The following is a 288,358-nucleotide window of genomic DNA, read 5'->3' as shown; positions in this document are numbered from 1 at the left end:
GGGGAGGGGGCTGTCATGTCTGGCAGCGTGTTCAGCAACAGGGTGGTCCACTTGTTTCTTGGCCACAGTTTGTCAGAGGCCATTCATGTGGACAGACAGCTTGTTGGTTGTCAGGCCTATGAATTAAGCACAGTGATGCATTCTATGTAGGCATGACAACCCACAAGCTGTCTGTCCCCATGAATGGCCTCCTACAAACTGTGGCCAAGAACAGGTGGACCACCCTGTTGCTGGACGCGCTGCCAAATGTGATATCATTGATTTCAATGTCATCCTTCATTTCAATTACTGCTTCACAGCCTATGCCATATGGATCCTTCCCACCAACACCAGCTTTTCTGAATTGTACAGGTGGAAACTTTCCCTGCAATGCATCCTACATTCCCATTACCCTCCTGCCCTCAACCTTCTTTAGTCACTGTCCTCACCCATCCAGCCCCTTCCCAGTCTTTTTATTTCTCTCCTATTCCACTATCCCCACCCTTCCCAACTCTCCCTGCTCTCTCTCTAACCTGCAGCAATTCACTGTCTGCCACCCCCACCATACTCTCTCTCCGCTTCCCCACCCCAGCCTGCCCCAGCCTCCTCCTTACCCCCACCCAGTCGCCACTCCCATCATGCACTGGTACTGCTGCTCACATGTGGTTTCAGTTGCCTGAGACTGCAGTCATGTGTGCGAGTTGTGTTTGAGTGTGTGTGCGTGTGTGCGTGTGTGTGTGTGTGTGTGTGTGTGTGTGTGTGTGTGTGTGTGTGTATGTGTAGTTTATTGTTGACAAAGGCCTTAATGACCATAAGCTTTAATTGTGAGAGTGTTGTTGTTGTGCCTATCTGCAACTCAGCATCTCTGCTATATGGTGAGTAGCAGCTTCCCTTTTCATGTTAATTCATTTGCAAACATGTGCACTCAGTCTAACTTGCTGGACATTTTTTAACATTTTTGTTATCTCATCAAGTGTAATTTGCATTATTATCTCAAATACATTTTTCTTAAATACACTTCTTAGTTTACATCACACATACGCTGGCAGAGTCTCCTGCATAATTTTTATGCACAATACTCTGAGTGGAAGGAGTTAGGAGGGTGAATGCAACATGGCAGAGTGGGGTGACACATTCAGAATGATATGGAGCTACATCAACTCTGCAGTTTTCATCACCAAATCAACAATGGATTATAATACCAGTGTCACAAACAGTACTCAGTTAGTGTGAACACCATTCAACTTTGTTTATATGTGTATTTGTAACTGTATCATCTTTAATCAGTTTGATATTTTATATGTAAGTAGTTTTGTGTCACACATCTCCTTTAATTATGTAATTAGCTGATTCTGAAATGATGGTATTATTGTTAGCATATAAATATTCTTGGGATCCCATTGTAAAATGGTCCTAGAGGACAAGTCACATATCCAACAAAATACAACTCACCTGTATATTTCAAATTCATGTTAGTGTCAAACTTTGATTGGTAAATTAAGAGCAAGTCAAATATTAATTAAAAGTATTATTGTGTCTAATAACTCTTCATAATTTCACATGATTCTTTGGTAAAGTTTATAAGATTTGTAGTTGAAGAAATTGCTTATGTGACCCTGTAATTTATCATGGAAATAATTTCAACAAATTCATCAAATTCCATAATAATGATACATAATGTAAAGTTTTGTTGTGAAATTATGAAAGCAATGTGGCAGAGACTATGCTAATTCAGTACTTGTCCAATTATTGTGATGCAAACTGTTAAATGTATAAATTTATATTGTGAATATAGGTCAATAATTCATCACAAAATGTGTCATATATGATACTGGTAGACAGAATGTCACAAACACCTCAATCCACGTGAGTCCTGAACTGCAGGCAAAATTATTTAAAAAATGTTAATTTATTTAGATGCAGATATGTACCTGCCACTAAAGGACATGCATGGCTCATGTGTAATGAATAAAATAATCCATCCACTCATGGAGATGCCTGTGATTACACAGTGATTCCTTGCTTACAATTCAGAATACCATTCTGTTCCCTCGTGTGAGAGTATTTAATAAATAGCCCTCAGAAACAAAGTGTGAAATAGGGGCTCGGGAATGCCTCTCAGATATGGGCTGTAGGAGAGAAATCAAATAGCTCCCGCAGACCAATGGGTGGAGCAGCATCCGATTCATAGTGAAAGCTGCTAACAGTGACTGTCTCCATGTTAGGAATGGCTGAAATTTTGGGGGGAAGGCAATGGAATACCACCCCAACAGAATTCCTAAGAAGCATACAGATAAATTCACTAGTATTTATAGATTAGGTGATTCTAGTGTGTTTATTCACTTACATAACTATTATCCTTTGAAATAGTCAGTGTTGTCACATAAATATTATGCTTGTTATAGTAGTTAAGTAAACAGAACCTGGACATTATAAGTACAAAAGAAGCAACTTTGCTTCTGTTTGTGAAAGCTCTTCATTTTTGGGATTTTAAACACTGAAAAGAATATGAAGTCATCATTCATGATAGTGTGATATAACTATTTGGTCTAATAATCTACTTTTTTTTACATTTCCACTCATCAGAATGCTGAGCTGCTTAATAAATATAATTTTTATGAACAATTGTGTAAAGGACAAATTTGTGGTTATAATGTATTAATAGTGGTTCCACTCATATGATGCATGTATCTTGTGTCATGTGACAGATGTGACAACAGCAGAACTACATACCAATGATCAACAGGACCACAGATGCTGCTGGACCCCAAAGTTACCATTCACTGACAAATTGGTCACAAAATGTGAGAACCATGATTATTACAATTATTGTAAAAAGTAAGAGCACCACTCGTTTTATTTGTCTTGAAGGGTGTACATACATTTTGCAGACAGTGTTAATCCTGAACTAGTGCTTGGAAAGCAGTGATATATAATCTCCTATATTTTTGTTCTTAAGCTTGAAGGTAGGATAAAGAGTGTGTTTTCATTTTCAGACAGTGATGTAGTGTTTGAGTATAACTGGCAGAATAATCTGTAATATAATAGTACAAGAGTTACATGCAAGATAGAAGGCAACAACTGTGTGTAAACAGCAGAGCTATGGAGGATTAGGTCCAACTCTTGGTTGATTGTTTTTAAGCGTGAATCATAGGTTGGAAATGTTAGAGTGGGATTATCAGACTCTTTTTTGACTCGGTGACAGAACAAACATTCTATTAATGTGGAAAATAAAACACTAGTGGTCCCATACACGATCTTCTGTATTTTTATCTAGAAAAAGTTATGAATATTACTAACATGTCACCATTTTTTGCTAGAAAAAGTAGTATTTAAATGTATTGAAAAATCAAGCAGCATCATTAAAAGATAAAGTGTCTTTTGAAAATCAAAGGTTTTACATATATTTTCCAGTGAAATAATAAAAGTCTACCTTTTTGTGCAAAACATAAAGAAAAAACTTCAAACTCTGATTAGACACTTTTTAAGTTAAATATGTCAGTCTATTCACACTTACAGATAAAATACAGAGTTGGTGACAGTTTTAATGAGAATGCTTTGCACTCCGAAAATATCTAATCAAAGGCTTAATAAAATCATAGCTTCATGCAGCAATTATCACTCAATCATCGTAAGTTTAGTATGGTAGAACTTTAAGGCATCATGAAACCATCATTGTAACTGGCTACAGTTGTAATAGTCTCACAGTGTGTATCAGATACCCCTGTCTTCAGACTATATAGAGCAAAAAATATTAATAGTTAGGGTGACATATTTGACATGTATTGTTACTGCCACATTGTATAGTTGGCAATACTAGAAGAGAACTAGGGTATTTTGCATTAGTTAATTGTTAAATACAGGATTTATGAGTAGCTAAACCAAGATACTACTGTTTGTGATGGTTCCACACTTACAAAAGTCTCTTCTGTGGAACTTAATGTGTGCATGAATGAATAATGTGTCAGTGTTACTTTTAAAGAATCACCAGGATCAGTAACTCAAATGATATTTCCTGCAATCATTTGGTACATTATTTCAAGGGTAAGTAGAAAGTATCTTATGAATAATAACAAATGGTTGCTTTCTGTATCTGATCTTCACATCAGTGCTTGACTATGTTGGGTTGTAGCTCCGTGGAGTCACCCGGAACAATATCGCCGTCCTGAGGTAGCTCAGCTAACTTTTCTGGATTTCAGGGAGTTCACTCTGAATGATGTTTGTGACAACATGCTTTATACCTTGTAGGATGATAAAACATATTTGTACAGAATTTTAAAATCTGTTAGTTGTTATTATACATAACAACTATCCCAAATACTGTACCTCCTACAATGGTGACACTGAAATTTTAACCACATCCCATTTAAAATGTAAAATCTCCTGCACCATTCCATTGTCCTGCAATGCCACAGCCACCTCCAGTCCAACCACTCCTTGCTCCAAGGGACATCAGTTTCATCTCTTTCTCAATGCTTGTGAGTTCCACATACTTTCCATGCCTCAGTTTGGTACAATTTCAACAAAATCTGGGTGTAGTATTCAATTCAACAGTCAGTAGTGAACCGATGACAATGCGTCCATTGTTTCTATGTCTACAACACCAGACTTACACTGCTTCACACCAAACTGGCCAATGACATGTGTCAAATTTTCAGTGTGACCTTTCCAGTGATATCACTGTAATGATGCCAGGTCACTATTTACCTAGCAATTCTGCTACAACAACAAATGTGATTCCATGCAAAAATGGCTTCTTGCCACTCCATTCATCAGTACACATTGTGCTCTTAGCTTCCATGAGGAAACTCCTTTGGCCAGTGAATCTATGTGCATTACCATTCCCAGTGTTTTGCAAAACTATATGGACACCCACCAGAGTGACACAATATTCGGTCAGCAAGGCCCCCGCTAAACAATGCTCAAACTGTTTTCAACTAGTTACTGCCTCCTGGACAGAATAACATGGGTTTGAGTGATCTTCCTGGACATAAAAGCAATCTATCCAACACAGGATATATCCTCATGTAGCATCCTCCTGTATTATCTGCACTGCAACTGCTTCCACATCACCTGAGTGATGTCACATCTGTGCCACCTGCCCTGCATTTGCTTGCAGCTGCCACCACAATGCATGATGTGATCATACTGCAACTCCTGCATAATTGTGTAATGCTTGGATTTAGCACAACTGTGTTACCACATTCATTACCTCTTGAGCATACCACGTACTCACAGGACGTGGCAGCTCTGGTGGAACAGCACTATGCACCACATACCACCAATCACACCCACCTTGATGCTTGGCTTGTATCTAACACGCCACAAATACATTTGTTCCATCATGACATGTTCCATCCCAATGTTTCCGGACCTGCCGTGGCTACTGTGCTGTGTTTCTTTTCACAACTTTACAATGCACTGCACCCCAATACTTCCATGCCTGCTGCACCTACTGTGCCACATCTCCCTTCACTACTTTAAGACATGCCACTCCATGATGTCTCCCTTCCTGCCATCTCTACAATGCTGGGCAACACTCACTTCATGATGATGCATGCCTCATATAACCAGGCCCCTTATCATTCCACATATGCTTGGCTGAAAATCCTCCACTGAACATGGACTCACCCACATTGTGGTTCACACTTGGTGAGTGCATAGTGCAGTCTACAGGTGTCATTGAGGACAATGACAAATGGTACTTCTCAACCACCTCTGTGATAACGTTGATCTCATTAGTGACTTTCTGCTTGATGTCCACAAAGAAACAAACTAGTACAAGACTGTCAAGTCACTTCTGCTTCAATGCCTATCCCACTCACCAGAGCAACAACTTTATCTAGTGATAAGTGAAACCTCACTTGGTCACAGTACACCTTCCATGCTTTGGCGCAAGCTTCACCTGCAAATTTATTTGAGCCTACTCCTGGTTCATGCCCTGTGGACTTGGTGGCTACTAAAACTGCCAGAGAGCATTCAAATGGCAATGTACACCTACAAGGATGCTCTCCACTAAATTTCAAAGTATGCCTGGCTGACAGAATGCTAGTGCTCACAGTGCACCATTCGTTGATTAATTCTCATCGTGTCCACACTACAGCTGACAGTGTCCCCACCGACATCATCAACAATATATGACCCCAACCAAGCTAGACAATGCCCCATCTATGCTCCTGTGTTGGCCACTATTGTACACCTTCTATGGCACAGACACTAGCCACTCAATGTCTACTAAGACTCACTGAAACTTGTCGAGACGGCACCTGCTTCTACTTCGTGCAGTCTTCTGGTTGACAAACATAAACAAATGCCTTCAGTGCAGACTACCACCCATGTGCTTCTGCCTGGTGAAACAATGCAAGTTAGCTAGCCACTATGACTGCCCGTGGGCACCACCTCTGCTGGTTCCACACTCACTTCAGCTTCTTATATTGCAGACAGCCTTGCTCATACAAGACTGATGTCATGGTCTGACACCAGTGCAGCAGGTCACTTGTCCTCTTCAAACCACTGCAAATCACCACTTTGTGATAGCATCCACAAGTGTCAGCTACAACCAGGTGGCTCTCACCTCTTTGTTTAGGATGCACAACTGAATTCTTATCTTCTAGTCGAGACAGGAGCTGACGTCAGCATGATCCAACCCTCTCTTGCTCCTGCTAAACTTTCACCTTCACACTTGCAATTGCATGGAGCTAATGACTCTATGATACCAGTGGTTGTCACCGCTTCCTTCACTCTCGATCTCGGCAACCAGTCACCTATGCCGTGGACGTTCTTGGTGACTGAAATGGTGGAACCTGTCTTAGGATCTGACTTCCTCAGATACTACCATTTACTGCCAGACGTGAACTGCACCCTGCTCCTGCATCACAATGGCAAACGGCCAATCAGCAGCAAGATCACTGACTCCCTTCCTGCCAATGATACATCACTGTCCCCTACTTCACAGTCACAGAAACCTCTCAGTCTTATCTTGAAAAGTCAGACACTTCTAAATGAGCTCTGTATGATATCTGCCACACATGCCAAACTCTGGAATTTCAACTCAGATATATGAGTAACCAATGACCTTCTCCACTCATGCACCACTGAGACAGTTATTGAGCTTTATACACTTGACAGCAACTCACTGTTCTGCAACATCTACACCCACTGCCCAATGATAAAGACATTACATTGACCTTAAAACAGGTTAGTCAGTTGCTCACCCAACCACATCCAGTGTTACTGATAGTGCCACCATGACAGGGTTGTCTGTTGACAAGTGTTTCAATAACACCTATTGTTATGCCCTTGGCCCCAATGTCATGCCAGCCCTTTGTGCCACAGACTATTTATACCATTCATCACATCAACACCAACCCTGGCCTGCTGAAGTGTCATTTCCCCTGCTTCCTATCGTTATGCCCATGGCCCCCATGTCATGCCAGCCCATGTGCCACAGACTATTTGTACCATTCATCACATCAACACCAACCCTGGTCTGCTGATGTGCCATTACCCCTGCTACCTACCTTCCCACAAACTCAAAATGGCAAAAGGTGCCATGGAGGAACTCTTGCGTGCTGGTATTGTACGGCCACCTGATGATGCTTGGGCTTCTCCTATCACGTACATCCTCAAAAAGGGTAATACTTAGCTGTTGTGTGATGATTATTGGTACCTCAACATCCAGACTGTAATAGACAGTTACCCTGTACTGAACTTATGACACTTCACACACTTAGTTGCTGGTACCACTATATTCAGTGTTGTTGACTGTAAAAGGGTCTATTTACAGATACCTATGGCTGATGAGAATATACCAAAAACTGCAGTAATCACACCATTTGGTCTCTTTGGGTCTTTATTTGTTCAGTATGGGGAGAAAAATAAAAAAAATAAAAAACAGCATGGACCTGGCCTCCTGTTTCACATATCCTTCCGTTATGCTTACCTGTGATGTGATAATTTTCTCACAGTCTCTTGATGAACATGAGATTCATTTATGCACCATGTTGGACAAGTTAGCAGCACATGGTGTCATAATTAATAATGATAAATGCCAAGTATAACAATCATGTGTCACCTTCGTTGGATATTTGATTGACACTTCAGGGATACACTCCACACCAGAGAAAAGGGAATAAATCCATCTCCTCCCTCTCCCCTTGGACTATCAAGAACTATGATGTTTCCCTGGCATCTCCCACATGCTGCTCAAACTACTCTTGCTTCTGACTGAGTTTCTGTGCAGCAAGAACTCCACTGGCAAATGACACCTGATGTGGGCTTCTGAAATGCAAATGGTCTTTGAGAAGATTAAATCTGACCTTTCACAGGCTGTAGGCCTTGCCCTTTCATCACTGGATGCACAACTCAAAATCACTGCAGATGGTGTGTTTCATGTGGTACTGCAACAAGAGATCACCAGCATAACACAGTTGCTGTATTTCTTCTCTCAAATGTTGACCAATACTCAAGAAGTGGTTGACTTTCAATGAGAGTTCTTGGCTGTTGGCTGTTTCTCAGATTACACTGAAGTACCTCGTAGGACAGTAAAATATATTTGTATATCCTGATTACTGTACCTCCTACAACCATTTTACATTTAACCTAACTTAAATGTCTAAAAGAAATATCTTGACACATTTGTTTGCTTGACCATCTTCCATTAGTGGCTGTAAAAATAATTATTATAGGTTTCTCCAGATTAAGCTAATTGCAGTTAATTAAAAAGAATATTACACCAGACACATTTTGCTTTCATTTATAAAGCATCTTCCATGGTCGTTTGTGTTTCTGCGTCTTATTCACATATTCTGCAGACCCTGCATTTTCCTTCTTGGTTTGTAGAGGCTGAGACCGAAGGAAAATCTGTTGTACATATACATCTGGCAGCTGTTTTTTTCCTTTTTTTAAATCCACTTGCTCTTACACTACATTGGTGTTACACTTTACCTTAATTTAGAAACAGAACTGCACTTCTATTTACAAAATGAAGTAAAGTGTAAATGACATCAATGCAGTGTAAGAACAAGTGCATTAAAAAAAAAAAAAAAAAAAAAAAAAAAAAAAAAAAAAAAACTGTTAAATGTATATTTACAACAAATTTTCTTTAGACTTTAAGCTGCACTAACAATGAAGGAAAAAGCAGTGGTTTGCAGAATATGTGGACAAGAACATTTAGTTTAAATTGAAGATGTTCTAGCAAGACACAGAGAGGAAGGTTTCTCATACAGTAATAAAAATAAAAAAATAAAATCCACGTGCTGTTCATATTCATTTTTCAGCTGTGTGCATTATCCTCTTATTGATGTTTTTTATTCAACAACATTAGGATACAGATTTGCTTTCAGCTGTTTTTATTTGGTTCTGAAAAGGATATTTTTTGATGTGAGGTTAGTTAAATACACAATACAGCTACTAATATAGACATATATTTTGTCATATGTATATACACTGTGGTAGGGATTTCTACAATAAATGCTTTTTGGAAGGGTTTATGCATTCTCATATACATAATATTATACATAAACAGGATAGAGAGAGGAGTTTCCTCTGCAGAGCAGGAAACAAAAGCAGTTTCTGGACTGTCTGTAAAAGGATTTGACCAGCCTATCTTTCTTTCATTTATCTTTTGTTTGATATTGTTTTCACATGATGACTCAAACATATTTATGAGACTGGTGTTATAAATGAAGTGTTCATTGATGCCTGGAACACGCGTCCTCAAAATCTGACTGGTTTATGCTGAAAACTTCTGTATTATCTAACTGAAATTATGAAAGTGGTAGTACTACTATTACCAGGATCTGAAGAACTGCTTTGTTTCAGTTACTCTATTAGTCATAAGGAGGTACATCAACACACAGGGAAACAGGATGCTTCATTACATTGAGAGGGAGTGATTATTTCAACACACATAAGTTTTACCAATAATTAATTGCTGTACATATACAATAGTCAATACTTTACATGTGCAATCTTCAGTAGGATTCTTTCTCCCATAAACAATCTTGCTCTAGTAACACAGCAACAGGTTTTGTTTGGGTCACATATATCATTACTTTCCTAAATGTAATAGCAGCAGTGTATATATATCAAGTTTTTAGTTAACATTTACCTTTTTCAATACGTTTTTAAAGGACATACCTAATTTGTAATTTATTACACATTAGTCTTGAAGAGTACATCCAGCTGCAAAGGATTAGGTCTTGCACTTTTATCATCTCAACTAAAACTAGTACCCGTACAGTAAAATGAAACTAACATAAAGAACAACATATCTGACTAAATACATTGATGACATGAATTTCATTGAGTACCATACTAATTCCAAGTTAATTCATACAGCATATGAGCATTGACATATGCTAACATTGAAATTACATGCAATTCTGAGACTTAGTTTAATGTTACATTATTTCATTCTAATATATCTGTAATAATTGCCATTTTAAATTTATATTTTAAACATGAATGTTAAATTAATAGTGAAGCAATAAGTTTCATTGTTTTTTTATGGAAACTGGACAATTTGACTATTCATTAGCAGTTGAATTTCAAATACTGCCAGCAATATTTTTTATCAAAGGGAAGAAATAGAAATATAATCATGGCTACTCTACACCAGGCATAGATTTCCAATCTTGTATGAGTAGATTAACTGACTTTTGCGAATACATTTTGTTAAAAATAAAATTGAGAAAAACAGAAAAGAATGACTGTAAGAGATTGTCTTCTCTGCAAATCATGTGTGCAGTTTATCTTTCCTTGTAGCATGTTGTTGGAGTGCCTTTGACAGGATAGGGGTATTTGACTACTCAATGAAAAAAAGAAAACTCAAATTTGCAAGCTTATACAAGCTGAAACAAACTGACTGAATAACAACTCTGAAAACATTTCAAATTGTAATCTTGCAGTATGTTTCTCATCCATAATATTACCACACCATGATATTAATTTTTAAATAAAGAATATGTTCAGATAGTTAGTGGACTGAATTGCTATCATGGGTTCACATTTTGTTACTATGTCTCATTTTCTCTTTATTTATGGCACAAAAAATACAGATACATGCTTGTCAAACTGAATTATTGTCCTTATTTTTAGTAAACAATCTCACTCACATTATATTGGTATTAATGGGGATACAGATGGGGCTGTAGCTCTTCAGTGTTACATACGGTGTTGTTGCACTGTTATTTTATACTGTAGTGTTATAAGACCTTTTCAGTTTCAATTGTAGTGACAAGAAGTTTGTTTGTGACAGTAAATGTGAGGTCTGTGTTCTCATTCCTTAGTAAATTAGTAATGAATGGAGTTTTATAACTAGAAAAATGTGATAAATCCCACTTGCTTTCATATGTGTCTATCAGCAGTATTCTACATTTTTCTCTATGAAACTAAGCTCCATCCAGCATCCTGTCTCAGAATTTATGTCTTCTTGATTGAACTGTTCTTTGATACTATGTGATCAATAAAATAGTAAGTAATTCAGATCTCACAATCAATGAAGTCTTACCAAAAATTTCAGTTATCTCTTTAACCCACATAATTTTTTGAAATGTGAGTTGTGTGAGTCATCATTTTCATATATGTTTACCTTTTTGTGCCTTACTCTTAAACTTATTGTGAAAGCTTCATATTCCATACTAGTCTTTTGGGTGTTTCCTCATACTTTAAATAGTTTAGTCATATTTCCCATTCCCAATACAGATTTTATGGCAGTTTTATTTTTATTTTTATGGCTGTCTAAAAGCAAAATTTGTGCAAAACATGGCATAATATCTCAAGCACCATCATTAGATGTTACACATATGTAACTTTCTTCTTTGTAGTTTCCTTTTGAAGTTTTTTCAACCATACATCATAGAAGGAAGTGAAACATCATATAAGAGTAGTTATTTGAATAAATAGTGTAATAATTCTTGAAAGTGAGGGAAATATCATATCTCAGTACAATATGGAAAGCTCTTGTTCAGTGTTAGGGGATGACATGATGGCTCTTTAAAGTTTGTCATGTACAGAAAGTAGCAAGTGAAATATATTCAGACATCCCTTTGAATTTACTAGAGCATGTCAGTAACCGTTGTGAGTAAATTTACTTTTCTTCAGGTAGCCTCCATATCTCTTAAATACCTCAATTAATACTGAAGTTTATATTACTTCTTAGTCCATCTATGTCAGGGACATTGTAGTACTCTGACAAACACAGAGTAATTACAAAAAAATGCTATTGTCATGACTGTTAGTAAACTTCAATCAGTTTCAATATTTCAGTACCAGATGCTGTCTAATATGAATGTGGAACACTCATCACCAAATAAACTGCAGAAGAAGTGTTCTGGAGATAGCAACTGGCATACTGTAACAACACTTGTAGTGTGTAAGGAATGCTTCCAGTAGCTTTTTTCCAGTTGGTGTTGGCTTTTTTAAAATCTTGTTTTCAATTTCTTTTTCAAATTTCACACACATATTTATTTGCTTTATTCTCATTATGATTGTCACTCTTTTCTGAGTATGTTTGGAATTCCTTGTCTGACTCACTCCACATCACTGAAGTCTGTCCTTATCATCATGCAAGATTGGATGAAGTCATATTCTTGTTTCTTAAATTTATACTGTCATTTGAGTCTGTTACAAGTATTATAATATGCAATACACTTAATTTCCTTTTATTACTGAAAGTTTTTCTCCTTGCACCTCCAAGTCATTACTGTGTCACTTGTGACCTCATACTGCCAACAAGGTTATTTGCTTATCTGCTTGAAGTTGTTCATTCAGGGCTTCTTTTGTAAGGTGACAGTATGCTATACTGTTCTTATAATTACAGTAAATATATTTATCTTTATTATTGCCCTTTAGATTCTTATTGCTATTAACAACAGGCTAGACATCAAGGAAACTGTAGTTAGCTATTAAAGATGACACATTGAGTTGCATACAAGCACAACAAAAACACTGGTACACTTTGTAGCTTTTGGTGAAAGCCTTCTTCAGCAAAGAGAATGCATACACATCCACACAAGCGAGCACACCTCATGCACACTTCAGTGCTACCACAGGCAGCTCTGACCAAAATGACTCCTGTCAGTGCTAGTGGTCATGTGTGTGTGAGGTTTGCTTGCTTGTGTGAATGTGTGTGTGTGATTTTTTTTTTTGAAGACAGCTTTGGCTGAAGTCTATAATGTGTGACAGTCTTTTCATTGTGCTTGTCTGCAACTCAGTGGGTTATCTTTACAGCGAATAGCAATCTATCTTATTCCTAATACTGTAGGTATTTCAACCTGAAGTTCCTGTTGTTTGGTTAGCTATTAAAGTTATTCTTAGAAGAGAGAGAATTTGGAAAAATGAAAAAAAAAAAAAAAATTAAAAGATAACTGTGCATACTCACAGTTGTTTTATGCAAAAGACTAACAGAAGACCAAAGCATTATCATACTTTAACTGAACCGAATTAATTTATAACTGGAACCCAGAGGAAAGCACCTACTTATTTGAGAGGAATTTCACTTGTATACCTACATCCATGTTCTTATAATATGCAGAGCTATGTGGTGTTACCAAGCTTTCATTATGTATTTGTTTGCATTCTATTAGAATATGTCAGTTACATCACCAAAAAATTGCAATTAATTCTTTCCAGCACATGTTGTATGTTGTGCAAAAGAAATATTAGAGGACTCCTGTTACTTTCAGATGCATTTGTACTTCCTCTCCACCAGTGCTACAGTGTTATCATGATCCAGAATTCCTGTTTAAAGCATATACTGGGTAGCATATCTAGGTTTGTTCCACATACTGTGATTTCAAATATTTCAGAAACCACTAAAAATGCTAAAAGCAGATTTTCAACAAATGATTGAATTTCCAGGGCAAGTTCTTGTGGGGAGTTAATATACATTGTGTTTTATCTACTGATTGCTGAAAGAGCATATTTTGAATGGACTGTGAACTTGTTTTATTGATACACAAAAGAACTGTAGAAAAGGAATATAAATAAATGTTGCTCATTGTAACATGCAATTAAACTATAAATAAAAAAGAGCCATAAAAATGTGAAATACGAATACTGCATAACTGGGCTGCTGCAGGTTCTGCCCTCATTTTCTAATATTTGCATGGTGACAAAAATTAACTGAAATGGCTTGGACGTCATCTAACATGTTTAGTAAATTCCTCATTTATTTATATGTTAAATTTCCCTCTGAACCATAACAAGTTTCACATTATTGTTACCCTTTTTAAAGGGCTGTGCCATACAAAAAACAGTTGCTCTAGTGTATGTTATCACTTCTCAATCTTGCTCCAGTATTTTGAATTGTTCCTGAAATATTCAAGGCTGTCTACTTTGGTTGTTCATTTTGTGTAACTGCTTGAGTACCAAGCTGTAGCCTATGTTAATTTGTTCTGTTTTTGCACTTAGCTAGGGTTCAGAGTGTTTCTCTCACTTTCCACCTCTACCTTGCAGTGATGTCAGTGCTTTGGGCATTGTACCAATGCCTTCTACTTGTAACATTAACATTCTGTTTATTTTATTCCTTTCCACCTCATTTGAAGAAATTTGCTGTAAACAGTGCTAAGAGACACTTGATGAGCAACAGAGTAATTGCATGTAAAATATCATAAGTGCTGTGCTTTATTCATAGTAGTCGATCATTCCACTTAAAACCAAGAAAGGGAAGCTCTATCTCTAATTGCAGATTTTCACTAATGAGAACTTTGTCAGGATGTAACATGTAAGTAGTTGCATGTGCCAAAAGCATGGCTGCTAGTGGCAGTAATGTGTGTGGTGTTTATGCCAGAAAAATGCTTTTTAGGAATTGTTTGTACAAATTTGAGTATGATGTGGCTGACTGTATCTCAGATAAAGACCCTGAATAAGTTCCTAAATGCAAGTGTAGTTTAAAATTTGTTACATATTTAAATGTGAATAATTCTTAAGCAAGTAATCAATATTAAGTTGAGTTCCTTAACATTGTTTATATGAATTTATTTGGCAATGTGATGGTAGAAATGTTAAAGGCTACCCTTAAAATTGCACTGAATCATAGATTAATTTTTGAAGATATTATGCTTCATTATTTCAAACATTGATATTGCAAATCTTTGTATCATAAACTGAAACAATATGGAGATTTTAAATTTGTATTTTTTAGAGGTGTCACAGTAATGTTTTTTTTCACTCAACCAGCAATTTAACTGTGATAAGTCAGTGATAACTGATGTTAAATGCACTCAGTTTGCTAGTAAACAATGTGAAGTAGCCACCGAAGTATTTTGAAGAATAAGATTTTGGATAGAATTTGTGATTTAAAAATATGTCGTTACTCTAGAAAGATTTGAAAACAATGACTTATTTGAATAATAAAACTGCAATGGATGTTCTTGAAGTATCTCACTTATGAGAATTTTTTGAAACTCTACCCCCTGCACAGATTCCCAAAACAAACAACTTCTCCCTTACCGTATCTTACAACTGAGGTCTTCATTCGTCTGCTCTGATCTCTTCACATGATTTTCATTTTTGATGTTATGTTACATTTTTTTCATGACTGTATGCTGTATTCTTTTTGCCCCATCTGCACATCTTCCCGTGCTTTTATGCATTTTGCAGATTATAGTTCTTAAGACAGGTAGCTGCCTACTTGAGTGCATTTAAATGTCAGCTTTAACAACATTTGAGTGCTAAATGCTGTATTCTGTCATTTACTTTCAGCAAGCATATTGCCAGTGCTAGCAACTGAAGAAGATAATGGAGTTAGTCAAAATATTGTGCACAAAAAGCAAACTGTCACGTAGAGTGGAAATCCAGAAACACTCTGTTAAAAGATAAAAATGTCAAATGGTAAAAACAGATGTCCGCTGATGTGACACATTTTTGGAGATACTCCATACAGCATTATTAACTGCAATATCTGCAATATTGATGTTTTTTGCAAAGTTTGTAGCAGTCTTTTTGTGATCTTTGAGAACATATTCCCAAAATTGTTGTAACAATATGCATCTTTTGTCAGAGATAAAAGATATGGCACATTTGATGTATAACTTTTTTCAATTCCAGTATCATTTTTTGGGAAAAATATAATATTGTACATAAAGAATTACGTAATCAGCTATTAAACAATTTTCACAAGCTAATTTATGATATAGTCATTAATTCACATGTCTCAAAACTAGCATTTGTATTTTTTAAGTTCATGTAATGAATATTTCATGCTATATATAGCAGTGCAAGTTCAAATTGAAATATATGGGGGCACTCAGAAGGCTCAGTTTCAACTGTGTTCTACAAATTTACACTCACATTGGTTTGTGGTAATGCATAGTAAAATCCATTGTTTTTTATTTCTTTTTGCTACATTTTTTCACATATGTTTGAGTTCGTATTCATGTATTCATACTTTTACTCAAGTAATAACTTTCTCAGATTTGCACTAATTTATTCTTTCTTTTCTTTGACTAAAAATGTGACCTCATAGTTTGTCCTTGTTTTTATATGGGCTGTACATTAGTGTTATATTATTTAAATCCTGTATCTACTAGGTGATAGCTGAAAAAACAATTACTTACAGTTGTATCAAAATGAGACGAAAGTCATAAGTATTCAGTTACTGGAGAAATTTTTCTCTTTATTTTATAATTCTGATAAGGAGGCACTAATCATACCGCTACACCAAATCATATTCTTTGCCTCTGCTTATCCTCACAACAACTGAATGCCTTTCAGCTGGGGCCTGCACAGCCTGGATCGCCTCCCAAATTTTTTTAGCTGACTTTCCTCCTCAAGAAAGAAGCTAATAGTTCCAAGAAATAATTTTTTTTCTTCTTTTAAATGTATCTATCAGCAATAATAGGAATTTTGCTTGCTTAAGAAGTGGCCAGCCAAGATGACATTGGTAGAGATATACACAGAGAATTTATAGGTATTCACTGAAAATAAAAACCAACAAACACTAAAAACAAAATACTTTCTTCAGAGGGCAAAGTTATGAATGACAGGTGTTAACATCACTTTTCATGAGGGGCCTATTAGATATTGAAAAAAAATGATATAAAATTTCCCAATAGTATGTTTCTATATGGTTCACAGACAATGCCTAACCAATCAGAAATAAAAAAATTAAGCAAAGAAAAGTAATAAAATGTGCTATCAACACTGGTAGAGGATGCTAGTGAACCAGCAATAGTTGCAAATGTTCTTTATTCCAGTCTTCAGTCACAGAGGTGGCATGTTAAAAACATTGCTGGTTTCAACTGGAGACTACTTTGTGAGCAACATTTCTTTGCAATCAAATATGGCAAGAAAAACCTTTTCAAAAGTGGATCTTACTTTGGCTATTAATCCAGACTGATAGACTATCGCAGAACACTATTTAAATGTTTGTATTAGATATGCACATCCATTTTTCCTTTCTAGTGATATTTCTCCAAAGTTCTTCTCAACTAAATACCGCAAATGGCCCAAACTCTTGCTCTGCAACTGAAGTGTAAAGGTCAGGCATTAAATGACTGCAAGCAGTTAACAATAACATTATAACAAGGCACAAAGGAATTAATGACGTTTAACTGCTAGTGAGCATTGATTTACATCAGTGGGAAAATTTGAAAATTTGTGCCAGATTGTGATTCGAACCTGGATCTCCTGCTCACAAGGCAGATGTTCTGCCCACTAAGACATCTGGGCACAGTGGTCATTGCAACTGCACAGACTACCCTAGCACATCTCCCATCAGAACCAAATTCTCAACTTATGCACATGCTACTGAGACAGTATCCCTGTCCATTACTCTCATTACTTATGGAAGTTTAAACATGGTCTGCATGTGCACTGAAGGTACCATTAACCAGCCTCACCTTCATTATGTGTGTGGTATCAGTTCTTTCAGACATTTCAAAAAATTAAGGAAAGGGTGAATGGTTATTGTACTGACAAGAAGAATAAATATTTACTAAGCTACACTGACAAAATTGTCAAATAATTTGCGTTTGATGATGAATTGTATACACATCCAGTTGCCCTATTCTATGTGACAAAATATACTAAGATTATACTCATATAAAAATGTTAATGTGAGTGCAATATCCATCCATCAGTAGGCTGCATGCATGTTGTGAGAAAACTGTGACATTTTGTGTTTTCTTCCTATAACAAATTCACTTAGTTTTTTGATGTTTCATATGCATGTGTCATAATCTAACCTGAAGTACTAACTTCACTTTTGTGCAGTATGTGTATGTCTATGTACAGATAAAATTAAGGAGCTAACTCAAGAAAATGCTTTGTGTTCCAGTCCTTCAATCAAAAGATGAAAACAATAATGTCTGCAAGATCTCTAGGCCGTAAAAAGAAATAATAAGTGGTGGAACACTGTCTGCTATATTACAGATGAATCTAATATGACATTAAAGCTTTAAAATTTATACATTCTTATGTTAAGAGCTACAGACGAGATACAAAGAAAAGAAACAAAACAACTGTTCTGAACTACTCTTCACAATTAATAAAATAATGAATGAAAAATACTAACTTGTTGGCTTGTAAAAGTAATGCCATCTAGCCTGCATTGATATAAGATTTTTCTCTGCCAATTTTATTAACTATTGTCCTTAACTTAACATAAGACCACTAATACAACCAATGATCTTTGTGACTTAAGAGAGGTGACTTTTTGTATAAAAGCATATATGCCTATAATGTTTTAACAGAATTTCTATATACAATTGCCAAGCATATCTCTAAAGAGACTCTTTTTTCAGTAAAATGTAATTAAAGCAATAGGTGGTTACAGTGTGTAGTGTATCAAGTTAGATAACAGTAAGAAACATGATAACAATTTGATTAAAGTATTCATGAAACTTTAAAGCACATAACTCTTAACAGGAAACACAATTAGAATACTCTTTTCTGCATGGAAAATAAAAACAGATTTCATTATGTTAGACTGCGTTAATGTTTTTCATTCTCTATATTTGACACATGCAAAGATTTCATTATTCAGGTTTATACCACATACTTAATCCAATAATTTACTGCCGAACTTACTTGTATGCAAGGAAACCATAATTTATTGAAACATAGTGGTGCTTTGTTGATAATGTTGAACTATTTAATTACACCTACAGATCTTTCATGTTCTAATTGATTTAGCCAGTGTCTGGTTCCTGTTTCCTAAAGAACTATGCAGATTCAAGCATTAAGTAAATGCAAAAAGAGAGATTTACCAGACATCATCAGTGATGATCGTAGCATCAGAAAAATTTCATCAAATAAATGCTGGCCAGGTTACCTCTATGATGCTATGTAGACACTTTTTTTGTTGGAAAGAGAAAGAGATACTGTACATTGGCAGGACTCAAGACTTGAGACATTCTCTATTCTCATCACTACTTAATTGACCACTTAAAAGGTAGCACATGTCATATATTTAGTGGTAATCATTTTCTCCATCTAAAAAAAGATCACAAATCTCTTCAAAAACTACTTAAATTCAAACATTTTCTGCTATTCAGTCTTTAATAGACTTCTTTTGTTTTAACAATATATTTAACCTCAAGCTCTACCTGAAGTCATTACAGCTAACTTTTGGCAGTTCTCAGGCAGTTAAAGTTGATGAATGGCAGTTTACTTAGATAATATATTAAATACTATTTATATTTATCTGAGAATTACATTATTTCCTTTCAAGAAGAACAAAAATACATACATTTCATGCTTTACATCCAAATAACACACTGTGGGGTAAATTAAAGGCACTAACGTCATAGGTTACAAAATTTTATGAACTTTAATTAAAATATTATTTTATTTTCTTTTCTTATTAAAGTTCATGAAATAGAGAAATTTGATGATATTATTTTAGAGTTTCTTCCAAGTAACATAGCATTCACTTTCTCAGCACACAAACTAGGCACCTGCAGTAAATGGGACAAATCTATTATTATGATTTTGCAGTTTGACAACTTATATGTTTCAATCTAGGCAGAAATTGTAAACATTAGAATTAATTCTTACCATATTACATTATGAACACTGGATAATTAATGGCCATATGCTGCATTAGCAATGGAAGTGATATAAAAATGAAATACAAATAAGAATTTTGTATTATTCCAGACTGATTGAACACTTGTAGTTGCATGTGCCCTGACACTTGCTACAGCACGAGAATGTATACTACTGATGTCAGAAACATTTAAATAAAAATACTTTTTCTCTTGATGGTTTTGGCAAAATAGACTTAGTCTGAATTCTTCTGCACAAACATTGAATTTCATAGACAGTACGAAAATTATTTTGAGCTTTTACGTTGGACAATTTGCTTGCTCAGATTCCCTGCAATAACAATAAGGAGACTTAAATTTATGAAGTCTAGCATATGGTAATCACAGTCCAAGAAGTTCCACAGGAATAAGTGGCAAGATGTTTTGTACATGGTAGGATCAGTTCGGGACTTGAGTACAGTACTGTGATTTTATTTTCTCCTATATAAATAATGATTCATTAAAATATTCAGAATATTTTATCAAGGTTTCACAGTCTCAAATCAAATGTTCCATGTCAAAGAACAAGAAAGATTGGAAACTATGAACAGGCCACATGGGACCATACTGTGGAGAAACTAATGAGATGTTTCAAGTATTTTCCATAGCTATGTACATGAGATTATTGAACTTTATGACTGACTGAAGACCATACATTATTTACTCATTTCTCTGGAGCTCCGATAATTAAAAAAATTCTGGAGAATTTATTTTTTCACGGATTTAAAGAGCTAAAATGATATAAAAAAATCTAATTGGTGTTGCAATGAAGAAAGATGTCTTAAAATTGTTTCACATAAGTCAGAAAAATGATAAAAGGTAATACATTCAAAAAAGTACAAAAAGATAACGTTATGCACTTTTTGAATAGGTGTGAATATGATTCGTCATGTAGGGAAAATTGACAGCCTGATGAAATTGTGTTTTGGTTTCTTACACTAAGTTTAGTTATCAGAGTTTGTATGAGTATTAGGTTGTAATATGTTTCAATAAACAGCAGCCCTTCATATTTGAATTTTAAATGTGATATAGTGTTTTTATTATTCATTTATTATTTCAAGAGGTATGGCATCAAATGTGGCAATAGCTTACTCACAATAACATTTTAAGTAATTTACATTATATGAAATTATGATTACACAGAAAGTACAGCAAATGTTATATAGGAGAATGCATCAAAGCTCTTGCACACATGAAGTTCTTACGGTATGTTTCATAGTATAATCTTCAGCCTGTAAATTTTTTTTCGTTTGAATGATGAACATAGTGCTTTGCATTTTATTTTACTATAGTCATTGTTTCTTTGGAATCTTTTATGCACTCTTGGATCTGTAAATGCAGTTTATATGTACTCATTTCACTCCTTCCAAAAAATATTGATAGTTTTGCCATAGATTTGTAGATTATCCTTCTACTTTTAAGACAACTGGCATGAGAGCTGTTACATAACACATGGGAAATCACAAACCTTTATTGGTAGGATGTTGCTAATAAATGAGAAATGCACTGTTTCTTTCATAACATATATTTCTAAATAACATACTCAGTACTATAACTTCTTTTTGCCATCTCTTTCACACCTTCCTTTTATCCATAATAGATGTGAACAAAAGGAATTTCAGCTAAGAAAATCTGGGTATTTATCATCTGCAATAGGCCCACTAATGCCAGTTTTTATGTCTGTAGGTAGGCAGTTCTATATAAATGGGCACATTTGACACACAGTTTGACTTCTTCTTGATTACTCATTAAATACTTCAAATGTTCTGCAGAAGGGTCATATTATAGTTGATTTAGGATGAGTACTTCAAACAGCTCTATAAAGTGTAGCTGCTAGCTGATCCATTTTTAAAAGCATTGCGATATTGTAATTCTTGTTGGTGTAATGGCATTGACTTGTGAAGCTACTAAGTATTTAGACAATGCTTTAAGAGAGATGTAGACTAATAGTGAAGTCCAAGAAATTTTTGCTTGTCTGCTGTTTCATCTGCAGAACGTTAATATGGTACTTTTCTAGTTTATTAGAAATAGCTAATGGTCATTGCCCAGATAATTAGTTTTCCTTCTATTTGATTTACAATTCAACATCTTTCATGAAAGAGGGGAATCATGTCTTCATGTTAGACCTTACTTTTGGGTGATATGCAAATAACGTTTTTACTCATTACATCTCTAATGGTCTATTTTTCAGTACGAAATTATAATAGCACATCATACCGATATGTTAGTGGAAGGCATGAATTTGAAAATATCCCTGTAATATATGACACACATCTCTACTTTTCACAAGCTTCTTGGTCCCCCAACATTAATATGAAATATAATTTGTATAGAAATTATAATACTTATATAATGCAAGAATTACTGTCTAATAAGTTGTTGTGTAATTTTGTCACTGCCTGCTATGAAACTTTTTGCCTTATCAAAATAATAAATTGTAATAAAAGAGAAATGCAATCATTTAAGCCACATTACTAAATTTGATGACTGTGGCATATTTGCCATCTCAGTGCTTTGGTCGTAATGCTTATCTGTTTCCTCACTGAAGAAAAACCTGAATCAGTTTTTTTAGTGGTGAGAGCACACACAGCCAAAACTTGGTCACCAGTAGTTTTGTGATAACGTGTTCTGCTTTGATATGAAATTAATTGTGGAAGCTTCAAGTGCTGTAGTTCATATAGATTAGAGAAATGGCTGAAAATTATATGGAATCAGTATGAAAATCCTTAAAATAAGGGCTGCAAAAGTTAAATTATTTCCTTTGTATTCAGTACTACTGGGTGGGGTATCAGAACTGTAATATCTTGATAAAATAATTTAAATCATCCAGTGTGGTACTAAAAAAACGGAAATAACATAAAAATTAAATGAATAATATCTCAGACAACAAAATCTCAGTAGCAAACAGTACCATACTGAAGATTTACATTTCACCAACGTGTCTTTGCTCAGATACATTTTATAAGTATCAGATACATTTTATATGTACAACCCTTCAATTGTCAAAAACTCTATTTTAACACCTATGTGACTGTCAGCACCACATTGTTTCTCATTCATATATTATATTCATTTTTCATAGAATTATACACCACAATGATAAATCAGAACTCCAGGTTAAACTATATCCGTGACTTTTTACTTCTGCATGATAATAATTTACATTTCTTTTGTAACTTTCTATTGAAGAATTGTGTTTAACATAGAAACAGTTTAAATAATACTGATTTACTTCAACATCCACAATTTTTTATGATGATATTCATCTCACAAATGAGGAGAGAGCTACATATACTATGCGATTATTTCTTAAATAGAAGTTGGAGCATTATACCAGGAAGGTACCCACCCTCCTCGTCCCCTAGGAACATCAAGCATTCCACTTCTGGTTGTGTTGTTGTTATTATTTAAGTTACTGTTGTTACCATTATCATTGTTGCCATTATCATTATCTAGGACAATAAATGCATGTCTAGCATTGTCACGTCTTATGTGACTACCACGACGTCGTGGAAGAGGTAGTGGTGATGAAGCACCTGTAACCAGAAGGCACAGAGGTATTACTTCCTTGCTGTACTGCTCTGCAATAAAAAATATCTTGTTAGAGCTTTTATAGTTCAGTTTATTGATTTAAAGATTAGGTGTTCAAAGTTGGATTTTTGTTTCATTAATGAATTTTATTTTTGTGTTTCACATTACTTGCATTCATGGTACGGCCATAGGAACACAATCACTGTCAAGTCCTAGTTGTTAGTGCTCTTTTGATTCTAGTTTACATCTTTGTTTATTCCATTATCAAAACTGTGATCTAATTGACAAGGCATGGTAAGCCAAGAGGATAGTGACAGCAACAGCACTTGATCTAATAAAATAGTATGGTGTTAAACAGCTTGCATTATTTAATCTTCACACAAAATTTGTAAGACAGTTTCTCAAAAACGGTTTTGTAAGATGTAAGTTAAAGTTTTTTTATGTGCCAGTATCACAAGATATTTACAAATTTAGCAATTATTTTAGGCACTCCGTTTCCACATCCTACCCCCATGAACGATGGACCTTGCCGTTGGTGGGGAGGCTTGCGTGCCTCAGCGATACAGATGGCCGTACCTTAGGTGCAACCACAATGGAGGGGTATCTGTTGAGATGCCAGACAAACGTGTGGTTCCTGAAGAGGGGCAGCAGCCTTTTCAATAGTTGCAGGGGCAACTGTCTGGATGATTGACTGATCTGGCCCTGTAACGCTAACCAAAACGGCTTTGCTGTGCTGATACTGCAAACAGCTGGAAGCAAGGGGAAACTACAGCCGTAATTATTCCTGAGGGCATGCAGCTTTACTGTATGATTAAATGATGATGGTGTCCTCTTGGGTAAAGTATAGCAATTATTTTAGGCACTCCGTTTCCACATACATGCAACTATGTTATTTGTTTATTATATTAATGGACATGTCACAACACTTTTCCTTTAAATAAAATTGTCTAAAATTGTCTGCACTAAGAGATAAACTCATAGGTATTTTTAATTTATTATCTGCGAATTCATTGTTTCCCTCAGAGAGTTCTGTTGCAAATGATGGAACTGTAGAAATCAAAAGCCTATATAATATGCTAAGTAATGGCTACCTATCATTGTAATTGATGTTTTGTTGTTGCTTTAGAAATCACTAGATGGTAGAGCATTGTGTGTTAGAAAAATTATGGTCCTACGCTTAAATATCTAAATAGCAAGAATGGTCACCACAAGCTGAACAACATGCTAAAGAGATGAAAAGGTGCTGAAGTGAAACATTCATTACTATACAACTGAAGGGATAATTACCACACCCCAGTTGTATTGGGCTTGCATACAGTGCCCTGTCTGAAATGGTATCTATATCCTACTTTGTACTAATTATGTCAGAAAATCTCCAAATATTTAGAAAATGGCCAACAAACAGTAATAACAGTTGATCAAAAGCGGCTGGTATTCTAGTCCTCTTAACTTGATCTAGCAAAATATTGTAGGATCAGACTGACATCTCATCTCCCTTGAGTAAAATAGAATATCGGAGCCTGTATATCAATGAAAATAATCTATTTTTGAAAATGAGATGTAATTGGATGGATAAAAAAGTCTACTCACCAAGTGGTGGCAGTGGAACACATGTGCTAAAAGGTATTACACCCTTCAGAGTCAGTGTCTTCTTCTTTTGGCAGAAGGGTTGAAAGGAAATGGATAGAGAGTGGAACAGTCACCCAGAATGTCAGGTCAGGGAGTCTTACTGGACAAGATGAGAAGGACAGTTTTTCCTAAGTTTCAGGAAAAGGGACATAGTCTGGAAATGTTGCACAGAACCCTTCATCAGGGGAGACTTACCAGATCTGATTAGCATGAAAGACTTTCCTTCTCATCCCATCAGATAACTCTAGCCTGACTTGGAACTCTGGGTGACTTTTCCAAATTCTTTTCCTTTTCCTAAACTCACCAGTCCTTTTCCTTCACCCTTCTTCCTTCCCCTTCAACACTTCTGCCAGAAGAAGGAGCCTGGTACAGAATACCAACTGAAGAGACATTTAAGCCTCAGATACACATATAAAATATTATCAAACATTTGAATAGTGCAATTTGATACTAATTACTAAGTGAATTACACAGCAGTTACTAACAGAGTCTAGTTAGAAGCTAAATCAAAAGCTCATGACTGCATCGGATTCAAGCATTCTTAATATTCAGACTTTGTAATTGTAGAAATATTTTTTTGTTGACACTGAAGCCACCAATTAGCTAAATTCTTTAATGACTACCAATGTTCACTAGAATTAATATTTACCTCATATTCTATTTACAGTATATGCATTATTTTATCAAAGTTTGCAGTATAATAGGTCAGAAATGTAAAATACTTTCAACATAAATTGAAATTAAAGAGAAATTATGCAGTTATTGATTTCAAATGTAAACATATACTGATTTTCAACCCTATCAATCATTTTTAACTATGTGACTAGTCTATTATTAAATGAAAGCATATTTAATTTGTGTCTTGAATTTATATTCGGAAAATGATGCAACTTGTATTTTGTTTATACTTTAATGAAATGTAATTGCATTGTTAATTTCAACATATTATCTTTTTTCACACTTCCAAACTGTTTATTTGACAAACTGCTAAAATATACTCATCAGGAAATAATGTACTTAAATTACACTGTCCACAGTTGATCTCTGTGAATTAATTTTCTATCGTAATTTTGTAAATTTGCATCTTAAACAATACTATTGATTGTTACTAAGTCACGCAACAGCATTGTTGTTATGCAGATCGTAACCAGTCTTCAGAGAGTCTAGATGTTGTCAGTTTGTAACACCTGTTTTTCATTGCTGCACACCACCTACACAGTAATAAAGGAAGTCATTGCAACTCATGAAGTTTCATTGATTTCCATAATGTGGCAAGGTCTCTCTTATTAAATTCTACCACCAAATTTATGTCACCAAAAAACGTTATTGATATTTTCATTCTCATCAGTTTGAGTTTAAATTTTCACTATAAGCACATCATGTTCTGAATTGTTTTATTATTCATTTTTGGTGAGACTACTCAAAGAGATTTCAAAGTGAACATTACTGTTTAGCGATTTTAAATAATTGTATTTACTCCCATTCCCAGCAGTATTGTTACAAGCCACTGGCTCTGAAAGCTTGCAAACTGTAATACCTTTTATATGTTTGCTCTCCTGGTGCACTTGGTGAGTATATCTTTCATCTATCCAATTTCGTTAGAGCCTGTGTTACATTTACGTATGTACAAGATTCAGACAGAATCAATATGAAAAATATAGTAAGTGAATTGGTTCTGTAAATTATATGTGACTTTCAGTCATTTGATATTTATTTCTGCAGCTCTGGGTATTTGATTAGTATTTCTTTTACATGAAGATTGAGACATATTTGATTTCCAAAATATGATGGAAGTAGCAAGTTTATTCAATCCAACTGGTTTTGTGTAAAGTATCAGGCATCAGAGCAACAGAAATTCAAGCAGATGCCATGAAAGCTGTGTAGGACATTGGTTAGTTTAAGATACAACAACAGATTACTGAAGGCTTTTTCAGCATGATGGAATTTAAAATGGTATGAGACCACTATGCCTAGTTCTTAGAATGACATTTTGTGGCTTGTGCGCTTGCTGTGAAGAAATCTGTGAGTAACTACTTGATCACAAATCTGCAAACATGGTTAAACCACAAAGAATTAGGAACGTGGAAACACTTTACCGTAAAAGGTTGCACAGTGTTTCAGAATTATGAGTTTTCTGTGAGTGTATTTACTTAGTTTCATTTGCATATGCTAAAACTGGGAATTTTAGTGCTTTGCCTACTTCCATACTCTACAATCCCATGTGAAATGCATGGCAGACAATACTTTTCATTGTGCCACTTATTCAGGCTTCTTACCATTCCATTATCATATGGAGTGCTGTGTGCTACATCGAGCAGCACTATTTCTTTTTTTTTTTTTCTTTTTCTTTTTTTGTTTTGTCCCTCATGACCAGAGTTATGCTTGGCAGCTCGTCATACTGGTGCTGTAAGATGGCAGGCTCCCTGTGCTCATGAGTGATCTGAGTCCTGCTGGATTGGAGGTGGAAGGAGCTGTGGACAATTGCAATCTGTTGGTGAAGAGTGAAGAATGGAAAGTCTTCTCCAAGCTAGTACACTGGGGGGCTGTCTCTAAGCCCTCACTAATGGTTAGTGCAAGGCGTGGCCACTGTGTGGACAAAAACAACCAATAGGGCAGTTGGTGTCATTTCCTGGGCGAGAGGGTGGCAATTCCAATGGGGATGCTGGCAGGGGCTTCCAGATTACAGAAGGACACTAAGTAGATGCTTTAGTAGCCAACTTGGTTAAGTGATGCAGTGCACAGGGTGAGGATTGAATACAGCAGATGATCAGTAATACTACACACAGAAGGCCCACAGGTGCAGTGTGACATGCTTGTTGTGTAATGACATGTTCAGCATGCAGATGTTTTCTTTAAATCTGAAACTGATTTTGTTATTTATATAACATCAGTGTGATTAATTTTGTATGTATAATTGCATACAAGGTGATTTTATTATCACACAATGAGTATGACTTTGTTTTACCATTTTACTGAAAATCATCTTGTTATTTTACCCTGTGAGAGTGATATATTTTGTATGTCATATTCTAGAGGACCGTGGTGTACCTGAAGGATAGAGTATCTAACAACACATGATGTTTCCCAATTGGAGTTTCAATGCAGTGACTGATTTTAGACACATGAATAAATGCGCACAAGAAACTTTTATAAGCAGTTTCCAGGATTTTCTACTTTTTTCTGTTATGTTGTGTACAGCATTTGTAAATGTTATGAGTTCTACAGATGTATGAGCTGTATAATATATTAAAGCTGTTTGGAGGATATTGTTAATTCTCCATTTACAGAATTTTATGGTGAGTAAATTCTATATGCAACGGCCTTGCCACAGTAGATACACCAGTTCCCGTGAGATCACTGAAGTTACGCGCTGTCGGGCGTGGCCGGCACTTGGATAGGTGACCATCCAGCCGCCATGCACTGTTGCCATTTTTCGGGGTGCACTCAGCCTCGTGATGCCAATTGAGGAGCTACTCGGCCGAATAGTAGCGGCTCCGGTCAAAGAAAACCATCATAATGACCGGGAGAGCGGTGTGCTGACCCCACGCCCCTCCTATCCGCATCCTCACCTGAGGATGATACGGTGGTCGGATGGTCCCGATGGGCCGCTTGCGGCCTGAAGATGGAGTGCTTTTAAATTCTATATATTTTTAAAACTAGTTAATAATGTGTAGGCCGTGCACCATCCTCTACATCAAAATGGAAGAAGGCCTGCTGCTGAGGAACATGTAATATTTGCAAACAAACTGAATTTCTTTAATATCTTAGCTAATTTCCCTCTCATGGGAAGTGGAAATTTGTGTTAGTGTGAATAAACTTCTATTACAGGCGAAAGTTTGAAAAGTGTTCTAAGGTACAACACTCTACCCTGCAGGAAACTTTATTGAGAAATTTCAGTAGGTATCCTGTGGAAGATTGACAGTAACTTTACTTTAGTGAGTAGTTGGTGATGGGAGTGGTTGTAGACCTACATTTAGTTGAATGCTAATGTAAGTAGCCCTAATTAAGTCAGAGAATTGTCTTCAAATCTGTTAACACGAGCTTAATCACAGAAGTTAATATTATTCTCATTTTCTCGCCTGTGGCCAGGGTCCATATGTTGTAACTATTGTTGTTCTTGGCCTCATTCTGTCTGATGAGATGAAGTCAAGTTGGAATTTGTTTTTCATTGTGCTAAAGATATTTTATGTTGCTAATCTCTTGTTGAGCCACGCACTACAGAACTGTATTGGGCTGTATATTAAGTTCTGTTTTCCTACCATTTCTCTACTGTCTACTGTCAAAAAGAATATTTTATGTTTAATAAATTCTTTGTAAAACTGAGCCCTTTCCTGCACAACCCCAGCCCAAACTCCACTCCAACCAAATCCTACACTACAATTGGTAGCTGATCATGGTTATGTATTGTGCCAGAGTGGGGCCAGTTGGCAAGTAGCATTATGATATAAATAAGAGGCTGTGTCTTATCTTCCCTTATACTGTTACACATGTGGCTGCCAGTAGCATGGTGGGCATAGTGTGGCTATGCAAGGAGGAGCACTCATATGTGGTGGGAGTATGGGGTGGAGGGGGGAGAGGGAGAGGGGTGAGGGGGGGGGGGAGGGCTGGTCCCTGCAAGCATAGGGGGTGGAGCTATGCCAGCAGCTTTGGCAGGTCAGAGATGAATCAGTGCAGTTGATGGTGGGAGAGCAGGATGTGAGTAGTAAAATCAAAACTGTTTAGTTGGCCATCTCTGAGTTTGAGTTAGTAGTGAATTTCCTGGAATGTGAGCCACCTTTCTGGGGCCAAAGCAAGGGACATGCATTATATGAATAGAATTAATGATTTGTTGAGAGTAGTTGGCAAGGAGACTAAGCTTGTGTCAAATCAAGTAAAGGAGAGAATGGCAAGGCTAGAAGCTATATTTGATGATTTGTTAACAACAACCTCCATGCAATGTAGTGGATGGATTACAACTTAGTAGTGGAGGACCAGGTGAAGTTACAGGATAAGACTGAGCCATTTCTTCAACAGAAAGGTGATGTGATTTTCAGGAGTACAATGCACATCCACATACAGCTGATGGGACACAACGTGCTCTCCATGCAATGTAGTGGATGGATTACAACTTAGTAGTGGAGGACCAGGTGAAGTTACAGGATAAGACTGAGCCATTTCTTCAACAGAAAGGTGATGTGATTTTCAGGAGTACAATGCACATCCACATACAGCTGATGGGACACAATGTGCTCTCCATGGTGTATGACAACCATTCTATCCAGCAAGATCACCAGATCCTTTCATCAATTGAACACCTCTTGAACACAGTGGGTTGGGAAGTTACTCATTCTACAGAGCCTGTAAAAGCCATTGCTCAACTGCAACCAAAGATGCAAGATTCTTGGGCATTCTATAGCAGGATGCCATTTGGCAACTTTACTATTGTTTGCATAAAGAATACATGCTGTATTGGTGCCAGAGGGGGTAAACTGTGTATCTATATGACTGTCTGGGCACATTTTACTGTGATGTGTGATTCATTTGCTGTGAATTTGATAGATGCTACTGTACCTCACACCAGTTGTCATGGCAGTCACAATGCCCTCAGTAGGAAATTTATCTGAGCAGTTTGCTCATTTGCCTAACCCATTATTAGCATTAACAAAAGATATTAAAGAAATGTCTGTGAATACATTGCTACAGATCCAACTGTACTGTGGTTACTTGTGCAGCTTCAGATTCATGCCGATGCCTTTCTGGTTCCTCACCTGGTTCTGTTGTCCTTCTTTACCCTATGACCAGAGGGGGATTAAGCATAATTGTTTCAGAGGTTTTACAGGAGCAGGGACCCTTGGGGTACCTTCACCAATGGGTGGTAAAACAGAAGCTCCCCATACATATGTGGATCCACTTAGAGCAAGAATTTATTGGCATGTACAGGCACAGAATGAATCTTTAGCTTGGTACCTTGACAGGGTGCACACAGCTGTGCTGGCATTGGAGACATGAGTTTCTGAAATGAAGGCTATTCATCATCTCATTGAGGGGGTGTGACCTCAAGATCGGTCACATTTTACATTCACTAGTCATCCTGTATCTTGGGTCAGTTCCAAGAGCTTGTTTATGTGGCCGGGGCACTTGCCTTTGCTGATGAGCAACGCAAGACTTTAGGGGTGACCTTTATTGTAAGAATGAGGATGTGCACACCATGTAACTAGACAGTAAACACAATCAGACAATTTGCCATTGTTTCTGATGTGGTGCTGATGATCATTTCAGTCATCAGAGTCTGATACAGCAGGCCCATACCCCAGGAGTTGACACCTAAAGAGGAGGGGGTGGGCAAACCGTAGGTATTGGCCGCTGAATTGTAAAGTTATTTGAGCGGCTGCAATGCCTCCTCTCTTGTAAATCTGTACTCATTTAGGTCAAGAGCCAGTGAGTGCTCTCCTGGACTGCAGTGATTCTATTTCACTTGATCAAAAACAGTATCTGGAATATCGTTAAATATTGTACCTATGTAGATTTTCTATTCCTAAATCTGTTGATCGGAGATGTCAGCTCACTGATGGGCAAGAGTTACCTCTGTTTGGGCAGATATGGGGTAGTCTATCAGTGCAGGAGATATCCAGGCCAGTGCAATTTATCATTGCTAAGAATTTGAGCGTGCCAGTTATTCTTGTCTGCAATTTTATGCAGCGCACCAGTCTCATCCTTGATTATGCTGGAGGTATCTTCAATTTCAAATTTTCCCTGGGCAATAGTTTTGCATTTTGTTCATGTAGGCATCCATCCGGCAAGCCTCCAGGAGAATTGGGAGTGTGCAAGGCAAAATATCAGCTCGTCTCACCATCGACAAACTGACAGGTATAATCGGGGAAGGTGCCCCTTTGAGGGAAAAATCGGTGATCTCATTTTTATTAAAAAAATTTCCACACATATGGGCCAGGATATCAAGGGCAAGATGAGGCTGCATTACTGGGGCACCTGTCATATCATTAAGGTACTTAGCCTGGTTAATCTGGAGATTACAGAGGTATCCTCCAACAGAAAATTCCAGGTTTATCTGAGTCAAGTGAAGCCTGGGGGCGGTAGGGCTAAGCTTTGGCTTCATTCTGTTGGAGGCCATGGATCCATTGAGAGGCAGAGGATGTGATTAATCGCACCATTGGTGCCAGTCGTTTCTCTGTATTCATTTAAGATCTCTGTGATTGACTATGTATTGCGTGGCTGCAGCTTTCCTCTTTGCTCGTTTTTCGGCTATTTAAGTGCATGACACTGTGGGCAGAGTGCTGGTTTTGGCCGGTTGGTTGGCATTCCAGTGTGCAGTCTTGTTGTCAGTGGCTGCTCTTTGCACATGTTCTGCCTCCTTCTGTCGTGTGGGTAGTGGGGCTGTGGACGGAGATGCGCATGTGGTTGGCAAGTGTGTACTGCGTCTAGTGAGAAGGTGATGGTCTTATCTGTGTTGTTAAACTATGTGAACATGTGAAAGTGGCTTTGGAATGTATCAAGCTGCAACCAGATATGCTACAGAAACAAACAGTGGGAATTATTCAGATTCTTTAAGTCCCTCTGTATACATGTATATTGAATTTCATGCTGTTTGCAGTTAATGGCTCTCCCAGTGTTTGGATGCCCATGTTGTCTGTTTTGTATTGACCACTGGTGCACAACTTATTGAACAGTGGCTATCTGTGTGAATGAGGTTGCCTGTTTTGGAAGCTTTCAAGATACGAGCAAGGAATGTATATCTAAGTGCGTGTCTGTGCACTCTGAAATAACCACAGGTTCAATTTTCTGGCTGTCTGCTGGTATTTAGGTAATGTGTTCAGAGGTAAACAAGCAGAGGCTTAATGATGAAAATATTACTTTGTACTCGAGTCCTGCCATATTGTAATTATTGAGTGTGTGTTTATGGAATATATATATAGTATAATTAACCGGCTCTGGGGTTATCTTATGAATTAAGTTACAAGTACACGATTTAGCACTATGACCAGCTTATTATATATTTGAGTATATTATAACTTCCTGCTCTGGCAATAATAAGCCTACCGTATTTACTTGAATCTAAGCCGCACTCGAATCTAAGCTGCACCAGAAAAATGAAACTTGGAATCAAGGAAAAAAAAATTTCCCGAATCTAAGCCGCACCTGTATTTTGAGACTCGAAATTCAAGGGGAGAGAAAAGTTTTAGGCCGCACCTCCAAATCGAAACAAAGTTGGTCCATTGTAATATGAGACACAATTTAGGTCGAATGAATGACGATGCAGCTACAGTAGTTTGGTTCGAGTCGTAAGCTTAGCAGTTAAGCTTTACCAGGTAGTCATTGCAATGCGTCAGGCGCTCCGTGCGCATTTATACAGGTACCCTTCCTTTTTCGCGCGCTTCGTCTGGTTTGAATTGATTGCTTATTTTTCTTTGATCTGGTAAGTGCTGTTCTCTTTGTTATAGATGTTTACGTCACTCTAAGCTGAAAATGCATTACTGTACTGTGTCCTGCATTGTTTGTCGCATTCTGATAATGAGTGTTTACGGCCTATCGCCGCTCGCGGCATGGCTTGCTTTTGTGTGCGCGCTACCGCCGCAAGAGAGAGAGGATAGAGAGAGAGAGAGAGAAAAGAATCGTCACATTAGCGAGACAATAGCAAGAGACTGCTATTTGTTGTTAGTTACACTGCTGCTTTCTATTAAAATGATCAACAAGAACCAAATAATAGACTGCGTATGACAGATGATGTTCTGAACGAGAGTTTAGCGAAAATTTTTCTCCGTTTGAAAATCTTTGCAGACGCCTCTTTAGTACATTACATTCTCCATAGATATTAGAGTCATCTTAGATTTAAAAATCTAGTCAAGTGCCGTGCTTCATTTCTGACTGTATCACTATTAGGCATAAGAATAATACGAACATAAACATGACATGGTATGTATATTCTTCCGCGTTTGCTGTTGTCTCACACTAGTTTCGTAGTTTATTAGGCAGACAGGATTTAAATGACATAGTAGCAAACACGAAAGAATACATGGCAAAATGTTTATATTCGTATTAATCTTATGGTGAAGAGAATACTGCATGTGATTCACAATTCATAAAAGTTCCTATTAGCAACCATCTCTTCTCACAGGTAGGAAAAAATTCAGAACGTAGAGTTGGCCATATTGACAAACATCCCAGCCTTCCCAGTCGGATTTTCGTAGCCCATTGAAATGCTGTTACATTCGAAGATGAACAATACGGAATTTGTATTTACTTCGTTGGATAATGTATGAAAATGCAGTGGTCGAAACTCGGGGCGGAGAAAAAAGCTCGTCTTCCACCGTTTTTCAATTTATTTACTGACGCAGAGGTTTTGGCGCCAGTATTTATCTTTGTGCTAGCAAAGCATGCCTGTGTAGCGCTACATACACTCCTGGAAATGGAAAAAAGAACACATTGACACCGGTGTGTCAGACCCACCATACTTGCTCCGGACACTGCGAGAGGGCTGTACAAGCAATGATCACACGCACGGCACAGCGGACACACCAGGAACCGCGGTGTTGGCCGTCGAATGGCGCTAGCTGCGCAGCATTTGTGCACCGCCGCCGTCAGTGTCAGCCAGTTTGCCGTGGCATACGGAGCTCCATCGCAGTCTTTAACACTGGTAGCATGCCGCGACAGCGTGGACGTGAACCGTATGTGCAGTTGACGGACTTTGAGCGAGGGCGTATAGTGGGCATGCGGGAGGCCGGGTGGACGTACCGCCGAATTGCTCAACACGTGGGGCGTGAGGTCTCCACAATACATCGATGTTGTCGCCAGTGGTCGGCGGAAGGTGCACGTGCCCGTCGACCTGGGACCGGACCGCAGCGACGCACGGATGCACGCCAAGACCGTAGGATCCTACGCAGTGCCGTAGGGGACCGCACCGCCACTTCCCAGCAAATTAGGGACACTGTTGCTCCTGGGGTATCGGCGAGGACCATTCGCAACTGTCTCCATGAAGCTGGGCTACGGTCCCGCACACCGTTAGGCCGTCTTCCACTCACGCCCCAACATCGTGCAGCCCGCCTCCAGTGGTGTCGCGACAGGCGTGAATGGAGGGACGAATGGAGACGTGTCGTCTTCAGCGATGAGAGTCGCTTCTGCCTTGATGCCAATGATGGTCGTATGCGTGTTTGGCGCCGTGCAGGTGAGCGCCACAATCAGGACTGCATACGACCGAGGCACACAGGGCCAACACCCAGCATCATGGTGTGGGGAGCGATCTCCTACACTGGCCGTACACCACTGGTGATCGTCGAGGGGACACTGAATAGTGCACGGTACATCCAAATCGTCATCGAACCCATCGTTCTACCATTCCTAGACCGGCAAGGGAACTTGCTGTTCCAACAGGACAATGCACGTCCACATGTATCCCGTGCCACCCAAAGTGCTCTAGAAGGTGTAAGTCAACTACCCTGGCCAGCAAGATCTCCGGATCTGTCCCCCATTGAGCATGTTTGGGACTGAATGAAGCGTCGTCTCACGCGGTCTGCACGTCCAGCACGAACGCTGGTCCAACTGAGGCGCCAGGTGGAAATGGCATGGCAAGCCGTTCCACAGGACTACATCCAGCATCTCAACGATCGTCTCCATGGGAGAATAGCAGCCTGCATTGCTGCGAAAGGTGGATATACACTGTACTAGTGCTGACATTGTGCATGCTCTGTTGCCTGTGTCTATGTGCCTGTGGTTCTGTCAGTGTGATCATGTGATGTATCTGACCCCAGGAATGTGTCAATAAAGTTTCCCCTTCCTGGGACAATGAATTCACGGTGTTCTTATTTCAATTTCCAGGAGTGTATATTCGACGGCAGAAGTTAGTTGTGGCGGCACCTACCAACATTTTTCAGAACTTCCGCTTACTTTGCACTCGATTCTAAGCAGCAGGCGGTTTTTTGGATTACAAAAACGGGAAAAAAAGTGCGGCTTAGATTCGAGTAAATACGGTATCTGCATATATTATCAATGACAAAGTAGTGCAGATATTTAAAGTGGTTAATTCTGAATGTGAATGGGTTGTGAGTCCATCGTGGCCATATCACTGTTTTGAAATTTTTCTAATGTCTTAATGATTCTGTTACTCTAGATGCTGCCCAGTTTGCCATGTGGTTTTATGTTGTTATTTCAGTGGTATAATCAACGGTGCACGTTGTTCGTTGTAGCTGGTTGTTTAACTGAGGGATAACGCCATGGCAGTGGCCAGTTTGAATTGTAACTGATAGTTTGGTTGCTGCATTTATCAGTAGACTCCAGTTCTTCCTCAACTTTAGATTGAGCCTTTTATTATCTGTTTGTGGTGACACTGAGGCATCCGTCTTTCCTTCTTCAGCCTTTCCTTTCAGCTTTAATTCAGGCTTGACGTAAGTTGTAGTTTCTGTGCATCTCTGATGTGCCATTAGTTGTCACTGAAATTTTGTAATACTTGAAAGATGCCTTTCATTGTACTGGGTTTTTAATATCTTATTCAGAAAGAGAAATTGTGAGTTGCTTCTGCTGTTATATCTTAGAAGGTGTCCTGCTTCTGTGGAAATTTTTCTCAGTAAACAATTTATTGTTTGTATGGTTTTTAATATTTGTGTAAAGAGGGTTTTAAAATTATTTATTGTTTGGGGTGGGCTTTGACGCCCATAGACATTTTGTCTGTTCAGTAACATTTCAAATTCTAGGGCAATTATGTATATTATTCTGGAGTAAAAGCAGTTTGCTGTTGTAATGCAATTGTTAAATACAATCTGCTGGAAATTACAAGCCAGAGTTTGTGTTTGATTGGTAATTATTGTCTTGTCTTTATTGAATTGAAGTATCCTTGAACATGTGTCCCATGCCTCATAGATAGTTAATAGTAATTTTGTTTTCCTGACTAGCTGGTGATGAGAGTAGTTTTAGATTTGTATTTAGTTGAGTGCCAATGTAAGTAGCATCAAGTAAGTCAAAGAGTTGTTTCATAATCTGTTGGTGTGTGGTTAATTGTAGAGGCCAATTTTATTGGCCATTTTTTGTCTGTGGCCATGGGCCAAATATTCTAACTATTATTGTTATTAGCTTAATTCTGTCTGCTGGTGTGAAATCAGCTGAATTTTATTTTCATTATGCTAAAGGCATTTTATGTTGATATTCTGTAGATAAGCCATGCTTAAAGGTGCTGTATTGGAATGTAAATTAACTTCTGTTTTGTTATCATTTTTCTATTTTAAAAAAGATTTTATGTTTAATAATTGCTTCACGAAACTAGGCCTATGCCTGAACTACCCCCAGCCATATCCTACGCTACAGCAGGAATAATGATTGCTTTAATGCCTTTGTGTCCACTGTACTCAGTCACATCTTACTTTTACTATCTCTGTGGGAGTGATACATAGATTCCTAGATTACTCACTACATGTTGGTTCGTGAAATGTGGTACTTTGATCTTCAAGTGTCTGTCAGTTCAGCTTCATTCCTGTGACATTAATATTTATTTGTAGGACAGTATTCCTGATTTATGTATCATATGTGCATTTGAGTAAGTTGTTTTTACAGTGTAAATTAATTTTACAGTACCTTATTCATAGTACAAAATATGTTTTCTGTTAATGGCAGTAATGATCTTATTTTTGCTATATATTAGGGCTGATTGATCATATGAATGAACAAAATGTTTTTAGCTGAGTTAATATCATTCTCTGATATGGAATTATTGTTTGATAGTTTCATTATTATTTGAAGTAAATCATTTACATAGTATGGAAATGGTTTGGTTATATTTCTTCTTACATACTGATAGAGAAACTTGAATGATGTAGTTCATAGCAAAAAACCCTCTCCATGCCAACCAGCATGGACTCAAAAGACTTTGGTCTTATGAACACAATACATGGATTGAGGTGCAGCATTTCTTGTGTTCCAAAAAGCATTTGACTTTATTATCACACTAATGCTTATTAAACAAAATGTGAGCATATGGGATATCATATGAAGTTTGCAGCTAGACTGAAGAATTTCTTTTAGGGAGGACACAGCATGATATCTGGGATAGAGAGTGACAAACACATACAGAAGTAATGTTAGGTTTCGCCCAGGAAAATTTGTTGGCACCCATATTGTTCATGTTGTACACTAATGACTATGCAGACAATGAATGAAATATTCACTCTGTAGAAGATTGTGCACTTTTATGAAACTTCCTGGCTGATGAAAACTGTGTGCTGGACCGAGACTCAAGCTTGGGACTTTTGCCTTTGACGGGCAAGTGCTCAACTGGCTGAACTCCTTTCTTTCAGGAGTGTTAGTCTTGCAAGTTTTTCAGGAGAGCTTCTGTGAAGTTTGGAAGGTAGGAGATGAGGTACTGGTGGAAGTAACACAGTGAGGACAGGTCGTGAGTTGTGCTTGGGTAGCTCAGTTGGTAGAGGACTTGCCTGTAAAAGGCGAAGATCCTGAGTTCGAGTCTAGAACTGGGACACAGTTTTAATCTGCCAGGAAGTTTCATATGCAGATGATATTAATAGTAACCACAGATCTTTCACTGATGACACCAGATATTTATAATGAAGCACTGCCTGTAAAAATATTGTATAAATATTCAGTGTGATCTTGATAAGAGTTCATGCTGGTGCAAATAATTGGCAACTCATTTTAAACCTTCAGAAAAGCACTACCCAGATGTAAAACTGTAGTAGTCTTTGACTACAATTTCGAGTCACAGTCAGAATAAGTTAACACATAAAAGTACCTGGGTGTAACCATATTTGCAGTAATATGAAGTGGACTGATCGTGTAGACTCAGTCCTAGGTAGAGCAGGTGACAGGCTTTGCTTCATTAGTAGGATAAGGGCAAAAAGGTAATCAATCTACACAAAGAAAAGTGATTACAAAACACTCATGTGACTCATCCTGAAATATTGCTCAAGTATTTGGGACTCATACCATATAGGACAATTGTGAAATACTGAATGTGTATGATGAAGGGTAGCACATAGGGTCATAGGTTTGTCTGAAGCCAGTTGAAGCCACAGGCATCACAGGTTGGGGGTGGTGGCAGAGGGGTATCATTTTGGCATTCTGATACACAAGACCTTTGGTACTGGAGAAGAAACAGATTGTCCAAAATTAGTTGTATCATTTTATCTGCTGGATACATTTGTTGCAATGCTTGCAGTGTGCTAAAGTAATTGGAGGAGAAGAGAAACTTTTTGCACTGAAGATGTCTCATGTACTTCGATGCCTCCAAGATTGCATGGAACTCCGTGCTATATGGAATTTATTCAATTCCCTTAATTTGAATCATCAGTATACACTATCTTAAAACTGTGAGTCATATGAAAAATGTTATAAAATATAAATTTGCAGGTTGTATCTGGAAGCAATCTTTCTTAGAATTCGTCAATTTTAAAATGATTCTCTGCCCATTTAGAAGCCAAGGCAGAGATCTGCTTCAAGCTTCGCACAAAACTTTAAACTCAGCTGCGCCGATCTCTAAAAGACAATCTTTCACGTGATTCCGCATGACATTGAAATTAGATTAGGGGGTGGGGAAAAGTGAGTTAGATGCTCTAGATTTATTTATTCATCGTTCTATGGAAGAATGTGAAACACTGACTGAATCATCGAGGCCGAATAGTATGTCCGTAGCGGAGTAGAACATCGTATGCAAGAGGGCAGCGGTACTCACGGCGTGCAGTGGGCGAGGTAGGCCTTGGAGCGTCTGCGGTGCCTTCAGTGTCGGTTGGGGCGACGTCTGGCTGACGCTGTGGAGCGCTGTTGCCGTTGTCGTCCACATTGAGCACGTGCATCCGGTAGCCTGGGGACAGCGCACGGTCCAGCGAGCAGCTACCACGCTCGTCGGAACAGCGGCTGCCGCGGCCGCTGCGCGACACACTGCGGCAGCCAAACAAACGCAACCTTTTTCATGATAGGATTGACTACAGGGGCCACTGCCAGCTACGCCTAATTCATAAGTCAGTGTATTTATTGTAGGTGCGTGACTCCGAATGGTTTGTTCCTCTCTCTCTCTCTGTCTTCCTGTGTCTCTTATTCAAGCCATGGCGGAGGGCACCTTCTAATACTGTTTATTCATTCGTTTCCTTATTAGACTCGCAAACTACTGTCTATACGTTTCCCTAAAAGCCCTGATTTCTATCCTGTCTTCGAGGTCCTTACACCATACATATGTTGGTGTCAGCAGAATTGTTCTGCGGTCTGTCACAAATGGTGGGTCTCAAAACTTTCTCAATACTGTTTCACGAAAAGAACGTCCGTCGTCTTCTCTCCAGGACTTCTTGTCGCTAAGTTCACGAAGCATTTCCATAAAACTCATGTGTTGACCAAACTTATTGGTATCAAGTGTAACAGTATGGCTAGCAAAGTTCTTGAAATCTTAGTAGACAAGTGTGTTCCTTAGCAGTAATAGACTTTGTCGGTAATGGCAAATTTATCCCGGAATATGATGATGCCTCAACTCATACGGCTGAAATGTCTGAGATTAGTCTCATGACAGGTTTAAATAATATGGAGCCAGTTCAAGGTATAATGGACAATTAAGCGCTCTTTTGTCATTTCTTGTCCATCGCAAAGAATTTTCAAAGCTTCTTTTCTGGCAATAGTTCAGAATCAGGTTTGCCCACCAGCCATTATTTGCACGTATGGACCCCAAAAGTACATCGCTCGTCATTAAAATTACAAGACCAGGAAGGACAGTAAAGGCGAAATTTTACTTATTGTGTGTTTACAGTATAGTAAGAAGAAAACAAAAGTGACGTTTGCAGTTTTTCTTATTTTTATTTATGCTCGTATGTGACCTGCAGACATGCAGGGTGCGAAGGTTAGCACATCTGGCAGCTCTGGCAGCAACACCAGCTTTAACATGGTTAGGCACCAAGTCGAACTGACACGGAAACATTTTCAGGTGTACATAAACGATCTTGATGAAACTTGGAGGGTACATAAAAGGAACAGAATAATCCACTACGTAAATTTTCGTTATTGCTCAATGTCACTTTAAGAGGGTAAACCACACCTCGAATGGCAATTTGGCATAGCCTGTTAGCTTTAGTGGGAATATCTTTGAAACCATGATATATAAAAAAAAAATGTGTTTCCTGGAGAAATGGAAATGTAATTAAAATTCTTGAAAACTGTGCGGTCAGCTTTTGTAATAATTTGAAAAAAAAATCTTACGGGACTTAACTGGTCATCAGTCCCTAAGCTTACACACTACTTAACCTAAATTATCCTAAGGACAAACACACACACCCACGCCCGTGGGAGGACTCGAACCTCCGCCGGGACCGGCCACACAGTCCATGACTTAGACCACTCGGCTAATCCTGCGCGGCGAATAATATTTTGAAATTTTGCAAAATACCCCACCGCTATTATATAATTTTGAAAAATGAAAACTTTTCTTACAACGTAAATTAAATAAGCTTTCACGCCACATACATCCACGTGCAATAAACCTGGTTTCTCATGTATCATCTCCGGAAATAAGCTGTAGTCTTACACAGTGTGCTGTTGGAGTATTTTCAACGTGCATGATTAAAGTATCTAAACGTTCATCATTATTATAGTTATTTATTTTATCGATTTCTTTCTGTATCGTTTCACATTCACATATGTGTATTGTGATAATTGAAAATATTATGTAACTCATCATTATGACATTAAATCACAAAATACCGATAGTCTGTAAAGAAATCCTCAAAACATAACTTTTTTGCATGATACACATAAAATATACCAAATTTCTTCACATAATATGCACCGCGGAGAACACAATATAAAACAAAATTCAACAGGATTTCAAATTGTGGTAGGTGATCCTCTAAATATCATGATGTAAACCAGATGTATTTCAGAACATTGGAAAATGTGGCGAAGAGAACTGCTGATGTACTAATGACTACAGGTTGATTATATTGATTCTCATGGGGAGACTGGCACCATAACTCTCTCACAAAGTTCTTCCAACATTGATAGCAGAATACATCCCACGGCCGTACCTGACCTGTCGAGCCTTCAGGGATCACCAGATGAACAAGTTCTTTGATCTCTGGTACGACGCTCTAAACGGATTTTGACGCTGACCACCCGTCTTTCCGTTGTTTTAAAAGAAACTAATGGACAGTTTGGACAGAGAATTCTAGAATCTGTTTTTGAAACCCAAAATGTTGTTGTGACACTATCTAAATTTGATAAATTAGTGTCTGAGCAGATCAAAAAGTATTTAAAGGACGTTTTCTTTCCCAATGTGGTAGAAAAATCTGTGTCACTGTTAGGTTCTTGGGGTGTTTAATGTGAAAGGACCGTTTTGAGCATCGTAGCTGAGGACAAGGAACTTGTTCTGGTGACCCCAAGAGGCTCGGCGAGAAAGGTTCGACCGTTGGCCATATGTGGCATTCGATGTTCGAAGAACTTTGTGAGAAGATTTTCATGTCTAGTTCTACTGAAGTATATGTATGTGGCATTAACGCTTCTTTAATTTACATTGTAACAAATGTTTTTCATTTTTGAAAATTAGGTAACGGTGTTGAGGCGTTTTGCAAAATTTCAGAATATTACAGAAGTTGGTTACGTAGTTTTCAAGAACATTAATTACATCTCAACTCTTGTAATAAAAACACTCTTTTTATGTAGTTTGGCTTGAAAGATATTCTCTTTAAACCTAATATTCGAAATTACCTTTCGGAGTATGTTTTACCCTTTAAAATTCAAATTGGGTAAACATGAATAAAAAACGTATTGCATTATTTTGACTCCTCTGCATACCCGCCAAGTTTCATCAAGATCGTTTATTTAACTCACAACCAGATGTTTTCAGTGCATGAGAGATCTGGACAACGCGCTGTCCAGGCCAACCGTAGAACATCCTCTATATCGGAGTAGGTCAGGACAGCACAGGAAGCATGGGGTTTTGCGTTGTGTTGTTGAGAGTGAACGTCTCTGAGACCTAATACCCGGCTAAGTGAACCAGAGGTTCCATCAAGACAGATGCTAAGCCCATATGACAACAAATGCAATCTAGCAACGATCTTTCTGCTCGGAGACGTTTTGCCACTCCCGTTCGCTTCACTACTGTTGGCGCTCCTTTCTCTGCTGCCGCGTCAAGTAAGCCGCAACAATGGGTCCGCTGAGATGCTGTATAGCGTTGAGTGTGGTCTGCTGAACCAACGAATTCCTTACGCTAAAGACAGTCGTGGGATACCGCAGGAAGATAAATTGCTGTTTCGATAGGCCATAATCCTAACTCTGGTAGACTTTTCTCCGTCTCAAACAAAGCAAAACACCATCATCTCACAAGCGAGCAACATTCAAGTGCCATTTCTGAATGAGAAAGTGGATCTGTAATCTTTCTGTTATACAAAACGTAACCGGCATTACATCTTCCTACTTCGTGCGATTGTGCTGAGATGCTAATCACTTGCTTATTCGAGAATTTTGCATAATACTTCACGTCAATTTGACGTTTCTTGCAATCGGTCTTCATGGTGTCATTTTAGCGGTCAGCAGTGTACTCATGTTACTTTTCATACCAGAGGTGGGTTGGTGGTCTCTTGTCGTATCTGTTTGCACTATAACTTAAATCTATCCACGTTGCATTGAATTTTTTGAAGTCAGTGACTTTTTACAATATTTATAAGAGAATTTTTCAGCTTGAGTCCTTACATGTTGCAATATTTATTAGCAGCACGCTACCATTGTCAGGTGCTTTGCTGTTACCCCTTTATGTGTAAATATTTATTTCTGACCTTAGTCTCCCTGGCGACAGACATATTTCTACCGACAGGAGACCAGTTTGTTGATACCATCAGTTTAGAATGTTTGTTGACACAGCCACATCCTCACCTATCCCTGAAACGCTTCATTGCTATCTAAGTGAAGTCGTCGAAGGTGTTCTTTAAGTTTTGGAAACAGATGAAAATCGGATGCGGCCAAGTTGGGACTGTACGGAGGATAATGGGTGACAATGAATCCAACGTGTCGGATGGCTGCATATATTACAGTACTCGGTTGTGCTCTGGTATTGTCGTGCTGAAGGAGACTGTGCTTCACGTGTGGACGAACTATTCGAATTTGAAACTCGATTACAACATGCTGCTTTTCAAGCGCGTTACGCAAAACCACGTTTTTTGAGTTAGCAGTCTTGTGGCTAATTTGATGCCGTCTGCCAAGAATTCCTCTCCTGTGCCAACCTTTTCATCTCAAAGTAGCACTTGCAGCCTATGTCCTCAAATATTTGGCCAGTGTATTCAAATCTCTGTATTCCTCTATAGCTTTTACCCTCTACAGCTCCTTCTAGTACCATGGAACTTATTCCCTGATGTCTTAACAAATAGATGGGCTATCATACTCTCCCTTCTTTTTGTCAGTGTTTTCCAAACGTCCCTTTCCTCTTAGAGTCTGCTAACAACCTCCTCATTCCATACCTTATCAGTACGCCTATGATACTAGTCGACTTCTCTTGGCTACGAATGCCCTTTTCGCTAGTGCTAGTCTGCTTTTGATGTCCTCCTTGCTCCATCAGACATGGGTTATTTTGCTTCCTAGGAAGCAGAATTACTTCACCGCAACTCTTCTACCTACCAATTATGATGTTAATTTTCTCGCTGTTCCCATTTCTGTTACTTCTTATTACTTTTGTCTTTTTCAATTTACTCCCAATCCATATTCTGCACTCATTAGTCTGTTCATTTCATTCATTTTCACTGTAGGCAGAGTCCATGAAGGATACTTGGTTGATGCGCTATAACCAATTGTCATCCAAAGCGCTGGGCGAGTTCATTCGTTTGTTTGGAAGGGGAGGCCGACAAGTGTTTTGCACCTTTCGGCTGGTCGACGATGATAGAATCAGGGCGCACGCCCTACAATCTTTTTCAAACGATTTTACAGAGAGTATTCGATAAAAAATCATTTTTGCTTTACTTACAGCTCTGTATATGAGGTTAATGATGATACGTCCATCATTTCGTTAATAATCATTGTTACTATGATATTTACGAGGAAGTAAGACACTGCGCGAAATTCGGAAAAGTTTACAATGAAAAATAGAGGTCGCTATGATTTTGTCTTTAGTGCATATTACATAATATATACTTCATATGAAACTTAGGCAGCATATTGAATTTTTCTTTAGACTTCTACAGAGTTGTCTATTGCCACCAATATCGAGAAAATTGATGCCACGTAGCACACTCATTTGCGATCGCGCCGCGCCAGCGATAAGGCCAGAATGAAATATCCACAACGTTCCTCAGATCTCATAAACGGTTTCAGATATCGAAATGAGATTTCGGAAAATGATAGCACGCAGAGAGCATTTTTGCCATATCGTTATTAAGAAAACGTCGTTATATACCGTCTTATTCAACTAACTACAGACTTTTTCGAAGGAAAAATGTAATTTTTATGGGACATCGGTGGCTGGTGAAACGAGAAATGCTGCGGTTTCTGGACCAACGTAAGTGAAGACATTAAATTTTTTGTACTGAGAATGCGCTTTTTCACAAGGTACTGACCTTACTTTCCCTCAATTCTTCACTTAGTAAACTTAATAAATCACTGTTTCACAGTTCTCTCGCAATTGCATCCGTACAACATGATAGTGAGGTGACACTGTGTGAACTCCTCTGTGTTTTGGCAAAATAAGCGAATTTTAACATGACAATCAGGGAAATGTGTAGGTTTTACTCAAAATTCACCACTCGTGCCACTTCCTGAAAATTACAAACGCTTAACAAGTCAGGCGAAAATGAATCGCTGCATTTTGGGGGAATTCTTTTTAGATACTAACCAAAGCAGAGGTGGCAGATCCTTTTGAGTGATCACCATGTAAGCGTGGACGTGGAGGCACCCCACTTAATATTTACAAGAAATGTGAACATAGGCGTCAGTCTAGAGCGGCGCTTCCTGTCCAGAGGTCTGCATTTCACCTACGACTCCTTCTCATAACCCCCACCACTACCGCTCTCTGCTCTCTGCACACCTGCTGGCCACAGTAATGTTCGGACTCTGGCAATATCATCAGCAAATCTTAACACAGATATCCTTTGATCTTGAATTTTAGTCCCACTGTTTTATATCCATCGCTTCGTCTTCGATGTATAGATTGAACAGCAGTGGAAAACCCTGTCTTATGCCCTTTTTAATCCGTGCACTTTGTTCTTGTCTTCCACTCTTATCATTCCCTCTTTTTTCCTGTACATGTTGTATACCACCCCTCTTTCCCTATAGTCTTTCTCTACTCTCATTCTTACTACCAAACCGATATTCTCCCGTAACCCTTTTTTCTACTCCTTCTCGTATAACCGCATTCCAATCCCCCATGACTATTAGATTTTCATCTCTCTTTACGTAATGAATTACCCTTTCAGTATCCTCATATACTTTCTCTATTCCTTCACCTTCTGTCTGCTGCATTGGCACTTAACCTGAGCTATTGTTGTCGGTGTTCACCTGCTGTTGATTCTAATGAGAACACCCCTGCTACTGAACTGTTCATAGTAACTCATTCTCTACCCTACCCTCTATTCATAACGAATCCTACTCTCTTTATTCCATTTTTTGCTGCTGTTGATATTCCACAATATTCATCTGACCAGAAGCTCTTGTCTTCTTTCCGTTTCACTTCATTGACGCCCATTATATATAGACTGAATCTTAGTAATTCCTTTTTCAGATTGTCTAGCTTAATACCTCGTTCAAACTCCCGGTATTGCACACCCCAGCTCGTAGAACGTTATCCTTTCGTTGATTATTTAAACTTTTGTCACAGTCACCTCCCCGTTGGCAGTCCCCTTCGAGAAATCCGAATGAGGGATGGACCGGAATCTTTTGCATATTGTGCGATCGTCATGACACTTTTTCAGTTACAGGCCTCTGGTCCTGTGGATATATGTTATGATCTTTATTGCAGTGGTTTCAGTCGCTTTTGCATACTCATGCAGCAGATCATTGCTGATTCTTGCTTCTTTTAGGGACAGTTTCCAACCGAAGGGGTAAGAGCAAGCCCTGAATCTCTATCCGCTTTTCCGCCCGCTTTGACAGGGCCGTTGGGAAAGTATGCTGGAAATCTCCGGCGCCATTGTTAATGCTTTTTGTACAAAATTTTAGCAATGGTGGCGTCAAAATCCGGGACCGACGAAGTTTCGATTACTAATCAAAGGCGCTACCCTTAGACCACGTGATATATTACCGCCATGTTACATGCTACAATTCGGATCCCTCTAGCGGCAGAGGGATTCAAATATGTAGACACGAAGAATAAAGAGGTTGAATGTTCTACATCTGTATGGCTACTCTGCAAATCACACTTACATGGCTACTCTGAAAATCACACTTAAGTGCCAGGCAGAGGGTTCATCGAACTACCTTCACAATAATTCAGGTATTCCACTCTCGAACAGCACTCGGAAAAAACGAGCACTTAATCTTTCCGTGCGAGCTCTGATTTCCCTTATTTTATTATGATGACCATTTCTCCTTATGTAACTCACCGTCAACAAAATATTTTCGCATTCGGAGGGGAAAGTTGGTGATTGAAATTTAATGAGAAGGTCCTGCCACAACGAAAAACTCCTTTGCCTTAATGATGCTCATTTCAAATCCTCTATTATGTCCGTGACACTCTGTCCCCTATTTCTACATAAAACAAAACGTGCTGCCCTTCTCTGAACTTTCTCGGTGTACTCCTTTAATGCTATCATGTAAGGATCCCACACGGCGCAGCAGTTCTCCAAAAGAGGACGGACAAACTAGTGCAGACGGTCTCTTTAGTAAATCTGTTTTATCTTGTAAGTGTTCTGCCAATAAAACGCAGTCGTTGGTTTACCTCCCCCCACAACATTTCCTTTCCAATTTCAGTTGTTTACAATTGTAATTTCCAGGCATTTAGCTGAATTTACGGCCTTTAGATTTGATTGATTTATCGTGTAACCTAAGTTTAACGAATTCCTTCTAGCACTCATGTGGACGACCTCACACTTTTCATTATTTAGGGCCAATTGCAAATTTGCACAGCATACAGATATCTTATCTAAATCGCTTTGCAATTAATTGTGATGTTCTGATGACTTTACTAGACGATAAACGACATCCTTATTTGCAAACAACCTAAGACGACTGCTCAGATTGTCTCCTAAATCGTTTATATAGATAAGGAACATCAAAGGGCCTATAAAACTACCTTGGGGAACGCTAGAAATCAGTTCGGTTATACTCGATGACTTTCCGTAAGTTACTACGAACTGTGACCTCTCTGACAGGAAATCTCCAATCCAGTCGCATACCTGAGATGATATTCCATACGCACGCAGTTTGATTACTAGTTGCTTGTGGGGTTAGGTACAGTGTCAAAAGCCTTATGGAAATCTAAATAATCTGGAGAAAATTCAGAATCATTTGTCGATAGCACTCAACACTTCGTCTGAGTAAAGAGCTAGTTGTGTTTCACAAGAACGATGTTTTCTAAATCCATGTTGACTGTGTCTCAATAAACCGTTCTCTTTGAGGTAGTTCATAATGTTTGAACACAATACAGGGTGTACATAAAGTTCGGGAACATTTTCAATTATTTATTGCACAAGAACCAAACATTGTACAGATATCATGTGTATGTCATTTTGAAGAACCTGATAGGTTTTCTTCATGTATATCGCCACAGCGTAGTTTGGTAATTTGCCGATAGTCAGCGCTAGTCTCAAACATGCCGAGTTCAGGTGAGGAGCGAGTTTTCTGTGTGTTGGAGTTCGACAAAAATACCAGATCTCACTCCATGTGACTTTTTTCTGTGGAAAATCATTAAAGATCTGGTGTATGTACCGCCTCTACCACGTGATGTAGCAGAGCTCCGGGAGAGAATACGGGAAGCGAGTGCCACAGTCGACGATGTCATGCTGGGACGGGTATGCCAAGAATTCGACTACAGTATTGACGTCTGCCGGGTTATTCATGGTTCGCATATCGAAGGTTTGTAAAAAACTTTCTGAGCTTCTCTTCAAAATACAATGTGTATGGCATCTGTACAATGTTTAGTTCTTGTGCAATAAATAATTGAAAGTGTTCCAGGACTTTATGTACCCCCTGTATATGTTAAAAAATCCTATTTGCATATGGACGTGAATAGTATGGGACTGTAATTTAGGAGATTACTCCTATTGCCTTTTTTGAATATTGGTGTGACCTGTGCAACTTTTCAATGTTTGGCTACGGATCTTTCGTCGAGAGAGCCGTTGTATATGACTGTTACCTATGGAATTATTGCATCAGCATACTATGAACGAAGCCTAATTTACACTGCTGGCCACCGTAAATGCAACACCCTGAAGGAAGCATCCGAATCAAGTGAAATTTACACCATGGGTTTGCAGCGATGAGATATGCAACTGATTTGAATTTCAGCGCAGACGCACATCACGCGCGCCTGTGGCGCCACCTCATAGCGCCATTTAAGGTTTGGCGATTTCGACGAGTGTACGTTCGGCACGTGTGTTTACCATGTGGTTGTTTCACAAGACGATCAGTTATGCTTCGTAGACAACAGCGAACATCTTTTGCTCAAGTATCCGAGTTCGACAGAGGAAGGATAGTGGCTTACCGAGATTGTGGACTCGCACGCCTCTAGTACGCATTGCCGGTACTTTAAATAGCCGGCGCTACATATCCGAGGTGCTGGAGCCAGTTGTCCTTCCTTACCTTCAGGGCTCGGCCACAGCCATATTTCAACAGGATAATGCGCGACCACACGTGGCACGCATTGTCCAAAGGTTCTTCGTCAATAACCAGATTGAATTGCTTCCCTGGCCGGCTCGCTCTCCGGATCTTTCGCCGATAGAAAACATGTGGTCCATGGTTGCTCAACGAGTGATCCAGATTACATCCACAGCTGCCACACCAGATGATCTTTGGCAACGTGTGGAAGCTGCTTGGGCTGCTGTACCCCAGGAACACATTCAACGTCTCTTTGACTGAATGCCGAGACGTGTGGCAGCGGTGATCTCCAACAATGGCGGCTACTCTGGCTACTGATTCTGCAGGAACCACATGTCACAGACGTCTGTAAACGTAATCATTTGATACTTGGTCAACATGTTATCTACAAAATAAATCTTGTTGTGCAATCTCTTGTCTTTCTTGGTATTGCATTTACGGTGGCCAGCAGTGTACATACAATTTGACTGGAAGATTTTCTTTTATTAAATGATTTAAGTTTGCTTCACTACTTTGAGGATATCTGCCCTAAATTACTCCTGTCGAGCTGTTTTTGATTCGAACTCTGGAATATTTACTTCGTGTTCTTTGGTGAAGGAATTTTGGAAGTCTGTATTTAGTAACATTGTTTTAACAGCATTGTCATCGTTAGTATTTCCATTGCTATCACGCAAAGAAGGCATTGATTGTCTCTTTCCACCAGCATACTTCACATACCACCGGAATCTCTCTGGATTTTCTGCCAGGTTTCGAGACAGTTTCGTTGTGGAAACTATGGTATAAGCAAATCGCACTGAAGAGCACTCTAAATTTCTAGCTTCTGTAAAAGATCGCTAATCTTGGGAGTATTGCATTCGTTTAAATTTTGCATGCTTTTTTCATTGTTTCTGCAAAAGCGTGTTAATAACATCTGTTTGTTAATAAGCTTTTAAGAGTTTTCACATAAAAATTCGAAGGCATTACTTTTTAGCACGGTCTCGTATGTTATTTTTTAATGATAGATTCCTTCGGTGTATGATGAGGTATATTTGCTTGGTGAGCCAGTGAGGTTGTATTGCGAAATTTGTTTCTTGTCCTAAAATATTTATTTATTTTAGTGGTACCTTAACTGAATTACGCGTTCAAATCATCTCAGCGATATATTTACTTATATGTTTGGCGTATACGTCGATTTCTGACACACAAAGCACAAGAATAAACACAGGACCATCTCTTCTCACTTTCACGTACAAATGTTTACATTCCAAATACCTTCAAAGCGGCCCCTAGTCAGTCAGTGTCACTACACAATATTTTTGGATGCGACAATAATATTGAACATGTAAAGATGAGATTAAGAGGTTGCGTACTAATATTGAGCACATCCAAAACTTGAAATATATCGTACTACCTGGAAATATTGAGCCGTCTGTCGCCAATAATGACAGTATTTTTACTAGTCTCTCGTGTACTAAGGATTCTGGATGCCTTTGTGTTCGCTGATCGTTGTTCTTGCGTTGAAAATGGACCAAACCAAGACGAAAGAGCATTAGTATTAGAGTGCATCGACATGTATAAAACATTGCCGGCACTGCGCGACGTTTGGGCGGATAAGTACAAAACAAAAATGTTAAGACTGGATCTCATGATTTGTTGCTCAAGAAATAGCCAGGAAGGACGATACTTTGAAATAATCAGTTATTACGAATTTACGCATAAAGGAGCATACTGATACTTACATATACATCTACATGGATACTCTGAAAAATCACATTATAGTGCCTGGGAGAGGGTTCATCGAACCACCTTCACAATTCTCTATTATTCCACTCTCGTACAGCGCGCGGAGAGAACGAACACCTATATCTTTCCGTACGAGCTCTGATTTCCCTTATTTTATTGTGGTGATCGTTTCTCCCTATGTAGGTCGGTGTCAACAAAATATTTTCACATTCGGATTGGAAAGTTGGTGATTAGAATTTCGTGGGAAGATTCCGTCGCAACGAAAAACGCCTTTCTTTTGATTATGTCCAGCCCAAACCCTGTATCATTTCTGTGACACTCTCTCCCATATTTCGCGATGATACAAAACGTGCTGCCTTTCCTTGAACTTTTCCGATGTACTCCGTCAGTCCTATCTGGTAAGGATCCCACACCGCGAAACAGCTTTCTAAAAGAGGACGAACAAGCGTAGTGTAGGCAGTCTCCTTAGTAGGTCTGCTACATTTTCTAAGTGTCCAGCTAATAAAACGCAGTCTTTGTTTACCCTTCCCCACATCATTTTCTATGTGTTCCTTCTAATTTAAGTTGTTCGTAATTGTAATACCTAGGTGTTAAGTTGAATTTACGACTTTTAGATTAGACTGGTTTATCGTGTAACCGAAGGTTAGCGAATTCCTTTTAGCGCTCATGTGGATGACCTCACACTTTTCGTTATTTAGGGTCGACTGCCAATTTTCGCACCATTCAGATATCTTTTCTAAATTGTTTGCAATTTGTTTTGATCATCTGATGACTTTATTAGTCGATAAACGACAGCATCTGCAAACAACCTGAGACGGCTGCTCAGATTGTCTCCCAAATCATTTATATAGATAAGGAACAGCAAAGGGCCTATAACACTACTTGGGGAACGCCAGAAATCACTCCAGTTTTACTCGATGACTTTCCGTCAATTACTACGAACTGTGACCTCTTTGACAGGAAATCACAAATCCAGTGACATAACTGAGACGATATTCCATAAGCACGAAATTTTACTATAAGCCGCTTCTGTGGTACAGTGTCAAAAGCCTTCCAGAAATCCAGAAATACGGAACCGATCTGAAATCCGTTGTCAATAGTACTCAACGCTTCACGTGAATAAAGAGCTAGTTGTGTTTCACAGGAACGATGTTCTCTAAACCCATGGTGACTGTGGTCAATAGACCATTTTCTTTGAGGCAATTCAGAGTGTTTGAACACACTACTATGTTCCAGAATCGTGCTGCATATCGACGTTAACGATATGGGCCTGTAATTTAGTGGGTTACTCCTACTACCTTTGTTGAATATTGGTGTGACCTGTGCAACTTTCCAGTCTTTGGGTACGGATCTTTCGTCGAGCGAACGGTTGCATATGATTGTTAAGTATGGCGCTAATTCATCAGCAAACTCCGAAAGGAACCTAGATGTGTGCACTCATTACCTATGCGAATATAATACTTCTACATCTACATCTACATTGATATTCCGCAAGCCACCCAACGGTGTGTGGCGGAGGGCACTTTACGTGCCACTGTCATTACCTCCCTTTCCTGTTCCAGTCGCGTATGGTTCGCGGGAAGAACGACTGTCTGAAAGCCTCCGTGCGCGCTCTAATCTCTCTAATTTTACATTCGTGATCTCCTCGGGAGGTATAAGTAGGGGGAAGCAATATATTCGATACCTCATCCAGAAACGCACCCTCTCGAAACCTGGCGAGCAAGCTACACCGCGATGCAGAGCGCCTCTCTTGCAGAGTCTGCCATTTGAGTTTATTAAACATCTCCGTAACGCTATCACGGTTACCAAATAACCCTGTGACGAAACGCGCCGCTCTTCTTTGGATCTTCTCTGTCTCCTCCGTCAGACCGATCTGGTACGGATCCCACACTGATGAGCAATACTCAAGTATAGGTCGAACGAGTGTTTTGTAAGCCACCTCCTTTGTTGATGGACTACATTTTCTAAGCACTCTCCCAATGAATCTCAACCTGGTACCCGCCTTACCAACAATTAATTTTATATGATCATTCCACTTCAAATCGTTCCGCACGCATACTCCCAGATATTTTACAGAAGTAACTGCTACCAGTGTTTGTTCCGCTATCATATAATCATACAATAAAGGATCCTTCTTTCTATGTATTCGCAATACATTACATTTGTCTATGTTAAGGGTCAGTTGCCACTCCCTGCACCAAGTGCCTATCCGCTGCAGATCTTCCTGCATTTCGCTACAATTTTCTAATGCTGCAACTTCTCTGTATACTACAGCATCATCCGCGAAAAGCCGCATGGAACTTCCGACACTATCTACTAAGTCATTTATATATATTGTGAAAAGCAATGGTCCCATAACACTCCCCTGTGGCACGCCAGAGGTTACTTTAACGTCTGTAGACGTCTCCCCATTCATAACAACATGCTGTGTTCTGTTTGCTAAAAACTCTTCAATCCAGCCACACAGCTGGTCTGATATTCCGTAGGCTCTTACTTTGTTTATCAGGCGACAGTGCGGAACTGTATCGAACGCCTTCCGGAAGTCAAGAAAAATAGCATCTACCTGGGAGCCTGTATCTAATATTTTCTGGGTCTCATGAACAAATAAGGCGAGTTGGGTCTCACACGATCGCTGTTTCCGAAATCCATGTTGATTCCTACATAGTAGATTCTGGGTTTCCAGAAATGACATGATACGCGAGCAAAAAACATGTTCTAAAATTCTACAAGAGATCGACGTAAGAGATATAGGTCTATAGTTTTGCGCATCTGCTCGACGACCCTTCTTGAAGACTGGGACTATCTGTGCTCTTTTCCAATCATTTGGAACCCTCCGTACCTCTAGAGACTTGCGGTACACGGCTGTTAGAAGGGGGGTAAGTTCTTTCGCGTACTCTGTGTAGAATCGAATTGGTATCCCGTCAGGTCCAGTGGACTTTCCTCTATTGAGTGATTCCAGTTGCTTTTCTATTCCTTGGACACTTATTTCGATGTCAGCCATTTTTTCGTTTGTGCGAGGATTTAGAGAAGGAACTGCAGTGCGGTCTTCCTCTGTGAAACAGCTTTGGAAAAAGGTGTTTAGTATTTCAGCTTTACGCGTGTCATCCTCTGTTTCAATGCCATCATCATCCCGTAGTGTCTGGATATGCTGTTTCGAGCCACTTACTGATTTAACGTAAGACCAGAACTTCCTAGGATTTTCTGTCAAGTCGGTACATAGAATTTCACTTTCGAATTCAATGAACGCTTCACGCATAGCCCTCCTTACGCTAACTTTGACATCGTTTAGCTTCTGTTTGTCTGAGAGGTTTTGGCTGCGTTTAAACTTGGAGTGGAGCTCTCTTTGCTTTCGCAGTAGTTTCCTAACTTTGTTGTTGTACCACGGTGGGTTTTTCCCGTCCCTCACAGTTTTACTCGGCACGTACCTGTCTAAAACGCATTTTACGATTGCCTTGAACTTTTTCCATAAACACTCAACATTGTCAGTGTCGGAACAGAAATTTTCGTTTTGATCTGTTAGGTAGTCTGAAATCTGCCTTCTATTACTCTTGCTAAACAGATAAACCTTCCTCCCTTTTTTTATATTCCTATTAACTTCCATAATCAGGGATGCTGCAACGGCCTTATGATCACTGATTCCCTGTTCTGTACATACAGAGTCGAAAAGTTCGGGTTTGTTTGTTATCAGTAGGTCCAAGATATTATCTCCACGAGTCGGTTCTCTGTTTAATTGCTCGAGGTAATTTTCGGATAGTGCACTCAGTATAATGTCACTCGATGCTCTGTCCCTACCACCCGTCCTAAACATCTGAGTGTCCCAGTCTATATCTGGTAAATTGAAATCTCCACCTAAGACTATAACATGCTGAGAAAATTTATGTGAAATGTATTCCAAATTTTCTCTCAGTTGTTCTGCCACTAATGCTGCTGAGTCGGGAGGTCGGTAAAAGGAGCCAATTATTAACCTAGTTCGGTTGTTTAGTGTAACCTCCACCCATAATAATTCACAGGAACTATCCACTTCTACTTCACTACAGGATAAACTACTACTAACAGCGACGAACACTCCACCACCGGTTGCATGCAATCTATCCTTTCTAAACACCGTCTGTACCTTTGTAAAAATTTCGGCAGAATTTATCTCTGGCTTAAGCCAGCTTTCTGTACCTATAACGATTTCAGCTTCGGTGCTTTCTATCAGCGCTTGAAGTTCCGGTACTTTACCAACGCAGCTTCGACAGTTGACAATTACAATACCGATTGCTGCTTGGTCCCCGCATGTCCTGACTTTGCCCCGCATCCGTTGAGGCTGTTGCCCTGTCTGTACTTGCCCAAGGCCATCTAACCTAAGAAACCGCCCAGCCCACGCCACACAACCCCTGCTACCCGTGTAGCCGCATGTTGCGTGTAGTGGACTCCTGACCTATCCAGCGGAACCCGAAACCCCACCACCCTACGGCGCAAGTCGAGGAATCTGCAGCCCACACGGTCGCAGAACCGTCTCAGCCCCTGATTCAGACCCTCCACTCGGCTCTGTACCAAAGGTCCGCAGTCAGTCCTGTCGACGATGCTGCAGATAGTGAGCTCTGCTTTCATCCCGCTAGCGAGACTGGCAGTCTTCACCAAATCAGATAGCCGCCGGAAGCCAGAGAGGATTTCCTCCGATCCATAGCGACACACATCATTGGTGCCGACATGAGCGACCACCTGCAGATGGGTGCACCCTGTACCCTTCATGGCATCCGGAAGGACCCTTTCCACATCTGGAATGACTCCCCCCGGTATGCACACGGAGTGCACATTGGTTTTCTTCCCCTCTCTTGCTGCCATTTCCCTAAGGGGCCCCATTACGCGCCTGACGTTGGAGCTCCCAACTACCAGTAAGCCCACCCTCTGCAACTTTAGTGCAGATATTATTGCATGACATGTTTCTATAAGTTTGTCTCAAATACTTTAAGGTGAAACTGCGCTTGTTAATTTAATGTCTTCGAAAGAATTGCCAATGGGCAGGTGTTATGGCATATTAAAAAGGCGCTGACTTGGTGAAATTGCGTCTCTCTTTGTAGTATTTTGTTTTTGGCTCAAGGGGAAATGGCCGTCTGCAGGAATTTATGAAGGAGGGACAAGACCATAAAATTCCCATTTTTGTAATAGATCAGCTAGTCAGTTTTGAGACGTGTCATGGTACAACAAAAAAATTCTATAGGTGACAGGAACAACTTATTATCTCTCAGAGAACTGAGTGTTATTCACTCAGTGTCTGTTATAGGTACATTACTTTGATACAAACAACCAACGAACAATTAGACAGCAACTGCTATAAGCCCACAGTACTGTCTATCAGTCACGTAGTGCTACGTGTGGTTAAACGAGGTTAGTGGATTCACGTGAAATCATTTCTAGAATTTAATGGGAAAAATGCATGAATAATAACTCCAAACTTTGAATTCCAAGGTGGGAGTGGGGAGGGGGAAGCCACATGCCTATATATTGAGGCGCCTATGTTATATAGGGACAACCCTTCTCAGTAATGTATCAAATGTTGGACCTACAACACGCAGAGAATTATGATAATCTTCCTTTTTCGTTCAACCACAGTTTCCTCGACACATTTTTGTGAGCGACCTTCGACACTCTTTGAACCAGTTTTTCATCCATCATTGTTTCCTACTTGCAATTATCACAGTAGCTGCGTCTTTATCGCACAACACTCCTAATCAGAATATTATTTAGCAGCCAAGGGAGAATTTTAATAATATTGCACGATATTATTGTGCATTATTACATACAAGTGATTCGAGGTGCATAAAAGCTAAAGAAATCTTTCTGGACAATGACAAATTTCCACATGTAACCTCACTGGCTCACACCGTAAATATACCTCATCATGTGATTACGTAGGCTTTCCCGGCGTAATAAGTCTTGAAAGTCTCTTCGGGTTTGCTGCCGGATACTAAAATCCACTTGACTCGATATTTCGGCGATCCAGCTGGTCCCATCTTCAGGAAAATGCTTCTGAGTCCCGCTAAAAACTGACGCCAGGCTGCAAATCGACGTCCTGTATAGGGCACGGTTCAGTACACGGCGCATGTGCCGCCCATCACGGTTGCTTCTCTCCCAGACAGGGAGGTGGCGCCGCCCTTAGTGGAACACTGCTGGCAACGATATGTCGCACTCAGGGCCGCACCGAAGAACGTTCAATTTTGATGCGAGACAATACAGGATTCCACGTCTTGCTAAGAGGAAACCCATTGCCTCTGTTGATTAAATTATCCGCCAACCTAATTTCAATTGTCTCTTTATAGACACTGTTCCAAAACCGGAAATGTTGGCAACTACCACAGTTTCATCAAATTTCATACTGTGTCCCTCATTTAAGCAGTGTTCTGCTACTGCCGATTTTTCCGGCTGTTGTAGCCTCGTATGACGCCGCGATGGGCGGCGCATGCGCTGTGTACTGAGCCCTGCCCTATACAGGGTGTTGCAAAAAGGTACCGCCAAACTTTCAGGAAAAATTCCTCACACACAAATAAAGAAAAGATGTTACGTGGAGATGTGTCCGGAAACGCTTAATTTCCATTTTAGAGCTCATTTTAGTTTCGTCAGTATGTACTGTACTTCCTAGATTCACCGCCAGTTGTCCCAATTGAAGGAAGGTAATGTTGACTTCGGTGCTTGTGTTGACATGCGACTCATTGCTCTACAGTACTAGCATCAAGCACAGCAGTACGTAGCACCAACAGGTTAGTGTTCATCACGAACGTGGTTTTGCAGTCAGTGCAATGTTTACAAATGCGGAGTTGGCAGATGCCCATTTGATGTATGGATTAGCACGGGGCAATAGCCGTGGCGCGGTACGTTTGTATCGAGACAGATTTCCAGAACGAAGGTGTCCCGACAGGAAGACGTTCGAAGCAATTGATCGGCGTCTTAGGGAGCACGGAACATTCCAGCCTATGACTCGCGACTGGGGAAGACCTAGAACGACGAGGACACCTGCAATGGACGAGGCAATTCTTCGTGCAGTTGACGATAACCCTAATGTCGGCGTCAGAGAAGTTCCTGCTGTACAAGGTAACGTTGACCACGTCACTTTATGGAGAGCGCTACGGGAGAACCAGTTGTTTCCGTACCGTGTACAGCGTGTGCAGGCACTATCAGCAGCTGATTGGCCTCCACGGGTACACTTCTGCGAGTGGTTCATCCAACAATGTGTCAATCCTCATTTTAGCGCAAATGTTCTCTTTACGGACGAGGGTTCATTCCAGCGTGATCAAATTGTAAATTTTCACAATCAACATGTGTGGGCTGACGGGAATCCGCACGCAATTGTGCAATCATATCATCAACACAGATTTTCTGTGAACGTTTGGGCAGGTATTGTTGGTGATTCTTGATTGGGCCCCATGTTCTTCCACCTACGCTCAATGGAGCACGTTATCATGATTTCATACGGGATACTCTACCTGTGCTACTAGAACATGTGCCTTTACAAGTACGACACAACATGTGGTTCATGCACGATGGAGCTCCTGCACATTTCAGTCGAAGTGTTCGTACGCTTCTCAACAACAGATTCGGTGACCGATGGATTAGTAGAGGCGGGGCAATTCCATTGCCTCCACGCTGTCCTGACCTCAACCCTCTTGACTTTCATTTATGGGGGCATTTGAAAGCTCTTCTCTACGCAACTCCGGTACCAAATGTTGAGACTCTTCGTGCTGGTATTGTGAACGGCTGTGATACAATACGCCATTCTCCAGGGCTGCATCAGCGCATCAGGGATTCCATGCGACGGAGGGTGGATGCATCTATCCTCGCTAACGGAGGACATTTTGAACATTTCCTGTAACAAAGTGTTTGAAGTCACGCTGGTACGTTCTGTTGCTGTGTGTTTCCATTCCATGATTAATGTGATTTAAAGAGAAGTAATAAAATGAGCTCTAACATGGAAAGTAGGCGTTTCCGGACACATGTCCACATAACATATTTTCTTTCTTTGTGTGTGAGGAATGTTTCCTGAAAGTTTGGCAGTACCTTTTTGTAACACCCTGTATAGGACGTCGATTTGCAGCCTGGCGTCAGTTCTTTGCGGGTCTCATCAGCAGAAGCAGCATTTTCCTGAAGATGGCGACCAGCTGGATCGCCGAAATATCGAGTCATGTCGATTTTAGGATCCGGCAGCAAACCCGAAGAGACTTTCAAGTCTACACCTCATCATGCTCGAAAGAAATCTATAGTTAAAAAAAAAAATTAGAGAATACGTGACGATGACAGGATGCTCCCGAGACGTGTCGTTCCGGTATGTATTGCCTGAAGTAGTGACTGAAGCTGAAAAATTAATTTATAAATTTTCCACACTATAGTCTTTAATTTTAATTACGAATGTAATTACGAATTTGAAAAAAACCGTTCAAAATACAAGTTGGGTGAAGGATGGCTAGGTGCCGTACCTGCGGCCCCTCGTGGGCGGCCGTACATCCATCTCGAAGGTGACCGTCTTCTCGGGCTTCTCGAGCACGTGGAAGGCTCGGTAGACCTCCCCGGGGGCGGCGGGACGCAGGCGGCGCCGCTCGGCCGCCTCGGGCTCCGGCCGCAGCTTCGTGAGCCGGCGGTCCGTGGTGCCGCCGATGCAGCCGCTGGAAGACTTGCTCTCTGGAGCTGGAGCTGGAGCTGGCGGTGGCAGCGGCGGCAGGCTGGCAGTCTGCGTAGCGGCTCCAGGCGTCGGCTGCGCTGGCTTCTCCTCACTATGCCCACGAGAGTCTACTTTCGCTTTGCGTTCGCTAGAACGTTTCTGATGCGTGAAGCAAGAACGCTAGAGGAGCTGACCAGCGCTGTCAAAGAGGGTACTTCTCGCTAAAAGAAGTCTGCCAGAATAAAACAGCCCTTCATTACAGGAAGAAATTTCTGAGAATGTATGTCTCAAGCACAATATCATATCTAAACGAATGATGAATTATTGTGGGAAAACCGGAAAAGACGAAAAATTAAGTGGAAGTTTGTGGTATATGAATATATTTGTTCGTCAATAACCCTATTTTCTCCATGAAGCAGAACGCGTGATACACACAAGAAATCGGAGTACTCGGAGCACACAAATACTCGAACTTCCCGATACACTCGGGCAACGAGATCACCCTACACACAAAAATACTTAAGAAATCTTATAAATTTTGGTTTATTTATCATAGTTAAATAAATTATAGAGACACAGTGGAGAAATGAACAGCAGTCGATCGCGAAATCTCCTTCGTTTATTACAGCAGATCTAGATTTCAAAAATTACACGCATGTAACAACAGGTGACATTAATCCGAAGTGTCACATAGTAAACAGTATTGGTTGATGTAGACCATGCAGGTTTGCCTTTCCTTGATCTTTCTTCTAAGATAAGGCGTAAGGTCCGTATTGCCTCACGTGTTCCAATATTTCTACGGAATCCAAACTGATCTTCCCCGAGGTCGGCTTCTACCAGTTTTTCCATTCGTCTGTACAGAATTCGCGTTAGTATTTTGCAGCCGTGACTTATTGAACTGATAGTTCGGTAATTTTCACATCTGTCAACACCTGCCTTCTATGGGATTAGAATTATTATATTCTTCTTGAAGTCTGAGGGTATTTCGCCTGTCTCATACATTTTGCTCGCCAGATGGTAGAGTTTTGTCAGGGCTGGCTCTTCCAAGGCTATCAGTAGTTCTAATGGAATGTTGTCTACTCCCGGAGCCTTGTTTCGACTTAGGTCTTTCAGTGCTCCATCAAACTCTTCACGCAGTATCATATCTTCCATTTCATCTTCATCTACATCCTCTTCCATTTCCATAATATTGTCCTCAAGTAAATCACTCTTGTATAGACCCTCTATATACTCCGTCCACCTTTTTGCTTTCCCTTCTTTGCTTAGAACTTATTGATATTCACACAAGTGGTTCTCTTTTCTCCAAAGGTCTCTTTAATTTTCCTGTAGGCAGTATCAACCTTACTCCTAGGGAGATAAGCCTCTACATCCTTACATTTGTGCTCTAGCCATCCCTGCTTAGCCATTTTGCACTTCCTGTCGATCTCATTTTTGAGGCGTTTGTATTTCTTTTTGCCTGCTTCATTTACTGCATTTTTATATTTTCTTCTTTCATCAATTAAATTCAATATTTCTTCTGTTACCCAAGGATTTCTACTAGCCCTCGTCTTTTTACCTACTTGATCCTCTGCTGCCTTCACTACTTCATCCCTCAAAGCTACCCATTCTTCTTCTACTGTATTTCTTTCCCCCATTCTTGTCAATTGCTCCCTTATGCTCTCCCTGAAACTCTGTACAACCTCTGGTTTAGTCAGTTCATCCAGGTCCCATCTCCTTAAATTCCCACCTTTTTGCAGTTTCTTCAATTTTAATCTGCAGGTCATAACCAATAGATTGTGGTCACAGTCCACATCTGCCCCTGGAAATGTCTTACAATTTAAAACCTGGTTCCTAAATCTCTGTCTTACCATTATATAATCTGCGTGAGACCTTCTAGTATCTCCAGGCTTCTTCCATGTATACAACCTTCTTTCATCATTCTTGAACCGAGTGTTAGCTATGATTAAATTATGCTCTGTGCAAAATTCTACCAGGCGGCTTCCTCTTTCATTATTTACTTACCCCCAGTCCATATTCACTTACTACCTTTCCTCCTCTTCCTTTTCCTACTATTGAATTCCAATCATGCATGACTATTAAATTTTCGTCTCGCTTCACTATCTGAATAATTCCTTTTATATCATCATACATTTCTTCAATTTCTTCGTCATCTGCAGAGCTAATTGGCATATAAACTTGCAATACTGTAGTAGGCGTGGGCTTCGTGTCTATCTTATACACAATAAGCCGTTTACTATGCTGTTTGTAGTAGCTTACCCGCACTCCTATTTTTTTATTCATTATTAAACCTACTCCTGCATTACCCCTATTTGATTTTGTATTTATAACCCTGTATTCACCTGACCAAAAGTCTTGTTCCTCCTGCCACTTCGCTAATTCCCACTATGTCTAACTTTAACCTATCCATTTCCCTTTTTAAATTTTCTAACCTACCTGTCCGATCCGTAGAACGTAAGTTTTCTTTCTCCTGATAATGACATCCTCTTGAGTAGTCCCCCCTCCCCTCCCCCCCTCCCCCCTGGAGATTCGAAGGGGGGACTATTTTACCTCCGGAATACTTGACCCAAGAGGACGCCATCATCATTTAACCATACAGTAAAACTGTTTTGGTTAGTGTTACAAGGACAGATCAGTCAATCATCCAGACTGTTGCCCCTGCAACCACTGAAAAGGAACGCTGCTGCCCCTCTTCAGGAACCACATGTTTGTCTGGCCTCTCAACAGATACTCCTCCGTTGTAGTTGCACCTACTGTACGGCTACCTGTATCGCTGAGGCACGCAAGCCTCCCCACCAACGGCAGGGTCCATGGTTCATGGGGTATCGAGTCTATTTGAAGAAAAACACTGCAATAAGAATTACGACAGAAAAGTTAAGCAGATCTTAACAAAAGTAGTTGTTAGTAACTCATTAGTATTAAGTATTAATGTTCCGCTTTCTATGATCCAGTTGTTAACAGTACTGTAGAATTTAAAAAAAAGAAAAAAAGCCACGATGCTCAAACGAAGTTTGTAACTTCGGTATTATAAAGTAATGAACTTTTATAGCGGCAAAGGTGGGGAAAATTAGGGTTGCAACAAAATTTCACGGGGGTATGAGCTCATTGTCATGATGGAGGAAGGTGGCAGGGAGACGGTGTGACGTTGTCCGAAGAAAGAGATCCCATGTCAAAGGTGATACCTCAAGACGGAACCACAAGTAAGGACAGTCTCTGCCCGACGCAGCAACGAATGAGAACCTTCAAAAGGTTCCACTGGCCGCCGCTGCCGGAAGCTTGCTTACGTCAGAGCGCAGCGCCGCTCAGCCCACTCTGCGTTCAGCTCCTACGACGACGTCGTCGTCTTACTTCTAATTCGGTGATTTGGTTGAAACCTAACCAAACTGTGTATCAAACTTTATGCTCAATTGTACATAGAGATGAGACCAATATTCTATACTGTATCAAATGACAACAGCTGTAGCGGTCAGCGAGAGCAGCGAATACATAGCGTCATTCCTGTGCACATAGATTGTTTCCAGGTTAAGTGTTTTACACTGTTCAAATTTTAATAAAGTGATCAGATTATCTATATGTGTTTTAGTATCAGTTCCACCTTCTCCAGAAGTAAATCTAGGCTTGGTACGACCCACCACGGACGGCATGGTGCATATATGACGACACGTAGTAGATGGTCACGTACCGGGAGGAATTTTCTACAATGGCCGCATGTCAGGGCAGCAAGTGAGAGGGAAGCAGTTAAATTTAATCTCGGCAAAGGAGATGGAGCTATTGTCAGTCTGAAGGCTCGGGCAAAATCGACCTTAACAGGAAATTTAACAGAGACAAATTCTTCGGTCGTTCCTGTGGGAGAATCATGCCTACAACACAGATAATGATGCCAATGTGGAAGGTCCCGATACAGACGATTTTGCGCAACCAGCTCCGAACGGAAGGCCAATGGGTTGATGGATGATAGAAGAGCCCACTCGTAGTCTGGAAGTGTTAGAGCGGAGTCGCGTCTTGTGTCCGTGTTCATCAAGAATCAGCCTCTGCTTCTGACGCCGCCTCTGTGTGACACTAGGGCTAATTGTCGCCACAGCAACCCATGTAGGAGTAATCCCCAGTTTCAGTAGCCTTAGCAAATACTTTTGTAAACCACGTTGAACAGATCACTTTCACAAAAACAGTAGCAAAAGAATACAACATATTATATTCGTTCAGGTATATGCATGACATCCTTTGCTTAATAGATGAGCCACAGACAAAAATTTAAAAATTGAAAAACTGCATACGGACATCAACAAGGTACATAAAACCGTGAAATTCACAATTGAAAGAGAACATAATAAACTAATTAACTTTCTGGATATAACAATCAAAAGAAAAACAATAAGCATATGTTTGAAATTTACCATTAACCAACAGCAACAGAAATTCTCATTCCCCAGTCCTCGAATCACCCACACTCACAAAAGCAAGCATCACTTCGACACATGTTCCATAGATTCAACATAGTGCCATTCACCAAAGAAAATTATCAAAAAGAACTGGACATAATACAGACAGCACAAAACAATGGTGACAATAGTAACATAGTCACAAAACTAAACAACGAAATAAAAACTAAATTAGAGGCAGACAGCACCAAACCACAGACAAAAACATAACAAAACCAAACACAATCACGCAGTCCCATAACAACTAGACAGAATAATCAGAAAACGACGAAAGAAAACACAAGCTGGTACACAATGACATACAAACATAAACTCACACATAAAATCACCAACATTTTCAAAAAACAGGGAATAAACATAGCATACACACAGACAATTGTGTAGAAAAATACACCCCAAAACTGACAAAAAGCAGAGACGTTTACCAGAAAGCAGGTATATATCAACTACATTCATATTCAATACTTGTAAGTAGGCTGTTTAGGTTTTTATGCTGCTAACGCCACGTAGTGCTCTGCATGAAAATCGCTGACTGCGTTGTGTGCAGTCTGTGGCTGGTTGGACTCATTGCTGGAATATTCGCTAGTGTAGCGTTGGGCTGTTGGATGTGAACAGCGCGTGGCGTTGGGCTGTTGGAGGTGAGCCGCCAGCAGTGGTGGATATGGGAAGAGTGACGCCAGAGTTTTGAGAGGTTACTATGAGTGGACGATCTGGACGTGTGTCCGTCAGAAAAAGGAAATTTGTAAGACTGGATGTTATGAACTGATATATTTATTATAACACTATTAAGGTAAATACAGGCCGCCCGGTTGGCCGTGCGGTCTAACGCACGGCTTTCCGGGCGGGAAGGAGCGCCTGGTCTCCGGCACGAATCCGCCCGGCGGATTTTTGTCGAGGTCCGGTGAACCGGCTAGTCTGTGGATGGTTTTTAGGCGATTTTCCATCTGCCTCGGCGAATGCGGGCTGGTTCCCCTTATTCCGCCTCAGTTACACTATGTCGGCGATTACTGCGCAAACAAGTTCTCCACGTACGCGTACACCATCATTACTCTACCACGCAAACATAGGGGTTACACTCGTCTGGTGTGAGACGTTCCCTGGGGGGGGGGGGGGTCCACCGGGGGCCGAACCGCACAATAACCATGTGTTCGGTGTGGGGCGGCGGAGGGTTGAAGTGGACTGCGGTAGTCGTCGTGGGTTTGTGGACCACTGCGGCTACGGCGGGGACGGAGCCTCTCCGTCGTTTCTAGGTCCCCGGTTACCATACAATACAATACAATACGAGGTAAATACATTGTTGTTCTCTATAAAAATCTTTCATTTGCTAACTCGATGCCTGTCAGTAGTTAATGCCTTCAGTAGTTTGAATCTTTTATTTAGGTAGCAGTTTGGCGCTCTCTGTATTGCAGTAGTCGAGTAACGAAGATGTTTGTGAGGTAAGTGATTCATGAAAGGTATAGGTTATTGTTAGTCGGGGCCATTCTTTTGTAAGGATTATTGAAAGTCAGATTGCGTTGCGCTAAAGATGTTGTGTGTCAGTTTAGTGATGATCAGAATAAGTAAAGAGAGAACTGCCTGAGTACGTTCAGTTTTACTCAGTTGTTTGAAAATCAAATAACGTAAAAGTTTTTCCAGCACTGTCATTCTTTACATACAAAGGGGAAGTTTCACACTCTACAACTGAAACCACCAACCACTTCGCCTCCTTCCCCCTACACACACACACACACACACACACACACACACACACACACACACACACACACGATATAAACATCGTGAACAGAAGTCAGTTTTGAACATTTACTTCGTTAGGTTGACAACATGTAGGTAAACAAACCAAAGATGAGGAAACGCATAACGAAGTTACAATATTTACTTTGTGAAAAGCAGTGTCCGAAGAAATAGTTACATCGAGTGCAAAAGAACTATAGTACACAACAAAAACGAAGTAGAAACATGGTGAACAGTTTGAAAAAGTTGGGAATACAAAATTGTGCTTGTGTTGGTAATAAAATAGTAGTGCGACCTGCAGACCATATGAGAGGAAACGCAGATCACAGCAAACCGTAAGCAATTACTTATTTACGTAAAAAATCGTGACGTGAACGGTTTGATAATCAAAAAATAACAAAACTGTATCGTTATAGATGCCACTGATGATGCCTTAGATCAAGAAAAAGGTGAAACGCGACCGGGAAAGATAAATTAAGTTGCAGTAATAAAAGGCGGTTTTATTCACAAAACAAGTATTTCTGTGCTTGCTGCGGAGGATGACCACGCAAACAAACTTGTTGGAAGCAAACACCCTGCAACGAGAAAAAAGCGTTATGGTCTGGATAATGTGGCATTCCCTGGGTGATCTCGCAATTCTGGAGGACACAATCGATGAAAACAAGAACGTATGTATCCTTGGGAACTATATCAACCCCTACATGCAGCATGCTTTCCCTCAGATCGATGATATCTACCCACGTTTTGAAACCCAACGAAAATCGGTGGGACGATCCGTTTGCACTGTTCGGGCCATGGATCCCCGGCACTTGAGTCGATACGGCTCCACATCCCTGTCGGTACCTTCCCATTCCTGCACGTGTCACCGCGGTCTGCACTGCAAAAGACGGTTGTTCCAGCTTTTGTCGCTTGATCACATTACTGTGAGTGGTAAATGTGTCAGAGAGTATAGACAACGAATCAGTGGTAATTTTGTACGTTACTATCAGCGTTCGGAAGATGGCACCCTTAGTTTGAGTGCTGCGTGACGTGAGTAGAATTTCGCTTATACATTCCGACTCAGTCCTTTCCCGACACTGGACCTGTATCGTTCATCATCCCTGAAAATTTGTAACATCATCACCCTGTAAAGGGAGAAATGAACATCTACATCTACATCCATACTCCGCAAGCCACCTGACAGTGTGTGGCGGAGGGTACTTTGAGTACCTCTATCGGTTCTCCCTTCTATTCCAGTCTCGTATTGCTCGTGGAAAGAAAGATTCTCGGTATGCCTCTGTGTGCGCTCTAATCTCTCTGATTTTATCGTCATGGTCTCGCGAGATATACGTAGGAGGGAGCAATATACTGCTTGACTCCTCGGTGAAGGTATGTTCTCGAAACTTCAACAAAAGTCCGTACCGAGCTACTGAGCGTCTCTCCTGCAGAGTCTTCCACTGGAGTTTATCTATCATCTCCGTAACGCTTTCGTGATTACTAAATGATCCTGTAACGAAGCGCGCTGCTCTCCGTTGGATCTTCTCTATCTCTTCTATCAACCCTATCTGGTACGAATCCCACACCGGTGAGCAGTATTCGAGCAGTGGGCGAACAAGTGTACTGTAACCTACTTCCTTTGTTTTCGGATTGCATTTCCTTAGGATTCTTCCAATGAATCTCAGTCTGGCATCCGCTTTACGGACGATCAACTTTATATGATCATTCCATTTTAAATCACTCCTAATACCTACACCCAGATAATTCACAGAATTGACTGCTTCCAGTTGCTGACCTGCTATATTGTAGCTAAATGATAAAGGATCTTTCTTTCTATGTATTCGCAGCACATAACACTTGTCTACATTGAGATTCAATTGCCATTCCCTGCACCATGCGTCAATTGGTTGCAGATCCTCCTGCATTTCAGTACAATTTGCCATTGTTACAACCTCTCGATATACTACAGAATCTTGCGCAAAAAGCCTCAGTGAACTTCCGATGTTATCCACAAGGTCATTTATGTATATTGTGAATAGCAACGGTCCTACGACACTCCCCTGCGGCACACCCGAAATCACTCTTACTTCGGAAGACTTCTCTCCATTGATAATTACATGCTGCGTTCTGTTATCCAGGAACTCTTCAATCCAATCAGACAATTGGTCTGATAGTCCTTATGTTCTTACTTTGTTCATTAAACGACTGTGGGGAACTGTATGGAACGGCTTGCGGAAGTCAAGAAACACGGCATCTACCTGGAAACCCGTGTCTATGGCCCTCTGAGTCTCGTGGACGAATAGCGCGAGCTGGGTTTCACACGATCGTCTTTTTCGAAACCCATGCTGATTCCTACAGAGTAGATTTCTAGTGTCCAGAAAAGTCATTACACTCGAACATAATACGTGTTCCAAAATTCTACAACTGATCGACGTTAGAGATATAGGTCCATAGTTGTGCACATCTGTTCGACGTCCCTTCTTGAAAACGGGGATGACCTGTGCCCTTTTCCAATGCTTTGGAACGCTACGCTCTTCTAGAGACCTACGGTACACCGCTGGAAAAAGGGGGGCAAGTTCCTTCGTGTACTCTGTGTAAAATCTAACTGGTATCCCATCAGGTCCAGCGGCCATCTCAGTAAAATAAGAGCAACAGGGCCACAGTGGTAACTTGCGCACAGGTGACCGCTGTCAGCTTAGCTGTTTGAGCAGCGGTCTCAGTACCTGACGGGTACCGCGAGGAGCTGTTGCGGCTGCATCTGCGGCGGCGGCGACTGGTGGTTGGCGGCGGACTCCTCGGCGTCCTCGAGCTGCGTGTCGGCCGGCCTGGCGACCTCGGCCTGCTGCTGCTGCTCTGTCTGCTGCTCTGTCTGCTGCCTGTGGGGAGAGGCAGACGTGGGACGCCGCCGCCCACTGCCCGCCGACGGCGACGGGGAGCCGACTCGCGGCGTAGCCGGCGCTTTCTGTAGGCAAAGTTAACGCGCTCTCTGTGGCGCTCTGCTTCTGGCGCTGTCATCCAAACACCAGGTATGTGGAAGGGAAAGAAAGAACTCGGTGCGGAATTCTGTCAACAACTAGCACATAATAGACTGACGAGAAGAACACGGGAAGTGCCGCAACCCGATTTCCCAGAAACTTCGCTCAGTGGAAGAGGGCTCAATAAACAGACACGTGTCTCGGCTTATCTGTAGTTATTGGACTGTTTCAGAGAAAACCACGGTCAAAGTTTTCGAGGTACTGCATGCGCTTTTGGCGAGTAAAAAGCCCACCCGAAGCCGTGGCACAGTGGCTACCATTGTCGCCACACAATTTATGCGCCTCGTGTTCGAAAGCCGATTATTATTTTTGTTTAATTTTTGTCTTTCATTTATGTACTCGTGTCCTTACAAGATTACCACATGGATATTTTCCACTGTATGCTGAAATAACTTTGTCCTTGAATGAGATTTTCACTCTGCAGCGGAGTGTGCGCTGATATGAAACTTCCTGGCAGATTAAAACTGTGTTCCGGACTGATACTCGAACTCGGGACTTTTGCCTTTCGCGGGCAAGTGCTCTACCATCTGAGCTACCCAAGCACGACTCACGCCCTGTCCTCACAGCCTTATTTCTGCCAGTACCTCGCCTTCTACCTTACAAACTTTACAGAAGCTCTTCTGCGAAACTTGCAGAACTAGCACTCCTGAAAGAAAGGATATTGCTGAGACATGGCTTAGCCACAGCCTGGGGGATGTTTCCAGAATGAGATTTTCACTCTGCAGTGGAGTGTGCGCTGATACGAAACTTCCTGGCAGATTAAAACTGTGTACCGGACCGAGACTCGAACTCGGGACCTTTGCCTTTCGCGGGTAAGTGCTCTACCATCTGAGCTACCCAAGCAAGACTCACGCCCCGTCCTCACAGCCTTACTTCTGCCAGCACTTGCCCGCGAAAGGCAAAGGTCCCGAGTCCGAGTCTCGGTCCGGCACACAGTTTTAATCTGCCAGGAAGTTTCGTATCAGCACACAATCCGCTGCAGAGTGAAAATTTCGTCTGGAAACATCCCCCAGGCTGTGGCTAAGCCATGTCTCCGCAATATCCTTTCTTTCAGGAGTGCTAGTTCTGCAAGTTTCGCAGAAGAGCATCTGTAAAGTTTGTAAGGTAGGAAGCGAGGTACTGGCAGAAGTAAGGCTGTGAGGACGGGACGTGAGTCGTGCTTGGGTAGCTCAGATGGTAGAGCACTTACCCGCGAAAGGCAAAGGTCTCGAGTCTCGGTCCGGCATACAGTTTTAATCTGCCAGGAAGTTTCTTAACGGTGTCCTTATTCGACTACTAATTGTATATCTGGTGAATGAATTAAAAAAGAAGTTAAAAACAATACCTGAGTGGAAAAAATAATTTCAATTATTTTCGGCGAATTTCCTGCAGGGTGTCTTGATTCATAACCAAGTGCAAGTGCTAGTTTTCGGAAAACTGATCCCTTATGCGTGGTTTGCCGCTAATTTATTACCAACGTGTGAAATATTCAGCAATGTTAACGACGTTACTTCCTCGAGTGAGATTACGAAAAAATGTTTCTCAGGCAAATCTGCGACCGCGCGGTGCTCTTGGTGTTCTGAATTTCTGTTTCTAATGTTTCTACAATCACTATCATCCAAGATAGTGCACCAATAGTCCTGAAGAATAAACAAAAGAACAAAATACAGGAATAAGAATTGACATGAGAATGAAATATGAGAATATGAGACTTTATACAGATTGTAACCCCCTGAAAATGCGAAACACACATATTATGTAATAAGTGTATGACACTTATTGTGAAATACAGCTGTCATTTTAAACTTAATTAGCGCCTTTGTATCCCCTAGCTTGATAAGAAATATTCGTGTAGTAATGAAAAAATGAAATAAAATGAATAAAAACAATAATCGGGGCACAAAAGTGAGAGACTGCGACGCTAGCCACTATACCTCAGCTGGGCTGAGCGCATCGCACGATAAAAGGCATTTAAATTACGTCGAATACTTTGACGGTTGTTTTCTCAGGAACGATGGAGTAGCTACGGATAAGACGAGACACGTGTTCGCTTATTTTGGCTCCTCTTCACTGAGAGAAGTTCATGGGAAAACGGGTTAGGGCACTTGCCGTTTTCTCCTCGTGAGCACAATAGTGTATTAGGCAAGGATTGAGAAACAAACACGGCTGTGTCCTTCCAAAAGAGCTTGAGAGATTTGGGAAAACCATGGAAAAGGTAAAGCTCGATGGCTGGACGAACATTCGAGGTCCTGTCTTGCCAATGAGGGGTTCTGCACCATAAGCACTGCGCAACCTCGCTCTGTTTGTTGACTTGTTCGTTTATTGTTGACGAAGTTATGACAGTTCCTGACGCATGGAGACACTTGAGTTTTTTCTAGCTGTTTATATTTTGTTCGCTGTTTCATTGCTGTTATCTATGAACGCACGGCTTCGTATTACGGCCGTGAACTTCTCCGTATTGTTTCACCATGAGCCTTCCTCGATTAAAGGAGCTATTTTCTATAACGAAAATACTATGGTAAGTAATCTAACAGGTCCAGAGTGGATAAAGACTGTGAAGAGATTTCTTGATTTCAAGATAGGCTCTCTCATTTCTTCGGTGGTAATTCCAAGCTCAAGTCCTCAACAGCAGCAATACTTGATCGACACAGTTATTGCCACATACACAGGAGATACTGTATGCATCAGGTGCTTTCAAAATTTTACTGTCTTTATTGAGGTTTAATATTTTCTGGGGCACTGATGCGCTCTGGAACACTAATCTAGAGCTGCTCCAGTGGAGCATCCAACTTTTCTTCTATGTACTGCGACTGTGGCACTGGCTGTACAAAAAATACTCAGTTTCTGATTAAATAATTTGGCTTGCGTTTAGTTGTGTCTATACACTTTAAAAATTATTCTTTTATAAAAAATAATCATTTAACATTGCTTCACAACAGCAGAAGATGAGCTTAGAAATTGCCTGAAAGTGATGGTCGAAACCAATCGTGAACTTAAGTAAAGTATTTAGTACTTTTCAGCAACTGGAGCGGATTTTCATAAATTGAATGTAATATAGTTGCGCGATACCAGCACTATACGAAAACGGAGGAAGAAAAAAGGATAAAGTTGCTTTAAATCGTCGTGTACACAGACGGATTAAGTTTTCAATAATATTGTTTTTTCCAATAATGTCTGCAATGTCTATTCTGCGACGACAGGTAACTGGCACCTCTGATATTAATAGTTTTAGCACACTGAAGTTCCTTGAAATCTCTAATAAATTCAGATGTCTGATCGTATGTAATATTCCTTGAAGCATTTGAAGTGTGTTGCAGCACTTTGTATGCGAAGTTATGTCAAAGTTCTTCGCCCTCTCGGACCATCAACATCCTAATCATCCTAGTTATGACACTTATTCTCTTTTCTTTGTAATTCCCAGTTAAAGAGCCTCTTTGTATTATTTAGCTCGGTGTGACAGCTTCGATTTCTTCTCTTCGCAAAATCTTCAACTTGGTTCACATGCCAGCGTGCTATGGACAGCAGCGAATGATGCATCACGTTTGGGGCCACGCCATACATGGCGCGAGAACTGAGCTTTTTTTTTTTTATCCAGAGTGGCTGGCCGAAGGAGTTGGACAGTAATAGCTACTATCCTGTGTAAACAGAGGACAGGCTACACGTTGTCAATAGCAGGGGGGAGCCTCAGCAGAGCAAACCGGCACTTGGAAGACGACTGGTGAGAAGGTAATGCAGCTAAAAACTTCCAAGGAGAGCAACCATCTGGATGTTGGAAAGCGGGAAGCTGTGATGCAAAGTAGCGAGGCAGCCTGGTGCACTTGCAGTCGGGGCTGACAGCGATTTTCTGTCAGTAGGGGGAATCATTCCAGTTTGGAACAATGAAAGTGCTTGGCTTTGTGGATCCAGGATACGCACTGCGACTTGGAGTCTAGTGTTTTTAGGGGTGCTGTGCTTTCAGCTATGACAGTTACAGAGAACTGTACTGGTTGCGACCATTTGATCAGTACAGTCTTGTAGCGCAGGCGGGTATGTGTGTGTTGGCCATATTAAGCTAGCAAGAGACCACAATTTTCAACTACAGTGAAGCTGCTGTAACCTAGTGTAGTAAGGAGGAACATTTTATTTTGTTGTTGTTGCAATCAATAATATTTTGATCTCTGAATGTTGATGGGATTCACAATCTTGTTCTCATTTGTTGTGCCCACCAGTGGAGAACTTGGGCTGATGTATTCTACTGCTGATTTTATCTCTCGTGTTAATTGCGTCCTCAGTGTTAGTTGAGGTATTACTTTCTGGTAGGGTATATTTTATGATTTTGTATTCTGGGCTAATATTGATGATTGTCTGTTTCCTTGTTCTCCTTTTATTGTTGTGTTATTATTTTTGTTATAATAACTCTAAGACAAAAAATAGTGACGCATCACGAAGGAATTATCCGAATAGGCCGGAAATCGGTAGATGTGATTACATTTACAGAGAAACAAATGATTACAGTTTCAGAAAAATTGGACGAATTACTCAAGAAAAAGGACTTCACAAATTGAAGAAGTCATTAACGCGTTGGTCCACCTCTGACATTTTTGCAAGTAGTTTCCGACTTGGCATTGATTAATAGAACTGTCGGATGCCCTCTTGAGGGTTATTGTGCCAAATTCTATTCAATTGGCGGGTTAGATAGTCAAAATCCCGAGCGCATTGGAGATGCCTGCTCGTAGTGGTTGAAACATTCTTATCTGTGGAGAGAACTGACGACCTTGCTGCCCATTATGGGGTTTTCAAGGACGAAGGCAAGTAGTAGAAATTCTTGCGGTGTGCGAGTGGGTATTATCTTGATCAAAAGCAAACCCATAACGGTTTGCCAAGAAGAGCGTAGAATATCGTCAGTGTCCCATTGTTCCGTAAAGGGGTCACTGCTGACAACCGAAGGGGTCCTGCTACGAAAAGAAAAGCCACCAGCGATCGTTTCTGCTGGTCGTCGGCCGTGCGGCGGGCGACAGTCAGATTGGTCCCACTGCTGTCTGGGGCGTCTCCACACCCATCTTTCCTGACCATCAGAACTGAATTCGGAATGGGACTCGCCACTGAAGACATTTCTGCTCGCGGACGAAGACGTATATGGAGACGTCCCAAACAGTGGTGGGATAGCAATTTGACTGTCGCCTACCATATAGTTCAACAACTAGGAGTTATGGCCCCTGGGGTGCCATTTCTTTCCTCAATTTTTTTTAACATCTGCGAACCCTTACGGCATAGTAGTAAGTCGGCAATATTCCACGCCTTGTTTTGTTGTCCTTCATTGCAAGCCATCCTGGGCTTATATTTCACGTAGTAAATGCCCGCCCACACGAAGAGAGAGCTTCTAACGCTTGCCAAACGTTACCTCGGCAAGCAAGGTCAACGGATCTCGCCCAGTTGAGCCCGTCTCTAGCATTACGAGCAGAATTCCCCAACCTGCTCGGGATTTTGACCATCTAACACGTTAATTGGACAGAATTTGGCACAATATCCCCAGGTGGACATTCAACAACTCCATTAATCATTGCCAAGCCGAAAAATCGCTTGCATAAGGGTCAGATGTGGACCACACGTTATTGACTTGCTGCGTGACCGTCATTTTTCTTTTGCTTGTAGCGTATTTTCTTGACCCCTTAACTGTAAAGTTAGAGAAACAGAAAGCAGCATATCACTTTACCGTGAGTTCTATTGTGTTATACAGGGTGTTACAAAAAGGTACGGCCAAAATTTCAGGAAACATTCCTCACACACAAAGAAAGAAAATATGTTATGTGGACATGTGTCCGGAAACGCTTACTTTCGATGTTAGAGCTCATTTTATTACTTCTCTTTAAATCACATTAATCATGGAATGGAAACACACAGCAACAGAACGTACCAGCATGACTTCAAACACTTTGTTACAGGAAATGTTCAAAATGTCCTCCGTTAGCGAGGATACATGCATCCACCCTCCGTCGCATGGAATCCCTGATGCGCTGATGCAGCCCAGGAGAATGGCGTATTGTATCACAGCCGTCTACAATACGAGCACGAAGACTCTCTACATTTGGTACCGGGGTTGCGTAGACAAGAGCTTTCAAATGCCCCCATAAATGAAAGTCAAGAGGGTTGAGGTCAGGAGAGCGTGGAGGCCATGGAATTGGTCCGCCTCTACCAACTAACGAAACTAAAATGAGCTCTAACATGGGAATTAATCGTTTCCGGACACATATCCACATAACATCTTTTCTTTATTTGTGTGTGAGGAATGTTTCCTGAAAGTTTGGCCGTACCTTTTTGTAACACCCTGTATATTACTCGTAGGTTTTGCATCTTACTTTCCAACCTAATCTAGACCTCTACCTATGCTACTGATCAGTCCTTCACCACAGCCTATATTCCACGTTTTTCAAACACTGTCAAAGACGCAAAAGAAGTGTTGTCAGTGTTCTATTCTCATATGACGTTCCGTGCTAAATTAATACGAAACAGAATATGTGGTGGCGGTAGATTCATTTGACCGGCTGGTGGCTATTACTGACCTTGGGGGCTGACTTTTTGGGAGTGTGCGGCGGTGACTTGTCGTACTGGTGGCGGGCGCGCACCTTTCGCGGCGTGGGTGGGGTGCGGGCGGGGCTGGCGGGCGCCTTGCGCGGCGTGGGCGGCGTCGCGGCAGCAGTGGCGGGGGCGGCGCCGGCGGCGGAGGCCTGCGAGGGGCGGCGCTGAGCGCGGCGGCGCGCCGCGGGAGAGTCCAGGCTGAGGCCGCGCGAGAGCGGCTGCGGCTGCGGCTGCGGCTGGTCGCGGTCGCGGAAGCCGGGCGCCGTCGCGGGGAACACCGGCTCCAGGTCGGCGGGCGGCGCGCGGGCGCGCAGCTCGCGCTGCAGCTGGATGAGGCGCGCCTGCTGCTCGCGCTGCTCCTCCTCCAGCTGCCGCTGCCGCCGCTGCTCCTGCAGCCGCTGCAGGCGCCGCTCCTCCTGCAAGGCACCGCACCAGCTGTCACTCACGCTGCCTTCATACGTCTTCTACACATTACGAGAGCCGTGACCCGCTGTTAGTGAAAACTGTAATTCTAAGGAGACGTGAGATTCCAGTGACGTTTATTCCGTGCTACAAGCATTCGCACCCGCATATCAGTACTTTTGCAATGATCTACATCTACATCCATACTCCGCAAGCCACCTGACGGTGTGTGGCGGAGGGTACCTTGAGTACCTCTATCGGTTCTCCCTTCTATTCCAGTGTCGTATTGTTCGTGGAAAGAAAGATTGTCGGAATGCCTCTGTGTGGGCTCTAATCTCTCTGATTTTATCCTCACGGTCTCTTCGCGAGATATACGTAGGAGGGAGCAATATACTGCTTGACTCCTCGGTGAAGGTATGTTCTTGAAACTTCAACAAAAGCCCTTACCGAGCTACTGAGTGTATCTCCCGCAGAGTCTTCCACTGGAGTTTATCTATCATCTCCGTAACGCTTTCGCGATTACTAAATGAACCTGTAACGAAGCGCGCTGCTCTCCGTTGGATCTTCTCTATCTCTTCTATCAACCTTATCTGGTACGGATCCCACACTGCTGAGCAGTATTCAAGCAGTGAAGGTAAGCAAGTAAGCTATTGTACATGCAACAACATTAGCTGATTTCACTGGTGTGCCTGCCCGCGGCTCGTGCTATGGGGACTAGTGTTGCTGCCTCTGGATCACCCGGTCCCGGGTTCGATTCCCGGCCGGGTTGGGGATTTTCTCTGCCCTGGGCCGGGTGTTGTCCTCATCATTTCATCATCATCGTCATTTGTGACTAGACTGTATTGTGAAAAGAAAATGGACTATGTATAAATTGGGACTTGTACGGACGCTGATGATGCGCAGTACCCCACAAACCAAACATCATCATCACTTGTCTGCCTGTCTGGGTAACCATGGCATGATACATAATCCCTCTCCCACCCCTGCTTTGACTGCCTCAGTGCTCGGTGACATGGCACACACACACAGCGACGCTGCTGAGTGGTTCATGCAGACAGGCACAGACAGGTGGGCTCATCTATTCACTATGCTACTGAAGTAGCTATACACCATACAGTGTGTACATCATGTTTCAACTACACACATCTCGGTTCCGAGAGCTCGGGAATATGTACAGAAAATTGGAATAGAGATCAACATAAACATCATTTCTGCCCTTTTTATTACTCAAGAATACCATACCTTGCATACAGCGAAACCTTCAGAGGTGGTGGTCTGGATTGCTGCACACATCGGTACATCTAATACTCAGTAGCAAGTCCTCTTGCATTCATCTATGCCTGTATTCGTCCTGGTATACTATCCACAAGTTCATCAACGCACTGTTGGTCGAGATTGTCCTACTCCTCAACGGCGATTCGGCGTAGATTCCTCAGAGTGGTTGTTGAGTCACGTCGTCCATAAACAACCCTTTTCAATCCATACCAGGCATTTTCGATGGAGTTAATGTCTGAAGAACCTTCTGGCCACTCTAGTCGAACGATGTCGTTATCGTGAAGGAAGTCATTCACAAGACATGCAGGACGGGGGCGCGAATTGTCGTCCATGAACTCGAATGCCTCACCAGTATGCTGCCGATATGGTTGTACTATCGGTTGGAGGATGACATTCACGAATCGTACAGCCGATACGGCGCCTTCCATGACCATCAGCGGCTTACTTCGCCCCACATAATGCCACCCCAAAACAGCAGGGAATTTCCACCTTGCTGCACTCCCTGGACGGGGTGTCTAAGGCGTTCAGCTTAACCGGGTTGCCTTCAAACACGTCTCCAACGATTGTCTGGTTGAAGGCGTATGCGACACTCATCGGTGAAGAGAACGTGATGCCAGTCCTGAGTGATCCATTCGGCATGTTGTTGGTCCCATCTGTACCGCGCTGCATAGTGTCGTGGATGCAAAGATGGACCTCGCCATGGACGTCGGGAGTGAAGTTGCGCATCGTGCAGCCTATTGCGCACGGTTTGAGTCCTAACACGACGTCCTGTGGCTGCACGAAAAGCATTAGTCAACATGGTGGCGTTGCTGTCAGGATACCTCCAAGCCATAATCCGTAGGTAGCAGTCATCCACTGCAGTAGTAGCCCTCGGGTGGCCTGAGCGAGTCATGTCATCGACACTTCTTGTCTCTCTGTATGTCCTCTATGTCTGAACAACATCGCTTTGGTTCACTCCGAGACGCCTGGACACTTCCCTTGTTGAGAGCCCTTCCTAGCACAAAGTAACAATGCGGACGCGATCGGACCACGGTATTGACCGTCTAGACATGGTTGAACTACAGACAACACGAGCCGTGTACCTCCTTCCTGGTGGAATGACTGGAACTGATCGGCTGTCGGATCCCGTCCGTCTAGTAGGCGCTGCTTTGCATGGTTGTTTACATCTTTGGGCGGGTTTAGTGACACGTCTGCACACTCAAAGGGACTGTGTCTGTGATACAATATCGACCGACAGTCAACATCTGTCTTCAGGAGTTCTGGGAACCGGTGTGATGCAAAACTTCTTTTGATGTGTAGATAATGATTCTTAACATGGTCTACATCCACTGATGTAAAAAAAAGTGTTACATCTCGTACTTCACACTTTTAAGTGCCAACTTTGATAGTTTTTTACTTCCCAAAGTATATGTCCGAAAGAACAGACACCTCTTCAGTGCAGATGCGCACAAGACTAACTCTTAGGGAAATCGGCGAAATTCTGTGATAATGAGGATAATGGGCAAGGAACACTACATTAGCAATGTGTGGCTAGGTTGAGAATTTGGGTCTGACGGGGGGTATGGTATGTAGTCTGTGCAGTTTCGATAACCACTGTGTTCAGATGGCGCAGTGGTCAGCACATCTGCATGGTAAGCAGATGACGCGGGTTCAAATCCTGGTCCGGCACAAATTTTCAACTTTTGACATTGATTTAAATCACTGCCCGGTCGCCCCCCAATGCATGTCATTCCTTTGTGTTTTGATATTTGTATTAGTTTGAAATGAATGGCAAGCAGGAGATGCGGGCTCAAATCCCGGTCCGGCACAACTTTTCAACTTTTGACATTGATTTAAATCACTGCCCGGTCGCCCCCCAATGCATGTCATTCCTTTGTGTTTTGATATGTGTTTTAGTTTGAAATGAATGTCCGCTTGCAGCCAATGTTTGTCATTCCCTTGTGTCTTGATATATGTGTTAGTCTGAAATGTCTCCTACTTCACTGCGCTCGAGAATCTTCTACAAATGCTGTTTTTCGATTTTTTTTTTGGGGTGTTAGAAAGTTGATTTACGGGCACTGACCGTCAAATCCCAGAAGTATGAAGAAAATCGAAGAGGTCTGTCCCTAAGGTCCCGTTGTGAGACAAACAGAGCATTAGCCTGCTAGTCATGAAGGGGGTGCTCAAATGTAGAGCAGTGCCAGGTGATGATCAGTCTGCTGGTGATGTCCACACTTACGCCCTGCAGAAGAGCAGGGTCTGTAAGCAGTGGTAGCAGGATGTTGCACTGAGCACTGTGTCTGACTAGGAAAGGCGGCTGAGGCTGTGACTCGCTGGAAATCGTCAGATATACACGCAAACAAGGTCTTGCACGACGTTCCAGCAAATGTTAATGCGCGTTACCTCAAATATAGCAGCAATGAGTCTCACGGTGAGCATAGAAGGAAATTGGCACAATTTGTGTGGTTGTGTCCACCCATTTGATTGCTCATCTTCGATTCTTCCTGTTGCCAATTGAATAATTTATTAAAAACTTTTATAGCTGTTCCACAACGCCTTGTTTTCCCACTTCAAATCACATACAAACACACACACACACACACACACACACACACACACACACACACACAGAGAGAGAGAGAGAGAGAGAGAGAGAGAGAGAGAGAGAGATAAAGTTTCTCTCTGAAAGCATTCCATCATTATCTACGGCTACATTTAGCTCTGTGTTTTTCTGAGGTTCCCATTTGTTAGATGTCTCCTAGTCATGTCTTTACTGTGCCAATATAAAGGGTGGTTATAATTAAACTTTCATTATTTGAGCCAGTGTAGGTGTAAGCTATTTATCGTATGGGGCCAATTTTATAGGAATGGCATTTAGACTGTGCACTGCAGGATTTGCGTTCTTAGTAATGTTAACGTCACGACTGGCTGATAGGCACCAGTACTGATACGGTGATGTAAGATTCAAACACAAGCATGTGTGTGCATTACAGCTGCACACAGTCAACATGGGTCTGGGGCAAGCCGAGCACGGCTTTACTCTCAAAGCTGTTTCATCAAAACAGCAGCATTAGTGCTGGTGCTATTCGCGAGTATATACACATTGAAGGAATACGGAGAGATCCTCTTTCCACACCGAGGTCGAGGAAGAAGATTCCGAAGTTCGAATTAACTGGGATGTGGGAATTTCTCTTGAAGGAGGCCGACGGCCAATTGCGCCACATATTTTTGAAGAAGTTGCTGTTGGCATGACTGAGAATGCTCGACGTAATGTGCGATCTTCAAGGATTGCACGAGCTGTGTCATGAGTGCTGAACTTTCCAAGACCCATCAATGGAAAAGTGCTTCAATCTCCTGTGCGGTTCCAGACTATTGTGGATGCATATGGTCGTCGAATTGGGCAACTTTCGTAATCTGGAACGTAAACATGTTACCCAGTAAATAAATGTTATACTCTCATGTTCAAATTAAAATATGTTTCTTTCAATGGTTTATTCGTTATTTCTCTTTCGCATATCATTACAAATGTTTCCACAAAGTTTAATTTGCTACGCTCACTCGTTTTCCATGCGGGCCTTCCGAAGTAGTGAAAGTTTAATTACAGCCGACCTGTGTGTGATCAGGCCAACGGTTGAGCTGCAGTGGTAACACAGGTTGACGTCAGATCACCGTAGTTAAGAGTTGTCGGGCTTTGCACGCACTTGGATGGGCAAGCGGGGCGCACTCAGCTCTTTTGGGGCCAATTGAGGAGCTGCTTGAGTAAGAAGTAGCAGTTCCTGTTACGAAAACTGATAACGGCCAGGAGAGCGGTGTGATAACGACATGCCTTTCCATATCCGCACCCGGTGACCCTTATGGATGACTGGGTGTTGTGTGCTGTCCTTAGGTTAGTTAGGTTTAAGTAGTTCTAAGTTCTAGGGCACTGATGACCATAGATGTTAAGTCCCATAGTGCTCAGAGCCATTTGAACCATTTTTTTATCCTTATTGCTGGAGTGTCACAGCGGTCGGCCAGTATCGTTGGACCTTCAGGGGCCTGCTCGGACGGAGTATGTGATCTGTGTCTCTGTAGCGGCACAACATGGACATGGTGTGCATCCACTCCATACAGTCAGTGGTAATTCATCGTCTTCTTGTAAGGTCTTGCTCTGCTGGTCTACAGGCTTTCAAGTCCTCCGTCATGGTCGGCAGTTTCTAGACTTAACACAGAATACGGCCGCCTTTGATAACCTAGATACTAGAATTGTGGATCCTCGGCTACTGTTCGTATATTACCAGCGGAAAAATGCTCCTACTGGAGCCCAAAAAATTGAATATGGTTCAAATGGCTCTGAGCACTATGGGACTTAACATCTACGGCCATCAGTCCCCTAGAACTTAGAACTACTTAAACCTAACTAACCTAAGGACATCACACAACACCCAGTCATCACGAGGCAGAGAAAATCCCTGACCCGAAATCGAATACATTGCTGTTTATTTAAAAGACTGACTGAAAAATGGAGTTCCAGCTGCCTCATTCCACTTTCTTCAGCACCTTTAAAACTTTTCCCAAAAGTTTTGGCATGCGAACATAATCGTGCTTTTTTGATCATACAACTCACTTCACACTTCACAACCTCCCCTAACTGTAACTCACTCACTCCTGCTAGTCGATTGCTATAAGTCGCTCGCACACATTCACTCCCAATTGCCATGTCTCATTCATTCAACACAACTTATTGTCATTATCTCTTTGTGTCTGTCTGTCATTGTCTCCATTCTGCCCTGATACTGCAGTCCCCTCACTGTCTCCCTCTTGTTACCTATTCCTGCTAATATCTCATTCCTTCCTACCTACTGCTGCAATCACTTTTCACTGCCATTACCTCTCAGTCCCTCGTCGTCACTGTGCCCCTTGGCACTGCCTCCTTCACTCTTCACCTAGCACTGTTTCATCACTGTCAACTATATTCCACAGCCACTGTGCTGCGGAAGGTAGAGTGAGGCAGCTGGTACCCCACTTTTCAGTCAGAGTCTTTTAAATAAACAGGAACATATTTGTATTTTTTGTGCTCCGATAGGAGCAATTTCCCGATTATTTCTTTCTTTTCCCTGCTGCAGCAGGGCATGTAACTCATGAGCAGAAATGTATTGGTCATTAAAGTTTAGATAGTTTACCTATGTGAAATTGAAATAATGCAGAATTAATTTTACATCTTAGACGGGGTTTTATGTGCAAAACTTTTTACTCCTCCTTCAGTATTACAACATTGGATTTCCAGATAATAACGGAGACACTTCACAATGTCTTTATCTGTGCTGCGTCACTTTATAAACTAAGTTCTCGCCTCATACCGGATTTTACGTGCGTATTTTGCGTGTACAAGCAGGGTAACTTTGAATCTCTGTATCTCTGAAACGAATAAAGATACGATGAAAATTTTCAATTTTGTTGAAGATCAGGATCTTAGGGACACATCGTAAAAATTACAGCCATTACTTGTTCATAACCGTCCGAAATCCGCATCTGGGTTTTGGTAACCAGAAAACACGTTTTTGTGGTGTTTCTCAATAATAAATAAAGATTTTTGAAAACGGGAGATGCCTCTTCTAGATGAATGCCTAGAGAACATACCATTAAAATTTAAGCAGTTTTCTGCGGTTATTTATTATTTAGATTTCGTCTCATACCTAGTTTAACTTGTAGAAAGAGGATAACTTTGAACTTTTGTGTCTTGGAAACGGAAAAAGATATCAAGGAAAATTTGAAGTTTGTTTGAGATCGGGATCTTAGGAACATATCGTAAAAATTTCACCCATTTTCTCTGCATAGCCGTCTTGGAGTTTCGATTCGCTGGTGACGGCGAAAAACTGCTCATGAACTAATTGTGCCTCTGGAAGTTCCATTAATCGCACTGTAGAACCAACCGATTTTTTGGAAAATGTGTCTAATATTCATACTTTGACCCTTTACTGTAGGACAGTGACATCAAGACTATCCTAGTGTTGGGTATACAAATTGTTCTTGGCCCAAAGGCTATCCAAAACACTTGGCCCTACGTTTTTATCACCAATAGAATCAGAGGTGTGAGTTTCAAAAAACATCGTTTTTATGCGCAACGTTTTGGAATATAATACACTACTGCCCATTAAAATTGCTACACCACGAAGATGACGTGCAACAGAGGCGATATTTAACCGACAGGAAGATGATGCTTTGATATGCAAATGATTAGTTTTTCAGAGCATTCACATAAGGCTGGCGCAGGTGGAGACACCTACAACGGGCTGACATGAGGAAAGTTTCCAACCGATCTCTCATACACAAACAGCAGTTGACCGGCGTTGCCTGGTGAAACGGTATTGTGATGCCTGGTGTAAGGAGGAGAAATGCGTACCATCACGTTTCCGACTTTGATAAAGGCCTATCGCGACTGTTAGCAGAATATGGAATCGATGGGTTCAAGATGGTAATACCGAACGCCGTGCTGGATCCCAACGGCCTCGTATCACTAGCAGTCGAGATAGCAGGTATCTTATCCGCATGGCTGTAACAGATCGTGCAGCCACGTCTCGATCCCTGAGTCATCAGATGGGGACGTTTGGAAGACAACAACCATCTGCACTAACAGTTCGACGACGTTTGCAACAGCATGGACTATCAGCTCGGAGACCATGGCCGCGGTTACCCTTGACGCTGCATCACAGACAGGAGCGCCTGCGATGGTGTGCTCAACGACGAACCTGGGTGCACGAATGGCAAAACGTCATTTTTTCGGATGAGTCCAGATTCTGTTTACAGCATCATGATGGTCGCATCCATGTTTGGCGACATCGCGGTGAACGCACATTGGAAGCGTGTATTCGTCATCGCCATACTGGTGTATCACCCAGCGTGATGGTATGGGGTGCCATTAGTTACACGTCTCAGTCACCTCTTGTTTGCATTGACGGCACTTTGAACAGTGGACGTAACATTTCAGATGTGCTACGACCCGTGGCTCTACTTTTCATTCGATCACTGCGAAACCCTACATTTCAGCAGGATAATGCACGGCCGCATGTTGCAGGTCCTGTACGGGCCTTTCTGGATACAGAAAATGTTCGACTGCTGCCCTGGCCAGCACATTCTCCAGATCTCTCATCTACTGAAAACGTCTGGTCAATGGTGGGCGAGCAACTGGCTCGTCACGATACGCCAGTCACTACTTTTGATGAACTGTGGTATCGTGTTGAAGGTGCTTGGGCAGCTGTACCTGTACACGCCATCCAAGCTCTGTTTGACTCAATGACCAGGCGTATCAAGGCCGTTATTATGGCCAGAACTGGTTGTTCTGGGTACTGATTCCTTAGGATCTATGCACCCAAATTGCATGAAAATGTAATAAAATGTCAGTTCTAGTATAATATATCTGTCCAATGAATACCCGTTTATCATCTGTATTTATTCTTGGTGTAGCAATTTTAATGGCCAGTAGTTTAGGTATGCATGCTGTCACGTGCGTACCGATTCGGTTGCTGTTTGCGGAAGAGCAGCTACTGATTTTGTGAGTAAGAAAGAGCGGTCCTGAGCGGCCTCACCTGCTGGTCCCTGGTGGCCTGGTCCTCGGTGCGCTTGCCGGCAGCGGGGCGCTGCGCAGCCGTGGCTAGCGGGGGCAGCGTGCCGGTGCCGGTGCCGCTGCCTTCGCCGTCGCCTCCGCTGGGCGGGCGCTGGCGGCGGCGCGCCACGGGCGAGTAGTGGTCGACGAACTGGGCGCTCTTCTCGGTCTCGGTGAGCAGGTCCCCCTCGAGGCGCAGCGACTGCGCCAGCGCCCTGGTGGCGGCCGGCGGGCGCGCCACCGCCGGGAACTCCACGAAGCGCTCCCGGTACTCGGGCAGCACCGCGCCGCCGCCGCTACCGCCGGCCATCTCCATCTCCAGCTTGAGGCTCGAACTGCGCCGGTGCGGACGCGGCCGCTCCGCCACGCCCGTCCAGTCCACGAAGTGCGCCCGCTTCTCCGTCACCTGCTTCACAGCGCATCACACGCCGCGTCGCACGACATCTCCGGTGTAGCAGAGGTGTGCACTATCGTCCTAAATCCTAATCTCTCGGACTACCGTGAGAATTCTTACAGAATTTTGAAACGTAATACACAAATTAGCGGGCAGGATCTCCCAGGAATTTACGGTAGATTATGGTCATTGTAGAACTACTGAGATATATCTGCCAATACATCTAGATTTACATCTACATACTTAACTCCGCACACTGCACACTGCATGGCGGAGGGTACTCTGTACCACTATTTTCGTTTTATTTCCTGTTTCACTCGCAAATACATCGAAGAAAAACGTCCGTGTACAGCGTGATTCACGAAGATATGCAAATATTTTAATATGTTATTCTACAAGTAAAACTAAAGAAAAAAGTTCATATAAAAAAGGTCCGCAAATGTTTAGTTGCGGAGTTACGGCTAATCAAAGATTTTGCCTGAAATTTAGCAACCTCACTAGTATGAAGTCATCGCAAAACTGTAAGAGATTAAAGTAAAGCACGATTTCCATTTATTTTGTAGTTATTGATCTGGTGAATCTAGGAATGGTATGAAAAGCCTTTTGAGAATCTAGGACTATGAAATCAATTTGAAATCGCCTGTCGGTGACTCTCGTTACTTAGAGAGGGTAAAGGGTTAGTTGTGTTTTACAAAACCGGTATTTTCTGAATCCGTGCTGACTGCGTGTCAACAGATAGTTTTCCTCGACTTAATTAATAATGTCCGAACATAGTATATGTTCCAAAATTCTACTGAAAACGAATTGAGAGATAGGGTCTATAATTCATCTCATACATCCTTTCTTAAGTATTAGGGTCCAAATGGCTCTGAGCACTATGGGACTTAACTTCTGAGGTCATCAGTCCCCTAGAACTTAGAACTACTTAAACCTAACTCACCTAAGGACATCACACACATCCATGACCGAGGCAGGATTCGAACCTGCGACCGTAGCGGTCGCCCGGTTCCAGACTGTAGCGCCTAAAACCGCTCGGCCACCGCGGCCGGCTAAGTATTAGGGTAACCTGTGCAACCTTCCAGTTTTAGGTCGGATCTTTCGTCGAGCGAGCGGTTGTACATGATTATTCAGTACGGAGCTATTATATCAGCATACTCTGAAAGAAATTGGCATACAATCTTGACCGGAGAACTTGTCTTTATTAAGTGACTTAAGTTGCTTTGCAACACAGAGGATATCTATGGAATATGCTGTCGTCGGATCAAAACATAATTTTTCCGTGTCTACTATTTCTTCACGGGAATTCATACTACATCAAGTACGTGTACCGCTGAGCCAAGGATTAGCAAATAAGAAAATGACAATATAGCACAGAGATTAACAGTAGGGAACGGATGATTTCCTCGCTTGTGTCTTGTAGAACCGACACTGACGACTCTAATTTTTGCGATTACATAACCTGTAAACACGGCAGCTCGTGAATGTGTGCTGGCGAAGTAGGTCTGTAGAGGAATCGACAAGCTGTCATGTATGCATTTTGCTCACGGCTTTCGTAGCTGAAGGAAGGCATTTATGTCATGACGACTCAAAACATTAAGACCACCTGCTAAATGGCTTGTTTGTCCATGTTTGGAATGAAATATATCAGTGATTCTGCATATCAGGGATTCGACAGTTTGTTGGTAGGTTTTTAGAGGTATGTGGCGTTAGATTTCTACACACAGGCCATGTAATTCGTGTAAACAACAGATCGCTGATTTGCGTTCGTGGTAATGGCGTCCGATAGCGACCCAGATGGGTTCCATAGGATTTCTATCAGGCGAATTTGGTCAACGAGAAATCAACGTGAGCTCACTACAACGCACCTCAAATCACTGTAGCACAGACAAATATCCTGCTGAAAGATGACATCGCCGTCGGGGAAGACATCAAGTATGAAGGTGTGCAGGTGGTTTGCAGCTTTCAGCGTGTCTTCGATTACTATCACAGGTCCCAAGCAACTGCTGTAGAATGTCTCCCGTAGCATAATACCGCTACCGCCAGCTTGCATCCGTGGCGCGCTGCACGTTTCGAACCGCGGTTCACCTCAATTACGTCGTTTGTGGAGACCGACCATCGACCTAGTATAGCAAAAACGAAGGGCCAACACGTTTCCATTGATAGATGGTCGAATCCCGATGGTCCCGTGCCCACGGCAATCTTAACTGACTATGTCGCTGGGTCAACTTGTGAACACGTAGGGCTGACCTGCTACGGAGCTCCAGCGTGCACCAGCATTGTGCTCTTTCGGTAGAGATGACACACATCATCATCTTTCCTACTTTACAGAGCAGAGAAGCCTCCGAAACCCACGTTCTGTCAAGAGTCGTGGACGCCCAACCACTTAGCTACCAGTGATAGTTTCACTGTCCTTCTACCTTTGTCTGTAGATGCTCAAGACAGTCGCACGTTTTCAACGTAGTCTTGCACAGGCTCTGCGTAATAATAAGCTTCCCTTTGTAAAGGTGTGGGGGGTTTGTTTATGCTTGCTTATTCTTGAACTGAGAACAACTGTGTGAGATGAAATGAAAAGTTTAATGTCGCAGTATTTCTCACCAAATTACAGCTTTTCACACAGTTTTCAACTCGCCAACATAAAAAGATCGCAATCGATAACGCATCTTGACATCAACAAGTGAAATAAGTTTATACACAACAATGTTAAATGAAAGTTTAATTGGACGTTTCTTTACAAAATTGCTCCTACACATACGTTATGATGTTAGTCAGTACTACGAAAATCGTCCGATTCCGGTTCAAAGTTCGGTACTATTTAGGATGACAATCAAGTCTTAGGTGGATGGTTAGTCAAGTGACAAATTTGAGAGCAAGATTACCCAAGGCCACTCGAGTTTGCAGTGAACGCAAGCTGGTGAACTAACAAAGTTTACGCCTCTGTACGCGGTGTTTACCTTAAGCTGCGACGTGCTGCTGTCTGCAAGGCCGCTTCCTCCCACTGAAATTCCTACAAAACTAATCTGGCCTTTGCTGAACTTTGCAGCAGAAACTTTCCCTATGTTTCTCGTTATGCGACAAAACATGTACTTATTATGTGGCAATATACATGTGCATGGTTGGAGCAGCGTGCATATTATAGTGCCCTCTCAGTTCTCAAAAGAACAGTTAATTAATTTGGCTGGTTCGTTTCTCCACAGTTGGAGCTAAACGTTGCTACAGCTAATTTTAGAAGGAATGCAGCCGCTGTGAACGCAGTGTCCACACCAATTTCTTCTCAGCATTGTACGGAGCGTTAAGCGCTCCGTTCTGCACTTGACGCCAGTTCAGAGAAGAGTCCTCTCCAAAATTTCTCTCTTGTCCTCTCGTGGTAGAACTGCCTCCCTCCATTTGGTTTCCTTTTTCACGTCACGGCTTTTTTCGACCAACAGGAGCATTCCTCTTATTTTGTAGAAACACCCTCTACCAATCACAATGTCCCTTCTATCAATCTGCGTCGAAAATTCAGTACTTTTCTCCTTCCTGGTGCGTTACCGTCAATTGGACGTTTTGTGCCCATTCTAGACGCCTTAAGTACATTGACCTTTCCGTGTGTCGCACTCGCTGGACGAAAATGCGTCACTTGCTTTTGTTCGGATCCCGTTGGAATTTCGAAACGCAGTTTTCTAAAGCTTCTTCTCTGCTCTTGTACATCTACATCTACATTTATACTCCGCAAGCCACCCAACGGTGTGTGGCGGAGGGCACTTTACGTGCCACTGTCATTACCTCCCTTCCCTGTTCCAGTCTCGTATAGTTCGCGGGAAGAACGACTTCCGGAAAGCCTCCGCGAGCGCTCGAATCTCTCTAATTTTACATTCGTTATCTCCTCGGGAGGTATAAGTAGGGGGAAGCAATACATTCGATACCTCGTCCAGAAACGCACCCTCTCGAAACCTGGACAGCAAGCTTCACCTCGATGCAGAGCGCCTCTCTTGCAGAGTCTGCCACTTGAGTTAGCTAAACATCTCCGTAACGCTATCACGCTTGCCTAATAACCCTGTGACGAAACGCACCGCTCTTCTTTGGATCTTCTCTATCTCCTCTTTCAACCCGACCTGGTACGGATCCCACACTGATGAGCAATACTCAAGTATAGGTCGAACGAGTGTTTTGTAAGTCACCTCCTTTGTAGATGGACTACATTTTCTAAGGACTCTCCCAATGAATCTCAACCTGGTACCCGCCTTACCAACAATTAATTTTATATGATCATTCCACTTCAAATCGTTCCGTAAGCATACCCATACTCCCAGATATTTTACAGAAGTAACTGCTACCAGTGTTTGTTCCGCTATCATATAATCATACAATAAAGGATCCTTCTTTCTATGTATTCGCAATACATTACATTTGTCTATGTTAAGGGTCAGTTGCCACTCCCTGCACCAAGTGCCTATCCGCTGCAAATCTTCCTGAATTTCACTGCAATTTTCTAATGCTGCAACTTCTCTGTATACTACAGCATCATCCGCGAAAAGCCGCATGGAACTTCCGACACTATCTACTAGGTCATTTATATATATTGTGAAAAGCAATGGTCCCATAACACCCCCTGTGGCACGCCAGAGGTTACTTTAACGTCTGTAGACGCCTCTCCATTGAGAAAAACATGCTGTGTTCTGTTTGCTAAAAACTCTTCAATCCAGCCACACAGCTGGTCTGATATTCCGTAGGCTCTTACTTTGTTTATCAGGCGACAGTGCGGAACTGTATCGAGCGCCTTCCGGAAGTCAAGGAAAATGGCATCTACCTGGGAGCCTGTATCTAATATTTTCTGGGTCTCATGAACAAATAAAGCGAGTTGGGTCTCACACAATCGCTGTTTCCGGAATCCATGTTGATTCCTACAGAGTAGATTCTGGGTTTTCGGAAATGACATGATACGCGAGCAAAAAAACTTGTTCTAAAATTCTACAACAGATCGATGTCAGAGATATAGGTCTATAGTTTTGCGCATCTGCTCGACTACCCTTCTTGAAGACTGGGACTACCTGTGCTCTTTTCCAATCATTTGGAACCCTCCGTTCCTCTAGAGACTTGCGATACACGGCTGTTAGAAGGGGAGCAAGTTGTTTCGCGTACTCTGTGTAGAATCGAATTGGTATCCCGTCAGGTCCAGTGGACTTTCCTCTGTTGAGTGATTTCAGTTGCTTTTCTATTCCTTGGACACTTATTTCGATGTCAGCCATTTTTTCGTTTGTACGAGAATTTAGAGAAGGAACTGCAGTGCGGTATTCCTCTGTGAAACAACTTTGGAAAAAGGTGTTTAGTATTTCAGCTTTACGCGTGTCATCCTCTGTTTCAATGCCATCACCATCCCAGAGTGTCTGGATATGCTGTTTCGACCCACTTACTGATTTAACGTAAGACCAGAACTTCCTAGGATTTTCTGTCATGTCGGTACATAGAATTTTACTTTCGAATTCACTGAACGCTTCACGCGTAGTACTCCTTACGCTATCTTTGACATCGTTTAGCTTCTGTTTGGCTGAGAGGTCTTGGCTGCATTTAAACTTGCAGTGAAGCTCACTTTGCTTTCGCAGTAGTTTCGTAACTTTGTTGTTGAACCACGGTAGGTTTTTCCCGTCCCTCACAGATTTACTCGGCACGTACCTGTCTAAAACGCAATTTACGATTGCCTTGAACTTTTTCCATAAACACTCAACATTGTCAGTGTCGGAACAGAAATTTTCGTTTTGATTTGTTAAGTAGTCTGAAATCTGCCTTCTATTACTCTTGGTAAACAGATAAACCTTCGTCCCTTTTTTTATATTCCTATTTACTTCCATATTCAGGGATGCTGCAACGGCTTTATGATCACAGATTCCCTGTTCTGCGCTTACAGAGGCGAAAAGTTCGGGTCTGTTTGTTATCAGTAGGTCCAAGATGTTATCTCCACGAGTCGGTTCTCTGTTTAATTGCTCGAGGTAATTTTCGGATAGTGCACTCAGTATAATGCCACTCGATGCTCTGTCCCAACCACCCGTCCGAAACATCTGAGTGTCCCAGTCTATATCTGGTAAATTGAAATCTCCACCTAAGACTATAACATGCTGAGAAAATTTATGTGAAATGTATTCCAGATTTTCTCTCAGTTGTTCTGCCACTAATGCTGCTGAGTCGGGAGGTCGGTAAAAGGAGCCAATTATTAACCTAGCTCGGTTGTTGAGTGTAACCTCCACCCATAATAATTCACAAGAACTATCCACTTCTACTTCACTACAGGATTAACTACTATTAACAGCAACAAATGCGCCACCACTGGTTGCATGCAATCTATCCTTTCTAAACACCGTCTGTGCCTTTGCAAAAATTTCGGCAGAATTTATCTCTGGCTTCAGCCAGCTTCCCGTACCTATAACGATTTCAGCATCGGTGCTTTCTATCAGCGCTTGAAATTCTGGTACTTTACCAACGCAGCTTCGACAGTTTACAATTACAATACCGATTGCTGCTTGGTCCCTGCATGTCCTGACTTTGCCCCGCACCCTTTGAGGCTGTTGCCCTTTCTGTACTTGCCCGAGGCCATCTAACCTAAAATACCGCCCAGTCCACGCCACGCAACCGCTGCTACCCGTGTAGCCGCCTGCTGTGTGTAGTGGACTCCTGACCTATCCAGTGGAACCCGAAACCCCACCACCCTATGGCGCAAGTCGAGGAATCTGCAGACCACATGGTCGCAGAACTGTCTCAGCCTGTGATTCAGACCCTCCACTCGGCCTTGTACCAAGGTCCGCAGTCAGTCCTGTCGACGATGCTGCAGATGGTGAGCTCTGCTTTCATCCCGCTAGCGAGACTGGCAGTCTTCACCAAATCAGATAGCCGCTGGAAGCCAGAGAGGATTTCCTCCGATCCATAGCAACACACATCATTGGTGCCGACATGAGCGACCACCTGCAGATGGGTGCACCCTGTACCCTTCATGGCATCCGGAAGGACCCTTTCCACATCTGGAATGACTCCCCCCCGTATGCGCATGGAGTACACATTGGTTTTCTTCCTCTCTCTTGCTGCCATTTCACTAAGGGGCCCTATTACGCGCCTGACATTGGAGCTCCCAACAACCAGTAAGCCCACCTTCTGCGACCGCCTGGATCTTGCAGTCTGAGGGGCAACCTCTGGAACAGGACAAGCAGCCATGTCTGGCCAAAGGTCAGTGTCAGCCGGAGACAGAGTGTGAAACCGGTTTGTCAGACAAACTGGAGTGGCCCTCCGTTCAACCCTCTGGAATGTCTTTTGCCCCCTGCCACACCTCAAGACGACCTCCCACTCTACCACGGGTGAGGGATCAGCCTCAATGTGGGCAGTATCCTGGGCAGCCACAGCCGTAGTCCAATCGGGGGATGCGTGGGACGAGCTGGTCGTCCCCAACAAACCTCCATCCGAACCCCAACAGTGATGCCCATTGGCAACAGCATCAAGCTGTGTGACCGAAGCCAACACTGCCTGAAGCTGAGAGCGAAGGGATGCCAACTCCGCCCGCATCCGAACACAGCAGTCACAGTCCCTATCCATGCTAAATACTGTTGCGCAAAGAATGTCTGAGCTAATCTACAGAGAGCACAAACAATTCGACACAAAATTTAAACGGTTATTAAAATACAAGATTGCGTAGTAAATGCGGTAATGCTGCTACTTGCGCACTGCTGACACACTAATCGGCGGCAGAAGGAGACTACGCGATTTTACACTATTCAGGTACTAAAATGCGATGCTACAACTCTCAAATACTATAATAAGCCCGAAATTTATGAATTAAACAATGCAAGTACCCGAAAACACGCAAAGAAATTAAGAATTAAACTATGTAACAAATGAGTGAGCTAGGAGTATACGACTTGCTGCTGGCAGCTGCTTATCCAACGGCAGCAGGGAGCACACTGGCTGTGGCCAACCGACACTGGCCGTTCAAAACAAAAACAGAAGTCAGATGACTACACGAATTTACACTATTCAGGTAGCACTCGCTACAGGCGGCCCTCAAGCTTGAATCGCCTGGTCCGGGGTCGCTGTCCTCCTTCCTGCCACCCGTTTAAGTGGTTGCTGGCGTAACTCCCACAGCGTAGCTTCACACGCGTTCCCTGTTCTGCTTTCCGCTCAAAGACGTGCATTGTATAGGAATAGTGTCATCCCTTTTTGCATTACTTATTGATAGGCAAATGTTCTCATAACTGTCGATTTACCCCTAGTTGTCATCTTCACCTTCTCATTGCGATTTGTAATCGTCTCATGTAAGGTGCGAATCTGACCATTTGTTCTGCCACCTCATACCTTTGCAGAATTCTCTTAGCTCAATGGATTTCCCCATTTGCACCCCATATTTATGCTATAGTGGTCTTCCGTCCATGTCTGCTCTGCTTACATACATTTGTTACCGCGTCGCGTGCCCGCAATGTCACCGGACGGCATAAGCGGTCGTGGTGGGCAGTGTATATTGATGAATCAAAGCTTCGCGACCACTGTACACCACATGGATGAATCCCGCCTGGTGGCGTTGTGGGCACGTGATGTGGTAAGGAGAGTAGGAGTACATAAATGGAGCAGAGACGAATGGGGACTCATTCTAGCGACGATGCGATCCGAAAATGGGGAAATTCAATGAGTCAAGCTACTTTTAGAAAGAGCAGATTGTTATGATCTGACACCTGGGAACGAGCGTCATAGAAATGACAAACGTGGTCGGCTGTTCGCGTGCTACTATTGTGAGGATCTATGGAAAGTGACCATAGTACGGTGAAACCTTAGGAGACAAGGTGCTGGAGTCAACCCTTATCACACAACTTGAAGGTCAAAGACTTGGCCTGAGACAGGTCAAGCAAAGATCGCATCTAAAGCAAGAGTGACGTATTTTACAAATATAAGGGGTGATTGAAAAGTTTCCGTTCGAAGGTCGTACCGTCCGAAATCGGTATATCCACCAGGTAAAATAGCCATGAGCATTGAGGCAATAATCCCACCGACGCACCAGGATGAAGATACCTGTTGTTAAAACACCGTGTCCCGCTGCGTAAAGAAATCTGTAACTGCCTGGTGCACAGCCTCTTCCGACAGGAATCGTCGATCCATAAAGTCCTTTTTTAAGAACGGTGTGGTAATAGCACGGTAGGGATCAGGACTATAGGCCGGGTGCTTGAGTGTCTCCCACTTGAAGTAGAGTAACTTCTGCGTTACGACATTTGCGATATGGGGACGTGCGTTATCGTGAAGCAGCAGCACCCCTTGTTGCAGATTTGATGGACGTTTACCTTTCTAGCAGATACGGTAAGATATGATATTGGAAGGCCTGTGTTACTGCGAATCATGGTGCAGAATTCCTTCAGACAGGATTGCATGTCCGAAAGAATTTGCATCGAATTTCTGATTAACGTAGGTGCTGCAGTACCGTATTTATCCGCTGATACAGGGCAAGCGACTTTCAAGTAAAATGTCTCCCCTGTACGGGAATATACCTCGCGGATGTATGAGTACAGATTGTAGACACACAGTTGACGACATACAGAATTTTGGGTCTGGCCGTGAGTCGCACTTGGGAAGCGAAATGGTAAGGCGACCGCTCGCGATAAGCGGGTTATCCAGGGTCGAGTCTCGTCCATCGAAAATTTTCACTGTCGTCATTCCATTATACAGCTGATGGTTATCCATACTCGCAACAGCGAGTACATTTAATGTGTGTACAGCAGGCGGCTGGTTCTTGAAAATGTTGGCAGTAGTGGACTCTCGAGCACCCACCCTATAGTGCTGGTCTCTCCTCAAGCGGTTACCACACCTTTGGTCCCTTATAAAGGCCTTGAAGGGTAGACGATTACAGTCGGACGAGAATGTGCAGCAGGTAGTTACGGACTTCCTCACACAGCAGGACACGGCGTTTTCAAACGGGTTTCTTAAGCCAGATGCGTCGGTGGGTTTATTGCCTCAGTGCCCATCACGATATTGCATGAGTGTCATACCGATTCTGGACTATATCGCCTCCGAACGGAAACTTTTTGTTCGCTCCATATACTAAAAAAAGAAGGAAGAGTAAAATTCTATAATAAGAATCCTTACTTTATATCAGCACTGCATGGAACGTTAAACATACGAAAGGCGCGAAAAATGTGTACACCTTTCAGTAAAAGAAAGAAATATGTAGGGATGATCGATATATCTGACTGCAGCGCACTGGTGCATGGATAACGTTAATGTTCACAGGGATTCTTAAGTATCTCATTTAAACTTCTACCGGTAGTTCAGCAGTACATTGTAGGTCTCCGACGTTGCACAAATGGTAACCACTCCTATTATCACACATCAAACTCGGAGGATACAGGTGGACATAAGTCACTTAAATCTAAAGACTGTCAATCAACTAAATACCTAGGGACTGCCACTAATAACAAATTAAATGCCGGCCGCGGTGACCGAGCGGTTCTAGGCGGCTGCTTCGGTCGCAGGTTCGAATCCTGCCTCGGGCATGAATGTGTGTGATGCCCTTAGGTTAGTTAGGTTTAAGTAGTTCTAAGTCTAGGGGACTGATGACTTCAGATGTTAAGTACCATAGTACTTACAGCCATTTTTGAACAAATTAAACTGGAACGACCACATAAAAAATGTTGCAGGCAAGGCGAATCAAAGGCTTCGTTTTATTAATAGAACACTTAGAAATGCACCAGATGTACTAAGCAGACTGCCCACTCGAAGCTTTTCCGTCCTCTTCTGAAGTATTTCTGGTATGCCGGAGAAAATGCTCAAATGTGTGTGAGTTCCTAAAGGACCAAACTGCTGAGGTCCTCGGTCCCTAGACCTACACATTACTTAAACTAACTTACGCCAAGAACAACATACACACACCCATGCCTGAGGGAGGACTCGAACCTCCAGCGGGAGGGCCCCCGCAATCCATGCACGGAGCCTCTAACCGCGCGGCCACCCCGCGCGGCTATGTCGGAGGGCATCGAAAAGTTCAGAGAGGCGCAGCTAGTTTTGTATTTCGCGAAGTAGGGGAGAGGTAGTCACGGACGTGATGCCATTGAGGAGGTAGTATTAAAAACTAAGGCATATTCGCGTTGCGGCGAAATTTTTTAACGAAATTACAATCACCAGCTTTCTCCTCCGAATGAGCAGTTATTTTGTTGACTCCCACTTACATAGGGAGAAGTGATCGTCGTAATAAAATAAGAAAAATTTGAGTCGCAGGGAAAGATTTCAGTGTTCGATTTTCCCGCACGCTGCTCGGGAGGAGACCGGTAGAGAAATAATCTGAAGATGGTTCAATGACCCCTGCGGCTGGCACTTTAGCATTAATTGCAGAGTCGTCGTGAAGTCATGATTGGTCACAATATTCAAGGCCGGAACAAATACAATGATGACGATGACGACCTCTCACAAAGCTCTTACATGCTTTCTCGCTCCAAATAGATTACCTCCTCCTCCCTGCACATGGCCATAGCTCTTTTTGACCTCCTGCGACCAACCCACATGGCTCACTACTCAGACCTAAGCCTATACTACCACTCGGGCTCACTCGTCTGAGGCTGTACAGTGGCGTGGATCCTAAAGGTTTCAAGATCTTAGAGGGAGGTAGGTGATAATAGTGGCACCTGACTGTTATAGTCAACTGATGTTCAGCGCCTGGAGGGACCTCCTGAGGCCCAGGTGCTGACTGCAGTGTCCAGACTTCTTCGTACTACCCACCAAAGTTCTTCAACTCTCTGCCTGGCAAGGCAAGGGTACAATCCCAACCTGCTCCATAGCTCGACTACACCGAGACCAGTAAGAGGAGAAGACTATGGAGAGACTAGGAGGTTGAGTCGGTCCCTCTAGCAGTGAATGTCTTATGCTCCACGAAAGAACTAGTCCACCAAATGTCGCTGAACCGTTATCATGGATTCCTGCGTCTCCTTCCCTCCTCCTTCCCCCACTGTCGTTGGTCCTGCTTCCAATCTGAGCATTACCACTCCTACTGTATGGTTAAATGGGATACGCATCTAATATATACCGCCACTCGAGCGATGTGGAGTCTGATTCAACGGGTCACAGCGATATTGTTTACACGGCACTTTGAAACTCACGTGTACAGAGGGGACAGGAAACATGTTACGTGGGGATGGTCGTTAGCTCCCAGCAGGGATTAGGCACACTGCCTAGAGGTCGGATTGGCAGTTTGTATTTTGTAACTGAAGCCTACATTACGCCGATTCTCGAATTCAGCAGTTAGCTCGCTTTGTATACCTATTCTTTGAGACCTATCCTTTGATTTACAGCTCTTCGTAACTAAAGCCTTCTTACGCCGATTCTCGAATAAAGCTGTCAGATCGCTTTATAGAAATGTTCAAATGAGTGTGAAATATTATGGGACTTAACTGCTAAGGTTATCAGTCCCTAAGCTTACACACTACTTGACCTAAATTATGCTAAGGACAAACACACACACCCATGCCCGAGGGAGGACTCGAACCTCCCCCGGGACCAGCCGCACAGTCCATGACTGCAGCGCCTTAGACGCTTTATAGACCTGCCGGTTGATTTATAACTTCGTTTTGTTGTGTTAAGACTACTGTAGCTGTGTTCATCAGTAATGATTTGGCCTCATGTTACGTTCTGTCTCAGTGAGATTCTGGTTTCCAGACGCTGTGTGCATCGCGGCGATAACCTGCCCAGTTCGTGTCAGGCTACTACAGAAAAATTTCGCTAAACAGTATTTTGGCAGTTTGCGCCTTTATTTTCGAATATAATTCATCTGATGAAGATGAGGGCAGTTGTTCAAAAATTTTGCAAATAATATGTAAACTTCGGTTACTAGTAATCATTCCATAGTATCAGAAGTTAATTCTCACAATTATATGTTTGCCTTACATCCGTTGTACTACACTGAAGAGCCAAATACATTGGTACACCTGCCTAATATCGTGTACGGCCCCAGCGAGCACGCAGAAGTGCCGCAACACGACGTGTCATGGACTCGACTAATGTCTAAAGTAGTGCTGAAGGGAACTGACACCATGAATACTGCAGGGCTGTCCATAAATCCGTTAGAGTAGGAGGTGGTGATCTTTTCAGAACATCACGTTGCAAGGCAGCCTAGATACGCTCAATAATGTTCATGTCTGGAAGGTTTGGTGACCAGCGGAAGTGTTTAAACTCAGAAGGGTGTTCCTGGCGCCACTCTGTAGCAGTTCCGGACGTGTGGAGTGTCGGATTGTCCTGTTGGAATTTCCCAAGTCCGTCGGAATGCACAATGGACATGAATGGATGCAGGTGACCAGACAGGATGCTTACGTACGTGTCACCTGTCAGAGTCGCATCTAGACGTATTAAGTGTCCCTTATCATTCCAACTGTACACGCCCTACACCATTACAGAGCCTCCACTAGCTTGAACAGTCCCCTGCTGACATGCAGCGTCCATGGATTCATGAGGTTGTCTCCATACCCGTACACACCCATCCGCTCGCTACAATTTGAAGCGAGACTCGTCTGACCGGCCAACATGTTTCCAGTCATCATCAGTCCAGTGTGAGTGTCGACGGCCCCAGACGAGACGTAAAGCTCTTGGGCCTTAGACTCCTAAAGCCCATATCGACGATGTTTCGTTGAATGATTCTCACGCTGACACTTGTTATGGCCCATCATTAAAATCTGCAGCAATCTGCGGAATGGTTGCTCTTCTGTCACGATGAACGATTCTCTTCAGTCATCGTTGGTCCCGTCCTTGCAGGATCTTTTTCCGGCCGCAGCGATGTCGGAGATTTGATGTTTTACCGGATTCCTGATATTTACGGTAAACTCGTAAAATGGTCGTACGGGAAAGCCCCCTCTTCATCGCTACCTTCATCGCTACGACTATAACACCATGTTCAAACTCACCTAAATCTTGATAACCTGCCATAGTAGCAACAGTAACCGAAATAACAATTGCGCCAGACATTTGTTGTCTTGTATAGGCGTTGCCGACCGCTGCGCCTTCTTCTGCCTCATTAAACATCTATGTATGTGAATACGCTTTCTTTGGCCCTTCAGTGAATTTTGAATGTGTAACTTCCTAATATCCTGTGTGTCTGAAACATTGATGGATATGTTGTTGTTTCTTATATACCGGACGTCCTTCGTGAAAGTTGTCAAGACATATTTCTTCTAGTGTTCTGGCAGATATTTGTAATTTCGTTTTCGCAGATAACGCAGACAAATAGCACTCATAACATTTTTCTTACAACAACCAGCGTCGAAAGATAACATCGGCATGTTTAAAAAAGATTGCTTTAAGTGTAATTTTGTGGATCCATCGGTTAGAGAGATCCCTGATAAGTGCGATATTCGATTCATCGCCATTGCTAACGCTTGCAGTTAAACAATAACCAGTGCTCCAGACATGGCTGAGTAGAGCTCACGCGCAACGGCAGCAAATGTGATAGCAGGTGAGATGAGCTTCGCCAGGTACCAAAGATGTAGCCAACAAACAAAAATGCCTTGTACGTGATATCTTCTGGGTCTGTATTAGAAATAGGTCGATAATAAAAACATACGCTGATACGCTGACGGTAGTTGAAAGAGTTACACCGTGAAAGCTTTACCCGAACGCTACCAAACTAATACTCCAGTATCTCCTCGCCTGTGAGATGTGTTGTTTAAAATTTCGTTGTTGACTGAGTTTATTTTCGGGACAGAAAAAAGCTGTTCTCACAGGTGAGATATAGTGTAGACACATGATGGCTACTGGGTTTGTGCTTAACGTTTCTGGAACGTTTCGGGTGGAGACCACAACACAGCATGCTGAGGGGCGAACATGTGCAGTTTAAAGTCATTTTTCGAACTTTGGGAGAGATCGTGTCATTGGCGTTAAGGAGATATCTACAGATAGCACGAATAGTTGGTTGTCGTGTAGTGACTGCAGAAGAGTGTTGACGATAGGACTCAGGATAACAGCGTAACAAGAACAGTGGACACCGGACCCTTCAATTGGATTACACCATTACAGAATCACAGGATTGTTCGATGGGGTCTGACGGACAGACGAATGAAAACAGCGGATATACGAGGAGAGATTGCTGGCTGAGTGTCTCCATGAATCGCCGGAAACTGATTACTAGAAGCTAGGTTGAAATTTACCTCTACATATACATGTAAATCATACTCGTCAAGCCACTTAACGGTGTGTGCCACATAGTACTTCCGGTAGCACTAACTGCTACCCCTCCCCCCCCCCCCCCCTCCTTCCCTGTTCCAGTAGCGAATGGCGCGTGGGACGAATGATTATCCGTAAGCCTCTGTATCCGCTCTAATTTCTCGAATTTTCTTGTCGTGACCTTTTCACGATATTTATGGGGAAGAAGTAATTCGACTCTTTCCGGAAAGTGCTCACTCGAAATTTCAACAGTAAACCTCTCCGTGATGCACAACGACTCTCTTGTATTGACTGCCACTGAAGATTTTTGAGCATCTTTCGCGCCGACTAAACGAACGCGTGACGAAACGTACTGCTCTTCGTTGCATCTTTTTTGCATCTTCTATCAGTCCTACTTGGTACGGATCCCAGATTGGTGGACAATACTCAAGAATCGGTCGAACAAATATCTTGTAAGCCACTTTCTTCGTGGGTGAGTTACTTTTCCTTAAGGTTCTTCCAATGATTCTGGCATCTGCTTTTGCTACTGTTTGTTTTACGTGGTCATTGCACTTAACGCCGCTCTGGATAGTTACTTCTAGACATTTTACGGTAGACACTGTTTTCAGCAATTTATCATCAGTAGCGTAATTGTGCAGTAGTGGATTTATTTTCCTACGTATGCGCAATACGTTACATTTATTTAAGTTCGGAGTCAACGGCTAGAGCCTGCACCATCCTCAATCCTCTGCAGGTCATTCTGCAAATCGATACTGTCTGCCGACATTGTTACTTTCTTATAGAGAACAGCGTCATATGGAACAGGGAATCTTCCGACACTTCCTACTAGATCATTTATACATATTGCAAACAGTAACAATCTTTTAACACATCCTTAGGGTACTCCGGGAATTACCTTTCACCGGTCGATTTCGTTTCGTTAAGAGCGACTTTTTGAGTTCTGTCGGCAAGGAATTTTTGAATCCGGTCGCAAATCTGGCCCGATATTCGGTAAGTTCGTATTTTTTCATTAAACGGCAGTGTGGGACGGCGTCAAATACCTTTGTGAAGTCAAGGAGCGCAGCATCACCTTTGCGCCGTTTTCCACAGCGCTATGGATCTCATGGAGAAACAGAGCGAGCTGAGGTCCTCAGGATCACGGTTTGAGGAATCCATGTTGATTTTTATAGAGGAGATGTTCGTTCTTCAAAAAAGTCATAATTCTTGAGCATAAAACATGTTCCATTATTCTACAACTGACTGACGTCAACGATATAGGCATATAATTAGGTGCATCTGTCCTACGACCCTTCTTGAAAACGGGAATGACCTGCGCTTTTTTACAGCCGCTAGGTGTCCTCCATCGCTCCAGTTCTCCTGCATCGTTTACCGCTGACATCATACCACAGACAGCACAGACAAGCATGCTGCAGCGCCAGAATCGGCAGGTACATTAAGCGACATTCTGTGTTGTTCAGCGATGAGCGTTTCTTCTGTTTGTGGGAGTTAGAGCGACGTCAGAGTGTCCATGTCGTTATACACTTCAGGAACAGGTCATCACATTGCATATTCTAGCAGGATAAAGAAAGACCGCACAAACGGCTTGAAGAATGTGCAGGTCCTTGAATGGGCAACTCGGCCACCTAATTTTCAACTCATAGGCCATGTATGGAATGTGATGGATGGGAAGACGTATATCTTCATGTCATACCTCAGCCAGGAATCTTCATGAACTGAAAATGTATTTCAGGAATGGTAAGAAATTCCTCAATATGACATCACAGCGATTACAAGAATATATTCGTGTCTGCGGGGGTCCACACTTCAATACTTCATACTGATGTTGATGAATGTTTAATCATTTAATACTCATTACTATTTGATACATATTGGACTGGTGTTTCACTGTGTAATATATTTCTTCTGTCAGTGAACTATGGAAGGCAATAACTTCCCTAAATGACTGTGTTACAGCAACTGCACTCGCCGCGGACTGCAAAACTGCTGTTCTGGCAACAAATGATCACAGCTGCACATTGTCAACACGGTGCCTCAGCAGTAGACGGCCTTCAGGTACGACCGACTTCACTATACTGGTCGAAAGATCCCACGGCTCGACGTCAGGCTGCAACCACCAGATGAGTACTTGCACTTATGTCTACTCCAGCTTTTTGTTTACTACAATCCTTCTACCTTGTAGTGGCCAGCCTCATCTCTGACAGATTCCAATCACTGTAGCGCCTGCTGATGGAACACACAGCATCTGAGTGGGAGAGAAATTACACTAGCCCAAAAGACCGAAACAGTACTCCTCCACATCGCAGGATGGACTATCAGGACAACCCTTTACATGAACGAGAAACGGATCGACGTTTTCCTTTGCATTAAATACTGAGGTACTGAATGCAAAAACGAAATTTTAAATACCGGCTAAAACAGCAAATGTGCCTGACAAATCTTGGAAGAAACACCCATTTACGTAGTTCAGAAAAGAGAACAGGATTATAAACGTATCTGCCAACTGAGCTACCGAAGCACGACTGATAACCTATCCTCACGGATTTACTTCCGCCAAGAACCTCATCCCCTACCTTCCAAAGTTCTGCTACCTTCCTAACTTCACGTGAGTTCTTCTGCGAAACTTGCAGGAGTAGCACTCGTGGGAGAAAGGATACTGCAGAGATGTGGCTTAGCCAACTTTTCTGTTCTCCTACAAGACTTAGAACATCCCCTGTCGCGCAAGTGACTGGCGATGCGGGCGCAAACAGTGTGTTGCAGATCAGTTTCGGCTGTGTAGCGCGTCAGCAAAGGCGCTCACCTTCTCCATTTCTCCGGGGCCCGGCGCGAGGTTCCCCTGAGGCGGCCGCCGGCGCACGGGCGGGTCGCGCTGCGGGAAGTCCGCGAACAGCGCGCGGTACTCGGAGCTCAGCTGCGCCGACTGCTCGGCGTCGAGGCGCAGGTTGGTGGCGCGCCTGCGCAGTGGCGGGCGGCGCTCGGCGGCGGGCACCGGCGGCGCGAAGCTGGCGCGGGACTCTGTGTCGCGGGCGAGCTCGCCCTCCAGCTGCAGCTGCGTGCGCCGCTTGCTCAGCTCGGCGCGCCGCGCGCCCGACCCGGGCTCGCAGAAGCGCTCCAAGTGCTCAGTGCGAGTCTCCATCTCGCCCTCCATCCTGCACACCACGACACGTACACTCTGTCTATTAAAAGTGCAACACTGAAGGCGGCATCCGACAAATTTCAAACTGGCATTTACTGTGTGCTCGGACGTACGATGACTGCCATTGCATCACAACCACAGAGAGTAAGTAGCAGTGACCTCATCTAAATGTTATATATAAGAAAAGATTACGAAGAGGGTCTCCCATTGAAAATAGCGTTTTAATGCACACTACAGAATTCGACAGCGGCAGGATTGTGGCCTATCATAACTGCAGTTCACTGTGTAACGCCGGAAATGCATATCGACCTATTTCCACCTATCGTACTATAAATTTTTTCCTGATCTATTACCTGAAGATATGACACTTCTGTGTCTTTATATATTGTAATTGTTTTACAATGTGTACACCACTGGCCATTAAAATTGCTACACCACGAAGATGACGTGCTACAGACGCGAAATTTAACCGACAGGAAGAAGATGCAAAATGATGCAAATGATTAACTTTTCAGAGCATTCACACAAGGCTGGCGCCGGTGGCGACACCTACAACGTGCTGACATGAGGAAAGTTTCCAATCGATTTCTCACTCAAAAACAGCAGTTTACCGGCGTTGCCCAGTGAAAAGTTGTTGTGATGCCTCGTGTAAGGAGGAGAAATGCGTACCATCGCGTTTCCGACTTTGATAAAGGTCGGATTGTAGCCTATCGCAATTGCGGTTTATCGTATCACGACATTGCTGCACGCGTTGGTCGAGATCCAATGACTGTTAGCAGAATATGGAATCGGTGGGATCAGGAGGGTAATACGGAACGCCGTACTGGATCCCAAAGGCCTCGTATCACTAGCAGTCGAAATGACAAGTATCTTATCCGCATGGCTGTAACGGATCGTGCAGCCACGTCTCGATCCCTGAGTCAACAGATGGGCACGTTTGCAAGACAACAACCATGTGCACGAACATTCGACGACATTTGCAGCAACATGGACTATCAGCTCGGAGACCATGGCTGCGGTTACCCTTGACGATGCATCACAGACAGGAGCGCCTGCGATGGTGTACTCAACGACGAACCTGGGCGCACGAATGGCAAAACGTGATTTTTTTCGGATGAATCCAGGTTCTGTTTACAGCATCATGATGGTCGAATCCGTGTTTGGCGACATAGCGGTGAACGCGCATTGCAGGCGCGTATTCGCCATCGCCATACTGGCGTATCACCCGGCTTGGTCGTATGGGGTGCCATTGGTTACACGTCTCAATTACCTCTTGTTTGCATTGACGGCACTTTGAACAGTGGACGCTACATTCCAGATGTGTTAAGACCCGTGGCTCTACCCTTCATCTGATCCCTGCGAAACCCTACATTTCAGCAGGATAATGCGCGACCGCGTGTTGCAGGTCCTGTACGGGCCTTTCTGGATACAGAAAATGTTCGACTGCTGCCCTGCCCAGCACATTCTCCAGATCTCTCACCAATTGAAAACGTCTGATCAATGGTGGCCGAGCAACTGGCTCGTCACAATATGCCAGTCAGTACTCTTGATGAATTGTGGTATCATATTGAAGCTGCATGGGCAGCTGTGCAGCTGTGCCTGTACACGCCATCCAAGCACGTTTTGACTCAATGTCCAGGCGTATCAAGGCCGTTATTACGGCCAGAGTTGGTTGTTCTGGGTACTGATTTCTCAGGATCTATGCGCCGAAATTGCGTGAAAATGTAATCACATGTCAGTTTTAGTATAATATATTTGTTCAATGAATACGTGTGCAGATCTGCAGCAGTATCGAGGTAAGTGGACAATTTATGTTGCAGAACCGCCGTCGATGTGCGAAAGAGCGCGTACGTCGCAACCTCTCAATCATTAGAAATATCTAGTCATTGGTTGCTGAAAGCTTGGCAGTTAACAACGTGACAGCCAATAAGAGTGATGACTCTGGCGTAGAGTTGAAACAAAATAGAATGAAATACCCATACCTGTCATCCACGCTCAGTTCGACTCCACGTCTAACCGAGTCTACGCCCTTGTTTCTACCAGATGCGGCAGCCCTGTGTACTAGCCTTCGCACACTGCATAGCTCCAAACCACCAACAAATTCAATCTCGTATTCTTTCCACCATACTATCTTCTCACAAAATATGAAACGTCGTCATTTGCTGCCCTTTCCCGTGTTGCAATTTTATGGGCAGCAGTGTACAATACACGCAGCATACGCAGGGGCTACATGAGGTATAAGGTGCGATCAAGAAGTTTCCGTTTGAGGGCTACGAAGCAGCATGTGTGCAACTCAGCGCGCGACTCCGATGCTGATGTATAAGCACCGACATGCAGGGAAGGGGTTAGTGTGGCCTTCGAACGAAAACCTTTTGTCTCCCCTTATAATAAGCATCCCATTATTGACACCTCACTATTATGGTTCGTTTTGTGATATTTGTAATGCACAAGTGTTGTGATCCGTTTTTCTCTTGTACTGCAGGAAAGCTACAAGATGTATTTAGACACACTGTTTATCGTCTGATTAAAAAATAGAAAGCTTTTGGGAAAATTCGTCTACTAACACAGAAGTAGTAAAAAAAAATTTCCGCTGTAGACAGGAGGCTGTTAAATATAAGAGAAAACAAATCAGTACAAGATTTTTTAAGAAACTAACATTACACTGCGAAATAAACACTCCAAGTAGGCTAACGTCATTTTTCTACATATTACACCTCAGTCCCTGTGCATTGGCCCATTTCTTGACACATTTCCTAATTCCGTTCTGGAAGAAGCTTTATGGGGTCGTGCACATCCATCACCGTTACACCGCTGCCACAGCCTGTTCGTCTAACGAAAAGTCGGTTTCACGCAGTACTTTCCTTCATCGAACCAAAAAAAGTAAAAATTACTTAGAGCTATGTCAGGACTGTGCGGTGGTTGCTTCAGCAGCTCAAAACAAAAACTTTGAATGCACTGCTACGCGAGAGCGGGCACTATTCTGAAGGAAACGTACATCTCTTATTAAAGCTTCTTTTCCTTCTTCGTTTTGATTTTGGGTTTCATACATGGCAGTAGCACACAATTCTTGTTTGTCCTTTAGTAGGGCTACGAATTAACAGTAGCGACGATGAATGCTTTCGCACAATGCGCTGCCGCTTAGTCTGTGGTTCTTAGTGATGGACTCACATCTCTTCAACAGTTATTACTGAGCGCCTGAGAGAGTCTTCTCCATTTTCTTCATAGTGCCTTAAGTGTGATGTCGACATTTTTAGAGTTCGAATTTGTGTTTGTCTCTCAGTATTGTGGTACACAACGAGCACAAATTAACGGTTGTTTAAAGTTTCTTGGAAGACTGCAAATGCTGAATGTCGGCTAATGTTCAACTTATGAACAATATCAATAATTCTGTCATGATGATCGCCACAAACCACTCGCTCTTGATTATTTTTGAAGAAGAGAGCTAACAGATAACAACAACTGTGATGTTAAGGAATATAATTGTTGAGTCAAGGCTGCCAATCAATGGAGCAGTAAAACAAATGTCTTTGATTAGGTTCTAGCCCAAGTACCGTTAATATATGTTGGAAGACATCTGTATCATCTGCACAACGGTAACTATGGCAGCGAATATGAGTGTAGAAACAGCAGTCACTTTGAATGCCATTGGATGGGAGCTGCAAAAAATCATGGTAAAGAGTCGCTACTGCAAGTGCGTAAGCATCAGCTCGATAAAAAAAAAAAAGATTTCTGCGATGGAAGAAGTATACAGGGTGGTCCACTGATCGTGACCGGGCCAAATATCTCACGAAACAACCGTCAAACAAAAAAACTACACAGAACAAAACTTGTCTAGCTTGAAGGGGGAAACCAGATGGCGCTATGTTTGGCCCGCTAGATGGCGCTGCCATAGGTCAAACGGATATCAACTGCGTTTTTTTAAATAGGAACCCTCATTTTTTATTACATATTCTTGTAGTAGGTAAAGAAATATGAATGTTTTAGTTGGACCACTTTTTTCGCTTTGTGATAGATGGCGCTGTAATAGTCACAAACATATGGCACACAATTTTAGACGAACAGTTGGTAACAGGTAGGCTTTTTAAATTGAATTACAGAAGGTAGGTACGTTTGAACATTTTATTTCGGTTGTTCCAATGTGATACATGTACTTTTGTGAACTTATCATTTCTGAGAACGCATGCTGTTACAGCGTGATTACCTGTAAATACCACATTAATGCAATGAATGCTCAAAATGATGTCCGTCAACCTCAATGCATTTGGCAATACGTGTAACGACATTCCTCTCAACAGCGAGTAGTTCGCCTTCCGTAATGTTCGCACATGCGTTGACAATGCGCTAGCGCATTTTGTCAGGCGTTGTCGGTGGATCACGATAGCAAATATCCTTCAACATTCCACACAGAAAGAAATCTGGGTACGTCAGTTCCGGTGAACGTGCGAGCCATGGTATGGTGCTTCGACGACCAATCCACCTGTCATGAAATATGCTACTCAATACCGCTTCAAACGCACGCGAGCTATGTGCCGGACATCCATCATGTTGGAAGTACATCGCCATTCTGTCATGCAGTGAAACATCTTGTAGTAAGATCGGTAGAACATTACGTAGGGAATCAGCATACATTGCACCATTTAGATTGCCATCGATAAAATGGGGCCCAATTACCCTTCCTCCCATAATGCCGCACCGTACGTTAACCCGCCAATGTCGCTGATGCTCCACTTGTCGCAGCCATCGTGGATTTTCCGTTGCCCAATAGTGCATATTATGCCGGTATACGTTACCGCTGTTGGTGAACGACGCTTCGTCGCTAAATAGAACGCGCGCAAAAAATCTGTCATCGTCCCGTAATTTCTCTTGTGCCCAGTGGCAGAACTGTACACGACGTTCAAAGTCGTCGCCAAGCAATTCCTGTTGGATAGAAATATGGTACGGGTGCAATCGATATTGATGTAGCATTCTCAACACCGACTTTTTGAGAGTCCCGATTGTCGTACAATTTGTCTGCTACTGATATGCGGATTCGCCGCGACAGCAGCTGAAACACCTTCTTGGGCATCATCATTTGTTGCAGGTTGTGGTTGACGTTTCACATGTGGCTGAACGCTTCCTCTTTCCATAAATAACGTAACTATCAGGTGAACGGTCCGGACACTTGGATGATGTCGTCCAGGATGCCGAGCACATACATAGCACACGCCCGTTGGGCATTTTGATCACAATAGCTATACATCAACACGATATTGACCTTTTCCGCAATTTGTAAACGGTCCATTTTAACACGGGTGATGTATCACGAAGCAAATACCGCCCGCACTGCCGGAATGTTACGTTATACCACGTACTTATACGTTTGTGACTATTACAGCGCCATCTATCACAATGCGAAAAAATTGGTCCAACTACAACATTCATATTTCTTTACGTACTACACGAACATGTAATAAAAAATGGGGTTTCCTATTTTTAAAAAACGCAGTTGATATCCCTTTGACCCGTGGCAGCGCCATCTATCAGGCCAACCATAGCGCCATATGGTTTCCCCCTTCAAGTTAGACGAGTTTCGTTCTTTGTAGTTTTTTAGTTTGATGCTTATTTCGTGAGATATTTGGCCCGGTCACTATCAATGGACCACTCTGTATAACTTGGTCTACCGACCAATGGCGATAGATAACATAACGCAGTCCGAATAATCCACTTCTACTCTGCTGTATAACGTACTTACCTACGGAGAGCTCCAAAAGATGCGTTTGCCCCTGAATCAATGTAATATTTCCTTAACGGCCGGAAGGACAACTATGACCGACGACATGATCGTTACGGAAACAGCGCAAATTCTGACTACAACGGTGGTTCCAGAATTCCACGATCGACTTTTCGAAGGACTTGTCCTAGCGTCCGCCTTGCGTGATTTGGGGGTTAGCTGACGGTCAGCGTATATACTCATCAAGACTTCCAAAGAGACTTATATCAACATTGAGAGCAAATGCAGATGAGGTCGTTTTCGTGACTACCTCAGTTCTATGTCGCGATTGTGATTTCTAACAGAGAATTGTATCTTGACAGATGATAATGATCCCATTCATTGGGGTGTCCATGACAGGTTTGACGAGCGGTTCGACGAGATAACACATCCTTACTAGTCTTCTAAATTGCCACGTTTGACTACTGATGCCACGCTTTATTACGTTCGCTATGGGGTAAATACGATTCGTTTGGGGGAAACTATGGACGTTCCAAACTCTCCTACGGCATTTGACAAACACACTAGTCATCATATCCCATTGTCACTATTCAGAATTTATATGCGTCGGTTGAAGATATCGAAGGTGATCCTACTTCGCATTCAGATTATTTACACTACTGGCCATTAAAATTGCTACACCAGAAGATGACGTGCTACAGACGCGAAATTTAACCGACAGGAAGAAGATGCTGTGATATGCAAATGATTAGCTTTTCAGAGCATTCACACAAGGTTGGCGCCGGTGGTAACACCTACAACGTGCTGACATGAGGAAGGTTTCCAACAGATTTCTCATACACAAACAGCAGTTGACCGGCGTTGCCCGGTGAAACGTTGTTGTGATGCCTCGTGTAAGGAGGAGAAATGCGTACCATCGCGTTTCCGACTTTGATAAAGGTCGGATTGTAGCCTATCGCAATTGCGGTTTATCGTATCACGACATTGCTGCACGCGTTGGTCGAGATCCAATGACTGTTAGCAGAATATGGAATCGGTGGGTTCAGGAGGGTAATACGGAACGCCGTGCAGGATCCCAAAGGCTTCGTATCACTAGCAGTCGAGATGACAGGTATCTTATCCGCAAGGCTGTAACGGATAGTGCACCCACGTCTCGATCCCTGAGTCAACAGATGGGCACGTTTGCAAGACAACAACCATCTGCACGAACAGTTCGACGACGTTTGCAGCAACGTGGACTATCAGCTCGGAGACCATGGCTGCGGTTACCCTTGACGATGCATCACAGACAGGAGCGCCAGCGATGGTGTTACTCAACGACGAACCTGGGTGCACGAATGGCAAAACGTCATTTTTTCGGATGAATCCAGGTTCTGTTTACAGCATCATGATGGTCGAATCCGTGTTTGGCGACATCACGGTGTGTATTCGTCATCGCCATACTGGCGTATCACGCGGCGTGATGGTATGGGGTGCCATTGGTTACACGTCTCGGTCACCACTTGTTCGCACTGACGGCACTTTGAACAGTGGACGTTACATTTCAGATGTGTTACTACCCGTGGCTCTACCCTTCATTTGATCGCTGCGAAACCCTACATTTCAGCAGGGTAATGCACGACCGCATGTTGCAGGTCGTGTACGGGCCTTTCTGGATACAAAAAATGTTCGACTGCTGCCCTGGCCAGCACATTCTCCAGATCTCTCACCAATTGAAAATGTCTGGTCAATGGTGGCCGAGCAAGTGGCTTTTCACAATACGCCACTCACTACTCTTGATGAACTGTGGTATCGTGTTAAAGCTGCATGGGCAGCTGTACCTGTACACGCCATCCAAGCTCTGTCTGACTCAATGCCCAGGCGTATCAGGGCCGTTATTACGGCCAGAGGTTGTTGTTCTGGGTACTGATTTCTCAGGATCTATGCACCGAAATTGCGTGAAAATGTAATCACATGTCAGTTCTAGTATAATATATTTGTTCAATGAATACCCGTTTATCATCTGCATTTCTTCTTGGTGTAGCAATTTTAATGGCCAATAGTGTAGTTCATTTTCTGTAAATCGAAGAAAAAATTAGTTAGTGACAAGTTGCAAGATGTCGTCTGACAAAGAAACCCACATATACGTAATATTCCACAAGGCGCCTAACGGTGTTTGGCGGACAGTACTTATGGTACCACTAACTGATGCCCCTTCCCCTCTTCCACTCGCGAATGGCACGTGGGAAGAATATAACCCCATGTAAGGCCTTTACAATATGGGGTAGTCGGTAGCTGATGAGAGATCAGTCTCGCTGTGCCTTCTGCATGAGCTGGCAAGTTTACGTTGTCTAATTGTTTCGGAAGTTATTGTAAAGGTTATGATTCATTTACTGTCTGATTTTTACAAATGTGCATGTTGGGTGCGTACAGTGCCGATGCTATTGCTATTAGGTAATTGTTATTTAATACCTTATGCACATCAAGCTAGCTACTGTCTTGTTTGTATCTGATAAGCCATTTCACAGATACGACAGCAGAGCTCAGAGGAGAGTAGTTATTTCTCGACCTGTTGCCTTAGTTGCTGGTGAATCTTCCATGCGTCTTCAGAGGCGCTCTTGTTCCCTGTGAGTCTTACTGATTGACGGATCTGGCGACGCAAAGCGACATAAGTACTAAGAAAACAGGATGTGGTAGAAGTTTACATGTAATTGCTGGAGATAATCCTTGTCAGTGATAAGACGTAACAAAAAATAAAACTACCTAAGATTCTATAGAGCTACTGTCGCTGTCAAGGAAAGATTGGAGTCCCTTAGTGTCCTGTGTGTGCGTACAAGTCCAGAGCGTCTTGCAACTACCGTTCTAAAAAACACTACGTTTCACTTGCTTTTTGCAAGATTAAAAGCAAAATTGTCGTGTCTCACAGGTCGGAATAGAGACAGGACATATATTCCGGGTTAGAAGGAGTTTAGCGTGGCTAGCACAGGGGAAGACGAAGGGCCAGGGCCGCACCCGAGGGTGCCTGGTAAGCCAGCGTCCCTCAAGGCCAAGGCAAGAAAGCAGGACAAAGACAGAGTCCGTGAATAGGAACATCATACAGCAGCTCTCTGACCTCAGAAAAACGGAGGAACACTGTGCTCAAGTCATTGTGCAGAAAATCCAACAGCTACAGCGCGACCATCAAAATCGCACTGGAGGACTTTCAAGCAGAAGCCGCTCTCCACGTTACAGAACCCGTATAATCTACGGTTCCTCAAGTAATGCATCTAACCTTAAAGGAAATGATCATCAACAAAAACAATACATGGTAGCAGATGACAAAGAATACTTCACGACTCCAAAGAAGGGAGAAACTAAAAAGGTAAACATTCGCTTGATCAACAGGAAACATCATAGGCTGCCATGCGCTTCGAAACCGTTAACCGTTTCGAAATTTTGGAAGATACTAAGATACAGAATAAATCAGTTACAAGACTCAAAGCAGCAGAAAGACTCGACGACCAATCAGAGACCAAAGACAGTTCAGAAACAGAAAATCCCTCCGATTATGATCACGTTCTCCGGCCGCTACCTCCAACTGAATGCCGAACTGAAAAAACACATCCACGTCCCGTCAAGGCAATATACGAAGAAAATTTCGTAAAATATCACTATGACTCGAACGATGGCTATCTAAAGGCACTCAACATTTTGAAGGTCCGTAACATACCGTTATTCACTCACCAACGGCCAACATAAAAACTCATGAAAGGTATTGTCAAACGATTGCCAGCACAGATTACCGAGCAAGAAGTGCAACAAGATTGTTCGAACTTGGCTTTAAAGACGTAATAGTTTACCGGTATAAGAAGAGAGACCTGAAGAGCAAGAAGCTCACCCTCAACCGGTGTAATCGGTAAGGTTACCGAAAGGAAAATCCAACGAAGCCTTTTCCGACATCAAGTTCATACTTTACACCAAAGTAACAATCGAAGATTATGAATATAAAGACGGCCCAGCAGAATGTAAGAGATTACAGAATTTCCGCCACACTTAGAGTTATTGTACGTTGCCAGCTCGATGTGTCAGGTACGCAAGTCTTCGCCTGGCGAGCGAACGTACGTACCCCCGGTCACAGATGCCACGGTGCGTGCATTGTTAGGAGGAAGGGCATCCCGCCTCCTGGCGAGGCTGTAGAGCCTTCCAAGCAGCCATCAAAATTTACAGGAGGCAAGAACAACAACGGATCAATGCACAAACAGCAGCAAACGGCACTGCGCCTACAATATTGGTGGCTTCAACTTCAAACACACCGGATCCAGAAAAACTCTTGCAACAAAAAATCGCTCAAGCAAAACTAAGGGATTCAGCAAGCAATCTAAATACCACACTCCAAGAGGCTACCGGCGACCCAGTGCAAGACCATCCACGGCAACAACAAGAATGTTTGAAATCACAATGGCAGTAGCACAGCTGGGTAACCTCACTGCAATAATCAAACAAACAAACATACTTGCCATCATCACCGCGACAGCCACGAAGTTCAACAACGCGCCAGACCTTCTATCCAAAATCACTACCCCAATCGGAGAGGCAATGGAAATTTTCACCTCACGCTATGGCAAATAGACAAAACAGGAACACAAACCTTAAATTTTGCACACTAAACGCCAACGATGTGGCAAATAAACAACCAGGAATAAACGATTTCATAGAAGAACATAAAATTGACATCCTGTTTTTGACGAAAACTCACCTGAGGCCGTCACAAAATTTCGATCTCCGCAATGTGGTTGGTTATCGAACCGATCGCCGCAGTAGAAAAGGAGGCGGCACTGCAATTTACCTTAGATCTTCGATAATACACTACCATGACACTACTCCAAACTTAATAACTCTGGAAGCCACGGTTGTCATCATAGAAACGCTAACAGGAAATATCACTCTAGTGGCTGCATATTTAGTCCTAGGAATAATTTGGGGTTCTAGGCACTTCAGTGTGTGATGTTCTTAGGTTAGTTAGGTTTAAGTAGTTCTAAGTTCTAGGGGACTGATGACCTCAGATGTTAAGTCTCATAGTACACAGAGCCATTTGAACCATTTGAATAATTTGGGGAAACAAGATCTCTTCAAGATATTTGACCCTCACGAGAAAGTTTTACTACGCGGCGATTCAAACGCCAATCGCCAAACTAATTCAAAAGGGAAACAACTCCATAACCTCGAAGACCGCCTGCAGACAGTCACCATCGGCCCTGAATACATCCCTACCATACTCAACCACAGACCAGATGTCTTAGACAGAAATAGTAAAAGGCTTCGACAGAGACCTCCATCTCCAAATGAAAATAGAAATGACTTCAGACCACAATTCAGTCACTGGATATATAACCAGAGCTATGTTACAACCATCTCCACGTCAGAATACAACAAGAAGTTGGGACCAGTTTTCTAGGTGCCTCAACAATAACATGGAACTAACAGAAAACGTTAGCTCACATGAAAGAATCGACGAGGCTGTAACAAAATCAACAGAGCTCACAGGAATACTTCAGCAACAACTTACCTCACACCACTCATAACTAAAGCCAGGATATTATATACTTGAAAAACCAGTCCAGGAAAAGCTGGCAGAAACACCACAATCCAGCTGACAGAAGAGAATTGCATCAACTTTCGCGAGAACTTAGGAAACGAGCCAATGAATAGAGAGCACAATGTTGAGAAGACAAGCTGAGTAGTCTGACTGCAGATTAATCATAAACTTAACTCCCAGGAAAAAGAAATATTGTTACACGGGCACTTCCTCATATATGATGCCCTACGGCAAGACATCAACAACTACCATATTCAAGAAGAAGCCCAGTGAATTCGAACCACTCCGATCCACGACACTCCACAACCTACAACTCCACGAGAGATACGACAAATCGTCAATAGACTGAGAATCAGTTCAGCACCAGGATCAGACAATATCTCCAGTGATCAGCTGAAGCACTTACCAAGAAACGTACAGTCTCGCTGGCCCTAATATACAACAAATGTCTGCAAAATGTCTACTTCGGGACAGCTTACAAATTGTCAAAAATCGCACCAATTCCCAAACCAGGGAAAGACCCTCAACATCTAAACAATCATAGGCCAATTAGCCTAATGTCAATACTTTCCAAAGTGTTGGAACGTGTGATCCGGGCCAGATTTCGACCATTTCTAGAAGAAAATGAAGTCATACGCCCTGAAAAATATGCATTTCGGAAGAAATTTTCGGCAGAACTTCAAATACTCACAATTACGGAATATATCACATATGACGTAAACTGCTCGCACTACGTCGCCGCAGTATTCTTCGACATAGCCACAGCCTATAATAAAATGCGGAGGGACATTCACCTGTGCAACCTCAAATTGTTTGATAGTTCCAGAATGAGATTTTCACTCTGCAGCGGAGTGTGCGCTGATATGAAACTTCCTGGCAGATTAAAACTGTGTGCCCGACCGAGACTCGAACTCGGGACCTTTTTTGTTTGATAGTTTTTTTCTCATATAGAAGATTTTTCGTCCAGATTGATGGGAAACGCTCTGAAACCATCACCCACTAGAAGAAATCCTACAAGGATATATGTTATCTCCCATGCTATTCGCTGTGTAAGTCAACAATCTGCCCACACTACGGCAAACTTGTTCACACTATTCGGAGACGACACGACGCTGATTATATCTGGGTGGTGCTTGGATACCACCATCAAGAGACTCCACAATCAGATTGATGCAATCGAACTTTGGGTCGCCGACAGTAAAATCCGAATGAACGCTGACAAAACACAAGCCATCCTGATTAGACGAAGAAGATCTATTCTTTATACGAAACTAAACCTTCTCAGCAAAGATACAGACTGGACCCACAGTGCAAAATATGTAGGAGTAATTCTTGATTATAAAATGCTCTACAAGGAGCACATAAGGGAGAAGAAAACCAACCTCACAAACGCCATTTATATCATCTACATGTATATTCATTACTCAAGAGCAGAGAGTTGCACCAACACACGAAGTTCATACTGCTGTATGGTTGTTCCTCGTAGGCACAGCAAGCAAAACCAACAAAAAAGTCCTGCAACGACTTCAAAACAGTTGCCTGAGACTCATCTTGAGTGTTCCAAGATGGACTAGGACCACAGAACCGCCAGAAAACTCCATATTCCAACGGTACAGCAACAAATCGAGGATCGAACGCAGTGTCTAATAGACAACATTAATTTACTTCGAAACTAGTGAAGACTCCTAGAAAAAGTCTGGGTGGGACAACCAGCACACTGGCAAAAATACAAGGTCCCGCTATCAATCTTAACTAAGTGATGATAGGTCTGATGGTCCGACAGACCGACTTTCAGCCCAATGATCACCAAACGACACAACCAATAAAAAAACAACAACCTATCCATGAAAGTACCGTCTTCAACGAAAGTAGCACTTTAGTTTACACAAAAAAATGTCGATGTATCTCTAAGTTTAAAAGCTTCATCGTTTTCTCGTCCCATTAACATGGGGGCAGTTTAAAAAGAAAGGAAAAAGTCATCAAAGATGAAGAGTTTGATAGAGAGAAAGGATCCATGAAAATTAATGATATATGAACATTAATTCCACAGAATCAACAGATAGTTTTACGTTGCAAATGATAGTTCGATAATTGAGCTCTATTTTCGACAAGGATTATCTCTACCAATCGCGTTTAAACGTCTACAAGGCCCCCTTTTCAAACTATTTTTGTCGCTCTCCGAGGTCCGATCCGTCACTTGCCAGGACCCAACGAAACCAGGAGCACCACTGAAGATGTCCAAAGCAGCTCTGGGCGAACGACGAGAACAGAGAAGTTTCATGGAGCACAGCCATACAACCCTGAAGACTGAATAGCAACTAAGAGTCCCTGAAGTCTTAACAGATTTCCTATCATCCTGCCGTTCATCTTTTTTTTTTTCTTTATTGGATTTCGGTTCCCCCCCCCCCCCTCCCCCAGAGGGGGACGGGCTGGCAGCAGCATAATACGCCGCTCTGCAGGCTACAGAAAAGTTAAAAAACAGAATTAGGAGATATCATAACAATAAAAGCAGGTGATAAAATGGTGACTGTTAAAAACTTAAACATGGCGAAAAAGTTTCGAAGAAAATATAAAAAAACAAAGGGTCAGTGAAGCCGATTAAAACACATAGTAAACAGACAGGCACAATTAAAAAACAAGGCGATAGTCTGATTTCTGTTCGCAACAATTAAAAACACACCTAGCTACAGTATGGTGGCCGTTTGCAACACCTAAAAGGGGGACACACAACACTGAAAACTCACAGAAACAATGCTCTATAGAGTACAAAGGCATACAGAAAGGGGTGGTGGGGGAAGGACCCGGAGAGATGAGGGGGGGGGGGGAAGGAGGGAGGAGAGGAAAGGCAAAAAGTGGGTACCCAATGGAGGGAGAGGACACAGAAAAGCGGGGCAAGGCAGAAGTGAGGAGTGAAGGAGGCAGTGGAGGGGAAAGAAACAGGACTCACAGGCGAGAAAGGAGACAAAGAGAAGATAAGTGGGAAAAAAATAGGATGGAAGGGAGGCAGAGGAAGCCTGCGAAAAGGACAGAGGGAGGGAGGGGGAGGTGAGGATCAGAATTGATGGGAGGGATAAATGGTGGGAGAGAGCGCATTATCTGGGAGGGGGAGTTGATGGAAGCCACCTTGGGAAAGGAGATGAAGGGTGTAGAGGTGGAGGGTAGGGGGACACAACAGTGAAGGTGCAGCAGCAGGTGGAGGCTGGAGAGGAGAGGAGCAACCAGGGGATTGGGGGGGGGGGGGGGGGATCAAGTCGGCGGGAAGTGTAGAGCACTCGGATATGTTAAAGGAAAAGGAGCAAATGGGGGAAAGGAATCAGGTCATAGAGGATCCATGTGAGGGACAGGAGGTGTATACAGAAGGCGAAGCACATTGCATGATGCTCGAGGATCTGAAGGGACTTATAGAAGGGACTTATAGAATTTAAGGGGGGGGGGAGGCGGATATTCAGGCGGGACTGGCATAATTGGAATTTGTAGGTGTGGAGGATGGTAGAGGGGTTCAACCCCCATGTCTGGCCAGAGAGAAGGAGGCAGAGGTTGTTGTGGTCTTGGGATTTAGCGAAAAAATCAAGGAGCTGGAAGGAGCGAGTGGTGCGACCTACGATGATTGCCTGGCTCTTGGAAGGATTGATTTTGAGGAGCCACTGGGTACACCATGTGGCAAAAACCTCAAGGTGATTCTAGAGAAGGCGTTGGGTCCGTTGAACGGTAGGAGCGAGGGCAAGGAAGGCGGTGTTATCAGTATGCTGCAGGAGGTGGACTGGAGGTGAGGGAGTTGGGGCACTTCAGCCGTGTACACGAGGTAGAGGAGATGGGAGAGGACAGAGACCTGTGGCACACCCATGGAGGGGTAGAAGGTGCGGGAATCGGCGTTATGGATGTTAACGTCGGAGGGGCGGTGGGAGAGGAAGGAGGCAATCAGACGGACATAGATGATAGGAAGGGCGTAGGTATGGAGTTTAAACAGGAGACCGAGATGTCATATGCAGTCGTAGGCCTTTTTGAGGTCTAGGGAGACAAAAATGGTGGAATGATGGGAGTTAAGCTGGAGGGAGAGGAGATGAGTGAGGCATAGGAGTTGGTCATCGGCAGAGAAGGAAGGTCGAAAGCCACATTGCCCTTCATCTTGTCAGGTTTTCCATACATTTCCTTTCTTCACCGATTCTGAGGAGAGCCTCCTCAGACGTTACCTTATCAGTCCATCTAATTTTCAACAGTCTTCTGTAGCACCACCTCTCAAAGGCTTCGAATCTCTTCTGTTCTTCTTTTCCCACGGTTCGTGTATCACTACCATATGAGGCATAATGCCACGCATAATGGCTATTCAGATGGGACATTACAGCAGTTATTAGACGTGCAGTAAGTGTCATGCGAAAGACAGGTGGTGTCAAAAGGCTCGAGTTATGCAGTTCATATGCGATATGATAGAGGTCACTAGCTGACGGACACTGTTGGAGTTTTTGTCAAAATACTGGTAATTTTATTTCCGGTTTTGTTTGTTTAGTTTTCTAATTGTTCATTAATTACTATTGTTATTGTGTTTCATTATGGGCGTGAAAGAAGGTATGAATGTAAAATACTGTTTTATGTAGCGTTTTTATACTATAGAGTGAAGTAATTAGTCAAGTGAGGAATGTTCCAGAATGACTTGTATGCTAGTCTTTCGATTTAGGGAATTTATTATAAACTATTTCGTCAGTTTATGGTACTGGGAAATGAGATTATGATATCGGAAAAATAGTTTTATTAAAAGGGAATTAATTTTTTATTTGTGGGTTTTCCAAATAAAAAAATTAAAGATTAGCATATTCTCGCGTATTTTGGCAACTGGAAACTTCTTTTGTGTAGAGCGATGAATAGTCGGGGCCTGGATCTCATAATTTTAAGACCTATTGATATGCACTCCGCTAAAACTTGCTGATGTTGTGATATTTCGGTACTAAAATATTTGAGAAGTGCCGTAAAGTGTGGAAGAGAATTCGAGTGAATTCAGGGTGAAATTCAAAACTTTTGATGGCGTTTAAAACATCTAAATACAGCGTGACATGTTGCTTACTCGCAAACTTGAACAATTTGTTCCGTGAGACTGATGCAACATTTGAGGGAGCAGTTCTGAAAGAAACATTCCGTTTGTAAGCTCTCGATGAAGAATTACTGTAAACTGGCTACGGTTATGAATGGGGTATGCGTGTGAGCTTTTCAGACTTGGTGCAGCTTAGAGTAAGGCTTGGTAGTAACTGGTGTATGCAAGCTTATCGTAATAGAGTGAAATATTACGCACGTAAAAACTTTCATTTAACTACTGCTTCCACCGATAAAACAATTTTAGTTCGACTTGAGTTTATGATGTGTACAGCGGTTTTTTCTGTAGCCTTTTCTGGTGAGAACTTGTAACGCCGGAAATGCATATCCTCCTATTTCCAACTATTGCACTGCAAATTTTTTTCCTTATTTTCTTACCTGAAGATATAACGTTTCTGTGTATTTATATTTTGTAATTTTTTACTATTTGTATATATATGTATTTATATCGATGTATAATTGGTTTGTATTGTGAATATTATTTGTATTTATACGCTGGGTCTGGCCTAGGGAAAACTATACTATCGAACGAATACATCGATAGGTCGTGTGGAGAACGAAAGTGTTTAGGATCTTTGGTAGTGTTAACTCTGTCGCGTGGAGCGCGGGCAGAGGGAGTCTGGCTGGAGTAGTGCAGTGGAGCAGGTGTGTTGTGTGACGCTCCCGCGAGTTGCCGCGCGTTCGGGGTTGGACAGCATGTAATTGCGCTCGACTGGCTATAACAGTTTCTAGCACTGTGTCGCGGACGGGAAGCATTAGCTGGCACACATCATGAGCCCGTTTCGCCTGGTGACCGTGTCGAGAAGAAGGCGCGCCAGCATCCAGCTTCTGCAACAGCGACGGCCGACAATGAGTGACTGTCGCCACCTCCTCGATCGACGACTTCAAACCTTCAATCAACCAACAAGGAAGACTAAAAGCACGTAAAGTTTCAGAACTGTATGGCAGCCCTCAGCTTTTAAAATTGTTGCATCACAAAATTACAGCAACTTAGCATGAACCTTTGTTGCTCATTGTCCCAATTGCATTACCAAGCAGGGTCCCTTCCTTTTCCGAAATGAACTCGAGTGTCGTTGAAATTTAAACGCCAGCATTAAAATAAAAGCATTCGATTTCACTGCTTTAATTTCAAAGTTCAGTTAAGGTATTCATAGCTGGCTACAATATTTAGATTACACAAGCACAGCCGGCCGAAGTGGCCGTGCGGTTAAAGGCGCTGCAGTCTGGAACCGCAAGACCGCTACGGTCGCAGGTTCGAATCCTGCCTCGGGCATGGATGTTTGTGATGTCCTTAGGTTAGTTAGGTTTAACTAGTTCTAAGTTCTAGGGGACTAATGACCTCAGCAGTTGAGTCCCATAGTGCTCAGAGTCATTTGAACCATTTTTTACACAAGCACAAATAAAGAGTGCGAGTTCTGTTTGCGTATTTTAGCTTACCTGTGACTCCAGCTCAGCTTGGTACGTACTAAATTTTACTATTGTTAATTGTTCAGAATCATTTAATTCAAGTTCAAAGTTAAATCTCTTATTTCTAAATTGCGTAAATTCAAGTAGCTTTTGATTGTTGAGGTAGTCCAAGACTAACCGTATTTTACTGAATTTCGATGTGCTTCAGAAAGAAAGCTCACTATTAACTTCAGTCACTAAATTAACATTCGATTTTCCGGTTTTATTAATTCTTTTGCTAAATTAAGTCAAAGTGTAGCGAAATTTATTACTTCTGACAAACTTTCAGTTTTCACACTACACGTCTCAGCCTTAAGTTGCCACGCTTCTAGTGCTAATTATATGTGTAATAACCTTACTTTTTCAGTTACTATAGTAATTGTCCATAGGACTGGCGACCGTAATTTCCCCCAAATCTCAAATATCTAATTACCGCTAGTGAATTGTTAACGTAACGGCCGCACATTTACTTTCTTTATTAACTTTACCCCTTTTCAAAATTAATTACCACCAGTTTCATTTGCATTTTTCCTTTCATTTAGATGTAACCCTTTCCTCCCTCTTTACCGACAGATTAACTTCGGTGACGATTGCTTTTCCCAAATTTCCATTAGTTACACGCGGTTTAATTTTTCACTGTCATTAAGGTCGATAAGTGAGGGGGAGGTTACACGTGGCGACGTCGTGACAGGACGATCTTCAGATTTGAGGTTGTTCTGGACACGAATTTTGTATGGTGCAAATCTCGTAACAAAGTACTGGTTACGTACAGGTCGTTACGTCAGCGTGATTAAGTAGTGGGAGGAATCCTAATTAGATTTGAGATTTGTCATTTATATTGAAAAATTATTAAAATGAGTGAAGGCAACAATTACCAAAATTTGGTAGACTTGGATACGGAACAATCGGTCGAAGAGTGGGAAACGCGCACCGCGGTACCCATTGTTCAGGGGCAGGCGGCTAGCATGAAAGACGCGACCGCCGAAACGCAACAAAGAGCAGAAATGGAATTCCAAACTTTAGAAAATGTTTCGGAATCGGAAGTGAAAATCAAATCTGAACCCTTTGATGAGGAATACGGGGGGACAATTAAAGAGGAAGCCGCTACGGAAGTAAAACCGGTAGTTTCCGGGAATTTAACTGATTTATTGAATGTTTTGATTAATGAAATCAAGAGTCAATCGGTAGAAATTAAAGCTCAGGCTGCCAAGCAAGAAGCTCAGGCTGAAAAAATTGAACGGAAGCTAGACAATCAGAACAAAGCTATTAATGTTGTTAACAAAAATGTTGGAGTTGTTAACACAAAAGTTGATAAAATGAAAGAGATATTGTTGTAATTAATACCGAAATCGGTAATCTTAAACAGGAAATGGTAAGCGTTCAGGCGGAAATTGCAAGCATAAATACTCGTTTTAATTCCGAAATTAGCAGAATCGAGAAAAGTGTAGGAGAAGCAGTTGTTCCGATAATCGAGAATAAGGTGACGGAACAAATTCAATTAGTGAGAAAAGAGGATCAACAGAAGGTGGAAACTTTAAAGGCTTTAGTGTCCGAGGTTGATGCTAAAGTGACGAAGCAGGCTAATACCTGCGAAGAGAAAAAGAAGGAAGTGGAAGCGCTTGCGGCAACCACTTGCCAAGTAATTACGAGAATGTCGGAATTAGAAAAGAAACTTGACGAAAAACAGAGCTATGTGCCAATATGTGCACATAGTTCGGAATTATTGACGAAAGAGGAACAGTTCGACCCCTTGAAAAAAGGCGGTATACACGCGACGGATTTCATTAAAAATTGTGAAAGAGTTTTACCCAGATCATGGACTAATGAGAGAATAATTAATGCGGTTATTGACGTGTTGGCTGGTGATGCCAAGCGTTGGGGCTTAAACCTCGACATTACGAACCTGACTTTCGACGAATTTAAAAATTTGTTTCTGGCTGAATACTGGTCAGAGCAAAAACAACAAAGAGTCTGGCGCAAATTTGTCGTATCGAATTCGCGCGGCTCGATGAAGGAGTTTTGTGAGGGCTGGATCCGCAAGTTGGAATATTTGCGTGATCGCCGCACAGAATCCGAAATAGTCTGGGAACTCTACAAGAAGCTTCCAGATGATACAAAACGCTATGTAGGAAGCAATTACAGGACAATCAATGATTTCCTGGAAAGAGTTGAGGACGACGACAATTGGCGCAATAATCGCGACAGTGGTAGAGGCCGTGGTAACAACAACGGGTACCACAACAACGATAACCATGGGAATAATGCATACCGCAACCATGGCAGCAATAACAATAATGGTTCGGACCGTAATAACAATCGGTACAATGCAAATAATAACAGGAATGACGGAAACCAGTATCATACGAACGTGATACGGCTTTCACAGGATAGTAATAACGCCAGAGAGTGCAATAAGCCGCCTCAGCAGCATCCGGGGAGCAGATCTGCTGGGACGAGACAGGGAAACCATTAGCCGCGCCGGTGAGGGGCCGGCCGGACGTGGAGAAATTTTGGCGGCCCAATAACAGGAGAAAACCCAGGTGTCGTCGTTATGAAAATTCCGTATGGAATTATCAGCGGCGGGAGAGTGTGCCAGTGTTAGGAGAAAGGAGTGCGCGCACGAGTAGTAGATCAGCTGTAGACACGGCAGTAGAAAATACATTCACTGTCAGTGAGAATAATTTAAGTAGTGTTCCGGAAATCGATTATAAAGTGGCAGCTGTAACACCCACAGTGGAACTGGAGATTGAGTTTAAGAATGATTCGCAAGTGTTGAGAGAAGATCAGATGTCGGATAACACGTCCGTCATCGAGTGAGGGGATGCAGAGAGGGATGAGGTCTGGTTAAGGCAGTTCGGTCGCTTATACGACGAACTAAGAGATTATAGAGGCCTGTACGGGAGAAGTGTTTATGGGGAGCGCGGGCAGGATTTGCCGCGTCTCGTCCCGCAGGGAGATAGTGTTTGTGAAGTGATAGAAAGTTCTGGCCCTAACCGGCAGACCTTACCGAAAGTTATAGTGGTAGAAGTAGCCGACCCATCCGACGCCAACTTCCAGTTTAAACATTGCGAGAGTATTAAGGAGAAAGATTACGAAAATTTTAGTGATAGCCGGACACGATTGGTAGAAGAGCACACAGATTACAGCGTGTATGAGGTTAGAGCTGACATTATACGGTCAGACGAAAGTAGTGTAGGTTGCGCAGATCTAGGGGAAGTAATTGCAGATACTACTGGGCACATTCCTCCAGGCAGATTGGCAGATGAGAACAGTCTGACCAAAGACGAATCAACGAAGGTGACAATTAATGAATTGATAGCAAAGCAACACTCACTAGTTGACGAGTTACAGGAAAAGGTTTTGGTATTGGAGGCGAAGCTACAGACTAAGCCTCAGGACAAACGTGTTGAAATTAAAACTGTATATGAACAGAGGCTGCAAAAGCCGCCAGATAAGCCGGATTTAGGATCAAAGCCGGATGGTTTTTTCTGGAATGACCTGGATATAGACGAGGATTTATTGTGGGAAAATAAAGAAACAGTCGAGGACAAGTGTAGACAGATAGTAGTGTCTGTTAATATGCACGGCCTACAACTAAACGTGTTGATTGACACCGGTGCAGAATTGAGTGCTGTATCTGGGAAAATATTTGAGTTACTGGAAGACAGACCCGGCATCGTAGTTATGCCAGTAGCAGGAGTGAAAATTATCGGTGCTACTGGGAAGGCCAGTAAACCGGTCACAAAAAAGATTTTTGTCAACTTCGAGATATGTGGGGCACGATTTGAACAAGAGTTTGTCGTCGTGCCAGACTTAACTACGGAAGTAATTATCGGGTTAGATTGGCTATTAAAGTACCGTGCAGTGATTAATTGCGAAAGCAAAACTTTGACATGTATGTCACAAGATAAAACAATAGTAGTTAGTTTTGACGAGGCAGGAGACGGTGTGCATAGGCAATACCAGCCTATACACATTGTTAACTGGCCGGATGGTATTGACGTAGGTATGAATTTGAACTACTGTAATGTGAGGAATCTCGGTATTGACCATAGTGCAGAAAGTGAATTGGAAAGTATTGTAGACGGTGTGTCAAACGTAACACACGAACAAAGACGAGGCCTGTATGAAGTGATAATGAGGAATAAGAGTGTGTTTTCAGACAAACAGGGACTTGTGGAAGGATATAAATGCAAGTTGCATGTAATTCCGCACGAACCATTCTTCGTGAGACCGTATGCTATACCGCTGTCCAAAAAGGAAACAGTGCAACGGGAAATAGATAAGATGATCGAATGGGGAGTGATTGAAAGAAGTACAAGTCCATACAATAAAGGTTTGGTCATTGGAGCAAAACGGGATGGTGGTGTGCGTATTGTGATTGACGCACGCACTTTGAATAGGGTCGTTCAACGCGAAACAGACAGACCAGAGAGTATGGAGGAGATTTTGCAACGTTTTAATGACGTTAAGTTCATGACTAGCCTCGATCTGGCGGCTAGTTACTGGCAAATAGAACTCGACGAAGAATCTAGGCCATACACCGCCTTCTTATTTGCGGGCAGGTGTTATCAGTATAGAGTACTGCCGTTTGGACTTAATATATCTGTGTCCGTATTCATCAGGGCCCTAGATAAAGTGCTAGGGCCGGCTTTGAGTTCAAGATTAACTGTATATGTTGACGACCTATTGTTGGCGAATGCCACTTGGCATGACCATTGTGACCTGTTAGATGAAGTTTTTAGAGCATTGCGCCGTGGCGGAATGACTCTAAAGCTAAAGAAATGCGAATTTGTGAAGCAGGAACTGAAATTTTTAGGGCATGTAATTACCACTGCTGGTATTACGAAAGACCCAGAGAAAGTAGAGGCAATAAGGAATTGTCCTCTACCCAAGTCTAGGAAACAGTTAAAAGGTTTTCTAGGGCTCACAGGATTTTACCGTAAATTTGTAAAAGGAAAAGTGTTTAATGATGAAAATTTGAGTAACCTCTTACGCAAAAATGTTCCGTTTGTGTGGACTGACGGGTGTCAGGCCGCTTTCGAGAGATTAAAAGACGAGTTGTTAAGATCTAACATACTATTTCATCCTGATTTATCGCTACCCTTCCATCTGGTAACGGATTCGTCGAATTACGGGGTGGGTGTAGAACAGTTCCAGGAAGTTGGTAAAGGAGAGGATAAGGAACACCGGACGATAGCGTTCCCGAGTCGAACTTTATCAAAAAGTGAGCGAAACTACACGATTTCTGAGAAAGAGTGTCTCGCTATTGTGTGGGGATTCAAGAAGTTCAAGGGTTACCTATGGGACCGTACGGTGATTATTCATATGGACCATAAGGCGCTCACTTATCTGAAGGATTGTAAACTACTTCACGAAAGACTGACTAGGTGGTCGCTGTATTTACAGCAATTTAACTATGACATCTGTTACGTAAAAGGGACCGACAATTGCGTAGCGGATGCGCTATCGCGGTTGCCCGAGTCTAATCAAGATGTATGGAAAGATGAGTTAGATGGAGTGGTCAAATTATACTATTTTAAAGAAGTTGAGGGACGCAAATTAATAGTGAACATCTGTAAGAATCTACGTCGTCATCAGAACGAGGATGGTTGTTTAAATATGGTGAAAACCCGATATGACGAAAGGAGTCCAGAAGGAGAGAAATTAAGGAAGTATTACAATATATACGATCATATCTTGTACATACGTAAGGGTGAAGATAGTAATATTTGGCGGGTATGCTGGCCCACCAAATTCGTCACGGAAATAATAGACTACTACCATTTGGCGTATGGTCACTGTGGACCAAAGAAATGTACGGAAAAGCTGAGTGAAGTAGTGCATTTTAACAACATGTTAAAACGCGTTACTGACAGGGTGAAAACTTGCGATTTATGTCAGAAGGTGAAGGTTACCAACTGTACGAGTCGTGGTCCTATGCAAAGTATAAGGCCTAACGACACCTTTGAATTACTGTGCGTGGACTTCTACGGACCTATGTACGGAAAAGCTGAGTGAAGTAGTGCATTTTAACAACATGTTAAAACGCGTTACTGACAGGGTGAAAACTTGCGATTTATGTCAGAAGGTGAAGGTTACCAACTGTACGAGTCGTGGTCCTATGCAAAGTATAAGGCCTAACGACACCTTTGAATTACTGTGCGTGGACTTGTACGGACCTTTGCCCAAGTCATCAGGAAACTTTGCCTACATTTTAGTAGTGCTAGAAGCTTTTTCCAAATTCATCAAGTTATACCCGATTAGGAAAGCTACAGCCAAAGCGGTCTATAGCAAGCTTGTGAGCGATTATTTTGTTCATATTGGTAAGCCCAAGGCGATTCTATCAGACAATGGGGCACAATTTACTTCTAAGTTGTGGAATGAAGGCATGAAAAGTTATGGGGTCGAGGTGATCCATATTTCAGCTTATTGTCCGGCTGGGAATCCCGCTGAGAGGTATATGCACGAGCTAGGCCGACTTTGCGGTACCTATTGTCATCACAACCATAGCGCATGGGGCAAATATGTAGCAGTATTTGAGAGAATTATGAACACCTTGAGACATGAATCGACGGGATTTTCTCCAGAGGAAATCCTGTTGGATGACAGAAGTAAAAGTTCAGTGGAAGAGATAATCAAATTCCCTTCACGGATTGACATTAGTATTGGTGTGAAAAAAGATCGTTTGCGAGAAGTAATGAAGCTAAAAGCCGATGCTAGCATACGTCGTCATGACGCTAAAGCGCGTTTTGCTAAGTTTGCAATCGGAGACTTAGTACTTGTAAAAGCTCATGAGAAATCGAGCGAGATAGACAATGAAATCTCTAAATTTAAGTTTTTTTATAATGGACCATATAAAGTCATTGGTATACCTCACACAAATGCTTATTGCTTAGAGTATCCAAGCTCTGGAAAACGATTAGGTATACGGAATATTGTAGACTTGAAATTGTACCAACCTAGGATCGATTAATACCACACAATGGGTAATTTGTACAGTATGTAAATACAGAGTGTAAGATTTAAGGTTTGCTAGATTGCCATGCTTTTGCCTGACCAAGAGGACATTGAAGAAATTGTAATTAATAAGTAATTAATTTTGACTAAATGATTTAAGAGACAGTGATTATTTATCAATTAAAAAATCCAAGCTGCTAGTTTAAGTTTTTAGCTGAGTCACAGTAGATTAAGGAATGTAAATATGATTTTGTAACTAGCTGTAAGATTTCATGACAATGTGTTTTACTTGTCATTGCCGATGTACTTAGACGCTGTTTTAAGTTTCAGGCTAGTACATGCTTTTGATGATAGACAGTGTTGAGTTATCCACTGTGATAGTGTTAATGGACTCCTTGAGATTACTCGGGAGTGAGTTTTTCCGAAAGAATTCAGTGAAACGGACGTTCTGGAAATGCCGTTTCACAGGCAAGTGAGATCAAGCGTGCCGCACAGGTGGGCGCAACAATACTGGCGAGGCGGAGTCGCTGTCGGCTCTTGTGCCGCTGTCGGCTCTTGTGCCGCTCTCGGCATTATTTGTACCTGCGGGTACAAAGGCGGAATAGTTTTTCTTCCCGGACAGCCGATGTGAAAGAATTCTGCTGTCAATATTTATGTTTTTGTCGATCTACTGAATATTATTTTCTTGTTTAGCGTTAAGTGGACTCTCATGGCGAGAATATTAATGATGAAAAGGTTACATAAAATGTGTATTCTATGTAATTAATTATTAATTTGCGTATTTTGATATACCTGTTTTTTTTGACCATGTGCTCTGGTTAATTTTGTAAATAGAATTCCATTTCATGATACTGTTAGGAATTTCGACGATTTTAGAATAGCTAAACCATTTTCTTTGTTTTCTATGAATTTTAATATGTTGTCAACCTGTTTTATTTTGTGCAAGATGACAGAGTGGAATAAGATTAGGAGTGTCTCCACTCAATTATTATGGTCTAAAAATTAATTTATGCTTAATTAGACGAATACTGAATTTTGTTGATGTTTTGAGCACATGCATTTCCGCTGTTTCTTTTTTGGGACATTTTCTGAGTCTGTTTAGGTTACACGAACATCCTCAGACAATGTGGGGCACGTGTAACGCCGGAAATGCATATCCTCCTATTTCCATCTATTGCACTGCAAATTTTTTTCCTTATTTTCTTACCTGAAGATATAACATTTCTGTGTCTTTGTATATTGTAATTGTTTTACTATTTGTATATATATGCATTTATGTCGATGTATAACTGGTTTGTTTTGTGAATATTATTTGTATTTATACGCTGGGTCTGGCCTAGGGAAAACTGTACTATCGAACGAATACACCGATAGGTCGTGTGGAGAACGAAAGTGTTTAGGATCTTTGGTAGTGTTAACTCTGTCGCGTGGAGCGCGGGCAGAGGGAGTCTGGCTGGAGTAGTGCAGTGGAGCAGGTGTGTTGTGTGACGCTCCCGCGAGTTGCCGCGCGTTCGGGGTTGGACAGCATGTAATTGCGCTCGACTGGCTATAACAGTTTCTAGCACTGTGTCGCGGACGGGAAGCATTAGCTGGCACACATCAAGAGCCCGTTTCGCCTGGTGACCGTGTCGAGAAGAAGGCGCGCCAGCATCCATCTTCTGCAACAGCGACGGCCGACAATGAGTGACTGTCGCCACCTCCTCGATCGACGACTTCAAACCTTCAATCAACCAACAAGGAAGACTAAAAGCACGTAAAGTTTCAGAACTGTACGGCAGACCTCAGCTTTTAAAATTGTTGCATCACAAAATTACAGCAACTTAGCATGAACCTTTGTTGCTCATTGTCCCAATTGCATTACCAAGCAGGGTCCCTTCCTTTTCCGAAATGAACTCGAGTGTCGTTGAAATTCAAACGCCAGCATTAAAGTAAAAGCATTCGATTTCACTACTTTAATTTCAAAGTTCAGTTAAAGTATTCATAGCTGGCTACAATATTTAGATTACACAAGCACAAATAAAGAGCGCGAGTTTTGTTTGCAGATTTTAGCTTACCTGTGACTCCAGCTCAGCTTGGTACGTACTAAATTTTACTATCGTTAATTGTTAAGAATCATTTAATTCAAGTTCAAAGCTAAATCTCTTATTTCTAAATTGCGTAGATTCAAGTAGCTTTTGAAATGATTGTTGAGGTAGTCCAAGACTAACCCTATTTTACTGAATTTCGATGTGCTTCAGAAAGGAAGCTCACTATTATCTACAGTCACTAAATTAACTTTCGATCTTCCGGTTTTATTAATTCTTTTGCTAAATTAAGTCAGAGTGTAGCGAAATTTATTACTTCTGACAAACTTTTAGTTTTCACACTACACGTCTCAACCTTCAGTTGCCACGCTTCTAGTGCTAATTATATGTGTAATAACCTTTCTTTTTCAGTTACTATAGTAATTGTCCATAGGACTGGCGACCGTAATTTCCCCCAAATCTCAAATATCTAATTACCGCTAGTTAATTGTTAACGTAACGGCCGCACATTTACTTTCTTTATTAACTTTACCCCTTTTCAAAATTAATTTGCACCAGTTTCATTTGCATTTTTCCTTTCATTTAGATGTAACCCTTTCCTCCCTCTTTATCGACAGATTAACTTCGGTGACGATTGCTTTTCCCAAATTTCCATTAGGTACACGCGGTTTAATTTTTCACTGTCATTAAGGTCGATAAGTGAGGGGGAGGTTACACGTGGCGACGTCGTGACAGGACGATCTTCAGATTTGAGGTTGTTCTGGACACGAATTTTGTATGGTGCAAATCTCGTAACAAAGTACTTTGCAAAGCACAGCGTCGCCGCACATGCAATGCTGTGCTCCAAACGTACATTCTCAGAAATGACTTTCTAAAACTAACAACGGGAAGGCGTCAGACACGGCCAACCGATTAGGCTCAGATTTGGCAGGTCGCTTGTGTACTACCTAAAACGACTGAATCTAAAATATTTTGGGTCAACACCCCCGCATTTTTGGGAAAATCACCCCTAAAGGTTATGACGAGCAATCGACTCAAAATTGGCGGGATCGATAGATAATTGTAAATAGAGTATTTTTCATCATCAAGTATGGGGCCCGAAAACGCAATCTTTTCCAGAAATCGAGGTAAGAAACCTTTAAAACTGCCGCTTCTGTACCCACATGGTAAACGCTTTTCACCGATAGCAACGACAGCGCAACGGCCAAGGTAATGCCGGCGCGGTAACTCAGCGTGGATGGTCAGAGAGCTGGTCGGCCTCTGTAATAAAAAAACTGAGTGAAAGGATCAACAACGAACTTGAACGGATGTCATGTGACATCCACAACGAAAAAAAAAAAAAAAAAAAAAAAAAAAAAAAAAAAAAACTGGCTGAGAATCGGAGAAATCTAGCGTATGTTTTCGATTGTATTTTTCCATATCTCAATTGATAGGGATGGGAGGGTTAGTAAGATAGGTAAGTCAATAAGAAATGATAATGATAAGATAGCCAACCGCGCGACGCTTGTTTACAGCGAGGCACGGAACAGAATGCACGCGGTGAGAGTTATGTTGCCCCGGTTGCCTCTTCGTCATATCATAGTTGTGAAGCTGGAAGAGTGACGCTGTCCAGTACGAGTCTTATAGAAGTCAATCGGAAAGAGTTGTTTTCCGTCATTAGGTTGCCGCGAACCTCGCGGATACATGTAGTGATTTTTCCATCGTTAATGCGTCGAATGAAATACGTTTTGTGAATAAATACAGTGTTCTTCCGTAAGTAAGATATGACGAGTACTCTATGTAGTTTGTAGTAATTAGCTCGTCTGTATACGCCGTAGTAACTAGTTATTGTTTGTTGTGTTACATCTTTCAGGTGCATAATCTGAGTAATGGAGGATGTACACCCTTCGACTAGCGCTGTAATATATAGTTGGGAGCCTGTCACAGACGATGGCAAGCGGGAAGTTACGGACGCTGTGTTTTGGTTTGTAAAAGTGTTGCAAGACAGATGCATTATCAATGCACTACCGGAAGCAGACAGTTCTGTTTCTCGGCGTTCCAGATTGATATGAGCGGCTATCATCGAGCAATTTTTGGAACTGACGAACTAAATGACTTTTGTTGATACTGAGGTACTATACCATGAAGAAGAAGCAGAAGGTGATTCAGTGGAAGATATCCAGGCTAGTGAATCGCAAAATGGTCATAACACTTTGGAAATCTCCACGTCACTGGGAATATGTGCTTCATCTGTTCCCGATGAGTATTACGAACCGGTTACTAAACGATTGAACTTCGGCGCTATACCCCTTGAAGTAAAAATAAAGCCGGTAGCGAAAGCCACGAATCATCCAAATTGGAACTTACAAACACTGCAAAAGAATGGAGCAACAGAAGCGCTGAAAAGAAACAAGGACTTGAAATTGTGGGAAAGTGATATCGTTGAAGGAGGGACAAGACACGCCAAATACCAGGCGATAAATAAGTGGACATATGACCGATTTGTCGAATCTAGTTGTCGTAACGAGAATGTAACAACGAGAATACTTCAGGAGTGGGCTGCAGGTGCAGCGTTTCAATATACGGTCAACAAGGATTTTACGTTTGCTGTATAATTATCTTGGGCAAGAAATTTCAAATCGGAATATAAAATTCGTCAACGGCACGTCACTAAATACATCTCTCATAAGGAGGTACAAAATATAGAAGATGTACAGAAAGTGGCGGCTCTTTTCAACACGCAAACGGCGTCACTTATGACCGGTTTTAATCGTGATTACGTGATCAATCGGGTGAACATGCGAAGTACGTTATCGCATAAGGGAGAAAAACGAACCCTTGTCGCAGTTGGTAGTAAAAACAAACCAACACATTCGTACACGGCGCAATATGCCATCACAGCCTGTGGAAAAGTGTTGCCTAAGGTTTCCGACTCGTTGAAAAATGTTTACATTACCTGCTCCAAATCCGAGAAACTGATGAATGCGATTTACAGAACATTTCTTGAGAACGTTTTAGAACCATACGTTTCTGATAACAAGTTTTGCCTAATTTTGGATTGCTGGAGTGGACAAATTAATATTGCAATATATGACAAATTGTTTATAGATGGCGAGGGTCAGCCGACGTGCACAGTAAAAGTAATATCGCCAAACTGCACTCCTGTGTGCCAGCCGTGTGATGTTTATTTCTATCGCCAGGTTAAAAACTTTATTTCCAGGCTTCAGAATTGCAGTGTGCTTCTGGAAACCCAACAGGAATTGTACTACCGCATGGATGCAATAACTATTCACAGCATAAATCATAACCAACTTTCAGCACCGGTTTTTCAGGCAATGATATCGTATGCGTGGTACGCGTCAAAATTAATTCACGAAAAAGACGTATTGTTAAATGTAAACCCAGTTTGTTTTCCGCCGACTCTTCGGACGGAACAAGTGTAGCTGTCGAATTATTGCATTCATTAGATGTTCTTGGTGCTGTGAGTATATTTGTTTCGAATGTTTATACGGCAAGTACCACCCATCAAGTCGTTCGAAGAAAAGTGAGGACACGTACCAGTGACTGGAAGAGCAATTGTAAAGTGACCTGGAGTAACATTTTAGTTGTTTACTATCCCAAGAGGTTTGAGAAATTTATTTGCCTACCTTATTATTATCATTTCTTATTGATTTACCTACCTTATTAACCCTCCTATCCATATCAATTGAGATATGGAAAAATACAAACGAAAAGAAGAACATACGATAGATTTCTCCGATTCCCAGCCAGCAGCCAATTGTATTTTTTTTTTCTTTTGGTCGTTGCGCATGTCACATGACATCCGTTTAAGTTCGTTGTTGATCATTTCACTCAGTTTTTTTTATTACAGAGGCCAACCAGCTCTCTGACCGAACACGCTGAGTTACCGCGCCGGCATTACCTTGGCCGTTGCGCTATCGGTGCTGTCGGCGAAAAGCGTTTACCATGTGGGTACAAAAGCGGCAGTTTCAAAGTTTTCTTACCTCGATTTCTGGAAAAGTATGCGTTTTCGAGCCCCATACTTGATGATGAAAAATGCTCTATTTACAATTATCTATCGATCCCGCCAATTTTGAGTCGATTGCTCGTCATAATCTTTAGGGGTGATTTACTCAAAATTGCGGGGGTGTTGACCCAAAATATCTTAGAGTCCTTCGTTTTAGGTTGTACACAAGCGACCTGCCAAATCTGAGCCGAATCGGTTGGTCGCGTCTGAGACCTTCACCTTGTAAGACTTCTCTGGCCGACGAATGCTCTTTTTGCCAGTGCTAGTCACTTTTTATGTCCTTGCTCCGTACGTCATGCTTTATTTTGCTGCCTAGGTGGCAGTATTCCTTAAATTCGTCTACTTAATAATCCCCAATTCTGACGTTAAGTTTCTCGCTGCTCTCATTTCTGCTACTTCTCATTACTTTTTGTATTTCTTCGATTCACTCTCAGTCTATATTAAGTACTCATTACATTGTGCTTTCCATTCAACACATCCTGTCAGTATTATTCTCTTTAACTGTGGGTAGCAATGTCATCAGCGAATCTTACCAGTGATATCCTTTAACTTTGAATTTTCATTCCACTTTTGAACCTTTCTTTAATTTCTGTCATTGCTTTCTCGATTTATGGATTCAACTACAAAGGCGAAAGGTCACAACCCTGCCTTACACCCTTTCTAACCTGAGCACTTCGTACTTGGCCTCCCAATCTCATTCTTCACTCTTGGTTCTTGTACATATTGTGTATTAGCCGTCTTCTGTTTAGCTTATTCCTATTTTCCTCAGAATTTCGAACATCTTGCACCATTTTACGTTGTGGAACGGTTTTTTCAGGTCGAGAAATCCGATGAACGTGTCCCGATTTTTCTTACTCTTCGTTCCACAATCAACCGCGACGTCAGAACTGCCTCTCTGGCACCTTTACCTTCCTAAAGTCAAACTGATTGTCGTCTAGCAGATCCTCAGTTTTCTTTCCATTGGTCTTTGTACTATTCTGGTCAGCAACTCGGATGCATGAGCTGTTAAGCTGACTGTGCGATAATTCTCCCACTTGTCACCTGTTGCTATATTAACTGGTGGATGATGTTTTCCCTAAAGTGATGGTGTAACACCAGTCTCATACATTCTACAAGTCAACGTGAATAAATGTTTTGTTGTCATTTCCCCCAATGGTTCTAGAAATTCTGATGGAATGTTATCTGTTACTTCCACCATATTCGATCGACGTATTCCAAAGTTCTTTTATATCCTAATTGTAGCACTGGGTCGCCTATGTATTCTATATTGACTCTTGTTTATTCCTCTGTCACGTCATGAGACATGTCTTCCCCCTTGTAGAGGCCTTCAATGTACACTTTCTCCCTATGTGGTCTCTCCTCTCCATTTAACAGTGGAATTACCATTTGCACTCTTAATGTTACCTATCTTAATGTTACTCTGCAGGCGCGGAAACAGGGTCGCAATCATGTTACACAACGCGGTAGATACCAGCACGGTTAAAACCTCACGACACCGTGGCCACTAGGCAGTTGATACTGTCTTATAAAGCTATGCGTCTAGTGCCATAAGTATAACGACCCCGCTTACCAATCGATTTATCTGGTGTAGTGTTTCAGACTTCCGAATTTACCGTTCTCGACGATTTGTGTTATTCAAACGATATTAGTTTTGCAACGAAAGTCACTTCGGGAACCCCACAGCTCGCGAGCCAAAGGCTACGTGTCACTGCACTAGGGCTGCATAGAAGAAGTTAACAGCCTTTAGTATTTTAGTATCAGAACGCGATACCAAATATAGTGACAAGGAACTTTCTCATGAGTGCAACGAGTGTTCATTATTCGTGGATCCAGAGTTCTCAGAACTTTGGAAACAACATCCAAAACAACAGAATCAGCCGATCCAATTCCGTCAATAGCAGCAATAATCGCAACAGAATGCGCTGCTTCAGTTACTGCAGCAGCAACAACGGACTCCGGTGTCCACACTGTCGCAGCCGCCATTTCCTCTTTTCGAGGTATCTGACGAGTCATAGGCAAGTTATCTTCAGTGCTTTTTGTAGCACTGTAAGGCAAGTAGCTTTATATATCCAACCCCTGTTATTTGAACTAGCGCTGAACTTACACCCATTAGAAGAAGCTAATGGCTTGCCATTTTACATACACTATTATTTGCTGAGTGTCCATCACGAACAGGTAACTCACATAGTACCCGCCAGTAAAAAATTTAATCAATTCAGCAAGCAGTCAGGGACACAGATTTAGGACGTTCATCTCGTCAGTGCAATTGTGCATGTAAACAATGCAGCGCATTCTGTGTTGAATCACTTAGGGTTGCGAGTAGCCGCCATGTCTACCAGTCGACACAGAAATCAACAGTCAACATGCGAGCAAACTACACCTTTATATTCCTGACATGGTCCGTCCTCGGGTGATCTGCAATGTATGGTAACTGAAGAAAACTCCACAAGACAGGAGATCTAAAAAATCATTTAGTTGGATTATGACTTTCGACAGAACTGTGGTGTCATCATCGGATCTTATGTTTGTAAATTTTTTATAATATGTTGTAAAAATTCAACAGCAATAAGGTCCGATGATGACAACATAGCTCTGTTGAAACCAGTCATCCAATACCATTTTCAGCATTATTCTATAGCACCAAATGTTGTTACAGAATCTTAAAACATATTCTCCTTTCGAATATAATAAATTTCCTTGAGAGGGAAAAGCCTCTGTCCACGAATCAGCATCACTCATGCGTAATTCGTCTTGCCCTTTTCTCACGATATCCCGCGCACTATTGATGAAGGGCAACAGGCGGACTGCACATTCCTAGATTTCATACCATGCCACACTACCGACTTCTAACGAAGGTTCAAGCATGCCGAATACGTTCCCATACATGTGAGGGGCTCGAACACTTCTTAAGTAATAGAACCCATTATGTTGCCTCGACAGCGAGTGTTCATCAGAGACAAGGGTATCATCAGGAGTGCCCGAGGGAAGTGTGATAGGACCGCTGCTATTTTCTGTATGCATAAATGATCTGGTCAGCAGGATAAGCAGCAGCCTGTGGCTGTTCTGTGCTGATACTGTGGTGTACGGAAAGGTGTAGTTGTTGAGTGATTATAGGAGGATACAAGATGACTTAGACAAAACTTCTAGTTTGTGTGATGAATGGCGCCTGGCTCTAAATCTATGAAAATGTAAGTTAATGCAGATGAACGAGAAAAACAAACCTGTAATGTTCGAATACAGCGTTAGTAGTTTACTGCTTGACACTCAACTTCGATTAACCATCCAGGCGTGACGTTGCAAAGCAGTATGAAATGGAATGACATGTAAGGATTGGGAAGGAGAATGGTCAACTTCTGTTTATTGGGAGAATTGTAGAAAAGTATGGTTCATCTGTAAAGGAGACCGCCTATAGAACACTAGTACTACCCATTGTTGAGTATTGTTCCACTGTTTGGGATCCGCACCAGGTCGGAATAAAGGGAGTCATCGAGCGATTCATAGGTGGACTGCTAGATTTGTTACCGATAGATTCGAACAACACGCAAGTGTTACTGATGCTTCGGGAACTCGAATGAGAATCAATGCATTGAAGGCTACGTTCATTTCGAGGGTTACGGAGAAAATTTAGACAACCAGTGTTTGTGGCTGACTGTAGAACGATTATTCAGCCGTAACGTACATTTCGCGTAAGTACCACGAATATAAGATGAGGTAAGATTAGAGGTCTAGTGTGTAGGCAATTACAGGGTGTTTCCGTAAGAGCGTGCAAAAATTTAACACGACATAGAGGAAGCTCCACAGTACAATTTGAGCTAGGGAACCCTGGGTCGCAGATGTCAGCTTAAGGAGAAAATAGGAATGAGATCACAGTGCTGTGTACTTTTTTATTTACATTAGTTACCGATAACTGAAAATATCATCACTGAGGGAACGAACGTACCATTTGTACTGTATCTTACAAAATGTGCTGAAAATGACGGCCATCAACCTCAATGCAAGCTTACATCGGCGAACAAGATTCTGAAGCAACCTGTCAAATATCCCCAATATGTTTCGAATCACATCACAGGCAGCTACAATTCTGGCAACTAATTCTATCCCTGTATCTATTGGGGTGGCATACACAACTGACTTTAGATACCCTCATAGGAAATAATCAAGGGGAATGAGGTCAGGTGACCTCTCAGGCCATGGAAAAGGACATTCTCTTTCAAACCAGCAACCAGGACGTACTTCCTAGTAATCAGGCTCGTCCTCCTCGTTTCCTTGCAGGAAATAAAGAATGTACATGTAAATAAAGAGCACAGTATGTGCATACTTGTACGTATGTTAGTTATAAATAAGCTGGGAAACAGTAATGCTAGACAAAGCGGTAGAAAAGTTTATTTCCGTGTCTCCGACCCCAGGATCGCTACCTCAAATTGTTCAGTGGTTTTTGCACGCTCTTACGAAAACGCCCTGTAAACAGTCATTCTTGCCTAGCTCTATTTGCATTTGGAATAGTAAAGGAAATGACAAGGTACCCTTCGCCTGGCACTACACTGTGACTTGCGGAGTGTGTTTGTAGATGTAGGTGTAAATCTCAAACGCTTCGATGTTCATCTGTTTCGGTTTTTCCACAGTCTATGTTTCACTACCATACAATGCTGTGCTCCAGAAGTGCATTCTCAGAAATTTATTCCTGAAATTAAGGCCTATGTTTGACACTAGTAGATTTCTCTTGGCGAGGGATGCCCTCTTTGTCAGTGCTAGTCAAATTTTTATGTCCTCCGTGATCGGTCTATCAAGAGTTACTTTGAAACTTCCTGGCAGATTAAAACTGTGTGCCGGACCGAGACTCGAACTCGGGATCTATGCCTTTCGCGGGCAAGTAATCCACCAACTGAGCTACCCAAGCACGACACACGCCCCGTCCTCACAGCTTTACTTCTGCCAGTACCTCGTCTCCTACCTTCCAACTTTACAGAAGCTCTCCTGCGAACCCTGCAGAACTAGCACTCGTGAAACAAAGGATATTGCAGGGAGATGGCTTAGCCACAGCCTGGGGGATGTTTCCAGAATGAGATTTTCACTCTGCAGCGGAGTGTGCGCTGATATGAAACTTCCTGGCAGATTAAAACTGTGTGCCGGACCGAGACTCGAACTCGGGACAGGAGACGAGGTACTAGCAGAAGTAAAGCTGTGAGGACGGGGCGTGGGTCGTGCTTGGGTAGCTCAGTTGGTGGAGCACTTGCCCGCGAAAGGCAAAGGTGCCGAGTTCGAGTCTCGGTCCGGCACACAGTTTTAATTTGCCAGGAAGTTTCATATCAGCGCACACTCCACTGCAGAGTGAAAATCTCATTCAAGAGTTACTTTGCTGCTTAGGTAGCAGAATTATTAAATTCGTCTACTTTGTAGTCCCCAGTTCTGATGTTAAGTTTCTCGCTGTTCTCATTTCTGCTACTTCTCATTACTTTCGTCTTTCTTCGCCGGCCGGAGTGGTCGTGCGGTTCTAGGCGCTACAGTCTGGAGCCGAGCTACCGCTACCGTCGCAGGTTCGAATCCTGCCTCGGGCATGGATGTGTGTGATGTCCTTAGGTTAGTTAGGTTTAAGTAGTTCTAAGTCCTAGGGGACTAATGACCTTAGAAGTTAAGTCCCATAGTGCTCAGAGCCATTTGAACCATTTTGAACCACTCCTTCTGCTAATAATTTCTTTTTCGGTCTCTTCTTACTTTAATGTATTCATTTCGCTTTAGCTTCCCTGCACTTCCTATTTATTTCACTCCTGTGTGACTTGTCTTTCTGTATTCTTGAATTTCCCCAAACATTTTTGTACTTCCTTCTTTAACGTATCAGCTGAAGCATTACTTCTGTTACCCACGGTTGCTTTGCAGTTACCTTCCGTGTACCTACTTTTCCTTTCCAACTTCTGTGATTGCTCTTGCAAGAGACGTCCATTCCACTTCAACTGAATTGCCCACTGTGCTACTCCTTATCGCAGTATCTATAGCCTCAGAGAACTTCAAGCGTATCTGTTTATTACTTAGTTCTATATCACACTTCTTTGCGCACTGATTCTTCCTGGCATATCTCTTAAACTTCAGCCTTCTCTTCTCCATTAATAAGTAGTGGTCTGAATCTATATCTGCTCTTAGGTACGCCTTACAATGCAATATCTGATTTCGGAATCTCTGCCTGACTATAATGTAATCTGTTGGGAATCTTCCGCTCTCTTTGAACTTTTGCCAACTATACCTCTTCCTCTTGTGATCCTTGATCATTCCCCTACAACCGCATTCCAATCTCTCCTGTCTGTTAGATTTTCATCTCCCTTCACTTACTGAATTACCGGTTCAGTATCCTCGTATACTTCATCTCTTCATCTTCTGCCTGATACGTCGACATGTATGCCTGAACTATTGTTGTTGGTATTGGATTCTGATGAGAATAACCCTATCACTGAACGGTTCACAGGAACTCACTCTCTATCTTACCTTCTTATTCATAACAAACCCTGCTCTCCTTATACCATTCTCTACTGCTGTTGATACTCTACTAATACTAATCTGACCAGATATCCTTATCTTCTTTCGTTTCACTTCACTATCCCCCGATATTACATCTAGACTGAGCCTTAACATTTCCATCTTCAGATTTTCAAGCTTCCATACTTCGTTCAAACTTCTGACATTCCATGCCCCATCACGTAGAACATTATCCTTTCGTTGGTTTTCAATCTTTTTCTCCTGTTCACCTCCTCCTTCGTGGCCCCTTCCCAGAGGTCCGAATGGGGACTAGTCTGGAATCTTTTGGTAATAATTGTGACACTTTTTCAGTTACAGGCCACATGAACTCTGGATATACATTGTGTCTCTTTAGTGCAGTTGTTTCCTTTGCTTTCTCCATCCTCGTGTCACTAATCATTGCTGATTCTTCCCCATTTTAGGGCCAGTTTCCCACCGAAGGGCACGAGTATGCTCTTGACCTCTGACCGCTTCTCTGCCCTCTTTGACAAGGCTGTTGGTAGAACGAGGATAACCTCTAAAGCCGGAAGTCTTCACCGCTATCGCTGAATGTTTTTATTCAAATTCAAGCAGTGGCGAGGTTCGAACCCGGGACCAGGGACGTTTGATTACTAGTCACATACTCTACCATTCCTTTTTTATTTTCTTTAGGCTAATTTAAAACGAAGATTGCAACATCCGCGGTCCGGCAGAGATTTAATCACACGACCTCTCGATTTCCAGGCACGCGTTTTAGCTTTTTTGCCTAATTAACTACGTATCTAATTAAGTTTAATGTTAAATAAAGAAAAATCAAAGAAAAATGAAGTAACCCTTTTCAGGTGTTGCCTATAATTATACTCAAAAATTCTCCCAAGGCGATATGGTCCACGTTATACAACCTCTTTATTACTACATAATTATGGTTAATAAATGTGTACAAATGATAATCCAATAAAATATAATGCTACTAAAAATTTTATTCAAAAGTTAAACAAAAATAACATTTGTATATTTATTGTGCAACATCAGTTAAAAGAATCTTTCTTCAAAGATGGTACAACTGGAATTTTCTTGTCAACTGCCATTGGCGTTTCCTATACCCAACGATGCAGTGTAAACATACAGTATCAACAACACAGTCATTCCGCTTTGTTAATGCTTCATTGAACTAGTCTTCACATGAGTCAGTCAATCTCTTTGCGTCCTTACTGGTTACAGTTAAAGACTTTCTATAGTCAGTGTAATGCTGTGTGGAATGTCAGACTGAGCCTGGCACTCTCCAACTGCAGGAGGGGACGTATTAACGAAATACTGCGGAAATAATTTGTAAAGAGTGTACTGTACTTCGATGTGCGTTTGAGGGCAATGTGAACGCTTTTGCAGGTGCCACAAGTAATTAAGCACCACTTTCTCCACTTCGCCAAAAATACAGTCGATGGTCATTTCGTTGAACCATTTAACTGCTTGATGTTTTGCAGGGGAAGCTAACAGTCATCCGCAAGAGGAGTGTGCTAGATTCAGTCATGTCAGGTGTGATGCAGAAGTAACAAGCGAAGATCTTACGCCAAACGCCGAAGGAAAACACGCACGTGAACTGATGTTCATCGGTGTCCAGGAGGCGGCAGTCAGGGCAAAGTGGGGGAGCCCGTTAATCCTATAGCGAGGAGTCGGTGTGTCGTGGAACTTTTTTTTTTTTTTTTTTTTTTGGTTACTTGATACCACGTCTCACGCGCTGGGCAGAAAGTTCTGTTGTAAAAGTTTCCTCATTCGTGGAGAATCGACAGTTGGGTATTTTGTTTCTACCAAGTACGCGGAACCGCTCGCAGATGGTTGGTATAAAAATCTTTTGTCATTGGCTGGCGTTTTGGAGCGAGATCCAAGATCACACAGCTGTATTCCAGAATGAATGTCGGTAGAGGGGAGAGCTGTGTTGCGACGTGCGCCACCGACACCGGCGCAGCGTGAGAGACCGGAGTCAGGACGTACAATGGACGACCAATGAGGGAGCCACGTTGACTGGTACGTTGTGGCCGGATATTGCCCGTACAGAGGGCAGCTGCACGTGCCCGTACCGTAACCAGTCCCAGCCCTCCACTACGCCGGGGAAGGGCGAGAGTGTTGTAATGTACTTTCAATACGTGTCCTGTGGGCAGAAAATTACCGGTAGGAGTGTGTTTTGACGCCACTTAGATTTTCAGGTATTCCACATGTTGCAGCTGCTTCGAGTCTCAGAACAGTTTCTGGCGCACCATGACGCGTACGATCCATAGTAAACTTCGGAAGTTCGCCTAGGCCGTAAAGTTGACTTCTTTGTAAAGTTGGCTCCCCGATATTTCATTTTAGTAACTGACGGGAAAGGGCCGAAGCGCACAGCCCGAGACCGTTCCCGGCATCCAACTCCGCTGTCTTTTTGATGTTCAGGTGAGTGATCGCGGCCTTTCCGTATCGCTCGATCCGGTTTGGTACGCTGCGGACTTCATCGGTGGAACGAACCGGCAGCATCAGATCGTCGGCGTACGCTCTACAGCGGAAGGCGATGCCCCGCAGGGTGATGCCAGATAGACAATCACAGAGACTCCAAGGGAGTGGCTCGAGCATAATTGCATGAGGGTAGGGTGGAGAGGGGGGGGGGGGCAGCATTGTCGAAGGGGCCTCTTAACTCTTAATGCGACTTGGGCCTGAGAGTTGGCTGCTGCCAGGGGGCGTCGCGGAGTGTTGATGAGGCGTGGAGTCCATATGCAGGAGGAGCAAATTATAGTGCATTCTACCATACACCCGATCGAAATCAATGGAGGGAGGCGTTACGCGCGCGTGGGGTGAAGTGTGTTTCCGAAAGCATTGCGACGGTTTATCGTTTTTGCACTTCATACACTAGAAATCGCCTTAATATCACGGTTACACTTACTTGTTTGTTTTTTACTGTTGTTTAGAACAATTTAACTGCAAGAATTTCTGAATCAGCTAACAGAATGGCACCTAACAAAAGTGAAACTTGGCAGTATTCTGTTAAACTGGATGATAATTAAGTGAGAATCAAAATAGTTTTCCAAAATTGGGAGTCTTCGAAAAACATTTCAAACATGGAACATGCATGAGGAAAACACACCACCACAACAGAGCGCGTGTGTGCGTGTGCAACTGCTAAAATATCGATCTTGGCCGGAATCAATTTGTTATGTAAAATATCAATGACGCGACCGGATAAAATATTGTATTTGAGTAACTATACGGGGAAAAAATGGAAAATTTAGAGAATATTTAGATTTAATTTATAAACTTTTGGGTAATGTTAAGGTATTTTCCGATAATCTGTTTTGTAATTCCAAATTTTTAAGAAGTGTAATCTATAATGACATCGTTGCTTGATTTAATTACTATATTATTGTATTTAAAAACTTGAGAAAATCAATCTCTGGCTGTTATAGAAAGATTTTAAATACATAGCTGGAAAGATTGGAGCCGATACAATCTATTCTAATATTTTTATCAATGATACCTCAAGGTATCAAAAAATTTCTTTCGATAATTCTTTTAGTATGGTAATTTTCGTACAATTCTAATCATGAGTAATATCTACACTTGTCGTTCGTTACGATGTTCATCGATTATTCCCTCCACTTCGTTGGACAGCGCTTGCGAAGCTGATTTTCAAAGCGACCGTCAGTTTCCACTGGAAGCGACAGTCTGTAAAGCTCACACTCCCGCTACAACATTGTCAACACACCCCAATTTATTGCATCTACTTAAGTCATGCCGCAAGTAATATGGTAAACATGCTGAAGCCACTGTGTGTACCATGGTGCCCTACAGTGACGGTTTCGACAAACAGGTGTTTCGTTGAGGGAAATTTGTTCGTCACTAGGGTGGCTATGACAAGAAATAAATATGTAGACAGGAAGAATGAAGATGTTTTATTTAAAAAGCTTTAAGAGTTTTCACAAAAAAAAATATCGCAGGCATCACTTTCCAGCACGGCCTCTTATCTTCTATGTGTCTTCGCTAGCAAATGTCAACATCACCACATGTGACACCTCTGCTCGCTATCATACCGGTGCCGGCAGCTAACAGACCTCTAAACATTCTGATGATCGAATTAATCATTAATAACGAGCAAGTGCAATACCCGCTTGACACTGCAGCCGCTGTTCCATTGATAAATCTGAACACATATCTTGGAATCGGTTTACTTCCTTTCAGTAGCCTTACAGGGACCTGGCACCTTACAGTGATCAAAAGGTTCCATCTCGGGTCTAACTCAGTATGCACTTAGACTGTAGACCTTGATTCTCAACCATCCTCTTAAAAGACCGGGATATATTGTGTAAACAGCAAGAAAAATTATTGAAGCGTCATTCGGCTGTGTCACAAATTTTCAGGCTTGTATATCGTTAAAACAGTCTGCTCTACCTCGCTTTCATCTAGTTCGTCCAGCCCGTTTACTTCGCAGGTCTTAGCTAAAGCAGACGTAGACAGACTGTATTACACAGATATCAAGAAGTCAGTGAGAAACGCCCATGGTGATGATTAAGAGAAATAGTAGAGTCAAAATCTATGGTGATTTCAAGACAACTAACGAGTTATCACTAATTGATCTGTATGGAATTCCGCACCCGGAAGAATTACTGCCAAAACGGGCTAGTGAACAGCTTATTTCTAAGAATCATATTGCCGACACATACTTACGTCTTCAGTAGGTATATTTTCGACACTGGATAAAAAAATACAGTTAAGATGGTGGTTTCAATGATTTAGGTGTTCTACAACCCCTCGCCCCCCCCCCCCCCCTGATCCCGCCTCATAACTAAAACACAATGAGATTTTATGCAACTGTGCGAAACTGTAAGAATAGTTCTTCTTTGTGATGTGCAACTCACTCGTCACAATGGCTTGAATGTCGATTATGTCGCCAAAGCGTTGAACCTTCATATGAATTTCTCCATTTTCTCATTTTGTAGTAGTTTCATATTGACACCAGTGATGATAGTTCCCAGAAAATGAGCAACTGTGTTTCGCACTGCTATCAAGTCGCACCTGACGTCCATGCGTCGTTGTTTGTGTTCTGGAATGAAGTTGTGCGGGACAGACTTTGCAAAACTGTTCTCTTCATTAGAAATTCTAGACAATGTTAGTTCAAGATGTCTCCGTAGTTACTGCGTTAAAGTTGCTTATACGCCAGAAATAAAATCAATTTCGGAATTTGTTGGAAGGAGAGTATACAATTTACGTCAGACGGACAGTTGTGACAGACCTTTGTTCTCGATACGACTTTGGCATTCATTGTTAGAATCTCTAATCTTTTGGTACGGGTAGTGCCACAGCTATATTCCAGTATTACTTAGAGCAGTTAATACAAGGTGTCCGCCGGCCGCTGTGACCGAGCGGTTCAACGCGCTTCAGTCCGGAACCGCGCTGCTGCTACGGTCGCAGGTTCATCCTGCCTCGGGCATGGATGTGTGTGATGTCCTTAGGTTAGTTATGTTTAAGTAGTTGTAAGTCTAGGGGACTCATGACCTCAGATGTTAAGTCCCATAGTGCTTAGAGCCTTTTGAACCATTTGAACAAGGTATTCGTAGCTGTGCGAACTACCTGCATGACAGTATCGCAATGGGGATTACATCGGAGCAACAAATTCAAGGCCTGTTTACGCTTTCACGGGGAAACTATTATCACTGTCGGCTCGACATGTGCAGATTTTTGAGCCAAGCGTTAAGTACCTAGATCACATTTTGAACCAGATCCGTCTTACGCTTATGTCAGAGCATGTATAAACTACAATTAAATTACGTGTGCCTAAAACTCTAAAAGAGCTTAAATCTTTTCTGTGCAGCATAAGCTAAACCAGGGCTGGGCACTGGAGCTGCCGACATGGTGGCTCGTGGCCACAGGGCAAGTCAGTCGCCGTGGCAGTGCGATGCGCGCGCACCTTGTTTACGGGAAGCGTCCGCAACGACTTAACTGTCTTGCTCGTAGCACGTGAAAAACACATATTATGCCGACAATTTAACGAAGCAGTTTTAGGTTGGGGGTGTTTTGAGCATTGGTTGCGTAAGATACCTGCAGATGTCGGGCCTGAACTAGCATGTTTACCACACTGCCAACTTCAGCAAACAATTGTACTGTAGCCGTTACCGAACGATTTGTGTGCTACGCTGTTTTGTGCTCCACTTCGTTCATTGATTTCTGAAGTGATTGAAGAGAATAATCTTGGTCCATGACGGGTTTGAGTACGACTCTCGCAACACGATATGGGATCGGTGATTCATAAGGTCATTACGTCAGTTCTGCTTTTGCAGGAGAAACCTATCACGTTGTACCCTACTTGGTAGGTTTCAAAAACCAATTGTAAATGCTGATTCTAGAGATATACTTCAGCCTGGTACTTATCGCTCCCACAGAGATCGAGAGGACAAGATTAGACTGCTTACAGTACGACGGAGGTGTTTTAACAATCATTCTTCTTAGTGCTCTATGAGCGAATGGAAAAATTCCTAATAACTGTTACGTTTGGAGGTACCCTCTGCCATGCACTTCAGTCATTCGCATAGTGTAGATGTAGATGTAGCACAAAAGAAGGAAGTAGGTTGCCAGCCCTGCGAGAGAGAGGCGAGGCTTTTGCACTGCTGCACTATTCTATTCCCGGGGGGTCAAACGTTCCAATTTTCTTACACTCGGGGCCGCCGGCCATGTTATAGGGTATATACTCCCTGCCTAATTCGGCTCATGGATTTATTCGACTCACTTCCGAAACATTATATTCATTTTTAATTTCATGCACACTAACAAACGAACATATGAAGTAATTAGTAAATAGCACATCCTATCTCTTAACTATTAACAAATTAAATTTACTTCTTAAAGAATTCTGTGCTGCTAGATACTGGCAATTTTTAGTTTCTTCTCCTACTATTGCACAATGAACAACTGCAGCCGGTATGGAACAATTAAAAATATTATTAGCATCTATGGACTCGTGTTCCAAGAAAATCATTGGCCAAAGATAATAATTTATTTAAACATACACAGACGTGTTATGTTCCCAACAAGACTATTACTTGCGAAAAGGAAAGCAACAATTTTTTACACAACTCAAATCTAATATACACTCCTGGAAATGGAAAAAAGAACACATTGACACCGGTGTATCAGACCCACCATACTTGCTCCGGACACTGCGAGAGGGCTGTACAAGCAATGATCACACGCACGGCACAGCGGACACACCAGGAACCGCGGTGTTGGCCGTCGAATGGCGCTAGCTGCGCAGCATTTGTGCACCGCCGCCGTCAGTGTCAGCCAGTTTGCCGTGGCATACGGAGCTCCATCGCAGTCTTTAACACTGGTAGCATGCCGCGACAGCGTGGACGTGAACCGTATATGCAGTTGACGGACTTTGAGCGAGGGCGTATAGTGGGCATGCGGGAGGCCGGGTGGACGTACCGCCGAATTGCTCAACACGTGGGGCATGAGGTCTCCACAGTACATCGATGTTGTCGCCAGTGGTCGGCGGAAGGTGCATGTGCCCGTCGACCTGGGACCGGACCGCAGCGACGCACGGATGCACGGCAAGACCGTAGGATCCTACGCAGTGCCGTAGGGGACCGCACCGCCACTTCCCAGCAAATTAGGGACACTGTTGCTCCTGGGGTATCGGCGAGGACCATTCGCAACCGTCTCCATGAAGCTGGGCTACGGTCCCGCACACCGTTAGGCCGTCTTCCGCTCACGCCCCAACATCGTGCAGCCCGCCTCCAGTGGTGTCGCGACAGGCGTGAATGGAGGGACGAATGGAGACGTGTCGTCTTCAGCGATGAGAGTCACTTCTGCCTTGGTGCCAATGATGGTCGTATGCGTGTTTGGCGCCGTGCAGGTGAGCGCCACAATCAGGACTGCATACGACCGAGGCACACAGGGCCAACACCCGGCATCATGGTGTGGGGAGCGATCTCCTACACTGGCCGTACACCACTGGTGATCGTCGAGGGGACACTGAATAGTGCACGGTACATCCAAACCGTCATCGAACCCATCGTTCTACCATTCCTAGACCGGCAAGGGAACTTGCTGTTCCAACAGGACAATGCACGTCCGCATGTATCCCGTGCCACCCAACGTGCTCTAGAAGGTGTAAGTCAACTACCCTGGCCAGCAAGATCTCCGGATCTGTGCCCCATTGAGCATGTTTGGGACTGGATGAAGCGTCGTCTCACGCGGTCTGCACGTCCAGCACGAACGCTGGTCCAACTGAGGCGCCAGGTGGAAATGGCATGGCAAGCCGTTCCACAGGACTACATCCAGCATCTCTACGATCGTCTCCATGGGAGAATAGCAGCCTGCATTGCTGCGAAAGGTGGATATACACTGTACTAGTGCCGACATTGTGCATGCTCTGTTGCCTGTGTCTATGTGCCTGTGGTTCTGTCAGTGTGATCATGTGATGTATCTGACCCCAGGAATGTGTCAATAAAGTTTCCCCATCCTGGGACAATGAATTCGCGGTGTTCTTATTTCAATTTCCAGGAGTGTATTTTTTGTTGGTATTTCGATGTTTTGAAGTAAGACTAATTGTCATGAAAGTGGCTACTCAAGGCAAGTCTATTCGAGTCAGGCCACTCCTAAGTTTTGATTTCGGTAATTTCACCATCGAAAACAAACTTTCACCCAAGTATTGCGGTTCCAAACAGGTATTTTAAACAACTGCGGGATCCTTTCACTAGGAAAATTTTTTACAGAAGATTTGAAAAATTTTCTGCAGTTCCAAATCTCTTCCTCATCGCACTATTACACTGAAATTCAGTGAACTCCAAGTGAATTTCAGGAGGGGTCTTCCCGATTTTCATTGCAAAAGGAGTTGCAAAAATACTAAAGTCAAATTTAAACTGATTTAAGTCACTGTATCTACCGTTAAAATTCTCTCTCAGAGGTTGTAGCACAGTACCAAATCCATCGAAATGATCGTTCAGTGTTTCCTTTTCCAGATTTTTTCACCTACAATTAGTCTAACTTTCTGAAAGTTGCTTTACCCGTAACAGTAATTCTCTCTTCAAAACCCCGAAGTACTTATGTGATTAGTTTGTATGCCCTGTAAAGTTGGGTTCGAGACATTCAGAGCTTGGTAAGGTCAGAAACGCAAGATCTAGTACGCCAGAGTGTCGTCAAATTCTTTTACTGGCTTTCCAGTTATACAAACATCAAAAAAAGTTTTGCATCACCCCGGTTCCCACAACTCCTGAAGATAGACGTTGACTGTGGATATTGTATCACAGACACAGTACCTTTGACTATTCAGAGATGTCACAAAACCCGCTGAAAGATGTAAACAACCATGCATGAGCAGCGCCTATTAGACGGAGGGAGTCCGACAGCCGATCAGTTCCAGTCATTTTACCAGGATGGAGGTAAAGGGCTAGTATTTTCTGTAGTTCAACCATGCCTATACGGTCAGTACCGGGATTCGATAGCATCCACATTGTTACTTTCGGCCAGGAAGGGCTTTCAACAAGGGAAGTGTCCAGGCATCTCGGAGTGAACCAAAGCGGTGTTTTTCGGACATGGAGGAGATACGGAGAGAAGGAACTGTCGATGACATGCCTCGCTCAGGGCGCCCACGGGCTACTACTGCAGTGGATGACCGCTACCTACGGATTATGCCTCGGAGGAACCCTGAAGGCAACGCCACCATGTTGAATAATGCTTTTCGTGCGGCCGCAGGACCTTGCGTTACAACTCAAACTGTGCGCAATAGGCTGCATGATGCGCAACTTCACTCCCGACGTCCATGGCGAGGTCCACCTTTGCAACCACGACACCATGCAGCGCGGTACAGATGGGACCAACAACATGCCGAATGGACCGCTCAGGACTGACATCACGTTCTCTTCACCGATCAGAGTCGCATATCCCTTCAACCAGACAATCGTCGGAGACGTCTTTGGAAGCAACGCAGTCAGGCCGAACGCCTTAGATACACTGTCCAGCGAGTGCAGCAGGGTGGAGGTTCCCTTCTGTTTTGGGGTGGCATTATGTTGGACCGTCGTACGTCGCTGGTGGTCATGGAAGGCGCCGTAATGGCTGTACGATAAGTGAAAGCCATCTTCCAACCAATAGTGCAACCATATCGGCAGCAGATTGGCGAGGCATTTGTCTTCATGGACGACAATTCGCGCCCCCATCGTGCATATCTTGTGAATGACTTCCTTCAGGGTAGATACATCGTTTGACTAGAGTGGCCAGCATGTTCTCCTGTCAGTTGTACCAGGAAAGATGTGAACTGTCGATGCCCCAAAATGTGCGATCTGATAGTATTAATTGGCTTTACAACTACATCTATGATACCGTTTATTTTGGCATATTTTTGATTAACACGATATAGGACACAATTTATTGGTGGTATTTCTGGCTATATACAAACATCTTTCAACTTTCTTTTCTTCAAAAGCAGGACTCTAGTTCTTGTGATCAGTCATTGCTGGAGTTCCAACCATTGTAATATATCAAAGTTTTCCTCAGCAAAGGTAGTTTTTGTAAATTTTATTTACTAAGGGACAAGATATATCGGCTGTAGTTGTGTCTTGATTGGGACCAAATCAAAGAGTTACTACACCGCAATGAACTCAACGTCCAGAGTCTCAAGAACACTGCAAGTTGAGCAACCTCAGTTACTTCAGTGGCTTAGTTCAAAGCCAAGAAGAAAAGAATAGGTCTTTATTCCTGCTTTGTAACTGTGGTTCCATGTAGTTGACATATTTCAATACGTATACGAAACTTTCTTTTTGAGTAAGGAACTGCTTCAAAACAATAAATTTTCGCTATACATAAAATTCTTGTCGCAGTCAAAAGCATTCTTTCCCAAATTCTCAACCACTGAGGAGACGCAGTGTTTTCACTGTTTTAAGAACTATGTGACAGCTCAGTTTCTTAACAGCATTATTAGGCACCACATAATTCTCTTCCTGTAAACAGATTATCAAGAGGACGTAAGATCGAAGACAAAACTACATAGTGCATTATCAGTAATTCTAATAACTTCAAAAAATAACATATTTACCTATATGAATACTTCCTTCTTTCTCTCTTTTATGTCTTATATCGAGAAATTTGGCTCTCCTTTCTTCAATATCCGAATTAATAACGAATTTGTTAGTTTTATATTACAAAACAAACAATGAAGCAGCTTTGTGTATAAGCAAATATAATCTTCTTCTCATTGTAGGATGAAGCACAAGCAGTAATTAGATTTTCGTTTTGAGGATTTTAACTCCTCCTTGGCCATTTTACTCTTAGTAGCTCCGGCTTATTACCACAAACGAAAACAACATAAGACAACGCTAAAGATGGCTTCAGATCAGGTGGTCGTGTTGCCAACCATGTGTCTTCCTGAAAGGAGCGGGACCACAGGTGTTGGCAGGTAGAGCGGAAACTCTTATTATTCTCAGATCGAAAAGGATGTGCTAGCAATAAACTGTCGTATGAAAAATTTAATTTATTCCTGTGTGGTATGAATTCCATTTTGTAGTAGACCACAAGTCACTGATCTCACTACGTGATCCCATAACAAACTTCCAGAAAAATCGATGTAACGATCACTGTGGTGAACACAATCTTAGCAGTTCTAACCATGACATTTCGTGTCACCACTAAAAATGCAAACTGACTTCAATATGCATGAGGCTTCTTGTTTTTCCTGGACACCGCTGTGCAATGGACCATGGACGAATTTCTCCTAACTACTCATAAAGCAGCCAAGATTACGGGACGAAAGTCGATACTTCGATAGATACTATTGGCCGTACAGCAGGTGTGGGTGAGCCACTTGCCCTGGGAGGTATGACGTATTATGGGAACGCTGATTTAGCGAATTGTGAGGTACATACTAATTTTAATTCTGATGTGCCAACGAATTGCTCATTTCATGTTTTGAGTATCTAGAAATCAATGCAAAGGTTTTGTATGTAGCTGGCAAAAGATGTTGGTAACAACCTTTTATAAGATCTGACGATGGTAACTTTGTTTTACCGAAACTGATCATCTACAATAAAGTTTCTTTTTTTTTATAGCGATCTCGGCTAAAAAGTTGTTCTTCTCCTAAGTAAACACTGTTCTCATTCTGTCACTGATTTTTCGCCACAAAAGGAGCTCTACTACTCGCTCCCAAAAAGATATAATTCCAGGTCATCATCCTGCCCATACTCCATCTCTGCATACTACATGGCTGCATGGATTGCACTGGGAAATGTATTAACTCTTAGCCAAACTATTATGTTTACTCGATCCGAGTAGATAAGTAGATAGAACACACGCAAAAATTTTTCTCTTGGATACTGGAAGATCACCAATAGGAGTGAGTGCATGTGGATTTCGTTGGACTATTTCAGGGAACGACGTGTCTGCTGGTAGTTAACGCGCTCCCGAAATTCTCTTAAGCAACAACAGGAAACGCAACAAAATGTGCTCTTGCGACTATTTTTGCAACTGAAGGCACTCCTACAAACTATAACAAACACTGGTCCACAGGTCACCTCACCTGCGTTTCAGATATTCTGACAGTACAAAAGGACTCAACGTCTGAAAACTGCTGTCTTTCAACCAGGGTGCAACTCGGAGGTGGAGCGGTTGGTGAGGTCTTTCAAGACGCAGATAAGGAAAGCAAACGATGAGGTCATCATCTCACGAAGCTCTGACAAGTTTCTTTGCCTTATAAAGAACCAACCCTGTCATTGTTCACAGTACAGCGGAGATACTACATGAGCATAGATCTCATGCGCTCTTTGATCTTCTGCGCCCATTTTCGCGAGCCAACATTCTGTCTTCGAACTCACACTACCACGAGGGCTACTATGTCTGGTCACGCACCTAGCTGAACCCAAGCCAGGGTGAACGCACACACCTCTACCTTCCCTGACAGCCATGGTAGAGCCCAGGGAAGTACTGCCACCATGTGCCGACTGAAGATATGAGAGATTTAGTACTGTAAGATATCAACCCCGAAGTTGGATACGGGAAGAACCAGCTGACGTAGAGCTGCAGTACTCCATCGGCAAGATAACGGAATCGCTAGCATGTGACGCGGCCATGCTACATGCTTCCAGCGTGCTTTAAATCCCGCGACCACAAGCCACTTGTTGTTGCTGTTGCCATTCGAAGCTGTTTGCCTCAAACCACGCTTCTGTCATTAATGAAATAACCCTGTTCGCTGACGGATTTTTCAGGCAGAGTATTTCAGATTTGTGTTTACGGCTCTAGATGACTATCGCTATTCGAATGGTTTTCGCTTGACAAAAGAGTTAGCTTTGTGAATCCGTTTACATGAATTTACAACGTTAACAGATTTTCGTATTTTGGTATGACTGCTTGATTAAAAGAAGAGTGTGGTCTCCTCTGAAAACTCTAAATTCCATGGTTAGTAAGCTACGCCATAAGGCTCCTATAAATGGAATGCTCGTGTTAAAACATGCAGTGTGACCACTCTACCAGGCCGAACTTCCCTGGATGGAGCCTCCCTGTCAACAATGTCACACGCTCACTTCATTTTTCATTTGCAGAAGAGGTATTTGTTCTACAAGTATAGACCCATTGTTATTACTCATAGTGCAAGATACATTGATAGATTATGACGGGAAAATCAAGTGACTGATTTTGTACAAGGGTCACTCCAAAAGAAATGCACACTACTTTTTTTAAAATCCATCTTTTATTCTACATGTTTGAAAGTCTTACAGTTTGTAGATACATCCTTTAGGAACAATATTTTCATTTCTCCACATAATTTCCATCCCTCTCAACCGCCTTACGCCATCTTGGAACCAGTGCCTGTATACCCGCATGGTAAAATTCTGGACCAACCTGTTGGAGCCACTGTTTGGCACAAGAGATGATAGTCACATGGAACCAGGTCAGGACTGTAAGGCGGGTGTTTCAGTGTTGTCCATCCGAGTTTTGTGATCGCTTCCACGGTTTCTTGACTGACATGCGGCCGTGCATTGTCGTGCAACAGCAAAACATCCTGCTTTTGCCGATGTGGTCGAACACGACTCAGTCGAGCTTGAAGTTTCTTCAGTGTCGTCACATATGCATCAGAATGTATGGTGGTTCCACTTGGCATGATGCCCACAAGCAAGAGTCCTTCGGAATCGAAAAACACCGTAGCCATAACTTTTCCAGCAGAAGGTGTGGCTTTGAATTTTTTTTTCTTGGGTGAATTTGCATATGCCACTCCATTGATGGCCTCTTCGTCTCTGGTGAAAAATGATGGAGCCATGTTTCGTCACCTGTCACAATTCTTCCAAGAAATTCATCACCACCATTTTCGTAATGTTCCAAAAGTTCGCTGTATACCGTTTTTCTTGTTTCTTTGTGAGCCACTGTCAACATCCTGGGAACCCACCTGGCACAAACCTTTTTTAACGCCAACACTTTCAGTATTCTGCAAACACTTCCTTCCCCTATTCCAACATAGCGTGTCAGTTCGTTCACTGTGATGTGTCTGTCAGCAGTCACCAATTCGTTAACTCTCTGCACATTGTCTGGAATGTGTGCAGTACGAGGCCTGCTGCTGCGAGGACAATTCTCAATATTGCTGTGCCCGCTTTCATCATGTAACCTGCTTGCCCACCGACTAACTGTACCGCGATCGACAGCAGCATCTCCATACACCTTTTTGAACCTCTTGTTGATGTTTCCCACTGTCTCGTTTTCACAGCACAGGAATTCTATGACAGCACGTTGCTTCTGACGAACGTCAAGTGTAGCAGCCATCTTGAAGACATGCTGTGACGGCGCCACTCACGGGAACAGGTTGAACTAAGTTTGAAAACAAACGAGAAGGATGTATCTACACACTGTAAAACTTTCACACATGCAGAATGAAAACTGTATTTTTACAAATATAGTGTGCATTTCTTTAGGAGTGACCCTGATATTATGATCTCTTACATAATTTATAGTGATAAACTTTTATTGCGAATCAGTCAACTGAACTGGAAAGAAGATATTGAACTGGAAAGAAGATAAGGATATCTGCTCAGACGAATATAGGGTAATGCCAACGTCAGCAGAAAATTATGCAACTGGATTAGGATTCGTCTTAAATAACAGTGAAAGTGAGTTAGTGTGTGTGTGAAATCTTATGGGACTTAACTGCTAAGGTCATAAGTCCCTAAGCTTATATACTACTTAACCTAAATTATCCTAAGGACAAACACACACGCCCATTCCCGAGGGAGGACTCTAACGTCCGCCGGGAGAGTGAGTTACTGTGAACAGTTAAGTGTTAGGATTATTCTCATCACAGCAAACAAACGCCTGTAACAACAAATCAGGTAGACGTGTCAACATCACAAACAACATGTGAAGCGAAAAGGGAAAGAATGTGAGGGAATTCAACGCGTAATTTTGTATATAAACGGAGACGAAAATCTGATAATCATAAGCGACTGTAGCGCTGTAGTGATGGTATTAGTAGAAGACAGAATTAAGGGACAATGTGGGCACGGTAGCAAGACTGAGAAAGGAGAACGACTAATTAAGTTCGGCAATAAATTTTCGCTGGTAATAGTGAATACACTGTTCAAAAATCAGAAGAGGGGGTAAATATGCTTGAAAATGACCTGAAGACATCGGAAAATTCGAGCTGGGTGACGTCCTGATCAGTCCGCCCAGATAGCTGAGAGGTCAGCGCGGCGGTCTATCACGCCAAGGGGTCCGGGTTCGATTCCCTGCTGGGTCGGAGATTTTCTCTGCTCAGAAGAAGAAGGATTAAGAAAAGGCAAACCTACGTTTCTAGCCTTTGTAGACTTATAGAAAGCTTTTGACAACGTTAACTGGAATACTCTCTTTCAAATTCTGAAGGTGGCAGGTGTAAAATACAAGGAGCGAAAGGCTATTTACAATTTGTACAGGAACAAGATGGCAGTTATAAGAGTCGAGGGGCATGAAAGGGAAGCAGTGGTTGGGAAAGGAGTGAGACAGGGTTGTAGCCTCTCCCCGATGTTATTCAATCTGTATATTGAGCAAGCAGTAAAGGAAACAAAAGAAAAATTCGGAGTAGGTATTAAAATTCATGGAGAAGAAGTAAAAACTTTGAGGTTCGCCGATGACATTGTAATTCTGTCAGAGACAGCAAAGGACTTGGAAGAGCAGTTGAACGGAATGGACAGTGTTTTGAAAGGAGGATATAAGATGAACATCAACAAAAGCAAAACGAGGATAATGGAATGTAGTCAAATTAAATCGGGTGATGCTGAGAGGATTAGATTAGGAAATGAGACACTTAAAGTAGTAAAGGAGTTTTGCTATTTAGGGAGTAAAATAACTGATGATGGTCGAAGTAGAGAGGATATAAAATGTAGACTGGCAATGGCAAGGAAATCGATTCTGAAGAAGAGAAAGTATTTGTATGGAGTGTAGCCATGAATGGAAGTGAAACATGGACGATAACCAGTTTGGACAAGAAGAGAATAGAAGCTTTCGAAATGTGGTGCTACAGAAGAATGCTGAAGATAAGGTGGGTTGATCACGTAACTAATGAGGAGGTATTGAATAGGATTGGGGAGAAGAGAAGTATGTGGCACAACATGACTAGAAGAAGGGATCGGTTGGTAGGGCATGTTTTGAGGCATCAAGGGATCACAAATTTAGCATTGGAGGGCAGCGTGGAGGGTAAAAATCGTAGAGGGAGACCAATAGATCAATACACCAAGCAGATTCAGAAGGATGTAGGTTACAGTAGGTACCGGGAGATGAAGAAGCTTGCACAGGATAGAGTATCATGGAGAGCTGCATCAAACCAGTCTCAGGACTGAAGACCACAACAACAACAACAACAACAGGGATTGGGTGTTGTGTTGTCCTCATTATCATTTCATCATCAACAGTGGAAGGTAACGGGAAACCACCACTGGAATCATTTCCATAGACGCTAATCTGGTGGACCTTTTGTGACGAAGCTTCCCCCATGACAAGACCTGCCGTAAGGCAGAACACAAAGTTTTAAATTTATGTCATGGTCAGATAAATCTTCCCAGATATCGGATTGTAGGCGTATCCAGGAGTGGATATACACTCGTATCACAGTTTACAAGTGAAGAGTAGCGGCAAGTTTAAAGGAATAGTCCAGAAGAAGGTGGAAGGAAAGGGAGTACTGAAGTACCGTGAAATTACGAGGTGACGTTTGAAGTTCTCTAAGGCTGTAGACACTACAATTATGCGTATCACAGTATGAAGAACAAATGAAGAGGAATGGACGTAGGGAGATCTCTCTCTCTCTCTCTCTCTCTCTCGCTCTCTCTCTCTCCCACACACACACACACACACACACACACACACACACACACACACACAGAGGGAGAGAGAGAAAGAGAGAGAGAGAGAGAGAGAGAGAGAGAGAGAGAGAGAGAGACAGAGATACAAAGAATGTCACTATGAAGAGACATAGGGTAAGGAAAGAAATACTTCAAGCGATCGACGAAAGAAGGAAATTACAGAAACATTCGGGAAAAGGACAAGAAACCCGGTGTAACATAAGAAATAATTCAGTTTATTGACGAAAAAAGGAAATTTCAAAAATGTTCAGGAATACAGCAATGTAAATCACTCAGGAATGAAACCAAGGGAAATGCCTGCAGGAAAAATGCGAAGAAATCTAAAAACTCGTCAGAAGGACTGTTGCAGCGAGTAGAAAAGTCAACACAACCTTCGGTGAAACTAGAAACAAGCCCTTTATGAGGGAGACGACATGTCTGATGACGTGGTAGAAGACGAGCTGGAAGTCTGTGTGGAAGACACAGAGAATCCAGTATTAAAGCCTGAGTTTAACCCTAGAGATACCAACACATTTCCCATAATATATATAACTATGACCACCCTACAGAAAGTGAAAAAAATATCGTTAATTGTTGTTACTCAAGTTAACAACATACTTTTTAAACAGGTACTGATGTATGAGTAGGGTCCAAAACCCGTAATACTTTTAGTACGCTGTTAGCAAAACAAATTCACCGTCGCCGGCCGGTGTGGCCGACCGGTTCTAGGCGCTACAGTCTCGAACCGAGCGACCGCTGCCTCGGGCATGGATGTGTGTGATGTCCTTAGGTTAGTTAGGTTTAAGTAGTTCTAAGTTCTAGGGGACTGATGACCTCAGACGTTAAGTCCCATAGTGCTCAGAACCATTTTTGAACCAATTCACTGTCAATAAAGCCAAGTACCAAGGTGTGAAGAGTGGGGGGGGGGGGGGGTGCTGAACATTTGATAAACAATTCCTTATGTCTATTTTTTAAATATTTTTGAAAAAATATTTTTATGCGTACTCCGGGCCTTACGCATTCAGAACCACCACATTTATTATTCTTATGTTTTTAACTAACTGCCCATTTTTATATTGGCCACCTAGTATGGTATTAGATTAAATATAGACATAAGGAATTGTTTATCAAATGTACAGCACATCTCACTCTTCACACCTTGTACACTTCATCCGGCCTCTGGCGATTCTCGCGACACTGCGTGAGCGCTTTCCGGGTTTCGGCCAGTCAGTCAAGCCGTGTCCGCTGTCGCGCGGCTCCTCTCAACTTGGACGGTATGTTCTGATATGTTTACATGGCCCTAATTCCGCTGTTTGTTTGTGCTAATCTTGAGCTCTTCGTCGCTCGTGCTTAGGGGAGTTTTATCAGCGTAGTATTTCATAGGTCATTCCGTTCCCATCATTTAAAAATTTTGTGAGAAAGATTTTCAAATTTTAACTACCGCTTTCACCAGATGTCGGTATATTGGACGTGAATGGTGGGGAGTGGCTGCAAGACAATGTACAACGCTACTATCTTATAAATAGCGTATGTGAGTACTTTACAATGAAATGAACACCCTTAGCTGCTTACAGGCTTTGACATACGTCAACGGGGGCATATGAAAATGTGTGCCCCGACCGGGACTCGAACCCGGGATCTCCTGCTTACGTGGCAGACGCTCTATCCATTTGAGCCACAGAGGACATAGAGGATAGCGCGACTGCAGGGATTTATCTCTGGCACGCCTCCCGCGAAACCCACATTCTCAACATGTAGTGCGGGGCAATATGTTGAGAATGTGGGTTTCGCGGGAGGCGTGCCAGAGATAAATCCCTGCAGTCGCGCTATCCTCTCTGTCCTCTGTGTCCTCGGTGGCTCAGATGGATAGAGCATCTGCCATGTAAGCAGGAGATCCCGGGTTCGAGTCCCGGTCGGGGCACACATTTTCATCTGTCCCTGTTGACGTATGTCAACGCCTGTAAGCAGCTAAGTGTGTTGATTTCATTGTAATTTCATTCTAACGAGCTCCATGGTCACCGATGGTATCTGTTCTTTCGGGAAGAACCATCTTAGTATATATATGTGAGTACTTTCTTGTCTCATTGAAAAAACTTGCTATTTGAAAGTTTAATTTACACCTCAAAATTGGGGGATCTAATAGTTTACATGAGCTCTTTTATATTATTTTTTGTACAGTTTGCCTGATGATGCACCGATAAGTGGTGCGAAACCGGTCCCAGATTTAATAAAAAATCATTAACACATCCAGTGTGGAATTTTCTTTGAAAAAATGTCGAAGTTTGGCTGTGATTGCCCGCCCTGCAAAACAACAAATCACATGGAAGTTCCACTAAAAGGGAAGACCACAGCAGAATATAAATTTTTCTCTGTGCACGTACACTGAACACACAATATTCATTGCTCATTTAGTTATCTCTCATAAATTTACAAATTATTTTAGACAGAAGCTGTCGTATGTATCTCCACTAATAGTAAACAAATATCAGTCATTGTTGCGGGAAATGATCTGAAATAGAAAATTTTTGAGAGTGTAAATCTGGAACATCATGACTTTAGGAAAACCAGAAACGAAGGGAACTGAAACGTTTGAGATGTGATATCACCGAAGGATACTGAAAATTAACATAAGAAATGAAGAAGCCTTCTGCAGAATCGGTGAGGGTAGGATATGTGAAACACACTGACTACACGGAGGGACAGGTTAGTTTTCTTCAATTTCAGAAATGAATCTTCGACATCAGCTGCAGTTACATTTATTTTTTGCTACTGGCCGGTTTCGTGTATTACACTATTTTCAAGCGGTAGCTGACAGACATGAAGAGCAGCCACCAAGCTGTCCAGCCACCAGCATAGAGGGCAAACGAAACTTACGACAAATAGTCATGCTTGCAGTTGGCATAAAATATTCGAAAGTAGTAGCAAGTACAAGAACACTTCCAAATGCAAGTGATTTTTCAGAATGTTGCAATATTTGAGCTGCCACTTCCCGCCTTTGTAGCGCAGTTTCTGTGTAGTCACGAGCGAGAACAACACCTCAACGTGCACTCACTTGCTCATATTATTACTGGTTAGACGACTGCCGGTGATACGATTATTTTATTGCAGCTGACTCACCCTAGGCACTGTTCTCATTTTTGCTACGACCTTTAAACTTCCTTTATACCAACTGTACTCAAAATTGCCAGAATTATCTATCCTGCTGCAGGTATGCCTTAACGATCCGTCATCTCTACTATATATCCTTTACATTGCTGGCATGCCTGATCATCTCCTCCAGTATTCCGATTGCAAAGATTTGCTAGCCCTGTACCCTACCCTTTAGAAATCAAAAAGGTCTCTCCAGATCCAACCTGATCAGTTCATATTCTACTGGTACCAGCTGGTCTTCACGATTAATACTTGCAAAACCTAGGCAATAATTATAGGACGAACTATCCACAGTTTCTGCCTCCACTACTTTTACCTTACCATTTAAAATCGTCCTAGCCAACTAACCAACGCACTAAAATGTCTCAGAATAACTCTTCACCATACACAAACATGGAAAACTCACCTACAAACCTTCCAACAGTAAGTCCACAATAGACTAAAACTACTAGATAGCTGGGCGTGGGGGTTACATCCCTCCACATCCTTCCATTATAAAATCTTGAACCAACTTATCCCTTCCCACGCAAATGTCACCTGTATATCTGCCCCACCAACGTTATATCAATCCTTCAAAATCCTTGAAAGTCATGTTTATCCTCCCCCACAAGTCCTTTACCAAATCATCACTTTCCACAACTCCTTGCCCACATTAATCGTCTCCGTATATCCTATACTTCGAGTAAACTCTGCTCCAAGAATCTTATTGTTCCTCCTCCCCCCCCCCCTCCTCCCAATTAACAATCCTGGAGTCCTGCCGTGCCTTTTCCATCACATCCCATCCATTCTGCACTTACATTCTCTATGTCTCTCTGCGTTCAATCTGAACAGACTGTCACACTCTGGCAACAAAATCCTCCCTCACATCTAGCCCTCCTGTGAGATTTAACGCCCTCCTCCATATCCATTTCCTATTTCAGGACTTCACTCTCTTATCATCCCCCCCCCCTCCCCTTTATTTCTCATTCTTGATGATGGCCTGGCCCCAGCCCTGAGAGTCTGCTCCTCGAGTCCCAAGTTTCCCTACCAACCATCCTATTGTCAAACAGTCCTTGTGTGTACTGCCGGTCTACAGTGTCCAAAGAGCAGCATATTTCGGAGATCAGACGTTTTAGGTGCGACGACGAACTGAGCTGTTGTGCCCATTGGACACTACGAAACGGCAGTATACCTGTGGCTCGTTATATCAACAAATACGCCTTGAGGAACGGAAGAATCCCAGCCATCCTATTACATTATACCTGTACCCACAACCCATCGCACGTGATGCACATATCTCCATAAAAATTTAACCCCACCAAAGTACAAGTTCTCGTTCCCTCTCCTCATTGCTCCCCTCCCAGCAAGGAGTAGTGAACTAAAATATAATGCAGGCCACAGATTACTTTCAATTTTCTCGCAATTAATCATCAGCTTCGTATGTCATATTTTCTTGTCCTAGTCGATGGAATATGGAATATTCGTAGTTTATATAAGACAGGCGCCGTAATCAGTCTAGTCAAGGAGATCAAAAGATATAAGATGGATCTTGCCGCTTTGCAGGAAGTCCGTTGGGAGGGTACTCGTACCCTAGATATCGAGAAGTACACAATCTTTTATGGAGGCTTTGAGACAGGACACAAACTGAGTATGGTATTTTGTGTCAGTAAGGCTCTAGCTGCTGATGTATCTGGGTTTTAGGCTGTGAGCCCTAGAATAGCAGTTCTAACAATAGACGTAGATAGATGTAAAATATCGTTTGTGAATTGCCATACACCCACAGAAGAAAGTACATCCCATGTGAAGGATGAATTCTACGCGGAACTGGAAGTAGTCGTAGATGGCACCCCAAATAATAATTGTCAAGTCCTACTGGGAGGCGTGAATGCTAAAGTTGGAAGAGAGAACGTATTCCAGTCAACAACCGGAAGACATAGTTTTCATGAACTTAGCAATGACAATGGCATCAGATTCATAACCTTTGAAACGCAAATTTCCAAAGGAACAATATACTAAAGGAACTTGTGTATCGCCAGATGGTAAAACAGATAATCAGATAGACCACATTGCAATAGATATCAAAGTAAAGAACTAGATGGGGGATGTAAAGACAGCAAGGGGTGCAGAGTGTGAGAGTGATCATTTCCTCGTAAACAGCTGGCTAAAAGTGCAACCCAAAGTCAAAGTCAGAAACAACCTTACAAAAGTTGTACACTACCATATCGATGCGCTGAAAGATAACACAAAGAAAGAAGAGTTTCAGCTCCAGCTCAGCAACTGCTTTGAAAATCTGCAGGAAGAGGTTTCACAAGAGAACCCAGATGAAATGTGTAAAGAAGGCAAGGGTGCTGTAAATGAGGTGGCTAATGTAGTCATCAAGAAGCGGATCAGAGCCAAAAAGATTTGGTTTGGGAATGAATGCATTAAGAGCCAACCGGTGTGGCCGAGCGGTTCTAGGCGCTTCAGTCCGGAACCACGCTGCTGCTGCAGGTTCAAATCCTGCCTCGGGCATGGATGTGTGTGATGCTCTTGGGTTATTTAGGTTTAAGTAGTTCTAACTCTAAGGGACTGATGACCTCGGATGTTAAGTCCCACAGTGCTCAGAGCCATTTTTTTGAATGAAAGCCAAAAGAAGAGAAACCAAGGAGAGCCGGTTACAACGGGCTGATTTTGCACAAGGGAAAGCATAGTTCAAAGAAGTTCGGAGAACGACTCAAGCAACCCTGAGAAGAGGAAAGAGAATGTACGTTAAAGGACTGATAGATGAGTCTCAACAAGATTACTTGGGGAAAGAGGAGCGAAAGATGTACCAGAAAGTAAAATTCCTCAAGAAGGGATATCAAAGCCGCCAAAAATTCATTAAGGACAATAATGGGAGCATACTCGCCATTTATCTTGACATTTCTGGAAGGTGGAAACAGTAGTTCAGGAAACTCCTCAACTGTGATGAATCTAAAGATCTGTTTGAATTTCAATTTCCTGGCATTGCTGATTAAGACTATCCTCCACCCACACTGGAGTAAATAAAGAATCGGATAAGGAAGCTAAAGAAGAACAAAAACCCAAGAGAAGATGGAATCCAGGCAGAAATTATTCAAGCTGGAGGAGAGGGACTCCAAAAGAAAATTCACCAATTAATCAAGGGGATCTGGAATTTGGAGGATATCCCAGAAGATTGGAAGACAGCTGTCATATGCACTATACACAGGAAAGGTAACAAAATGAACTGTACTAACCGCAGAGGAATCGCCCTACTGAATGTTTGCTACAAGATCTTGTCCAACTGTATACTGGATAGAGTATAGTCATTTGCAGAAGAGGTGATTGGTGAATATAAGAGGGGATTCAGAAAGAGCCATTCAACTGTCGACAACATCTTTGTGTTGCGACAGCTCACCGAAAACTTGTGGGACTATGGCGAAGAACTTCAAGTGCTCTTCATAGATTTTAGGAAAGCGTATGACTGCGTCCACTTGGAGAGCTTGAGGAACTGCCTAACGGAGTTTGGAAAACGTTAGAAACTCGTCAGCCTAGTTGGAATCTGTCTCACTGATTCAAAAGGCAAAGTGAAGCTCGGGAACCAACTCACGGATAGCTTTAACATAAACACAGGGTTGAGACAAGGAAATGGTGTGTCACCGGTATTGTTCAACCTGACACTTGAAAAGATAATGAGAGAAGTCTCTTGTAAAAGCTTCGAGTGTATAGAGGTAGAGGGTGAGAAAATCACACATCTCGAGTTTGCTGATGACGTGGCCCTGTTGTCCAGATCTAAGGAGGAACTTATGCGAATGAGTGAAAGCGTGGAGGCGCAAGCAAGCAAAACTGGACTCCTTGTGAATGAATCAAAGACGGAATATCTGGTGATGAGCAGGACCCATGCTTATTCAAGAGACCCACTCGAGCCTTTGATAGTCGGAAACCGATCCTACAAAAGGGTTCGTGAATTTAAATATCTGGAGGTAATATTTACAGAAGACGCAGCATATGAAGCAGAAATCAAAGCGAGGATCCAAGCCGCCAAGCGATCATACTTTGGTATCAGTCAAATTCTTGCATCGCGTGGTCTCTCCAGAAATTGCAAACTACAGCTGTATAAAACAATGACTCAACCCATAGTACTGTATGGTTGTGAAACTTGGAGAGTCCGGAAAAAAGACTTCAACAATCTTCTTGCTTTTGAGCGGAAAGTCTTAAGGAAGATCTTTGTTCCGGTACAATATGAGATCACTGGAGGATGGAGTCTCAGACATAATTGTGAACTAGACGAGATGTACAATAGACCAAACATTGTAGGACTGATGAGAACCATGCGCCTTGTATGGGCAGGACATGTAACTCGGATGGGTAAATGCCGATGGCCTTTGAAAGCTATGGATTTTACCCCGGTGTGGAAGACGCCCTCTAGGAAGACCAAAGAAGAGATGGAGGGATGGAATCCATGAGTACATGCTACAGACTGGAATAGAGAATGACTGGCGCCAGGAGGCAAAACACAGAACCCAGTGGCGGAGGAACCTTCTGGCAGCGCACTGTCCTCTGGGCCTGAACGCGTAAAGTAAAGTAATTAAGTAGATATTTTCTGTGTGTAATTTTAAATGATTCTTTACAAACGAATGGAAAAACTGGTAGAAGCCGACCTCGGGGAAGATCAGTTTGGATTCCGTAGAAATGTTGGAACACGTGAGGCAATACTGACCCTACGACTTATCTTAGAAGAAAGATTAAGGAAAGGCAAACCTACGTTTCTAGCATTTGTAGACTTAGAGAAAGCTTTTGAAAATGTTGACTGGAATACTCTCTTTCAAATTCTGAAGGTTGCAGGGGTAAATTACAGGGAGCGAAAGGCTATTTGCAATTTGTATAGAAAACAGATGGCAGTTAGAAGGATCGAGGAACATGAAAGGGAAGCAGTGGTTGGGAAGGGAGTGGGACAGGGTTGTAGCCTCTCCCCGATGCTATTCAATCTGTATATTGAGCAAGCAGTAAAGGAAACAAAAGAAAAGTTCTGAGTAGGCATTAAAATCCATGGAGAAGAAATAAAAACTTTAAAGTTCGCCGATGACATTGTAATTCTGTCAGAAACAGCAAAGGACCCGGGAGAGCAGCTGAACGGAATGGACAGTGTCTTGAAAGGAGGGTATAAGATGAACATCAACAAAAGCAAAACGAGGATAATGGAATGTAGTCGAGTTAACTCGGGTGATGCTGAGGGAATTAGATTAGGAAATGAGACACTTAAAGTAGTGAAGGAGTTTTGCTATTTGGGGAGCAAAATAACTGATGATGGTCGAAGTAGAGAGGATATAAAATGTAGACTGGCAATGGCAAGGAAACCGTTTCTGAAGAAGAGAAATTTGTTAACATCGAGTATTGATTTAATTGTCAGGAAGTCGTTTCTGAAAGTATTTTATGGAGTGTAGCCATGTATGGAAGTGAAACATGGACGATAAATAGTTTAGACAAGAAGAGAATAGAAGCTTTCGAGATGTAGTGCTACAGAAGAATGCTGAAGATTAGATGGGTAGATCACATAACTAATGAGGAGGTATTGAACAGAATTGGGGAGAAGAGGAGTTTGTGGCACAACTTGACTAGAAGAAGGGATCGGTTGGTAGGACATCTTCTGAGGCATCGAGGGATCACCAATTTAGTTCAAATGGCTCTGAGCACTATAAAACTTAACAGCTGTGGTCATAAGTCCCCTAGAACTTAGAACTACTTAAACCTAACTAACCTAAGGACATCACACACATCCATGCCCGAGGCAGGATTCGAACCTGCGACCGTAGCGGTCGTGCGGTTCCAGACTGTAGCGCCTTTAACCGCTCGGCCACTCCGGCCGACACCAATTTAGTACTGGAGGGCAGCGTGGAGCGTAAAAATCGTAGAGGGAGACCAAGAAATGAATACACTAAGCAGATTCAGAAGGATGTAGGCTGCAGTAGGTACTGGGAGATGAAGAAGCTTGCACAGGATAGAGTAGCATGGAGAGCTGCATCAAACCAGTCTCAGGACTGAAGACCACAACAACAACAATTTTAAATGCCACCAATAAAAAGAATCTTTTAAAAACATTTTCGTGTATAATATATCCATTTAAAATTTTGATTTCAATATCTTTATTTCTTACATTCTTTTGGCTGAAGAGAAGAATATTGTTCTGTTGCCAGGCAACCCTCGTTCCACTGGGACAAGGTAATGAAATAAGACTAATGGAATATTAGTAATTACCTGTAATATGTTTTACGTTTGCCCGTCGTGCCTGGACAGCTTTGCGTCTTGTTTTCTTTCATGTCAACTACCACTTGAAAATGGCGTAACAGTCGAAATGAGCCAGTACTGGGCACTAAACTATAAATGCAGCTGATTGCGAAAATTTTGTCATTTGTCATAGCAGATAGGTGATAAAATACGAGAGACCGTAGAGCGCAAAACAAGTGACAATCTGAGATGAAAATTTTGCATACGAGAGGAAGTCGTGGTTGGCCGCAGTCAAACCCGTCATGATACTGATGACCATGTTGTTGTTGTTGTGGTCTTCAGTCCTGAGACTGGTTTGATGCAGCTCTCCATGCTACTCTATCCTGTGCAAGCTTCTTCATCTCCCGGTACCTACTGCAACCTACATCCTTTTGAATCTGCTTAGTGTATTCATCTCTTGATCTCCCTCTACGAATTTTACCCTCCACGCTGCCGTCCAATACTAAAGTGGTGATCCATTGATGCCTCAAAACATGTCCTACCAACCTATCCCTTCTCCTCGTCAAGTTGTGCAACAAACTTCTCTTCTCTCAACAATAAAATACATCGACAGAAGGCTCCAGAGAATGTAGTGGTACATTCCGGCGCGACTAGAGTCAGACCTTGGTTCCACCTCCGTGGTCAGGAAACGTTTCTGCTCTCACTACGCAACATGGCTGCATATAAAATGTGTAAGGCGGTTGGGCGCTGACCTGAGTGTGGTGGGCCGTCGCGCGAGCTCGGCGCGCTGGGCGCCCTGCAGCCTCTTGAAGCGCGCTCGCAGCTCAGACTCGCGCACGAGCAGGTCCCCCTCCGTACGCAGGCTAGTGCGCCTGCGCAGAAGTGGCGCGCGCGCCGGCGACCCGTGGCACACGTACTGCGACGCTTGCTCCGTAGACGCCTGCAACATAGACCCGCCCGCTGCACTGAGACGGCTCAACCTGCCGCGCACGGTAGTCACTCTGCTCCTACTATTTGGTGGAAGACTCTGCAGGCGAGGCAGCTGCTTCAGAAAACAGACAAGCTGAATTTTAAGACAGTCTCATACAATGCTGCGGCACAACACTTGCTAGCTAGATTCGAGTGTCAACACAGTACTCTGCGAAAGAGGCAAGCGAATGTTTATTATTAACAGCTGCAAGCTCTGTCAATTTCAGCAATGTGTGCAGCGGTGCATGCTTTTCCCTGGTGTTGACTGTCCAGTATGAAGGCGTCAATGAGATTTTAAATAAAGTATGTATTGCAGAAACAGTAGCTGTTATCTAGCTACAGTATACGTGGAGAAACGATTAGTGTAATTGTTAAAGCTACAGCTGTGACTACAAATAAAATTACGTGTACGACTAAGTAGTACGAAATACTGTGCCAAGAATCAAAGCATTAATAGCAACGCTAATGCGACCTGTGTAATAACAAAGACTATTTACTTAAGCACATTTCATATATAGTGTAGTGCTTTAAAACCAATGGTGCATATTACTCGTAGCTTCATCTTACTCGTTTTATAATTTCCTTGGCTATTAAATACCGACAGTCACTTCCCGACGTCCAGTCACGATACTGACAAAAATTTAAAAAACTCGCCCACACAGCAGAAGAACTAATATCTGACCAGATTTTGAGTCTGATGTTTGAGAATAATTCTTAGGCTAAAACCATCTGAAAATTTACTGACATTGAGACAAATATTATACAGAAGTACAAGTTGTAAGTTCTTTGCATCACGGTTTCACAAGGATGCTCTAGTTCATTTTCCTTACCTCCCACCCTACTGTGAAAGGGAAAGTAGAATGCTTTAAATGGATTCTTCAGAGTACCTATAATCCATTATATTATATATTAATATAAATTTCGTCATTCGTATTTTCATTGGTGACAAAGTCTGGTGAACGTTCATCATATGAAATATAGCCTCATGCTTGCCCTTTGCATGCAAAGTGCTTGCTCTACATAAAAGAAACAAGATTTACTCATATTACCAAGGGACTGTTTGCCGAGGCATATTTGTGTATCATTGTTTTTCGATCTTGAACTCTTCACTTTCGCTGTACCACATTTCGTCAAAATCGGCAAAACTGGCGAGAATGTACGACCTGTCTACTACAGAAGTGTTCTTTTACTTCACCTGTAAATATTATGTACAAAGGGCTGACCATAAAGGATACAAAAGTGATGCTGCAAACTTGTAAACCTATATAAAGGGTGGTTCATTGATAGTGACCAGACCAAATATCTCACGAAATAAGCATCAAACGAAAAAACTACAAACAACGAAACTCGTCTAGCTTGAAGGGGGAAACCAGATGGCGCTATGGTTGGCCCGCTGCCATAGGTCAAACGGATATCAACTGTGCTTTTTTTTTTAAATAGGAACCCCCATTTTTTATTACATATTCGTGTAGTATGTAAAGAAATATGAATGTTTTAGTTGGACCACTTTTTTCGCTTTGCGACAGATGGCGCCGTAATAGTCACAAACGTATAAGTACGTGGTATCACGTAACATTCCGCCAGTCCGGACGGCATTTGCTTCGTGATACATTACCTGTGTTAAAATGGACCGTTTACAAATTGCGGAAAAGGTCAATATCGTGTTGATGTATAGCTATTGTGATCAAAATGCCCAACGGGCGTGTGCTATGTATGCTGCTCGCTATCCTGGACGACATCATCCACGTGTCCGGACCGTTCGCCGGATAGTTACGTTATTTAAGGAAACAGGAAGTGTTCAGCCACATGTGAAACGTCAACCACGACCTGCAACAAATGATGATACCCAATTAGGTGTCTTAGCTGCTGTCGCGGTGAATCTGCACATCAGTAGCAGACAAATTGCTTTAGAATCGGCGTTGAGAATGCTACATCAACATCGATTGCACCCGTACCATATTTCTAAGCGCCAGAAATTTCATGGCGACCACTTTGAACGTCGTGTACAGTTCTGCCACTGGGCACAAGAGAAATTACGGGACGATGACAGATTTTTTGCGCGCGTTCTATTTAGCGACGAAGCGTCGTTCACCAACAGCGGTAACGTATACCGGCATAATATGCACTATTGGGCAACGGAAAATCCACGATGGCTGCGACAAGTGGAACATCAGCGACCTTGGCGGGTTAATGTATGGTGCGGCTTTATGGGAGGAAGGATAATTGGCCCCCATTTTATAGATGGCAATCTAAATGGTGCAATGTATGCTGATTTCCTACGTAATGTTCTACCGATCTTACTACAAGATGTTTCGCTGCATGACAGAATGGCGATGTACTTCCAACATGATGGATGTCCGGCACTTAGCTCGCGTACGGTTGAAGCGGTATTGAATAAAATATTTCATGACAGGTTGATTGGTCGTCGAAGCACCATACCATGGCCCGAACGTTCATCGGATCTGACGTCCCTGGATTTCTTTCTGTGGGGAAAGTTGAAGAATATTTGCTATCGTGATTCACCGACAACGCCTGACAACATGCGTCAGCGCATTGTCAATGCATGTGCGAACATTACGGAGGGCGAACTACTCGCTGTTGAGAGGAATGTCGTTACACGTATTGCCAAATGCATTGCGGCTGACGGGTTGAGCATTTATTTCATTAATGTGGTATTTACAGGTAATCACGCTGTAACAGCATGCGTTCTCAGAAATGATAAGTTCACAAAGGTACCTGTATCACACTGTAAAAACCGAAATAAAATGTTCAAACGTATCTACGTTCTGTATTTTAATTTAAAAAACCTGCCTGTTACGAACTGTTCGTCTAAAATTGTGAGCCATATGTTTGTGACTGTTACAGCGCCATCTATCACAAAGCGAAAAAAGTGGTCCAACTAAAACATTCTATTTCTTTACGTACTACACGAATATATAATAAAAATGGGGGTTCCTATTTAAAAAACGCAGTTGATGTCCATTTGACCTATGGCAGCCCCATCTAGCTGGCCAACCATAGCGCCATCTGGTTTCCCCCTTCAAACTAGACAAGTTTCGTTGTTCTTAGTTTTTTGTTTGACGCTTATTTCGTGAGATATTTGGTCCGGTCATGATCAATGGACCACCCTGTATAAAGAGTGTCCCACGCCTGCCACTAGGCCACCCGTTCGGCCTTAATGCTCTGAAGAACTGTACGCGGAACCTCTCGCACTTTTGTTTGTTATTCAGTGATTGCGACTCACTGTCACGGTGGAGAAGATGGAGCTAGTTGCTGCGTAGAGAGGCCTTGTCTCTTATGAATACGAAGCTCTGTTGCTTTGGTGGATGACGGTTTCGGACACGGGTTTCTATACGCAGTTTATTTTTCTTACGGAAGTCTCTAAAATTTACAATTTTTCCCCGTATACACGACAAAAATAAACTGCAGGTGGAAACCCATGTCCGAAGCTGTCATCCATCAAGGCAACAGAGTATTGCATTCATAGGAGCTAGGCCCGCCTACGCAGCAGCTACATTTACCTTCTCCACTGGCGATCGTGACCGTCTACATCTACATCTACATTTATACTCCGCAAGCCAGCCAACGGTGTGTGGCGGAGGGCACTTTACGTGCCACTGTCATTACCTCCCTTTCCTGTTCCAGTCGCGTATGGTTGGTGGGAAGAACGACTGCCGGAAAGCCTCCGTGGGCGCTCGAATGTCTCTAATTTTAAATTCGTGATCTCCTCGGGAGGTATAAGTAGGGGGAAGCAATGTATTCGATACCTCATCCAGAAACGCACCCTCTCGAAACATGGACAGCAAGCTACACCGCGATGCAGAGCGCCTCTCTTGCAGAGTCTGCCATTTGAGTTTGCTAAACATCTCCGTAACGCTATCACGCTCAGTCGCGATCACTGAACAAAAAACAACAATTCGAGACGTTTCACCCGCTGTCCGTCATCGTAGAAAGTCACGTTTTTTCCGAAGGGGTGGACTAGTGGCATACGTTGAGCCTATAAGTTGGACGTTCTGTAGCGTCGTTGGATGACTTTTCTGGGCACGGGTTCCTATCATCGGTTTGTTCCTCAAAACAGAGTCTATGGTCCCTCGAAGTTTGTCGCAATGTTTCTGGGACATCCTGTATGTAATGGACGGCGGGGGGAAGTGGGGTGGCTGGGTGGCGGGGCATACGATCGGGGAGAGCGGGGTGGGACATAAGAAGAAAAAAAAAGTAGTTGCGTGCATTTCGCTTCAGTCTTCTTTTGTTGCGATCTTTCTGTAGATAACAGCATCTTCTATGAACAGACGCACGGACTCTTCAACTTTATCCACCAGATCATTAAAATAAATTGTAAACCGTAGCGGCCACATAACATTTCCTTGTGTTACTCCCGAAGTAACTTTTACATTTCTCCATTTTGCTGCGTTAAGAACGACAAATGCAGCCAATCATTTTTCAGTGGCTCGGCATATTTTAATATTGGCTTAAAAAGTTTACATTTAACATTGAAAGCGGATGTTAGTGAGTAGCAAATGTAATACTAAGAGAAAAGCAGTACCGCAGAAGGTAAATTGACAAAGCTGCAGCAAAACGAAACGGTGCAGAGCAATGCTACGTTTCCACTGATCTCGTGCCCAGCGACCAACAGTTTACAGAGCTGTGACGAAGCGGCAGCAGAGGTAGAGACTTGTAGTGCTGGCCTACGACCCGGCAGCAGCGGCGCGTACAGAAGCGACCCCCGGTGGCGAGGTGCGGTGCCGCGGCGTGCCTAGAGGCGGTGCGCCGTGCGGCTGGGTGGCCGACCTCCATGGGGGCGTCGGCGGGCGGCGCCAGCTGCGAGCAGGCGGGCGGCCGGCAGCGCCGCGGCCGCTGCCGCGGGAAGGCGACGAAGCGGTCGCGGTACTCCGCCGAGAAGTCCGCCTCGCCCTCGAGCCGCAGCAGGTCGCGCGGCCGCCGCGCGTGCCGGGCGTGCTCCTCGCGCTACAACACACGCAGCCTCTGGGAGACACGTCCGTTTAAACAGCTGGGGCGTTCTCGCAGCACTCGCACGCTTCTGTGGACCCAAACTCCATTATTACCATGGACGGAAGGAGAGCTGACAACCATAACTGAGAGGTCTGTTAGCACTTTTTACGATATTCTGCGAACTGCTATGTGAAGTGAAGGAGGAGGGAGGAGAAACGAAAGGAAAGGGAAGGAAATAATGATATCAGCTGCTTCGGGACATTATGAAAAATCAGCGGCGACGAAACAATATGTGTGCCGAACCGAGCCTTGAACCCGGGATCTCTGGAGTACTCGGCAGTTGCGTTAACCACTGTGCCGGACATAGTTTTATCGCAGGTGCGCTGATTATCTCGCCACGCTACCCCTCGGCTCACATTTCCACCTAGCGCCACCTATCTGCAGTCCCTGTCCGTGATCTCCATTCTCCCCAATTTTTAAATTTCCGCTGAAGGTCGAACCTAAATCAGCATCCGCACAGAAGGATTTGCTTTCATTGCCTATCGAAGCAGATTAGTTGTACATGAGTGCATGGTGCCTCTCCCTTTCCGTTTACATATTATATATCACAGCTACAGATACTGTATGGCGTCTGTTCCTTCAGACATGTCTGAAAAAATGGACACCATGCATTCGTATGTAATCTGTGAAATAGTTTCTCTTATACTCCCCAACTCCTGGTGTTCTCCTTCCTCTCCACCCCCAACCATTGCCACCTCTCTATTGTCGTATCTGTCCCTCTCTTCACCTCCACACCCTCTATATCCTTCATGAGGACAATTTCCAGCACTTTCCCCCTCCCAGATGATGAAATTTGCCGTGACATCTACCAGCTGTAGCATGGCTTTGTTCCCTCCCCCCTCCCCAGAGCCCCCCTTTCCCCTCCCCCACTTCTCCCAGAGCGGTTTTTCCTATTTCCCCCCTGAGTCTCTGCACTCCCTCTTCCGCTGTTTTTCTCTCCCAACCTTCCCTCCCCGGCCCCCTTCGGCGCGCCCCATCCCATCTCCCTTTCTCCCCTCCCCCCTCTATCACTGCCCTTTCCCCCTTTCTTCCCTTCTCCCTCATATCCCTACCCTTGGTAGATCATCCCAGTTTGTTCTTCGTTATCAGTGTGCTATGTCAATGTTGTACTCGGTGCCGATCTACAGTGATGTCAAGTGCTGTAGTTTTAATTGTGTGCCTGACTTGTACATACTTTTTCCGTCCATGATTGTTCTGTGCTACGCCACCCATCACAACTTTTATGCTTCGGCCATGTTTTGCCTTGTGTTCTTTTAATCCTTACAGTGTGTGCCTTTTTCTTTTTTATTTGTGTAGCCGGCTGCTGTGGCCGAGCGGTTCTAGGCGTTTCAGTTCAGAACTGCGCTGCTGCCATCGTTGCAAAAAAATGGTTCAAATGGCTCTGAGCACTATGGGACTCAACTGCTGAGGTCAGTAGTCCCCTAGAACTTAGAACTAGTTAAACCTAACTAACCTAAGGATATCACAAACATCCATGCCCGAGGCAGGATTCGAACCTGCGACCGTAGCGGTCTTGCGGTTCCAGACTGCAGCGCCTTTAACCGCACGGCCACTTCGGCTGGCGATATCATTGCAGGCTCGAATCCTGCGACGTCCATGGCGATGTCCATCTTTGCAACCACGACACCATGCAGCGTGGTATAGATGGGCCCATCAACATACCAAACAGACCGCTCAGGATTGTCATCACGTTCTCTTCACCGATCGGTGTCGTATATGCCTTCAACCAGACAATCGTCGGAGAAATGTTTGGAGGCAACCCGGTCAGACTGAAGGCCTTAGACACACTGACCAGCGAGTGCACCAAGGTGGGGGTTACCTGCTGTTTTGGGGTGGCATTATGTGGGGCCGACGTACGCCGCTGGTGGTCATGGAAGGCGCCGTAATGGCTGTACGATAAGTGAATGCCTCCTCCGACCGATAGCGCAACCATATTGGCAGTATATTAGCAAGGCACTCGTCTTCATGGGCGACAATTCGCTCACCCATCGTGCACGTCTTGTGAATGACTTCCTTCAGGATAACGACATCGCAGACTAGAGTGGCTAGCATGTTCCCCAGACTTGAACCCCATCGAACATGACTGGGATATATTTAAAATGGCTGTTTATGGGCGACGTTACCCACCAACCACCCTGAGGGATCTACACCGAATCGCCGCTGAGGAGTGGGACAATCTGGACCCACAATGCCTTGATGAACTCGTAGATAGGATGCCACAGCGAATAGAGGCATGGATCAAGATACAATGTTTGGTTTTCATGAGCAATGAAAAGGGCCGAAATGATGTTTATGTTAATCTCTATTCAAATTTTCTGTGCAGGTTCCGGAACTTTCGGAACCGAGGTGATGCAAAGCTTTATTTGATGTGAGTGATTTAATAGTTCATATTCAATACCGCTTATTCATATTATCTCATTGACACTCATATCATTTCATTACTATTTGTTATATTACACTTATTGTTATTTCTTAGGTAACTATGACTGTAAAAAGGGCACTACATATGTGACATCCTAAACCGATGTAAGAGAGGGTCTGAAGGCCCTAATCTGAACAGTTCGAATAAATAAATACGTAATGAGATAATTATACGACGTGAAACGTAATTCCACGGACAAAATCTCAGAGAATGTTCCAGACGGGCTTTCTGAGAATTTTGGTATATGAGACCCATGGTCTCTTGGGGATAGTTAGGGAGTTATTGAACTTCGTTTGGTTTCTTGACCCACTTAGTTTTGTATCTGTACTGCACTAAAAATAGTGCACAACAGTGCAGATGTCGACGGTATGCGTTATTTGTCTTGTTTCCATTCGCTCACGGTACCTGCTGTTGATAACAGCATCACTCATTTTGCTCTCCAGCTTCCAGTTTGCATTCGGTCCAGATGGGTTCTGTGTTGGGTTTGATTTATTTATCGCCGTAGTTGTACGTTGACAGTGATGTGCAGCTGTATGGACAGGCTTATTGATGACTGGTAAGCACGTCATATATGTGTTCACTGAAAGAGCGGCAGAGTGACGCTATACTGAGCAGCTCCGGCAGTGACGGCGACTACAACACAATGCATCGATTCATCTGACGGTTGTTGCATTACTCTATGTTTTTTGGTGTACGTTTTGGTTGTTGCTTATTATAAGACTTCTTTACTGGTTTGAAAATAGTTTCAAAGTAACAAAGACGCTTGCGATAATAAACTGAAAAAATTATAATAATGTTATTACTCCATAAGGAGACGTTGGCGACCGTGGATCCGTCATACCGAAATACTCAAAAAGCGTCCCAGAGCAACTCCTGGAAGTTTCTGTGCGGTGTTTTGGTTTAGAAAAATAGATGACGAAATTGTGAAAAATACGCTATCGAGTGTTTATTGAGTTATTGAGTCGTTTTACATCTACATCTACATGCATACTCTGCAAATCACATTTTGTGCCTGGCAGAGGGTTCATAGAACCACCTTCACAATTCTCTATTATTCCAATCTCGTATAGCGCACGGAAAGAATGAACACCTATACCTTTCCGTACGAGCTCTGATTTCCCTTATTTTATCGTGGTGATCGTTCCTCCCTATGTAGGTCGGTGTCAACAAAATATTTTCGCATTCGGAGGATTAAGCTGGTGATTGGAATTTCGTGAGAAGATTCCGTCAAAACGAAAAACGCCTTTATTTTAATGATGTCCAGCCCAAATCCTGTATCATTTCTGTGACATTCTCTCCCGTATTTCGCGTTAATACAAAGCGGGCTGCCTTTCTTTGAACTTTTTCGATGTACTCCGTCAGTCCTATATGGTAAGGATCCCACACCGCGCAACAATATTCTAAAAGAGGACGGACATGCGTAGTGTAGGCAGTCTCCTTAGTAGGTCTGTTACATTTTCTAAGTGTCCTGCCAATAGAACGCAATCTTTGGTTAGCCTTCCCCACAACGTTTTCTATGTGTTTCTTCCAATTTAAGTTATTCGTAATTGTAATACCCAGGTATTTAGTTGAATTTACGGCTTTTAAATTTGATTGATTTATCGTATAACCGAAGTTTAACGAGTTCCTTTTAGAACTCATGTGAATGACCTCACACTTTTCTTTATTTAAGGTCAACTGCCACTTTTTGCACCATTGCGATATTTCTTCTAAATCGTTTTTCAGTTTGTTTTGATCTTCTGATGACTTTATTAGTCGATAAACGGCAGCGTCATCAGCAAACAACCGAAGACGGCTGCTCAGATTGTCTCCCAAATTGTTTGTATAGATAAGGAACAGCAAAGGGCCTATAACACTATCTTGGGGAACGCCAGAAATCACTTCTGTTTTACTCGATGGCATTCCGTCAATTACTAGGAACTGTGACTTCTCTGACAGGAAATCACAAAATGGTTCAAATGGCTCTGAGCACTATGGGACTTAACATCTATGGTCATCAGTCCCCCAGAACTTAGAACTACTTAAACCTAACTAACCTAAGGACATCACACAACACCCAGTCATCACGAGGCAGAGAAAATCCCTGACCCCGCCGGGAATCGAACCCGGGAACCCGGGCGTGGGAAGCGAGAACGCTACCGCACGACCACGAGATGCGGACAGGAAATCACAAATCCAGTCACATAACTGAGACGATATTCCATAAACACGCAATTTCACTATGAACCGCTTGTGTGGTACAGTGTCAAAAGCCTTCCGGAAATCAAAAAATACGGAATTGATCTGAAACCCCTTGTCAATAGCACTCAACACTTCATGTGAATAAACAGCTAATTGTGTTTCACAGGAACGATGTTTCCTAGACCCATGTTGACTGTGTCAATAGACCGTTTTCTTCGAGGTAATTCATAATGTTCGAACACAATGTATGTTCTAAAATCCTGCTGCATATCGACGTTAACGATATGGGCCTATATGTTGCTAGACTAATAATACATCGCTGAGTGCTGTTAACGCTCATAATGGTTGGAGTGCGTATAGTGAATACGAAAACCATTTAAGGCACTTAGATATTTCTGCTTTGAGGATAGTTGAGGAGACAAAGCAATATAATAATACGAACAAAATGGTTCAAATGGTTCTGAGCACTATGGGACTTAACAGCTGAGGTCATCAGTCCCCTAGAACTTAGAACTACTTAAACATAACTAACATAAGGACATCACACACATCCATGCCCGAGGGAGGTTTCGAACCTGCGACCGCAGTGGTCGCGCGGTTCCAGACTGAAGCGCCTAAAACCGCTTGGCCACTCATGCCGGCCAATAATACGAACAGAGACTACGAATTAGGTGCTGTAAGATATGTTTTTTATGTGAACTGTAAGATCTTAAAAATGAAACATCTCAAGCCAAATAAGATAAAACCGTAAGAAATCCTCCATTTCCGACAGTCGACGTGCATTTAATGGCGTAACAAAAAATAAACATACAACGTTTTTGCGATACCGTTCACGCATTCAACCTGAATGCCTTTCATCGCTAACCTAAGGAATAACAGTTCCTTCTGTGATCCCACAGTGTTAAACTGTAAGCAGTAACGAAATAAAATAACAAATATAACAAGAAAACAGTGTCTACTCTAAAATAAATATTGATGTATTACATTAGGCAATAAATCTGGAGATGTGGTGTGTCATGAAACCGTAACACATTGAAAAGCTGATATGTTCTGTAAAATGTTATCAATCTGATGCCTATTTACGATGAACAGTGCTACAAAAACCAATGACGTATGCGAAAAAACGTGCTCACGCTTTTTCCACGCCAGCAACCTGCGGTAATACTCAAACCAAAATGAAGCTTGGTCTCCTGAATCGAAATAAAACTCGAATGGTATCTTACGTTAGCAACAAGGAATGGAACATATTGGTTTTATAAAGCTTGATAGTCATACCCATGAAATTTTAAACAAATGTAGGGCGTCGTAAAATCACTGGCGCGTTTCATGCTTACAGGAATAAACTAAAACAGTCTCCTGAAACATTGGGAATCAGTGCCAGTAAAATACAAAAACCAAAAGTTACCATGAGAAGCGTCCATCACAAGAGTCATCTAATAGATTCTTCTTGTCTAAGTGAGATTCACAAGGCGGAATACTATCTAAAACAGATCTGATAGTCAACTGCAGGTGCATTATTCTTGTGTGTTTAATATCTCTTCTATTCACAGCAAATGCCCATTAATTTTTTGTCCCCTCATTCCGTGGAAATACGAGCATAAAAGACCTTTTTATCTATAGTGATGGAACAGTGTTATTGAGGAATACGATGTGTTTCATTTATCCATGAGGTATTTCACATGTCTGTATCAATTTTAATTTTTTTTTTACAATCAGTACTTAACATGAAAATATGTTTTATTAGAAAATCATGATTCAATATTTGTTTATCATTTCCTTTTGATAATAAACGGAGAATTTAAACAAGAGTAGTTGTTACCAAAATTCAAACCAGAGACTCTTCGGTCAGCAAACTATGACGGAAACTCAGCTACCATCAGTTTTGGTACAAACTGTGATGTTTTTGTATTTAATCGTCCTAGAAATTCTTCTAATCTCTAAAATGCTTTTTTCCAACCTTTTTTCTAAAGCATTAAGTTATACTGCTTTAGTAAATTTATTTGTACGGGGTTTGACCTTCAAATCCCATAGGTATGGTGATACTCTGAGGAGGTCCTTCTGTATGGTCCCCTTGTCAGGTAAAACCTCATGTTTACTTTCAAAGGCGGGAAACCTATAGAGCCTGCTGTCTGACCAGAGGGCAAACACCTATGAGTGCACGATAAATCCGAAAATAACGCAGTATTCAAACATCGGAAAGCATTGCGAACATATGAATCTAGAGAGACCCACGGAAAAACATGGGGTCACAGTTGATCAGCCAAACTCGTGCGAGATTTCGTGGGGCCGCTCTCTTTTCTGCCTGCCTCTGTGCGCAAGCTCACTGCCCGCTACCACTAGCCACGCAAGTCAACGCCGGGGCAATTAAGAAAACGTCCATGTAAGAAGCCTCAGAGCGGGCGAAAGACTGTTCACATCTGGCAGCCACATCCAGCACGACGCCATAAGCGACCGCCTCCTCACTGCTTCCATCACTCCATCACTCTGCAGACTTTTGTCCTACTTGTCGTCTCGCCATGCTGCAAGTCCATGGACCTTTGACTCTGTCAGTAGTGCTCGACTATAGGTCAAAGATTCGTACACATTTTCTTTGAGTGTTAGTACTGCTCTGGCCTAAGTAGTATGGAATATTCTGAAACTTGTGCACGTTGTCATAACGCGTCATTGGTTGCATCGAGCGACAGATTTTGAACTTTTGGAACTTTAAGTGTCAGTTTCCCCTACTTCGTTTATTTTCTCTGGACTTTAATTTTTTTTCAGTTACGAGAATCTATTGAGTTAACCTTTTGGGTACCAGTAGTTTCCGCCTGAAAGTCTAGGGGTACAATGAGGTACTTCTACGAATGTAGTGATTGTAACCGTCACAGCGTTAGAAGCAATACTCGGCGCGGAGATCGCGCTACGTTGTTGTAGGGGATTTTACCATGTGTTCTTTTATAGCTATCATATTGAGAAGATAATTGAAATTGAAAACAACGCAAATATGAGTTTGTACCACTGACGTTATGGGTGGCTTCCGAATGAAACCACACGAGCAGTATGTCTTTTGATATAAGTTTATTGAGTGTTAGGCCAATTTTTGCTTCTTATTTAGGTTTATAATTTGTGTTAGCCACTATGAGTTCGTGGAAGTTTCTAGATGTTGGACTGTGTCTAGAAAAAAAATGCGAAATTGCCTTCAAATATACCTCATGAAGCGATGGAAAGTTGAAAAGTATATGTCCCAGTGGTTCGAAAGTGAAACCACAACTTCAAAATTATTGATTGTTTACTTTTTGCCAATTTCTTCTTGTATTCGTTGCTTAGTATGATAATAAAGATTTTGTGAAAAATTTTAAAATTATATTCCAAAATGAAACCAGCTTGTTAATTTAATTGATTGTTTACTTTTTGCCAGTTTCCTCTCTTATTCATTGCTTACTATGATGATGATGAGCAATGTTCTAAAAATTTTAAATTTAATTTTTATGCATTGTTGGGATTCAAATGATTAATTTCTGGCAAAATACACAGCATAGAGCTGTTGAACGATCCTTTAATAGTACTACAGGTTCCACAAAGCTATAGTTGCGTCTTCAAGTACATCTAAAGAAAGGTGAACAGCACTTTTTTTTTAGACTGACAAGTATCTAGGAGGCGGAGTATAACGTGACATACAAAGAAAGAACGGAACCGACAGAAGCAAATTTAAATGTAGAGGTCGGCTTATTTTTCTTTTTTTATCATATGCAGTTATAAGTTGAGCGCACTGGGCGTCCCATCATTCTTATTCAGGTTGCAATAATTCGTCAAATTAGCGACGAAAAGAGAGAGTTAAAACAGGTGGAAGAAAGAAGACGACCGTAGAAGGAAGTCATCTGTAAAAATAAGAACAAAATTGTAAAACCAGAGAAAAGGGGAGCTTACGAGCAAAATTAAACAGTAACAGTGATAAAAAACAAGGTATAGTGAAAAGCACAAAAAAGGGGCTTAGAATAAAATTAGAATGAATGAAGGATCAGTAAAAAGATGCAGAATAAGACTTAATACTTTAAATTATTACCGGAACGAATCCGATACACTTCGGTGAGAACCGTCAGGTGCGAGTGGCTGTAGAATACTGAGCGCTTACGTGAGTAACAAATAAAGAGGAAGGTACGGCTTACCTGGAAGAGGCGGACGGCGCGTGAAATTGTAAATAATCTGAATAAGAATTTTCGCAGGCGTCCTTACAACAGACATATAACGTTACCGGAAAAGCCGTGCCTGCCTGTGTACTTGTTATTCGCATACGCGTTCAGTATTCTGCCAACGTCCGCCAAAGTCGGCTATCATCAATATGTATCAGATCCGTTACGCTAAGCCTTTAAAGTAACAAGTCTTATTTCGAATCTTTCTTCTGATTTTTTATTCGTTATAATTTCTTGCTATGGCCCTTTTTTGGGGCTTTTCACTTCGTCCTGTTTTTTATCATAACAACTATTTAATTTCGCTTTCATCCTAAACCCTCTTTTTTCCTGGGTTTGCAATTTTATTATTCTTCTCAGAGCCGACTTCATTCTACAGCTGTCTTCCTCATTCCGCCTTTTGACTTTCGTCTCTAATTTGACGAATTATTACAACCTGACTGGGAATGATGGAATGTCTAACGCGCTCAAATTTTACCTGTAAATAATCTGAAAATAAGTAAGTCGACCTCTATATTTAAAGTTGTTTCTGTCAGTGATGTTCTTTGTATGTGATGTTACATTCTTCTCCCTAGTTTCTTGCCATTAAAAAAGTGCTATTCTTCTTTATTTATATGTACGTGACGATCCAACTCTAACGTCGTGAAACCGGTAGCACTATTAAATGAAAATACAACAGCTGTTTGCGGTTTATTTTTCAAAAATGCCGCGCGGGATTAGCCGAGCGGTCTCAGGCGCTGCAGTCGTGGACTGTGCGGCTGGTCCCGACGGAGGCTCGAGTCTTCCCTCGGGCATGGGTGTTTGTGTTTGTCCTTAGGATAATTTAAGTTAAATAGTGTGTAAGCTTAGGCACTGATGACCTTCGCAGTTAAGTCCCATAAGATTTCACACACACTCATTTTTCAAAAATTCATACCTTCAACAGCGAGTAACTATATTACAAAGTATATTGTTATCAAAGGGAGAAGCTGTATCAGTAAGTGATGGCCAATAAATACTGTAGTTGTAAAAGTGTCTGTTTACTCGTATTACTGTAGGATACAGCAGTCGCCTATGAACGAACTGCCCCATACAAAAAATATGTGGGCTAAATAGGAATTGCAGCAGAATTATTTCATAAAAACGGCAACAATTTTTATTTGCAGTGAAACGTTACTGCGTGGTGATTGGAGTAGGATTTTCTTTGAATTTCGTAGTTGTTGGCTTCGTTCGGATCTAAGAAAACAGCTTAAATTTATTTGCATATTTTGATAAATATTATGTCGTACATACTTACCTTTCGTAGTGATGTCGCTTATTTACCTACAGGTTTTGTCTCGGTGACAATTATCACAAGCAGTTCTCTCATTGTTTCCACGATCTTATGTGAGGTCAACATCTCTCCTTCTCAGTTGTTACCGTGTATTGCGCATATTTCACATTAAGGTAAGGTTATCTTCACGATTTATGGTAGTAGATATACTTCTCGTCTGCATTTCACTATCATATACACTACCTGATCAAAAGTATGCGGACAGCCCCATGTAAGGCGTAATTTACCAGTAAATATCATCGGATGTGCACCCGCGACTTTGAAATGTCTCGAGGTGTTCTGTGTTCTCAGTACAGAAACAGTAATAGCAGAATGGGTTGGTCAGGAAAGCTCAGTGATTTAGACTGTGGACTTGTCATTTGATTTCAACTGAGTAACAAATCCATGAGGGACATGCCACGCCTTCTAAAGATGCCCTAGTCGACTGTTGGTGAAGTGACGGTGAGGTGGAAACGCGAAGGAAAAAAATGGTTCAAATGGCTCTGAGCACTATGGGACTTAACATCTGAGATCATCAGTCCCCTACAACTTAGAACTACTTAAACGGAACTAACCTAAGGACATCACACACATCCATGCCCGAGGCAGGATTCGAACCGGCGACCGTAGCGGTCGCGCGGTTCCAACGCGAAGGAACGACCACAGCTAAACCACGATCAGGTAGACCTTATGTAGTGATGAGCAGAGACCGCCGAGCACTGCGGACGTTGATTGTATAAATATCGCGTGAAATCAGCGGAAGAAATTTCTGCTGAGTTCCGAGGTGCCACCGGTAGAGAAAGTAGCACGATAACTGCGCGCAGGAAGCTCTAAAAGAATGGGGCACACCAGTAGAGCAGTTCCTGATAATTATATGAATCTTTCTGTTGTGCCTATCGCGACTCAGCATCTCCGCTATATGGTGAGTAGCAACTTTGCTTCTCTGGTATTGTTAAGTACCTGATAAGCCACACTTTTTGTAGCTAGTTCCAAGGGACGCTAGAGGTGGTATAAAGAATGACACCACAGGACGGTGGATAACTGGAAGCGAGTGATGTGGAGTGAAGAACCATGCTATATCCTGTGTTTGTGTTCGGCGAATTCCTGGAGAACGTTACCTGCCATCTAGTGCAGTGCCAATACTCAAGTGCGAGCGTGTTTTTCGCGGATAGTTTGTGGTCCCCTTATCGTGCTCAACAAAATGCTAAATGCGGATGGATATGAACACATTTTACAGCGTTGTGTAGTGCATAGAATATAGAAACAGTTCGGAGACGATGATCGTTTGCATTAAAATTTCGTGTGACTAGGGCTTCCCGTCGGGTAGACTGTTCGCCGGGGGCAAGTCTTTCGATTAGGACAACACAACACCCAGCCCCTAAGCGGAGAAAATCTCCGACCCAGCCGGGAATCAAACCCGGGCCTTTAGGATTGACATGCTGTCGCTCTGACCACTCAGCTACCGGTGGCGTACATCGTTTGCATTAACATAACAATGCACACTGTCATTCAGCAGCATCTTTTTTGGGACGTATCTGAACGTCGACTTCTCTCCAGATTCCACTGACCAACATTCAACATCACCACCTTTTTTCTGGGTCGATTCCTGAGGAAGGATGGGCCGCCACTCGTCCACATTCACCCACTTCACTGGAAAAGTCCCCAGCAGAGTTCAAAAGGATGGACACCTACCTTGTTAATGTCCATTAATAAGTGTCCGGATACTTTAGGTTGGATAGTGTATATTTATGAGATATACCAGTTTCGGACGTCTGCTTAAGTTTTACCCGTCTGTAAACTCGGAACAAAAATGATGAAGAGATTATCGGACATAATGAGCATTGCTTTTGTGCAGTATGTGTCCTCCTACAATTCATTATCAGCTTTTTATATCCACCTAACTCAGACATCTGCAAGAACTTTATCTCCGAAAGGACAATGGCAAAGCTATTTGGTTTCATAATCGCCATCCGCCTGTGCCACAAAAGATCACTTGAGTCTAATCTTCTTAAACTACAACATTCACTGTCTTTTTTATGATACTGTGTTATTGTGCTCTTCAGACTGTAGAATGGTTTGATGCAGTGCTCGACACTATAGTCTATCATTTGCTAACCTCTTCATCGTTCGCCATTCACTGCAATTACTGTTTCAACCTACTTACGGTGGTCAAGGGTCTACTACTTTTATCAACTACACTTCCCTCCATTACCAAACTGGTGATTCCTTGATATTTCAGGATGCATTATATACATAGTCAAGAGATCCCACAAATTATTTTTTCAATTCTGTACCTTCCTGAGAGTTATCTGATCTATCCAACAAACCCTCAGCATTTTCTTTTAGCACCACATCTCACTTACGGGAACTGTTTGCCGTCTACGTTTCACTACACTCCAGACAAATAACTTCAGAAAAGCCTTCCTGACATTTAAATTTTTATTCGACGTTGAAAAAGAACTCTTTTATAGAAACAATTTTCTCGCTGTTGGCTGTCTTTATTTTACATACTATCTACTTTAGGCATCGCCACCTATTTTGTTTTCTAATAACGAGTCATTTAATAAATTGAGTGTCTCTTTTCTAATCAAATTCCCTCAGCGTCATCCGATTTAGTTCGGCTATGTTCCATTACCGCTGATTTAGTTCAGTTTTGTTATTCGTCTCCTGACCTTTTTTTTCCCTTTGCTGTCTCGGACAGAACCACAATGTCAATGGCAGACTTCAGCGATTTTATTTCTTCTTCCTGAAATTTAATTGCCTTTCCAAATTTTTCCACAGGTTCCTTAATTGGGCTACGGTACATTTTTGCGCAAGAATAGCAGATATGTTTGAGTCAAATCAAATTAAATGAAATTACTTGTTTTTGGGACTTACACCGAGAAGTGGAGTAACGGAATATAGAACATTTTGATTTTGTGTAAAAATGCATGTAAAATCGTTCACATGACCATACACGACTCCTTTACGCAATTTAATATTTTTTTCTTGACGATATTTCAGTATGTGGCCAATAAGTGAGTTAAGTGACGATCGGAAGTTTACTCCGTCGAGTATGGAGTAACAACGTGTGTTCATGTTTCTTGGGCGCTTTCCGCCGAGAGTGGTGCACTGTTTAAAGCGGCTGCAACAATAACAGAAAAATCCACGTTTCTATTGTTTTAACTTAGTAATTTCTTGTCATATACAAAACAGTTATATCACTGACATTTTCTCGTAACCATCTGGTTTTATGACGTAGAAAATAACGAAGTTCCTATGCTACAAATGTTATTAATCAAATGGTTCAAATGGCTCTGAGCACTATGGGACTTAACAGCTGTGGTCATCAGTCCCCTAGAATTTAGAACTACCTAAACCTAACTAACCTAAGGACATCACACACATCCATGCCCGAGGCAGGATTCGAACCTGCGACCGTAGCAGTCACACGGTTCCGGACTGCGCGCCTAGAACCGCGAGACCACCGCGGCCGGCTGTTATTAATCATTGTATTTTTTAGGAAATGTCATTCAACTGATTTCATTTAAAACACGCAGATGGATCTTTATGAATCAAACAACTTTTGCCAGAACCATAGCCATAGCCTTTATTATAAGGAGTGTAAGAAAATAAGCTTTTTCGTACACCCTTTTATCATGAAAAAGTTCTGAGTGTACCTTACAGACGTCAGAGCTAGGTGAGAACCCTACATAAACGTTATACAAACGAGAACCTTTCTAACAGATAGAAACTATACGATCGGAGGTGAATCTTTTGATTGTAGCTAACCTGCTATATTTCATACAATGACGACTGGATCATTTAATGAAGCTGTTGTGACGTTAAGAGCAGTATCGTTATATATCTTTCCTTTTGCGTAAAGATCGTCAAGACAATGCACGTCTTGTCAGAGGTTCCCTTTGCTGACAACTCCAGTTGATGATAACGACAGGCGACCGGCACGGATTTGAATATAACGGAAAAACCAGAAACTCCAACTTCTTGCGCTTTATAGAGATTCTGTTGAATAAAAATAAAGGTCTCATGTATCCTTCGAGGGCACGCTATGTGCGCTACTGTGCGCGAAATTTGTATATTGATTATGTTCAGTGATGTGGATTTTATAAGGGGCAGTCAAATAAAACGAGACAGATGGACAAAAGAGTAGGTTAGTTGTTTATGATTTCAGAAGTAATGACTATATCTGTTATTACATTTGTCCCATTGTGAGACAATAGAGTTAATAGCTTCATGAAAAAATGTTTGCGATTACCTACGGAACCACGATTGTACTGAGTGCTGCACCTCTGCGTCCGAAGTAATCGACAGCCAGGGGCGTCTTTCATCGGGACACCAAAAATATGGAGATCGGTGGGTGTGTAACGGCTTCCCAGCTAAACTTTTGCGGCGTAGTCAAAATAACTTTGGTTGCATGTTAGCCTTAAGAATAAAATTTGTGGCCGTCGATCTGCTTCCGACGAAGATGTGCGTGCCTGGGTACAACCATGGTTCATAGGTAAGCGCAAACATTTTTCCATGAAGGCATCGACCGTTTTGTCTGACAGTGGGAAAAATTTACTAACGTTATGGCGATATTTTTTAAAATAATTAACAGTATACTTATCTTTAGGGTCCTGTACCGAAATCGGTAAAAACGTAATCCTTATAGGTTCACTTTGTTGTCCGTCTGTTGGTCTATCTGTCCGTTTGTTAAGAACCCTTTTGTTCAAGAACGGGTGGACGTATCGAGTTGAAAAATATGTCGCACACTAAGGTTTAGTCCCTTGGAGACGTAAAAGTTTGAACTTTTACGTCATAGTAATCAAAATATACGGTCATTTATGTCACATACTTTAAAACTCGCAGACTTACTCATCAAAACCTATAGGGTACTTCCCATTGACGTAGAACCACGAAATTTAACAAGAAGCAAGGTTTCGCTGTACAAGAAATGAAAAAATCCTAAAACTATTATTTGTAACTGTATCACACGAAAAACTTTTTCGTTATTTGTTATCCGTCTATGCGTCGGTCTGTCTGTTAAGACTCCTTTTTCTCGGGAACAGGTAGATGTATTAAGATAAAATTTGTGTCTCATACTAAGATCTGTCGTCCCTCGGCGGTGTAGAAAATGTAAACTCTGCGTCAATACAATCCATTTACGTCACATGCTTTGATATTTCGCCGATATCGATATCGACAACAGGCAAAAAATGTCGAAATTTTCGATTCCTGGGATGGATGAGCTTTTGGATGTAGAGGTTAACCTCTTCACTACTAATACTTCCGAACCCGTTTAAGATATCGCAATTCTGTTTTACGGTCAGATGACATCTACATCTACATCTACATCTACATTGATACTCCCCAAGCCACCCAACGGTGTGTGGCGGAGGGCGCTTTACGTGCCACTGTCATTACCTCCCTTTCCTGTTCCAGTCGCGTATGGTTCGCGGGAAGAACGACTGTCTGAAAGCCTCCGTGCGCGCTCTAATCTCTCTAATTTTACATTCGTGATCTCCTCGGGAAGTATAAGTAGGGGGAAGCAATATATTCGATACCTCATCCAGAAACGCACCCTCTCGAAACCTGGCGAGCAAGCTACACCGCGATGCAGAGCGCCTCTCTTGCAGAGTCTGCCACTTGAGTTTATTAAACATCTCTGTAACGCTATCACGGTTACCAAATAACCCAGTGACGAAACGCGCCGCTCTTCTTTGGATCTTCTCTATCTCCTCCGTCAACCCGACCTGGTACGGATCCCACACTGATGAGAAATACTCAAGTATAGGTCGAACGAGTGTTTTGTAAGCCACCTCCTTTGTTGATGGACTACATTTTCTAAGCACTCTCCCAATGAATCTCAACCTGGTACCCGCCTTACCAACAATTAATTTTATATGATCATTCCACTTCAAATCGTTCCGTACGCATACTCCCAGATATTTTACAGAAGTAACTGCTGCCAGTGTTTGTTCCGCTATCATATAATCATACAATAAAGGATCCTTCTTTCTATGTATTCGCAATACATTACATTTGTCTATGTTAAGGGTCAGTTGCCACTCCCTGCACCAAGTGCCTATCCGCTGCAGATCTTCCTGTATTTCGCTACAATTTTCTAATGCAGCAACTTCTCTGTATACTACAGCATCATCCGCGAAAAGCCGCATGGAACTTCCGACACTATCTACTAAGTCATTTATATATATTGTGAAAAGCAATGGTCCCATAACACTCCCCTGTGGCACGCCAGAGGTTACTTTAACGTCTGTAGACGTCTCTCCATTGATAACAACATGCTGTGTTCTGTTTGCTAAAAACTCTTCAATCCAGCCACACAGCTGGTCTGATATTCCGTAGGCTCTTACTTTGTTTATCAGGCGACAGTGCGGAACTGTATCGAACGCCTTCCGGAAGTCAAGAAAAATAGCATCTACCTGGGAGCCTGTATCTAATATTTTCTGGGTCTCATGAACAAATAAGGCGAGTTGGGTCTCACACGATCGCTGTTTCCGGAATCCATGTTGATTCCTACATAGTAGATTCTGGGTTTCCAGAAATGACATGATACGCGAGCAAAAAACATGTTCTAAAATTCTACAAGAGATCGACGTAAGAGATATAGGTCTACAGTTTTGCGCATCTGCTCGACGACCCTTCTTGAAGACTGGGACTATCTTTGTGAGAAGTCCTCAGTAAACGAAACATAATTTATTTTCAGAGCTGCATGAAGCACAGAGATATCGGTATCGACCTCGCTTTTCAAATGAAACTGTAGTAACTGTAGTCATATCTGCTGTTAATACGTAGTGCTAAGAGAGACTGATCAACGACATTTCACTCTTCAGAATATGATTAGTAATTTCGGAGAACTTGCAACATTTAGGACTTATGTTTTATCTGTTTTGAACCTAAAATCGACTGCTGTTTTATGTGTAATTTCATGTTGTTTTATAGAATTGTCACATCGGGTTGATGGGGCGCTGCAATTTCACGTAGTCAATAGAACCTACCGATAAAGGAGTGGAACAGTGGGGAAATGATTTAAACTAAATTGATACCAATAACACATGGCTACTTGTGTTTGCACTGACACACCACAAGGGAGACAGAAAACGTGCATCTAAGAATGATTAACTAGTTTAGTATATCAACAGTTCGGCTCTTGTTCCCGCTAGACCCTTGGAATGAAGGTGCATTTCAAAAATGGAATGGATTTGCAAAACACGGATTTGTGGTATAAGTATTCTTGAAAAATAAATTCGCGTAATGAATTTAGTGTAAAGATCAACACTCACACTGAAAAATTTCTTCATCAAGAGCAAGAAAAAGGAAATGACAAAAAACTTTGGTCGTGAGAATTCCTGTAAAGTCCTGCCATACCATCAGATATTCGAAATGTCGATCATCTATTGCATTACAGGTTTGAAGACACTGATCCTATGAAATGAGGACAGACTGATAAGACACCTTTGGTATTATCCCACATACTGTATTAAATACTCTTGTGTCATCAGATCCTGTGAATAGACATCGTCTTTGAGTTTCTTATATTTCGATTACTTTTTAGTCTTCAGACAGGTTTGAGGTGACACACCACGAATTCCTGTCCTCCCCAATATTTTCATCCCAGAGTAGCACTTGCAACCTACGTCATCAATTATTTGCTGGATATATATTGCAGTCTCCGTCTTCCTGTACAGTTTTTGCTCTGTACTGCTCCCTACAGTACCATGGACGTTATTCCTGTCTTAATACATGTCCTATCATCCTGTTCCTTCTTCTTGTTAGTGTTTTTCCATATCTGCCTTTCTTCTCCTTGTCTGAGCAGCACATCCTCATTCCTTACCTTACAAGTTCACCTTATTTTCAACAATCTTCTGTTGCACCACATCTCAAACGCTTCCTTCCTTTTCTGTTCCAGTTTTCTTACAGTCCAATATTGACTACCACGCAATACTGTACTCCAAACGTAAATTCCCAGAAATTTATTCCTCTATTTAAGGGCTGCGTTTGATACTCGTAGACTGCTTTTGCGAGACATTCCCCATTTGCTAGTGCTAGTCTGCTTGTTATGTCCTCCTTGCTTCATCCGTCATAGATTATATTGCTTCCAAGATAGCAGAATTCTTTAACTTCGTCTACTCTCTGATCACCAATTATGATGTTAAGTTTCTTTCTCCTACTTCTCATTACGTTCGTCTTTCTTTGGTTTACTATCAATCCATATTTTGTGCTCATTAGACTGTTCATTCCGGAGTGTTAAGCCATGTGTCTGCAATATCCTTTCCTCCAGGAGTGCTAGTTCTGCAAGGTTCGCAGGAGAGTTTCTGTGAAGTTTGGAAGGTAGGAGACGAGGTACTGGTGGAATTAAAGCTGTGAGGACGGGGCGTGAGTCGTGCTTGGGTAGCTCAGATGGTAGAGCACTTGCCAGCGAAAGGATACCCTCTCCACCCAGGTCGATAGCCACCCTCTCACCTATCGCCATCCCGTTGATGTCACCCATGCCGCCTCCTTTCTCCAGCAGACCTTGTCTGAGGCCGTGGAGGCCCACGTCCCTACTGTCGCCATCCACCCCCACCGTCCTACCTTACCCCCACAGGCCGTCCTCCTCCTCCATGAATCCCGTCGTCTCTACCGTGCCTTCCTCCGCACGCGTGACCCGGGCACACTACGACGCCACCGGCAACTCCAGCGACACATTCGTAATTTGCTGGCGGCTAAGAAACGCCGGAACTGGGGACAGACATGCACCCGTTTAAATGCTACCCTCCCTATCAACTCGTCCAAGTTCTGGTCCGCCTTCCGTCGCCTTACCGGAACTAAGCCCTCCCCCTACTATCCTCTTCTCCATGATGATCACCCCTTCCCTGACGCCCTTAGTAAGGCCAATCACTTTGCCTCCTACCTGTCCGATGTGTTTTCCATCCCCGATGATCCCCAGTTCGATTACTCCCTCTTCCCGGATATCCGCGATCGAACTGACACTTCTTCCCTCCCCTCGCTCCTGGTTTCCAGTACTTGGACAACATTGCACACACGGACCTCAATACTCCTATGACTACACAGGATCTCATTGCTACACTCCGCACAAAACGCAACACCGCTCCTGGTCACGATCGTGTCACCTACCGTCACCTTCGTGAAGCTCCTGTCTCTTTTCTCTCCACCCTGGCCAGGCTCTACAGTGTAGTCCTGTCCACCGCTTACTACCCCGACCTGTGGACAACCTCCCGTATCCTCATGTTCCTTAAACCCGGCAAACCGCCGACCGCCGTCTCCTCCTACCGTCCCATCAGCCTTACCTCGGTCTTCAGCAAGGTCCTGGAATCTATCCTCACCCAACGCATCCACCAGCATCTCTGCCAGCACCGCCTCCTTCCCGTTACCCAGTGTGGCTTTCGGCCGTCCTTCTCTTCCGACGATCTTCTCCTTCACCTCACTCATCTCCTTTCCGAACAGCTCAATTCCCGTCGCTCAGCAATCTTCCTCTCTCTTGACCTCGAACGCGCTTATGACCGCGTATGGCATTCCGGTCTCCTCTTCAAGCTCCAAACCTTCGCCCTTCCTATTAACTACGTCCGTCTGATCGGTTCCTTTCTCTCCCGCCGTCCTTCCTATGTCACCATCCATAACACCGATTCCTACACCTTTTTCCCCTCCGCCGGTGTGCCCCAAGGCTCCGTCCTCTCCCCCCTTCTATACCTGTTGTACACGGCGGACATGCCGCCGCCGTCACCCCCCGTCCACCTTCTCCAGTTTGCCGATGACACCGCCTTCCTTGCCCTTGCCCCCACCCTGTAACGCTCCCAACGCCTTCTCCAATCCCATCTTGACCGGTTCACCGCTTGGTGCAACCAGTGGTTGCTCAAGGTCAATCCTTCCATGACCCAGGCGATCATTGTAGGCAAAACCACCCCTTCCTTCCGCCTCCTTGATTTCTATCTCACCGTCTATGGCCGTCCCATCGCCCTCACTCCCACCCTTAAGTACCTTGGCGTCACCCTCGACCGTCGCCTCTCCTGGACTCCCCATCTCCAGACCATCCAAGCCAAGGCACTTTCCCGACTCCGTCTCCTCAAGCTCCTTTCCGGCCTTACGTGGGGTCTGGACCCCTCCACCATCCTCCACACCTATAAATCCCTCATCCGCCCTATCCTTTGTTATGCCCATCCAGCATGTATCTCCGCTCCCCATACCTTTTATCAATCCCTCCAAATCCTTGAACGCCATGCTCTCCGCCTCGCCTATCGCATCCGTCTCCCCTCCCCCACGCGGATCTTGTATGATCTCATCCCCTTCCCCCACCTCCTCCTTTTCCTTGAAAGGATACGGATCCTGTACACCTCCCGTAAACTTGATCCTCCTCACCCGCTCATATCCTCGATCCTCTCCCATCCCCGCCCGCTGCCGCGCCTGTATTCCCACGTCCCGCCCGGTCTCCATCTCTCCACCCTCCTTACCCTCTCCCAAGGTGGCTTCCGCCAGCTCTCCCTCCCTGATGATGCCCTCCTCCCCTCCATCTACCCCTCCTACCAACTTTGATCCTCCCGCCCTCCTCCTGTGCTTGCTCCTCTGGGCACCCTCCCTCCCTTCTCTCCCTTTTTCCCTCCCTCCTCCTTTTCTCCCCCCTCCTCCCCTGGGCCTCCCCTCCGCTGTACCTCTCCTCCTGCCGCCGTCTCCTCCACCATTGGCATCCTTTTTCTCCCCTCTCCCCCCCTCACCCCTGTTTCCCCCCTTGGCAGGTCACCGGACTCGCATACACTACGTGGACATTCGCGCGCCGGAGATCACCGCCATCAGTGTTTCGTGTGTGCCGTCGTGTTTAGTGTTCAGTGTTCACCGTCCCACTCCCTCGTTCACCAGTGCCATTGTCATCTTCAGTGTTTGTGTGTCGTCTCATCAGTTAGCAGTGTGGATTATCGACGAGTGTGAACGGCTCCGTGTTTGTATCTATGTGTCTCCTGTTTTATTGCCCGCCGTTCTGTAACTTCTGTGTCTTCTCCTGTTTTTTGCTGCTTGTTTATTCTATGGCTGACGAGCAGCGTAGTGTGCTGCTGACAGCCTGCCTATTGTACAGGCTTTAAAATAACAATAAAGTAAAAAAAAAAAAAAACTCTCACTCAGCGAGGCAGTCTGATATTCGCGTGAGTCTTTCGATATCTCGCTTACAGGCATCGTGTTTGCTTTGCTTGTTCCCGTGTCCGAGTGGGTGGTGTTGATTTCGTGAGGTTTCCGCATGTGACCCCATTGTTTCTTGCGTGTTGCTATTCTTGGTGTCTTGCTCGGTCGTCTGTCGTTGTTTGTGTTCATCCTTTCAAGTTCGTCTGTCTTGTTTGTTCGAGGGCCGCTTCCGTTCGGTCCTGCCGCGCTTTCGTTCACGGCCACCCCGCGACCGTTCCGGTCGCGGTTACAACACCTGGTCCTTCTTTTTGCATGCTGGAGTGAATGTACTGGATGAGTACATGAGACAGCTTAACTGATTATAAATTAGACAGGAATTGCAATTACCGTTTTTTACCTTACAACACCACATGTGCAATTACTCTTGACTAAGAGACTTAAACTCATTCACTGTAACATAACGAAATTAAGTCACCACTTGATTACACTCTCACCAAAATCTATTTAAAAATAAAGAAATAAAAAGAACCAGTTACACTATTTAAATTTAGGTAGACGATCCGTTGTGTCATAAGGGTCCTCGCGAGCGCCAGTGCTACAAGCTACATTATGCCTTAAACTGGCTCGCGTATAGGCAAAGTGTAGTTGGGGAAAAGGAGTAAACGAAAGGACCCACACAAACGGCTGCCTCCGGTTTCCTGGTGACCCGGAGTCTGACGAGGGAGCAGCGCAGAGGAGAGCGGGGTAGTCCTTTGTTCGCCCGCGCCGGGCCACTCTGCAAATTGACCGAGCAGCGACAAGGGGCAACGGGGTCGGCCACCCAGCAGCACAATGAGGTCGCGAGGGCGCACCGGCCGTTGTCACAGCAAACACACCACAGTAGTCACCTCGTTCCCACCAACGCAGTACGAATCCTAGACAGACATGCTGTACGATAGCTTTATTATATCTTACAGTACTCCTAATTCTTATTTCTTTTCTTCAGAAGGTTGATTTTTCGTTACTCCCAGACAAATAGGTGAATATGTATCTGTCGTTCTACTGTAAGTGCGTACTCGATTAGAGCAGAAGAGCATTTCAGTACAGTCCGACATTTGCAACATCCAACGCTAGATTCTTTTTTCCACGTTGGTAAACTTGGCGATTTCATTGGCGAAAGTCGTGCATATACATACATCAAAAAAGTTTTGCATTACCACGGTTGCCAGAACTCCAGAAGATAGACGTTGACTGTGGACAATGTATCAAAGACACAGTTCCTTTGACTGTTCAGAGATGTCACTAAACCCATCCAAAGATGTAAACAATCATGTATGAGCAGCGCCTATTAGATGTCCGACAGACTATCAGTTTCAGTCATTCCATCAGGAAGGAGGTACATGGCGCGTCTTATCTGTAGTTCAACCATGCTTAGACGGTCAATACCGCTGGTCAATTGCGTCCACATTTCCGCATTGTTACTTTGTGTCATGAAGGGCTCTCAACAAGGGAAGCGTCCAGGCGCCTCGGAGTGAACCAAAGCGATGTTGTTCGGACATGGAGGACATACAGAGAGACAGGAACTGTAGACGACATACCTCACTCAGACCGCCCAAGGGCTACTACTGCTATGGATGACGCTACCTATGGATTATGACTAGGAGGAACACTGACAGCAACGCCACCATGTTGAATAATGCTTTACGTGCAGCCACAGGACGTCGTGTTACGACTCAAATTGTGAGCAATAGGCTGCAAGATGCGCAACTTCACTCCAGACGTCCATGACGAGATCCATCTTTGCAACTACAATACCATGCAACGCGGCACAAATGGGCCCAACAACGTGCCAAATGGACCGCTCAGGACTGACGTCACGTTCACTTCACCGATGAGTGTCGCATATGCCTCCAACCAGACAATTGTCGGAGACATGTTTGGAGGCAACCCTGTCAGACTGAAAGCCTTAGACACACTGTCCAGCGAGTGCAGCAAGGTGGAGGTTCCCTGTTGTTTTTGGGTGGCATTATGTGGGGCTGACGTACGCCGCTGGTGGTCATGGAAGGTGCCATACTGGCTGTACGAGAGGTGAATGCCATCTTCCAACCAACAGTGCAACCACATCGGCAGCATATTGGCGAGACATTCGTCTTCATGGATGACAATTCGCGCCCCCATCGTGCACATCTTGTGAATGACTTCTTTCAGGATAACGACATCGGTCGACTAGAGTGGCTAGCATGTTCTCCTGTCGTGAACGCTATCGAACACGCCTGGTATGGCTTAAAAATGACTGTTTATGGACGATGTGACCCACCACCCACTCCGAGGTATCTACTCCGAATCGCCATTGAGGAGTGTGACAGTCTGGACCTACAGTGCCTTGATGAACTAGTGGATAGCATGCCACGACGAATACAGGCATGCATCAATGCAAGAGACATGCTGCTGGGTATTAGAGGTGCCGGTGTGTACAACAGTCGGGGCCACTACTTCTGAAGGTCTCGCTGTATGGTGTTACAATGTGTGGTTTTCATGAGCAGTGAAAAGGGCGGAAATGATGTTTACGTTGATATCTATTCCAATTTTCTGTACAGGTTCCGGAACTCTTTGAACCAAGGTGATGCAAAACTGTTTTTGATGTGTGTATTTGTAAGAGCTTTGTCTTTCGTTATGATTAAGGTGAAACTATTTTTAGTCCTTTTTTATACCTTTGTACATTTATTGTGCTTACAAATTTCGCATCATGCCTGCGGGCAGGTGGTAGACAGGTATATACATATAAGCTGCAGCCGCTAAACCTTTGGCAAAAAACATAGTAATTTTTCAGTGTGCCTCAACGTACTGGTGAAAATCTGTCAATTGGATGCCATCTGGACATCTTACATGCCTCTAACCTACTCCATTAATCCTACCAGTGACAGGGGACGTACAGTTTAATCTGAACCACATAATGTTCCTGGCGAATCTTCATTGAGAGTGGGAGGTTAGAGTAAAGGGAGACTGAAATATTCAGTGGCCCATTTGGGGTGATACCCGCGATCGTTTGGTGTCCAGGGACGTGCGTTACCACTAGACCACCTTTCCTTCCTCCATATTATCTCTCCTACCCCGTCGTTTTGTTAGCCAGCTACACCGTCGTCTTCGAGCTTCCCTGCTATGTTTTCCAAAACAATTTCGTCATGTCGTATCAGTACTTTTCTTTTCAATTAACGGTTTCAACTTAGAAATGGAATTAGTAAAAAATGAGTACTACTTCGTGAAGTGAATTAAAAGTAACATACCCCAGTAAAATTAAAATTCCGTCTTGTGAGCTCGTAACTTAGCTCTAAAGTGAAATTAAATACCTCTTATTTATAGTGAGTAAGTTAATTTTTTTATTTTCCATTAAGGAAAAATAACACTTTTGAAAAAAAAATTTAAAAGAAAGAAAAATAATTTGGCATACGTAGATAAATACAGTCTAATACTACCAACACTTCAGAAGACTCAACATATTAACGTGACAGAAGTTACTCTGCTGTTTGTGTTGAATGCCGACTAGAATTCTTAGTGGTGTGCGAAGATTAGCTTTACCAGCAGAAGAGTAAGTACATATGTAGAACACTACGAAGATATACTGTAAGTAATAAAATACATGTACTGAACAAGAAAGTGCCATGACCAGAAAGATTTGTGATCTGTATGTACAAATTCATAATATGTAGATTGAATGTGCAGCATCAAACGAAAATGTATGTGTGTTTCAGTCAAATCCTCAGTAAATTAAGGTAAATCGGGCCTGTCAAAAGAGTTACATTTATTAAGTTGCACTTACAGAAATAATCCGTAGGACATTAGCGTAATATTACTACCACTAAGGATTAGGGAGCAACTACAGTAAACATTGTAATTTTCCGTTTTGTTGATACTTTAGGGTAAACTAGTAAACACAAACTCATTCACGCAAAGGTGGGTTTTGCTTGATCGCCCAAAGTTTAATTAACTGTATTTGTATTTGTGTGCCAAAGATAAAACGTTCGTGAGGTAAGCAGGGTTTAGTCATGATTGCCAAAGAGTGTGGAAATGAAAAATTCATCGTCTCATGGGTCATGACAGATGTGGAGAGCTAAGAATGACTACAAATGATGTAAGTCACCCAACAGTATAAAAAATGGGGAACAATTTGTATACTGTAAATTCGGTATCAGTTGACGACGGAATTAGAGTCTACTGTTTAGACGGATCATCTGCAGTTGTATCACAAGGAAGAGTTGACATTTTAGTCGTGGATCTTTGGATATTAAACTGTCATTTTTGGCAAAGGCTCGCATTTCCCTATTAATTAAAACAAGATATTTAATGTGCAATGCTGTGATGACCAGTACACACATCCTGCTGATCTGTGTAATAAATTAGGAACGTCATGTCGATTATAAGTATTCTCATCTGTGGGAAAACTCACTTGATTTACGCCTGGTAAGAGATATGTCTCACTGATGTATCTTGTATGCAACATGTTTACACATCTTAATATCATAATCAAAACTTACAGTGGACATCTTTTGGTTCCAGAAGAGAAATGTGCGGTATTTTTGTACAACCACGTTGCTGTCACGAGTCTGAAGTATTCCATGGAAAGTGTTGAAAATATGATCTACCACAGGGGTAGCGACATATTTCGAGCAGTTATGAGAAGATGATACTTTTTAATACGCTTGGGCTTTAAAATATACATGTGGATTAATATTAAACAAAGCTATGACCAAAGTGCTAAAGTAGAATACAAATGAGAATATAAATTAGCTAACTTAAGGGTGAAACAATAACAGGAAGAGACAAACGGCTTTCCTATGTGGGAAGATGTACCCGTATGAAACAGCCTAACCAAAAAAGACACCGAAAGTAAACTGAAGCAGGCAAAGAAATCTCTCTTCAAGAATCGATCTTTACTAGCATAAAATGTTGGCATGGCATCGGCGAACTGTCTCCTCAAAGTGTCTCTGACGAAATAAAAGGATGACCTGCAGAAACCAGAGACGCAGAAACTGAAAATGGAATGGCGAATACGTAAGAACGATAAAAAGTAGGTGAATTGATAAAGTAAGGATGATTAATAAGAATATTTTAGAAAATAAGGCCATGCATTACATAAACAATATGACCACTACACGCAAAAAGCGCTCCAAAAAAAAAAAAAAAAATGGTTCAAATGGCTCTGTGCACTATGCAACTTAACATCTGAGGTCATCAGTCCTCTAGATCTTAGAACTACTTAAACCTAACTAACCTAAGGACATCACACACATCCATGCCCGAGGCAGGATTCGAACCTGCGACCGTAGCGGTCGCGCCTAAAACCGCTCGGCCACACCGGCCGGCAAAAGCTCCATTTCACTCCCTTACTTAGTAATATATTTATTTATTTCCGTCCATAATTACAAAATTATTAGATTCTTAGACTACCTTCAGGTTTTCTTTTATAATTATGTCCTAATATAATGATTCCACTATGACTTTATTATATTAGGACGTGTCTTAAAACAGATTTGAAGATGGCCATTAGTGACCGAAATCGATAGTCTAAGGACCGCACAATTTTGTGATCATAGACGGAAATAAAGAAATTTATTTTACACTTTCTGGATCACTGTTCTATTTGCGACCAAGTCGCAGCTTGTGAAACTTAGTAATACGATAAGTGTTCTGGCGCCATCAGCAGTCTGTGGCTGTTGACGTCTCAGTGGAACACTGCAGTGGGTCTAGGAGAAGACATGGCGGCTTGGATGGTGCTGACAATGAGATAGTCAAGCGCGATTCGTTGCGTTTCTAGCGATTTTGTACGAAAGGGCTTTAAAACAAGTTACACATTATTATGGCAGGCTAAGTAACTGTTGTTCCACACGGGACTACAATCAAAGTGACACGGGTACATGAATATCCATAAACATAGTGATGAAGTCTATGCAAAAAACGGTCGGAATATTCTACCAATCGTTCAGTTTCTCCACGATAGAAATCTGCTCCTTACTCACGAAGCCACTCGAGAATTGCTGTGTGAACGCCTTCATCGATAGAAGATCTTTCTTTCCCGGAATGTTATTTCAGCTTGCCGAAAAGATGGAAATCTTATGGTGTAAAATCTGGACTTCCCAATCAGCAACATCCACGTCTATGCGGCCTCCTCTACATTGTTGGCTACATTTCATAACGGCTGGACACAACATGTCCTTTCGTTCATATACCGCCAGAATCTCACGGTGAAACTGTGTGACGTTTAGACGTTTGGCTCACAAGAATTGTACTGTCTCGCTTACTCAAACCTTGTTGGAAGTTTGCAGTTGGCGTGCCATTTCAGTAGCAAGCTGTGTTGCACCTGTCATGCGTTTCGCAGAAGAACTGTGCTTACGGGAAACCAGGATCATGTACTCCTTCTGGAAATCCATCACCTTTGTTGCACAATGATCTTAGTGAAGGATGACGTATGTGGCTTACTTCTGAAGTCCCTACGTAAGTACCTGTCCGCTGATTACACCATCACTCCATTCTCTTACACTTTTTTCTTTGTTTCCACCACCACTTAAAATGCGTATAGACTGTGCTAGATGCATATTTGCGGGTCGCTCTGACTACTAAAGAATAAATTTTTGGATTTGACGTCCATTTCTTGCAAATTCTCGGGACATAGTATCCTTAACTATGGTTTAATCAGTGTTCTTAAATCGTACGTAGACTGCAATAGTTGTGGAGTGCACAGAGGAATACTACGTGACCTGGGGAGCCTCCCATTCAGCATTCACATACTCCTCCCGATCGGTGTTTGATTCCCTTCGTCAGGGGAATAGCTACGCGACGGGATGACAAATGGTGGCGGTTCTAGCATTTTCCAGATCTCTGGAAATATTTCGAGAAACCTTAGTGTTATTAGTTACTTCGAAGAGTTCTCGGGAAATCTACTCAACTATGAGATCTACATGGCGTTGAAATATTGCTTCGTAATGTCCAGTCTTAGGCACAATGTTTCATTCAGTAGGTAAGTCATCAAAATATTTTACAGAAACATGGAAAGGAATCCATTCCCCAAAAAATGTAAATATCTTGGCACTGGAACGAATAATAAAGAGGAAAAAATTGCAGTCTCAGTTCAAAATTACGGTATGAAAAAAATATTATGTAGGATTTTGAGTGTATTATTGAAGATAGAAAGATTAGTCTATGGATGTATGGAATCATCAAGCGAGCAGCAACAGTTATTATTGATGTAAAATGAAAAGCGCCACACACCGCAAAGTAGTTATTTTGCTTTTTTTGGTCATTTCAACGCCTGTGGTGTGGACTTTGGGTAACGCAATAAAGTTAAACTTGAGACTTAAAACCATTAGTACGCATTTTCACAATCGCAGCGTGAGTGGAAGGTGCTGTTAATCACAGTCAGACGTTGTAGAATGACAGAGACGACATTTGAAGGACTTATTTCAATAGTGGTACAAGTTCCTCTTTGCTCATTTTCAGATACAGAGTCCTAAAGTTAAATGTGCGCTGAAAACTCTGCAGTTGAGATACCAGAAATATTAACGCATATGGCTTCTTGATAGAGATGAACCTTTCTTTCTGTTTGTTTGGATCATTAATGTCAGAAGCACTATAATCAGAAAAGTGGAGGTAATGGACTTGTACCACTATTAAAATAAGCCCTTCATTTATAAACCTGGGAACAATTAAGTTGGCACGCACCAGTAGTGTCTTTCATTACTTTAGCTTTTGTATCTAGAATCCTTTAATTACCTTCAGTATCAGTAGTTCTAGCTTCGATTTTACTATTTATAGCCACTCATACTCGTCCCCTATTACTGAGGCAACGGAAAAGGCACACCTTGCCTACAGAATGGAAAAGTTGCGTCAGGAATTTATAATGAAACAAACGACTTAAAATGTGTAACAGACCGTTTTGTTTAACACTATTCTTCAGTGTGCCGAATGATGGGAAGTCTCCTCTTGCGCTAATAAGTTGTGCCTAAGTATTGGATTTGAACAGAAATTGGCGGTATTTATTCCTCCGAACTTCAAATCTTTTTTTGTTATTGAACAGTTCGAAATGGATGCAGTTCCAGTGTGTGATTCTGTTTTGTCACGTACTTTACGTGAAAGAGAAACGCTGGACGAATTAATTGTTTTTCGAGGAGACACTTGCGGCGGTGATGATCAGAGCATCGGAACTCGCTGCACAGAGTTAACTGTGGGCCTATCACTGGTAATCCACACATGGCAGCGTATCTGTCGTGAATTCCGAATGCAAGAATAACAGCTACTATAAAAATTCTCAGTGTAAATTCCTTGTTCCAAAACAGAGTGAACGTATGTGCTTATTGTAGCGGATATTGTTAATATTTAGATTACTGACTATCGAGTTTTCTCTTTAACTATCTGTAAAAACGGTGGTTTAGTTTTTTAAATTGGATGTATAATCAGAGAGAGAGAAAGAGAGAGAGGGAGAGAGAGACAGAGAGAGAGAGAGAGAGAGAGAGAGAGAGAGAGAGAGAGAGGGGGGGGGGAGAGAGAGACGAATTCTGCGAGAGAGAGCGAGACAGAGAGAAAGACGAATTCTGCGATTCCCAAAACCTAAAGTGGCGTATGAGTCCTCAACAATAATCCGTACTAATATTAATATAAACGCGAACGTAACTGATATTTGGTATGGAGACAGGTTCCCTGGGGAACACCATAGGCTACTTTATAAAGTAAAATAAAAAAAAGGTGGAGTAGGGAAACCAGTATTCTTTTTGGCACCACTGAACATAAACCACACAAAAAAATTAGTAAATCTGTTGCATAATGTAAACGTTGTGTAATCTACCGTTACAATAGCATGACGTATAGACGTGCGATCCTCCACAAGCGCTTCCGCACGCACCGCCCCGCAGTGAGCCGCCGCACCGCATCGTGCGTTGGGGAAGTGGTGGCAGGGAAAGAGGGAGGGGGGGGGGGGGTCAAGAAACCGTGAATCTAACTTCAGCTTTGAGCGTGCCGAGTTTCTGGACTCGTAACGTGGGGAAAGAAAATAAAAAAAAAACGTTGAGGAGTCTTTCCGAAAGTACAGAGGAATACAAAGTATGACAGAAAACCTAAACGCGTGTTTGACATAGACCACTGAGACGGAAGAAAGCTACCTAAGTCACACGCAGGATATCTATTTTCAGTACAGAGAGGGAGGCTCCATATTGGATTTCAGAGTCGTTTCAGAGCACCAGCAAAACCCATCGTTATGCGTACTACTTATTGTAAAAAAATGACGGTAAGCGTCGTATTGTTGGTAACAGAATTTTCGAACTGTTACATGCGTGGAACACGTGAGGCAATACTGGCCCTACAACTTATCTTAGAAAATAGATTAAGGAAAGGCAAACCTACGTTTATAGCATTTGTAGACTTAGAGAAAGCTTTTGACAATGTTGACTGGAATACTCTCTTTCGAATTCTGAAAGTGGCAGGGGTAAAATACAGGGAGCGAAAGGCTATTTACAGTTTGTACAGAAACCAGATGGCAGTTATAAGAGTCGTGGGGCATGAAAAGGAAGCAGCGGTTGGGAAGGGAGTGAGACAGGGTTGTAGCGTATCCCCGATGTTATTCAATCTGTGTATTGAGCAAGCAGTAAAGGAAACAAAAGAAAAATTCGGAGTAGGTATTAAAATCCATGGAGAAGAAATAAAAACTTTGAGGTTCGCCGATGATATTGTAAATCTGTCAGAGATAGCAAAGGACCTGGAAGAGCAGTTGAACGGAATGGACAGTGTCTTGAAAGGAGGATATAAGATGAACATCAACAAAAGCAAAACGAGCTTAATGGAATGTAGTCGAATTAAATCGGGTGATGCTGAGGGTATTAGATTAGGAAATGAGACGCTTAAAGTAGTAAATGAGTTTTGCTATTTGGGGAGCAAAATGAGTCATGATGGTCGAAGTAGAGAGGATATAAAATGTAGACTGGCAATGGCAAGGAAAGCGTTTCTGCAGAAGAGAAATTTGTTAACATCGAGTACAGATTTAAGCGTCAGGAAGTCGTTTCTGAAAGTATTTGTATGGAGTGTAGCCATGTATTGAAGTGAAACGTGGACGATAAATAGTTTAGACAAGAAGAGAATAGAAGCTTTTGAAATGTGGTGGTACAGAAGAATGCTGAAGATTAGATGGGTAGATCACATAACTAATGAGAAGGTATTGAATAGAATTGGGGAGAAGAGAAATTTGTGGCACAACTGAACTAGAAGAAGAGATCGCTTGGTAGGACATATTCTGAGGCATCAAGGGACCACCAATTTAGCATTGGAGGGCAGCGTGGAGGTTAAAGATCGTAGAGGGAGACCAAGAGATGAATGCGCTAAACAGATTCAGAAGGATGTAGGTTGCATTAGGTACTGGGAGATGAAGAAGCTTGCACAGGATAGAGTAGCATGGAGAGCTGCATCAAACTAGTCTCTGGACTGAAGACCACAACAACAACAACAACATGCGTGCTATGAAAGTATACCGTTCCAAACCAACGAAACATTGGAGATCAATCATAAACACATTGTTCTTGGTAAAATCTGTTGTAACATATCAGCAATTAAAGCTTTCAGTAGATGGTAAGATACAAAGTGTGGCCGTATATCACTCATAGACCATCGGTGTGGCGTAATGTGTGGAGCTGCAGAGTTATAAGAGAATGAGTGATGCGTTGTTGGTTCACATTTCATTACACGAAAATTTTTATTTTTACTCAGTTTCGCATTTTCTGCTAGGTATTGAGATTTTATTCTCAATTTAGTAGAACTATGTTCTATAATATTCCATGGAAAGTAAATTTTAGTGTGCTCTCACTGAGATGTTTGTTTCATTGGCTTTACTACAAGGCAGCTTTCAATAAGATATTTTGCACCTTTCTGTTTCAACTCTAATATTTCATCTGCTATAAGGATTCTGCTATTGAATAGGAGGTGATCAAGAAAGAATGTTCTTAGGGTTTTACTAAAAAGGAATAATGATGAAATCATTTTTATCTTATGTGGAGAACTATTGTAAATTGTATCACGCTATTTGTAACGGAACTGTTAGAAGGCGATGTTTTGCCTTATAATACCTTCATGGATCTCGAAGCTGTTATTTTCGTATATGGAAACAACATGATTAGCATACGGGCAGTGGAGGTAATGTGCGGTTTAATAGAGCTAAGGTACTTATTTTAGGCCAGTCCATTTCGTAAACAGTGTGATTTTCGAGCCAGATACAGGTGACAACTGCCGCGGTAGCGTGCTGTGATTGCTTGTATCACGTTGAGGCACGCGTACCGTTTGCACAAGCCCCATCGTTGCTGAGTGTTCAGTAGCGCGAGGACTGGGCATGCTCAACGTCCACGTTCGAATGCACGGTCCGTGTGGCGATGGATTTACCCAACCAGGCGCCCACGTAAGGGCAGTCGACGCTATTGCACATACAGTAGCTTGCTTACTCACCATCACTCATCATAACAAGACTACTGATAAGCGACCAACGCCACGGGTAACAGCCAGTCATTTTCTAACTATTATACGCTTTGGTGAAGCACAGTTACAACACAGCACCAGGCAGTTTTATGGAAGATCGTTACACCTGCAGGAAAAAGGTTTGGTGTGGCACTGAAAATGCTCTGACTTAGTATGACGCCTAAATATAAATAAAAAGTAATTTTTATAGTATTTATCACCCTGCTCAGCGTCAGGAGTTACAAGCTATTTGTGTGTCTTGTTGCACTTAAGACGTGTAAATAAATAAGGCCTTATCACTCTTGAACTGAGATTCAAAAATTAGTTTTACTTTTTATACGTATTTTGCGGGTAGCATTCTATTACTGGTTCTTGGCCAGAGGAAGGTCAAACGACAGGCCATGGATAGCTTCCTTACTGCATAAATGTGCGAGTTTTGATGTCTTAAAGCTGTTTCCATGCGCGGTTTTTCTTAATGAGATAAGGGGCTCCGCTGTGACGAGATTCCCACATAGCTTACTTACAGATCTTCATCCGAGTGCCGGAATGGATCGTTGACCAAGTTTTCGGAGACTTCGTCGCTTCCGCCTTTCTGGAACTCCAGCTGGGTGTTATCTAATGACGCCAGCGCCTGCAGAAACTTTAAGTTCCATTCGCTCTCCCTTTCTCTCTTCCGCCTCGGTTCTCTGGTGTCAGCCTTCCCTCTTTTCGCATGGATTCACAAAGCCGGCGAGGAACTTAGAAAATTATTTCGAAACTTAAATTTTCGTATTTTCTCTGACCAAGATCGCTTCTGAACCGTGTGACTACTCCAAGGCATACCATATCAATAGTTAAACATTCAGATGTCTCACCGCTGAGTTCAGCATAATTTTCTGTTCATTTCGCGACTAACGTACATGAATGTAGTCTGAGAACTCCTTCCTGTTTTCTTATGAGCGTCTTATCGTTATGTGACCGAGTACGATCATCTCGTAAGGAGAATGAAACTTTGATGTAAAGCGTACTAATTAAACTCTAGAGAACTTTTATGTTAGTTGGAGTGGAGTGAAATGTGGCCCGTGCGCCATTCCTCTATGTAATCAAAAGCGCGATATAACCTCTTTGCCCGTAGCTAAGCAACGGCCTGCTTCGCTTCCGACGTGGGGCATTCTCGCTCTCCGTCTTGCTGGCCTAAGTGCGGCCCGCCTCAGCTCGCTCTCAGTCATTGAACACAAACAACAGGAGGCTTGCCATCCAACAACAGTTTGTGTGGGACGTGGACAATACAAGCAACTGCCGCAAATGAATATCACTTCGAGCGTGAACGAGAGATTGCTGCTGAGCCGTTACTTTACGTGCCTGAGAAACATGTCGCTCGGATTTGGCGGAAGATGGCCTTGGTACTGCGTTTGAAGCTCGGTATGTACGAGGGCGAGCTGAAAAGTGAAGCCTCCGTATTTATTCGAAAACTCCGAAAGTTGTTTTTCTTTTGTTAAATAAAACAAACTTCATTAAAACTGCACAGCCGCGCGGGATTTCCGGGCGGTCTGAGGCGCTGCAGTCATGGACTGTGCGGCTGGTCGCGGCGGAGGTTCGAGTCCTCCCTTGGGCATGGGTGTTTGTGTTTGTCCTTAGAATAATTTAGGTTAAGTAGTATGTAAGCTTAGGGACTGATGACCTTATCAGTTAAGTCCCATAAGATTTCACACACATTTGAACATTTGACCATTTGAACACTGCACATGTTTATTCTTCATGTCTAGATACTGATTTCTCAACATCAGTTGGTTGATACCATCACTGTACAATGTTTGACTTTGCTGGCGGAACCACAACGTCACCTCTGCTTGTATCATTTCGTCTCTATCAAAATGAAGTCCTCAAAGGAATTTTTTGTTTATGATGGTCTCTTGTTTTCTGGGTCAAAATGGTGAAACCAGGTTTCATCACCTGTTACAGTATTGTTAAGAAAACCATCGCCCACAGTCTCAAAACACAATAAAAAGAAAAAGGAAAAATTGTTGACAAGCGTCCAATCTGCTCTGTTCCATGCCATTAGTGAGCATCCGAGGCACCCACCGTGCACACAGTTTTCTGTCCGGGAGTTCTGCAAGGATGGCCTGTACACGCTCTCGTGATAAGCAACACGTACTGAGAGCTATGTCTGTGTTATCCGACGGTTTTCTCTCATGAGCTCATCAACTCGGTTTCGATGAGTCTCCTCGGTTGCCGTACGCGGTGGTCCACTCTGAGCTCCATCACGTACGCAGACGTTAGCACCTTCGGTTCCTTCATTACCAGAACAATCCGACGCCGCACATTACTGACGTCGATACGACCACTATCGTACAAAGTTTTCACTTCTCCTTGGATTTCAATTAGAGGTTCGTATTCTACGACTGGAAAATCGATAACAGCACGCTGTTTCTCAAGCACCCACATAATTATGTTACACGCCGTCATGTTACACGATACAATTCGGAGCCCTCTAACAGCAGAACGTTGCAACCAGCATCAGCGAAGCGGTAATGTCAACCGAGTAATATGCATGACATGTAGCGCTTCAACTGATATCGAGAACAGAATTTAAAAAGTTGGAGGCTTTACTGTTCAGCGTGCACTCGTACAAAATTCAACGGAAAAACGGAGTGGACGACTCATATGGACTTGTTTGGTAAGTGTATTAATGTGCAGACTATAAGAGCTGGTGTTCGGAGCTATCCACTGTGCACAGGGTACTGGCTCCTCCAACTTACATTCGTAAATTATTTTATGTAACTGTTATTTCGTCTGTTGGCTTCAAGCTCTGTTCATGATTTATGCATATGATGTGACTTGCTTCTGTAATCTATTTTGTAATCGCCAAAAACGCAAGTTTAGTTTTCCTGTCTTAACTGATCCCATATGGGCGTTCTAGTTCAGACTATTTTTAAACTCTCTTTTATGGAATTAGTATCAATAATCTCAGCTAAAAATCTCAATCAATGCCCATTGTCCTTAAATTTTATTACTTTATCCACCCTCAGCGACCGTAAACGCTTTTGTTGAAAAAACAGCGACCAGCTGCCGAATGTAAATTTTATGTCATGACCAGTTTCAAGCACCTAGTGCTTTTCTTTAGAAGATTAAACCAGTCCATTATTAGTGTGCGTCAAAAATAAACAAGTTTGTGCAGCATATTGCTGTAGTCCTGATTCACACCCAAATATAATTCTTCTTTTAGGTTCACATTGCATGCGTAAACCTTTGCCAAGGAGTCGGATACATTAGGCACGATATTTGTTCCTTATTTCTTTATCCACTTACGAGTAGCTGTTTCCTGGTCCATGGCTGCCGTTCTACACCTCTTTCTTGATTGTTAAACTTATAAGATCATTGAAAACACAGGTGTATGGTTCTGATAAACATTGCCTGAAACAATTACATACGAAACTTCCATATCGTTCCACACTATAACCCTAGACGCCAAAGATGATGCAATCACAGTCAATTAAATAAGGAATAAAATCATGTCCAAATGTGCCCATTAAATAACATTAAACCTTTATAACAGTGTCTGAGGTAACGGACGAGTTATGGCCCCCTGAAAATATTCTAAGTTCGGAGTTGGCGTGACCGCGCAGGCTGCTCGGGAAGCCGGGGCCCGGCAGCAACCACGTGGTGCCGAACGTTAGCTGAGCAAGAGGGGTAGCCCCAGCGCGTGGTCCAGACGACACGTGGTTAGGAATTCCATGGTGATGTTGTGTCGATGAAGCAGGCATGCTGCGAGTGCCAAAGATGGTGGACTTTGTGAAACCTTAATGGCAGACATTTCAAAGTTTGTATAGAAATTAATAGTAGCCAAACGAACCATGATACCTTAAAAAGAAACATGTTAATTACCATTATGTAGAGGACAATTCTGATGGTGTAATCAGATTTTCAATATCTTTATTAGTTTAGAGTTTAATACTGATGATAAATTACACAAGTGATACGCAGCAACGAATTTCCAAAATCTAAACGGTTCATCCGATTTTGTAGATCGACGTGTGTTTACAAAGCTATTAGTGGAAACCTAAATTGATATAAATTACAAGCATGTAACTTGAATAGTACTTGAGTTATTGGAGGTCAAATTGGCCGATTACTCACGATCGCGTCAGGCCATATGTACTACACAGTTACACGAAAAAACGGTAGCAGCATGCTTATAAATATATTTATTCATCTATGTCTTTGTTTATATCCGATATATACTATTCATGAAGAAATTGGTCAGTTATTTACTATGTTTTAGAAAGCACACAGACATTAGGCTACTGGCTTACTTCTGTCTTATTCCTTTGATATATGTTTATTTAATTTGTTTATGTATATTAGAACAAATAAGCCCACGGTCACAAATATTAAGTCAAAATTGACCAGGTTTCGACGCTACTACGAGCGTCATCTTCAGAATTAAACTAACTGTTCTAAAACATATTAGGTATACAATACATTAATAAAATTAAAGTTTGTACTGACTGGGAAGAGATGCAGTAGTTACAAGTCACATTTTGAAAAGTCTAAGCCGGAAAGGCGACGTCATAAACCTAATCATCCAATACGTCCAATCTCCAATAGCATGAACAGCGCGTATCACGATTTGGCCCGATTGCTACATGAAACTTTGAAAAAATCTTTCGTTTTCGAAAATAATTATTCCGTTCCTAACAGCCACGTTTTGGTCCAAAATATTAAAAACTTAGTACGCAGTTCAGACACCAATCTCTTTTCCTTAGATATTAAAAATCTTTATACCAATGCCCCGGTACATGAGACGCTCATCATTGTGGAAGAAAATTTACGTCAATTTAAAAAAGATCCATCAGATGAACAGATTACCGATTTTATGAATCTCATTAATGTCGTTATCAAGTACAACTACTTTGAATTCAACGGACAACTGTACCAGCAGTCTGATGGGCTCGCTATGGGCAATCCTTTAGCCGGCATCCTTGCCGACATCTTTATCAATTCCTTGGAAAAAAATCTGTTTAACCGTGTCTCAGCCGCTTCACTAGGTATCCTTTCTTACACAAGATACGTTGATGATATTCTAGTCATCTATAACGGACCTTCCGATAGAACTGTACATATATTTAAACTTTTTAACGACCTCCATGATAAAATCTCTTTCACTATTGAACTCGAAAACGAAAACCGCCAATTACATTATTTAGACGTGACGCTTACAATAGAAGACAATAACATCACTTTCAATTTTTTGGAAAAGAAACGTATACTGACCAGATCTGCCTGCTTCCTCTTTTCATCCACAGTCTCAAAAAATGGCCTTTTTTTCACTCTGCCGTCCACCGAGCCACTTCTATACCACTTTCAACAGAAAAGTTTAATGAGGAGATTAATTTACTTAAAACCATAGCAGTCAATTATGAATATACGCCTAACATAGTGGACGATATCCTAAAAAAGAAAACTGCAATACCTATCACGCTCAACACCTCATGCACTGAAATTAACCCAAAATAAACCTTTTCTCCATTCCCTTCGTAGGACCCATTTCCTATCAGATTCAGCGCATGCTTCGCAACAAATACAACTGCAATGTTGCCTTCTCTACTAATTATAATTTTAAGAGAAACTTCATTCATAATTTGAAATCCATTCGCTCCCCTGCAGAAAGTTCTGGCGTTTATAGTATCGTCTGTGATACCTGCTCCTCCTATTATATAGGGCAAACTGGACATGCTTTCGCCATCAGATATAAAGAACATCTTTTGAGAAAGAACGGCACCAGTCCCCTAAATTCATCCTTTGCCGATCATCTCTTAATTACTGGACACGTGCCTAAAGTCATAGGCGATAGCAATATTCTGTATACCGAAAAGAAGGGGCGTAGGTTAGATGTTTATACCTAATATGTTTTAGAACAGTTAGTTTAATTCTGAAGACGACGCTCACAGTAGCGTCGAAACCTGGTCAATTTTGACTTACTATTTGTGACCGAGGGCTTATTTGTTCTGACATAATTCTGACACGGTCACTGAACTTTAGCAGCTATGATCAAAGTTTTTTTAATATTTTTTATTGTTTATGTATTTAATAATGTGTGTTAGAGGGTGTTTATGGTACATCCATAGGAATATTTATTTAATTTCATGTTATTTAAATGTAAATCCAGTATTTTGAATGTGTTTCATTATGTTTGTGAGTATGCATAGGCTTGAAGACGTGGCGGGAGCGCTCTACCCAATCACAGAGCTCGTGAGAGGGGAGTTCTGGACAGTACGGGAGAGGACACTAGAGAGTCCTGGACAGTACAGTGTGACAGCCGCACGGTCACGGGAAAGGCTTGGAGAGTGGAGCAGTCTGCGGGAGATAGAAGTATTTCGTAGTGCCGACTAGTACACTTCTGAGAGTTTGATGGCTTCTGCAGCAAAGACGTAGTATGCGTTTAGAAGTGAATATCTAGCGAGCTATGTTGTTGCTCATAACTAATTACATGAAGCAGGAATCTATTGTTTCCCTGTTGTTCAACTTATATTTTATTTAATTGCTGGACCATTGACATCAATAAGTGTTTTACAGTAATAAAGGGCATTCTTAAAGGTACTTCTGCTATTGTACCCATTATTTAAAGTCGTTAGTGTTTTTTGAATAAATATTGGAGCGAGGCAAAGCAGAAGCGGATCCAAAATGAATTTTTGAATGGGCCGTGTTACAGGTACGGTAATGGGACGATGAGAGACTTTTGCAAGTGCGAACTTGGCAAGCTTATGCATGTGAAACATCCGTTGGGGGATTTAACGGAAATCACCACGTTAAAAAGGCGATTCACCGAAAATTTGTAGTGGGATGTTGTCCATAGTCCATATGATTCCGTGGACGAATTTCTAGAATTTTTAGAAAAATTAGAGAGGGCTTGGAAGTTCAAACTTCAGAGCAAACTGGGTGGTAGTTATCAAAATGGGAATCCAAATAATCGTCACCAAAATAATAATCATGAGAGAAATCAAAGGAATTCTCAGGGAGATAGTAGCCGAAATGAGCAGAATGGTCAGAGAAGAAACGGGAGTGATAACTTCCGTGAACGGGACCCAAGTAAAGAACGCAGATTTGACGATGGAAATTCGCGCGAAGTGCAATCGCGTAACAACCGGTAGGGGAACTGATGTTCGCCACATCTCAGGTACAGGGATGGCGATCTGAACAGGCGATGAAAAGGACTGGAGATGATGGTAATGGTAGGAATGTTGATAGGTTTGGTGAAAGGCAACAAATATGTAATATCGAGTATATTAAAGACAAAGGCTACATAGGTGGCTCTTTCAATAAAAACAGGCGCGAACGGTGGAAGCATAGATTTGTGAGAGATTTAAGTAAAAGTAATGGGAATAAATTTGCGACGAATGAAATGAGTTATGAATGTGTAATTAATGAGTGTGTGAGTGGAGATGAATGGCAAGATTCAGTGGTTCAAAAAGTAAAGTTTCTGATGTCAATTTATGTAGTGATTTAAATAGTGTATCAACAGATAAGGTTGCTGAGATGAATATTTATAGTGATGATGGCATAGGCATCGATGTATTATTTCAGGAAGATAAAGTGTTTAACAGTGAATTGATGTGTAATAATAACAGTGAATTGATATGTAATTTTATTGAAGCTGCAAGTGTCGATATTTTCGAAGGGAAAAACAGTAAAGTCGTGCATGCTGTGGGTAGTGAATCGGCGAAATGTGTAGAAGAAGTAACAAAAAATTTAGAGAGGGCTGAAGTAAATAGTGTAGATGGCGATGTGGCACAGTATGTATGCAAGAGGGGGAAGTTTAGGCACTGAGGGTGCGTAGAGGTCAGTGACTTCATGGATTTAAGTAAATTTATTGAGTTATGCTTTGTACAAGAGTGTGACAAAGAATTTAGTGGTCAATTTGAAGGGTATTAAAATTGTAATTGTGTGTGCACGCAATTTTTGGTGCATGGAGGTAGGAACGATTGATCAAAGTCAATTAAATAGAACTTATGGGAATTTGAGTTTACTGTGATTCTGTCGTTTGCCTTGTGACTTTGTTCCTAAAGTATGGTTTTTCGCTGGAGGGAATCTTTAGCGAGGATCCTGGTTGGTTTTGGGAAATGGTTTGTTGAGGGGTTTATACTTTTGGTTTTCGTTGTGGACAGATCTGTCACGATAAACGGTGAAACTCGAAATTCAGAGGCAGACACGATTTCTGCGAGGCACTTGGTCAAAAGAGTGATGTGAGTTGATCAATATTTCATGCTAAAATCCGTCTGAGCGTGTGTAGTGCGACGGAAAAAATTAGTGCAAGAAGGCGCCTTAGCACTGAGTGAGTGGCACAAGAAGTGCTTACAAAATCGCACAAAAGTGAAAGTGCAATTAAAAATTTCATTTCTTATCCAAAATATTGTTTATGCATAGCTGAAATGCAGGCATTTATTTAATATGCTGTTCCATTGATAATCTGTGTTAAAGATCACTTCGAAACTCGTGCTTGTTTATGCATAACTGTAATGCAGGCATTTAATTAATATGCCGTTTCATTGATAATTTATGTTAGTTTAAGTTTATTTCGAAATTCATGCTGCTCCTACAGCACTACAAAAATTTTTTAAACACTATTGGCCTGGTGTTTTAAACATTAAATTCTGTTTTTTGAAATTTGTTTTATATGTTCTTGCATGAACAGAAGGGTGCTACTACTGAACATTGTGGAAAGCCAGAATGTTAATAAGTGGAGGTGTGTGAGGTAAAAGGCGAGTTGTGACACCCTGAAAATATTCTAAGTTCGGAGTAGGTGTAGCCGCATGGGCCGCTCGGCAAGCCGTGGTCCGGCAGCAACCACGTGGTGCCCAACGTCAGCAGAGCAAGAGGGGTTGCCACAGCGCATGGTCCAGCTGACGCGTGGCTGGGAATTCCATGATCTCGCGGTGTCTATGTAGGAGACATGCTGGGAGTGCCAAAGATGGTGGACTTGAAACCTTAATGGCAGACATTTCACAGCTCGTATATAAATTAAGAGTAGCCAGATGAATCATGATACCTCAATAAGAAACATGTTCATTACCATTATTTACATGACGATTCTGGTGGTTTAATCAGATTTTCAATATCTTTATTAGTTTAAAGTTTAATATCTGACGATAAATTATACAAGTAACACCCAGCAACGAATTTCCAAAATTTAAACGGTTCATCCGATTTTGTCGATCGACGTGTCTTTACAAAGCTATTAGTGTAAACCCAAATTGATATAAATTACAGGCATGCAACTTGAATAGTACATGAGTTATTGGAGGTCAAAGTGGGCGATTACTCTCGATCGTGTCAAGCCATAAGTACTCCACAGTTACACAGAAAAACGGTAGCAGCATGCTTATAAATATACTTATTCATCTATGTCTTTGTTTATATCCGATATATACTTTCATGAAGAACTTGGTCAATTATTTACAGTGTTTTAGAAGACATAGTACGTGCTTAGAAGTGAATATATCGGGAGCTATGTTGTTGTTCATAACTAATTACGTGAAGCAGGGATCTATTGTATCCGTGTTATTCAACTTATATTTTATTTAATTGCTGTACTATCGACACCAGTAAGTGTTTTATAGTAACAAAGGGCATTCTTAAAGGTACTTCTGCTATCGTACCCATCATTTAAGGCGTTAAAATAGTACCTGCAGTATTTACTTAATTGCAATCTTTCATTTATAAATTTATAAATAACATTCAAAATTCGCAATTGCTGAGTGATAGGACCCTTCGACCATTTGATTCATGTGTATTTTCATATTGTATACTGTAGACACAGCAATATTTGGCTTGTAATACGGCAACTACGTATCCCAGCCCATAGACAACGAAACCAGCCAAAACTTTTAATATTTCAACTCTGAGTCAGAGGGTACATAGTTGAGGGCCACCGCACCACCATATTTCTTTTTCTGTGTGAAAGCCCGCAAGTGTCACGAACAGTTGCTGGGCCATTACGGCTTCCGCGAGGGCTCGCGTATGGTCCTACTGGCGCCACTTGTGCGCGCGTTTCGTCGACTCTCGCCCTGGTCGCATCATCTTTACTGGGTCACGCGTTCGCTTTGGGGTTGTGTTGTGGGGAGTGGTGTCGGACATGGAGCTGGAAGGGTATGCCTGAGTACTCGGTGTCCTGTGGATTGCAGCAGCGTGTTAACACCGTTCACTGTTGGGCTATGGGGCCCGCGTTTTCCTGCAACGTTGACTGTTGCTATCGTAAAGTTTAGCGGGCAAGGAGCGGCTCTCGTCATGAGGCACTTGGTTACGGCGTGCATCAGTCAATCGTGGTGTTCTAAATACGCTGAGAAGTAATAAGCAATTCGTTAGCAGCCACGAGCAACATGGCAGTATTATGTGGTGCCTACCTAGAGTTCTGAAGCTATTGGCCGCCTTGACATTTGTTTCGAATTATCTGTGAAGTCTGTCTAGTAAGTACTGTACTAAAGATTGTTATTTCTGATGGTGTGAGATGGCCAGGAATCCAGCTTTCTTATGACTTTCGGTGGCTTCTTTGGGGCCGTGTGTCTCAATCTGGAGGTTTATGTATGCACCAAGCAAGTATTTTGCAGTATTAATCTTGTACTTGAAATAATGGTTTCTTATTGAGTATTTGATACTACTGATGGTAATTTCTGTTTGTTGTAGACCTTGTGTGTCTCCCTGAGGCGAGTTGTTGGATTTGGTATGTAACTAAACTTATTTCCGCTCAGCCTGAAGGTACTCATTTGTGGGTCATGTGTGTGCACGTGCTTGCATTTGCACACTCTTACTAAATGTTGAGGATCTCTTCGGGTTATATGTGTACAGTTTAACCGGCCATCTGCCATTTGGCGCATATCCCAGTTACAGTGTCTATTAACTTTAAGACACTCTAGTGAAGGTATACCTTGATTTTTTAAAATCTTTTTTGAATTATTATGCAATTATTCTTTTAATTGCTTCTCGTTATTACTGCCAGGGTTAACGTGCAATGATACGAGTGGGCCGCTCCCATACCGAAGTTGCAATAGTTGAATTTTTAAATGCTCTTTTATGTATTACTGAGTATGTTAATTTTTATGAAACTGGTTTTGCTGTTTGTTGTTTGGTATATGGTGACAGCCTTGTATTGGGAGCAGCTGACGCGTTGCTGTTCTGCTGCTCAGGTTAAAAACGGTTCAAATGGCTCTGAGCACTATGGGACTTAACTTCTGAGGTCATCAGTCCCCTAGAACTTAGAACTACTTAAACCTAACTAACCTAAGGACATCACACACATCAGTGCCCGAGGCAGGATTCGAACCTGCGACCGTAGCGGTCACGCGGTTCCAGACTGTAGTTCTGTTGTGATCGCTGGCCGGTGTGGCCGTGCGGTTCTAGGAGCTTCAGGCTGGAACCGGGTGACCGCTACGGTCGCAGGTTCGAATCCTGCCTCGGGCATGGATGTGTGTGATGTCCTTAGGTTAGTTATGTTTAATTAGTTCTAAGTTCTAGGGGACTGATACCACAGGTGTTAAGTCCCATAGTGCTCAGAGCCATCTGAACCAACCATTTCTGTTGTGATCTAGATACGGGATCAGAGTGCCACCACATGTTTGTTTAATTGTTGGTAGTCGGATCTCCATTGAGTTGCATAATTGACATTTTTGAATGCTATTTGTCATTTTATATATAATGCAAATGCCCTTATAAATTGCGAATTTAATTTAAAAATCTTAACCAAATGTATGTATTTCGCAAGAATCTTGATAACTGTCAGTTGGCTCATGATTGAATTGTTATTAAATAATAATATTTGGGAATGATAAATGACGCATCAAGTTGGGACACCAAATTAATCCTGATCCTTGTTCTGGGTTTCAGATACCACAGCATCACAATATTTGCAAATTGTTTCGCATCTTGTGAAGCTGTAGTAACTGCTCGTGACACTACTATATTGGTTTAATGTTATGTACTAGGCACATTTGACCCTGATTTTATCTCTTATTTGATATCTTTGGCGTCTTTGGTTATGGTCTGAGACGGCATGTGAGTTTTGTCTGTAATTGTTTCAGGTTACGTTTGTGATAACCATACACCTGTGTTGTTTTCAATGAGCTTGTAAACTTTAGAACTGCGAAAGAAGTGTAGAACTGCAGCCATGGACTAGGTGACAAATATGTGGATAAAGAAAGAGGGAACGAATGAACTGCCTAATGAGCCAGGCTCCATGGCCCACATAGTGTGAAGGTAAAGGAAGAATTAGATGCGGGTGTGAATCAAGAGTATTACAGTAATATGATGCAAATATCTGTTCATTTTTGACGACCGCTAATAAAGCGATATTTCAATCTTCTGAAGGACACTAGATATCTGAAACCTGTCAAGAAATAAAATTTCTTAAGTGCAAATGGTTGCTGATTTTTTTCAACAAAAAAATTAAATTTTGTTTTCACATCTTTTATTATTACCCGTTTGTTTCATTATAGCCCATTGTCTGTTGTGATACTAAATTTTTATTCACGTTTGATTTATTATTATGGAACACTTGTTAATTGGAATGCTTTTCTCGCTGTTTTAGTTCGTACTGTGCTTTATCTAACCGACGTTCAAACATGTCCACTGCAGTGGAGTGAAACTAAACGGTTTGAAATTTCATGTTAAATTACTCAATTTATAATTACAGCTTGAAATCCAAATATTAAATATTTATTGGTTATCAGTCACTCCTAGAATTTATCTGAGCTTCTTAATTTCACCTATTAAGAGATATTTCTAATAACAGCTTCTAGAAATTTTGTATTCTATAAATGTATCCTTACTGGATAAAGTGTTACGTTGTTGCCTGACACATTACCAATCCTAACTCTTAACTAGCTACAGTATTTCAAAAGCTCTTGATTCTAGTTGAACACAGAAAGTTAAATGATACGCAGTATTATTAGCTTATTTCAATAAGAACATTGTGGAAGGCAGAATTTTGTGAACACTGAAATCCCAAAAAGTAATTCATATTTCATAAAATTTTCGCAGAGTGAAGCAGTGGAAATACTAACTACAATGTATCTACTCACTCGCCAGTTCAATGCAGGACACTAGGAACCGACAAGCATCCATGCCATTTAAACCACATTATTACTTAGGAGTAGAGAAGCAAGTTATCGCACCATTTAAGTTCCTCGCTTAATGCATACAACAGAGCACGTAAGTTAGCTTGGACCTTGGAACACCGTCATTGGACTCTCAAGACATCGGAAAAGACAGGTAGAGTGATTGGTCGCGGTGATAAGTTGATGTACGCCGATAGTACACCGCATGATGAAGCACCCACAAGACATGACTGAATGTCATTGTAACTTCGTACCTGCACACACAATCAGTGGATATGTAAATGAACCGACTTGCCTAGTCACAGTAAACATCATCTGACGACACGATTGTAACAAAGTCAAGGATCGTAAATGGAATAAAAATAAAGATTACGTATGTAAGGCACACGAATACAAACATGCATGATGCATGGCAGCGTGCATGTAGTGCGCTAATGCTACATCCTCATTCATGGCATGACACATCATGCATGTCTGTATGCACATGCATTGCGTATATGGATCTTTACTTTCATTTCATTTAGGATTCTTGACTCTGTTACATTCGTATTTTAAGACATTTCCTTTTGTAACAACGGCCTCATTGTTAAAGAATCATCCGATTCCACTCTTGGTCGATATTTTCACGAATCCTCAGTTTTTGCTCGGGAGCTTGTTTCTATGTTGTATTTATCTGTTATTTCTATTTCTTTATCCGGCTGGTTACTTAAGAAAATATTATGTATGCTCTTTTATACAAAGGTATTTCCACTCTACAAAACTAGTCATACAGGTATTTTTGCATTTAATTTAAAAACGGATAAAAATTATTTTAATGTTAATGCAAGTAATGTATTTTACAATTATGCATGAAACCCTGCTATTCTAATGTACAAAATTACTGTCACAGACAGAGTAATCTAATTTTTTGATAATTATCTTTTGTCTATTGCAGTGTTTGGCCATAAATTGATGCCATGTGAGCACTCTGTGTTGATCTATTGTTGTGGTTAGGGCTTCACTCGGTTAGGTCATGTTACACATCTGTTCTGTGAAGTTATGGCATGAGTACATTGTCTGTTGTGACTGTTAAATACACAAATCTAATTTGGAGAATTATTTAAATGAAGGAATTACTACGTGAGACACGTATTATGTTTGCATTCAAGAAAATGGCGAAATAAATCAGCAACAGGAAACAATTAGTATTTAGTGATTTACAAAGCAAAACGTTGTCCTCCATACTATAAACTTTTGCTAAATGAATTTTAGGCACTGGACCACTGAAACCATAAAAAAGATATGTAGAGATCGATTTTTTATATAATTACCATTCAATGGGCTACTTTTATTTTGCAAGAATGCAATTATACGCTAAAGTGATTGATACAATTTTATTATTTTTGTCAACACCATTGTGAAAGGTACCCATAGTTGTACTGTGATTAGGCAAGTCAATTCAGTTTTACTAAATGATGTGTGAGTTAAGATTACATATACGTGAACTTACGTATGTAGGTATTACCTACTTGTAATTAATAACTTGGTTCTATTTGTTTAGTCCTTTTACGTCATGTATACATCCGCGACATGCGTCCATTGTGCCTAAACATTCTACAGACCATACGGTATCGACTGTATGTACTAATACCCTTGTACTCTATGCTCGTACTCTTTGAATGTTTTCGTTTTTGTCATTTCATCTCACTTAGGCACTCTTTTGTTTCCAGTTTTATAGGTCTTTTACTTAATTTTTAACTCCAGCGTATTTTATTTGACGACTATTTCCTTTCAGAATGCTTGATAACGGCTATGTGTTGAAATTGAAGTCGCAATAAATAAAATTTTTAACAGTCAACTGCGAAATGTCAGCGTTCAGTACTTAAATTTATTAGATGTTAACAGAAACCTCTTTCTCGGAAATTCCTTCCTTCCTGGTGCCAGTCCGCAATTTATATCTTTCTTACAGCGTCAATCGTCAGATATTTATCTGCCCTAACAGCAAAACTCATCTAGTAGGTACTCTCAGCGTATCATTTCCTAATCAGATTCCTTCATCATAGCCTGATTTCATTCGATTAAATTCCGTTACCTTGTATTACTTTGGTTGATTTTCTTCTTATAACCTCTTTTTCAAGACACTATATTTTGTGGCGGCGTTCGTAGCGACAAACAATTCGCTGTAGAAACGGCTTACGAAGTCACCGCCACCCTTATAATAGCGGGCCGACCGGTCCGCTGGAACAGTGAACAGAAAGATGAAAACCCAAACACTCTGATTAAATAAAAGTCGGTACTTGTCTCTATTGACGAAGATACAGAAACACAATAGTGAACTCCGTGTCTACAGAGATCTGTGTAGTTCGAGTCGGAGCGGCTAGGTCAGCGTCGGCTGACGACAAACAACAACTCTGCTGCGATAAACACACAACTGACTAGCAAGTACGCAATTCGGTGGCGAGTACACAACTGAGCGGCGAATACAGAACTGTCCTAGCGCTCGCGACTCCAGCGCTTAAGAAACCAGAAGCCAGCGGTGGCGCGCGCAGACTTGCGGCGATTTCCTGTCTCGCTGGCGCTGCTTATGCTGACGGCGTCCGGACTTTGATGCTGCCAACCTTTTGGCAGCGGGCTCGGGTGGCATTACTGGCTGGGATATAACACTATCCACTCTGTTCAACTTCTCTTGCAGTCCTTCTGATAGAACTGCAGCATCATCGGCAAACATTAAGGTTTCCCTGGAATTGAATTTCTTTGCCAAATTTATCCTTGGTTTCCTTCACAGGCTTTTCAAGGAATAGATTGAACAACATCGGGGAAGGGCTGTAACTCTGTCTTAATCTCTTCTCAATTATGTGATCCTTTCATGTCCTTTGACTTTCGTAGTTACAGTCTGGTTTCTGAAAAAGTTGTAAAAAACCATTCGTTCTCTGTATTTCAGCGCTGCTGCCTCCAGACTTTCAAAGGGTGCAGCGCAGTCAACATTATTATAAGCTTTCTCTTTCTCATGCGCGCAACCGCAGTTGATGCAATCCACGTTTCTGAAATAAGCCACTTTCAGCTGTTTATGAACCTTTACAGGAACACGACAATTTTCGTGGTGTCAGATCACATTTTCAGGTGCACATCTACAAGACAAGAAATGAACAATCGTCGTTATGGCAAAAACCAGGTACTTTTTCTGATAAACTATGCTCTGTGACGACCAATGTAAAACATTTAAGTCGTGATACGGGAGGAGCGCTACTCAACCTTCTGAAAACAAAATATTACTCGTTACACAGTACGACAGTCGAGCTTAGATTGCCTTTCAAGCACGTAATGTCATAGTTGTACTGAATTTGTTGTTATATGCCCTTGCATCTGGTCTATTTGGTTTTAACGATTTTTAAGCTGAACTATTTTATAGTTTACATGGTTGTGCTGTAGAGCAGGGGCCTCAGCCATCCCCATGATACGTGGATACGTGCGAAACTGTAACTTTCCCCACAACGTATGCCGGTCGGGGAGGCCGAGCGGTTCTAGGCGCTACAATCTGGTACCGCGCGACCGCTACGGTCGCAGGTTCAAATCCTGCCTCGGGCATGGATGTGTGTGGTGTGCTTAGGTTGGTTAGGTTGAAGTCGTTCTAAGTTCTAGGGGACTGACGACCACAGCAGTGAAGTCCCGTAGTGCTCGGAGCCAGCCATTTGAGCCCCACAACGTATACGGTGGCACTAGCGCCCTCCGTGACACACGTGAGCACATTGACTTCAGCGTGGCCCCGCACGGTGAGTCAACTGGGGAGTTGCTGTCCGCCACTTCTTAGTATGACTTTTCTTAACCGTAGGCTTTCTACTTTATTGGCTGGGGCTTTTGGCTTCTATTTTTTCTATTTTTCTCTCTTCATTGTACGTAAACGCGCTTTTAACATGTCAGTTGTTCAACTGATCAGTTTGAAATGCTTCTTGCTGGTTACAGTTTCTTACTTTGAGAAGGCTGAGTCCTCCTCCTTCCCATACCAGGGCTTTAATGTTTTTCTGACATGTATTTCGTATTGGGTCTCATAGAGTATAGCTTCTTAGGACAGGTACCTGTTTTTATCATAACGTCGATTGTACGTTTCCTATCTTGTAGATGCACGCCTGAAGATCTGACATCACGAAACCGGTCGTGTTGCTGTAAAAGTCCGTATACAGCCGAAAGCGGTTTATGTCACAAAAGTAGCTTTCTCTGAACCTGAAGCCGGACGAAGTGGCCGTGCGGCTCTAGGCGCTGCAGTCTGGAACCGCAAGACCGCTACGGTCGCAGATTCGAATCCTGCCTCGGGAGAGGATGTGTGTGATGTCCTTAGGTTAGTTAGGTTTAACTAGTTCTAAGTTCTAGGGGACTGATGACCTCAGAAGTTGAGTCCCATAGTGCTCAGAGCCATTTGAACCATTTTTTTCTGAACCTGAAAATGCTGTGAACGTAAGTTTCGCCTTTCTTCAACCTATCTTGTGAGGTGAGTCGTAGAAGCGATCGTTATTGAAATGACATAAACAAAAGAGTTGTCTGCTTGGGTATTACGCATAGTAAACACATTTCACTCTTCCACGGCAGTTACACGTCATGTTGGCCCTGCTAAGTAATAAAATATCTTTCATATCTGTATTCATTTTAAGGAACAAAAGAGTAACTACATTCCGAGCGATGGAAGCAAAGATCGTAGTGTACTCTCTGTTCCCGTATCTCGCCATGGAAGATGGCGGTAAACAGGGAAAATCCCGGTGACCTCGCGACCGACACGCACGCCGGCCTCGCTTGCGCTCACTCCTGTCCGCAAACAAACTGCCCTCCCCCCCCCCCCCCCCCCCCCCCCCCCACCGCCCGTCTACCTTCCTCGCCGCCCAGAGATCCTCCGACTCACCAAGCACTCTCGGCTCATAACGTGCCATTTGCCTCTGCAAACAGGCAGCAACCTCACTGCCAAGCAAAACTTCGCCATTATCATTTCAGAGTTTTCGTTAGTTTATTCCTAATCCTTCACTGTAGAGAACAAGTCGATTTCCTCCTCGTCAACTCTAGTCTCGAGCGTTTAATAATATTGTCAAACCGTCAATAAAACTGCCATTTGAGGGCGTGCATAGAAATATTGACGAGTAATAATGATGTCCCCAAAAAATTATCATTACTTGGTAATACGTACCGAGCGCTTGAGGTATCAAGGTATTAACTGTTTGACAGTATTCGCTATTCAGATGTGGGCAGAACTTCACGAACCATCTACATAGCGTCAGAGTGTTAATATTTTACATGCGTCTTTGTACGTATCAAACATCAGATTCGATTTTTCAAGTAGCTTTTCAGCACAAAACAGTTTTAAGAGGCCTACGCAGGGGTATTCATTGTGTTCATTGTATTTACCGCTTTGGGATGGTCAGTGGAGGATTCACCGTAGCACTGATTTCTTTAATGATTTGAAACATAGTATTAGCTCGTTACTTCGAGTGCCAATTGCTTTTTTTGACATTATAGCATTAAACTTCATAGATTAGAAAGTTCTTCCTGTCGCCAGAGATCTCAGTTACTCCTAAGCTCCCGTCGACTGCGATTGTTTAATTACGTATTTTGCTTCCCTGTTTTCTGTTGTATCAACATTAATAATTCGTCGAAAGATGCAGAAATCGTCCGAAAGTAGTTTATAAAATCTTGGTTCTGATTTCAGTCAGCAAATTAACATGCGACAAAACACTCTCTTCTATCTTTCTCGAAACCATTCCTGCTCTTTTGTTAGTTTTTGTTGTTTTTTTGCCAGCTATAGCTGAGAGTATTTCGCTACACTCTTTGTTTTGGACATCACAATCCTGGAAAATCTTGTTGCCAGCTGACAGTATTAACATTAATAATCGTGGTGTGAGGATCGCAGTAATGACAATACTATTGGTGGTGTGAGGTTCGCTTCAGTACATTTAAGATTTAGCAAACTAGTATTGACAGTAACGTGTACAAGGTCTTTAAAGTGTCCATTTGGCGACACGCTCACCTGAAAAAATCCATAGTAATTTCTGCCCATGCAGATGTGACGTCACCCTTTGTATTACTCGAACAGCCTAATGTAGCTTCCTGCATTCTGTTTCTTAAATAAGAACAAAACTAGGCTTGCACTGAACTATATATTCCATAAAAGCTTAATTTCTCTAATAGAATAATATGATTTGCATAATCAAATTCATTCGATAACTTAAAGAAGTTACCAGCTGGTGATATTTCATCATTTAACGATTTTTATTGTATGCTCAGTAAATGTAGAAATAGTTGACTCAATAGAATAGCCCTTTTGAAATCCAAACTTTTGTATGCTAACTAAGTATCCCATTATTACACAGAGGCGGGGTGGGGGGGGGGGGGGGGGAGTCGTCCTGGAGTACATTTTGTTCTCAATTTAGAAAATGGTATATGGATTGACACTGAGCGTCGGTAGTTACTGGCGCCTGTGAAGTCGCCCTTTCTATACGAAGGAACGACGCAATAGCGGCACTTTTTAATATATCTAGGAAAACATCCTGAGTTATGCATCACTTAAGTGACGAGTTACACCACACATTATAGAACCACAACTTCTCACTGTCTTGTTCGAGATACGATCCACCCCATATCTACTTTGACTTTTTGACTCATCTTGTTTTAGATGAGGATGTGGGATTTTATCTCACTAAATATCCTCTGCATTGCGTGTTCGGTGCACTGTTTTGCTATCTCTTCTCAATTTTTTCCATCCATTTCCTAACCTACTTTTAAACTGTCATTATGTGCTACACTCGAGCTGTATTTGCACTGCTCCTTTTCTCTTTAACAGAAACAATGTCTTCTACAGCTTCTTTTCCTCCTCTCTTTCAACGGTTTCCCATTCTGATTTTATTTTATTTTCTAATATGACAGTGTCAGACAAGATGATGGTTATTCTAGGATCTTTTTACAATTTTGCTTAGTATTTTACTGTACTGTTCATAATATGAAAATATTTCTGGATCATTGTGATGAAAAGTCACATTTTCATTTTCCGCTTATTTGAGACTTCAATTAGTCTACCACAATACTGCATTCTTCCCACGCGTGGTCAAAAATTTTCTATCGAATCTTAAAGACAAACATAATGCTTAGATAACACTGAAACATCCAGAGTGGTTCAAAAATGGTTCAAATGGCCCAGAGCACTATGGGACTTAACTTCTGAGGTCATCAATCCCCTAGAACTTAGAACTACTTAAACCTAACTAACGTAAGGACATCACACACATCCATGCCCGAGGCAGGATTCGAATCTGCGACCGTAGCGGTCGCGCGGTTCCAGACTGTAGCGCCTAGAGCCACTCGGCCACTCCGGCTGGTAAAGATCCAGAGTGATTACGGACATTATTGCGTACGAATGTAAGAATGCGTTCGCTGACTACGGAGTCGCCCATGTAAGCTTTTTGCCTTTAAATGAAAGTGTGCATTTAGATCACACTTCTTTCTCAAATTTTTATTGATCTGTATTGTAAAACCAAATTATTTTAATCTTTGCAGTTGTAAAAAACAGCTATCACTTCGTTTTCCGACCTGTTTATCGATACAAATTTTGGTACTTTTCTTGACGCAATTTTATGTGATTTTATTCGAAGAGACTATTCCAGTTATGAGTAGCATGACAATATCTAAATATTAGTGGTGAAAGATGACATCGCTGAAGCTAAATGTCTTTTCTCAGGCTTTAGAAAAAAAGTTCAAAAAGACTTGCCTTTAACGTCGTCGTCATATCAGATCAACCCTTATGTCGTTCTGGAACTTCGTTTTTGCAATCATACAGTTCACTTTCAGAACGTCCGAAGCGAAATTTCTTTTGAATGGTACTAACAAGCAGCATTTCTTAGCACTTTCGGCCACCCAGTACACCATATAAATTTTATTTTTTCGTGTTTCATTCCTATATAATTGATAGTTAAGTGTTGCACTATCCATCGAAAATTCTTCGTGTTTCTTCTGTTTTCTCTTCGTCTATCTACCCACAACCTGAAACATGAAGTGTTTCACTCTGTTGTAGCCATGTGCCTGCATTATATAAATGCTCTTCGAAAATATCAGAAATTTCACACATCACATAATCTTCAAGCATGTTTTCAGTCGATAGATTCAGTTTGGCAAAACACTCACAGGTTTCTCCATCACCTCCAAGGCAAGGTTGAATGTACAGAATAGTTCTTAAATTCAAACTGGGGTCAGAATGATGTGTTTTCAAATAGGAAATTGAAAGAAAGAGCCGCAAAAAAGTCTTATATTAGCATCCCTTTTTAAGAAAACATTAATGCAATATTCCTCTTCATTGAACGCTGTGGCTGTTACAATACAGCAGCATTTACCTCGATCAGCCGCAGTATATTTGCTGTAGATCAAGTAGAGAGATCCAGGGGTATCCGTCTCTTAGTTGCAAGTAACAAGCAAGAAAATACTCGGTATTTTTTTCCGCGCTTTCTACCAAATAAATTTCCCTACGGATATGTCCCGCCATGAGGAAACAGTCCTTTTAACGAGACACTCTTCGGTGAAATTGCAGCATCATCTGTGGGTTTTTTATTTGGTTTCTTCTTGACACATGTAGTACTTTGCACTACACCTGTTTTTCCGTTTTTATTTTACTAATTATCTTTTTTGCAGATTTCCACATTGTTTTCACTGTATTTAAAATGCACTTTAAACATACACTCTCTCACCTTTTACAATCTACGTCTACATTGATGCACCGCAATCCACCTTACGGCAAGTGGCTGAGGGTACCCCATAGCACTACTGGACATTTCCTTTCCTGTTCCACACGCAAATAGAACAAGGGAAAAACTACTATCTATACCCTTCCGTACGAACCTTACTTTCTCGTATCTTATCTTCGTGGTCCTTACGCACAATGTTTGTTGGAGGCAACAGAATCGTTCTGCAGTCAGCTTCAAATACCCGTTCTCTAAATTTTCCCAATACCGTTCCTTGAAAAGAATGTCGCCTTCCCTCCAAGGATTCACACTAGACTTCCCCAAGCGTCCCCATAATACTTGCGTGTTGTTCGAACTTATCAATAACAAATCTAGCAGCCCGCCTCTGAAATGCTTCGATGTATCCCTTTAATTCGACCTGGTATGGATCGCAAACACCCCAGCAGTACTCAAGAATAGGTCGCACAAGCGTCCTATACGCTGTCTCCTTTACGGATGAACCGCGCTTTCCTAGAACTCTCCCAATAAACCGAAATCGACGAAGCGCCTTCCCTACCAAAATACTCACATACTCGTTCCATTTCACATCGCTTTGCATCGTTACTCCCAGATTTTTAACCGACGTGACTGCGTCAAGCAAGACATTGTTTGTTGTTGTTGTTGTGGTCTTCAGTCCTGAGACTGGTTTGATGCAGCTCTCCATGCTACTCTATCCTGTGCAAGCTTCTTCATCTCCCAGTACCTACTGCAACCTACATCCGTCTGAATCTGCTTAGTGAATTCATCTCTTGGTCTCCCTCTATGATTTTTACCCTCCACGCTGCCCTCCAGTACTAAATTGGTGATACCTTGATGCCTCAGAACATGTCCTACCAACCGATCCCTTCTTCTAGTCAAGTTGTGCCACAAACTCCTCTTCTCCCCAATTCTATTCAATACCTTCTCATTAGTTATGTGATCCACCCATCTAATCTTCAGCATTATTCTGTAGCACCACATAAGCAGAACATTACTAACACTATATCCGAACATTACGGCAGTAAAGGTGCATGCCCTCGGGAAAAATTACGGCTGTAGTTTCCCCTTGCTTTCAGCCGTTCGCAGAACCACAACAGCAAGGCCGTTTTGGTTAGTGTTACAGGGCCAGATCAGTCAATCATTCAGACTGTTGCCCCTGCAACTATTGAAAAGGCTGCTGCCCCTCTTCAGGAGTCACACGTTTGTCTGGCCTCTCAACAGATACCCCTCCGTTGTGGTTGCACCTACGGTACGGCTATCTGTATCGTCGAGGCACGCAAGCCTCCCCACCAACGGCAAGGTCCATGGTTCATCCTACAATCACTCAGCTTCAACACTTTATCATTCATAACAGCATCATTAGCAAACAACCCTGATTACTGAACTTCGACACTTTATCATTCACTACAGCATCATTAGCAAACAAACCCATATTACTGACCACCCTGTACACCAAGTTATGTATGTCTATAGAGAATAACAGCTGTACTATGACACTTCCATGGGGCGCTCCTGACTATACCCTCGTCTCTAATGAATAATTGCAGCCAAGGAACAAATACTGGGTTCTATAATTTAATAAGTCTTCTAGCCACTCAAATATCTGAGATCCTATTCCATATGCTCGTACATTTTTTTAACAGCCTGCAATGGGACACCATGTCAAACGCTTTCCGGAAATCTAGAAATATGAAATCTGCCTGTTGCCCTTCACTCCTAGTTCGCAGTGTCTCGTGTGAGAAATGGGCAAGCTGAGTTTCACACAAGCGATGATTTCTAAAACCATATTGATTCGCGGATATAAGCTTCTCGGTCTCAAGGAAATGTGCTGTACTCGAACTGAGAGTATGTTCGAGAATTATGCAGCAAACCGATGTTAGGGATATTGGTCTGTAATTATGTGGTTCCGTTATTTTTCCCTTCTTATGTCAAGGAGTCACCTGCGCTTTTTTCTGGTCGCTTGGAACTTGGCGTTGGGCTAGAGTTTCAGGATAAATGCACCCTAAGTAAGGGCCCAGTGCCGTGGTGTACTCTTTGAAAAACCGGATTCGGCTTCCATTTGGACGTGATGACTTATTTGTTTTCAGGAGTGCCAGGAGTGCTTATTAGTATGTCGTGCACACGGGAGTCTGTTCGACGGTCAAACGACTATAAGATTCTCCTGCGTGAAATTTGAGTCTTCGGCTTTCGTTTTTCTATCTTTAACTGCCACACCAGATTGGTCAACAAGTGACTGGGTGGAACCTTAGACTCACCTAGTGGTTTTATATAGGACTAGGACTTTCTCGGGTTCTCAGCCAGATTTTTTGCTTAGGTATGACGGTGTTAGTAGTTGTATGCTTTGCGCATAGATCTTTTCACAGACGTACGTATTTCGACTCTCGTTTGCTTGTCTTCAATTGCGAGTTCTCTTTGGAACGGAGACTGCAACAGCCTCTGCTTCCTCAGAATTTTTCTAAACTTGTTATTAAACCGTGGTGGGCCTTTCTCGTCCAACGGAAACATGACGAGCAGTTAACAGAAAATCTATTCATTGTCGTTTAAAACCATCTGAATGTTTATTATTGTCATGTAAAAATATGAAGTAAATCGGATTTTGGATATTTTTACTAACATCGTTTTCCCGTTATATATACAGGGTGAGTCACCTAACGTTACCGCTGGATATATTTCGTAAACCACATCAAATACTGACGAATCGATTCCACAGACCGAACGTGAGGAGAGGGGCTAGTATAACTGGTTAATACAAACCATACAAAAATGCACGGAAGTAAGTTTTTTAACACAAACCTACGTTTTTTAAATGGAACCCCGTTAGTTTTGTTAGCACATCTGAACATATAAACAAATACGTAATAAGTGCCGTTTGTTACATTGTAAAATGTTAATTACATCCGGAGATATTGTAACCTAAAGTTGACGCTTGAGTACCACTCCTCTGCTGTTCGATCGTGTGTATCGGAGAGCCCCGAATTACGTAGGGATCCGAAGGGAACGGTGATGGACCTTAGGTACAGAAGAGACTGGAACGCACATTACGTCTACAAGCTAACACCTTTTTATTGGTCTTTTTCACTGACGCACATGCACATTACCATGAGGGGTGAGGTACACGTACACACGTGGTTTTCGTTTTCAATTACGGAGTGGAATAGAGCGTGTATGTTCAGATGTGCTAACAAAACTAACGGGGTCCCATTTAAAAAAACGTAGGTTTGTGTTAAAAAACATACTTCCGTGCATTTTTGTATGGTTTGTATTAACCAATTACACTAGCCCCTCTCCTCACGTTCGGTCTGTGGAATCGATTCGTCAGTATTTGATGTGGTTTACGAAATATATCCAGCGGTAATGTTAGGTGACTCACCCTGTATAGGGTGTTAGCGGTATAAGTACAGATATTTTTACTGGTGACTGGGGACAGTGTACTGAAGAAGATAACATCAGTATTTACTTCATTAGCAGACTAATAATTACAGATATTAGAAGTTGTACCTTTTTATGTTGATTGGTACTTCAATGCACGTGCGGCAAGAGCATACCATTAACGCATTAATACTTATTTTCTGCTGAACGGCAGCTCAGTTGTTCAAGTCTGAAATGGACGCAAAACGGTTAGTCTACAATGACAGGCGTAGTCCATTTACTGGTGCAGCTGCGACGTTCATAAATCATCAGGTAGTAATTAATTACGTGAAATGTATCCTCGAAGACAGACTGAGAGAATAAAAAACTAACACACCCAAGTGAGTACATAATTGCAGTATCAATGATCACAATATCTGCGCGAACACACACATATAATATATATATAGTGTGTGTGTGTGTGTACGCGCAGATATTGTGATCATTGTTTGGTAAACAACTTCGTAAATTTTCTATATATATATATATATATATATATATATTCCTGTTTAACAGGAATTTACGTAGCCGAGCCCAAATCTATACTTCTATATAAATACAAGTCTTATTTAACTTTTTTTCATCCAGACGTTTATTAGGGTGTCGTGTCCAAATTTGAAGGAAATCAGGCAAGAACTTTTCGAGATTTTTGCTAAAATCGTTTCCTCTTTAAGTATTACTATATTAAATATGTTAAAAATGGTAGCATGTGTCCAGTCGAATGTTTATCAGATCATCTTGTAAAAATTTGAAGCATATAGGTCAAATGTTTTTCAAGATTTTTGGTAAAAACGTTAAAGAACGACTTGTTTTTATGTAATAGTATATATCTGGACTCTGATATGTAAATTTCTGTTAAATAGCTTTGCAACATTTTCAAGAGTTACAGTATCATCTGAAATAAATAAATAAATGCATCATATAAATTAGTAGATATAATAAATGGAGGTGAATAACGTAAGAGGGGATGGAGTAGCTTTTTCTAAATGAAGCTGTAATTTATGTAAACTAATCTAGAAATAATTCCTATAATTACAAGTGTGACTAGTTTAACACTCTTCATAATCTGTTTTAGTATATTTTACCGAAGTTGCTCGCTGTGACTGGTCCTGCTTGCCCTTGTGTTACTTGACTCGTTCATAACGGGATTTACGGAGCACTATTTGTAAATGAAAGAAAGAATGAACTAATGAATGAGTGTACTACGCAGTTGTCAGCAACAAAATATTAGTGGCGTAACTCATTTTTTGTAAACACCCTTGAATGACAACAAAGCTTTCTACGCGACGCTGTATTTCAGGCACTGGAAAGCTTCGGACAACGCTTAATACAGAGAGCAGGAGGAGCCCGGTAAACAATGCTACACGCTACATAGTGCGAGAGAGTAATCGATACTCGCACCCGTTACCAACTCGTACGCTTAGTCGCCGACACGTGTAGTGTAATTACGCGCACATGTTACTGAAGCACGCTAATCGTCAGCGTGAAATGTTGGCGCGGAGGTTCTTTTGTAGCATGATTGATAACCGGGGATGCTTCGTCACGAGTTTTGCTCCTCCAAAAGCAATATAAAAATTGCGTTTTATAGTATGGGTGGAATTCAATTAATTTCTGTAATAAGCAGATACAAGAGAAATTGCGGCGTCAGTATTTACATTTCCACGTAGCGTCTAGTAAACGAATTACTGGAATGTGCCTACTATGTTGTACACAATCCACACAATAACACACAGCTTGTTATTTAATCATCTTCTCGCTTTCTGCGGCTACAAGAAGTGACGAGAACCTATAATGCAATGATGGAGAAATAACTGGATCAGGTGTAAGAGGTACAGGTAATAGTAAAATGGACCAGACAACTTGTGAAACTTATTAATCACGTCTTCGGGTGTAACGAGGTTCGTATGCTCTGCTATTCGGCAGAAATTATTGAGGAAGGAGAACATACATGATAGAGTCCTTTGCTTGGTATTCGTATTTGTTGTTTTGATGTGAATTCAATTCTCGTAGCTGAGGGTCACAAATTGTGAACTCGTTTGGTAAACAGATTCTGACATGACTGGGGCAAACCTCTTAGCAGCGTAGACTGCCCCCCTTCCCCCCTCCACTCCCCCACCTGTTTAGATCAATGACGTATTAGTTGTCTCACATCACCACTTTTCACACATTCTCATCCAGCTGAGGCAATCTCCAGCCTTAAGATTTTACTGTAAAAGGAACTTCGAATAATATTACAAAACAAAAATAAAATATAAAATATAAAGGAACGTTTACTGGGTGATATCAACCGTCGTGTGAGTAAATCGCATCATATTTGGCACAACAAATAATTCAGTGTCCAAAGGAACAATTTGTCTTTGCATTTGAGACAGATTTACTCTTATTGTCAGTACCAGTAACGCAGAAATCATAGTACGTTCCAGAAATTAGTAAAATCAACGTTTTGGTAAGTAGGTGAAAAAGACAACATCCGTTAAACTAAAATCCTGGTTACACCTGCCAGAATAGTGTGATAAAAATGAATTATAAGTAGAAGTAGCACCAATAAACAATGAAAGACTGGTAGTGAAGGACTTCCAAACAAGTAACTAGAGATTAGTCCAGCAATTCGTGGAACAGTACGAACATCACGCGACGAGAAAAAGGTATTAGATTATGTAACCTAATCCCTCCCCCCCCCCCCCCTGCCCCCAACACACACATACACAAAAATACCACGTTTACCTTTATGCTTGCAACAGTCATGTACACTCCAAGACAAAATAAATGACGCATCACTTAGGAATTATCCGAATGGGACGGAAATGAGCAAATGTGGTGTAAAGGAACAAACAAACAAATGTTTACAATTTCAGAAGAAATTGATGATTTATTCAAGAGAAAGAACTTTACAAATGGAGCAAGTCGTAACCCGTTGGTCCACCTCTGGCCCTCATGTAAAAAGTTATTCGGCATTGATTGATAGAGCTGGGCAGAGAGAACTTTAATACATTACTTCACACATTCTCAGTTAACATTCCACTAGCATGAAAGAAAAGGATAAACTGAAGACGACCGTCATAGTTGCTGCTCGAGTACGAACAGGAACTGTTGTACATATCGAGCAATTAATTCTGAGATGATATCACATCTTGACTGTAATCACAAGATTGTACTCTAGTTGCCAGTCGGTAGTAATACAATACTGTCAGTAATAGTCTCCATGCATTATCCTGTTTCGTACTAACGTATTTCTGTATCGCTTTCAAAACCATAAAACTTCAAGAACACAATTATACACGTATCACGTCGAGAATAACGATATCGATCTTTTCATTCACTATCACACTCTAACTGGAGAATCTCCAAATGTAGTCTATGATTTACAGAACCTACAGACACGATACATTGTCAAACACTTAAGTTCGGTAAGCAACTTTGTTACAACGTGTATACACCCTCCAAGATCTCCATCTGCGGCAATGCTGGTTACTACCAAATATTTTGGAACCTGCAAGAGGTTGTTAGCTCCCATTTGCCTTTCCCAGAGTTTAGTTAGCTCACCGGAATACAAATAAGTTACCCCTAGTGAAATTCTGCACGAGCACCATTTAACACAGTGTAATCCCTTCCACGGACTTGATAATCATCTGGATTTTTGGATTCGGTTAGGAAGTGAGACCACAAGATTGTGTTGACACGACGCATCAAGGTTAATCCACTCACTGAGAATTCGATCGTGCAGTTCCACCAAACTGTGGAGATGATGATGATGATGGCGTTTTAACCGCTGGTCCAACATGTCCCACAGATGTTTTATGGGTTCATGTCATGTGATTCTGCAAGTGAGTTGAGATGTACTTGGGTGGTAGAATGTTCAGAAAGCCAGTCGCACATTCTTCCAGCCCGATGAAATTTGATGTTGTCTTCTTGACGTGCCTGTACGAGCAATGGCCTCGTGCGAGGTGACCGACTCCAAATGTTCTTTGCATGCAGTTCCCGTGGCATTTTCCTCCCGCTAATAGGCAGGGTGGACCTTCATTGACTGCCTGCAGCTATTCCCGTCTATTTTCGAAGGGATTTTGATTCACAAGCCTTGAAATGCATCTCCAGTCCCTCTCAGTCAGGATCTTTCTCCAAGCCTGGTGTTGTACTGTATTAAACCGGGGATCTAGACACGACGGAGAGGCTTCGTCCCGCCGTAACCATCAGTGGTTCTTAACCCCACAAAAGGCCACAGCAGTTCACACACCCCACCGCTGCCCACACCGAACCTAAGGTTATGGTGCGGTTCGGCCCCTAGTGGATTGCTCCCCACCCCCCCCCCCCCCACCCCCACCCCACTCCCGCCCCTCCCAGGAACGTCTCATACCAGACTAGTGTAACCCCATATGTTTGCCTGCTAGAGTAATTATGGTGTACCCGTACGTGGAAACGGTGTTTGCGCAGCAATCGCCGACACAGTATAAGTGTGGTGTGCGTACTGTAAGACCTTCGGTACACACACCATCAGATTATTTGACTTGTCGCTCTAACGAAGTAGGTGAGTGTCAGCAATATGTCTCGTGGTCTTATCGTGGCGTGTTTATCTTCTGCCGTTAGGTCAGACGATAGAAATGCCACTTGCACGCTTAGAGTAGCAGATTGACGGTGACCAACTTTAAACAGAACTTGATTAATTTTCACACACATTTATTAAAATAATAAAAATCATACGTAACTTGATTCTGGATGCTGTTTACAATTGACAATCTGAAGTTCCTTTGGTCTTGGTACGTTAATCCTATTCTCACATATCTCTGATACTTGACAAATTCTCTATACATTTCTCTTCATGGCTATGTACAGGAATATGATAATCTTATTAGGCGCAGGCTGAAACTTGACTACAGACTGGCACAGATTGATGTAGACTGGTACAGACAGGTGCAGATAAATGCAGACTAATGCAAACTGATGCAGACTGACTGATCGGAGGTCTGTACACTCGTTATAATACCTCGCGCGTTCAGGTATCACTGCGCGAGTGTGATCCGCGAGGAGAAAAGGTTCTACGTTAGCAGCAATCTCATTGGCTGCATCACATATTAATATGCGGATCGGCGGAAACAGAATTTGGTCCGTCTCTAAGACAGCGCCATATCGTAGTGCGGAGACGGACGAGCGCTGCGCCTGCGCTGTTATGCTTAGCGGGGCGCGCTTTATTGGGAAAGTTGTGTACGCGCTGACTACGCGGAACTACGTACACAACAATAAGTGAGGCCAAACCAGGGGAACCAATCCGCATTCGCCGAGGTAGATGGAAAACCACCTTGAAAACCATCCACAGGCACACCGGACCTCGACACTAATCCGCCGGGCGGATTCGTGCAGGGGATCGGACGTCTTCCCGCTCTGGAAGCAGCGCGTTAGACCGCGCGGCAAGCCGGGTGGGCTCTCCGACCATAATTCTGAGTTCGTCTTCTGTGGCTACGTGTGTTACACCACTGCTGTAGGCATACTGAACAATCGACGGCGAAACACCAACAAATCCAGTAACTCCACACGTCGTACGACAATTGCCCCGTTTTGCCATTGTGTGACGTCCTTACATTTACCCATGTTTGCGTACAATGTCCGGTTGAAGCGTAAATGTCTTCCTGATCAATACCACCAAACGCTCACGTAGGTGCAGTGCGCAAGTGGTTGAGCACGTGACTCGATCGTTCCGCCACGAGTAAGGACTAAACGTTTCATCTGAGCGTGCGCATTGTGCTGACTAATTTTTGGTCCAGTGATACTAAATATTTCCGCATAGCCATCACAATGGGGAAAAAATATGTTGCAGATCTGCAACTGCGGCAACTTGTTTCGTCTGACACCTCGAGGTGCAGCGACTGTTAGGGCCAGCAAGTGATGGGTCAAATAGCTCTAAGCACTATGGGACTTAGCCGGCAACGGTGGCCGAGTGGTTCTAGGCGCTTCGGTCAGGAGCCGCGAGACTCCCACGGTCGCAGGTTCGAATCCTGCCTCGGGTATGGATGTGTGTGATGTCCTTAGGTTAGTTATGTTTATGTAGTTGTAAGTCTAGGGGACTGATGACCTCAGAAGTTAAGTCTCATAGTGCTCAGAGCCATTTGAACCATTTGAACTATGCGACTTAACATCTGGGGTCATCAGTCCCGTAGACTTAGAACTACTTACACCTAACTAACCTATGGACATCACACTCATCCATGCCCGATGGAGGATTCGAACCTGCGACGGTAGCAGCAGCGCGGTTCCAGACTGAGGCGCGTAGAACCGCTCGGTCAAAGCGGACGGCCGGCAGGTGAGGTAACCCGTTCCTCTTCCTGGTGCTCTCTGTTGCTCTACGTAACCCCGATGGCTCCACTACCCAAATCGTGCGTGCTGAGTGGCCCTGGTCTACTACGAGTCAGATCACTGCCGATTTGAATATGGGGCATTAGGAATCCATTCCTAACAGGACTGCTCCAAGTCCGCAGCTCGTGGTCGTGCGGTAGCGTTCTCGCTTCCCACGCCCGGGTTCCCGGGTTCGATTCCCGGCGGGGTCAGGGATTTTCTCTGCCTCGTGATGACCGGGTGTTGTGTGATGTCCTTAGGTTAGTTAGGTTTAAGTAGTTCTAAGTCCTAGGGGACTGATGACCATAGATGTTAAGTCCCATAGTGCTCAGAGCCATTTGAACCATTTTTGAACTGTTCTAAGATAAATGCTCCGGAGAATCCTGCTAGCGACAACCAATACGACATGCTGGGCCTATTCAAGGGTTTTGGTGACTCAGTGTAAATAGTTCATTATACAGCTTTCAGAAAAAAATTGAGAGCACTTCTTGTCATTCATTTTGTCATAAAAATTTTGCTGCATGTGTCTCACTGCAAATAAATGTTTTTAGTATTTTTCTGACGATAAGAAATAATTCCATTTACGGAAAGCAACAATTCGAATGGTAACATGTTGGAGCAGATTTTACATTGCCTCCAGTCGGCACTTGCAGTGACTCACCTGTAACGGGTAGGAGAGGAAGCGGCGACGGTACTCGGACTTGACGGCCTTGAAGGAGGCGTCCCGCGCCGGCCTCAGGTTGTCCTGTGGACAGAGGTGCTGCGGCGGGCGGCGGCGGCGGTAGCGGGGCAGCTCGTCCACCGTCAGGCCCGGCGGCAGGCGCGACAGCTGCGGCTCAGACGAGGAGCGCGCCTCCAGCCGCGGCGCCGACAGCCTGCGGGCACACGAAGACACGTCTCACCTGACGGCTGCGCCACACGCGAGTGAGGGTCAAAGTCAGGGCAGGGCGGTCACTGGGGTCATCGGGGGAAAGTTGGAGTCACGACCATGGCCTGTGCACCAAACTCAGGTGCGGATCCAAGACGGGTAGAGGGACTTGGGGGGGGAGGGGGGGGAGTGGAGGTCGGGGGGGGGGGGGTCATCTAAGTAGGGGTGAAGTGATGACAGTCATGATCCCCCTCTCATTTGTACTACATTACTGCCCATTAAAATTGCTACACCACGAAGATGGCGTGCTACAGACGTAAAATTTAACCGATTAACCGACAGAAAGAAGATGCACTGATATGCAAATGATTAGCTTCTCAGAGCATTCACACAAGGTTGGCGCCGGTATCGACACCTACAACGTGCTCACATGAGGAAACTTTACAACCGATTTCTCATACACAAACAGCAGTTCACCGGCGTTGCCTGGTGAAACGTTGTCGTGATGCCTCGTGTAAGGAGGAGAAATGCGTACCATCACGTTTCCGACTTTGATAAAGGTCGGTTGGAGCCTATCACGAATGCGGTTTATCGTATTGCGACATAGCTGCTCGCGTTGGTCGAGATCCAATGACTGTTAGCAGAATATAATCGGTGGGTTCAGGAGGGTAATACGGAACGCCGTGCTGGATCACAACGATCTCGTATCACTAGCAGTCGAGATGACAGGCATCTTATCCGCATGGCTGTAACGGATCGTGCAGCCACGTCTCGATCCCTGAGTCAATAGATGGGGACGTTTGCAAGACAACAACCAACTGCACGAACAGTTCGACGACATTTGCAGCAGCATGGACTATCAGCTCGGAGACTATAGCTGCGGTTACGCTTGACGCTACATCAGAGACAGGAGCGCCTGCGATGGTGTACTCGACGACGAACCTGGGTGCACGAATGGCGTTTTTTCGGATGAATCCAGGTTCTGTTTACAGCTTCATGATGGTCGCGTCCGTGTTTGGCGACATCGCGGGGAGCGCACATCGGAAGCGTGTATTCGTCATCGCCATACTGGCGTATCACCCGGCGTGATGGTATTACACGTCTCGGTCACCTCTTGTTCGCATTGACGGCACTTTGAACAGTGGACGTTACATTTCAGATGTGTTACGACCCGTGGCTCTACCCCTCATTCGATCCCTGCGAAACCCTACATTTCAGCAGGATGATGCACGACCGCATGTTGCAGGTCCTGCACGGGCCTTTCTGGATACAGAAAATGTTCGATTGCTGCCCTGGCCAGCACATTCTCCAGATCTCTTACCAATTGGAAACGTCTGGTCAATGGTGGCCGAGCACAATACTCCAGTCACTACTCTTGATGAATTGTGGTATCGTGTTGAAGCTGCATAGGTAGCTGTACCTGTACACGCCATCCAAGCTCTGTTGGACTCAATGCCCAGGCGTATCAAGGCCGTTATTACGGCCAGATGTGGTTGTTCTGGGTACTGATTTCTCAGGATCTATGTCCCCAAGTTGCGTGAAAATGTAATCACATGTCAGTCCTCGTATAATATATTTGTCCGATGAATACCAGTTTATCATTTGCATTTCTTCTTGGTGTAGCAATTTTAATGGACAGTAGTGTACATACAGGCGCATATTCAGGGGGGAGGAGGGCTATGTAGATTATCCAAGATGTGGTGGGTCAACGATGTCCTTACGCACCTCTTCCACCCCTTAGAAAATTTTACTAAAAGCGCTTGTATTTGTACATACGCGGTGGTTCAGCTGCCCCTACCTATGGGTTTTAAGCATCTTGCAATGCATTCTGAAACCATGTGTGATATTATCATATTTTCTCGCTCTCTATGTGTAAACTATTAGTCTTAGAGCAAAAATGAACAGGAGATTTTTGTAGGAAATTTAATTAAGCTAAGTTTTGTACTGGGATAAGTTTTTGCTGGAGGCCACGGTTTTTGAGTTATTAAAAATAGGCGTTTGAACGTCACTTTTGTACATTTCTCTTCAATAATTCGAAAACTATTGCCTCTAGCGATAGCATATCCCAGTATAAAATTAGGTTTCCTACAAAAAGTTCCCATTTCCTTTTTTCTTCTTTTTCTGCATGGTTAATAATCTTCACTCAGCGAGCGTCTAGAGAATACGAAAATCTTTTGCATTGTCAAATGTTTTTTTATTCCAGTCTTTGATCACAATATCAATTCTTTAGACGATGACCATCTTCAGATCCACAATATACAAACACATACACCTAGTGAGCAGTGTGTCTTTCAACATAATATAGCAATACGTATCACAATATATTATCATACAACCAGGGAATTGTACAGATAAAATACCATAAAACGTACCTTTTTTTCACCATGTCCCAAAGTGGTAAGGTCATAATGGCATCGTCAAAACATATAAATATAATCAGCACAGCATCGTCACATGGATATAAAATAAAGTGTAGAATAGGTCACATCGTCCACACAGTGATTATTGCAACTGGCTACTAAAGTAACAGTAGCTACCAGAAATCTGTTTGCCTACATCCTCCCTAGATGTCGGTACTGTGGGCTTAAATGAAGTCATCATACACGCAAAAAACATAACCTGATAAAAACGCATTATGTAAAATACATGTATCAGATGTTTAAAATTGATAACTATCATACAAATCAATTGTGATACATTAAAAGACGAATACAGTTACCCATATAAAATTATTAAAAGGAAATATACGAAGAAAATAGGTCCGACCCTTTTTATGGTGAATTTATGGTCAACAATTAATATACGTAATACATTGCCTGGAGCAGCCTATAAATTGCCTATGAAAGATAATATAAGACAGCTGGAAAAGACAGATCAATGATCAACGCCCTCTGTTGGGTCGGCCGCCAGGATGTTATGTAGGCGCCACCGATCGTAAGAACTTTACCACTAGAGGGCTTTACATACATCGTGATATGTCTTCCACAGAAAATGTTTAAGCAACATATTAACAGTCACTAAAAAAAATTATATAGTCTGCCTATACATTCCATTAACAGGTAGGACATAATCAATTACAGGCTTAGAGCGACTAACGTATGGAGGTGAGGCAAATGCCTACTGCTCTTGACATAAATCATCGAGTAAGGCTAGGTATAAATACGCGGGGCATTATGCGGTTATCGTAATACGTTATCAAATAAATCAAAGTAGGCGTTGGGCGCAAAATCGCTTTGTCCATTGAGTACGCTAGTGGGCTCGTGGTTTTTGGCTTTGTAAGCCTTCAACTCTTTCAACAAGTCGAGCGCGCGACCCTTATCTGCCCTGTGTAGAATACGCATACACTAGTGTGTGGACGATGTGGCCTATTCTACACCTTATTTTAGATCTATATGACGATGCTGCACTGATTATATTTATATGTTTTGACGATGCCATTATGGCCTTATCACTTTAGGACATGGTGTAAAAAAGGTACGTTTTACCGTATTTTTATCTGTACATTTCCCTGGTTGTATGATAATATATTGTGATACGTATTGCTACGTTATGTTTGAATGACACACTGTTCTCTAGGTGTATGTATTTGTGTATTGGGGATCTGAAGATGGTCATTACCGACTGAAACCGATCATCGTCTAAAGAATTGATATTGTGGTCAAGACTGGAATAAAAAACATTTGACAGTATTGGATCACTGTTTGTATACGCGACTATGACGCAGTTGGTGAAGCTTTTGCATTGTATTTGAAGGCGTTGCGGCTTGCATGAAACACATATGTAGGGGCAGCTGAATCACCCTGTATATCAGTTTCAAGATTTCTCAGCTAACTTTCGCAGAATAAAGTATATTTGTGTGTAAAACTTAAGAACTAGACTCACTTTCGGATGCTGTGTCATTGTCAAGTAACATAGCTCAATAAAACTCGGACGATACTCGGAAAGAACTTCTGCAGTATAGTACAATAAATACGCAAGAGACACACAGAAATGACACTTCTATTCAAAGACAATAATTGCGCAGGAAGTCGCACAGAGATAGGAGTAGACTATCACTCGTATTCTGTGATAATTTGTAACCACATATTCCTTGTCCACGAAATTCAAACAGGGATTACCAACACTTCCTGCTGCGATCAGTAGGCAGTATTTGCTGCTGACCTAATTGACGTTAAACATTTGCGGATGCATTCCATCTGCCCTATGGAAATGACATTCCTGATACTTTGTTACGTCCTGACACCGCTGCTTTAGGTTCGCCAATAAACAGTTCAGTGTATGGGAGAAACAGCATGGCCCAGCCGACTTAAATTCCATAGAACGTGCCTGAAAACTCTGAGAATCCAGTAATTCAGCCTCCGCCGTTCGTACAGAAGCCTTGCAAGATAGACAGATCTAAATACCACATCACACTCCATTGCATGTGCTGTATCGCTGCTCGGATTCCTTATGGTCCCTACTGAAGATTCGTCACGTACACTAAACTGACACATCCCCTGTGTACACTTCAGACATATTCTGCATTCGGACCTAACCATTTCTAGATACTGTGTTTTGCTTTACTTATGGCGTTTTACGTATACTACACGTTAGTTAACGTTCATCAAATGCCACACAACGCTGCAATTTTCTTTGTTCTAATGAGTGTCCCCCAATTTTGGAAATCAACTCTAAATGGTGGCTATAAATGATGACTCATTTCCTTCTTCCTTAACTGGCCCATTGACCGATCCTAACTAGTGCAACATACTTCTTTTAGGCTCCCCTGCAGGCAGCATTAGCAGAGCATTGCAGCCCGTACGCTGCAAAGACACCGTTAATAGATAACAATAGCGATGTGGGCATCTGTAACTGACATGGTATTTCATGTCCGCGACAACATTAGACTGTGTTGTGGATTTATTTGTACAGCCTAGGACCAACACGCTGCAGAACAGTGATTAGCCATGATGAAACAGTATAGTGTAGGTAAAACACTTCCGTTCCAAAAGTAATTGTTACATCTTTTTACACTGAGGCACCAAAGAAACTGGAATAGACATGTGTATTCAAGTACAGATATATGTAAACTGGCAGAATACGGCGTTGCGGTCAGCAAAGCCTATATAAGGCAAGTGTCTAGCGCAGTTCTTAGAGCGGTTACTACTGCTACAATGGCAGGTGAGTTTGAACGTGGTGTTATAATCGGCGCACGAGCGATGGGACACAGCATCTCCGAGGTAGCGATGAAGTGGGGAATTTCCCGTACGACCATTTCACGAGCGTACCGTGGATATCAGGAATCAGGTAAAACGTCAAATCTCCGACATCGCTGTGGCCGGAAAAGGCAAGAATGGGACCAACGACGACTGAAGAGAATCGTTCAACGTGACACAAGTGCAACCCTTCCGCAAATTGTTGCAGATTTCAATGCTAGGCTATCAACAAGTGTCAGTGTGCGAACCATTCAACGAAATATCATCGATGTGGGCTTTCGGAGCCGAAGGCTCACTCGTGTATCCTTAATGACTGCACGACACTAAGCTTTACGCCTCGGCTGGACCCGTCAACGCTGACACTGGATTGCTGGTGACTGGAAATGCGTTACCTGGTAAGATGAGTCTCGTTTCAGACTGTATCTAGAGGATGGACGTTTACTGGGAAGGAGAGAACCTCATGAATCCATGGACCCTGCATGTCAGCAGAGGACTGTTCAAGCTGGTGGAAGCTCTGTAATGGTGTGGGCCGTGTGCAGTTGGAGTGATACGGGACCCCTGACACGTCTAGATACGACTCTGACAGTCGACACGTACGTAAGCATCTTTCCTGATCACCTGCATCCATTCATCCCATTGTGCACTCCGACGCACTTCGGAAGTTCCAACAGGACAATGCGACAACCCACAGGTCCAGAATTGCTACAGAGTGTCTCCTAGAACAGTCTTCTGAGTTTAAACACTTCCACTGGCCACCAAACTCCCCAGACGTGAACATTATTGAGCATATCTGGGATGCCTTGCTACGTGCTGCTGAGAAGAGATCTCCACCCCGTCGTACTCTTACGGATTTATGGACAGCCGTGCAGGATTCATGGTGTCAGTTCCCTCCATCACTGCTTCAGATATTGGTCGAGTCCACGTCACGTCGTGTTGCGGCACTTCTGCGTTCTCGAGGGGGGGCCTACACGATATTAGGCAGGTGTACCAGCTTCTTTGTCTCTTCAGTGTATATTAAATACATATTTTAAAAAATATATATAGCCTCTGTCTGTTTGAACATTTTGTAGAGTATCGTGTAAATATTTAAGTAAGTAGGTCAAGAACTTTTTAAACTTTTACTAGCAACATTTCCCCTTATATGTTACACATTTATTCGTATGCCGTACATATTAAACACGTATGTAGCCTATGTTCATCTGAACATTTAGTAAAATATTTTAAGATTAGAAATAAATTGGTCAAGAACTTACAGAGTTTTTTTCGGACAACGTTTACCACGTAGTATCTATATACTTATATACCACATATATTTAAAAAATGTTAACCTACGTACGTCTGAACGCTTATTAGATTATCTTATAAAAATCTGAAGTAAATCGCTCAATAACGTTTCGAGATTTTTGGTAACAACGTTAAACTACGACTTGTCATTATATAGTCATTATATAGTCATTATATAGTAGTATAGGTGAGTTAGCACAACGGTCTAAGCTGAATGTTCCTCAAACGAGAAAGGTACTCGTGCAACTGTATGAAAAGGACTGTTGTCCTCTTGGAAAATGAGAGAATCCAGAGGGTACACAACGCGAAGATTTAGAAGATAAGACAACATTTAGTCAGTGAGAACGCTGAAGTAAACATAACGAACAGGCACAAGTCATGGTACGAGGAACACCAAAACATCGTGGAATCTTCTCTATGCACCCTGCACACTCAACACACTACAGGCTAAACACGTCACTGGACCATCATTGCACTCACTATTGAATCACTATTGGGGATTGTCAAAAATGACATCGGTTTGTGGAAGCCCGGGATACATATCAGGTTCCTTCCCAATATGGCAAATTATGTACTGGACACAGAGTGTGCACCATCGAAGATTACTGCCGAGGACACTACAGACACACTCGACTAATGTATCCTAACAAGTCGGCGGCCGCACACTACTGCCAGCCAAGACACAATGGAATATGAACGCAGCAGCATTTCAGCACATACAAGTTGACCAAAAACCGTTAACATTTGAAAATGCAATAATTCACGGAATAATGTAGGTAGAGAAGTAAACGTGACACAAATGCCTGAAATAACATGTTTTACTGAAAGCAAACAAATCGGCGAACAGATGGCACTGGAGAGCAACGCGTCAGTGACGCCGCGTGAGAATCGTGTTTAAAATAAGTTGTAGTGAGAGACGTAGTTAGGAAGTTCTGTCTACACTGTACCATCTTGAGCCAAGGACACGGCTAGTCATATGGCGTCAGCGAGGAAGTCAGATGCACCAGCAATCGCGGTATGTTGGCTTTACCAGAAAAGGTACTGTTAGTGAAGCTTTACTATCAGAATGAAGAATCCGTTACTGCAGCTTTACGATCGTATCGCCGTAAGAAGAGTATTCGAACGGGTAAAAGTCCTGCAACCAGTGTCGCTCTGAAGAAAATGATCACGAAGTTTGAAACGACGGGTTGTTTAAACGATAGGCCTCGTAAAGAGAGATAAAGTGCTCCTGCTGCTCGAATCGTCCATGAAGAAATGGGGACTTCAGCGGGTTCATATCCGCATGGTGAAGCCGGCGCTCGTGAACTCGCACGTCGCACCGTTTGGAGAGCACTAAGGTGTACCCTCCAATGCTATCCGTACAAAATCCAGCTTCATCATTAACTGTAGGCTCACCATCTTTGTGACACGGAGAGCATTTGTGGGCTGGGCACTGAAAAAAAAAATGGGGGCAGATGACGCTCGGTTGTCTAATGTGTTGTAGACCCACGAAGCCCATTTCACACCCGAGGGTCTGTCAACACCCACAACTGCAGCATTTAGGCTACCGAAAATTCTAGAACTGTCGTGAAAACCTCACTGAATGACGAGAAAGCACGGTGTAGTGTGCATTTACCACATCAGTCGTGATCGGGCCCTTTTTCTTCGAGGAAATGTGGGGTGCTGCTTCTCAAACTGTCAGTGTGACGGATGCGTGGTACACCGATATCTTACAGAATCGCATCATCCCTAGCCTGGCTGACAAACACTTGCTGGGAGGTATGACTTTATGCAGGACGGCGCTACACCTGATATTGCTATACGTGTGAAAGATCTCTTGCACACATTGTTTGGTGAGAGCCGCGTCCTGAGCCGCTACTGCCACACGCTTAGTCTCTCAGGTCCCCAGACCTCAATCCGTGTGGTTACTGGTTGTGGGTTTAGCTGAAGTCGCAAGTCTAGCACGATTGTCTGACCTCATTAGGGACGCTAAAAGGCAGCATCAGGCGGCAATTTCTCACATACCTATAGATAAGCTGTATAGTGCTGTTCACAATACTGTCCTACGACTAAAGGTATTTTTGATGAAGGAAGCCGACATGCCGAGCATTTTTTATAAGGAACATCGTCTTTGCTAAAAAATCGTTATACTAATTATTGCTTTTGTGTCATATTAAGCGCCATCTGTTGGTAATTTTGGGAACTTTGTTTCTTTTCCAAAGAAAACAACATGTCAGGCGTATATGTCAGTTTTTACCTGTCTCCATAAATTATTTCGTCAAGTACTGAATTTTCAAATGGTAACTGACTTTTTGGTCACCCCGTATGCGGAAATACTGGAGCAGTGTCGGTAGGGATGCCATCCAAATACCCATTAGCGACAATCTTATCAACCGGGACAGCGGGTAGAGTCTCACCAAGCTTTGGGGCTGAGTATATAGCAAACACAATGAACTGGTGGCCAAGGCAGATGCCGTGCCCCCATCCACAATGCTACAGCCGGCACACCTCGCCGGGCGTCGCCGGCCACAGGCCAACATAATCGGCTCTTCCGCCGCGACGGCTCCCAAGCGCGGACGATTTCTGAGGGGGCACGAGGTGTACACTGAGACGGTCGTAAGGCCCTAGGAGGTCAGTTTGTCAGCTCACCTGACGATAGTGACTGTCATTCTCAATGAAATTCTCCAACAGCCGTATAACTTACGATATTATTTCATTTGGAAGGCTACCAGTTTCAGCATTTGACTATACCATTTCCAGGCCACATTTGCATCTCTCCAAATAAACGAAAATTTCATCCTAAGACTTGGCAAGACTTGTCAAGTCTTCGAATGAAGCACTAGTGAAACGATTGAATTCACGACATCCAGGGATTTAAGGCAATTATGACATTTTCTACCAGGCGGCTTCCTCTTTCATTCTTTTCCCACAGTCCATATTCACATACTACTTTTCCTTCTCTTGCTTTTCCTACTGTCGAATTCCAGTCCCTCATGACTACTAAATTTTCGCCTCCCTTAACTATGTGAATAATTTCTTTTGTCTCACCATACATCTGAATTTAGCCCATGTGAAAGTCTAAATGTTTTAGAAATGCTTGCCAATCGGGTAACTGAGGCAGGACTCAGGTACCAGCCCGGTAATCACCTAGTGGGATGTGGGAACCCACCTAAATACCACATCAGACACCATCCGGGGCTGCCGCGCCTCTTCGAATCCCGGAAGCGGCGTGCTAACACTTGCGGTTATCCGGAGTGGGGGCGGGGGTGGGGGGGGGGCATAAAAGAGAGAGACTGGATTTGTTTAAAGTTTATTCAAGATTGCCTCTAATCCTGAGCTCCTGAGTCCAATAATATTGTAGTTCTTGTATGAATCGGGTTAACCATTGCGATAAGGGTCCTAAATAAATATACCATGAGGAAACTGAGTTACCAGTATAAAAATCATAACTGGGGCCCAACTTTGAGCAGCTAACTACATTAAATAATGTTCTGTCAATATAGCGCCACTAGCTAAACAGCTGAACACAAAATGTTAATTGAAGGAATGAACGGTTGTCTTAGGTTCACCAAACGATTTAAAAACCGCACACCACACCAAGGTACTGAAAATAAATATCCACTTCTATCTCACATAATTTGTAAAATTAATCGCCAAATGCTGATTTAAAACACGAGATATTCTTCATTAACCTTACAGGCGCTGCGCTTCGTAGAACTAATTTCGTAACAGTCTTTAAAAAATATTAATGGTACGTGAAACAACACTGCCACAATACTAACCCATAATACAGTAGGAAGACTGACTACATTAAAATGCTGTACTTGTCTTGATTCTTGAGAACGCAACGGCTGGTTTTGGATGCCGTTGTTTCTTGTTCTTAGATCATTGTACTGCTCCCTCGATGGCATTTACTCCAGTCCGCTGGCTATATCATTCGCCAGAACGCGAAGTGGGCGCTTTTTCCATTCACTTAGTAACGTTTAAAGAATCATTATGCTCTCCTTGACATTTGAAATTAATGTTTTAGCGTGGAATAAAAGACTTACATACTGGACTGTTAAAGCTATTTCAACAGAATATAATACTGGAATACCAAACACCACAACTATTATAACTGCCCCTATTAGTACTATCACCACCTTGATCTATCTACAGTAGCTACTGATACTGAAAGTTACTTCACCGACAGTAATATTGCTACCGCAATCGCTTATGTTAATGCTAAGCAGTATGTTGTCTTGTGTATCTTCACGGTTTCTCTTTCCTCTGCTCTGAGAGAAAAACACTTAACTTTACTACCATTTCATTGTATTCATGTTCTCTGTCTGTTCGGTACCAGATCGTCCAAGCTGTCGGTTCCAACAGTTCCTGCTGCTTCCCAATCGCAAGGCGATGAATCAAAGCGAATCACTGATTCTTCTCGTTTTCGGGTACGCTTGTGACCGCCTTCTGGACGACGCATTCACTTCGCCCTCATTCAGTAGGTTCGTCCACAGGCCTTACTGTCAGCTATAGCTACGCCTCGCATTTTCTGAGGCATCATGAGCTAAAAACTTTAGACCAGTGACCATAAAACTGCGGCATGGGGCCCGCATGCCACTCGAATCAATTATTCGTGCGGCCCGGGATTCTCAGCAGTAATTCTAATTAATAAGCACCCAGCAAGTAACAACCGAATCCAAAAAACTTCAGCTCACGTTAAGAGTTTCTTAACAGTGTAATTTTCTTGCTCAGTAACAAACAAAAATACTTACAAAGACAGTGATATTTTAAAACCGGTTTAATTTTAATTGAAATTGGTGAATTCGGCAGTGAATTAAGTAAATTTGCCAGAATGAGATTTTCACTCTGCAGCGGAGTGTGCACTGATACAAAACTTCCTGGCATATTAAAACAGTCTGTCGGACAGAGACTCGGACTCGGGATCTTTACCTTTCGTGGGCAAGTGCTCTACCAAATGAGCTACCCAAACACGACTCACGACCCGTCCTCACAGCTTCAATTCTGCCAGTACCTTGTCTCCTACATTCCAAACTTCACAGAAGCTCTTCTGCGAACCCTGCAGAACAGCTTCTGTGAAGTTTGGAAGGTAGGAGACGAAATACTGGCAGAATTGAAGCTGTGAGGACGGGTCGTGAGTCGTGCTTGAGTAGCTCATTTGGTAGAGCACTTGCCCGCCAAAGGCAAAGGTCCCGAGTTTTAATCTGCCAGGAAGTTAAGTAAAATTGGCCGCTTACCTCAGGGGCAGAGAGGTATGTTGTGTCGGCTGAAGAGGCAACACCGTGTCACTAGTGGAGGCCGAAATGCACGCGTTTTAGCTCACGCAGACTGGCGTGATTAGGGAAGGACTATACTGACGTCAGGTCTGGAACATGAGAAGGAATTAAAATTCAGAAAGCGGACGTAATTAGTTTGATACTTAACTTTAATCCATTAATGATGAACGTCGCTCTTGACGGTACATGATTCACAATATTATCTGTTCAGAACACATAGTAAATGAATATGGTGCCTTGCTAGGTCGTAGCAAATGACGAAGCTGAAGGCTATGCTAAACTATCGTCTCTGCAAATGAGAGCATATGTAGTCAGTGAACCATCGCTAGCAAAGTCGGCTGTACAACTGGGACGAATGCTAGGGAGTCTCTCTAGACTAGACCTGACGTGGGGCGGCGCTCGGTCTGCAATCACTGATAGTGGCGACACGCGGGTCCGACGTTACTAACGGACCGCGGCCGATTTAAAGGCTACCACCTAGCAAGTGTGGTGTCTGGCGGTGACACCGCAAGGAAAGTAGCGCGGCCACTGCGACGTTAGAGGATGTGAGAGGGGAAGTGTTGAAGTGTTTTATTGTTTGTTTTCCAGTACTAAAAACGCAGCTGCGTGCGCCACTCCTACCGATCAGCTGCTATGATATAAATTTTGGGACGGAAGTAACACGGATTCGTGAATGCGCATTGGAGAGAGGGACAACTTCAAGTGTGATGCACATTTGGAGAAAAGAATATGAAATTAAATTAAGGATATTATGATACAACGCGATGAGTAGAAGGAAAATGACTTTCAAAACATTTAGTAAATATTTGTTATCGTGTCTTACATTGCACAATGCATTTAAAGATAAGTACAGTGACTGTTATCAGTTAACCATCCGCTCCACAGACAACACAACAGCACTTCATCAGGCAACAGGGGTCGCTGAATATGGCAGCAATCCGAAACAGAGAACAATCGAGACGAAGTGTTCCGGATCGTACCGACTTTTAAGGATCAGTACATGCTGGCCAGAGGCCACCTAATCACGCTCTTACTGTAGCTTGTCTATTGTTGGCTCATACCTTATTAATTTATATGGTTACCTACTAATTAAATGATCGTTACATATACGGCCCGAGTTGCTGCCAAAAATGTCAGTATTAGCCCTTTAACAAAAAAGTTGACGAACACTGCTTTAGACTATCAAAGTTCTCTTTTGCAATGGCTTGTGGACTGCTGTGTACTTCTGCGATTTCGCCAGGAGGGGAGGAGCAAGTGCAAACGCCTCGGAGCGGCCACTTGCCGGTAAACGCTGTCCGCAGCACGCGGTACCCCCACGTGCCTCCGGCCCTCTGTAGTATCGACCGCAAGCCGGCGAGCACCTGTCCACGCCGCGTGTGCTAGGCGCCACTACACCGCCGCAAGGCCGCGCGGCTGCACCTCAAGGCTACGGCTGTAAGAGCCACGATTAAGCTTTGCGCCGTATACAGGGTGGTCCATTGATCGTGACCGGGCCAAATATCTCACGAAATAAGCGTCAAACGAAAAAACTACAAAGAACGAAACTTGTCTAGCTTGAAGGAGGAAACCAGATGGCATTATGGTTGGCCCGCTAGCCGGCGCTGCCATAGGTCAAACGGATATCAAGACAGTTTTTTTTTAAATAGGAACCCCTATTTTTATTACATATTCGTGTAGTACGTAAAGAAATATGAATGTTTTAGTTGGATCACTTTTTTCGCTTTGTGATAGATTGAGCTATGACAGCGCCGGCTGCTGCTTCGGTCGCAGGTTCGAATGCTGCCTCGGGCATGGATATGTGTGATGTCCTTAGGTTAGTTAGGTTTAAGTAGTTCTAAGTCTAGGCGACTGATGACCTCAGATGTTGAGTCCCATAGTGTTCAGAGCCATTTGAATCATTTTTGAACCTATGCCAGCGCCATCTAGTGGGCCAACCATAGCGCCATCTGGTTTCCTCCTTCAAGCTATACGAGTTTCTTTCTTTCTAGTTTTTTAGTTTGATGCTTATTTCGTGAGATATTTGGCCCAGTCACTTTCAATGGACCACCCTGTATATTCATCAGGGTCGAGATACATATCCGTTACAAAATATTTGTTACTCGCTACTTCAGTTATTGATCTCGTTATTATTATTCACACGATTGCTCTCTGTGCACTTGAGCCTTCTGCCGTTCTCTTCGTTTACACTTATCTTCTACTTCCTTCAATGTCATCCATCATCTTATACCTTCTCCTTCCTTTCATTCTTCACCCGTGCAGTCATGTTTCCATTACATTTACCATCAAAACGTTCCCGTCGCAACATCTGACCTAGCCAACTCTTTTTTTTTTTTTTTTAATTGTAGTTCGAGTAGTCTTCTTCTCTCCCACATTCTTTCCAATGACTGTTCCTTATCCACTCCCTGTCAAAAGCCGTGCCGAGGTGGAGGAACTACTTCTCGTCAGATTACCGAAGCTAAATACCATGGGACGTGGCCGGTACTTGGGTGGTGACCGGTCAGGTATCAGTCTGATTTTAGCAGCGGCAAGGCGAGGATGCCGGCTGCATCCCGCCAGCGGGACCGCTCGCTAGTACTTTGTGTTTACTTCCTCGTCGCTCATGGATTTGGTTTATTTTTACGTTCAGCGCGCTGTGGCACATTCCTACAGGCACGACACAATAACTTTCACTTTTCGACCATATCATACCCGACCACATGCTTATGAAGTCGAGTAGCACCTTTGGAACCATCCCAGATCCATCGCTGACTGTCGGTATACGTTTTTCCATCACGGACAGAGTCGCTTACGTAAGCATTACATCTGCGGCCGCTTGCGCTGACGTGTTTACTGACAAGGGAACCTCCCCATCGCACCCCCCTCACATTTAGTTATAAGATGGCACAGTGGATAGGCCTTGAAAAACTGAACACAGATCAATCGAGAAAACAGGAAGAAGTTGTGTGGAACTATGAAAAAATTAGCAAAATATACAAACTGAATAGCCCATGCTCAAGATATGCAACATCAAGGAAATTGAGATCTCGCGAGCACCGTGGTCCCGTGGGTAGCGTGAGCAGCTGCTGAACGGAAGGTCCTGGGTTCAAGTCTTCCCTCGAGTGAAAATTTTACTTTCTTTATTTTCGCAAAGTTATGATCTGTCCGTTCGTTCATTGACGTATCTGTTCACTGTAATAAGTTTAGTGTCTGTGTTTTGCGACCGCACCGCAGTACTGTGCGATTAGTAGACGAAAGGACGTGCCTCTCCAATGGGAACCGAAAACATCTGATCGCAAGGTCATAGGTCAACCGATTCCTCCACAGGAAAACACGTCTGAAATATTCTATACGACACTGGCGACGGCATGTGCGTCACATGACAGGAATATGTTGTCGACCCACCTAACTTATACACTTCGCGAATAGGTAAAAAGATTCTTCTACCTTGCCCGATTTAGGTTTTCTTGTGGATGTGATAGTCACTCCCAAAAAAGTGATGAAAACATAAGAGTTTGTCATGTAAACCGGAAATAAAAAATTAAAATTCTCACTCGAGGGAAGGCTTTTTTTTATTGTATTTTACTAAAACATACATTTCAAGTATTCAACAGTACAATTAATGATTAAACCATTTGCAACATTAAAAAAAGAACCAGTTTTAAACTATTTATATGCTAAATATGTCTAATACAGTAATAATGGTAAAACAAACTTTAAAAGTGGTTACAGTATAAACTTTGCTCAAGATAACTGAGATTATTCTAGGTGCAAATTATTGTCACCCAATCAGTGGGTTTGTCTACAAAGTTGAATTCACTGTTTAATTTGTAAACTGTCCATTGAATAAAAAATAATAGCATATTTAATACCAGTTTTCTTGACTATGAACCAGTTTAAATACAATACAATTAAACACATACAAAAAAAAAAAAAAAAAATTCCGGAAGCAAGGTTAAAGTAAATAATAATAAGGAACCAAGTGACTTTTATTTTTCTTCTGTTCGTTCTCATTCAAGGTGTTGTAGTGGTTTCACATATTTAACCAACACCCATTCTTTCAAAAATGATCTTCAGCATGTTGCCATAGTGCTTCTTGTGGTTGCGATACGTGCTGATTTTTGCATATTCACACTTCATGCAAACGCGGAATTCTATCTCGTTGTCCGACCCAAGTGTGTGGATGACATAACTAACATATTTTCCCAGTAACCAGCTAATGGCGTTGGTTTTTAATTTCGGAAAGTATGTCATGTCTGGTCTCAGGAGGAGCGATGGCGTTATATATTCCGTAGAGGATCTGGTGAGAAAGGCGATTTGTTGCCTGATCCAATTCCAGTTATGCACATTGCCACCACAGGTGAATCTGTGGCTGAGTGTATCCACCAGATTGCAATTTCCACAAAGGTGTGTCTGGTTTAAACCGATCCCATATAGTCTCTCGTTGGTGCTGATGACATTATTAACTGTTTTGTACCATGCGGAAATAGCGTCTGTAGATAGCCCGGCATAGTTGATGTTCCGCCATACAGCTTTCCAGTCACAATTTGGGAATTTCGTTTCAATTTTGTTTCTACCCTCATTTAACTTCCTTTCAAGTATGATGTCGCGCGCTGTGATACGTGTGTTGCTTCTGATTTCGTCACTAAGATAACTTGCTTCGAGGAAAAAGTTCCTCACATACTGCAGACGGGCATTAATCCTTTGCACATCAATCGGTGCTTGCAGGCTATGGGGTGTCACAGCTTCAAAGAGCTTTGCGGTTATACATTGTGGAAGTTCTCTGAGTATATGGAAAGTCCGTTTGAGGAACAGAGCAGACGCTTTATTGCCAATATGCACCAAACCGAGGCCCCCGTTTCTGACATCCAGTATAACCGTAGTCGCACCAACCCTGAATATGTCTCCTCTCCATAAATAATTGGTAACAGTGGACATGATCCCTTTCGCTACTAGTTTAGGGATTGGAAATACCTGCGCAGTGAAATACGCTTTAGACAAAACGCAGGAGTTGATGAATCTGACTTTTTGCACCAGGTCCATAGTTCGATGGATGTTCTCCATTACAGCACCATGAACTTTCCTCCTACTTTCCGTCCAGTTAAAAGCAGCCATCCGCATCGGACATGCCATTAAGGTGATTCCCAAAGTTTTATGTTTGTTGTCTTGTTTTGCCCATGCCAGTCGAAGGTGATCTAGGCCCCGTAGATTCAATATTTGACTTTTGTTTTCATTTACTGTCGCTCCCGACGCTAGACAATATCTTTGGATTTCTCTTTCCAGTGTAACTGTCTCCTCCTTATTCCTTATTACAACGCCCACGTCATCAGCATAAGCTCGTATGACAGTTTTCTCACCACTCAATGTTATGCCTGTTAATCTTTCGTGGACAGTGCGGAGGAAGGGCTCTAAAGATACTGAAAATAAAAACATTGATAAGGGACTGCCCTGTGGAACCCCTCGCCTTATCTGTATGGGTTTAGATGTTTGGCCATTGATTGCTATTTTCGCATTTACACCTGTTGCAATATTCCTTAGCATGTTCACAATCTGGGGGTGGAAAGCCATTCTTGACAGCGTCGCAAAGAGGTATCTATGACTAACGCGGTCAAAAGCTTTGTTGAAATCTATAAAGATTAAAGCACATTTTATACTTGTCACTGAGGTAATTGCAATGACGTCTCTGTATGCAGATAGACTTTCGAATATCGTTCTGGTCGGAGAGCAAGATTGGTGATGACTCAATATTTTGTTGGAAAAGGCAGAGAGTCTTTTGTTGATAATACGCGAAATTATTTTGTAATCAGAATTTAGTAGCGAAAGAGGCTGAAAATTTTTTAAGTTGGTTTTGCCTTTACTCTTAGGAATCAGTACTATTTTACTTTCCTTAAACTCTGCAGGGACCGGTTTTCCGTTCAGGACCTCATTTGCCATGGAAGTGATCTTGTCCCCAATTATAGACCAGTAGCGGGCATAAAACTCCACAGGGAGGCCATCAAGTCCCGGAGATTTGTTGAGAGGTGAGTTACGCACTGCCTCATGCACTTCATCTTTAGTAATAGGTGACAGGATGTCAGCGTTGTCTGTTCCCGACAATTGTGGACCTAAAATAGTGAGAAAGTCCTCGAGAGCTGCATCTTCCACTGTGGTAGGGGCATATAAGGTTTCATAGTACCTGTGGACTTCGTCCAGTATTTGTTTCTGGCATGTGAGCCTCGTACCAGTATGCGTCTGGACTTCATCAATTAAAGTTTGACGTCTGTTTTTAGCATGCCGCACCAAGTGATACAGAGAAGCTGTTTCATCTGCTACGACAGATGTGGCTTTCGATTTAATTTTGAGTCCCTCCATCTGTTGCCGTTTAATGCTTAATAACTTGGCTTTTATTTTTTTGATATCATTCAGACGAATTACGTCATCATGGGCCTGTTGATATAAGTCTCTTAAAACTTTATAATAAAACTCCATTGTATTCCTCAACTCCCTGTGCCTGGCTGCACTATACTGCATGACAACTTTCCGCAGCCTTGGTTTAGCCCTCCTTGTCCACCAGTCTATGACTGTTGGGTGCTTGTCTACTGTGCGGAGGCACATAGTCCACGCAAACCTTATTTCCTGTTCCAGTTCTTCGTCAGTTAAAACAGAGATATTTAAGTTCCATTGGCCTCTGAATCGACGGGTTGGTTGTACACTTAGATTAAAGCAAGTTAAAAGTGTACTGTGATCGCTAAAATACACTGGAATAGTCTCAACGTTTAATAAATAATTTTGCAAATTTGGTGACACGTAAATTCTATCTAGTCTGCTGCGGGAGTGGCTGGTTATATACGTGAACCCGACTGACGTCGGGTGCTGAAGTTCCCACACATCCTTAAGGTGTAGATCACTTACTAATTTTTTTAACTGTGGCGAGTAGTTGAAGTTGGGTTGTTGATCTTTCTGGTTTAAAACACAGTTAAAATCTCCACCTAGTATAAGAGAACACGGATTTTTCCTCAATAAATAAATCAGTTCATCTTGAAAAAACTTCGCACGATCCAATTTGTGGGAAGTTCCTGATGGGGCGTAAAGGTTAATCACTGTCACATCGAAAAGTTTTATGCCTATGGCTCTTCCTGATTCTAGTCGTTCGATTTCAGTCACCGGAATGCCTTCCCTTATAAGAATGGCTGTACCGATATTGGCTTCCGTAGAAACATTAACAATTTCAAAAAAGCCTGGGATCCGAAATTCCGTTATCGCAACTTCTTGTAGCAACGCGATATCTGTTCCGGACTGGTACAAGAATTCCTTTAGTGCTGCCAATTTCAAGGGTGACTGTATTTTATTAATGTTAATAGTAGTAATGCTATAAGCTTGCAGCACAGACATACCGGAAGAAGCTATTTGGGATGAGGTTCGGTATGATTATAGCATCAAACGTGCTTCCCTACAAGGCACGATCTTTACAAGCTGTGTGCCCATTACATGTACTAACTGCCTAGAAAATTTGCACTGCTTTTAAACAAATAGCTTGAGAAGAAAAGTATCCTGATATCCTGACAATGCATTGCTATAAGTCACTGTGGCCATTCTCTTTCTCCTCGTCAGTGTTGGACCTGATGACTTCATATTTGATATTCTTTTTCTTGATGTCTTTCTTCTCTGGTGTGACTTTCGCTTGATGTCGCGTGACAGCAAGGCCCGGTGTCTGTCGCAGCCGCCGGCGGTGGCTAAATGGGGCAACGGCCGTGGCTTGCGAGTCGTCAATGTTTGGTTCCGGCGTGGTGTCTGTTGTGTTGTTTTGCTGGCGAGGCGGTGATGCTTGTGTATTTCCTCCTTCGGCGCGGCGTTGCGCTTCGGAGTCAGCAGGATCTTTACCTGGTACTTCCTCGTACGGTTCGCACTGTATGGGTTGTGCACTTGATGCGGTTATTTCAGCCGTGACCTCAGGCTCAGGGTCACATTTCCGTGAAAAATCACTACCCGCTGCGTCACGATCTGTTCGTGGCGGTGTAAGTCCTTGTGCGGAAGTGGGAGCCACATCGACCTTCATTCCATCTCCTTTTTCCACTTCCAACAGATCTTCAGGACTGGGCTTCGGCCTCCTGGCAACGGGTGTTTCACAGGAAGAGTCCTCATCAACATTTCTTTCAGTGTCCTCTAGAGGACGCTTTTTTGTGGGAATCTCGCTGTCACGGGACGGAATTTCAGCAGTTAATGCAGGTTTTAAAGACGGAAAGTCATTAACATTAAGTGCAACATTTTCAGAGGTAGTAACAGGATCCACGACCGCCGCTGGCTCTGTTGTATTACTGGCTGGCAACAAATCGTTGAGCGTCAATTTCCGGCGTTGCGTAAGGTTATTTGTTAGCACAAATACACGGCGAGGGCAGTCCTGACGGAGGTGACCAGACTCGTTACATACATGACATGTAGGGGTTTGTCCTGAGTACATAACATGCGCCTTGTGCCCGTCAACAAAGATGTGGGAGGGAATGTTTGCTTTCACTTCCATCTCCACGGAGCGAATGCCGTTAAAGCACTGCAGCTTGAAATGCGAAGCCCACCTTTCGTTGACTATTTGCCTGACAACCCCATACTTTGAAAGGACATCTTTAATTTTCGAATTGTCTACTTCTATGGGAATATTCAAAACCCTAACATTCCTAATTACAGACTCGGAATTCCGGAGTTTGACAGTACTTTTAGTACCATCACGGTGTATAAATTCCGTTTCATAACCAAATTTTGCCAGAAAGCGGTCTACACTCGCGGAATCGTTAAACTTTACAAAAATGCAGTATTCATCATAGTCGAGCTGCATGGTATGAACAGATTCAGAATGAAGGCCAATTACCTCGGTAATCCAGTCGTGTATTTCAAGTGCAGAGGGCTGTACTCGACGGGTGTACTTGTCGAAGGTGAAAATCACGGTGTTTTTTCTCACGGAGTTTGCCATGGTGTTCTGCAGCGAAGAAATCTCGGACAACGCCGAAATCCCAACGGCACTTCGTAGAAAGATGACACGAAAGAAGACCAAATGCTCAATTGATAACGCTTAATTCACGTGCAAAACGTCAATAAACGAGCACAAAACACGAAAACACTGGCGTAAACACTGAACGTTCACGGAGCAAACTTGAGGAGCGTGCGACCGCTGCGGCAGCTAATGCCAGACTGGTTAAAAAAATGGTTCAAATGGCTCTGAGCACTAAGGGACTTAACATCTATGGTCATCAGTCCCCTAGAACTTAGAACTACTTAAACCTAACTAACCTAAGGACATCACACAACACCCAACCATCACGAGGCAGAGAAAATCCCTGACCCCGCCGGGAATCGAACCCGGGAACCCGAGCGTGGGAAGCGAGAACGCTACCGCATGACCACGAGATGCGGGCGCTTGAACCAAGGACCTCTCGCTCCACAGCTGCTCACGCAAACCGCGGGACCACGGCGTTCCTCTGTTTACAGTTGCCTTGATATTGCTTATCTTGAGCATGGACTACTCAGTTTGTATATTTTGCTAATTTTTTCATAGTTCCACACAACTTCCTGTTTTCTCGATCGATCTGTGTTCAGTTTTTCAAGGCCTATCCACTGTGCCAAATTATAACTAAATCTCAGGGGGGTGCGATGGGGAGGTTCCCTTGTGAGTATGCCGGTGCCCCTTAGTTCAAACACTCCAACGGTCACATCGGAGCAGTCAGGTGGACCACGCGGAGCTTGGGCAAGTTTTTGAGCTTCCTTTTGAGGTGACAGAAAAAGTTGTCAACGAAATTCGGTCAGCCATATGACGGAAAAATGGCCGACTTTCGAAATGTACAAAGTCTACAACCGAGTGCCCCACTTCTTTGGATGTGTGGCTTACGTATCTCACACACGTCTCCCACAGACAGTGGCATTGCCATTCTTCTCCGTGAGATTTAGACAGCCACTGACCTGCGATACCTCTTGAGTACGAGGCGCATGGCCATCACGGTCAACGCCTTGCAGCTTGTTAACATCTATGCCCCTTCTGATTCGGAGCAGTGGAGGGGACACTCACGTTCCTTTACGGAGGATTTAGCACAACTAGCACACTCTGCCAGGATCGACTGGATGACATGGTGATAGATGGCGACTTCAGTCACACTCAGGCGCCTACTGACAAGCTGCTGCGCGATTCATCTTGCTTCTGACTTGAGATGCTTATATGAAACTTCATCTGGTGACCATGTGGTGACATACACAATGTGACACCTCCGCATTCATCCCCAGATTCCCTTAACTTACCAGCAGCTCGCCGAGGAGGATAGATCGGATTTACATCACATGGCAGCGATAGGTGTTGGTGAATTATGGCCTAGGGCATACATCTGTGCTATTTCCCTCTGTCCGCTGGAAGATGAATATCAGCCATATCGCCTCAGAAGTATACAGGTATGCAGAGGAGACCACGTGGCACCAAGCGATCAGTTGTCGCAGTCGCTTCGGAGTGACATTAACTTGGTGGATCAATGCCAAGCCTGCTCTCCAGCAGACGCTGATGGCATACGGAAGGGATGCAGCAACATGGAGTGGATGACGGTGTCTTTTATTATATCATAGAACGAGTACGTTCCAGTATGCTCCCCTTACCAGATTTCCAGATGGCCGGCCGCGGTGGTCTCGCGGTTCTAGGCGCTCAGTCCGGAACCGCGCGACTGCTACGGTCGCAGGTTCGAATCCTGCCTCGGGCATGGATGTGTGTGATGTCCTTAGGTTAGTTAGGTTTAAGTAGTTCTAAGTTCTAGGGGACTGATGACCACAGATGTTAAGTCCCATAGTGCTCAGAGCCATTTCCAGATGTTGATCAACTACACTAAAGCCAAGATCGTCACCCTGGTAAGCCTTCAGCTATACAGTTCCAATATAAAGGCGCCAACTAAAGATAGGTTATCTCAGGTACGATGCACCACGTTAACTTGGAGCGTAAAAAGTGCACGAGAGTGCTGCTGCATAACTTGGTTACTGATGACAGTCGACTTGTATAGGCGCAATGGGGCATTATGAGAGCCTGCTACGTGGCTGAGCATGAAGATTCTGTGACGGTAATCACCGTTTCCGGATTACTCCATGGTAAAGTTCCAGTGGACGTGACAGAGGACTTATTGCAGCACGTGATGGTAGATTAAGTTCACGGCGCTATTTGTAAAAGGGCAGCTAACAAATCGCCAGGGTCCCATTGGTGTTTTACAGGACCTCTCAACTGCTATTGATATCATTTTGGTCTGAGATTTGTAGAGAATTCCTGTCCCCCAAAACATGCCCACTTGAGGCTTTCCTCAAGGGGCTGATAATAACTAAACACAAACCTATAGGAGGGAACCGAATACGAGACTACCGACCTTTGACCATGTTCAACAGTAACTTGAAAATTTTCATGTGGCTGCAGGCAAACCGTATGCATTGTACAATCTGCCACATCGTCTCCAAGGACCAAACTTCCCCAGGACGTCCATACAATATCGGATCTGCTCTGTGCCAATACAGGGACTTATGCATTCTGACCTCACAGGATTCGAGTCAGGCGTTCAATCGTCTCCTTTGCTGTGTGGCCTGGGCTAACGTTTAACAGGACTAACTTGGCGATGGAACTCACCAATACCAATGATATGATGTTCGTCGTCCGTGGAGTTGATGACATGACAGAGACCATGTTGGGGACTGCACGTATGGAGCAGCGTCTGGAAGTAAAACCAACATCGACAAGTGGCTCAGGCTGCCTAACGGTCAGATTTGTCACGAGTATGAGTTGCCCCCTTTCAATTTACCGACTCGCTATGCTGCCCAGGACTGGACTTCACAGCGGACATCTGGCGCACAATAACAATGAACTATAAACGCTTATTGCAACAGACAAGGGCCAGCATAGTGTTTCAACGCTTATGGTCCCTGAAAATCGTATAGTGAGCACATTATGCCAGTGCGTATTTAGCATCACGGTTTCCATGAGTCACACAAACTCTACGCATTACGCACCCAGTGCCCCGTTGCATTATGGCAGCTTTCTGCTCCTTTGTCAGCACAAGCATGTTGTTTAAGATTATGTACGACTTCCTCACACTACTGAAAGGCAAAGTGGGTGGGGGACGCTCGGGCTCGTCAGCGTCTATGTCAGGACAGTGGCCCGCCCATCAATGCGCACCTAAAGATGTGGCGTCGATGCCCATTGAGCCTTATGAACCCGTTTCTGATCGCGATGGAACTAGCCTCTTTCGGCCCATCGATTATCTCAGGACATCTCTTGTCTCCCTTCAATCGCCTCGGGTGATTATATGCAGAACACAGTTATTTATGTCAAGTGACCGTGACGCCAATTTTGGAGACTTTACAGTGAACTACAGTAATACCTCCGGCCCAACGTGATCGAATTCAAATATCCAAATAGCAGTCGGAAGTGGTGTGGAGAACGGTACATCATCCCTTACTAGACGCTGACGCACAAGTCACGCGGTATGTAGCTGTTAACAGGAAATATGTGACACACTAGCGCCACTTGCCCAACAAGCCACGACCTGAATACCGGCTACCACCGTCCCAGCTGTGGGGACGTGGGACACGTGTGGTATCTTGTGCGACAGATTTTAGTGCATATCCTATGTGCAACGCCACGCCATATCGACGCATATGTGGTAGTTCTACAGGTTGAAACATTCTACTCCAGGGTTCAGACGAGCAGTCTTGTGGATCCGCGGCCAGGCGGTGAAATTTCTCCAAGCACGTTCGTGATTTCTGGTGTTAACTCCAAGAGCGGCACCACGCCCTTGTGTACCACCCTCAATACGGACAACTTTTTTAAATTACCTGTGGATTGTCTTGCACCATACATCGACTAGCTGGAACGTCCTCGGCGAGAGAAGTTGGTATGACTGACTTTAACGAACGAACGTGCTACAAAACGGACTGAAACGAGAAGACACGCGCGGCGACCCGGCGTCACGTACGAGGGTGCGTCAATTCCCCCACGTCTATTATTATTTTGTTTTTAATTTTTCTCCTCAATGTTCATCACACGCCAGAAGCATCATTTAGTTCTCACCTTCCGACTCAGCACGGCGTATCACAGGACCTCCCCTTGGTTCTTCATGTAAAAAATAAAAAAGTTGCTCTATGGCTGTAGACTATGGTATATGTCTTTTTTTTTTTTTTTGGTTTGGCGCATTCTTCTTCTTCTCTCCCTCTTCGTCAAGGTGTGACCGTGGCCAGGCCTTGGGTTGCGACCCCTGCCCATTCCACCCTCTGCACCGTCCTATATCTCCCTTATTGGAGAAAACAAGAAAAGAATAGTACCCAACGCGCTGTTGACATTTTCCCCTTTGTCTGTAGGCGGCGTGATCATCACCAGCCTTTACACAATGTTCTCGATTCAATCCCAAACCCCTCCATAGTGTCTTATGAAATGACGACACGTGACACTGTAGATGGTGATGTGTCCGTCGGATGTGCCGACACTGGGTTTCACCCTCTCCATTTTTTCATCATCTCCAACACGAAAATGACACTTCACTACTCACATACACACACACACACACACACACACACACACACACACACAAACACAAACTCACCCGTCAGTCACCTACGTTTAACAAATACACTTACTTACGCAGCTCTCATACTTCGTGTAGAAATGGTACCTATGGGCCCGAAGTACAGAGAAAATATTTCCTAGTAGGTAGCTAAACCTGCCCTTCAGCATCTCGCAGCCATTCATGCCAGATGACTTTACGTTTTATTAGTTAGTCAGTTTACCCTATAAATCCGTCCCATCCTCTTCCACACCAATATCTCGAATGATTCCTACCACCTTTCGTTTTTCCTCAACGTACATGTTTCAGCTGCATAGTCCCACACTTCAGACAAAAATACTTAGCTAGCTAGTTAGTCTTTTATGAGGTCTATTACCTACCTTTCCACATAAAAAGTTTCTCTCTCTATTTAAAGCTTCCTTAGCTACCACAATTCAGGCTTTGATGTCACCCTAGATCTCCCATTATTATGCTTCCTACGTACTTCAAAGATTTCACATGTCAGATTCTAGTTTATCCTATCTAATGTTAGCTGTTTCACCTCCTTTACCAACCACCATACGTTTTGTTTTTCTGTTTTTGATCTTCATAGCATACTCTTCACAGGTTTCTCTTTTAACGTTTTGTTTATACTACTTTCACTTCCTGCTAGTAAGACCATATCGTCTGAAAAGAGAGAGAGAGAGAACTTGGGGGAGGGGGGGAGACTAAATGGTTAAAAGGGAGAGAGAACTACGTCACTTGATCCAGAACAGCTGGTGTCGATGAAGGGAAAGCAATTCGTAGATTGTTGTTTGTTGCATCTGCGTATTGCTTCATGATATAATCTACCGACCACTGGAGAGCGCCTTCTGCATTCTGCTAACCGCCGCCCAAACACGTTGCTGGAAACCTTGCTCCTTGCCAGCTGAAGCGCCGTTGTGGTAACGTGGAAGAGATCTCCTCCTTTGTCAGTGAACACTTGGTTTCCCCCGCCGTACCCCGTATTGTTCAGTAACGCTTTCCATGTCGGTATTATAGTTACATTCAATACTCGCCAGTAACTCGTTTGTCAGGCTCAAAGCAGCAGTTTTAATGCTCCTCCACTTACCTATGTCCTGTTAGCATCTGCCCGGTGGTCACTATGGACTGTTCTGTGACCTGCTCTTTCTAAGCTAATTTACTTGTCCGGCATGGGCAGCCACATCAATATATGTGAGCTATCGGAAAGCCTAGTACTGTAATCTAATGTGTAATCATAAACAATGTAAACGCTGTAAACTGATCTCTGGTGAAGCACCAAATGGCACGACTAATTGCTCTATCATAACTGATTACAGTATCACATCAAAAGCAAGTATCGAACACTACTAACAACGTGCTCTGATTGTAAAGTCTCAGCCGGCCGCGGTGGCCGAGCGGTTCTAGGCGCTTCAGTCCGGAGCCGCGCGACCTCTACGGTCGCAGGTTCGATTCCTGCCTCGGGCATGGCTGTGTGTGATGTCCTTAGGTTAGTTAGGTTTATGTAGTTCTAAGTTCTAGGGGACTGATGACCTCAGATGTTAAGTCCCATAGTGCTCAGAGCCTTTTTTTTTTTTTTTTGTAAAGTCTCAAATAAGCCAAATCGTTCGGTAATTCGTGTCTGAAAAGATATTAGTATCTTTTGTATCCTTCTTATGCCTATCACAGTCCCCATCAGCGATCAGAATCAGATTTATTTTCCTCGAAATGATTCTCTCTGGCAACGCTGCACTATCCGATATCTGCAAGACTCGTATCAGCATCCGCAACAGACAAAGTAAAATAATTCTAGAACAGCTATTATACGACATATGTGTAAATTACTAATAGCTTGAACCGCGAAAGACATATAGTTAAAAGAATATTGTCTAAGCTCTGAATAATAATACTACTCCCCCATAGACAAAACTAAGCTAACCAGAGCCCCCTCTGCCCGATTGATTGAATCATGATGAAGAATCCACATAATTTGTGTATCATGGAACACACAACTTTTCATAATAATTGGTGTGCTACACGTACCCAAAATCAATTGCGTGTGGTTTCCGAACCACAAACCCATCTATAGTACCAAGTGATATACTGGCTCATTGATTTGACCATCATTTTGCCTAGACTGGAGAAATGTTTCACTCCTACAAATTTTTTCCCACTTATCATGTGCGTTAACACTTATATTTTTTTAATTTTTATACAGCAACTTCTGATTTGTTTTATTTTACATACAGTAAACGCAGGTACTAGTAACAACATACCACATGAATTCCATGTGTAGTGTTCAATGAAAATATGATACATCAGCAACATGTTCTGGTTGTGCTATACATGCATTCGGCATTAAGTAGTACGCCAATTCCACTCATCGGTAGATTATTTTCTTTCTTTCTTGCGACCAGAACCATCACGTCGCCTGAAAATCTTACCACTGGTATATGTTTCCTTGTACTTTTACTCCTATTTAAAAATTTCTTTTCACTACTTTCATTCCTTCTGGACACTCGAATAAAATGACAATCGCTATAAACTGCTATCCTGCCTTACAAGGCCAGGTGGCATGGTGCTTAAGACACATGACTCGCACTCTGGATTAGCGGGTTTCAAGTTTCCGACGTGCCATCTGGATAACTTTCCTCTAAATTTCTTCAAATCATTCCTAGAATTAGTGAGGCTCCATTACTAGGATCACTACGATATTTGTATCGCTACCAATACTTAAATTTCTATCAAAACCACAATAATGTCGGTAAAAAAGTACCGATCCTGAAAGTATTGGAAGTTGATAATATAAAATGATATAAATTTAATGCTACACATTATTGTCTTTATTACGTCACTTCATTACAGGCTTCTCCTTAAGACAAAAGTACTCGTTCACAAAAGGAATATTAAAGAGAAAGTCACTCATTTATAATACAAGAGAAACAGTGGAGCTGTGCTGTATTTGTATGATTTAAATTCAGTATAAAGTCAACACTCGAATCAATTTTCTACAGTACGGGATCCATACGTAATACAACTAGCATCTATGGCTGATGTCTGATATTTGCGTTGGAGACCTAATGATAATTGAAGTCCCATTTTCAAAAGGCTGAAAAGAAAGTAAAACCACTGGCCAGAATAACGTCAAATTTGAATTATTATCGAACAAGGGGGAAACGTTATGGAAACAAAAGAATTAACAAGAATTTTACTACTATATGGCGAGGTAATAGACGGAATATGCAAAATAAGACTCTGATTACACTACTGTGCCTCAGGCATGACCTTCTCTATGCACCCTCGCGCGCTGTTGGAACGCTCTTTTGCAAGAAAGGTGACTGGTGAAAGGTTCTTTTGAAGCGCGATGTGGCAGAGAGAGGAAAACCATTGATCCGACTTCAGTACGTGCGTAATTCGCAAACACTGTGAATGAACGAGCGAGGTGGCGCAGTGATTAGCACACTGGACTCGCATTCGGGAGGACGTCGGTTCAACACCGTGTACGACCATCTTGATTTATGTTTTCTGAGATTTCTCTAAATCGCTTTACGCAAATGCCGGGATGGTTTCTTAGGAAGAGCACGGCCGATTTCCTTCCCCATTCTTCCCTAATCCGATGGAACCGACGACATCGCTGTTTCGTCCCCTCCCCCAAATCCACCAACCAATCTTGACACACGGCAACAGGGATATTATTGTCACAACAATGCCATACCAATTCTTATGACTTGTGTTTGTTGCTCGTTTCTGTCGGCATTGTTATTAAAATAGGACTGATCACTGTTCCCATTTTCTATAACAACACAATATTTCAAACCAATACAAATTTTGCAAATACAAATGACTCGTTTTTTAAAGGGTTTGTTTAAAACCGAAATATTTCACCACTGCTGATACAGCTAACTGATATTTCAATGTTTTACTTGGTTATTAGTAAAAAAAAGCAGAAGAAAATGCCTGTTATAAATGAGACCAAATAAATACCGGAGAATAGAGGTTATTCGGAATTAAATGACCGGTATCTGTTTTAACCAGTCGTATTTTTCCCAGTAAATGGGTGATATACAGGCTGTCCCTATTAAAATGGCCAATATTCAGGCATATCATAGGAACGCTCATTTGAAGCAAAAAGCTTCATAAGGACATATGCCCTATTCTGAATTTTTTCCGAGATAGAACACTTCTAATATACCTGTGAGGGAACATCTCGGACGCACTTACCCTAAACGCAGGAGTGGTCGTGGTAGTATAATTAACTGGCCAGCAAGATCGACAGACTTTTCACCATTTGTTCTTTGTTTATGGGTTTAGATAAAGTCTGAGATATACAAAGGAAAGGTGAACATGCAACTTGAAATGCTTGGTCACATGACTGACGCTGCTAACTTCGTTAGGGAACGTGATAAGGCACACAACATATCCTCCCAAGAACGCCCAAATGCGTCGAAGTTGACGATGGATTACTCGAACATTTAATGTGAAGTGTACAACAGTTGTAATGTGATATGTACGATAATACTTAGGGGTGGATGTGTTAAAAGTGCGTATTTTTTTAACTGATACATCGTACAATGCAAGTTATAATTTTTACTAAATGTTGTACTCGTACATGTGTAGACCTGACAATGTATTGAGTGATACAGAAAATAAATAACAATGTACACTCTATGACAAAAAAAGAAAAATGATGCACCACGAAGGAATTATGCGAAAGAGACGGAAATTAAGAATTGTGATGTACGCAGACAAACGAATTATTACAATTTTTAAAAAATGGATGAATTATGCAAAAGAGAGAGTTTCCCAAATTGAGTAATCAATAGAGCGTTGGTCCGCCTTTGACCCTTATGCAAGCAATTATTCGGCTTGGAGTTGACTGATGGAATTTCTGGATGTCCTTCTGGGCGATATTGTGCCAAATTCTGTCCATTTGTGCATTAGATCTTCAAAATCCCAAGCTGGTTGGAGATCCCGGCACATAATGCTCCAACGTTCTCAATCGGCTAGAGACCCGTCAACATTGCTGACAGGGTAGGGTTTAGCAAGGACGAAGAAAAGCAATAGAAACTCTCACCGTGAGAGGCCGGGCATTACCATGCGGAAATGTAACCTCAGGATGGTTTGCTGTCAAGAGCAACAAAACGAAGTGTAAAGTATCGTCGACGTACCACTGCGCTGTAAGGGTGCTGCGGATTACGACCAAAGGTGTTCCTGGTTTGAAATGACATGGCATCCTAGATCGTCACCCCTAGCTATGGGGCCGTATGTTGAGCGACAGTTAGGTCGGTATCCCATTGCCTTCCGAGGCATTTCCAGACCGTCTTCGCTGGTTTTCGGGTCTCATTGCGAGACAAATTTACTTCAGTCAATGTAACTGAAGCCGCTGCAAACGGGTTTGTTGTTGCACAGAGGTCAATGGTAGTCGGCGCGAGGGGCACCATGAGCTAACCCACGTTTCTGTGAGCTGCTTGCCAAAGGTCCTTGCGGTCACTGAAGCACCAGTTGCACGTCGAATTGATGATAATAATGAAGTCGGGGTTTTGAGCCTCTCTGACTATCCCTCGGTCCTCACGTTTTGTTGTCTCTCCAGATCCACTGTTGGTTCACCCAGTCCTGGCAACATCGCCAAAAGGTGGCATCGCTCCTATTCAAATGTCGAGCAATTCGCCAATTACTCTGACCCGTTTCTTTGAGCCCAACTACACATCCCCTCTCAAATGCTAACATCTGCGTATATTGTTCACGCGCCTGTCTGCGAGGCATAGTTACTGTCCAACTACAACTATGTACACGGAATGAAATCCGTGAAGATTCTGTCAGAAACGGGGGGTGCTGTGAACACGAACTTTTGCTCATCAGGTACTCGTGGATATGTAGATTAGACTTGTGCTAAATCTATCACCCCAGATCATGTAAAATGATAAATTGCGCCCCCCCCCCCCCCCCCCCCCCCCACGAAGTTAATAGGCTACTTGAATAAATCAGGTGCCACGCACGACGGAAAAAGTTACTTGATAAGTTTGTGGACTCGTCAGGCGCCTCGCCTTTTGCTTATGATTGGAGGACCTGGGCATTTCAGTAGAATAATTTATTTTGATGGTTGCTGATTGATGGAGTTTAATCTGGTAAAATAGTATTTATTGAAACAGTGGTAAAATGGTTCAAATGGCTCTGAGCACTGTGGGACTTAAAATCTGAGGTCATCAGTCCCCTAGATCTTAGAACTACTTAAACTTAGCTAACCTAAGGACATCACACACATCCATGCCCAAGGGAGGATTCGAATCTGCGACCGTAGTGGTCGAGCGGTCCCAGACTTAAGCGCCTAGAACCACTCGGTCACAATGACCGGCTCAAACAGTGGTAAAAATACTCATGACATATAAACGCAGAGCTTAACAACGATTTGAGAATGAATTTACATAATAAAAATAGAAGAATGATAAGAAAATGAATGGTTCTTACGGTCTCCACCAGCATGATCTGAGCAATTACGACTGAGATGGTGCTCAGACACATAAAGGACACAAATTACGTTTTCAACTTTGTTTGCAAAATTATGTAATTATATAAAGAAGGTGTGAATTCGAACAGAAACACAAAACTGATCGATTAATAAGGGAAGAATCAAAACAAACGTCACTAGCCCGTTTAGCTTCAATGTTTAACTCGGTTACGAAACAAAACATGAGTGGTTACAAAAAGAATTCCCTATGAAGCAAGAATCAGATTTCAGAAAAAACTTGTGCTCAAAGTGCGTAGATCAATTTAGGAAGACTAAAAAATGGAAACCAGGAAGGAACTCCTCTTCCATCAATATATCGCGATTTCCGGAGTTGGGAGTGTGCACTGCAAATGTGATGTTATCGTGACTGCCATTGAGGCGGTTGCCGACAAATCTGGGTGCGCCTAACTGCGGCCGCTGCTAACCGTTGCTGGGCTGAGTCGATGGGATGTGATTGCGAATAGCGGACCTCATTATCCTTCTGATTACTCGCCGCGGGTTCAAAGTGAAATTTCAAAGACTTCTCAGAGGGCCGAAGTCAAGAACACTTACGAGCGCGGAGTCCAGAGTAGCATCACAAAGTAGAATTCTGAATCAGAAAACCCATACCAATCTGAATACGTGTGCGACTGCCTCTCCCAACTTTCGGTAGCCTTCCTCCAGACCTCGGAAAGGCACCCCGTACAATCTTTTCTAGTCAAGCCCAGAAAGGTCCTAAGTGCCCCTCCAGTCTGCGAAACGAGTGTCGCCCTGTTTCCACGTACAGACTTATTTTTGTGAAATTCTGGAAATTTTGTTGAGTTTCGCACAGCGTTCCCCTGGGAAGGAAACAGCTGGAAATTCGAGACGGGCTATTTATTTTGCATGAAGAAACATGTCTGGAGACCATTCACAGAAGGATTACGGCAAGTGGACGGCTGAAGACTCCACCCAAAGGTTCTCAACTCTTCCACCAGTGGTTTCCTGGTCTGGTACAGAGGGCAGAAGTCTACCATCCCGCCACTCTTTGTCTGCGAAGACTGTGCCAGGAGGATAGACCCTGAAAGGCGTGGCTGACTGTCTGTGCTGTCTGTTAGCGTAGGAGCTGCCTTCTGACTGACTGGCAGCTCTTCCAAATGTGTGAAATCTCCTACTGTTTCCATGCGAACGAAAATGAGTTCCCTGGAAGCGACTGGAAGCATTTAATAGGAAAAACTACTAAAAGAATGAAAAGTAAGGTTAAGTACAGAGGGATGTGTAACCTGCGTTTCTACAAGCTACTCCTAACCACTCTTGTGATCAGCACACAATACCGGTGAAAAGTTCACAAACGAAAACAGAAAGTAAATGAAACAGGCCGCCGCCTCGCAACTTTATGCCCTGATACTGACATGTCCTCCGTTTACTATCCTTACCAGGTACACGGTGAAATTGCGCTGCAGCGTCACACATTCATCCTTCGGCTGCCAAATTTTATGATTTTGCTTTTTCCGTCGATATCTGTATGAATATAATTTTGTGACCAATTTGCATAATTCCTTTGTGGTGCATCTTATTTTGTCTTTTAGTGCATATTAAATGTGTTCTGTCTCGGAAACGATTCGGAATCGGGCATATGTCCAAATGAAGTTTTGCGCTTCGAATGGTCGTTCGTGTCCTTTGCCTGAATATTGATCGTTCCTACTGGAACACCCTGTGTACTGGTGGCTGGCCACTGCGGTCTACTACGTGACATAACCGAGGTTATGGTCACATGCTTTGTGAAGTTTTACCTCTCGTATCTGGTTTATGAAGTCATATGGGATGCCACACAGTAAGTTAACGTTGTATATGAGTTGTTTTGATTTTAGAACTGGGGATGCATAATCGCAGATTACGTAGCAGAATTAGATATACATATAGTTTGCCGTGTACTGCACAATTATGTACCTTACAGAGGTGTTCAATGATGTGAAAACGCATTTACTATCAAAGGATATGAGTTTGCCACAAATTTGCATGAAAGAGGAAGAAATGTGTCAGCAATAATAAAAAAAAGAGATGCAATGGTTAATCTTTTTGTATGTGAGACTGGTAAAGTGGTTGGCAGGTGAAAAAAATCTGAGCTGTTACATGTGGCAAAATATGAAGTGTATTATGTATTTTCATTTACAATTTAGTTAATTTGATTGCTTTGTCTTCACATTTATTCCCGAAGAGTTCACCACTAACATAGTCTGAAATATAATCAAACAAGCTATTTCGATACTTTTTGACTTTTCGCACGCTTACCAGAAGTCCGTTCAAGAGTAGTGCTCACTGAATATGGTTTGCTCAATGTTCTCCATTTATTGATGTAAGTATCTTATCAATGAGAATTTTCACAAATATTTAATCCATCTTGTCTTAAGTTGCTTTTCTTAAATCGTTATCGCAATCCATGGTAATTGTAGAAATGTAGGAGTTTCGAAAAACGTTTTATTGTTAACGATCTCTGAAAGCGTTTTGGTCAATTACATCGCTGACTTCGTTGCAGTTTCGACTTGCCCTGTAACCAGAGTATTATTATACACACATCAAAAAAGTTTTGCACAAGCCCGGTTGCCAGAACTCCTGAAGATAGACGTTGACTGTGGATATTGTATCACAGACACAGTCCCATTGACTGTTCAGAGATGTCAACAAACGCGCCCAGATATGTAAACAACCATGCATGAACAGCGGCTATTAGACGGAGGGGGTCCGACAGCCGATCAGTTCCAGTCATTCCATCAGGGAGGAGGTACAGGGCTCGTGTCTGTACTTCACCATGCGTAGACGGTCAATACCGCGGTTTCATCGCGTCCGCATTGTTACTTTGTGCCAGGAAGGGCTCTCAACAAGGGAAGTATCCAGGCGTCTGGGAATGAACGAAAGCGATGTTGTTCGGACATGGAGGAGATACAGAGAGACAGGAACTGTCGATGACAAGCCTCGCTCATGCCGCCAAAGGGCTACTACTGCAGTGGATGACCGCTACCTACCGATTATAGCTCGGAGGAACCCTGACAGCAACGCCACCATGTTGAATAACGCTTTTTGTGCAGCCACAGGTCGTCGTGTTACGACTCAAACTGTGCACAGTAGGTTGCATGATCCGCAGCTTCACTCCCGACGTCCATGGCGAGGTCCATCTTGGCAACCACGACACCATTCAGCGCGCTACGGATGGGCCCAACAACATGCCGAATGGACCCCTGAGGATTATGGTAGAATATGTGTGAATTCCTAAGGGACAAAACTGCTGATGTCATCGGTTCCTAGATTTACACACTACGTAAACTAACTTAAAGTAACTTATACTAGAAACAACACGAACACTCATGCCCGAGGGAGGACTCGAACCTCCTGCGGGAGGGGCTGCGCAGTCTGTGACATACATGGCGCCTCAAACCGCGCGGCCAGTCCACGCAGCCCCACGTTGCAGGCCTGTTGAAGCTCACGTCTGTGCTATAAAGCTAGCTGCTTCAATTGTGTATTCGCTGTGCTCTCGTATTGTTCTTATTACACACAGTTGGTTCGGTCTCAGATTTCGCTACCCCTTACGTTTTCGCTCTTGGATTACCCGTTACGACGTCGTTATTGTGCCGATCTGCCTCTGGTGTCCGCCTCCCTCTTCCTGGTGCCCTCCTGCCCACACTCTGCTAAACGCTGCTGACGGCCCCAGGCCAGCTGGCCAGTCTCTGCTGGTTCTGTGAGTCTTTCCCGATCCTCGTCAGGATCTAGTCTCAATAGTTCTCAATAATTATCTCGTCAAAATGTTTAAAATCCACTGAGAAATTTCACACACACAAAAAGACCAAAAAGCAGAAAATTTTTAATATTACATATTTGAAATTGGACTAAAAAGGGTATATAATTTCTCCTAGCCCCATGCAGATTCTTAAACCTATGTAGATAGCCATGAAAGGCGGCGACTGTGAAGTTTTACTAGCTATGAAAACTTTTGAGAACTGTTTCGAAACATGTGGAGCATATGCAACGTGTATTTGAAGTGCAAATATTTTACATCTGTCGCATATGCCCCACAGCTTTCGCTGCAAATCTTATCAGTATATTCATAGCTACTCAAAGGTCACAGTCACAAATTTTCAGATCCTAAGCGGTTATGAATCTGCTTGGTGCTAGGAGAAATTATTTTAAACTTTTTAGTCCTATTTAAAAACTTCTTATACTAAAAATTTATTTTATTTAAATAATTATTTTGTTTTTGTTTGCGAATACGACACTAAAAAATTTCCGATGTGGAGAATCAGTCGTATTAAAGGCTAGCAGGGTATTAATGTGTTGCTGTGATACTACCGCTGCAGTATCCGCAGTGTACGGACGAGATGACACGTTGCGGTTTGCGCCACTGGGCAGCAGACGTTCGGATCAGACGCCACGGCAGAGCGGCAGGAAGTCACCGGCTGCTGGCGGCCGAAGGACAATCGCCGTAACGAGCTTCCGGCGCGGCCTGTGAGCACTCGTGCGCCTGAGAAGTGACATCCGCCACCGCGGCTCTCGTCACGCAGACATAGCCAAGAGAGCAGGCCAAAAGTGGACAACACATCGATGATCATGAGATACTTCTCGCAGTTCTAATTCTGACTCGCAAACAATGTATTTCCTTTGTTTTATTTATTATATCATTTACAGATTAAAAGTCAAGAAACTGAAATGGCGTGCGATATGGAAACATTTTTATCCATTTACGTACACTCAGATCCGTCTATTTCCTTAAATCCAGCGATTACTATTTTTTTCCTAAGTCAGTAGTCTTACAACTGATTTCATTTTTCAATCTTCCACACTGTTGCCTTTCACTAATCTCTTCATCACGAGGTAACTAACAAATGCTCTGTAGCCTGTTTTGAATATTCTGATCCTTGTCTCCGCTTACAATGAGTCTCTCTACCACTCCTTCAAGCGCCGAGGTAAAATATCAGTACACAGGCGACAGCATGCGCTACCTAATATGTTCCAAAACAACGCGCCTAAAAACAGGATTCTTCCGGGACTCATACCTCGGCTTTTGTTGGCGATATAAAGGTAAGGTCAAGTGTTTTAGATACCCTCTTTTATACCCAAAAGAAGGTTTGTCTTACTCTAATTATCCTACAATACGGGGTCAAAGTTTGAATATTACACATTCCCTTCAGCTAAGACAAACTGAGCAGATTTGATGGTTCTTTTGCCATTATATGTGGCCTACAATGCGCTTTAAGGTGGTTATTGGTGCATAATTCAGTTCATGGGCGGTTCCTGAGAAAAGCCGAAAACTTAGCCGCGAATTCCAAGACGGCTATGAACAGCGAATGGCTGACATGTTTACGACACATTACTAAGACGCCGATCTCAAACTAACTTGAAAATTTTGTTGATATTTTTCTCTGTTTCCGAGATACAGTGGTTCAAAGTTATCCTACTTGTACATGAAAACACTCAAGTAAAATACGGTGTGAGTAGATATCTAAATTACAAATAGGCGCACCTCATTGCTCAAATTTTAACGGTATTTTCTCTAGACATTTACGTAGTAGTGTCATCTGCCCGTTTTCAAAAATATTTATCTCGTATCGAGAAACACCCCAAAACCATGACGGTTACGCATAGCAAATGGCTGTAATTTTTACAATATATTCCCAAGATCCCGATCTGGAAAAACCCTGAAAATTTTCTTGACATCTTTTACCACTTCGAGGTACAGACGTTCAAAGTTACTCTACTTGTACACGAAAAATACCAACGCAACCTCCGGTCAGAGGCGGTTATGAAGTGACAGCACCGAGATATATGCTGTAAAGCGTCTCTGTTATCGACGGAAGGGTTTTAGGAATTCCATGTTGTAGTACTGAAGGTTCAAAAAATGGTTCAAATGGCTCTGAGCACTATGGGACTTAACGTCTGAGGTCCTCAGTCCCCTAGAACTTAGAACTACTTAAACCTAACTAACCTAAGGACATAACACACATCCATGCCCGAGGCAGGATTCTAACCTGCGACCGTAGCGGTCGCGCAGTTCCAGACTGAAACGCCTAGAGCCGCTTGGTCACTGCGGCCGGCAGTACTGAAGAACATGCAACATTTTTGTGGACGCAAAATCCGGCCTGAGGTATAAAATTATAAAGCTTTGGATTATTTCAATTTCACGCACGTAAACTATGAAAATTTTTTGACGCCTAAGTACTTTTCAAATGAGTGATGAGTGAGGGAACTAGTGGATAAATGCTCCTAATGGAGCGCAAAAAAGGCTAATATGCTCCTGTTTAAAAGACTGTGACTGAAAAGTGGGAAACCAGCAACCTCATTCTGCCTTCCTTAGCTCCTTTAAAGATTTTCCCAAAAGTGTTGGCACACGAACACATTCGCGCTTTTTTTACATTGAGAGAGAAGGAGACAGTGGCACTGGGAAAGAGGTGGAATATTAATAAATTATGGAGAATAGTAGAGAGCGGTTGTGGTATAGAAAGAGCGAAGGGGACAATGGGAGTGTGAAAGAAAGAGAGGAACACAATGGCTGTGGAACACAGTTGACAGTGACAGAACAGTGCGAGGAAAAGTGTGAAGGAGACAGTATCAGTGGGAGGGGGATAAAGAGATGGAAAATGTGCTAGTAATAAGAGCCACAGATAATGAGATACGCGGTCTATAACAGTAACAACGAAGAAGAGAGAGATAGTGACAGTGAAAAGAGACGGTAGCAGTGGTAAAGAATGAGGGAGGTACGAGTAGTAGCAGTAAGGGAGAGCAAGAGGGGGGCGCTGGCGATGAGAGGTTATTGTGGTAGTAGGACAGAAAAAGCGGAACTTCGGCTGTGAGACAGGGGCAGTGACAGAGAGCTACAAATAGATAATGATTATGAGTTGGGCTGAACGAGTGGGTAAAAATAGGCAGTTGGGAATGAATGTGTAAGAGCGACGTACAGAAATGGACTAGTGGGTGTAATAGGATGACTTTTAGGGGAGGTTGTAGCACTGAGAAGTGAGCAGCATGTTAAAAAGAGCGCGAATATGTTCGCATGCGAGAATTTTTGGGAACATTTATAAAGGTGCTGAGGAAGGTAGAATGAGACAGTTAATAGCCTCACCTTTCCGTCAGTCATTTAAAATAGGAGCATATTAGCCTTTTTGTGCTCCGATAGGATCATTTATTTCGCTGGTTCCTGGATGCGCTAGCATCCATTCCACCAAACCATCTTCTGGTAAGGGTTTTCCTTAAACTATACTTTTTAGTACGTAATCATTTCGTAGCTTTCCTTAGTTTTTATCGTTCTTCTTAGCGTGACATTTCAAGTGCTTCCAGTTTGTTCTAGGCCATATTTCCATGATGTTTTAATATTACAAACTTCTTAACACTGACAATCATACTCCTACCGCTGGTGCAGTGTCAAACTTAACAAAACTTCGCAATTCCTCTCTCGTAAAACAGTGAACACACTGTGCGTTTTAACGCACGATTATTTTAATATGTTCAATTTTTCTTCAGTAAGGATGATTCTGATTTTTTTTTCCAAAAGTATCCTACATTGGCCACTGTTTCGCCTGCCGCGCAGGCCCCGGATATTAAGAAAACGAGATCCTCCAGGCAGTGCAATTGCTATTCCGCTTTTTTTATTCCTTTTTTTATCTTTACGTTTGCATTAGGTACCAATGTGCGGCTACCGTCAAACATTTTGTACTTACTTTGTGTGTGACATACCACTGGAGGCCCTATAACTGTAATTCACTAGTCCATAAACAATAAATTATGACTTTCTTTAAATAAAATACGGAATAATAAAATTTACTATGATCTAGTAACAATATCACATTTTGTCTTTACTGTTTTGGGTTAACAATAATTGTTGTTAATTGCTTTTTGGGACAAAAGGAATATACATACACATTTCATTAGCTCCTCTGAGTGGAATGCAATCTCTATGAAATAAAATACAGTATATTAAAATATAAGGAAAGATAACTGCAATTTCCGTAATGGCAATGAAAAAAGTCGTAATATTTTTTTTTTTTTTGCAATATAGCTGCATTTTGTAAATCCGCCATTGAAACTGAAATTTGAGGAAAAAATAGAACCACAACGTGCCCTCAAAAATCAAATGGCTCTGAGCACTACGGGACTTAACTTCTGAGGTCATCAGTCCCCTAGAACTTAGAACTACTTAAACCTAATTAACCTAAGGAAACTAACCTAAGGAAAATCTCATTCTGGAAACATCCCCCAGGCTGTGGCTAAGCCATGTCTCCGCAATATCCTTTCTTCCAGGAGTGCTACTTCTGCAAGGTTCGCAGGAGAGCTTCTGTGAAGTTTGGAAAGTAGGAGACGAGGTACTGGCGGAAGTAAAGCTGTGAGGATGAAGCGTGAGTCGTGCTTGGGTAGCTCAGATGGTAGAGCACTTGCCCGAGAAAGGAAAAGGTCCCGAGTTCTAGTCTCGGTCCGGCACACAGTTTTAATATGCCAGGAAGTTTCAAAATTCAGAGAAAAACGTTATGTATGAGAATATCATCAATTCCACATAACTTACGTGATGTAAGCAGCGAACGCCAGGAAAGTTGTTTGAGTGTATGAATCATATGTGTTACACAATGAACTGGCGGTTGAAGCGACAGCTAATAGTAATTATGGGAGCATATCGTGACGGTAACATGTTTGGAACCAATGTGAAATTACATGCGAATCATGGGTATATGTGTGTGTGAGTGATTCAGCATTTATCGGAGGCTGGCTGAAGTGGCACAGGACAATATAAGAAAAATAGCGCATACTCTACATGTTTAGCTTTTGTTACAGCAGTCTTCTTGTGAAGCTTAGTATACGCTGTGATGCAATGTTGAGACTCTCTGCCGCAATTATTTGTCGTGAACTCTTTGTGGTAGTCTTCTTCTCTGTGCCACGCTAAGAGTCGTGTCCACATCTAGGTTTGATTCAAGGAAAGCAGGAAATTGAAATTTTAGTCATGTGCTGTACTGTTGAAACAACGGACTGTGTGGAAACTAAGCGAAATTACTGAAGTACTTTTTACCACATATTTTGGATTCACACGTTTATCGCAGGGTAACTTCTGGTTACAATTATTCGATTATTTCAAATTGTCTCACATCACAGCCTGATGATGAAGTAGTTATCTTTTCGTTATTAGTCACATTTATTACGGTACTTCAAAGCTGGGTAACTCATTGCCCGCTGCTCAAAGAATTTACAATGAATTGAGACTGCGAGTTGCGACTAAACCTTGTGCATTCATCCGCAAGAAGTTTTTTAACATCTCTCAAGAAGATCGAACTCATGTCTTTATGACTTTTAAAAGGCCTAGATCTCTTTCTCGCCAGTGGAGATTCGTTTACTAGTCTTCTGTACAACTGTAAAATGCCCCAACAGATAATATATTTCGTCCCCCACGCAGACGACCGTGTTCGCATCTACGTTTGCCTCAAGGAAAGCACAAACCTGAAAGTCGCGTCATCTACTGCGACGCAGCAAAATTTACTTTACATAAAGGAAGTAAAACTGCATCCGATGCTGGGTTTTACTCCATAAATAAGTGGAAACCACAGGTTTTGGACTCGCATGTCTTCTCGATGTGCAGTTGTTCTGGAGCGATTGGAATCAACTGGATGGCACTTAGGCAACTTGGATGTTCCTAATAATTACCCAGTCGAGGAAAGGGAGGCTACAGTGTAGCGTAGAATCCGAGCCACGTTTCGCTTATGGCGAACCGCCACGTCATTGAGATATGAATGCTATGTTAAAAGGCAAGAGTGAAGAGAGGGGCCCACTCGGGAAGCAATCCTACAACCTTTAGGTTTCCAGCCAAACGCTCTAGGGCTTTTTTCTGTTTTTTCCGTGAGGATCTTTTCAGGTGTCCAAAGGGAGGGGCGGCGCAAAGTATGGGTCGCAACCCGAGGCCAGGCCATCATGTCCCATTCCTTTCCCCTAGAACCGTGGAAAGCTTATGGAATGTGGAGACGAAGTGCAAAGCACATTAATGAGACAAGCTCAGTCGGGCAAGTGCTCTACCGACTGCGCTACCCAAACACTTGCCTGTGAAAGGCAAAGGTCCCGAGTTCGAGTGTCGGTCCGGCATACAGTTTTAATCTGCCAGGAAGTTTCATATAAGCGCACCCTCCGCTGTAGAGTCAAAATCTCATTCTGGCAAGTTTTTATTTATTTTATGTTTTCGTTATTTTTTAAGTATTATTATTTTTCATACCACCGAGCGTAGCAGGAAACACACACAGCGGGGAGGAGGGAGCGGCAATTCGTCACGCTCAGTGGGACTATCGATGCATAGTTTTTCGGAGAAGAATATCTCATGACCAGTGAATAATCGGTACCAAGAGTGGTAAAGATGTGGATCAACTTTTCTTTTCAGTAACACTCCAACTATGCGGTGGGTTAAGAAAGACGCTGCAAAGAAAATTAGAGAAAAATTGTCTATATTTGGGATTGTGGACAATTGCACAATACCATTCATTAAGGAAGTTCCAAAAATCACGAACATTGTTCTCGCCGTCAGCAAACAAGTAGTGACCTGCGTGTCCAGAAGCCCACTTCAAGGAGTTCGTTGGTGGGAAGTATCCCGAGTCCGGAGAGAGAAGGATATGAAGAGTTATCTGATGAGGAGTCGTACTGTTGATTAAGGCCGGCGTCTGCCGCACCAAAAAGCAGACACTTATCTCTGATCTGCATTCCAGACGATGCTCGTCCGTGTTCAGAACGTCACAGGAGACACACAACTGGGTGTCAGCAAGATCAATCTCGTAAAGACGTGATCGGCACACTTGCTCATACTTGCTTCCCATTGACCATAAGTTACCATGCAGACTGGACGTCAGTGGTTGGGTAAGGAGCTCACATCGATTGCCTGACGGCACGAAAATCGACATGAGGATGTTTGCCCTCAGTTACATTTGATGACTCGTTCTGCCGAAAAAAGCCTACGTGCACATCAAACGCATTAGCAGTATTGCAGTGTGGACATAGCTTATTTCGAGGAAAAAAATGGTAGAAGTAAAAGAAGAGTGGTGAAACGTCCGAGAACTGGATAGGACTTGAGAGAGGGACTGATTGTGAGGTAACAGGCGAGTTGTGGCGCTCTAAAAATATTCTAAGTTCGGATTTGGCGTGGCCGAGCTGGGGCCTCTCGGCGGGTCATGGCCCGGCAGCAAGCACGTGGTGCCGCACGCTAGCTTAGCAACCGCGTGATGCCGCTCAACGGCTGGACCACGTGGTTGGGAATTCCTTGGTGATGCAGTGTCGATGAAAGACACTTGTAGGTCGGGAGTGCCAAAGATGGCAGACTTTGTGAAACCTTAATGGCAGACATTTCACACTTCGTATAGAAATTAATATTAACCAGATGAGAATCACGATACCTCAAAAGAAACATGTACATTACTATTATTTGCAAGACGAATCTGATGGTGTAATCAGATTTTCAATGTCTTCATTAGTTTACAGTTTAGTATCTGATGGTAAATCATACAATTAACACCCAGCAACGAATTTCCAAACTCTAAACGCTTCATTCGATTTTGTCGATCGGCGTGTCTTTAGAAAGCTATTAGTGTAAACCTAAACTGGTATAAATTACAGGTATGTAACTTGAATAGTACATAAGTTGTTGGAGGTCAAAGTGGCCGATTACTATCGATCGCATCAGGCCATAAGTACTCCACAGTGACACGAAAAAAAAAGGGTAGCAGCTTGCTTATAAATATATTTATTTCTTTATATCTTTGTTTATATCCGATATATACTATTCATGAAGAAACTGGTTAAATACTGACTGTGTTTCAGAAAGCACAGAGACATTAGGCTACTGACCTACCTTTTGTTCTATTCCTTTGACATATGTTTATTTAATTTGTTTATGTATCTAATAATGTGTGTTAGAGAGAGTTTATGGCCCAGCCATAGGAATATTTATTTAATTTCAAGTTATTTAAATGTAAACCCAGTATTTCGAATGTGTTTCATTATGTTTGTGTGGGTGCGTTGGCTTGAAGACATGGTGCGAGTGCTCTAGCCAATCACAGCGCTGGTGAATGGGGAGACTGGATGGAAGCGGGAGAAGAGTTCTGGTCAGTACGGCGGAGGACACGGGGAGGCTGGACGCGACAGCAGCGAGAGAGACTTGGAGAGTGTGGAGCGGTTTGCGCGTGGTCGCGACAGATAGAAATACTTTGGAGTGCAGACTTGTGCACTTGTGAGATTTCCGTGGCTTCTACAGTGAAGACGTAGTGTGTGTTTTAGAAGTGAATATCTCGCGAGCTGTGTTGTTGTTCATAACTAATTACGTGCTGTAGGAATCTATTGTTTCCCTGTTATTCAACTTATGTTTTATTTAATTGTTGAACCATCGACACCAATAAGTGTTTTACAGAAATATACCGCATGCGCAAAAGTACTTCTACTACCGTACTCATCATTTAAAGTCGTTAAGATAGTACCTGCAGATTTTACTTAATAGCGATCTTTCATTCATAAACGTCTATGTTACGTTCAAAATTCGCAATTGCCGAGTGATAGGAACCTTTGACCATTCGATTCATGTGTCTATTCATATTGTATACTGTAGACTCATCAGTATTTTCCTTGTAATGCGGCAACTACGTATCCCAGCCCCTAGACATCGAAACCAGCCAAAACTTTTAATATTTCAACTCTGATTCGGTGGGTACGTAGCTGAGGGCCACCTCATCACACCATCACACCTTTCATTGTACTACTGTTTGAAAGCCCGCATCGTGCAAGGGCCTCCAGCAACAGGTTGGTAAGGCACGTGAGACAATGGCGCCACAGCACCATTTGCGAGCTGACGAAAAGGGCTATCGCTCTTTCACTGACTTTATCGAAGACTAAACAGCTCCTGCACCGCAGGAGGTGAGGATCTCGTACCGTATTTTGAACAGAAATCCGTGGCAAACATGAACCAACGCCGCTAGCAGGCGGCGGGCCATGGAAGGCGGAATGGGGATTGCCACGTGGGGGATGCGTAACGCCAAATACACATTAACATATCTTGTCCGTTGTAAAGGATCGAGGGCTTGTAGACGATGATCTAGGAACCCAGCTCAGAATTGGGACAGTTGGCGTCGGCAGCTAGGGCAATCGTGCACCGCAGGTCACTTGTGAAATCAAATCCTAAGCATTAGATGGTAGCAGCTTCACGCAATGGAGCGGTATTGTCCGCAGGAAGCCCTGCTCCTGTACCCTTAGCGCTCGATTTACGGACGTTAACGCAGCTACAGAAGATTCGCTGTAGATAGTGAACCATGCCAATGACTCCCTGACCTCAGTATCACTACGAAGAACGAGGACGAGATCCTCCGCATTAGCAGTGCAGCTGAATACATGCCCACCGAGGGACATCTCAGACAGGCGTTGATGGAGGCCACAGAGCAAAGGCTCCATTGCGAAAGCATACGAGAGTGCAGAGAGAAGACAGCCTTGAGGCACTGAAAGCTGAATGAAGATGGGAGGAGTGAGAGACCATGGCAGATTATACGGGACATCGTTCCGTGAAGAAGACGCATTACGACTTCGACGATAGTATCAGAGTATCCCACGTTGCAGAACACCCCATCCAGGTAGTCATAATCGACCCGATCGAATGCCTGGTTGAAGTCAAGTGGCCAAAAGTGCAGACACACGACGATTGTGAGCAAGAGATATTATGTTTCGATAACGACAAATGACAGAGCAGATGTTATTGGAACGTCCAAAAGATGTTTGCTCGGGGGGACACCACGTACTGTGTCGTCAGTTTAAACCGTGCAGCCAGCAGCTGGGTAAAGATTTTCGTGTCGTTGTTGACTAACATGCAGACGCGATAATCGCGTAACCATGATGTATGCCGAGGCTTCTGGAAGAGAATTAGTAGATCATCGAGGAAACTGTCTGGGAATTGCATGATAGGCTACTTAAGGTCCCGACAAATTTCCGTCTACACTGCCGCGAGTAGGAGATGAAATGTTAGATAAAAGTCTAGTGGGAGACTTAGGGCCAGGCAACTTGTTCGTCGAACCCGCCTTAATAGCATCATTCACTTCATCCTAGATGACGTCGGCAAGCAGATCCATCGTTGCATCCCCAGTAGCCGAGCCAAAGGAGAGTCGAGAGATTGCGGTGATGTTGACAGAGTACAGCGAACTGCAGCATAATGTAATGTGCATGGAAGGCAAACCCTATATCGCTTTGGATACCTATGCGCCGCCCATCATCAGTCATAAGAACGTTAATCAAAGTACTCTGATGGTGGTGTCGTTCCGCTATCACGTGGTACATAGACGATGCTCCTGGGCCAACGTGTCGTGTGCGCATACCCTGACCATAGATCCTTCAAGGTGACGCCGAGATAGGTCATTTAACTGTGCCGCGGCACGATTCACCATCACCTGACATTCTGGCGAATCCGCTACAATAGTACATTCCTGAAGAATGTTGGAGTAGACATCTTGGATTCGTCGCCGCTACGCCACGACCTCCATTCCATAACCTTGCAGAGGGAAGACATTGCACAGAAAACCTACCAAACAGGGCAGATTGATATGCATCACGGCGTCGACGACAAGCTGTCCACGTGATCTCGATGAGCCGCGGGCAATCGGATGAAGTAAGATGGAATGAGTCCACTTTCCAAAGTCTACGGCCTCGCCACACCCTTTAGCCGCAGTGATTAGTGGTATAGGTACATGCGTGGTAGTCAGAGAATGCAATGGGCCAGATTTCAGCAACGTGCACCCAACTGACAGTATCACAGGAGGTATAAACACGACCGAGGTGACTGTAAGAATGGCTAGTAAAATGCATAAGCCCTGGTTGATCACCATGAATATACTCCCAAGAGTCCACAAGGTTGAGGTACTGGACAATTGCCGCTAGCACTGAGAAGAAAGGGTGACGTGGGGGTTGGTTCTGGACGTTTAGGTGGAGCCGAAGTCGGCTCCCATGATTAAGGCATCCCGCCAACCCAGAAAGAGAGAAGTCACCTCCTCGAAGATGAAAGTGGAATGTTCTGAGCGGCGACCTGAAACAGATGGTGCGTAGACATTGATGATCGTGACGCCACCAAATGTGAGAGCCATACCTCTGGCACCTGGGAGGTAGGAAACAGCATCAGCGAGGATACCGTCAAATAAGAGAATCGACATCCCACTTCCAGTAGGGGTGGATGTGCTGTAAAGCCAGGGGGAGCACGAAAGGTTATAACATGCCCCTCCAAAAGGTGGGCAACGTCAACACCCACAGCATACACCATTTGATGGAGTGATGCCAGTTCATGGTGCACGTGAACAGCATTGACATTGACCGTGGCTATGCGATATGTTTGAAATGCTAAGATCGCCAGGAGAGGAGGCGACGTAAATACAGAGGAAGGACGGGGAGCTTCCCATTAGGCCTCTGTGGAAGGATTCATCACTGTGAGAGGGAGGGTCTATTGTTCTGTACACCTCCAGTACGTCCATCCTCAGCATCGACGTCATCTGCTCAAGAGGCTGACGTCTCACAGGAATAGTTCAGTGGAACACTATCAGAGGTGCGCCCACAGACTCGGAAAGGGGAGCAACCGCATCAGGTGCAAGCGGGAGAAGGTCAGGATAGGTAGATGGATGCTGACTGTATATAGGGGCGGTAAGAGACGGCTCTTCGTCCAGTGCTAGGGCGCTAGAGGACAGGGCATCATCAGTAGGAGGTCGTCATCCTGTGCACACATCCGATAAAGGCAGTCATCAGAAGGAGTATAGCACTTTCTCTTCCGCTTCCTTGGCGCCCGTTGCTTCCTAATATATTGTTCCGTGTCAGATGGCTGACGGCTGTCGTCCAGTTTACGACCAGATGGCAGAAAAGTGGAGGTCGATACAGCTCCGTCATGAGCAACCATGGGGTTGGGACAGACGGCTTGCATCTGCTGACGGCCAACATCCCTTGGTACTGCCTCCAGCAGCAGTGTAGGAGAGACAGGCAAAACGTCCATCGCGTCGTCGAGAGAAGTCGACGCCAGGTCCGACTGATTCAGAGTGGACGCAGAAGGAAGCCCCGCCGTGGATACGTACGATAGAGATAACACAGTGAGTGGTGCAGGGAGAGTGACGTCTCCGATCGGCGTCTGAGCCAGTCTACGTCAGACACATACAGAAGGGACATGGCCTTCCTGGCCACAGTTTATACAAGTGCGTGGCTGGACATCGTAGATGACGATAATCCTGCAGGTGGCAATAACTAAGTGAGAAGATAAGCGTTTCCTCAGTTTAATTTTTATATGATGGACACCGTTTGGGGCACAGTATATTTCGAACGCCTTCCCTGTTTCTGCAACGTGATTGCCGACATATCTGTAAGGTTTAAAAGTGGCTGCCATAACGTCCGACGGCACCTCAAAAGAGAGTTTAAAATCTCTCAACGTTCGGAGGCCAAAACCATCTTGATCAACGACGAAAGCCTCTGTGTAACCACGAGAGCCCCTGTGTGGCCCTCAGAGTATCGGCACTAGAGATCCTTAGCAAGGCGCTGCATAACGTTGGCACACATCTCTTCATTTGCCATCTTCATATACCCAGTGCTACTAATGATCGAAAAAACTAATCCTGAGAATATATTGCGGTGGGAGACGCATTTGGTCCCATATAAAGCGTTAGGCTTCATTCGCTTTTTCAATAAGTCCCTTTGTGGGAGAATCAAAAGACGTACTCACATCTAGAGATTCTGGGAAATACTGCAAAGTTTTGTTGTCATTTTATGAACTTGTGCAAAATCTATATTATTCCTGGCTTCCTCGCAATTGATCAGTAACAGCTCTTATGTACGTTCGATACGACACTCAGATCGTGTTTGAATTTCTTCTCGCCATTTACCCACACGGATAGGAGTAGCACTATACATGAATTCGTGCTCCTGCACTTCGCTCACTACCGAACAAACGTAGTGCACCGTCCTATTGAAGAGTGAAACGAAACGTAACACACGATATCGCACGGAAACACTGAATATGCAGCAGAAGCTGACCTATTGCACTTTTATCTGTACACGCAGCAGGAAAGCTATGAGACGGGCGAATCATAGTGCTTAGCGCCGGCGGCCTGCAGGGAGGGGTTGTGACCTTGAGCAGTATAATTTCGTGACGGTCACTTTAACAGTAAAAGTGCTGGGGTAAAACTTGTATAGCACCAATATGTGAAGGTAAGGGTGGGAGGGAGTTATGGATGGGGGTGAAGAGGTGGTCACACGGAAAGCTATCGAAAATGATTGACATTAGTATGGTGTGAAAGGTCTTCTGGATCGTCCGTTGATTGGTAGCAGGCCGATTAAATACCACCCCTGCTGCCATTCCAGGGTTTGTGGACGAGGGACGGGGTAATCGGCTAACATGGAATTTATCAAATGGTTCAAATGGCTCTGAGCACTATGGGACTCAACTGCTGAGGTCGTTAGTCCCCTAGAACTTAGAACTAGTTAAACCTAACTAACCTAAGGACATCACAAACATCCATGCCCGAGGCAGGATTCGAACCTGCGACCGTAACGGTCTTGCGGTTCCAGACTGCAGCGCCTTTAACCGCACGGCCACTTCGGCCGGCTGGAATTTATCACCACGTAACTTTCATCAAGGTATGTCGTGTAACAGAAATGTACGCTGCAAACTTAAGACATTAACTAACAGTCAGTTTGTTGCAGCTGAAACGTATCACACACTTTATCGACTTAGTTTGTGTTCAGGAATTTTGTGTAGAGCGACAGGAAGGAAGGAAACTGAGGAACTTGTTGGGAGAAGTGGTGTCTCTACCTAGCGAACCGATGATGAAACACTGAATTCGGTCTTCCGAAATTGTTCCATGTTCCAATCACTGTACGAAAGCCGTAATGACGGATCTTGATGTAAATGATCGCGGAACAATAGAAAGGAATCAGGACCGTGTGAGATCCCTGTGAGACGCTACAG

At 42.7% G+C, this 288,358-nt stretch overlaps 1 protein-coding gene and 1 non-coding gene across 2 annotated transcripts; one reads left to right on the top strand and one right to left on the bottom strand.

The window, feature by feature from the left end:
- Positions 1-102,697: 102,697 nt before the first annotated feature.
- On the bottom strand, positions 102,698-238,646 carry LOC124788944 (the record flags this gene model as incomplete). Its single annotated transcript, XM_047256230.1, has 5 exons — positions 102,698-102,799; positions 103,493-103,841; positions 168,476-168,703; positions 173,539-173,657; positions 238,503-238,646. Coding segments are annotated over 5 exons (942 nt in total), but the record flags the coding sequence as incomplete, so codon positions are not given.
- Positions 160,238-160,311, top strand: Trnat-ugu. The gene has a single exon. It is a non-coding gene; the product is annotated as a tRNA-Thr (tRNA).
- Positions 238,647-288,358: the final 49,712 nt, after the last annotated feature.

Source organism: Schistocerca piceifrons, chromosome 3 (genome assembly GCF_021461385.2).
Source record: "Schistocerca piceifrons isolate TAMUIC-IGC-003096 chromosome 3, iqSchPice1.1, whole genome shotgun sequence".
In the NCBI taxonomy this organism is placed as follows: Eukaryota; Metazoa; Arthropoda; class Insecta; order Orthoptera; family Acrididae; genus Schistocerca; species Schistocerca piceifrons.
This window is presented reverse-complemented; position numbering and strand designations above follow the sequence as displayed.